The 288,358-nt window shown below is 39.2% G+C and overlaps 1 protein-coding gene and 2 pseudogenes across 8 annotated transcripts; 1 reads left to right on the forward strand and 2 right to left on the reverse strand.

The window, feature by feature from the left end:
• Positions 1-413: 413 nt before the first annotated feature.
• On the reverse strand, positions 414-8,430 carry LOC100339023 (serine/Arginine-related protein 53 pseudogene; annotated as a pseudogene).
• Positions 8,431-23,735: 15,305 nt separating this feature from the next.
• On the forward strand, positions 23,736-110,088 carry HEPH (hephaestin). Of its 8 annotated transcripts, XM_070066815.1 has the most exons (22): positions 23,755-23,865; positions 23,951-24,034; positions 32,900-33,152; positions 35,061-35,305; positions 36,516-36,728; positions 38,319-38,501; positions 40,257-40,511; positions 43,614-43,782; positions 44,986-45,122; positions 46,637-46,768; positions 50,208-50,419; positions 51,228-51,378; positions 54,258-54,470; positions 65,693-65,906; positions 69,251-69,390; positions 70,005-70,136; positions 96,768-96,874; positions 97,770-97,995; positions 100,477-100,616; positions 101,789-101,951; positions 103,058-103,102; positions 109,146-110,088. In XM_070066815.1, exons 3-22 carry the CDS (start codon positions 32,977-32,979, stop codon positions 109,376-109,378), a joined length of 3,486 nt encoding a protein of 1,161 aa, XP_069922916.1. In that variant the 5' UTR covers positions 23,755-23,865; positions 23,951-24,034; positions 32,900-32,976; the 3' UTR covers positions 109,379-110,088. The 8 variants fall into 8 exon arrangements, with proteins under 8 accessions (XP_069922919.1, XP_069922916.1, XP_051683102.1 ...); XM_070066818.1 differs by lacking the exon at positions 23,951-24,034 and having other exon boundaries at positions 23,736-23,865; XM_051827142.2 differs by having other exon boundaries at positions 23,773-24,034; positions 32,948-33,152.
• Positions 110,089-119,089: 9,001 nt separating this feature from the next.
• Positions 119,090-238,842, reverse strand: LOC100339270 (SWI/SNF-related matrix-associated actin-dependent regulator of chromatin subfamily E member 1-like; annotated as a pseudogene).
• Between the last annotated feature and the right edge of the window lie 49,516 nt (positions 238,843-288,358).

Consider the following 288,358-nt stretch of genomic DNA (forward strand, 5'->3'; position numbering starts at 1 on the left):
CGCTGCAGGCGAAGGATTAACCAAGTGGGCCCCTTCATACAATTTCAAACCCTGACTGTTCACATGTAGAAAAGCCATGCGTTGTTACAATAGAACCACTCTTCCAGGAAATGTTAACATAATAAAAAATCTGAGTATATCCTAGGTGGTGACAGGTAAGTCTCTTCTCAGCATCACTTTCGAAAGCTTTTCATTTTAGCTCTACTGCTTCTCTGGCTACTTGTTAGTCTTAGAAGTGGAAAAAACAGTGGGTTAGGGATTGAGGCAGGCACAAAATGATTTTCTCAAAGATATTCATGTCCTAATCCCTGGAACATGTGAATATGTTACATTCTATGACGAAATTGCATTAAGACCTCCCTCATGGTATTAAGGTTGTAAATCAGCTGACCTTAAAATAGGGAGACTTGTCAACAAATAAATTTGGGTGGGCCAGAGAATTGTCATCTTGTTACTTGATTGCAGTAGGGATGCTGGTAGTGTCTATTTCTTTTTCAGTACTGGGTGGATCAGCAAGTACTGATGCTGGTCCTGATGTTGAAGTCGCATGTTTCACTTCAGTAGGTTCCACTGACTTTTTGACTTCTTTACTTGACCTGAATGTCTGCTGAATAAAAGAATCACTTTCAATAGCTTCAATTTCTTTTACTCTTTTCACTTGTTCTACCAGGTGGCTTGGTCTTCCTCCTTTCTTCTCTTTGCTTCTTCCTCATTTCTTTCTTTGGCTTTCAATGCTTCATCAGCTTTTGCAGCAGCTTCAAGAACCAGTTGTAGTCTGGCTTTGGCCTGCTCAGCTGGTGGCAGATGTTCTAATCCAGCTTTGATGTTTGCAGATTCCCCACATTTGATGTGTAATTCCTTGTCCTTGCCTTTATCCTTCTCCTTTTCTCTTTTCTCTTTATCTCTGCCTTTACGTTGTTCTCTATCCCAAGGCCGACTACGGGTTCTTCTATGGCTGGACCTTTCACTGCTTCGACTATGAGAACGTGGACAAGCTCTTGACCTGGACCTTCTTGTTCTGCTTTTTGACCTAGACCTCTGAACTCTATAGGATTTTCCACGACCCCTTGAATGACTTCGACTTTGTTTTCTTCTAGAGCCGTAAGAAGAGCTACTACTTGAGCGATGCCTGCATCTTCTAATGGGCAATCCAGTGGCTTAAGTAAATACACATGTTGTTGAATTGACAGTATCATTGAAAAGTCAGGTTTTTTAAATCCCAATATTAACTTTTTACTCTTAGAAACAATTTAGCAGATGTAATCTCATTTCATTCTTCTCTCTTATAGGCTCAAATATTTGTTGATTTGATTTAAATAAAACATTGCATATAATTAATGTAAAATGTAAGAAGCATGAAAATGTAATGGTATTAATAAAGTCAAAAAATTTCAACATTAAAAAAAATAGGGAGGCCGGCACCGTGGCTCTCTAGGCTAATCCTCTGCCTTGCGGCGCTGGCACACCGGATTCTAGTCCCGGTCGGGGGGCCGGATTCTGTCCCGGTTGCCCCTCTTCCAGGCCAGCTCTCTGCTGTGGCCAGGGAGTGCAGTGGAGGATGGCCCAAGTACTTGGGCCCTGCACCCCATGGGAGACCAGGATAAGTACCTGGCTCCTGCCATCGGATCAGCGCGGCGCACCGGCCGCGGCGGCCATTGGAGGGTGAACCGACGGCAAAGGAAGACCTTTCTCTCTGTCTCTCTCTCTCACTGTCCACTCTGCCTGTCAAAAAAAAAATAGGGAGACTTGGTACCAGTGCTGTGGTGCAGCAAGTTAAGCTGGCGTTTGTGGTACCAGCATCTCATATGGGCACCGGTTTAAGCCCCATACGTACCACTTCCAATCCAGCTCCCTGCTAATGAGCCTGGGAAAGCAACATAAGATGGCCCAAATCCTTGGGCCTCTGCCACTCACAGGGAGACCAGAAGAAGCTCTTGGCTTTTTGCTTCAGCCTGACCCAGTCCTGATCATTATGGCCATTTGGAGAGTGAAACTGCAGATGCAAGATCTCTCTCTGTCTCACTCTTTCTCTAACTCTGCCTTTCAAAAAATAAAATAAATATTAAAAAAAATAAAATAGGGAGAATATCCTGGATTTTCCAGATTATCTGAGTGGGCCCAATGTCATCACAAGCATCCTTTAAAGGGGAAGAAGGAGGGGAAACATTTTGCACAATGGGTAAGACACCACTAAGGATGACAGCATCCCATATTGGAGTGTCTGGGTTCGAGCCATGGCACTGCTTCTGATTCCAGCATATTCTTAGTAAGCAGCCTGAGAAGCAGCAAGTAATGACTCAAGTACTTGGGTCCATTGGGACACACTTGTATTGAGTTTTCAGCCCCTAGCTTTGTCCTGTCCTACCCCTAGTTGTTGGAGCCCTCTGGGGAGTTAACCATGGATGGGAGATTTCTCTTTCTCCCCCTCACTTTCCCTCTGTCGCAAATGAATAAACAAAATAAACAAACAAATAAATATTTTAACTCTAAGAAGGAGGCAGGAGAGAAGGTCAGAGTGATGAAGTGTGAGAATGACTGTTGGTGACTTTGAAGATGGAGGAAGAGGGACATGAGCCAGGAAACTTAGGTATGTAGAACCTGAAAAAGACAGTATTTCTGAGAGCATCTAGAATGAATGCAGCCCAGCTGGCACCTTGATTTTTATCCCAGTGAGACTCAATTTAAGCTTCCAAATCTATGAAAATTATAATACAATAAATATATGTTGTTTCAAACAATCAAATTTTTGCTAGTTTATTGTAGCAGCAATGAAAATCCAATAAAGGGGTTAACAGATCTGTCTTGCTAGTCACATACAAGCTGAGTGATATTCAATAGTTTTCTTTTTTTAAAACTTATTTATTTATTTGAAAGGCAGAGTGGAGAGAGAGAGAGAGAGAGAGAGAGAGAGAGAGAGAATCTTCTGTTCGCTGACTCAGTCCTCAAATGGCCATAACAGCAGGGTCTGGGCCAGGCCGAAGCCAGGAACTTGGAATTCTACCTGTGTATCCCACGTGGTTGCAGGGGCCCAAGTACTTGGGCCATCTTTGCTGCTTCCCCAAGCACATTAGCAGGGAGCAGGATTGGAAGTGGAGCAGAAGTGCTCATGTCAGATGCCAGTGTCACAGGCGACAGCTTAACGTGCTTCACCATAATGTCAACCTCTTGAATAGTTTTCTTTGTCTCTTGAAGATTTAGCATTCTCATATGTAAATAAGGCTAAAACTACCCTGCTGGCTAACATCACTAAATATAACACATAAAAGAAGATGGACTAATTTGGAATAATAAAGAAAGGTGGAAAGAAGATGAATACACTAGCAAAATATATACCAAATATATAAGAAACAAGTGTATGAAAAAGAATCCAATGCTAACTAGTCAAAGGTTAAGATTAAGAAAAGAAAACCCAAAGGGACAATAAAACACATGGAAAGAGCGCAGACTCATTAGTAATCTGATAAATGCAAATTGCGAGTCAAAGTAATGAAAGATGTCATTTTATACCAACCAACTACACTGCCTACTATTTTAAAAACATTTTACAGAAGTGTGTGAAAATGTGTGAGAAATGAAGCCCTTTCATAATCTAATGAAGACTGTAAGGACAAATTGGCAAAATTATGAGGCAGCCTCAAAAAGTTTGTGGAACAATGAAATTGGGAAAAAGAAGTTTAACAGAACCCAGGATCTTACTCTTCTCCAGCTATAACTTAATACCCATTTATCGACCTTTTTCCCATCTGTCCCTCTCCATTTTTCTCCTCTCAGCTTCTGGTAATCACTATTAAATTTTTGACTTCTATGAGATCACCTATTTTTAGACTCCACACAAATGAGATCTTGCGAGCTTTGCCTTTCTGTGCTTGACTTCTTTCACTTAATTTTCACTTGACATGGTTATCCCAGTTCCATCCATGTTGTTGCAAATGATGAAATTTCATTCCTTTTAATGGTTAAATAGCATTTCCCATGGGATCTGTATTTTTTTTAATTTTATTTAAGTTATAGAAATTTCCTGTATTTCATATGTACAGATTTAGAAATTGTGGTGACACTTCCCCCCAACCCTCCTTCCCACCCACACACCAACCCTTCCTCCTCCTCTCTCTCACATTCCCACTTTTAATTTTTACAAAGATTTATTTTCAGCTTACTTACTGATGTAGAGTTAACCCTACACTAAATAAAAACATTTAACAAATAGTATGAAGGAAAAAAAAATATTCCTCACCAGAAGAGACAAGGGCTGTAAACAATCACTGAATCTCAAAATGTCTATTTCTCTCCAATACAATACATTTCAGGTACTCTGTCAGTTACCTTGGGTCAGGGAAAATATCTGTCTTTTGGGGACTGGCTTATTTCACTGAGTATAATGGTTTCCGGTTGTGTCCATCTTACTGCAAAAGACAGGATTTCATGGTGGTTTTTTTTTTTTTTGTTTTTGTTTTTGTTTTTTTTTTACAGCTGAGTTCACTCCATAGTGTATATATACACCATAATTTCTTTATCAACTCAACAGTTGATGGACATCTGGGCTTATTCCATACCTTAGCTATTGTGGATTGTGCTGCAGTGAACATGGGGGTACAGATAACTCTTCAAGATGCAGATTTCTTTTGGTTTGGGTAAATTCCCAGGAATGGGATGGCTGGATCATACGATAGGTCTATATTCAGATTTCTGCAGTATTTTCATACTGTCTTCCATAATTGCTGCACCAGTTTACATTCCCACCAATAGTGGACCAGGGTACCTTTTTCCTCACATCCTCACTAGCATTTATTGTTTGTTGATTTCTGTATGAAAGCCATTCTAACTAGAGCAAGGTGAAACTTTGTCCTGGTTTTGATTTTCATTTCTCTGATGGCTATTGATCCTGAGCATTTTCTCAAGTGTCCGCTGACCATTTGAATTTCCTCTCTTGAAAAATGTTTGTTCAAGTACTTCGCTCATTTCTTAACTGGGTTGTTGGTTTTGTTGTTGAATTTTGTGAACTACTTATAGATTCTAGATACTAACCCTTTATCAGTTGTGTAATTTGCAAATATTTTCTGCCACTCTTCAGTTGCCGCTTCACTTTGATGAGTGTGTCTTTTGCAGTGCAAAAGCTTCTCAGCTTGATGTAATCCTATTTATCAATTTTGACTTTGATTGCCTGTGCTTCTGTGGTCTTTTCTAAGAAATCTTTGCCAATGCCAATGTTGTGCAGAGTTGATGGTATTGGCTCACATATTTAGGTCTTTGATCCATTTTGAATGGATTTTTATTTAAGGTATAAAATAGGGGTCTTGCTTCATACTTCTGCACCTGGAGATTTTCCCCTGCACCATTTGTTAAAGAAACTATCCTTTCTACAGGGATTGATGTTAGCTCCTTTGTCAGAGATAAGTTGTTTATAGATACATGGGTTGATTTCTGGAGTTTCTATTCTATTCTGTTGGTCTATCCATCTGTTTTTGTGCCAGTACTAGGCTCTTTTGATTATAATTGCCCTGTAATATTTTTTGTAATCGGGTATTGTGATGCCTCTGGCTTTGCTTTTGTTGTGTAAGATTGCTTTAGCTATTCAGGGTCTCTTGTGTTTCCATATGAATTTTAGCATCATTTATTCTAGGTCTGTTAACAATGTTCTTGGTATTTTGATTGGGATCACATTGAATCTATAAATTGCTTTGGGTAGTACGGATATTTTGTTGATGCTGATTCTTTCAATCCATGAACGTGGAAGATTTTTCCATTTTTATTATCTTTTTCCATTTCTGCCTTCAATGTTTTGTAATTCTCATCTTAGAGATCTTTGACATCCCTGGTTATACTTTTTCCAAGATATTTAATTTTTTTGGAGCTACTGTGAATGGGACTGATCTTAAAAGTACGTTCTCAGCTTTGACATTGTCTGTGTTTACAATGGCCATTGATTTTTCTGTGTTGATTTTTTATCCCACCAGTTTACCAAACTCTTTTATGAGTTACAATAGCCACTAAGTGGAGTCTTTTGGATCCCCTCTAAATAGAATCATGCCATCTGCAAATAGGTATAGTTTTATTTCCTCCTTTCCAATTTGTATCCCTTTGATTTCTTTTTCTTGCTTAATGGCTCTGACTAAAACTTCCAGGACTATATTGAATAGCAATGGTGAGAATGGCATCCTTGTCTGGTTCCAGATCTCAGTGGGAATGCTTCCAACTTTCCCCCATTCAATAGGATCCTGGCTGTGAGTTTGTCATAAATTGCCTTGATTGTGTTGAGGAATGTTCTTTTTATACCCAATTGACTTAATGTTTTCATCATAAGCATGTTGTATTTTATCAAATGCTTTCTCTGCAATAAATTTTCTCTGTTGTCATGACTCAATTTTGGTAGGTTTTATGTGTCTAGGAATCTATCCATTTCTTCTAGGTTTCCCAATTTGTTGTCATACAGGTCTTTGTAGTAATTCCTGATAATTCTTTTTGTTCCTGTGGTATCTGTTGCTACATTTCCTTTTTCATCTCTGAATTTATTGATTTGGGTCTTCTCCCTCTTTTTTTGGTTAGTTGGGCGAGTGGTGTATCAATTTTGTTCATTTTTTCAAAAATAAGCTCTTCATTTCACTGATCTTTTGTATTTTTGGGGGGGTTTCAATAGGTGCAGTATTTTCTTTACTCACTCACCATCTCTTAGTTTCTTTCAGTAGTGCTGTAGTAAACACAGGAGTCTCATTACCAGACTGATTTTATTTCCCCTGAATATATACCTGATAATGGGATTGATTGCTGAATCACTTGACAGTTTTATTTTTAGTTTTTGAGGAATGTCCATTCTGTTTTCTTCAATGACTCTATGAATTTATATTCTCACCAACAGTGTACAAGTATTCCCTTTTTTCCATATCCTTGTCAATACTTGCTATCTTTTGTTCTTTAAAAATTACACATTTGGATTGATAACAGATAATGTTAATGTATTGTACACTCATATTTTAAAAAAAGATTATTTATTTGAAAGGCAGAGTTACAGAGAGGTAGAAGCAGAGAGAAAGAAAAAATGTTCCTACATCCATTGGTTCACTACCCAAATGGCTGCAACAGCAGGAGCTGGGCTGATCTGAAGCCAGGAGCCAGGAGCTTCTTCTAGGTCTTCCAAGTGGGTCTAGAGACCTAAGGACTTGGGACATCTCTACTGCTTTTCCAGACCTTGGCAGAGAGCTGCATTGGAAGTGGAGCAACTAGGATTTGAACCAGCACCCATATGGGATGCTGGTGCTGCAGGCATCTTCTTGGTGTGCTACAACACCAGCTCCTGTACATTCATCTTTGAAAAAACCTAAAAGATAGGACTTTGGATTAAATTTTTGAGGAGACAGACATACTTTTCTTGATTTGACATTGCACAATATATACATGTATTTAAACATCACATAATGCCCCATATATATGTATAATTTTTATGTCTTAATTTTTTTAAAAGTTTTTAAAAGATAAGTTTATTTTGGTGTAAAAATTTTGAAATCTGCACATAGACTTTTTCATAATATGTATTTCCATGAACTTTTTTTTAAACTTTTATTTAATGAATATAAATTTCCAAAGTACAGCTAATGGATTACAATGGCTTCCCCCCAATACCGTCCCTCCCACCCGCAACCCTCCCCTTTCCCACTCCCTCTCCCCTTCCATTCACATCAAGATTCATTTTCATTTCTCTTTATATACAGAAGATCAGTCTAGCATACATTAAGTAAATATTTCAACAGTTTGCTCCCACACAGAAACATAAAGTGAAAAATACTGCTTGAGTACTAGTTATAGCATTAAATCTCAATGTACAGCACACTAAGGACAAAGATCCTACATGAAGAGTAAGTGCACAGTGACTCCTGTTGTTGACTTAACAAATTGACACTCTTGTTTATGGCATCAGTAATCAAATGAACTTTTTTGAAAATTACTCCATTCTGTGGAGTGTAATTTGTTAATGTCTACTAAAATTTAAAATGTGTATACTGTGTATAACACAAAAAGTACTGTTCCTAAATACTTAACAAAATGGGCTCATTTGGACAAAAACACTCATTGCAGCATTGTATGTCATTGCATAGCCTTGGACAAATAAACTGCATTTTTATAATACTATGAAATATTAAGTAATAGTTTTAAATAGCGCAAAAATTAAAATGTGTTTATGGAAGGCTAGAGAAATTCACTAATAGATGTGATGGAGCAAGCACAGCAAATTGTTAATGGTAGAATCTAGGCTCTGATTTAGTAGTTCAGTGTCAGAGCGTCATTTTTGTTTTGTTTGTTTGTTTTTGTTTGTTTGTAAGGGTGATCTAGCTGGAATATCTATCACCTCCCTAATCACTGAAAATGAGCCACATAACTCACACACCAGGTTACCTTACCATCTTTGCTAATTCTGGTGATGGAAAGAATAGTGACCATTGTAGATATGCAGAGGTCTCAGTTTTAAGTCCTATGTGAATGAAAATATATGGGTCTTGTCAATCAGCAGATTTATTGGGTTTATTACTAAGATCTTCTGGAGCCTGCCATAATGTTCTATAGATAATAAATATCTGAGAGATGGATACATCAAGGAATAGTAATGCTGGCGTGCAGTACAGAAAGTATAGGGTGGCTACACTAATATCTAATGGTCTAATTAGTTTAAAATGGCTTCTTGGCAAAATACATGCTTTCAGAGAAAGCAGAGGCTTTGTTTCAGGTTTTTGAAAGTTTTTACTAGTTAAATTCTGGTCAAGAGAGAAAAATTTTTGGTCATTAGAATAACATTTCTGGAAGTAAGCCAGAATCTTTGTTGTGTGATAGTTTTGACCAACAGAGGAAACTGTACAAAGTGTACGACACAGATTCTGAGTTCCCATTGTGCACAGAAATGAGTTAGAATTAAACAAAACACTTCATTCCACTAAGAGACTAGAGAGAAAAACAGTGATGTAATGTTTAAGTATATATAACTATGACTTGTGCTTTTATATTAGTTTTCTGACAAGCCCCAGTAAATTTACTTTTTCTTTCAGGGCTCTGAGCTAGGGAAAGAATAAAGGAAAAAGGTTATAGACTCTGGACTCTCTAAGACTCTCTAAGTAAGTTATTTCTATGAGGTAATGGGCTTGAGAGGCTTTGTAAATTTATGACCACAATTTAGTGCCTGGTTACACAGCACTATGTTCAAAATGTAATAAAAAATAAAAATTAAAAGCACCGAGATGACCTCTTTTTAAATGTCTCATAGCTATTTTACTTTAACAAGTTATTTTTCTCCTTCTCCATCTGTCTTCTCTCCCTTTTCTCACTCCTCTCTCTCACTAATTCCATTTTCTTGTATCACTATCAATCCACTTTTTAATTTTCTTTACACCTTTCCCTTCTTCTCCCTTGCCTGTTTTTCCTATTTCTCTATTTTCTTCAAATTTATTTGTCATGTCACTTGCCCCCTTCCCTGTCATTTCATAGCTCTCTTCTTTTTCAATCAGTAGCCTCTATCATGTTTCTTTGTTTCTATTTGTCTATATCTCTGTTGACCTGTCTGCCTTTTACTCTCCTTATCTGCCACTGAGTTTTCTCTTTAACACAACCCAGCTGAGCTCAAATGTTACAATATTAGATTACTTTACTATAAAGTATAATCTCTCAAAATTTTGTAACTGCAACTTTTCACCAGATGGTAGTATTCTATGGCAATCTCCACTCCTCATAGAGTTACAGCTCTTGTTTATGTTGATTTGAAAATTATTTCTTTCAAAAATTAACTTTATACTTTTCCAAACTTTGTGACACTGAATGTTGTTAGTGTCACAATGTCACAGCAGGACATTTTCAAGCCTGAATTCACACCCAAGTGTGGAATGCTAAAATTCTTTTTGATGACTTTGAATTTGATGAATTGGCTGATGGTTATCAACTGGCTCCTTGGAAGCAATATTGCAAATGAAGTAAGCCTTTTCCCTGAATGTGTGTCACAGTCATCATCATTAAAAAGCAACAAATGTGCACATTGTTCTTCCTGGCTCTCTGTCAAGCCTGGTACAAATATTAGTGCCCTCTGATCACTTACAAAGACAAACAACACAAGTGAGATTTTGAAAAGTAATATGTTTGCATTTGAACATTATAAGGAATGTAGATGAGAGAGGGAGAAGGAGTGTGTGGGGGGGGGAGAGAGAGAGAGAGGGAGAGAGAGAGAGAGAGGGAGGGAGAGAGAATGGCTTTAGCCAAAAAGGCTAAGAGTTCACATGTCTAGTTTCTCGTCCTGGTACCATTTCTGATTTTCTGTGTGATTTAGAGCAAATCCTATTATCTTCTATTTACATTTTTTAGTATGTAATAATTATACCTATTTATGGGGTATGGTGTGCTATTTGAACACATGTATAAAGCATGTGGTAATCAAATAAGACTACTTAGCATTTCTATCTTCTTATCTTTCCTTTATATATGGTGGCTTCTTCTAGTTCTTCATAAAATATATAATTGGTTATTTTTTTTTAGTCACAATGAATTTAGTCCTCTGACAGAAATCTCCTGAGAATTTCGTGCAATTTTTTTCAAATCAGCTCATGCTTTCCTGGCTTGATAATAATTAATGAGGTTGGATTAGGGGAAAATGTGAAGATGGAAATTGTCTTTCTTCTTGGGGAACTCCAGTTTTATCTTGGACCATCCCTAGAGTTCTAGTTCATGGTAAAGAGAACTTTATACATACAATCAATATAAATCTAGAATAGTGATTACTAGCATCTGGGAAGTGTGGGGAGATGGGAAGAGATCTGATAATGAGTACCAAAATGCAGTGATTTGAAGACAATGGGTTTGAGTGTACCACAGAACAGAAAGTAACTAGTCTAACATAAAGGAAATGGAAGGATTAACTAACTGCCTGGTATGATCAGTTTATACTGTGTTTATTATCTGCTGAAATATTTGTACTATGCCTCGTAAAATTTGTAGACATTTCATGTTAATCCAAAATTTAAAAAAAAATTTAAACAAGAGAGAAGTTTATTTTTTGGATTAAGAGGTCAGGCTCTGAAGTTAGAAGGATCAAGAGGGGTGGGCATTTGGCATAGCAGTTAAGATGCCTCTTGGGATACCCACGTCTCATATTGGAGTGTCTGGGTTCAAGTTCCTGTTTTGCTTCTTCTTTTTTTTTATAATTTTATTTTACTTATTTGAAAGAGTTACAGAGGAAGGCAGAGACAGAGAAAGAGGTCTTCCATTCATTCCCCAAATGGCCTCATTGGCTGGAGTTCAGTGGATTTGAAGCCAGGAGCCAGGAGCTTCTTCTGGGTTTTCCATGTAGGTGCAGGGATCCAAGCACTTGGATCATCCTCTGCTGCTTTCTCAGGAGCATAACAGAGAGCTGGATTGGAAGTGGAGCATCTGGACTAGAACCATCACCCATATGGGATGCTGGCACTGCAGGCCAAGGCCTTAACCCTCTGAGCTACAGCGCCCAGCCCCTAATCCAGGCACAGACTAATATGCAGGAAGGACTTGGGTCCATGTCACCCATGTGAGACATCTGGGTGGTATTCCTGTGTCCTAGCTTTGACTTCACCTAGCCCCAGCTCTTGCAGGCATTTGAGGAGTGTACCATGAACCAGCTAATAGGAGTATGTTCTCTCTCTCTCTCTCTCTCTCTCTCTCTCTCTCTCTCTCTCTCTCTCCATTTCAGATACATAAGTAGAAAGTGAAAAAAGGAGAGGGAAGTCAACAAGATGTCAACGCTCATCTCTTCAAAAGAATATCAATCCATACAACTATCCATGCACAAAAATACCTTCACAAGAGCTAAGAAATCCAAATGAGAGATTATAAGCACCAGGTTGTAGCACAGAAATAAGGAGACTTTAATATTCCATTTTCAACAATGGATAGATCATCCAGACAGAAAATTAATAAAGAAGCTGTAAACATGAGAAGCACTATGGGCCAAAAGAATTCGACAGATCTATACAGAATATTACATCCAACAGCAGCTGACTGCATATTCTTTTAGGTGCACACATAACATTGTCCCAGATAGATCATATTAAATACAACAAAACAAGTGTCTTCTCTGGTCACAAAAATATGAACATAGCTAGAAATCAATAAAAGGAAGAAAACTATAAATTCACAATCATATGGAAATTAAACAAAACATTCCTAAATGACCAATAGGTAAATAAAGACATAAAAAGGGAAATCAAAATGATCTTCTGACAAACAAAAATTGAAAGACAAAATATTTAAATGTGTGTAATACAGCTAAAACAGCAATAAACAATTACATTAGGAAAAAAGAAATATCTCAAATAAACAATTTAACTTTATAATTCAGGGAGCACAAAAGAAGTTAATCCCACATTAAAAGGAAGGAAATAATAAAGATCCAAGTATAAACAAATGAAGTAAAGATTACAAAAGCAATAGAAAAAACTAATTAGACTGAGTAGTTTCTTGAATAGATAAGTGAAATTGAAGTTTTTAACTAGACTAAGAAAAATTTGAATATGTAAATGAAATTTTAAATATAAGAAAAAAATTATGATTGATATAATGGAAGCACAAGGAATCATAAAAGAGTACAATGAATGATTGTATAGCCTAGGAATAATGTATACCTTAGGGAAAATGGATAAATTCTTAGAAAATGCAACCTACCAACACTAAATTCTAAAGAAATAGAAAATATAAAGAAACAAGTGATGAATGAAGACATGGAATCTAATCAAAAAACTATCATCAGGGGCTGGTGCTGTGATGTAGCACGTGAGGCCACCACCTACAGTGCCGGCATCCCATTTGGGGAGTGAACCAGTGTGTGAAAGACCTCTCTTTCTATGCCTCTGCTTCTAACTGTAACTCTGCTTTTCAAATAAATAAACAAATATTTTTAAAAAGATGCATAAAAAGCAGTTGACAAAATTCAACATCCCTTAAAGATAAAAGCTTTCAAAAATTTGGTATAAAAACAAAGCACCTCAACATAAGTAGAGCCATGTTTGAGAAGACCACAATTAACATCCTAGTCAATGGTGAAAAACTAGTTTTCCTCCAACATTAGGCTGTTCACTGTCACTACTTCTAATCAATGTAGTATTGGAAGCCCTAGTACAAAGCAACTAGGGAAAAGAAATAAATAAAAAAAATCCAAATCAGAAATGAAGAAATGAAATTGCCTCTGTTTATAGAGGACATGGTTTTATATATAGAAAACCCAAATACTTCACTAAAAACCTGTTAGAAAGGCCGGCGCTGTGGCGTAGTGGGTTAAAGCCCAGTCTGCAGTGCTGACATCTCATATGGACGCCGGTTCGAGTCCTGGCTGCTCCACTTCAGATCGAGCTCTCTGCTATGGCCTGGGAAAGCATTAGAAGATGGCCCAGGTCCTTGGGCCCCTACACCCGCGTGGGAGACCGGGAGGAAGAAGAAATTAGAAAACTATAAAACAGTGTTGGAGATTTATGGGATCCTATCAGATGACTCAAAATACAGGTCCTAGGAGTTCCTGAAGGCATTGAAAGAGAGAATGGTTTAGAAGGCATTTCTAGTAAAATAATTACAGAAAACTTCCCTAATTTAGAGAAAAGGACTTCCAAGTACAGGAAGCACATAGAACTCCTAATAGACATTACCAGAAAAAGATCCTCACCACAAAACATTGTAGTAAAACTCTGCACAGTAAAACATAAAGAAAAGATTCTAAAATGTTCAGGAGAGAAATGCCAAATTACTTTCAGAGGATTTCCAGTTAGCCTCACAGCTGACTTCTCATCAGAAACCTTACAGGCTAGGAGAGAATAGTGACATATATTCCATGTCTTAACAGAGAAAAAAACTTTCAACCCAGAATACTGTGCCCTGCAAAGATCTCATTTATGAATGAAGGTGAAATAAAGACCTTCCATAACAAACAGAAAATGAAAAAAAAATGTTGCAACTTGTCCAGCCTTACAAAAGATGCTTAAGGATGAGCTACACACAGAAACACAGAAACATGGTCACCACTACGAAAGAAGGTGAAAGCAGAAAAACTCCCAGCAAAAGTACAAAGGAAATCCAAGGTAAATAATAGGGATATTTATGGAAAAATAGAAGGGCAACTGAACGTACTCTGGTATTTCTTCTGTAGTTTCTTAGATATCAGAATATCCTATTACTGGGAATCTAGCCACACATTAAAGCAATCTGTTTTTGAATCTTTTTAAAAAGAAGACATTGATTATATTGAATCATCTTTTTGTTTTCTCTTTCTATTGTTACATACCATTGGTATGATTATGCTGTTAGTTTTAGTTCTTATGTCTTTGGACAGAAGAGTGTATGAGTTATTTTAAATGAAATTTTCCCTGTGTTTGAAGCTCAGTCCATATAAGTGTGTTGTTGCCACACAGAAAACACTTGGGTTCTCAATACTTGAATACTTGAAAACTGAAACTGATAAGATATATTATGTAAGGAATTAGGTTTTTATTTTGGATAAAATCAGAAATGAAATAAAAATTTGTACTACTTAAAGAATGAAATCAATGATAGTGCTTATTTTTTTTTTTGACAGGCAGAGTGGACAGTGAGAGAGAGAGAGACAGAGAGAAAGGTCTTCCTTTGCCGTTGGTTCACCCTCCAATGGCCACCGCAGCTGGCGTGCCGCGCTGATCCGAAGGCAGGAGCCAGGTGCTTCCTGGTCTCCCATGCGGGTGCAGGGCCCAACCACTTGGGACATCCTCCACTGTACTCCCTGGCCGCAGCAGAGAGCTGGCCTGGAAGAGGGGCAACCGGGACAGAATCCGGCGCCCTGACCGGGACTAGAAACCGGTGTGCTGGCGACGCAAGGCGGAGGATTAGCCTAGAGAGCTGCGGCGCCGGCCAATGAGAATGCTTATAATCAGTGTGAAAACTTTTGTGCTTGAAGCATCCAAAATTTAAGTGTTTCCTAGATCTTTCTCCTGAAATCCTGCTCTTCTTTTCTGTGCTTCATGCATTTACTCTTATTATTGATGTTGTGGAACAGCAGGGTGAACGTGTCATCATATCTTGGTTCATTATGAATCCCATCGTTTTTCTAGATAGGAAAAAATAGTCTCAAAAATACTCTTAGTGTCATTTTTTTGTTTAATATTTTACCCACTAATGGTATTTTAGAGACCTTTAATCATTTTAATAAGTTATCTATAAAATTTACAACATTACACACTGTATTTGAACTAGTTAGTGAATAGTAGATGTTCCATTAGTAAAATTTCAAAATTAGTAATAAAGGAATTTTCAGAGATAGGATGAGACCCAATAGTATCCATTAAACCAGCTCCTGTGATGTGGAAAAGAACTCCTGAAGCAGTGGAGGACATGTGAGGGTATTTGCTTGCCATGGGTGCAGTTGTGGTATGCTCGTAATTAAAATACTGGTAGTGACATTTTTGTTGCCCAATAATCTGGAGTAGTGTCCTGCATTTATCTTTACTAAAATAGCTATAAATTAATGGAATCTACAAAGAAGAAACAAACTTTATGACTATACTGTATTTGGGAGCCTTTACACAGCTAGGTAAAGTTTCCATGATACAAAGTATTTGGATTTTAAAATTTACCATTATAAGGAAGAAGACATGGCAGTATTCCATGTGCTTAAATGATAACTTGCTTATTGAGTTTCAGAAGAATAAAGAAAAAATATGAAATGAGTAATTGTCACTGAGTCACCTGTAATGCTAATTTGGCAAGTTGTAGCATAAAGCTTTAATCTGTTTCCCAAATGTGAACCATAGTAGTCTACTGCTGCTTTGTATATACTGTAAGTGCTAAAAGTGGTCTCAGCACTGAATGTGTATTGATAACTCCCAAATGAATGCAACCTTTTAAGTAGGTGCTATGATATGCCTCAGAAAGTATCTGAGGATCTGCAAACTTGTTAATCTGTTTGGTAATGAAGATACTTCGTGTTTTTTATTGTTGTTGTTGTTCCATACGCTCATGCTTAAATTTGAATTTTTTACATTTTTACTGTTGTTAATTTAATTTCAAATTGCTCAATAGTTAAAATGTGGTGTCAGTGAAGAAACTTAGAAATAGCCACTTCATGTAACTGCTTAAGTAAAAGCTACATTTTGTGTTCTATGTTCATACACTTTTAATGATCTGTATTTCTGTTTAAATATAAGTGATGATGTTTAGACTTTGTTTCTGTTTAATAAGGCTCTTTGCCATTGATTAAAGGAAGGAATGTATCTTTTTGGAAAAAAGCATAAAACAAAAGAACCAATTATGTATTACATAAGCATATTAAGAAAAGCTCTTGAATGAAACATTAAACTAGAAATAAGGGAAGGCAGTCTGAGTTAGAGACTGTGGGTTTGTTGAGACAGCTAACTTCTGATGTATGTGTCATTAGAGTTTTTAAAAATAAAAATGTATTACTTGTTTTATTAGCAAATAAAAATTAAGCTCTTGGAAATAAAAAAAAAGCAAAATCAATTGCATTTCTATACACTAAAAGTAAGCTATCCAAGAAAAAGTAAGAAAACGATGCCATGGGCTGGCATTGTGGCACAAGGGTTTAAATTGTTCACTGTGAAGCCAGCATTTTGTATGAGTGTGGATTTGAGTCCCAGCTGCTCTACTTCCAATCCAGCTTCCCACTGAGACACCTGGGAAGGCACCACAGATGGCCCAAGTGCTTGACCTGTTGCCACCCAGGTGGGAGACCTGGATGGAATTCCAGGTTCCTTGGCTTCAGCTTGGCCCAGCTGTGGCTGTTGTGGCCATTTGGTGAAGTGAACTAACTAGCAGATGGAAGATTCTCTCTCTCTTTCTCTCTCTCCTCTCTGCAACTCTGACTTTCAAATAAATAAATATTTTTCTAAAAGGAAAGAATTCCATTTATAATAGCATCACAATCACTAATATATTTAGAAATAAATAACCAAGGAGGTTAAAGATCTGTACACTGAAAACTTTAAAATATTGGTGAAAATGTCAAAAAACATAATAAATAGAAAAGTATCTCTGTGTTCATTGATTGTAAGAGTTACCTTTGGCAATATGTCCATAGTATCCAAAGTGGTCTACAGAGTTTATTTAATTTCTACCAAAATTATAATGGCATTTTTCCAAGAAATAGAAAAAAATACTGAAATTCATATGGAACCACAAAAGATCTAGCATCACCAAAGCAACCTTGAGCAAGAAGAACAAAGCTAGAAAAATCACCTGATTGGAATTTTAAAAAAATGTAATACAAAGCCTTAGTAATACAAGTGTGTTATTGGCATAAAAACATATATAAATCAATGGAATGTAAAACATCCTAGAATTAATCCACATATTTATGGTCAGTTCATCTTTGACAAAGATTAATGGGGGAAAGGATAATTTATTCAATAACTGGTGTTGAGAAAACTGAATATCCACATGCAAAAGATTTAATCTGGACAATTTGGATCCCTATTTTATACCATTTGGAAAAATCAACTAAAAATAAAATTTAAACATAAGAGCAGGAACTGCAATACTACTAGAAGGAAATGGAAAAAAAATCTTGCCATTGTTCCAGTCAATGTTTGTTTTTTGTTTTTGGTTTTTGGTTTTTTTTTTTTTTTTTTTTTTTTTTTTTTTTTTTGTATATGAGCTCAAAAGCACAGGCAGTGAAAGCAAATATAGACAAATGAAATTGCACCAAAGTAGAAAGCTTACTGTTGAGATACAAAAATATGTTGAAATATGCTGAGAGTCTCTTTGATGTGGAAAAATCCTAAAGGGTTATTTTATTTCTTTTTTTATTTTAAAAATGTATATAAAGGAAACAAGTTTCATGTATTTCATATATATATTTTAAGAACATAACGCTATTTCCTTCATTCCCTCACTCTCATCCTCCCTATTTCTTCCTTTCTTATTTTTCTTTTACTGTTTGCAATGACATACTTTCAATTTACTTTATAATCACAAGCTTAATCCTCCACTAAATAAAGAATTCAGCAAGTAGTAAGCAAAAAACCCCACTGTTCCTCAGGAGTATAGACAAGGGCTATAAACAATAATCAAATTGCAAAAGTTTCTTTTTCTTGAGTATAGCTTTCTTTAGGCCACTTAAAAATTGACAAGTGTAATTAAAAATTGCTTCTCATATCTGTTAACCATAATATGAATGTGTTAAACACCCCCCCACACACACACAGAGAAGAAGAGTAAAATAATGATATTAGCACTTACCCCATAGGATTTTTGCAAGGATTAAATGAGTTATATGTGCATAGCATTTAGAGAATTGCCTGGCATATGCTGATGGTAATAGTTAATGTTGTTACTGTATTCTTAGCTTGTATTCTGTTGCTATAAAAGAGTACCTGAAACTAGGAAACGTATAAAAGAAAGAGGCTTCTGTTGGCTCATGGTTCTGGAGGATGAGAAGGTATCAACATTTGCTTGGCTTCTTATGAGGGCTTTGTAGAGCTTCAACTCATGAAAGAAAATAAGACAAGTAGGTCTCTTGCAGAAGAGAGAGAAGGGAGGGTGAACTCCTGTGATAGTTAACTCATTTCCCCAAGAAAAACATTAACCCCTTCATGAGGGCAGATCACTCATGATCTGAAATTCCCAAGAGGCCTTAAAAGAGCCTTAAAGTCCCCTTGGAGTATTTTAGTGGAAAGAAACCCATGTTCAAGCTACAACATGTGTACGTTACCACCTCCATCTCTGCCAGCACTACCAGTTCTTCTCTTCTATATCCTTTCCCTTCACCCTTGTTTTCCTTAAGAATTTTTAAACTCTCACCCCAATTTCTACTTTATATAAACTAATTTCCTACTACAAAGGCTCTGTTCTCATTCATTTAGAATACTGTATAGATGTTTCCTTTCCTGGGAATATTTTGTTTCTAGCAACAATCTCTTATTCTGAGACAAACATTTACATCTCTTGGTAAAGACATTTGAAGCATTAATATGAATGTGATGGTGGGAATATGAGGGTTTGGGCCTGTTATCAACTCAATACAGAAGGATGCATCCCTTTGTGATGCTACCATATAAAAATAGGTTAAAAGGATATACATTATCATATGCAAAACTTGGGAAAAGTCTATAAATCTTCTCCAAATATTTTTAAGGCAACAGATCACTCTGGGATTTTAACAAGTACCATTCCTTAAATCGGACTAAGTGACTCAATGAAGTCACTCAGCCAGATTTCCTAGTATCAAGAGATTTGCATCAGACTTCATTTGATTTACAGTTCTCTAGGCTTTTTATATTGGATTGAGTAGTGCTCCTCATAAATTCATATCTACCAGGACCTGTAAATGTAACTTTACTTGAGAATAGAACCTTCACAGATGCAATTAAATTGAGTTCATCCTGAACTGTAGTAGAACCTATCCCAATGACTGACGTCCTTATTTGGAGAGGAAAATTTGGACACAGAGATAACACACAGGGAAGGAAGCAATGTGAAGACACACAGAAATGGAATAATGATGCATCTACAGGCTAAGGTATATCAAAGGTTACCAAAATACCACTAGAAACCAGAGGATGTGAAGAAGGATGTTTCTCTGGATCCTTCACAATGTGCTTTGCTAACACTTTGATTTCAGACTTGAGAATTCAACTTCTTGCCCTGGAAAGTAAGGGTGTGTGATGAAGTGTGAGGGACTGCCCCCTCAATCATTGATATGGAGAAACATTTTCAAAGGCATGGTAATCAAGTCTTTGAGAAAAATTAAACTATTCTAAAAGTGATTCTTAGTCATTAGAAATAGTCAACCACACAAAAGGTTCTACAAGTATTTATGGCAAGAATTTTTATTGCTTGGGTATTGGTTGCTTTTGCAAATAAAAATCAGGGAAAGATGAGTATTATAGATGAATTCTGGGAATTTTCCAGTTCAACCTGAATGGAAGTTAGCTATTAGATCATATTGTTCCTACTTCTCCACATGCGTGTCCTGTCATAACTCAACTCAGAGATGAAGGAATAGACCTGCAGTGACCCGCAGCGGCTCTATAGTAGATCGCCTGATATAAGTAACCCCCAACTAAGGGACTCAGTGGTGACCAAGTCAATTAGGATATGGTTATTAACATTGTCTATCCTAAACAAATACAATTGGAGAATATTACAAGAGGGAAATCATCAGATGATGAAAACAGAGTGGAAAACTACCTGTAAGTAAAGCTAAAGGATGTGGCATTGATTGAATATGAGTACAATAGGGTAATTCCTCCACAAAGACCGAATTAAGGGGCAGTTGTTCTATCTAGAAAGCAAATTGTTTATTTAGACATCTAAAGGATCTCAAAAGAGAGCTACATACTGCCAAAACAACAAAAAAGATAAATATTTATTGAGCCCCTACTATGTACTGGTCACTGTGATGAGACTGAATGAAAAAAGCTCATCAAAGACTTTTATGAAGAGATGAGAATAACACAGTTCAAAAGAATTAAAGCTAACAAAAGCATAGAGGGAGGGGCCACCTTAATATAGAAGCTGTCTCTAGATTAGCTAACATAGTGCTCGTGTTGTAGTCCAGTGGATTAAACCACTGCCTGTGATCCTGGCATCTCATATAAGTGCCGGTTCAAGTTCCAGCTGCTCCACTTCCAATACAGCTCCCATCTAATATGCCTGGGAAAGCAGCAGAAGATGGCCCAAGTGTTTGGGCCCCTGCCACCCACATGGGAGACCTGGAAGACGCTCCTGGCTCCTGGCTTTGATCTTGCCCAGCCCTGGCCATTGCAGAGATTTGGGAAGTGAACCAGTGGATGGAAGATATTTTCTCTCTCTCTCTCTCTCTTTCTCTCTCTGGCCATTGCAGATATTTGGAAAGTGAACCAGTGGATGGAAGATATTCTCTCTCTCTCTCTCTCTCTCTCTCTCTCTCTCTCCTTCTCCCTCTCCTTCTCTCTCTGTAACTCTGACTTTCAAATAAAAAATAAAAAATAAAAAATAAAAAATTACTTAATGACATGAACCATTTGTGGCTGGAAGGAAACTGAGCCACCAGAAAGGGAAAAGACTTGCTATAAAGTGAGGAGAAACCATGGTCTCCTGGTTGCCAAGTCATGCTTTTATCCCATTCTGTATTCTCCCTTTTACTGTAGTAAATGTTACCTAAGCAAATTGTCCACATAACATCCCAGTCTTCTAACTTCTCATCTGTATAAAAGCATTCATTAAATGTCAAGAACACCTTTTCACCATTTAATTGCCTATAAAACAGATAGGTGTTCTGGCAACATTTTTTTTTTTTTAGTTCCACATTACATGTGTAACCAGAAAGTACTTTTATTGGAAGAAATAAGGGAGTTGTAAATTGGGCCATAACAATGGTAATTCTTGAACAGAAAAAATGGGGACTAAAAACATGCAACTTACTTAATGACCTTCCTGTTGTCCTTGGGAACTAGGAATCTGGAGTACAAACAGAGGAAATACTTATATAAAGAGGAAGAAAGGACTAACATTTACTGATTGTTTACTACGTGACAAGTGCTGTGCTAGGCCCCTTTGCAGACATTCTTCCATTTTGTTTTCACAGACTGATTGTAAAGATGACAAAACTGGGATTCCAAGAACTCAGTGAATTCCCAAGGATCGCAAGTCTTAGGGAGAGTCAGAGACAAGATTCCAGTCAGGCTTGTCTGTGCCCAGAGCTAACCATTAGGAAGCCAAATGAGAAAGTAGAAGAGACTTGGAAGGAGGAGCTGACACTGTCTATAGAGCAGCTCGAAGCAGGCAACTGGAAAGGAATGCAAGTTAACTGAAATAGGAGGTGAAAGGTAGATTCAACAAGGCAGGCAAGAAGGATCTGGCGCAAAGGGAGTGGGCAGATAGGTTCTGGGAAGACTCACAGGGACACTCCACATGAACGAGTACCAGGAAGCAGAAAGAAATACATATTGACCTAGTGCCAGAAGCGACCCCTGAAGACCAGAGGAGTTAGGAGCTCAAGGATCAGTCTGAAGATGCCAGCGAGCTGGCAATGGCGAGCCTCAGAGCAAGAGTCCCTTTGAGGAGTGGTCCTCACACCAGCAGCATCCACATCACCTGAAATTTTGTTAGAAACACAAATGCTTGAGCCTTGCCCATGGTTCGCTGCAGTAGAAACTCTGTGTCTTAACGAACCCTCCAACAAACCCTGGTGCACGCTTAAGTTTGAGACCCACAGCCTTGGAGAAACTGGAGAAAAGCAGCACGTGGATTTCAAGAACCAGAGTTCAGGGTCCGGTGCTCCAGAGCAAGCCCAGGAGAGTCACACATCACAGCAGTACACAACAATCATTTCTTTTTTTTTTATTTTTTGACAGGCAGAGTGGACAGTGAGAGAGAGACAGACAGAGAGAGAGGTCTTCCTTTGCCATTGGTTCACCCTCCAATGGCCGCCGCGGCCGGCGCACCTCGCAGATCCGATGGCAGGAGCCAGGTGCCTCTCCTGGTCTCCCATGGGGTGCAGGGCCCAAGCACTTGGGCCATCCTCCACTGCACTCCCGGGCCACAGCAGAGAGCTGGACTGGAAGGGGGGCAACCGGGACAGAATCCGGCGCCCCGACCGGGACTAGAACCCGGTGTGCCGGCGCCGCAAGGCGGAGGATTAGCCTAGTGAGCCGCGGCGCCGGCCTACAACAATCATTTCAAAGCATGATGGAGTCTGCTGGTCAGGAGTGGCACTGGGGAGTGAAGAGAAGATTGTGGCTTCAGAGTTGTGGTCTCAAGGGATAACCCCTGTACCTTTCACACATTCACCTTTTCTCAGAGGTCTTGCTTTTAAGGACTGCTAAGGGAAAGCTTTCAGAGGCTCCTAGTTAAAGATGTTAGTCCTGCTATGTCAAGGTATCACCTAGAGTCTTTTCTTCATTAGGAGACTGATACTGTCACAAAATGTCAGTGTGGGAAGATGGGAAGGAAACGAACATTTATTGGAGGTCTCCAGAGATGAGAGTTTTTGAGTTTACATTTCGGTTCCTATAACTTTCCTGTGAAGTAGGTAGGCTGTTCCCATTTAACAGACATGAAAAACTGAGGTTTAGAAAAATCAAGACACTTTCCCAAAATACAAAATCAGGAAATATCAGAGCTCATATTTCAGTCCAAGGTGTTTGATTTCAGTTTCCATGCTGTTAATAATGATTCCACATTCCAAATGTCTATGCTGCAAACTTAGAGTCTATAGGACACATTGTTAAGCTGCAGTTCATAGGTCAAATCTTGCCTGCTACTTATTTTTGTAAATATATTTTATTGGAAGATAGATAGACTTTGTGATCCACAATCACAGATCTGAGTAGTTATGACAGCAGAAACTATATCTTCTGCAAATAAAATGTCTACTAACTGGATCTTTACTGAACATGTTTGCCAATCTGGTCTATAGACCGGTTCAGGGATAGCTTAGAGATGTGTTTTAATTGACCCTCTGGACAAGGCATCAGAAATGTATCCAGGATTTTCAGGAAAGTTGGGCACTCTGTATCCTCTCAGTAAATTTGGTGAATGAGTTAATACCAGTCCGGAAACTGGCCTACCTGCCTCCTGTACTCATTTGTGTGTTGACTCAAGTGTGTCTATAATGACCTGTTTCTTGTTGTCTTTCGTGAGTCAGAAAAGAGACCTTATCCCTCCCCTCCCTGTCATAAATGCCTTAGAGTATGGACTTGGATCCCAACTTAATTGGTTTGGACCACACCTCCTCCATGTAGCTTCAAGGTCCATGTCTGTGCCAGGCAGATAACCCTATGTGCTGCCGTGGCCTGATCTAAATTCCCTTGACCACTGAGCGTTTCTGAGGAAGCTGAGCTTGGTGGCTCCTCCCTTTTTCCTACTGGTGCTTCCACTTGGCTCGTCCTGGGCTGCAGTTCGTGGGGCAGCTCCTAAGTGAGTACCTCTAGTAGTTTATGACCTAGACTTTGCCCTACCAGCTCAGTCTGTTGAAAACCCTCTTCCTTGGATTCTGTGCCAGATACTTGAAACTGAGGTGAGGAAAATGTCTCAAGCCTGCCTGGAGAACAGCATCTGCTGCTAGCCAAGATCTCCTCATCACGAAGTAAGAATAGCAGGTGGTGGAAGTGCTCTTATACCTGTCTGTCTCCTTCCTGTATCGGGGTCTGGTGGGCAGATGCAGTCCTTTGCCAAGAGGCAGGGGGTTCTGTACAGTATCTTCATGGATTACCACATTCCCCCCCTTACACTTTGCATCTTTGAAACCTCTTTCTCTTCCATTGTTAATATCTGGAATGTGCCTTCTACATAGACTCTCAGGTATATACATTTACAGAGCTAAGAATGTTCGAGACCCTCACTGTACAAGTGGAATGAGCCTCAGAAGAGAGAAGGGGCTGTAACAAAGCTACATAGCTGATTATCCCCAGAGCAAGTGGGTTGGGCACTTAGGTCGCTTGACTCAGGCCAGTGATTTTTTTCATCGCCCTCCCATTTTAGCATGACTGGGGAGGGCCTTTGGCTTTAAACAAATTCAGACTCCAGTTTTACCCTTAATTTTTGGGGACCCATTTTGCTTTCTTTTTTTTCAGAAAAATGCATTTTTTTTCTGTTTTCTTCCTCTTTAAGCTATTGACTTCAGTTCATGCAGGCTGTCTGCTAGCCGCATTTGTTTTCTCAGAAGGGAAATGTTGTGAATATAGTCCTCGGATTTCACTTTAGGATGTGTAAGACATGAGAGCAGCAGAGTTAGTGTATATTTAAATATCTTTCAGTGACTGGTGGATAGTGGGCACTCCGTAAATGAAAAGTCTCTCCCTTCACCTCAAAAAGGGCTCCCTGTTTCTCCCTGCAGCAGCACAGTGTGGCAGTGTCCTGGCTGAGTCTACAGCCCTAACACAATCCCCTTCTCTTACTTCCTAAGTGTGTGACCTTAAACAAGTTATCTCTATCCCCGGAGCCTGGGTTTTCTCAGCTCTATAGAGAATTAGACTACCCAAGTCACAGGACAATTCCTGAGACTTAAATGAAAGCATGCATGTAAAGTGGTTAACATAGGGCCTGGCATGTAGAGCGAAAAGCTTTTTGTCTTCTTGCCAGATTTGTTTTTATCTGTTACCAAAAAGCCATGACCTCAGAACAACAGGCAGGGTGGATCATTGCGCTTCAGAGCAAGAAGGGAAAGAGTGGGGATCGATTGAGGCTTTTTCCACATCTAGTAACCCTCGCAAAGGGCCTGTTTCTTAAATGGGGCTATTGGAATCCGCCTGTGAGTTTTGACTGGCTACACAGACAATGCATTTTCTTCGCTGTTTCAGCAAAAGCCAACTAGCAGCGCTGCAATAATAGAAGTGCAGCCCACCCCCTTGTAATCCCTCCTGAGATCCTAACCAGGATTTGGAAAACACCGGGATATAGTCAAAGAACCATCCCGGGTTTTGTACCAAACCGGCTGGAACAGGACATTCCAGTAGTTTAGCTCCTGCAAAAAAGGGCACCTAACACTGCCCCTCCCCCACCCTTCCACCCCAGTAACCCCGCCAAATTAGAGGCCTGGACTTAATTTACGAGAAAGGCCCTGTAACCCAGGATACTGACTGAGCAGGGCTGGCAGGCTCAGACTGGGGTCTGCAGTTCAGCATCAATGGGCCGCTGACATGAATATGGAAGGGTTTTCTCTAGCAAAGGTAAGATTTCTTTTCTCTCTTTCCAAACTTTACCTCACATGCCTTCTTTTGCAAATACTTTCATTCAGCTGGATGTAGGGAAATCATCAGCTACTGGGAGAGAAAGTCAGTGGCCTAAAAGTTGGAGGAAGTTTGGCTGGGTGTGAAAGTTAGAGCAGACAATAGACTCCTTTTGTTTCTCTCGCCAAAATGGCCAGGGCCACACTGGGTTGACTGTTTTTCAGTGACAATCCTGGACTCATAGAGAATAGGTAGTTCATTTTCCTGTCAAAACCGCCTGCTTATTTTCTGTTGCACAGGTTGGGGGTGGTTACTGAGGTGATAGATCTGAGGACTACATAAAAGGAAAGGTAAAACACTTTAAAACAACCATGCTTGGTTTCATATTTTGAAACCAGATTGGCACTGAGCAGTTCAATTAATGATAACTAAACTAAGCTAAGCATTGGAATTGTATTTTTGTTCTTGGCGTCTAAATAAGAGGAATCTTTTAGAAAATGTGGATTCAAATTCAGGTTTTGCCAGTAACTGGCTGCATGACTCTGAACAACCCCCTTCACCTCTCTGGTCTCAATTTGCCAGATTTCACAACAGGGTAGGGGTGCGGTGTGGTGGGAAAGATGGTTTCTAGAAGTTTTATGTATTTTTGAATCTAAAATGCATTCAATTTTTTCAGTAATGAGTATCACATGGCAAGCATGCCCTTTGCTAGGGTTTAAATATCCATTACCTTTTGTTTGAACCTCAAAACAATCATGTGAAATCAACTTCATTCTTTTTTTTTTTGGAATAAGAAAGCTTAGACTCAAATAGGTGAAAATGATTTATTTAAAGTCACATGTCTATGACTACAAAGACATGGGTTTTAGATCGAAGTCTTTAACCTGAAATTAGTATACTTTCTTATCATGGGGTGAAGAAAAAGCCACACAGAGTTAAGAGAGCAGAGGACCAAGAGATGAATCCTGTTTGAGGGTTCTGTAGGAAGGCTGTTAAGAGATGGGAGACAGGACTCCAAGGATAGCTCAGCATTTCCTTATTTAGTTGAGTGATTCTTGTCTAGGATGAGCCTGTTCAGCCCAGTCTAGTCTAACTCAGAAAGGGAGATGGTGGTGGTGGTGGTAGTGGTGGTGATGGTGGTGGTGAGAGACAAAAGACATTGTAACATTAAAAGAATAACTTGCAGATTCCAGGGAAAACAACAATGCAAATTGCCATGGATCATGTGGACCAGATCTAGGTAACACTGTAGTGATAGGCAGGTAAGGTAAAGGTGGGAGGAATGACTTGATACTGGCTTGATTCTTCCCAGGTTGGGGCAAGGTATCAGCGTATGTTAAGGAAATGGTGTTTAAGTATCTTTTCCCTCCTTTCAATGCTCGTCCTTCTTCCTTCCTATTTGCTTTTAAGGATTTCTTTTTAACTTTAACCCAGGACTCTTGCCCACTTTACTTTTCATTTCTTTCTCTTATGCTTTTCTTTTGCCTCATCAGACTAGCTTTTTTATGTGGACTGTGCTAAGGGAAAAGTATTCTTGTTGAAGTGAAAAGTTTACACAGGGCTTTCACATCTTTCATCTCATTTGAACTTCATAACAAACAGGTGAGGAGCCCAAGGCAGACTATCCACATTTAGGAGATAAGGAAACTGATGCTCAGGATGTTAAGGTCATAGGATCAAGTAATGAGGACTCCACACCCAGAATCTATTTTTTTCTGGTGCCTTAACTATTTCCATTTTACCATGAAATATCCAAATGATTCTAATGGAATTTTATGGATTCTTCACTGCTTCTGTTTTTATAGTATGTGAAAAAAAATTAAACATGATCATTGCTTCAAATTCAGCTTTTGGGAGGAAAGAAAGTTAATCAGTAGTGGTAAAGAAGGGAAACTAATATTTATCAGATGCCTATTAAGTCCCAGATGGTATATACTATTAACTCAATTAAATACAACTTAGAACAGTACTCAAACCTAAATTTGTCTTATTCAAAAGCCCTGGTTCTTTGTGTTACATTCTACTGCTTCCAAGGAGAGAAAATCTCAGCCTGGGGTGTGTGCAGTCCCATACCCATGCACATGTGCCTGTATGCTTCGTATGCATCACTGTATGTGGGAATTGATAAGTGTGTTCATGTTTGTGGTTAGCCAGAAAATGGCAAGTCTTTGTGATCCTGTCAAGTTTCATTTCTAAAGCTGTTAACTCATCCATAGTGATAATAGCCACCCATACGTTTTGATCACTTGTGCACTTAAGCTCTTATTTGTGTTTTACACACTTACAGATCTTAATTCATTTAATCCTCACCACAACTCTAAGTCCTAATTCCATTCTAAAGATGAATACACTGAGTAGAGAAATGAAGTACTTTCCTAAGCCACACAGCTAGGAAAAGTACAACTAGGATTCATTTAGGTAGTTTGATTCCAAAGCCTGTACTTCGGATGCAACATTTGGAAAGTGATCCCTGTTTTACAAGAGTTATTTTTTGAGAAGTAAATAAGATGGTTGATATGAAAAACACATTGTATAGTGGAAACTTCTAAGCAAATGTTAGGTGAATTTTTTCTCATGTTCTATTGTCTAAGGCCTTTGAACTATTAGTCACCATGGTTTAGTGCTTGTTCATTGTATGCTGAAGGTCTATATTAGTTTCTGCTGGGAACATTTCCAAGTTTACCATGTGCTTCTCCAATTGTAGAGCTCTTATCTGGGACAGGTTTCTCTTCAGATAAGTGAGTTCAAGTCACAACTGCCTTGCTGACACCTCTCTGTGAAGGGAGCTTGCAGGAGGTCCAGGTTGCATTCACATTTGCAGTGAAGCAAGGACCCACCCTCTCTGTTGAGGGTTCTGAGTCATGGTTATTTGTGTGACTATATATATTATATTTTATGTAGATCATGTGAATTTACCTGTGTTTCACCATTGAATGTGAGTATTGGCAGCATGCGAGAGCTGAAAGGACTTTTTGAATTCTGTTTATAAATAATTTTTTTTATTTTGTTTTTGCTCATTTCATTATCAATGTTCATGACTCTCCAATGGTTAGAATTATATAGTTCAGCTCTGTGTAGTCCCATATCTTATAGATGGGGAAACGGAGGGTCACTAAGGTAAAGAAACTTTCCCAGAGTCAATCTTTGAGCCAGTGGCAGAAGTTGAACTGGGGCCAACTGATGGGAAAATGAAGGTTTGTGCCACTTTATGTCACTCTACCAACAGTTGTTATGGCCCAACTACTGGCATCAATTGAATTTATAGTCCAATCTGTGAAATAAAGAAAGTTCAGGAAGCAACTCATGAAACAGAAAGATAACAATGATACAAAAATTGACTCGATCCAATTGAGTGTTATAGAGAGTATGTAGTTCTTCAGAGGAAAGTTATATGGAAGAGGGTATAGCTGACTTCTGGAGTAATTGGGACTTAAATTAGCTAGCACAGTAGAAATATAGAAAGTATGGTGTATTGGAGAGAGTAAGGATAAATTACCAAACTGTATCTAGGAAGGCGAAAGAAAAGGAAGAACACCAGCAATTATGATCTTCCATTTTTCCAAGCACAGGGGTCCTTTCATGTAAGTTTTCTGATTTCTTTCTCTAAGGCTGATATTATTATACCTAATTTACATATGAGGAAATAGATTCAGTTTCATTAACTAGTATTTAAAACTACACAATTGGTCAGTGGGAAGACCAGGTTTTAGAAAAAAAATCCCCCCAGCCGCGGCTCACTAGGCTAATCCTCTGCCTGCGGCGCCAGCACCCCGGGTTCTAGTCCCAGTTGGGGCGCTGGTTCTGTCCCAGTTGCTCCTCTTCCAGTCCAGCTCTCTGCTGTGGCCCGGGAAGGCAATGGAGGATGGCCCAGGTGCTTGGGCCCCTGCACCCGCATGGGAGACCAGGAGGAGGCACCTGACTCCTGGCTTTGGATCAGCACAGTACACCGGCTGTAGTGGCCATTTGTGGGGTGAACCAATGGAAGGAAGACCATTCTCCTCTCTGTCTCTCACTGTCTAACTCTGCCTGTCAAAAAAAAAAAAAAAGGAAGAAAAGAAAATCCTGAAAGGTCTTTCCTTATATCAAAGGCCTCTGCAAAATCTGATATGGAGACTAAAGATTAATACTTGGGTAATTTTAGTGTATGCAGTGGACTAGAGTTTGTACAAAGTTCAAAAGTCCATTTCTTAATCAGGGTAATTATCTGGGGGATTTCTTAATCCTCACATGAGTTTGTATCTTTGAATTTCTGTTTTTGACTAATAGTCCCTATTTTATGTACATAGGTTGAAGATTTAGTGAATGATTTACATAAAACATCAAACATGATATTTAGCATGCAGTAATCTAACAATGAATGATAGCCATCATCATCATCATCATCATCATCATCATCATCATTATTACCATTATTGTGAATGCAGTCGATTGGGTTTATCTCTGCCTATGTGAGCCTGCATGTCTGCTGCTGAAGTAATCATAATCACATGTATTGTATGTTTCAGAGTGTATGACCTTTGTCCTAGATGTGGCTATAGGTATGAGCGCATACATGCTCTCTGTGCATACACATGTAGGTGTGTAGCATGTTTTTGTGAGAGGTAAAATGGAAATGGTGATTTAGATTATTGATGTCAAAGTCATATTTCATGGGCTCAAATCCCAACTGATAATTAACTAGTTGTCTTTGGGTAAATTCTTTTATACCTCTATTTTGCAGTTTCTACACTGTAACATGGGGATTACGTGGCATCTACTTTATAGGGTGCTTGTGAGGATTAAATGATTTAATCTGTGCAAAAACACTTAGAACATCAGCACCATAAACACAATAAATATTGATTTATTTTTTTTGACAGGCAGAGTGGACAGTGAGAGAGAGAGGCAGAGAGAAAGGCCTTCCTTTGCCGTTGGTTCACCCTCCAATGGCTTCTGCAACAGTGCATCGCACTGATCCGAAGCCAGGAGCCAGGTGCTTCTCCTGGTCTCCCATGGGGTGCAGGGCCCAAGCACTTGGGCCATCCTCCACTGCACTCCCGGGCCATAGCAGAGAGCTGGCCTGAAAGAGGGGCAACCGGGACAGAATCCGGTGCCCCGACTGGGCCTAGAACCTGGTGTGCCAGTGCCGCAGGCGGGAGGATTAGCCTAGTGAGCCACAGCACCAGCCCTCCTTCTTCTTATTCTGAAGGTGACTAATGCTCCGTGTGACTTTGTGCTTCTATATGTGGAGACAAATGTGTGCATCTCTGCTTCTAAGTAAGATCGTGTGTGCTTAGTATACAAATGCATGTAGATTGTGCTTATGTGATGGTGTCTGTGTTCCTGGGTTTGACCGCAGCTGTGTATGGAATGACTGAACACCTCATATCAGTACCAAGATGTTTGACCTATTGGCTTATGCACTTAAATGAGAGGCTAGAGGCTTGGGTATGATTCTGACTCAGCATTAGACCCACGAAATGAGATTGTGCATAGCCTTGAGAACATGTGCAGAACTTTTTTTTTCTGAGTCCAAAATGTTTCTTTTATATATTCTTATTTTTTTGCATTATTTTACACATTCCTTTGAAATATAGTATACACACAAAAATGCACAAATAGTATTTATATGTCAATGTATTTGCACAAATTGAACACATCTAGGTACCTAGTATGTAAGTCAAGAGACAGAATGTTACCTAGAAACCTTCCTCCTCTTCATTTCCCAGTTGCTGATCCCTACTTCAAGAGCAAATACTGTCGCTCCCCCTCTTCGTGGAGGAACGACACTAAGCCCTGCCTAGGCTTCATATCCGAGTCACGGCACCATTATGTCGCTCCCCCTCTTCGTGGAGGAGCAACACAGGACCCTGCGCTGTTCTTTCGTCTGCTCGGCCCTCCCCGGGTTTGCTGCTGGTTCTTCCCGGGTTGGCTACTATCCCTTCCACCTCCGTGGAAGGGCAGTTCCCCCTGGCCACATTCCCCACTTCCGCAGGGGAGCGGCACACCGCCGGCCGGCTTTCTCGGGGGCTGCACGGGTTCCCTTAGATGTTCCCCATAGATGTTCCTCGTGCATGCCGTCTCTCTCCTCCTTTATAGTCCTCCTCCGCCAATCCCAACTCGGCTGCCCATACGCCGAGTACGCTGCTCTCCAATCAGGAGCAAGTCCTACAGTTAATTGGTTGAACTGGAGGCAGCTGTGCGGAAGCTGTTTACTTCTCTCCCAGCGCCATATTGTGGGAGAGCAGATGCATAGAATAAGTCTTAATTCGAGTAACTTAGTCTAGTCCGGATTGCTCCCCACAAATACTATCCTCACTTCTAACAGCATAGATTACTATTTTTTTATTTTTATTTTTTTGACAGGCAGAGTGGACAGTGAGAGAGAGAGACAGAGAGAAAGGTCTTCCTTTGCCGTTGGTTCACCCTCCAATGGCCGCCGCGGCCGGCGCGCTGCGGCCGGCGCACCGCGCTGATCCGATGGCAGGAGCCAGGTACTTATCCTGGTCTCCCATGGGGTGCAGGGCCCAAGCACTTGGGCCATCCTCCACTGCACTCCCTGGCCACAGCAGAGAGCTGGCCTGGAAGAGGGGCAACCGGGACAGAATCTGGCGCCCCGACCGGGACTAGAACCCGGTGTGCTGGCGCTGCAAGGCGGAGGATTAGCTTAGTGAGCTGTGGTGCTGGCCGACTGATATTATATTTTACATAAATGAAATCACACAGTGATTTTGTGTCCATTTTCTTTCTGCAACATTATACCTGTGAAGGTCACTCATATTGTTATGTGCAGTTTAGAGCTGTTCATTATTATTGCCATATAGAATTCTATTGTATCAATAAAATGCAATTTACTCATTCATTCTATTGTTCATGAATGTTTTGGCTATTTCCATTCGGGTCTACAAATATTCTATTAAACATCTTTTGATGTATTCTTTTTTTATTTTTAAACACAATTTATAGATGATGGGAAGTGGTAACAATGTGTTTTTCCCTTTTGTCTATGGGAAAACCGAGGCAGAGGGAGAAATAGTGACTTTATTTAGCAATGAGTGAATCAGTGGCTCAATCAGGTTTCAGATGCCTTTTTCCTGATTTGAGGGACATAATACGTTTTTCCGTCTATACCATTGAACCAACTGCATTCAGAGATCAACGTTATAGATAACTTTGCTTTCCAAAGTCTGATGTGTAGAAATCATTGGACATCTGTTGAACTAAAAGGAATCAGGTAAGGCAGAAAAACTGAGCTAACCTGGTTTTGGCTTCTTAGTTACTGAATCTGGCTCTTTTCTCTTCAGCTTTCTAGATACACGAAAAGCCTATTTGTTCTCTTCCTTCCACACCAGCAGCTTTCATTTGCTCGTATCCCAGAGTGATGTGGGCCATGGAGCCAGGCCAGCTCCTCTGGGCTCTGCTGTTCGTGCAATCCTTATGGCCCCAACAGACTGATGGGGCCACTCGAGTCTACTACTTGGGCATCCGGGACTTACAGTGGAACTATGCCCCTGAAGGAAGGAACGTCATCACAAATGAGTCTCTGGAGAGTGACACGTATGTTTCATCTGCTGTGATATTACAGCTGGAGTTGGGAGTGGGGGGCAACCTTAAGGTCAAGAAGTCTCTTCTTTCCCTGGAAATGGTGGCAGCTAACTCGTGACCTCTCTGAGCCTCCCAGGGGCCAGGTTTCCTGGGAAGAGAGCAAGATGACCCAGAAGCCAGCAGCCCATCTGGAGTCTGCTTTTCCACCTGAGGTGCCTCAGCATGTTTACAGTGCTAAAGACAATTCATATTTCCTCGATTCTAAGATAATATCCACAATACTGAACTGAATTAGTAATGGTTTTTTGGCTTTAAAAATAAAAGATTAAATATATACAGGTTTTTTAAAATGTGTGCAGTAGAACTATGTTCCTACAGGTCAGTGGAACTGTACTGATTTCAGCTATTTGAAAATACAAAAAAAAATAATATAAGCCTTAGAATCCAGGAACTAACCATAATAGCTATCAAAATTATGTAACATTTTGTGGCAGACACCATACTATAAATTTATAAACTTTTTCTTAATTTTCACAAAAACGCTGGGAGGAGAGTATGAGTATCCTCGTTTTATAGATGAGAAAACAGGATCAGGGAGGTCTACTGACTTGCTGAAGTCCAGCAGCTATAAATGAAAGAAATAGGATTTGTAGCTGCAAATCTGTGGGCAAAGCTAATATGCTTATCACTGTTTTGCCTCCCATTGATCCCATAGAATTAATCTTTTTCAATCCTCTAAATAGACAATTGCTCCACAGATATAAACGAATGTGTTAAAGAATCTCTTGCAACTGTGATTCACTTTATGTCTCCAAAACCCTCAGCATTTTCCAAAATTGACTGCAACATTTCTGAATTTTCTAGGAAGGATTATAATATGAAAAACAGATGTCTTTTTTAAAGTTCTGCTTATCAACTTTTATTCATTTGAAAGGCAAGGTGACACACAAACACACACACACACACACACACAGAGGTGGGGGAGGGAGGGAGAGAAAGAGAGATTTTTTCATCTGTGGATTTACTCCCCAAACGCTTATAGCTTCCAAGCTAGGCCAGTTTGAAAGAAGGAGCCAAGGACTCAGTCCAGGTCTCCCATGTGGGTGGCAGGGACCCAGGTACTTGAGCTGTTACCTACTGCCTCCCAATGTGTGCATCAGCAGGGAGCTGCATCAGAAGCAGAGATGGGACTTGAACCTAAGTACTCTTATATGGAATGGGGGCACTGTGCCAAGATACCCACCCAATTCTATATTTTTTAACACAAACTATCCATCGAATTTTGGAGTCTCAAAGTCCTTGTGTTAAAACTGCCCTCGAGGGAATAAATTCATTATCCCTCATCCTTAACACTTTGAAGTAATAGCCATCATTTATTGAGCTTTTACAATTTGTCAGGCACTGTCCTAAAATCTTTAGTTAGCAACACAAACTTTTGACTTAGAGACTGTGATTAACTCCATTTTAGAGATAGTGAAATTATGCACAGATAAATTAAGTAACTTGCTTAACGTCCCACAAATTTGGAAGTGGCAGAGATGGCGCTTAATCTACTTGGCCTGTCTCCAGAGCTGTGGTCATAAACTCTATACTATAATGCCTGCGATATATAGCAGAATGATGCTAAATCAGTCTACAGTTAGTTTTCTATTATTGTATATTAGTTTGAATAATGTGAATTTACCTTTTTTTGTTGGTTAGAAATGGTTAAAAATAAGCAATTCCATGCACTTCAACTTACTACTTGTTATTATCTGCCAGATTACCTAAACCTCCATGTTCCGATCAGTACAATCCAATTTCCTTTTGTTTGGTTCTAAACAAAAATGGACAACTTTTTGTCACCTACCTCTGGAAAAGATACTTCTGGAGGCTGAAGATGGTAGCAAGGGTGTGACTGTCTCTTTTCTTCTTTCCCAGGGTAGCTTCCAGCTTCCTTAAATCTGACAAGAATCGGATAGGGAGAAGCTACAAAAAGACTGTCTATAAGGAATACAAGGATGATTCATACATGGATGAAGTGGCTCAGCCTGCCTGGTTGGGTTTCCTGGGGCCAGTGTTGCAGGCTGAGGTGGGGGATGTCATTCTGATCCATCTGAAGAATTTTGCCACACGTCCCTATACCATCCATCCCCATGGCGTTTTCTATGAGAAGGACTCAGAAGGTAAATCGATCTTTCTCCCATTCCCAACAAACATAATTTTCTAAGAGATTTATTTATTTATTTATTTTTATTTATTTAGAGAGATCCCGCATTTGCTGGTTCACTCCCCAAATGACTGAAACATGCAGGGCTGAGTCAGGCTGAATGCAGAAGCCAGAAATTCCATCTGGGTCTCCTACGTGGGTGGCAGGGGCCCAAGTACTTGGACCATCATCTGCTGCTTCCTAGGTGCAGTGGCAGGAAGCTCAATCTGAAACAGGGAAGCTGGAACTCAAATTGACACTCTGATATGGGATGCAGGTGTCCCAAGAGGCAGCTTAACCTCCATGCCTGCTCCCTTTTTCCATCATGATCTAAGGTGACACCTACTCTCCTGAGGGTAAAAAAATGGCTGTTATTCATGGCACTGTCTGACTTGGGCGAGTCACTGTCCCTCTTTGGGCCTCAGATTACCTACCAGGAATGTGAAGATGCATCCTTAAATTTTGTTATAAGGAGGTTCTTGAATGACACTTCCATAGAATAGTTGAACATGCTCTGAAAAGAGACAAGGATGCTTTGAATGTCGGTGGGTGTTGTTCTAGTGCCACAGTCTTCTGAAAATTCCATTTTCTTTTTTTAAGCATGAGTTCAGTTTCTTCATTTGTATCTCACACTACCTCAGTGCTGATGACCTATAATAGTGAAAACAGTGAGTGAGGATATTAGAGAGGAAAGTCAGAAGATACTGGTTTGGCCACTAACTCCTTATATGACCTTGGCAAGTCACTATTCCTCAAGTTTCTATTCTATACAATGGGTGGGGGGTGGTATGGACCAAATAACCACTAGGCTGCCATTAGGTTAAAATTCTGTAATTGCCTTTTTTTCCCCAGAAGTGAGTCCTAAAAAGGAGAAATTTCTGTTTTGTCCTGGGCTTCCAAGGTACCAGCTTTGCCATAGGGATCCACTAGACCAGACTAAGAAGTATTTTCCTTTGTCACAGCTTTTCCCCTTCATCAACTATTCCCATGAGGTCTGGGGTTCTTTGATTAAGTGTTACCTGAATCTGTGCCTTCTTTAGGTTGTAAGGAACACTCTGTTAGATCTCAGAACTCCACATTCCACAAGATTGGACATAGGTAATCCCAAATCAGGTTCTATCTCGGCTTCTATATCTTCCACAGTGTCACTTACCCTGCTACTGGTAATGTGCCATTTCATTTTCCAGGCTCCCTCTACCCAGATGGCTCCTCTGGGCATCTGAAAGCTGATGACTCAGTGCCTCCGGGAGGCAGCCATGTGTACAATTGGACTATTCCAGAAGGCCATGCACCCACTGATGCTGACCCAGCATGCCTCACTTGGATTTACCATTCTCATGTAGACGCTCCACGAGATATTGCCACTGGTCTCATTGGACCCCTCATAACCTGTAAAAGAGGTACAAGGCCTGAGGAGGAGTTATGAGATACAGTTTGGGACATCTGGAGGAAGTAGTGATACAGTTGAACCACTTAGATATTGGGCAGCAGCTTGAGGAGTGTCAATTCAGCACCCTTGTTTATTAGCAGGAATAAACCCTGACAAACTTCTTTTCCATGATTTTTTTCAATTTTGTTACGTTTTTATCTTTTTTAAAGACTTATTTTATTTATTTGAAAAGGCAGAGTTACACAGAGAGAGAGAGAGAGAGGGAGAGACAGAGAGATCTTCCATACACTGGTTCACTCCCCAAATGTGTGCAATAGCTGGGGCTGAGCCAGGCAGAAGTCAGGAGCCAGGAGCCAGGAGCTTCATCTGGGGTGCCACCTATTACTCTTGATCCTTGCGAGGATTAAAAAGGACCAAGTATATGAAAACACTCGTCAAATATGAAGCTCAGTGTAGGTACTTTGGCTTCCCACATGGGTGCTAGGTTCCAAGGACATGGGCCATCCTCCACTGCTTTCCTGGGCACACCAGCAGGGAGCCAGACCAGAAGTACAGCAGCAAGGACTCAGCTGTCACCCATATGGGATGCTGGCATCACAGGTGGTGGCTTAACTTGCAACGCCACAATGCTTGTCCCATGATTACTTCTTTTTCTAAAAAACAAACAAACAAACAAAACAACAACAACAACAAAAAAACAGAACCAAACCCACTTTTCTATCTTCCCAATTTTTTTTTCTTTTTTAACTTTTTAAAAAGATTTTATTTATTTATTTGAGAGGTAGAGCTATGGACAGAGAGAGGGAGATACAGAGAGAAAGGTCCTCTCTCCGCTGGTTCACTCCCCAAATGGCAGCAATGGCTGGAGCTGTGCTGATCTGAAGCCAGGAGTCAGGTGCTTGCTCCTGGTCTCCCATGCGGGTGCAGGGGCCCAAGGACCTGGACCATCTTCCATTGCTTTCCCAGGCCATAGCAGAGAGCTGGATTGGAAGTGGAGCAGCTGGGTCTTGAACTGGTGCCCAAATGGGATGCTGGCGCTGCAGGCAGAGGATTAACCCACTGCGCCACGGTGCCGGCCCATCTTTTTTTACTTTTAAAACCCAAAATAGTCATGATGGGAGTCATATCACACTGCAGTAAGGTATATGGCAAAAGCTCAGGGTTCAGGTATGAGTAAGATTGAGAGTGTGAGTTCAAGATTTGTGGAGGTTTAAGGACTTGCTTGGGAATAGAATGTGCTTAAGGAATAGTTAGGTCTGACAATCAGGGTGTTAAGGAATATAGTCAGGTTCGGGCCCTGATCAAAGACATAGGCAAGGATAGTGGAACAGAATTACTCTAGATCTTATGTATCCCACCTTCAAGTCCTAGGTCCAGATCTCATGTATCCCACCCTCATGTCCTGGGTTCAACTGAATTAGTGGTTTTACCTGGGGACTTTGCAAATGGAAATTAGCCCCACAAAGCTATATTTGCTTTTCTGTTGCTCTCCTACTCTTTAGGCCCTCTCTATTCCTATTCTTTTCTTGTGAATTCCCCTTGCAGTTTGCTGTCACCAAGGAAAGGAGATTCTGATGTGCGTCTTTCTTCCTTTTCCTAGGAACCCTGGATGGGAACTCCCCTCCACAGCGGCAGGATGTGGACCAAAATTTCTTTCTGCTCTTCAGTGTGGTGGATGAAAACCTTAGCTGGCATCTTGATGAGAACATTGCCACTTACTGCTCAAGCCCTGCCTCAGTGGATAAAGAAGATGAAGGCTTTCAGGAGAGCAACAGGATGCACGGTGAGCTGGGAGGAGGGGGTCACGTTTCAAGAGGTCCAGGGTCTCCGCTGGGCTTCGTATTTGGTGGGTGTTTTCATATACTTGGTCCCTTTTAATCCTCACAAGGACCAGGAGTAATAGGTGGCTTTTCCCTATTTTACCTGTGAGGAACTGATGCTCCTAAAATGCGCAACAGAAATTGCACAGCTGAAATTCTAGCTGTGATATCTTTGACTGTGTAGGCTTTGCTCTTGTTATAAGTTATCATGCTTCATAATGGGGAATAAATAGCTCGGGTTGTTGACTCCAAAATCATATTCCACATGTTTAGTTCCTTTGGTGCAGGTTGTATAATGAGTCAACATTACTTTGTTTGAAAAGGATTGAAGCTGGACAAATTATCCATTTTATGGAGAAAAATGGTAGCTTTCAAGCTGCTTCATATGTATCTCTCATTCTACTGTAGTCTGATATCTATAAGGACATTTATTTATAATTAAATTAAAACAAGCTAGAAGTGAGTATTTTATATAGCAATTAAGGTACTGGTTAAGATACCCTGTCCAGTGTCTGAGTATTGGGATTCAATTCCCAAATCCAGCTCCTGATTCCAGGTCCTAATGCTGCTGGCTCAAGCAGCTGGGTTCCTGACATGTGAATTCCTGGTTACCAACTTTGGACCAGCCCAGCCCTATCAGTTGTGGGCATTTGGGCAGTGAACCAGTGGGTAGGAGTGTTCTTTCTCCCTCTCAGGTAAGTGAATAAAAGTAAGCAAACAAACAAAACAGAACACAAACTAAAGGCCCCAAATCCCTGAAGTATGAATGGAGAATTGATTTTAGGAATAGAAAGAAGTTTATTTTAAAAATTTATTTATATATTCATTTATTTGAGAGGGAAGGAGGGAAGGAATGGAGGGAGGAAGAACGAGAGAGAGACTGAGAGAGAGTGAGAGAATATTCCATCTGTTGGTTCACAAATACCTACAACAGTGAGGGCTAGGCCAGGCCAAAGCCAGATTCAGGAACTCCATCCAAGTCTCCCATGTAGGTGGTAGGGGCCCAAGTTCTTGGGTCATTGTTCACTGCTTCCTAGGTGCATTATCAAGTAACTGGATTGTAAGCAGAGTAGCTGGAACTTGAACCAGGTACTCTGATATGGGATACCAGTATCCCATGTGACTGTTTAACCTGCTGTGCCATAGCCCAGCTTATTTTGTTTTTGTTTAATGAAGGAAATGATTTGCTTACTTTTGGCAACAGGGGTGGGCTGAAAGTCAGACATTCCCAAGAGTAGGTAAAAACTCAGAAGAAAGTTGTAAGTGATGGATTGGGCTGTTCAAATTCCTCTTGAGTTTTATGCCAATTGATTATAATGGTCATGTTAGTTGTCAGTTGATTTGACACTTGTCCAGTGCAAATTTCAGAAGGAAACTAGCTGGAAAGTAATAAATAGCTTGCAAAATAACTCTGTTACCTAGACAACTTACACAGATTGCTGATTTGGAATATTTGTGCTATCACTTAATAGCTTGGTGGTCTTCAAAGAGAAATAGCTTCACCTCTCTGTGCCTTGGTTCTCTCTTTCTTTTGAGTGAGACAAATAATATCTACCTATTTCACAGAGATGTTTGTAAGATTTAAATGAGATAATGCACAGAGTCAGGACAGTGTGCTCTTTAAAACCTCATATAAATGCTACCTACCTTTAGTGTCAGATGGTAAGACTTTTCTCACTGTGCTGTCATTTCCTAACTTTGATTATTTTCTTTTGCAGCAATCAATGGCTTTGTCTTTGGGAACTTACCAGATCTGAGTATGTGTGCTCAGAAGCGTGTGGCCTGGCACTTGTTTGGCATGGGCAATGAAGTAGATGTCCACACAGTTTTCTTCCATGGACAGATGCTGACCACCCGTGGACACCGTACTGATGTGGCTCACATCTTTCCAGCCACCTTTGTGACTGCTGAGATGGTGCCCCAGGTACCTGGCACATGGTTAGTTAGCTGTCAAGTGAACAGTCATTTACAAGGTAAGATTCAACATTTCTTATTTTTGGGGTGTAGGAGGCAGATGTCACTAATGGTCAACAGGAAGCTAGTCTTCTGTCATATGATAGATCTGTTAGGTGAGGCATTTGGTATAAAGGATGAAACATTAGATTAGAAGTCAAAAGACCCTGATTCTTTCCTGTCTCTGCCATTAACTTTCTGGGTATCCTTAGGCACTTCTCTCTGGGTTTAATCTTCCCCGTTTTGAACATGAGGTAGCCTAGGGAAAGATAGCTGTCTTTTAAGCTGCCATATTTTTAAAGGTTTCTTTCATTTATTTGAAAGGCAGAGTGACAGAGACAGGGGGACACACATATTTGAGAAAGAGGTCTTCCATCTGCTGGTTCACTCTCCAAATGTCTGCAACAGCTGGGACTGGTTCAGACAGAGGCTAACAGCTTCTGGTTCTCCCATATTGGTGTTAGGGGCCCAAGTACTTGGGCCATCTTCTACTGCTGTCCCAGGCACATTAGCAGGAAGTCAGATCAGAAGCAGAGCAGGTACAACTCAAACCAGCATTCTAATATGGGTTGCTGGCATCACAAGTGGTGACATAACACACTATGTCACAAAGCCAGCCATATGTTGCTCAAAATTCTAAGGAATTAAGTTATAAAGTTATTTTAAGTTTATTGAAAACAGAGTGAAGGGGATATGAGTTAAAGGAGAATACGGTTTCTGCAGAGAATCATGGAGTATTGTTGGTAAGTAGTGACACTCTAATTGTGAGCTGACAGGAATAGGGAAGGAAAGTTTTTTTTTTTTTTCCTTAGAGGGAGAATGGTTTAAAGTCATGGCCCAGTGCATCGAGGAACATCACAAGGGAGGAAGAACACATGAGGCAACAGAGAGCATTAGATAAGTAATTCAGAGGATTGTTTTTATAGCCTCTGCTCTGTGAAAAGCTTACCACATGAGTATGGGCAAGTCCCTTCCCATTTCCAGGCCTCATTTGCTTGGTCTATAAAATGAAAGAGTCGATCTAAATAGGATCACAAATTCCCTTCAGCTCTAACTTTCTAGAATGATTTGAAATATTATAAATTAGAAGCTTGTCAGGAAGGTATTAGGTGAGTATGTGAAAGTGGATTTGAATATGTGCAGAGATATTGATGAGCATGATAATGGGTCTTGCATAGTAGTTCTGATCCAGTAAGAGAGAGTGACATGTTCTCTCCCACCTAGCATCTGTCCTCAACCCTAAAGGTGCCTATGGTAATAGAGTATGCATACGCATTGGGGTTAGGTATGTAGTTTGTAGTAAAACAAGCACGTACGTTAGAGTTTCATAAACCTGGATTCAAATTCTGTTTTCACCATGTGCTTAGCTACTTTTGGTGAGTCATGTCACCTACTTGAATTTAAGTTTCCTCATCTGAGGATGGAAATAATGATGCCTAACTCATAAAGATGTAATGAAGTTTCTGAAAGATATTATGATTTTGAATCTTAAAAACTAAGGGGATGATGTGACCAAGATAGTGGAAATAAGGAAAAAATGAACATAGGAACTTAAGCCTTTTTTAATTAAAGAATTATCTATTGTTTTGAGAGTCAGAGTTACGGAAAGAGAGAGGGAGATGCACACACAGAGAGACAGAGGAGGGAAGAGTTTTTCTTCTACCCAATGGTTCACTCCCCAAATGGCTGCAATGACCAGCACTGGGTCAAGCCGAAGCCAAGAGACAGGAGCTTCATCCAGGTCTCCTACATGGTTTCAGGAACCCAAGCACTTGGGCCATTTTCTACTGCTTTCCCCAAGCTATTAGCAGGGAGCTGGACAGGAAGTGAGGCAGCCGGGACATGAACTGGTATGCTGGTATCGCAGGTGGCAGCTTTACACGCTATGCCACAATGTCAGTGCTGGAGTTTGTCTTAATGCTACCACATACTATATTTACAGTCTTGGGCATGTTACTTAGCTTTTCTGACTCCTTGATTTCTCCATCTGCTGTGAATATTGGTAGAGATAACATAAGTAAAGAGTATAGGAAATAACACATATTGTACAAAAACAAACATCTGTTTCTCTTCATTCTTCATACCTCATATTTCTAATTTATACATTTTGAATCTCCTTGAGATGTTGTGAGACTTAAGTGGGATAATGTAGCCAAATGACTTCTACTATAAGTTGCTGAGCATATAAGACAGAGCCATCCATTACTATTATGCCTAAATGTAATATTTTCCACATTTGGAAATGTTACTTAGAATATACATTTCCCTGAAAGTCTCAAGTCTGAATCTTCATTTCCATGTTTAAAAGGTGTTGCATTTGGGGGGAGCTTACTGGTTTATAAATAACTAAACCCTCCTAAACCCTCTTTTATATTTGATGCTTTCACCAATTCTGTGAGGTAGATTTTTCTTTTCTTTAAAAAATTTATTTATTTGAGAAGTAGAGTTAGAGAGAGAAAGAGAGAGATCTTCCATCTGTTGGTTCACTCCCCAAATGGCCACAATGGCCACAGGTGGGCCAAACAAAAGCTGGGAGCCAGGAGCTTCTTCTAAGCCTCCCACATGGGTGCAGGGGCCCAAGCACTTTGGCCATCCTCTACTGCTTTCCCAGGCACATTAGCAGGGTGTTGGATCAGAAGTGGAGCAACCATGACTTAAACCAGCACCCATATGGGATGCTGTTACTGCAGACGATGGCTTTACCCGCTACGCCACAGCGCTGTCCTTGAGGTAGAATTTCATATCTTCCCTATTTACAAAAGAAGGAAGCTCAGATTGAAGAAGTGATTTGCTTAAAAACCTAGAGAATAGCAGATAAAGCCTAGGCTTGAACTCAAGATTCCCAACTTTAGTCTCTGTGATGTTGCTATAATATGAGCCTTTTGCAGAGGCAGGAATGAGGATCTGGTAAATTAACCAGTGGTTGCATGAGCAGGTGGAGATACATAAATTTCCACCTGGGCTTGGCTCTCCCAGTAGGCTAAGAAGTTAAAGAAAGTGGCCCACTTTGGGGCAGGGATAAAGAGACTAGTGAAGGGTGGGAAGGGAAACACTAGGAGAAGGAAGAAGGTAATTAATCTGAGTAGAAGTCCTATTGGGTAGCCATGATATTCTTCCTGCAGATGGCATGCAGGCACTCTACAAGATCAAGTCTTGCTCTACGACCCCTCCTGTGGATCTGCTCACAGGCAAAGTTCGACAGTACTTCATCGAAGCCCGTGAGATTCGATGGAACTATGGACCCATGGGGCATGATGGGAGTACTGGGAAGAGTTTGAGAGAGCCAGGCAGGTAAGAGGCAAGCAGTTAAGAGGGCTCCTTCTCCCTACTCCTCGGCCCAGCTACAAATAGCTATTATCTCTACAAAAATCTTTCCTTTCACTTTGGTGCTACAATCATTGTCTGGCTGGGTTTACATTATGTAACTATTAGCTGAGCTCTTGTTGTCTCCTGGCGAGCTTGCTTTGGGGGAAGCTACAGGTAGAGGAAACTTTGTGTAGGGTTAGGTCATTTTCACAGCAAAATGTCCAGAGTGTGAGGTTGGCTTTTCTAAAATTCGTGGACATGTTCAGAAAGAAAAACCTAGGTGGCTTTAGTTCCTGCATAGTTTAAAATGATTTTTCTTTATTTTGCTCATTATTTAGTTCTTTGATCCTTCCTTTCTTTTCCAGTCTGAAGGAGGCATTTGAGCAGAGGTATAACAGGAACTCTGAGAAATGTAGGAGAAAGAGAAGCAAGTGGCCTTGTAGCCATTCTATGCCCATTCTTTAGTAAGAATTTCTCAAAATTGTCCTCTCTCATCCATGACCAAGATGTAAGCAAAGTAGAGCAGGAGTTCAATGTCCTACTTGGTTGCTAGGTCTTAGGTTAATAGTAACTGTTCATGCAATCAGTGGTGCCAGGTATTTCACAGAAGAGGATCTTGGCAGGTGGCTTGGAGAGGCATTGGGGTTCTGTGGCATCTATTATGTTTATTCTTCTAGCGAGAAACAAAAGAGACAATCTTCAGAGAACTCCGGCAAGTCAGTGCATGAGTCTCAGCATGGCTTCTATAATCTCCAACCAGGCTGGACAATGTAGTGGGCTTTCACTGTGGTATGAAAAGCTATTCTTGATGAAGGAGAGGAAAAAGGATTATGAGTATTTGAGAATGATTAAGGACAGATGTAGGTTATGTAACTCTGTAGAGACATAGTTCCATTGTCTGGAACTTTAAAGCAAGAATATTTCAGCTTACTACAAAGAATAACTCCAGTAATTAGAGCTTTCTAATGGTAAGAGGGATTGAGTCCTCTGAAAATGAGTACCCTGTCTTTGGAAAGGCTCGAGCAGAAGCTGTATATCAATTATTAGTGTTGTCAACTGGTGGGAGTTAGCTTGGATGATCTCTGAGGTCCTTCCTAACTATAAAGATCCATAACGTGATGAAATTTGGGATGTGAGTCTATTTAATGCCGAATGATATTGCATGACATTTCCATCCTTATGTGCCAGTGGTTCAGATAAGTTCTTTCAGAAGAGCTCCAGCCGAATTGGAGGAACTTACTGGAAAGTTCGGTATGAAGCCTTCCAAGATGAGACATTCCAGGAGAAGGTGCAGACGGAAGAAGACGAGCACCTTGGAATCCTGGGTGAGAAATCTTTAACTTATGACATTCATTGATTAGAGCCATGTAAGTGAGGAGGACTTAGAAACTGGAGACTGAGGATGGCTGAGGGGCACATGGTAGACCAACATTTCCCAAAGTGAGTTCCAAGCAATGAGTCTTTTATGGAAAAAAAGATTATACATCTGAGTGCATTTTAAAAAGACTATAAAGCATAGTCAAATAGTATTTTGTGCTGCAGGACTTTTAAAAGCCTTGAGCACACTTTTGGTCATCATAATTCTCCAAGATGAGGATAGACCATGTAGCATTTCTCATACCTGTTTTTTTGGGGGGCAGTGAATATAACATCTTTCAGTACCACTATTGGAAGGATCATATTTTTAGAATTACTTCTCTAGGGATATTTCCAAAAGGCTATATAAAGTGGTCAGACTATCTAGATTCTTGACATTCTGGAGCCAGGAGAAGATAGCTATGACATACAGACATGCTTGCTATAGTGAGGAATGCAGAACCAGGATTAGAGTTGGATCTGGGAGTAGGTCTGTAGAAGGTACAAAACACAATGTTAAAAGAGTATACAGCAGAAATATATGTGGTTTACTCACTTGCTAGAATTAGATAATAAAATAGAACAGGGGAGATAAAACTTTGAAAATGAAAGTAATACAATGGCCCGTATTCTGGGAATGGGTGTATGCCAGCTGGTTCTAGATCTGAAAATAGACAATAGGATCTACATCATCTGGTTAGGTAGACACAAGGAGAAATCCATATTAGGAAAGAGCAAATGTGGTGAATATGGAGGAGTTATCATTGGTTATGATTCAGCATAGGTCCCCAGTCATTGAGCAGAAGTGTAGTTTTAGGTGTGGAAATTGAGTAAGAAACTAAGTTAGAAACTCTGCTTTAAGCCTAGAGCCAGCATAGGTGGCTAAGGTATTGTCTTGGTATCTTGGTTGCCCTTAAAGGTGGACCAAGCTAGATTAGAAGGAGTGGGTAATAATGTACATAAAAGTCCAGGGTAGTGGTTAATCTGTCTATCCCAGCACCTGGATAAAGGATATAATAATTCTTTTTGCTATTCAGAATTTATGATTGAGGCAAGTTGATATCCTACCAAGATATACAAATACAGGAGCTGGGACAATAAAGTTAGAGGAAATGGGCTTGGACCTGACAGTAAGTGAGAAAAGGTCTTGGCTTTAGACAATGGCTCTGCAACTAATGAGTTATTTGAATTTGGGTAGGTCGGTTCCACTTCCCTGAGCTGAAGTTTCCTCATTTATAAAGTGGAGATAATAACCCAGGCCCTGTGTGTTTTAGAATGATGTTTGAAAATCAAAATGAGATAAGCACTTTATTACAACTGTAGATTGCAATATACTTAGAAGGGGTTATTATTATCAATTGCAAAGAAAAGAGGTCTCTTTTAAACTTATACTTTCCCTTTCTTTTGCTCCCTCTCCTTCTGCTTGCTTTTTCCCTAACCATCCCTATGTTCATTCTCCTTTTCTCTCTTTCTCATTTTCCAGGGCCAGTGATCCGGGCTGAGGTGGGTGACACTATCCAGGTGGTCTTCTACAACCGTGCCTCCAAACCATTCAGCATACAGCCCCATGGAGTCTTTTATGAGAAAGACTACGAGGGCACTGTTTACAATGATGGTGAGCCAGCAGGGTTTCTAACAAATGTGGGCTGCAAGTGGCAGCTCTAGAGGAGAGATAAAAGAGGGGCTGGGGAAAGGGAAGAAGGAAGAATTCATTACCAGGTAAGGATGTTGTAGAATGAATGAATGATGTGATGGTGAAATAATTAGAGAAAACTTTAGGGGAGGGCGCTGTGGTGTAGTGAGTAAAGCCACCACCTGCAGTGCCAGCATCCCATATGGGTACTGATTCAAGTCCCAGCTGCTCCACTTCCGATCCAGCTCTCTGCTTTGGCCTGGGAAAGCAGTAGAAGATGTCCCAGTCCTTAAGCCCCTGCACCCATGGGGGAGACTGGAAGAAGCTCCTGGCTCCTGGCTTTGGGTCAGCTCAGCTCTGGCCACATATGGCCCTTTGGGGAGTGAACCAGTGGATGGAAGACTTCTCTCTCTCTCTGCTTCTGCCTTTCTGTAACTCTGCCTTTCCAACAAATACATATTTCTTTAAAGATTATTATTTATTGGAAAGTCAGAGTTACACAGAGAGAGGAAAGGCAGAGAGAGAGAGAGAGAGAGAGAGAGGTCTTCCATCCAATGGTTCACTCCCTAATTGGCCGCAATGGCCGGAGCTGCGTCGATCCAAAGCCAGGAGCCAGGAGCTTCCTCTGGGTGTCTCATGCAGGTGCAGGGGCCCAAGAACTTGGACCATCTTCTACTGCTTTCCCAGGCCATAGCAGAGAGCTGGATCAGAAGTGGAGCAGCCGGGTCTCGAACTGGCACCCATGTGGGATGCCGGCACTTCAGGACAGGGCATTAACCCCCTGTGTCACAGAGCTGGCCCCTAAATAAATATTTAAAAGAATTGGGATATATTTAAATGTATTCTGATTATAAAAAATAGAAATTATAAAAAACACAATTTATAGATAATTGTCATACATTTTGATTACCTTTTAACATTTTTAATTATTTTTTAAGATTTATTTATTTATTTGATAGTTAGAGTTACACAGAGAGAGAAGGAGTGACAGAGAGAGAGGTCTTCCATCTGCTGATTCACTCCCCAATTGGCCACAAGGGCTGGAGCTATGTCAATCTGAAGCCAGGAGCCAGGGGTTTCTTCTGGGTCTCCCATTCGGGTGCAAGGGCCCAAGGACTTGGGCCATCTTCTACTGCTTTCCCAGGCCATAGCAGAGAGCTGGATTGGAAGTGGAGCAGCTGAGACTTGAACCTGTGCTCATATGGGACACCGGCACTGTAGGCGGTGTTTTTACCTGCTATGCCACAGTGCCAGCCCCACCTTTTAACATTTTTATGCTTATAAGATGTATGAATTTGTAGATATGAACTTGTTTATACAGTTATGCATCCTTTTTTTGTCTTTTTTTTAAATTTATTTTTAATTTCATTTATTTGACAGGTAGAGTTATAGACAGTGAGAGAGAGAGAGACAGAGAGAAAGGTCTTCCTTCTGTTGGTTCACTCCCCAAATGGCTGCCACGGCTGGCGCTGCGCCAATCCAAAGCCAGGAGCCAGGTACTTCCTCCTGGTTTTCCATGTGGGTGGAGGGGCCCAAGCACTTGGGCCATCCTCCACTGCCCTCCTGGGCCACAGCAAAGAGCTGGACTGGAAGAGGAGCAACCAGGACTAGAACCCAGCCCCATATGGGATGCCGGCGCCGCAGGCGGAGGATTAACTAAGTGAGCCACGGTGTTAGCCCCTCGTCTGTTTTCTTGTGCATTGTTATAAACATTTTTGTCACATGTAGTTGACATAATTTATTTACCTTATCCTCTGTTGTTTAGGCATGTTGGTTTTTCTTTTCTTTTTTTTTAAGAAGATTCATTTTTTTGAAAAGCAGAGTTACAGAGACAGAGAGAGAGAGAGAGAGTCCATCCGCTGGTTCACTCTCCAAATGCCTGCAGTAGCTTGGACTGGACAAGGCCAAAGCCAGGCATGTGGAACTCCATCTGGGTCTTCCACATGGATGACAGTGGCTCATCACTTCTGCTGCTTTCCCAGGCACATTAGCAGGGAGCTGCATTGGAAACGGAGCAGCTGGGACTCGAATTGTTGCTCTGATATGGGATGCCATCATTTCAGGTCATGGCTTATAGACCACAATGCCAGAAGCATGTTGGTTTCTAAAGCATTTTTTGAATACTACAAATCAGGTTGCAGTGAATGAAAGCATGCATTCTAGCTTGCAGTTTAAATTTGTATCTTATGAGAAAGTGGTATTATTGAGTAATTGAGTTCTTGTTTTCTCCAAGACTGTTAACATATATTAAGCCAAATTATTAAATAAATTCTGAGTGTAAAGGCAAAGTTGCAGACAAATCTAGAAGGCAACTTCTTCAAGAAGTCAATGCCATTGGGTGATATTAGAGACGTGACAACTAAGTGCAAACTGAGAAATCTTGATTCATCTGATTATAACATACTTCATGAAACATTTTGGAGATAATTGGGAAATTTGTCATATAGACTAGATATCAGATGATATTAGGAAATTTTCTGAGGTGTGCTAATGGTATGGTAGCAAGATAGGAGATGCTTGCTGATCTATTCAGGTGTAAAATGTCATGATGCATGAGTTACTTGCAAAATGATCATCAAAAGCAAGCAATGAATAACTTTGTGTGCATGCATGTATGTGTAGATGTGCATAAAAATAGTTGTAGCTAAAGATGGAAAAATGTTAACATTTGACCCTAAATGGTAGAGCAATGATCACTGCACTCTTCAAAGTTTTCAGTATGTTTGAAAACCTGAAAAGTTAGGAAGAAATAGTAAATAAGGAATGATAAGTTAAACTCATCCACAATGATTTTCCCCTGTTGTAAGCTATATTACAAATTTCCTTGTATATGGTTCTTTGCATATTTTTATGATTCTTTCATCAGAATATATTTTTAATACATGAAGTTTCTGTTTCAGAGGGTATACACATTGACAGTTTTGGTACCTACATGCAAATTGCTCTTTGGAGAAATTTGTAGTCCCATCAATTTCAAGTTCTGCCAATATTACTAGAGAGGGTCTCTTTTTTACAACCTCACCGGTACCAGGGTAATATTTTAAATTTTTATCGAAATGACAATTTTGTAGGCAAACACCCTCAACCAACCTCGTTATTTTGATTTAAATTTGTTTACTCTAGATTGAACATGCTTTTCAGTGTTTATTACGTGTCTTCCTTATTAGTGAAATTTTAAAAGGCTATAGACACATCTTTGAAATCTAGGGAAGTATAAAGTGCCTCAGTTCATAAAGTAGTGGCCAGAATAGATGGCAAACTCTAGTATCCTGAGTCTTAGACCAATATTCAGTACTCCACATTGCTGTTGCCAATGATGCTACAAACTGCCTCTGCAGTTTACCATCTCTATCCCACTGTTTGGCGCTGATTATATTAACTCTAGCCAATGTGAGTAATAACGGCTGTGTTTTCGCTGCAGGCTCATCCCACCCTGGTTTGGTGGCCAAACCCTTTGAGAAAGTGACATATCGCTGGACAGTTCCCCCTCATGCTGGTCCCACGGCTCAGGATCCTGCCTGTCTTACCTGGATGTACTTCTCCGCAGCGAATCCCATTAGAGATACAAATTCTGGCCTGGTGGGCCCCCTGCTGGTTTGCAAGGCTGGTGCCTTGGGTACAGATGGCAAGCAGGTATTGTTGGGTGCCTGGCTAGGAAAGCTGCTGAGAGGATGAGGAAACTGCATTCCTAAACAGGATTAAGTGTAAGATTGTGTTCTAGAGGTGAAGAAATAGAAAAAAATAGCCAAATTACTGCATTATAAATTATTAGGTGGTGACTTTGTGCTCTCTTGCATTTCGTTTTTTACTTACTAATACACATTTTCTTTAGTTCAAAGCCTCCCATCACCATCTCTCCCTCAGTGCCTCGCTTCCTTCCCCACCCCCATAGCCGCTAACACTTGCTCCTAATCTCTAAGTCCCCTTTAGTATTTGCTTATCTCCCACTGTTTCTAGCGGTGTAGCATTGGGCAAGTTATTTGATTTATCTTTGTCTCAGTTTCTTCATCTGTAAAGAGGGCTCACATGGAAGGAAGTAACTTGGGTTTCTGTGAGGATCAGTGGAAATAGTCAATATAAAATGCTTAGCATATTGTCTGGCAAGTAGTAAGCATTCAGTAAATACTAGCAGTAACAACAGTAACAGCAGCAGCAACAAGAGCAATTCTGTTCTTTTCTCATCCTGTGCTTTTCCCCTGCCCCCTTCCATATATTCCTCCCTTCCAGTCCTCTCCTTTGATTGTAACCGCCTTCTCCTACAACTTGAGGTTACCTGGGGGAAAATTGCTTAGCAACAACTGCAGCTTTGAACAGGAAGTATGGGCATGGCTCTGAGTCTACCAAAGGAGGTGAGGAACATCAGAGATCCTTCCGTTTGTAACTACACAACTCCTGACACATTTGTTCTTTATCCCTGTTCTTTCTTCTACTGGATATGAAGAAAGGGATAGATAAAGAAGTATTTCTCCTCTTCACTGTGTTTGATGAGAACAAGAGCTGGTACAGCGACACCAATCAAGCAGCTGCTATGTTGGATTCCCGACTGGTCTCCGAAGATGTCAAGGGCTTTGAAGACTCCAATCAGATGCATGGTATGGAGAGTATTTTTACCCTGGGCTACAACTGAGATATCTAAAGTAAAACCTAAACCTAACTATGATCATGACCAATCTATGAAATCACAGCTTTGTCCAAGAGACAAGTTATATCGAGGGATTCAAGCAAAAATGACAGATCTGTCTTAGCACCTTCTTTGCGCTGTCATGTGTTACACTGTATGGGGGACACTGGGAGGAAGTACTGTGAGATGTGGATTGTGCACAAAGGATCTACCACAGAGTATGAACTCTAAGCTGATACCCTTTCCAGTCTAACCTTCCACTACTTGTGCTCCTGCACCCCATATTCCAGTTAAGTGCGCTTATTTTTCTATGACCATACCTTTTACTTTGCTGATTTTTTTTTACTTCAGTGTCCTACACTTGAAATGCCCTCATTATGTCTTTGCCCTGAGCCTGTGGGAAGTCTGCCCATTCTCTATGTCCCTACTGAAATGCTACCTCCTCCATATAACCATTTCTTATCACCCAAGCCCTGCGTGATGACACCCTCTTATTAACTATCATCACTTTTCAGTCAGACCATTTTAATAGCATGTTCCATACACTCTTTTGTTAGAGTGTAGTTTCCCTAAAGGTGAGTTTTGTATGTTTCTTATCTCTGTATCCTCTACCCTGTGCAACACATAGTAAATGTTAATTGGATTAGTGAGCTACCAAATGAATGGGTAGATGGGTCTGTGGGCGGTAAGTGAATGAATGGGAAGACTTGGTCCCAGTTTGCAAAGAGCTCCTAGCACTTTTTGATGAGATGAGAATAATAATACCCATGAAACAATTATAGAACAATCCAAGACAGACTATAATTAAGTGTCAAATTATGTGGAACAGCTTTTAAATTCAGAGGAGGAGAACATTAGTGGAGAACAATCAAAATAAAGGATTCTTGGAAAAGGGAGTTCTTGAGCTAGAGCCTGAAGACTAAATAGGTTTGCAATCAAGACATTACAGGCAGAGGAAGTAGAATCAGAGGGTTAGCAATGCTCTCATCTGCATCCAAGAGGATTATCAAATAGGGTGACTCATTAAAGCTGATTTCAGTGGATGTGAAAGCGTTAGGCCTGGTCAGCTTCAAGCAGGTTATCTTGCACGAGAAGCCTTCAAAACTTTGTGGAAAAATGAAACTAAAAGTATGAGTTTATTTTTTATATAGATTTATTTATTTATTTGAATGACAGAGTTACAGAGAGAAAAGGAGAGAGAGAGAGGAAAGGAGGAAGGAGAAGGGAGGGAGGGAGGAAGAGAGGGAGGGGAGAGAGAAAGAGAGAGAGAGAGAGAGAATGAGAATCTTTCCTTGGTTGGTTCAGTCACCAAATGACTGCAATGGCCCAGGCTGGGCCAGACAAAAGCCAGGAGCCTGGAACTCCATCTGGGTCTCCTACGTGGGTTGAAGGGGCCCAAGCATTCAGACCATCTGCTGCCTTCCCAGGTGCATTAGTGGGGAGCTGGACCGGAAATGCAGCTGCCCGGAAAACAACCGACATTCATACTTATAGGGATGCCAGTGGGGCAGGTTGGTGACTTAACTTGCTGTGCCACAACACAAGCCCCAAAATTTGAGTTAATTTTAGTGTAAATTTTGTTTAAAATCCATGTAAATTTTTAATAACATAATTTTTTCATGTTTTATGAACAATTTTCCATCAAAATATACTCATATTTTAATTCCATCTAATACAATTTTTTGAAGTACAATTGTATTGGGGAAGTGTGGAAGGTGAGGGAGGAGGGAGGATACAAATAAGTATGCTTTCTTTTGACTCCATCTTTTAGTTGTTATCACCAGTTAGTTCCATCAACTGGAAAAAGTAATACAATCTCTTAAGTCAAGTTCATTCCAGTTTCAGTTTAATGAGTACCTGATTGGTATCAGGCAACATGGTGGGTGCCTAAACAGTCACATAGATAGATAGATAAATCTTCCTGGTAGGTCAATCTAATGAGGGAGACATATTTGTAGGAAATTTATTGGACTCTGTAGATAGGTGATATCGCAGAGTTTTGCAGGGCAAGTTCCACGGATATCAGAGATAGTGATGACCCTGCTTCACTCAAGAGGTGATATTAAAGGTGGGACATGAGAGATGAGTAGTAGGTTTCCATAGAGAGAGATTTGAAGGAAAGATTATCTCAGGTAGAGGGAATGGCATACAATGTTTTCAACTGATGTTTTCTAAGCATCTAAGATGTTTAAAGCCTTGGGAATGCAGAAAAAATTAGAGATCACAGGGTAATGGCACGTGTGTGGGTGGGGGTTGGAAGGTATAGGAGGGCAGACTACATGTAGGTGTACCATGGAAGAGGCTATTGTAGGAAGTAAGGCAAGAGAGGTTAAGGTCCATAATCAGTAACAGTAAGAGGAACAGAAGGAGACATTCTGAGAAGTGAGCATGGAACTTTGGGGAAACCTAACACTTTATAGAGAGGTAGAGAATGATAACAAGATAGAGAAGGAACAATCAGAGATGTTATAAGAGAATTGGTAAATGCAGTGCCTCAGAAATAAAGGGAGGAGAGTTCCAAGATAGTGGGAATGGGAGAGGTTGGTATTGTGTGTGTGTAGGTGTGTAGGAATTGTGATAGTGGAGAGTAGTTCAATATTGCCAGAATATGGAAGATGGTGGAGGAAGGTCAGTAGATGAGGCTAAAAAGGCTAACTGGATTCTCATTCTAAAGCCACATCTCCATGGGTTGAACTGAACTGGCTTAGAGAAAAAGGCAGAGGAGTTCAGAATGACTCCTGACTTTCAAGGTGTGGGCAATCCCAGTATAGAGCTGATGCCATACTGCTGGAAGGTGCTGAAATAGTCTGGTCTCATCTCACCATTTTGTTTTGTGTTTTTGTTTTCCAGCTATTAATGGGTTTCTGTTCTCTAACCTGCCCAGGCTGGACATGTGCAAGGGTGACACTGTGGCCTGGCACCTGCTCGGCCTGGGCACAGAGACTGACGTGCATGGGGTCGTGTTCCAGGGCAACACTGTGCAGCTTCAGGGAATGAGAAAGGGTGCAGCCATGCTCTTTCCTCACACCTTTGTTATGGCCATCATGCAGCCCGACAACACAGGTAAGTGCATTAGCAGCTGGCCTTGGGCTCAGAGGCTTTGTTGTGTATGGGGTTGAGGGTAGAGATAGGAGGAGGGAGGACTGGTGAAGTAAAAAGAAGAGGCATGTAAAGAGGGCTAGGAAATTTCCAAAGATACTTTTGTCTTTTCCCTCTTCAATATATTCTTCATGTTCTGGTTGTTTGAAAAGAGAAGAATTAGAACATCGGGATGAAGGTCTTATATGGCAGAGGATGGACTTGATCACATAGCCTGTCGACCACATAGGTATTTTATAGATACAATCCTCACACTAGGAGGCAAGTGGAAGAGATGTACCTATAATAACACTTCACCTCTGATATTCTGTGAAAATTTTTGCAAACTCTCTCACTTATATTGTGTGAGAGAGAAATACTCTAACAGTATCAGCCTAGAAATCAGAACACAGGAGGTCCAGTGCAGGTCTTTTCATTAATTTTCTGTGTAACTCTATCTTAATGACTATCCTTCTTCATGGCTAGATTATTCTCACACTCATTATTTTTATTTCATGCAGAAATTTGACAACAGCATTTCTTTATATTTCATATTTTTTAATATTTCATAATGTATTTTTATTTACAGTCCCTAGGGTGTCTTCTTTTTCCAGCCAGTAGGTGGCAATAATGTTTGTAAGAAAAATCTGTCAGTTCCACCTAGTTCTTATTAAGCTTAATATTAGTTGTATAAATTCCATTAATATTTAGAGAACCAGTTCTTAAACTAAGCAAGTCTCTTTTGTTTATTTAATAACCTCAACCTGGTCCTGAATTTAACAAACACATGACACAAAGCTGGTGTCCCCAGATTTCTTGGATCCCTGTTTCTGTCCATTTACCTGGCATATTTTCTTGATTAGGGAGATTTATTGTAATCAAATTAGAATCATCAGTTAATGGAGTAAAATTTAGTGAGAGAAGCAAGTGCTTGCAGCAATGTGGAGGTTTGAAAGTTCTTAATAAAAAAAAAACAAAACTACTCTTTAGTCAGCCCCAAAGCCAAATCTCAGATTTAATCTCCTTCCTGAAAAGCCATCCAGTTTTCCTAGACAGATCTATATGCCTTCTTAAAGCTCACTCTAGATGAATTTTCTTGGTACCATACTGAGGCCCAATGAGGGCGGCTGTAGATGACTTAAAAACATTCTTATGGGTAGGCTGAAAGAAGAGGGGGAGAATGGATTTACAAGAATAAAAGTTTGAAAGGTTACTCTTGGTCTTTTTTATGTTTTCATTTCTAGATCTTTAAAATTCTTTGTCAGATTGGGTATTTATCTTGGTGGTTAAGATGCCTGTTAATACACCCATATCCCACATCAGAGTGTCTGGATTTTATACTCAACCCTGTTGCCTGATTCTAGCTTCATATCGACACAGACCATGGGAGGCAGTAGTGAGGGTTCAAATAAATGGGTTCCTACTACCCATACGGGAGACCCGGATTGAGCTTCTGGTTCTGTTTAGGCTTATCCCAGTCTGCCATTGCAGGCATTTGTGGAGTGAACTAGTGGATGGGAGCATTCTATCTGTCTTTTTGTCTCTGTCACACTATCTATCTCTGCCTGCCTCTCAAATTAATAAGTAGCTAAGTAATGATTTTGAAGAAACCTCTCCTCTTTTTAAAGAAATTTCAAGTTATGGAACATTGGAACTGGTGAGAGTCCCTTTGAGCTAAAATCAATTAATTTAGTTTACTAATGAGTGAAAGAGATACAGATCTGAAATGGGGAAATGACTTGCTCAGGTTAAAAATGTTAGCTTTATATATTTTTTCCTGCTTCTTCCTCTTGCCCCTTCTCCATCAAATCCTATTGATTCTTACTCATAGATGCCTTCTTGAATGTGAACTCCATTCTGCTCCTGGGAACACGTTCTCTAAATAAAATTACAGAGATTGTTGTGACTAGCTCTCCAAAGGCAGGGCTAAGGTACCTGAGTTCAGTGGCAGAGTCAGGACCAGAATCTAGCTTGTAGAGTGTTGGGTAGTGATGGGCAATGGTAAATAAACATGCATGCTTGAGAAGCTTTGCAGGAGGTTTAAAATCATCACTATGGAGATTCAACACCTGTGTGTTGGACACTTTCAATTACGTTTACACAAATAGAAAAAACACATGCTCAGAAAAAGTTCATAAAAATGTTGAGAGTTTCAGAATCAGCCCTTAAGGCATGCGGATCCGGCTGAAAAGCTCATGAGAGTATTTCAGGCATGGAAAGCCAAGACACTCTGGGGAAAAAAAAAAAAAAAAAAAGAAAGAAAGATCTCTGCGAGTGAGATCCCAGTGGAAAGAATGGGTCATCAAAGAAGGAGGTACCTTTCTCTGAAGGGAGGAGAGAACTTCCACTTTGACCATGGCCTTGTCTAAATATGATCAGAGTCAGTGAACTCAGGGGGCTTCCATAGCCTTGGCAGCTCATGACAAGAGCCTAGGGTGATTACTGATGCCATAAACAAGAGTGCCAATTTGTTAAGTCAACAACAGGAGTCACTGTGCACTTACTCCTCATGTAGGATCTCTGTCCTTAGTGTGCTGTACATTGAGATTTAATGCTATAACTAGTACTCAAACAGTATTTTTCACTTTATGTTTCTGTGTAGGAGCAAACTGTTGCAATCTTTACTTAATGTATGCTAAACTGATCTTCTGTATATAAAGAGAAACGAAAATGAATCGATGTGAATGGAAGGGGAGAGGGAGTGGGAAAGGGAGGGTTGCGAGTGGGAGGGACGTTATGGGGGGAAGCCATTGTAATCCATAAGCTGTGCTTTGGAAATTTATATTCATTAAATAAAAGTTTGAAAGCAAAAAAAAATAATAAAAAAAATAAAATTAGTGATGCTTTTAACAGATTTCGGTGATCATGTTAACGTATAGAATGTGCTAAATGTCACTTCTGAGAAAACTAGTAAAATGTCAATGTTTTGAATTTCTATTCTAATCTGAAGGCATGTGTAGATGCTTATGCTGAATTAAGTCATTTATAATTTATGTTCAAGATTTTTTAAATTTTATCATAGAAATCCTAAAATATTCTAACTCAAAATTCTAAAATATTAAAAATAACTTAAAATACACAGAACATTATTATTATTATTATTATTATTTTACTGGAAATAGAGTAGTGAGAGGACACATTGGGATTGCAGTAGAAATACAGCATCCTGAAAGTGTCACCAAACACAGAAAAATAGAAACCCTACATATACTATATACACTTACAAGGTATGTTACTCAGGATTTTTTTTAACATAATCAAATGCTAATATCCTAATTAAAATGGTTTTATGATAACTTTGTAAAAAATACATTAAGTTCCAATGGTGGTTTTCTGAAAAAAAAAAATGTTGAGAGTTTGAGGAATGTGCTGTGGCATAATGGGTAAAGCCTCTGCCTGTGGCACTAGCATCCCATATGGATACCGGTATGAGTCCCAGCTGCTCCACTTCTGATCCAGCTACTTGCTAATAGCCTTGGAAAGCAGCAGAAGATGGCTCAGGTGATTTGGTCCCTGCATCTATATGGGAGACTTGGAGGAAGCTCCTGGCTTTGGATTGGCTCAGCTCTGACTGCTGTGGCCATTTGGGGAGTGAACCAGTAGATGGAAGATCTCTCTCTTTCTGTCTCTCCCTCTGTCTCTCTGTAATTCTGCTTTCAAGCAAATAAACAAATTTAAAAAAAGAAAAAAGAAAAAAATAACAGTTTGAGTTGTGTGGGTCTACTGATGATTTTTAAATCCTCATTTCTCTTTTAATAGATCTAACATTTAGCAGAAAATATTGTATTGTTTTTAAAAGTATCACCCTGCATAATATCCTCAGCTCTTCCAATATAACTACTAGAGTTTTAATAGCCAAAGAAAGTGGCAGATAAAAAGGTTAAAGCTCTGGAATGTTATTTTGCACAGATTCATGTAGATGTTTCAGCAGCAAAGAGAGCATTTATTACTGCTGTGTCCCTTCATTTTTGGTTCTTTCATATTTTTTGTCATTGTAGCTCTTTTTTTTTTTTTATTTGACAGGTAGAGTTATAGACAGTGAGAGAGAGAGAGACAGAGAGAAAGGTGTTCCTTCTGTTGGTTCATTCCCCAAATGGCCGCTATGGCCAGCGCTGCACCAATCTGAAGCCAGGAGCCAGGTGCTTCTCCCTGGTCTCCCATGCGGGTGCAGGGACCCAAGCACCTGGACCATCCTCCACTGCCCTCCCGGGCCACAGCAAAGAGCTGGATAGGAAGTGGAGCAGCCAGGATGAGAACCTGGCACCCATCTGAGATGCTGGCGCCGCAGGCAGAGGATTAACCAAGTGAGCCATGGCGCCGGCTCTTTTTTTTTTATTCATTTTCATCCCTTCACACACACCCTCTTTCCCCAATCCTTTCCCCATTCTTTCATTTTCCACTTCCCATTTCATTATTTTAACTTTCTTTTTTTCTTCTCTCAGGTTTTTCTATTCTTTTTTTTAAAGATTTATTTTATTTATTTAAAAAACAGTTACAGACAGTGAGAGGGAGAAACAGAGAGAGAGGTCTTCCATCCATATGGTTGCAATGGCCAGAGCTGCGCCAATCTGAAGCCAGGATCCAGGGGCTTCTTCTGGGTCTCCCACGTAGGTGCAGGGGCCCAGGGACTTGGGCCATCTTCTACTGCTTTCCTAGGCCATAGCAGAGAGCTGGATCGGAGGAGGAGCAGCTGGGACTAGAACTGGTGCCCATATGGGATGCCGGTGCTTCAGGCCAGGGCTTTAACCCGCTGTGCCACAGTGCAGACCCCTGTATCTCTATACTTTCTTTTTCTCCTCTCCTTTTCTTCTTTTGCTTAACTATTTGTCTTCCATCTTGCCCTTTGTCTTTCCTTCTTTTACATTTCCTTTTTCACTTCTTTTTAGCTCTCCACTTTCTTCCCTTCCTTATTTTACCAAGTCTCTTTCTTTCTTTTCCTTTGGTTATATTTTCCTCCTTTGTACCTCGTTTCTCTCAATTTCCATCCCTTCTTTGTATTTCTTCATGTTATCATCTTTTCTCCCTTTTATTTTTTCTTTATTTCTTTTCCCTTTAATTTCCTCTTATTTTTCTTTCTTCTTTTTCCTTTTTCTTTATTCTGTATCTTGTCTTTTTGCTCTTCCTGTGTTCCTCTGTTATCATGACTTTTTTCTTCCTTGCTCCTTTTTATTGTCTCTTTCTGTTATATTTTCTCAAAACATAGTCAAAATCTGTGCTTTTCACATTGTTGGTTTAGGTACTGGAATGTGAGGATGAATAAGGCAACTAACTCACAGTTTATGTGAAAAGGAGATAGGTATGCAGACAATATTCAAAAGACTGTTATGATGCTATCTGCAAAGAGGTATGAAAACACACAGGGAGCTGTGATGAATTCTGCTTGACTTGTGAGGCTTTGCTAGGAAAGCAGATATTCAGAGTGAGATTTTAAAGGTGAATAAGCTGTCACCAGGCAATGAAATGGGGTGGGTGATGATAAGGCATTATAGGCAGTAGGAATCATGTAAGCAGCATCTTTCTAGAGAAGTTTGAATAGTTTGATTCAGTGGTTCTTGATTGGAGATAGTCCTCTAACATATACTTAGAAATGTGGAGCTACATTTAGTTGTTACACTGGCAGAAGGTGTGAAGGGGATGATACTGGCATTAGAGGGTAAGAGTTAAGCAGGCTAACATTTTCTGCAATATGTAGGACAGTCCTATGTAATTAAAAATAATCCCATTCAAATTATTAATAGCACCCCTGTTGAGGAAATATCAAAACGTAAGATTTAAAGGAGATAGAAGATGGCTAAGGATCCAGTTAGAAAGAGAGGAAGGGACTTGTTAAAGAGTTAGGATTTGTTTCCTAGGTTATGGGAAGCTATGAAAGATTTTCTTTTATTAAAAGAATGAGTAACAGAATGTGATTTTCAGTTTTGTAAATTTACTGTGGGATCTTTTGGATAATGGTTCTGATTCAGAAGGAAACAAAACCGGAGGTACAGAAGAAGGCTCTTGAAATAAATGATGGAAGCTTGCCAACATGTGGGGACAATGGAGATGGAGAAAAGACCAGAATTTAGGGATATTTCGAGAGAAATGGCAGGGCATTTTGAGGAGCTGATGAGGAAGAAAGGATGTCTTAGGTTTCTAGCTTGTGCATTAGATGGATGGCAGTATCATTATCCAAATTAGCAAATAAGAAACAAGGGCAAGGAAGTAAGGTTTGGATAAAATGTATTAATTGGGGAACATGTTAAGCTAAACACGTTTGGTGATATCTAGTGATGGTGCTTTCACAGAAGGAATTTGTGGGTAGAAATCTCAAGCCTGGAGGAGAATCCTGGGCCAGAGAGGGAGTTTTGGGTATTCTCATAATGGAAGCCCAGTAGCATGTAGAATGATAGGAAAGAAAATGTGGGGCCAAAATTAGTATTTAAGAGGTAGGAAGGAGTAAAGAAATAGTAAAGAATTGCTTAAAAAGATAGGAGGAGATTGTGGGGAGCAACTCGGACTAGACTGTTACTCGAATTAAGACTTATTCTATGCATCTGCTCTCCCACAATATGGCGCTGAGAAGGGAGTAAACAGCTTCTACACAGCTGCCTCTCGCCAATTTGATTGACTGAGCTGCAGGAGCTGATCTTGCTCCTGATTGGAGGAGAGCAGTGTGCTCGGTGTGTGGGTAGCAGAGTTGGGATTGGTGGAAGAGGACTATAAAGGAGGAGAGAGACAACATGCACCAGGAACACCTGAGGAACATCTGAGCAGCCCCCGAGAGAGCCGGCCGGCGGTGTGCCGCTCCCCCGCGGAAGTGGGGAAAGTGGCAGGGGGAACCGCCCTTCCACGGAGGTGGAAGGGTCGGTAGCCAACCCGGGAAGAACCAGCAGCAAACCCGGGGAGGGCCGAGCAGACAAAAGAACAGCGCAGGGTCCTGTGTCGTTCCTCCACGAAGAGGGGGAGCGACATAATGGTGCCGTGACTCGGATGTGAAGCCTAGGCAGGGTTTAGTGTCGTTCCTCCATGAAGAGGGGGAGCGACAGGAGATTCATAAGCCAAGGTCAAAAGAGTTTAAACAAAGAGGTAGCTTGGACAACAATGTCCATATGAGAAAATTCAGATGATATGACTACCTTAAGGTCACATGTATCTCTCTCAGAGTGTCTTCCACCTGTTTTGTCTCCTCAGGTGATTTCATACTTTTTTTCACTCCAGATCCTAACTCAGACTTTTGAATGGTATATACAATAACTGTTTTGTACACACAATTCACTCAATACATAAAAGAGTTCTTCTAAAAGTTTCTGGGAAAGTGGAATCATAAGATAAGTTTATTTTGGTGCAGAAAGTTTTGAAATCTGTGCATATTCTTCAAAAACTTCATGGAAATTTATATTATGAAAAATTTATGAATTTCAAAATTTTTATACCAAAATAAACTTATTTAATACTACATTTATCCAATTTTTTTGAAGTACTCTCATATTTATTGCATATCTCAGTTTCCTAAGAATAGGGTGGAGAGATACACAAGACAGAAATGGTCTTTGCTCTCAGGGGATAGCCTCAATAAAAACTTAAGTAGAATAATTTCAGACAATAATACATCACATGAAGGAAATAAAATATAGTGATTTGAAAAAAAAGGGTGGAGAAATTACTTTAGAAAGTATGTTCAAGGAAGGCCTCTTTGAAAGTATGTCATTTAAAATAATTCCTAAATAATGAGGAAAATGGAGGTATATGAGTTGCTGAACCAAACATTAGAGGGTGTGGGATCATCAAATGTCAATTATCTAAGGTGAATCAAGTGTGGTTTATTCAAGGCTCAGAAAGAAAGTGAATGTGGTTGGAGTATAGGGATCTAGAAGAGGACTGACATGATACAAGGTGATAAAACTTGAGAAGGGTCATATTATGTAGAGACTTATGGACCACAGTTAGGAATTCAGATTTATTCTAAGTATGAGTGGAATATTTAAAGCAAAGTAGTGGGGCTGGTGTTGTGGTATAGCAGGTTAAGCTACCACCTAGGACACTGGGATCCCACATAGGTGCTGGTTTGAGACCTGGCTGGTCCACTTCTATTTTTAGTTTTTATTTAATGAATACATTTTTTCATAGATAAAACTTTAGGAATACAGTGGTTCTTTCCCCCTACCCACCCCACCCCACCCCACTCCCATCCCACCTGCCTCTCCCTCTCTCCACTTCTGATATATCTTCTTGCTAATGTGCCTCAGAAAAAGATGACCCAAGTGCTTGAGTCCTTGTACCCACATGGAAGATCCAGAAGAAGCTCTGGGCTCCTGGCTTTGGCCTAGAACAACTCCAGCCATTGTGGCCATTTGGGGAGTGAGACAGTGGATGGACAATCTCTCTCTCTCACCACTCTGCTTTTCAAATAAATAAAAAATAAATCTTTAAAAAAAGCAAATGAGCAATATGCTTTGGATTATATTTGTTGAAGAGATCCATGGATTATATGCAGATAATGTAGTCCATTACAGTTTTCCAGGTAAGAGGGGATAGCAGCTTGAACTAGCCAAGTAGTGGTAGAAATGAAAGGATAGCTATAATGTAATTTACTAATGGAATAGATGAGAAGGTAAGAGAAAAGAATTGGGAAATAAGATCTGGAGAGAAAAGTATGGATTCCTTATTTCAAGATGTCTATAAACAAGTATAAGGGATTTTTAAAACAGATTTATTTATTTATTTGAAAGGCAGAGTTACAGAGAAAGAGAGAGAGAGAGAGAGAGAGAGATCTTCCATCCGCTGGTTCACTCCCCCAATGGACCCAATAGTTGGAGCTGGGCAGATCTGAAGCCAAGATCCAGGATCTTCTTCCAGATCTCCCATGTGAGTGTCCAAGGATTTGGACCATGGACTCGGGCCATCTTCTACTGCTTTCTCAGGTGCATTAGCAGGGAGCTGGATCGGAAGTGGAGCAGCAGGGAATTAATCAGCACCCATAAGGGATGCCAGCGCTGCAGACAGCAGTTTTATCCACTACGCCACAGTGCCAGCCCCTAAGGGATTATTTTTAAAAAGCAGAGCACTAGTTAGTCCTTAACTGACTGGTGTAGGTGTAAAATGCATTAGGAATAGGGAGGCCAAGAATATTGAGTCAACTTGGGCCAGAGAAGTTAGAGAGGGCTTTTTGGAAGAAATAAAATATGAACTGAAGTTGGGAAATGAATGAGCTCTGACAAATACTTGGGAGTAGGGTAGGCAGATACATTCCAGAAAGAGGATAACAATGAGATATGAGGGAACTTCAATTACTAATTCCATTTATAGTTTTTTCCTAAAATCCATTTTCCTTGAACTTTTTGAAGGCCCCCTCATATGTGATAAGGGCTTTCAGATATAGATTTAATTGGAGTGCTACTTGAATTTGGAATAATGTCTGTGGTGTGGAACTGGGTTTGGGGCTTTCTCATAGAAGACTGAAAATTAGGATGAAGTTTGTAGTAATGGAACAGGCAGCAGATACCAATATAAGGGAACAATGACAGTAAGTTGTATGAAAATTAGCTCCTCTTGATCAGTATTCTCTGTGCATGAATTTCCTTGGCATAGAAACCCAAACTTAAGATTACATTCACGCTGCCCCACAACACAGAGATTTAAGAATGATATCTGAACATTCATTTAAAAAAAAAAAAACAGGGAAGGAAGACCTTGGTATAAACATGCCCCTGATCAGGAAGTTCTTTCTTGTTAATCTACTTTAGCCCACAAAGAGGCACAATTGGTCAATTCCTTCCTTGGATTAGTGTCTTTTACAGCTTCGTTTACTTATTTAATATCTTCATTTACTGAACATTTACTATATACTGTGCTACAAGCTTTACACACATTATTGTGTTTCATTCTAAAACAACCAAACTAGGTAACTGAAATGGTCTTCATTCTACTGATGTCGGAACAGAAGCACCCAGAGATTTAGAGATTGTCATAAGGGTGCAGAGTTAATAAGTGATAGTGTAACTAATTATCCGTTTTCCAAGAACTGAATATTTTCCAGGAATATGGAATTTTCAGTGGAAAACTAGGAAAATCCCGGCCAAACAGGGAAGAGTTGGTTATCTGAGTAGCAGAGTTAATTTTAAATGATTTAATTTTAATTTGAGATTTATTTGTTTATTTGAAAGTCAGAGTTACACAGAGAGGGAGGGGAGGGGGAGGGGGAGGGGGAATCTTCCATCTCCTGGTTCACTCCCCAATTGGCTGCAACAGCCAGAGCTGTGCCGATCTGAAGCCAGGAGCCAGGAGCCTCTTCCAGGTCTCCCACACAGGTGCAGGGACTCAAGGACCTGGGCCATCTACTGCTTTCCCAGGCCACAGCAGAGAGCTGGATTGCAAGAGTTGCAGCTGGGACTAGAACCGGTGCCCAAATGGGATACCGACACTGCAGGTGGCAGCTTTTACCTTCTACGCCACAGCGCCAGCCCTGACAGTATAACTCTTTTTTTTTTTATCTTTATATACAGAAGATCAATTTAGTATATATTAAGTAAAGATTTCATCATTTTGCACCCACACAGAACATAAAGTATAAAATACTGTTTCAGTACTAGTTATAGCATTAATTCACATTAAACAACACATTAAGGACAAAGATCCTACGTGAGGAGTAAGCACACAGTGACTCCTGTTGTTGACTTAACAATTTGACATGCTTGTTTATGATGTCAGTAATCACCTGAGGCTCTAGTCATGAGTTGCTAAGGCTATGGAAGCCTTTTTTTTTTTATCTTTTATTTAATGAATATAAATTTCCAAAGTACGACTCATGTGTTACAATGGCTCCCCCCCCCATACCGTCCCTCCCACCCACAACCCTCCCCTTTCCCACTCCCTCTCCCCTTCCATTCACATCAAGATTCATTTTCGATTATCTTAATATACAGAAGATCAGCTTAGTATACCTTAAGTAAGTATTTCAACAGTTTGCTCCCACACAGAAACATAAAGTGAAAAATAATAGATGATTTTTTTAAATGATGATGAAATCAGATCAGACCTATTGTCATGTATAACTCTTAACCCCTGTGCTCATTATTCTCGATGAATATTTAATGTTCTCTTATTTGAAGTGTAAAAGAACTTTATCTGTTGACTACTTGCTGTAAACAGTATACTGGGAAGATATAGGAATTTCCAGGCACTGCCCAGAGGTATTATGAGTCAGATTTTACTTTCTGATCTTCCTTTAGGAATATTTGAGATTTACTGCCAGGCAGCCAACCATCGAGAATCAGGGATGATGGCAATCTATAATGTCTCCCAGTGTCCTGGCCACCAATCCAAGCCTCGCCAACGCTACCAAGCTGCAAGAATCTACTACATTATGGCAGAGGAGGTGGAGTGGGATTATTGCCCTGACAGAAGCTGGGAACTGGAATGGCACAACCAGTCTGAAAATGAGAGGTAAGAGTTTATAAAAGAGTGTATCACACTTTCAAAGAATGATTTTACAGATGAAGATGCTGAAACTCTGACATAAGGAAGTATTTGTTCAAAGTCATGTAATAGGATAACAGATTTTTTTAAAGTAAGCTTTTATTTATTTATTTATGAAAGGCAGAGTTACAGAGAGGCAGAGAGGTCTTCCATCTGCTGGTTCACTCCCCAAATGGCCATAATGGCTGGAATTGGCGGATCCGAAGCCAGGAGCCAGGAGCTTCTTCCAGGTCTCCCAAGTGGGTGCAGGGGCCCAAGGACTTGGGCCATCTTTCACTGCTTTCCCAGGCCATAGCAGAGAGCTGGATCAGAAGAGGAGCAGCCAGGTCTCGAACCGGCACCCATATGGGATGCAGGCACTGCAGGCAGATGCCTAACCTACTATGCTACAGCTCTCACCTCTGATAACAGATTTGAGTGCAGAGACTAGACTGAAGATCTTTGGAATTTAAACCAACTACTTCTTCATTGATATAAGGTGAGGCTAAGGTTAAAGACCTTCTCGCATCCTTATAATGTTTGCCTCCCTTAAATTTCAAGAGAATTTACGCAAGGGACTAAATGCTTTAAGCCCATCTATCCATTGAAAAAATGACATTGTAGTCATAAGGGACAGCCTAAACAGAAAATGTCCAATCCACAGTGGTTTAAATAAGATAAAACTCTATTTCTTGTTCACCTGGTAGTAGAGGTATGAATAAACCAGGGCTGGTAGGTGAACTATGTTACCCACAACACTCTTTCTTTCATCTCTGGGAGCACGTTATCTATTCTAGTTGTAGCCATTTTCAGATATCAAAAAGGGAAAAAGAAGCCCAGTGTAAGCAGTAATGTCTGTAAGGAGATGGCATGGAAGTTGTCTGCATCACTTTTACTCATACCGCATTGTCCTGATCTTATTCATATGGCTGTATACAGCTGAAAGAGCATCTTAGAAATACAGTCTTAAAGAGTGGGAATAAGAGAGGGAAGAGATGTATAATTTGGGACATGCTCAAGCTGACTTGCCCCAAATGGTAGAGTTAAAAACATACCAGGGGATTCCAATTCAATCCCATCAAGGTGGCATGTACCAATGCCATCTCACTATTCCAAGTGATCAATTTCAGTTCACAGTTGATCATAATGAAAGGACTAAGAGTCAAAGGGAGCACATAAACAAGTCTAGTACCTGCTAACACTAACCGATGGAATAAATAAAGGGGAGAGTGATCCAACATGGGAAGTGAGATACTCAGCAGACTCATAGAATGGCAGATGTCCTAAATAGCACTCTGGCCTCAGAATCAGCCCTAAAGGCATTCGGATCTGGCTGAAAAGCCCATGAGAGTATTTCAGGCATGGAAAGCCAAGACACTCTGGCAAAAGATCTCTGCGAGTGAGATCCCAGTGGAAAGAACAGGTCTTCAAAGAAGGAGGTACCTTTCTCTGAAGGGAGGAGAGAACCTCCACTTTGAATATGACCTTGTCTAAACAAGATAAGAATCGGAGAACTCAGAGGGCTTCCATAGCCTTGGAAACTCATGACTGGAGCATAGGGAGACTACTGATGCCATAGACAGGAGTGTCAATTGGTAAAGTCAACAACAGGAGTCACTGTGCACTTACTCCTCATGTAGGATCTCTGTCCTTAATGTGCTGTGTATTGAGATTTAATGCTATAACGAGTACTCAAACAATATATTTCACTTTGTGTTTCTATGGGGGTGCGAACTGTTGAAATCTTTACTTAATGTATACTAAACTGATCCTCTGTAAAAAAAAAAAAAAGAAATTATCAACTCCCAACTTGACTCTCACTGGGATTAAACATGACAATAGGTCTGCTCTGATTTCATCATCATCTAAAAAAAATCATCTATTATTTTTCACTTTCTGTTTCTGTGTGAGAGCAAACTGTTGAAATCCTTACTTAATGTATACTAAGCTGATCTTCTGTATATTAAGATAATCGAAAATTAATCTTGATGTGAATGGAAGGGGAGAGGGAGTGGGAAAGGGGAGGGTAGTGGGTGGGAGGGACGGTATGTGGGGGAAGCCATTGTAATCCATAAATCGTACTTTGGAAATTTATATTCATTAAATAAAGTTAAAAAAAGAAATACAGTCTTATTAGTCAACCATATTCTCAGCTCAGGTAATTTTATTGTTAAAAAGGAAGAGAATGGAAACTGAGATATAGATTAGCAGTCTCAACTAAGGTTTTTTTTTAAGATTTATTTATTTATTTGAGAGGTAGAGTTACTGACAGAGAGGGGGAGAGACAGAGAGACAGAAATGGCTGCAATGACTGGATCTATGCTGATCCAAAGCCAGGAGCCAGGAGCCTCTTCCGGGTCTCCCACGTGGGTGCAGGAGCCCAAGAACTCGGACCATCTTCCATTGCCTTCCCAGGCCATAACAGAGACCTAGATTGGAAGAGGAGCAGCCAGGACTCGAACCAGTGCCCACATGGGATGCTAGCACTGCAGGCCAAGGCTTAGCCTACTCTGCCACAGCGCTGGCCTCTCCACTAAGGTTTTTTTTATTCATTTGTTTTGTTTTGTTGCTCACTGCCCTTTGCGAATTCTACATTTTATGTTGGTTGTTGAAATCTTTCTCACTTGCTCTGCGAACTAGGAAATGTGGCTTCTCTTCTCTGAGCCTTGGTTTACTCATATTTAAAGTGATGTGGTATAGGTGAAAAACACAACTAGAGAAAGAGGCAGGAAATGAGCAGCAGGCTTGAATCTAAGTTCTGGCTCCCTTTGTGGCTGACAATGTCACTGTAGATCATTTCTGTCATCTATGGTTCACTAATTGAACCTCTGGGACCTAGCTACTTCATAGAACTGTTGGGAATGTCAAGTGATGAAATGAATACTGAGGCCCTTTGTAAGCTGGAAAGCATCTCACAAAGTAAAATCTATAATATTCCATTTTTTCTCTCTCTCTTTTCCCAGCCTTTATTTCCAACAGTAGCAATTAATACTCTTCTGTCACTTTGAATCCTGTCCTTTTGTTAAATTAATTCCATCTAATACATCATTAAGGTTAAAGATATGTCCCAGAGGTTCTTAGCCCAGTGCTCCTGTCATATTAATTGCATTACAAATTCCTATTCACATTATGGCAAAAAAGGAACATGTACATATACTGAAATCTATCTTATTTAATGGTGGTTGTGTAGTCAGTGTGCTGGAGAATCTGACATAAGGAATAGGAACCTTTCTTCTATCTGTGAAAGGAAGATGACTCTCACATAGCTTCCCCAAATCTGAACATGAGGAGTTGAGGGCCAGGTGCTCATATCTCTCTTTGGATTTCTGTAGTTATGGTCACGTTTTCCTAAGCAACAAGGATGGGCTCCTGGGTTCCAGATACAAGAAAGCCGTATTCAGAGAATACACTGATGGAACATTCAGGGTCCCTCGGCCAAGGACTGGAACAGAAGAGCACTTGGGAATCTTAGGTAAGGGAATTCCACTTCCTTATTAAGTTTTGGAAGCTTGTGCTGCTCTTGGGGCAGCTATGCCACATTAGGAAGTCCTCCTCATTCTCAATATTTCCTTATGTTGTAACTATGAGTACGGTCATATTATATAAAGTAATGATAAAAATCAGCACTTAAGGGGGTATCATGAATTCTCATGTGATTCAAGTTTTTTTTTAGTTTTTTTTTTTTGACAGGCAGAATTAGACAGTGAGAGAGAGAGAGAGAAAGGTCTTCCTTTCCATTGGTTCAGATAGTTTGCAGTATTTTCCAAACTCCTGCTGCTTACCATCAGTAATTCCATGGAGACCAGATTCTCTATAGCCTTTGGCTATGATAGATAGAGGATTGGGGTGGAAATGCGAGAGTAATTGGAGGTGTAATCCTAACATGAAGCATCATTATCTGCTAGGTAGCAATGTCAGTTTAAACATTCCTGAATCTCCATGTGGAGTAAGCCATGATTTCCAGTCTCAGAAAGATTCTTTCTCAGGGCAAACATCTAATTCTATAGAGCTATCATGCATGTCACTTTCTTTAGTTCTGTTCCACCATTCCACTAACGAGATTTTTTTCTTCTTTTTAAATATGAGGTCCACTTATCAGAGGAGAGGTTGGTGATGTCCTGACTGTGGTGTTCAAGAATAATGCTAGCCGCCCCTATTCTGTACACGCCCATGGAGTGCTAGAATCTAGTAGTGGCTGGCCACAAGCTGCTGAGCCTGGTAAGTAGGAACATTTATTGAAGGGACCAAAGGTATGAAGCACCTCTGCTTGCTCATTAAATATATTTTGCTCTTAAAGATTGAAAATAGGAATAATAATCAATACAAGTCACAACCTGAGTTTGTCTTTATGAAACACTCATTCTCTCAATCCTACAATAGGCTGTTGTTTTGTTTTGGCTAGTATTCTGATTCAGGTCTCTAATAACATACTCTTGGCTATAGTCTGAGCTCCTAACCTGTTGCAGACCACAGACTGGTCCTTAACCTCAATCACATATACTATAGTTCTTGTCACCTTAGTACAAACTAAGCTCTAATCCCAATAACATACTAAGTCCCTAATATTAAATGTATAGTGACCATCTTTGTAGCCACATTCTCTTCCATTAATTCATTGCATAAATACTGGAGACATACAGATGATAGGAAAAACTTTAGACATCATGGATGCAATCACTTAAAGAATTTGTACTGTTGTGATAAAGACAAGTAAACAGGCAAATATAATGTACTGTGGTAAGTGTTAAATAGGAGTTTTTACAGTGCAGTAGGGAGGTGTAGAGGGAGGTACTTAATCTAATGTGCTTGAATAAACATTAGATTAAGTGTCATCCCAGAGTAGATGACATTTCAACTGAGGTTTAAATAAGTTGCTTTCAAACTTTACATGAATAAGAATCACTTAGAAGTCTTGTGATAACACAGATTATTGGGATCAACTTCCAAAATCTGATTCAGTAGGTATGCTGTGGGACTCAAAAATTTGCTAGTTCAAACATGTTTCTAGGTAATGCTTTTGCTGCTTGTTCAGAAGCTACACTTGGAAAAATCATTGACCTGCAGGATGGGAAAGAGGCATATAGATAGCTAAAAGGGAGTGTAGAAGATAAGCAGGTAGAGGAAGTTATTTAGTGTAGCAGTTAAGATGCCACTTAGGACACCTGCATTCCATATTGGAGTGCCTGGGTTTGAGTCCTGACTTTTCTTCTGATCCAGTTTCTTGCTAATGTGCGCCCTGGGAGTCTGCAGGTGACAGCTCAAGTACTTGGAACCTTGCCACTCATGTGGGAGAGATAAAGATCTGGAGCTCAGGAGAAAGGTATGCTCTGAAGAACTATGTGTGTGGCACATCAACATTTATGTAGAAATTTAAGGCTTAGGAATGAAAAAAGTCAGTCAAAAGAGTGTATTAAATGAGATAGTAAAAACCTTAAGATTGAGTGTGAGCACTGTGCTTAGTGGTTAAGATGCTGGTTAGCTGGCTAAGTCCCATATCTGAGTACCAGAGTTAAATTCCTGGCTGTGGCTCCTGATTCCAGCTTCCTGGTGAAGCGGAGGCTGGGAAGCAGTGGTCATGGCTCAAGTAACTGGCTTCCTGCCACTTATTTGGGAAACCTGGATTATTGACTACCTGGCTCCTGGCTTCAGCCCCAGCCAGGGGTCATTGTGGGTATTTGAGGAGTGAATCAGTGGATGGGAGCTCTCTCTCTCTCTCTCTCTCTCTCTCTCAACAAACAAATTTCTAACAATAATGATGAGTCCCAAAAGAGAACCAGTTTTTAAGGAAGGTACTGACCGGAAAGTGAGTGTGAGAAAAAGTGTGTAAGCTGATAGGATCAAAACCAGGAATTCTACTTCAGAGAGGTTACATAGAACTAAAATGAAAAATTTCCCATTGGATAAAGCTATGGGAGAATCAGTTGTGATTTTGATTAAACTGGTAGGGAAAGAAGCTATACTGACGTGGGCTAACGAGAAATTGGGGTAAGTGGGAGTTGAAATGATGAGTGTGGTTTAGTTTTAACACAGGGTCAGAAAAAAATCAGGTGATGAGATAAAGGCTATGGCTAAGTGTTGATGTAAAGTAGAGGTGAAGGACACTGGAGTTGAGGAAATCACAGGCCAGAGTGTTGGATGAGTCATCTACATGGACCTTGAAGTTACTCAGAAGAATGTTTAACAAAAGGGATGGTAAATGAAGATGGAGAGAATTAGATGGATTTGAAAGAAATTAAGGCAGAATCAATAGGACATTAATGCTGAGCAAATGTTTTGGGGACAACAGTGATGATAGAGCCACGGGTATTAGAATTTTTTTGAATCAATCAACCTGGATGAAAAAGAAAGAAGAAATTCAGGAAGTTGGAAATGGATTTTATTTCATTATTTAATGTGAACGTATGTGGGGGATACTAAGCTTATTTTTGAATGTCATGAGTGTGAGGTACCTGTAAGACATCTGGGTGGAAATGAGAAAGTCATAAGGATAGGAGGTTATACTTAGTTCAACATATGGGCTGTAGCTTGGAAGAGCACTGGGATAGTTATAAAGATTTAGCAGTAATCAGTAACTACGAGAAATAATGGCTGAAATCATGATTATGTATGTCATCACCCAGGGAGATAATAGAGTGACAACAACATTGAGCTGAGAATAAAACTGAATAACATCATTATTAAGACATGATAATCTACCCTAATTTGTAAATTTAAAGCAGTTCAAATCTATTGGATTCTGAAACAGAATGACTGCATGTAAAGTTCATTCAGAGAAATAAAGACTACCCAGAAAACATCCAAGAAATTTTGAAAAAGATGAGTGAGAAAAGAGGAGCACAACTTGATAGTATAGCATGTTATAGAGGCACAATAGTTTAAGTAGCATGATACTGTGAAAAAAATCAGTATGAAGGAAAATTTTAAAATCCTTGAAACAGACTTAATCTTCTGCCTTTATTATAATAGTGGAAATACTATTCCATCATTAGTCCCACACTTCTACCTTTTACCTTTCTCCTTACCAATTCCTTACCAGGGAGATTTTATTAATATGATTGCTCAGATCCTGGGGGTATTTTTGCTGCACTATATGTTACTAGTTGGAAAGGTTACTGTTTCTTTTATCTCAGCACTACCTACTTCCATGCTTGCCATTAGGTGAGCTGGATATGTGAGATAGGACAAGGCCTGCACTACAGATGTAGCCATCTTACCTTAATTAAGCTGGAAAGAGGAAGCCTCAATTAGTCCCTTAAGTCAAAGCTTTGTTCTTCACTTCTGTTATCAATGTTCTGCAATAGGAGTTGGTGGACACACGGACTCAGCTATTAATGAAGTGACATTTTGATTTTCATTTGGTTACCCTTCTTTTTAGTTTTCTTAATCAGGAATGCCAGGGGGAGGAATGAGTAATGGGAGCCAGGCTTTCCTATGCTCCAGGATTTATGCTATAATAATAACATTGAAACTTTTTAAAAAGATTAATTAGTTTAATTGAAAAACAGAGTGGAGAGAGAGAGAGAGAGAGAGAGAGAGAGAGAGAGAGAGAAAGACAGAGACAGAGTTTCCCATTTCCCACCCTCTTATTGGTTCACTCTCCAAATGGCCACAACAGTTGGGCGTGGGCCAGGCTGAAGCCAGGAACTAGGAACTCCATTTGAGTCTCTTACATGGGTGGCAGGTGCTCAGGTACTTGGGCCATCATCTGCTGCCTTCTCAGGCACATTAGCAAGAAGCTTTATGGAAGCAGAGAAGCTGGGACTAGAATCTGCACTCCACTAGGGAATGCCGACCTCAAAAATAGCAGTTTAACTTTCTGTACTGAAAACTGTCCTCAGCATTGAGTTCTTGACTCTTTCCTCTAACACTGAGTACATATGAAATTTTGATATTAGAAAAAGCTAGCATTTCAGTGGAAGAAAGGAAAAGTTGATCAGGCATGGTTTTAGGACAAGACATTGTCTTTGGGAAAGAAAATAAAATTAGATCTTTGCTACCACATGCCAAAATAATTATAAATTGATTAAAGATAGAATATCTTAAAATAATAGAACTAAAAGAAAATGCAGATAAATGTTAATCTGGACTCAGTGTGACAATAGGTTTTGCTAGGTTAAAAACAGAAGATGAAAACCTAGGAGAACACATAATGCATAGCATACTATTTGTTGAACTCTTTTACTTAGTATAGAGTTATTCTTACCATCACTAAGTAAATTGAAAGTAGATATTTATAAAAATTAAGAGTGCGAATGTGAGAAGGAGGAAGAAGAAGTGTTGGAGCATGAACATGGGCGAGGGCAGAGTGGAAAGTATCACTATGTTCCTAAATCTGTATATATGAAATACATGAAACTTGTATAACTTAATCAAAATGTTATTAAAAGGAATTAAGTACTTAGAAATGAAGTAAATCAAGAAAAATAAATAAATTTTTAAAAATAAAAAAATATTGTTATCATACAAGAATACTTTTGTGAAAATGGAATTAAAATTTTGTAATAGTCATCTTCCATGAACTTTTGGAAAAACCTTTGTATACATGGATTTCAAAATTTTTACACCAAACTAGTATTTTAATTCCACTTTCCATAAAATTTGTAAGTTTCAGTGTGTGAAAGATTCTTACAAAAAGTAGGAGCTGTGATCATTGTCAATGGAAAAAAAATGAGTGAAGTATCTAAGTAGGAAATTTATGAAGGAGGAAGCATAGATATATAACAAAACATGGAAACACATTTGGGGTCACAAAAAATAACAGTGAAAATAAGTGAATAAAACCATTGTGGTCTCCACATTCACAAATTTTATAGTCTGGAGGAGAAGGCAGATTATGAACAAGAAAGCAACTACATGTATTTATATTTATAGAATAGGTGCTATAAAGTTTACAAAGAGGATAATGGGACAGGATGGAGGCAATTTCTTGAGGCAGGGGCATTTAATTTGTGACCCGAGGGATGAGAAGGAACTAGGGTGGAGACTATAACAACAATATTAGAGGAAGGAGAAGCTAAGATACGTAATCAATCCAGATGCCCATCAACTGATAAGTGGATAAATAAATTGTGGTATATACATGGTGGAATACTACTCAGCCAAAAATAAGAATTAAATCCAGTCTTTCACAACGAAATAGATGCATCTGGAGACCATTATGCTTAGTGAAATAAGCCAGTCCCCAAAAGACAAATATCGTATGTTTTCTCTGATCTGTGATAACTAAAAAAGTAATGTATACGAGTGAAATTGACCTTTTGAGGAACAGTGGTTTTCTACTTACTACTTGTTTTTTTAATTTTTTTTTTTATTTATTTGAAATGTAGAGTTAACGGAGAGGCAAAGGCAGAGACGGAGACAGAGAAAGAGACAGAGAGAGAGTTCTTTCATCCATTAGTTCACTCCTGAAATGGCCGCAATGGCTGGAGCTGTGCCGATCCGAAGCCAGGAGCCAAGAGCTTATTCCGGGTCTCCCACGTGGATGCAGAGGCCCAAGTACTTGGGCCATATTCTACTGCTTTCCCAGGCCGTAGCAGAGAGCTGGATTGGAAGTGGAACAGACGAGTCTTGAACTGGCACCCATATGGGATGCCGGAACTGCAGGCAGCAGTTTTACCCACTATGCCACAGCACCAACCCCTCTACTTACTATTTGTTGAATTTTGTACCTAGTGGGGGGTTAAGATTGTTATAACAAAAATTGAAAGTATATCATTGTAAAAATTAAAAAATAATAAGAAAAGAAAGAGGAGGGAGGGTGAGAGTGAAGGAGGGAAGATAGGTATGGTGGGAAGTATTATGCTCTTAAAACTGTATATTTGAAGGGCTGTCACTGTGGTGTAGCAGGTTAAAGCCCCAGCCTGCAGTGCTGGCATCACAGGGGTGCTGGTTTGAATCCCAGATGCTCCACTTCCGATCCTACTCCCTGCTAACATGCTTGGGAAAGCAATGGAAAATGGCCCAAGTCCTTGGGTCCCTGCACCCATGTGGGAGACCAGGAAGAAGCTCCTGACTCCTGGATTTGGATTGACTCAGCTCCAGCTGTTGTAGCCATTTGGGGAGTGAACCAGTAGATGGAAGACCTCTCTCTCTGTATCTACTTTCTTTGTAACTCTGTCTTTGAAATAAATAAAATAAATCTTTAAAAACATTGTATATATGAAATTTGTTCCCTTCGTTTAAATAAAAAAGTGAAGAAAATTCCAAAGAAAGGGAACAACAAAGGTAAAGGTCCTGCAATAAGTGTATATTTAGCATGATAAACAACACCCAGGCAGTTATTGTGCTACAGTATGGGGCACAGGGAGAAGGGTAGCAAAAAAAGAAGTTAGAAAGTCAAAATTGGGGGACATATGGGGAGCACAATATGTTGGGCTTTGTAAGGAGTTCGAATGAGTTGAGAAGCCATTGGTAGATTCAGTGATAGGATCTGATTTTAACACAATCAGTTTGGTTGTTGTGTTGAAAAGACCATAGGGTGGTAAGGAAGGAAGCCAAGAGATGATCTAGGAAGCTGTGCAATAACCCTGGTGAGAAATGGTCAGATGGTCGTAGCTTGGACCAGGGTGGTACCTGTGAAAGTAGTGAGTAGCAGATTCTAGACATATTTTTAAAGTAGATGCAATGGGACTTGCCAATAGCCTAAGTGTTGGTGGTTGAAAAAAAAAAAAAAAGAGCAGTAATAAATGATTGTATGATTTGGGTCTAACACAATAAATAGTTAGAGCTAGCATTTAAAGAAATGAGGAAGTTTCAGAGCAAGTCTTGGTGGGGGAAGATGGGGCTTCAGTTTGGGATACATTCAACTTCAGATGTCTATTGTGTTGATGGAAATAAACAGGCTCTGTAAAAAAGGTTAATATAAGATTATTCACAGAAGAATATGAGTGATCTAGGCCCAAGGGACACAAGTCCAAAAATTTTTAAGGAGTCTTAGGAAGTGTTCCAAAGTGCTCAACTTCTAGTCAGATTTTCCATATTTTTTGAAAATAAACTTGCATTTATCATTATTCAGTGAACATATATTGACTTGGCCTGAAAAGACAAGCTTTAGGCAAACAGGGGCAAATTTCTCATAGGTCGGATATAACAATTTTTTAAGAACACTATGGGCTACAAATATCTTAAGAGATAGTGTACTATCTCTGAAAACAGGCTACTGAAAAGAAGGCTACTGATTGATTTTAAGAAGGACATTTCTGCAAATAGACAAGGAGTATACAGATAAAGAACAAAGGATTGTGCAATTTTGCTTCAGATGGCTAAGATGAAACAGACCTTATGTGCACATCACCCAAAGTCAAATTGACCTGGTGGATGAGATTAATAGCTCTGTCCATCCACTCCTCAGACAAATCTCAGTAGGTGTGTCTCTTGAATGCTTTGCAGGCTTTTTAGGGGCAATTTGTTCTCAATTAGATGTCCAAGTAATGATATCAAGTAGGTAATTGGGTACATTAAGTTGGTACATTGGAGCAGAGGTGTGGACTAGAGAAAGAGATGTGAGAGTCATAGTCTTGTAGACAATATTTAAAGTCATGAGATTAGTAAGGAAGTGAGTTAGCCAGTAAGGAGTGACCAATATGATTGGATGAATCCAAGTAAGTGATGATGGCAGTTCAGACCAGCCTGATAAAGTGGAAGGATTGAAAAGTGCTCTGATTCAGGGTGTATTTTAATGGTAGTAGCAATTGGCTGGTGAATTGGCATTTCTAGACAGATTTTTTAAAAAACAATTTATTTCCTATATTTTAGTTATTAAACTCTTGTATATTTTATGCATTACAGATATCTTTTTCAGTTTGTCAGACATGTGTTAATTTTTTCATGATATAAATCCTTGATTGATACGATAAAATCTGTCATTTTTGGCCTTGCGGTTATTGCTTTTAAAGTATTTTTGTATGAAGTCCTTTCCCAGCTCTGTTCATAAAGATATTGTGCTGCATTATCTTTTATTAACTTTATAATTTTCTGCTTTTCACATTCAGGCCTTTAATCAGGCCAGAGTTTTCCTTTCTATTTGATATTAGCTAGGGATTCTGTATACGAATATATACATGCATATACATTTCCTCTATATAGAGTGCAAGTTTTCTCAATACCATCTCCTAAACAATCCAGTTGTTCTCCTATTGAATTATTTGCCATCTTTTATTGTATATTCAGTTTCTATAAATCTATAGGTCGAACTCCAAGCTACTTACCTTGTTGAATTTTTCTATTATTCTGTTCTTATAACAATATTTACTATTATTGTTATTGTGGCTTTGAAGTTTAACTTTTAGAATTCTTTTTATTTTATTTTATACATACTATCTCATTTAATCAACTCTACAGTATATGGTATATATGCTACTTTGTTTTACATTCCTTCATTTAATCAATGTTACCATTGAGCAGAAACAAAGGCAAAACATCATCACTTATATTTCAACAGAAATACAAACCATTAAAAGTATATGAAAAAAGAACACAAAATGTAGTTTTTACTTAAGCAGTTGCATGATTGAAGCTGTTTTCAAGTTTCTTCACTGACAACCCCATTTTAACCATTGAACAAATTGTACTTAACAGTAGTAAAATGTAAAAATTCAAATTTAAACATGAAAATATGGAACAATAACAACAAAAGAACAGGAAGTATCTTCAATTCCAAACAGATTAACAAATTTGCAGATCCTCAGATACTTTCTGAGGCATATCATAGCACCTACTTAAAAGGTTGCATTCATTTGGGAGGTATCAATACATATTCAGTGCTGAGACCACTTTTAGCACTTACAGTATATACAAAGCAGCAGTAGACTACTATGGTTCACATTTGGGAAACAGATTAAAGCTTTATGCTACAACTTGCCAAATTAGCATTACAGGTGACTCAGTGACAATTACTCATTTCATATTTTTTCTTTATTCTTCTGAAACTCAATAAGCAAGTTATCATTTAAGCACATGGAATACTGCCATGTCTTCTTCCTTATAATGGTAAATTTTAAAATCCAAATACTTTGTATCATGGAAACTTTACCTAGCTGTGTAAAGGCTCCCAAATACAGTTTAGTCATAAAGTTTCTTCTTTGTAGATTCCATTAATTTATAGCTATTTTAGTAAAGATAAATGCAGGATACTACACCAGATTATTGGGCAACAAAATTGTCACTACCTGTGTTTTAATTACTAGCATACCACAACTGCAACCATGGCAAGCAAATACCCTCACATGTCCTCCACTGCTTCCGGGGTTCCTTTCCACATCACAGGAGCTGGTTTAATGGATACTGTTGGGTCTCACCCTATCTATGAAAGTGCCTTTATTATTAATTTTGAAATTTTACTAATGGAACATGTACAATCTCAATAAGCTAGGTTTTTTCCTTATTCTTCACTAATTAGTTTAAATGCAGTTTGTAATGTAAATTTTTATAAATGATTATAGGTTTATAAATGATTAAAGGTTTCTAAAATACCATTAGTATGTAAAATATTAACCAAATAATAACACTAAGAGTATTTTTGAGACTATTTGTTTCCTAACTAGAAAACCTGTGGGATTCGTAATGAACAGAGATATGATGACACTTTAACCCTGCTGTTCCACAACATCCATGAAGCTCAGAAAAGAAGAGCAGGATTTCAAGAGAAAGATGGAGTAAACACTTGATTTTTGGATGCTTCAAGCACAAAAGTTTTCACAGTGATTATAAGATCTATCATTATTTTCATCCATTAAGTAGTGTAAACATTTATTTGTTTCTAATTTTATCCAGAAATAAAAGCATTATTCATTACATAATCTATCTTATCAATTTCAGTTTTCAGGTATTCAATTAATGCAAACCCAGTTATTTTCTTTTTTTCACAATAACACACTTAGAGACTGAGCTTCAAAGACAGGGAAAATTCATTTAAAGTAACTGATACACTCTTCTGCCCAAAGACATAAGAACTAAGACTTAACACTATAATCACATAAATGATATGTAATAAGAGAAGAAAAAAAAGATGGTCCAGTATAATCAAGCTCTTCTTTTAAAAAACGTTTGAAAACAGATTGTCTTAATATGTGGCTATATTCCCAGTGACAGGATATTCTGATATATAAGGAACTACAGAAGAAAGTCAGATTAAATTCAAGTTTCTTGCCATTTATCCATAAGTATTCCTATCATTTACTTTGGATTTCCTTTGTACTTTTACTGGGAGATTTTCTGCCTCCACCTTCTTTCATAGTGATGACCATGTTTCTGTGTGTAGCACATCCTTACGCATCTTTTCTAAGGATGGATGAGTGGTGACAAATTCTTTAAATTTATGTTTGTTATGGAAGATCTTTAGTTCACTCTCATTCACAGGTGAAAGCTATTCAGGGTACAGTATTCTGGATAGACAGATTTTTTTTTTCTCTTAAGGCTTGGAATATCTCTTGCCATTCTTTCTTAGCCTGTAGGGTTTCTGATGAGAAGTCCACTGTGAGTCTAATTGGAGATCCTCTGAGAGTAATCTGGCATTTCTCTCCTGTACATTTTTGAATCTTTTCTTTATGTTTTACTGTGAAAAGTTTGACTACAATGTGTCATGGTGAGGATCTTTTATGGTCATGTCTATTAAGAATTCTATGTGCTTCCTGTACTTGGATGTCCCTCTCTTTCTCCAAATTAGGGAGGTTTTCAGTAATTATTTCACTTAAAAGGCCTTCTAATACATTCTGTCTTTCCATGCCTTCAGGAACACTTAAGACCTGTATGTTGGGTCATCTGATAGTATCTCATAAATCTCCAACGCTATTTTTTTAGTTTCCTAATTTCTTCTTTTTTTTGGTTTAACTGTAAAATTTCCATATATATGTCTTCTCACTCAGATATTCTAATGCCTCACCAAGTCTGTTCTTAAGGCTTTCCATTGCATTTTTATTTGTTCTATTGAATTCTTTGTTTCCAATAATTCATTTTGATTTCTCTTTAAAATTTCAATTTCATGGGAAAAAATGTTCATTCAGGTTATATATAGATTTCTTTAATTCGTGGATTTGCTTCTGACTACTTCAAAGTAATCTGATTATCAATTTTTGAATTGTACTTCCATCATTGCTTCAATCTCTTCATTTTCACATTCTAGTATTGATGTGTTGTTGTGTTCCATTGGAGGTATCATGTTGTCTTCCTTATTCTTGTTTCTTGAGTTGCTCTGGAATTCTTTTTAAAGGAATTTTATTAATATATTAGATTCTCAGGGTCACAGCAAATGCATGATAATCACTACAGAACAATTCTCATCAATTCATACGTTAATATGACATTAGTACAAAGAGAAAAGGTTCCATGTAGTTCACAGATACAATTTTTTTGAGATTTATTTATTTTGCTTGAATGTCAGAGTTACAGAGAGGTTGAGGCAGAAGGCAGAGAGAGAGAGAGAGAGAGAGAGAGATGTCTTCCATCAGCTGGTTCACTCACCAAACGTCTGCAATGACCAGACTGGGCCAATCCGAAGCCGGGAGTCAGGATCTTCTTCCAGCTCTCCATGTGGGTGCAGGAGCCAAGGACTTGGGCCATCTTCCACGGTTTTCCCAGAGCATAGCAGAGAGCCGGTTCATAAGTGAGGTAGCTCCTGGCTCCTGGCTTCAGATGGGCTCAGCTCTGGCCATTGCAGCATTTGGGGAATGAACCAGTGGGTGGAAGACCTTCTCTGTCTCTCCCTCTCACTCTCTGTAACTCTACCTCTCAAGTAAATAAATAAAATCTTTTTTTAAAAAATTTTTTTTAACTTTTATTAATGAATATAAATTTCCAAAGTACAGCTTATGGATTACAATGGCTTCCCCCACATAACGTCCCTCCCACCCGCAACCCTCCCCTTTCCACTTCCTCTCCCCTTCCATTCACATCAAGATTCATTTTCAATTCTCTTTATCTACAGAAGATCAGTTTAGCATACATTAAGTAAAGATTTCAACAGTTTGCTCCCACACAGAAACACAAAGTGTAAAATACTGTTTGAGTACTAGTTATAGCATTAAATCTCAATGTACAGCACACTAAGGACAGAGATCCTACATGAGGAGTAAGTGCACAGTGACTCCTGTTGTTGACTTAACAAATTGACACTCTTGTTTATGGCATCAGTCATCACCCTAGGCTCTTGTCATGAGTTTCCAAGGCTATGGAAGCCCCCTGAGTTCACCAACTCTGATCATATTTAGACAAGGCCATGGTCAAAGTGGAAGTTCTCTCCTCCCTTCAGAGAAAGGTACCTCCTTCTTTGATGGCCCGTTCTTTCCACTGGGATCTCACTCACAGAGATCTTTCATTTAGGTGGTTGTTTTTGTTTTTTGTTTTTTTTTTTTTTGTTTTTTTTTTTTTTTTTTGTTTTTTTTGCCAGAATGTCTTGGCTTTCCATGCCTGAAATACTCTCATGGGCTTTTCAGCTGGATCCGCATGCCTTAAGGGCTGATTATGAGGCCAGAGTGCTGTTTAGGACATCTGCCATTCTATGGGTCTGCTGTGTATCTCACTTCCCATGTTGGATCGTTCTCTCCCTTTTTGATTCTATCAGCTAGTATTTGCAGACACTAGTCTTGTTTATGTGCTCCCTTTGGCTCTTAGTCCTATCATTATGATCAATTGTGAACAGAAACTGATCACTTTGACTAGTGAGATGGCATTGGTACATGCAACTGATAGAGCATTAATACCCAGAATCTCTAAAGAGCTCATGAAACTCCACAACAAGAAAACAAACAACCCACTTAAGAGATGGGCCAAGGACTTAAACAGACATTTTTACAAAGATGAAATCCAAATGGCCAACAGACACATGAAAATATGTTTAGGATCACTAGCTATCAGGGAAATGTAAATAAAAAACACAATGAGGCTTCACCTCACCCCTGTTAGAATGGATTTCATGCAGATGTGAACAAATAATAAATGCTGGTGAGGATGTGGGTGAATAAGTACTACAATCCACTGTTGGTGTGATGATAAACTAGTATAACCATTGTGGAAGACAATATTGAGATACCTTAGAAAGATGAAAAAAATGTAGAGAGATATGACCCACCCATCCCACTCCTGGGAATTTGCTTAAAGGAAGTAAAATCAGCATATGAAAGGGTGATCTGTACCCCCATGTTTATTGTAGTTCAATTCACAATAGCTAAGATATAGAATCGACCAAGATGTCCATCTAGTGATGATTTGATAAAGAAATTGTGATATATACATATACACATATATACACACACAGGCACACATGCACACACACACATACTATATATGTAGTATATATACACTATATATAGTATATATATATTTGATAGAAATCATGATATATACATATACACATGTAAACACACACGCACACATGCACATACACACATACTATATAGTATATACTATATATATGTATATACATATGTATATAGTATATATAGTATACATACACTATATATGTATATACATATGTATATAGTATATATACTATATATACACTATACATACTATATACATATGTATATACTATATAGTATGTGTATATACTATATATACATATACTATATATACTGTATATATAGTATGTGTGTGTATATATATACTATATGTATATATGTATATATATAGAGAGAGTATGGTATACTATTAAGTGGTAAAAAAGGTGAAATCCTGTTGTTTGCAACAGAATGGATGCCACTGGAAACCATTATGCTTAGTGAAATAAGCCCATCCTAAAAAGACAGATACCATATATTTTCCCATACATATTAACTAATAGAGTACCAAAAATGTAATGTAAATGAGTGAAAATCACACTTTGAGATTTGATAATTGTTTACAGCCCTTGTCTCTACTGTGGAGGAACAGTGTTTATTTTTTTTTCTGCTTACTATTTGTTGAACTCCTTGCTTAGAGTAAGGTTAATCTTATGAATATAAAATAAACTGGAAGTAGATCACTATAATAATTAACAGAGTGAATAAGAGAGGAAGGAGGAGTAAGTGTTGGCATGTGGGCCAGAGGAAGAGTAGGGTAGGAAATATCACTGTGTTCCTAAATCTGTATATATAAACATGACAATAGGTCTGATCTGATTTCATCATCATTTAAAAAATCATCTATTATTTTTCACTTTATGTTTCTGTGTGGGAGCAAACTGTTGAAATCTTTACTTAATGTATGCTAAACTGATCTTCTGTAGATAAAGAGAATCGAAAATGAATCTTGATGTGAATGGAAGGGGAGAGGGAGTGGGAGAGGGGAGGGTTGTGGGTAGGAGGGACGTTATGGGGGGAAGCCATTGTAATCCATAAGCTGTACTTTGGAAATTTATATTCATTAAATAAAAGTTAAGAAAACAAAAAAAATCTGTATATATGAATTACATGCAAGTTGTTTACCATAAAAAATAAAATAAAAATAAAAGTATATTACCATAACTTTTTAACTATTGGTTTGACAAAGATATAAAACAAAGTTTGATAAAACTATATTTGCAGTGATGATGATACAAACAGGTATTTTTTTTTTTTGATTTTTTTTTAACTTTAGCTCCCATATATAAGAGAGAACATGTGGTATTTGTCTTTATGTGTCAGGCTTATTTCAATCAATATGATGTCTTCCACTTTTATCCATTTTGATGGAGATGGTATAATTTCATTCTTTTTTATAGCTGAATAGTATTCCATTCTGTATAAATATCACATTTTCTTTATCTGTTCATCTGATTATGAACATATTGGTTGATTCTGTATTTTGGCCATTGTAAATAGGGCTGCTATAAACATGGTGGTACAGATACCTTTCTGACATAATGCATTCATGTCTTTTTGGTATGTACCAAGTAGTGGGATTGGTGTAATATACCACAAGTCTATTTCTAGTTTTTTAAAAAAGATTTTATTTACTTATTTGAAAGTCAGAGTTACCAAGAGAAGTGGCTGGAATCTTGCTCCACTGTGTGATAAAGGTTGGAGGAAGGGTGGTAGAGGCTGTCTCTTAGCTTGCTGGCTAAGGAGGGTGAAAAGGCTCAATTTTCAAGTACAAGCTTGAGGGCAGGGACTGTGGGGGCCTGTTAGGCATGCGTTTTTATCATGGCAACATTGGTATTTGATTTCAAATATAAGATCTGGAATTAATTCCCTCTCTCACTCCTAAGTGGAAGGTGAGGTGTCTTTCTCCATGCTGTGCTATTTGGAGCTGGGGAAGGGGTGACGTGGGCAGCTCTTTCCTTCTTTGTTTCTTCGGTGCATCTTATTCTTATATGAAAACCAGACATTGTTGTCTCTAACCTGGCTTCAGTAGCTATTGTGAAGGTGACTTGGTGCAAGAATAACTGCATAAATCTGTGTCTCTTGAGTGATGATCACCATGCCTCTTATTCAGATACAATCTTGCTTTAACTCACTGGAATTCAAAATAGCTATGATTAATATGTTGAAGGCTCTAAGAAAAGATTAACAACATGCAAAATGGGATGGGTAATTTCAGTAGAGAGATGAAAACTATAACAAAGAACCAAATTGAAATACTAGAAATTAAAAACATGGTAATAGATATGGTCTCTAATTGTCTCATCAGTAAACTTGACACAGCTGAGGAAGTTATTAGTAAATCTGAAGATAAGCCAGCAAAGATTATCCAAACTGAAGCAATAAGAAAAAAGAGAGGGAAAAATGGAATAAAGCATCTAAGATCTGTGGGATAATAAAAATCTTTGACATACAGGAAATTGCAATTGCAGAAGAAAGGAGATGTAGTAGAAGAAAGATTTGAAAAATTAATGACTGAAAAATTTTAAAAATGATTGACGAACACCAAGTCAGAGTTCCAAGAGGTTCAGAAACCCACTAGGATAATTATCAATTACCATGTTTTCCTTCAGCTGATTAGCATATTTAAACAGCTCTTACAAATATTTACCTCAGTGGTATTGTGCAAATGGAAAAAAGGTTAGATATTGGACAAGGAGTGAAAAGGAGGTGTGAAAGTAAAAATAGGGAGTATCACAACTTGTTTGAAGGATTGTCTGTGAAGGGTAGTGAAAGATGGGACTTTGTTTCTGAAAAGGAATGAGGCATTCAGAGAGGGTTTTAGACCAGATATTCTAGGGTTGACATTTCCAATGCCATAGCCGCTAGTCACATGCAGCTGTTTAAATTAAAATTAAGCTAAATGAAAAATCCTTTTCCTCAGTTTTATTAGCCACATGGGGATTCTTTTCTAAAGTTATTTATTTATTTATTGTTATTTGAAAGAGAGTACATGAGAGTGAGAGCGAGAGCAAGAGAAAGATCTTGCATTCACCGGATTATTTCCCAAATGCCTGTAACAGCTGGGCCTGGATCAAGCAGAAACCCCGAGCTGATAGTGCAACAGGACTCCTCCTAGGCAGGTGGCAGGGACCCAAGTACTTGAGCCATCATCCACTGCTTCCCAGGGTGCACATTAGCAGGAAGCTGGAATCAGGAGCAGAGCCAGGACACAAACCCAAGTACTCCAAGATGCTCCCAAGCATTGCCTTAACAAATGTGCCAAATGCCCATCACGTTGAGGCTTTCATATTGGCTAACACTTCAGAGCTCTCTGATCTGTACCGATCATCTCATTGCTTTCTCTAGTTACAAACCATAAGGTGTCTCTCCTTTCATTAAGTATCTAATCATGCTGTTGATCCTATCCCCTTTCCATTTTGAAATTATCTTAATCCTTTTGTTATTGTCCCTCATTGTCATCAATCTCTCCTTCACTGCTGGATCATTGTCATTAACATATAAACACGATCTAGATCTAGCATAGTGACAGAGGGTTGCAGATTTTACTGTAGAATATGAAAGTTCTCTTCTGATAATTTCAGTTTTCTGATTCATATCCAGGTTAAGGTCATCAGTGCTGTAGAAGTGGGCGTGCTAGGTTAGGAGGTTTGAAGCAAAAGAAAATTATATGAAATTGTTGATTCAGAGGGAGAAAAGCAAGCATTTTGAGGAAACAGAATAAGACTGCTGAACAGTGTAAAGGAGCCATTTGAGGTTTCAGATAATGAATTCCAAGTACAACCAATGTTCTTGGTTTTTTGTATTTTGTTTTTTATTTCTTGATTTTCAAATTAGCAAAGATTTTTAAAAATTATAATACTCAGTGTTACTAGGGATACAGTGTAATTGGCACTACTATTTGGGATTTATATTGGTATAATCTTTCAGAGAGGAAATTTGGAAAACTGTATCAAGACTACTAAAAAATTTTTATCCCCTTTGCTTCATTAATTATACCTACAAATTTATCCTGAGAAAATGATCATAGATATATTCAAAGACTTGTGTACAAAGCTATGTAGTATATCATTATCCCTAATAGAAGCAAAGAGGGGCGTGAGTTTTTGGCTTAGAGTTAAGTCGCCAGTTTGGCATTCCTGCATTCCATATTGGAGTGCCTCGTTCCAGTTCTGTTCCTGATTCCAGCTTCCTGATAACGCCAACCCTGGGAGGCAGCAGGTGATGGTTCAGGTAGTTGGGTCACTTTTTTTTTTTTGACAGGCAGAGTGGACAGTGAGAGAGAGACAGACAGAGAGAAAGGTCTTCCTTTTCCATTGGTTCACCCCCACAGTGGCTGCTGAGGCCGGCGCACCGCGCTGATCCAAAGCCAGGAGCCAGGTGCTTCCTTCTGGTATCCCATGCGGGTGCAGGGCCCAAGGACTTGGGCCATCCTCCACTGCACTCCCTGGCCACAGCAGAGAGCTGGACTGGAAGAGGGGCAACCGGGACAGAATCTGGCGCCCCAACCGGGACTAGAACCCGGTGTGCCGGCGCCGCAGGCAGAGGATTAGCCTATCGAGCCATGGCGCTGGCCATTGGGTCACTTCTACCAATGGAGGAAACCTGGATTGAATTCCCAGATCCCAGCTTCATCTTGGCACAGCCCTGGCCATTGTGGGCATTTGGGAAGCCAACCACTAAATGGAAGCTCTGTCTATTTGGCTTTTCTTTTTTTTCTGAATTTCAAATGAAATTTTAATTTTTTATCATTGTTTATTTATTTGAGAGGTAGAGTTACAGACAATGAGAGGGAGAGGCAGAGAGAAAGGTCTTCTTTCCATTGGTTCACTCCTTAAATGGTCGCAGTGGCTGGAGATATGTAGATCCAAAGCCAGGAGCCAGGCACTTCTTCCTAGTCTCCCATATGGGTGTAGGGGTCCAAGGACTTGGGCCATATTCTACTGTTTTCCCAAGCCACAGCAGAGAGCTGGATGGGAAGAGGAGGATGCCACCTGCGATGCTGGCATCCCATATGGGCATTGGTTCGTGTACTGGCTGCTCCACTTCCAATCATAGAACTGGCACCCCTATGAGATGCCAGTGCCACAGGTGGAGGATTAACCTACTGTGCTATGGTGCTGGCCTCCAAAATTTAAATTTTTAAAAAGAATAAAAGGGTGGATACAAGGGCCAGCATTGTGGGGTAGTGGATTAAGCTGCCACTTGCTATACCAGCATCCCATATCAGAGTGCCAGTTCGAATCCTAGCTGCTCCACTTCTGATACAGCTTCCCGCTAATGCACCTGCACTTGGGCCCCTGCCACTCACATAGGCGATCCAGATGGAATTCCTGTCTCCTCGTTTCAGCCTGGCCTGGATCTGGCTGTTTCAGCCATTTAAGAAATGATTCAGTGATGGAAGATGTACTTAAGTCTATGAGAGTACTGATTTTTACATGATGATTTAACAACAACTTTTTTTTTAAAGATTTAAAAAATTATTTATTTGAGAGGTAGAGCTACATACAGTGAGAGGGAGAGATAGAGAGAAAGGTCTTCTATCTGCTGGTTCACTCCCCAGATGACAGCACCAGCTGGAGCTGGGCCTATCCGAAGCCAGGAGCCAAGAGCCAGGAGCTTCCTCTGGGATGCAGGGGCCCAAGTACTTGGGCCATCTTCCACTGCTTACCCAGGTCATAGCAGAGAGCTGGATCAGAAGAGGAGCAGCCGGGATTAGGACCGGAGCCCATATGGGATGCCGGCACTGCAGACGGAAGATTAACCTACTGTCCACAGCCCTGGCCCCTAAACAGCAACTTTTAAAATGTTTTTGTAGTTTTCATAGTTTCTGAAATATTCAGCACTGAACATGATTTATTTGTATATATTTTCAAAAATTATTTTTAATCAAAGTAGTAATACATGAATGCATTCTCATCATAAATTATTCAAGTGATACAGATGAACAGAAGTCCCCTTGATCCTACTTTCACCCCAGCTCTCCTTGCAGAGGTAACCTATTTTATTAGTTTGGCATGTTTCTTTCTAGACCTTTTCTCTGCATTTACTCAGTTTTATGGACATGTTAGTAATCAGAAACAAGGGTTATTGGTTACTTTTATTTAATAATAAAAGGAAAAAGATGGCTAGAGAGAGATAAAGTAATAAAAGGGACCAAAGGGGAATGTCAAGACTGGCGAGTGTGGGGCTGGCATTGTGGTGCAGTGCCTTAAGCCACCACATATGATACTGGCATCCTACATCAGAGTGCCAGTTCTAGTCCTGCATGCTCCATTTCCTATCCAACTCTCTGCTAATACGCTTGGGAATGCAGAGGGAGATAGCCCAAGTACTTGGACCCCTGCACTCACATGGGAGACCTGGATGGAGTTCCAGTCTCCTGGCTTTGGTCTTGTCCAGCCGTGGCCTTTGCAGCCATCTGAGGAATGAACCAGTGCATGGGATTTCTGTCTTTGTCTCTGTCTCTGTCTCTCTCTCTCTCTCTCTCCCTCCCTTTCTTCCTCCTCCTCTGTCTCCATATTGCTCTTACTTTAAAAATAAATAAATAAATCTTTAAAAAATCGGCGAATGAATCAGGAGGGAATGGTATATGTCAAATTGAGTTTAAAGAAAAAAGTATTTATGGGTCGAGGTTGTGGTGTAGCACATAAAGCCACCACCTGCGATGCTGGCATCCAATATGGGCACTGGTTCGTGTACTAGCTGCTCCACTTCCAATCCAGTTCCTTGCTAATGCACCTGGGAAAACTAACAAGAGATGATCCAAGTGTCTAAACCTCTGCCACCCATGCGGGAGACCTGGAAGCAGCTTCCGGCTTTGGCTTGGCCCAGTCTTGGGTGTTGTGGCCATCTCGGGAGTGAACCAGTGGATGGAAGATTCCATCCCTGTCTCTCCTCTCTCTCTGTAACTCTGACTTTCAAGCTAAATAAATCAACCTTTCTTTTTTAAAAAAAGAGAAAGAGTATTCTAAGCTTTCAGTCACCACAGAAGACAAGAATGAGGTCTGAATCCCATCCTGATCCCCACCTCCTACTTTTGAGAATTCAAGAAGTCTGAATCTAGGTGGTCAGTTGGCCAGGTTGGCTTTGGGAATTGTTCCGAAATGTTAAAAATATGTTATTGTAGATGGAAGGCAGTCCTGTGTTGGAGGTGCCAGAGGGAATATGTGTTAAAACTAAGTGCTTTAATTAACCTCTCACACTTCAAAGAACTAACAAAAGTTCTTTGATGTGCAAGCAAAGCATAGCTGTAGCAGTTACTCTAATGAAGCCTGACCCATAGTGCCTCCTTTGCTCACAGGTTTCGGATACTTTTCCTTGATGAGGAGATGAATTCTTGAGATTACAGCAGATGACTCATAAACTTTGTATGGTTAACTTCTTAGCTTGAGGCACATTTAAGGAGCGTCTCAGAGCAAAAGAAGAAATGAGATTAAATTTGAGGTCTTCAGTGAATTTAAGAGGGGTCAGATATTGCTAATTACATTCATTCAGCTGACAAACCTGGTTTTAAAAGTGCATGAACCAACTTGATCTAACGGAAGAAGTGAGGCAGATAAATAGGCCTATATGACAATAAGAGTAATTGCTAGGAACATCACAAGGGTAGAAAATATTTGCATATTTTGAGTGGTTGTGTTAACCTATTGATTTGGCTCAAGTTTTTGAGTCACAATGTTAAGATAGACACATAAGACAGTAAATTACCTGTCAAGTTTGATAGTATGGAAATTGTTGAAGATTGTTAGTTTTCTAGAACTGCCACAACGAAGCAATACAAATTGGATGACTTAAACAATAGATATTATTGTCCCATTATTCTGGAGGATGGAAGTTCAAAATCAAGGTTCTAGTATTGCTTCTTCCTTTTGTGGGCTGTGAGGGAAGCTGCTATTTCAGGTCTCTCTCTCTTTTGCTTGTAAATGAATTGCTCCTCACTGCATCTCTTTGCATTACATTTTTCTATATATGTCTCTGCCCAAAATTTTCCATTTTCATAAGGACACCAGTTATATTGGATTAGAGTCCCCTTAATGATCTCATTTAAACTGGATTATCCCTGTAAAGATTGAATGTTCAAATGAGGTCAAATTATGAGATACAGATTAAGACTTCAATATATACATTTTTTTGAAGGAAACACAATTCAGCTCACAGCAGAGATTATGACAAAATCAATTCTGTTGGATTGATGAAAATAGTAGCTAAGAGAGTACATAAAATGTAATGTATAGGAGTGAAATTGGCATTTTGAGATTTGATGATTGTTTACAGCTCTTGTCTCTACTGTTGAGGAACAGTGTTTTTTTATGCTATTTGTTGAATTCCTCACTTAGTGTAGGGTTAATTTTATGAGTATAAAATAAACTGAAAATAGATCTTTGGAAAAATCAAGAGTGAGAATAGGAGTGGAAGAAGGAAGAAGGGTGGGAGCATGGGTGGGAGGGAGAGAAGGGTGGGAAGTATCAGTATGTTCCTAAATCTGTATATATGAAATATATGAAGTTTGTGTACACTAAATAAAATTTAAAAAAAAGAAAATAGAAACCATATTGTGGAGTATCTGTTCTCAATGTTTATAGTTTTGTCTTTTCCTGTTATATCTATCTGGTGTATATACAAGAGTAGTTCAAAATGTTCATGGAAAAATAAAATAAAAATATAACTTTATTTCAGTGCAAAAATTTGAAGTCCACATATAGTTTATTTTAAAGATTTATTTTATTTTTTTTTCTTGAAAGGCAGAGTTTCAGAGAGGCAGAGGCAGAGAGAGGTCTTCCATCTGCTGGTTCACTTCCCAAAAGGCCTCAATGGCCAGAGCTGTGCTGATTCGAAGCCAGGAGCCAGGATCTTCTTCCGGGTCTCCCACATGGTTGCACAGGCCCAAGGACTTGGGCCATCTTCTACTGCTTTCCTAGGCCATAGCAGAGAGCTTGATCTGAAGTGTAGCAGCTGGGACTCGAACCGGTGCCCATATGGGATGCCGCCACTGCAGGCAGCGGCTTTACCTGCTATGCCATAGTGCTGACTCCATATACAGTTTTTATAGTATTCATTTCCATGAAATTTTTGAAGATTCCTTATATGCATGGATTTTAAAATTTTTATACCATAATAAAACTTTCCTTTAATTTCATTTTCCATGAACTCTTTTAAGTACAGCCATAAATGAAAAATATAATATCTAATCTTTTAGATTGCTATTTTTACTAAGCATAATTCTCTGGAGATTCACCTGGATTATTGTCCATATCAATGATTGTCATATCTTTTTTCTGAGTACTACGTCATGGTATGAATAAGGCACATTTTTTAATGCTTCACTGTTGAAAGAAATTTATGTTGTGCCCACATAGTCACACTTACAAATAAAAATACTATAGGTACAGTTCTCATATCTCTGTTGTAGATATCTAGAAGTAGGATTTCTGGATCATACAGTAAGGATATGTTTGACTCTTATAAGAAACTGTCAAACTGTTTTATATAATGTCTATACCATTTTACATTCCCTCTAGAAATGTTTGAGTGACCTGGCTATGTATTATCACCAGTATTTGTTACCAATTTTTTTATTTTAGTCATTTTTAAAATATTTGTTTATCTATCTGAAAGGCACAGTTAGAGAGAAAGAGAGGTCAGAGAGAGATCTGCTGTCTATTGGCTCACTCCAAAAATCCCTTAATGGCTGGAGCTGGGCCAGGCCAAAGCCAGGACCAGGAGCTTTTTCCATGTCTCTCACATGGGCGCACAGGTCCAAGTACTTGGGCCATCTTCTGTGCTTTCCTAAGCACATTAGCAGGGAGTTGGATCAGAAGTGGAGCAGCTGGGACTTGAACCAGCACCTGTATGGGATGCCAGCACTGTAGGTGGTGGCTTAACCCACTATCCCATAGTGTCAGTCCCTATTTTAGCAATTCTTGTAAGTATGTTATGGTATCTAATTGTGATTTTGATTTGCATTTCCCAATGTCTGATGTTGATGAATATTTTTAATATGCTTATTTGTCATTCTTATATAATCTTCAGTGAAGTGTGTGTTCCAACTTTTTGCCTATTTTTAACTTGGATGTTTGTTTTTGAATTGTTAAGTTTTGAGAAGATAAAGAACATAATGAGTATCCTGAGCACACAAGTGATGGACTGACTATAGTCAGTGAAGCACCCTCTGAGGAATTTATATAGGATGATATGTGAATGTTGCATAGGAGTCAGCCATCTTAAAACAATTATAGAATGACTTGAACCATAAGTGCAAATAATTTGAGATAGAAATGATCCCAGTGTGTTTGAGGAACAAAAAAATGATGTGGCTTCACCATACTGAGAGAGATGGACAATAGTAGGAAATGAGCTTTGTCAGATAAACAAGGATCATTGAGATCATATACAGTCTTGCAAGCCACGGTAGGGAATTTTTGCCTAATTTTAATTGCACTGAGAAGGTGTTATAGGGATATGAGATAGTTTACTTTATAGTTTGTAAAGATCACATTTGTTGCTATGAGGAGGGGTGTTATCGGAGGCACATGATAAGTGGCTATTGTAGTTGTCCATATGACAGAAGATAATGGCATACACTAGAGTGGTAACAGTAAAGATGGATAGAAATAGTTAGATATTGGATATATTTTAAGGTAGATACCTCAGAAGTTGTTTATGGTTGTATAATATGAATGAATGAGAAGAATCAAAAATAACTCCCGAGTTTTTAGCTGGAACATCACTTACTGAGATTGAAAAGGCTATGGGAGGAGTAAGTTTGGGGGAGACATCAAAGATCTGTTTGGATATGTTGAATTTGGAATGAAAATTAGACAAGTAGAGGTGTCAAGTAGGCAGACGCATAAAGGAGTCTGGAGTTCAATGGAGAAGTTGGAGGGAAGTAAAGATAAAGAGAACAACATAATCAAAAGCATAGAACCGTGAAAGTATGGAGTAGGCCCGGAGGTGAGCAAATAATTCAGTGTGACTAGTGTGTATTTTGCAGAAGCAGAAAGAGTAAGAGACCTGGCTGAAAAAAAAAAAAAAAAAAAAAGGCCAGGACTGAGTTGTTAAGGGAGGAGCTTAGGTGTTTTGGTGAAGTGTTTGGAGTTTATTCTTTGATAATCAAGGAGCTATTGAAATTTTTGAACAAAGAAATTAAATGAACAAGGAGAGGTTTTGGAAAATTAATATGGCATAACTGAAATAATTTTATTTATTTTTTTATTTATTTGACAGATAGAGTTAGATAGAGAGAGAGAGACAGAGAGAAAGGTCTTCCTTCCATTGGTTCACCCCACAAATGGCTGCTATGGCCGGCGCACTGCGCTGATCCGAAGCCAGAAGCCAGGTGCTTCCTCCTGGTCTCCCATGCGGGTGCAGGGGCACAAACACTTGGGCCATCCTCCACTGCCTTCCAGGGCTACAGCAGAGAGCTGGACTGGAAGAGGAGCAACCGGGACTAGAACCGGCAACCATATGGGATGCTGACGCCGCAGGCAGAGGATTAACCAAGTGAGCCATGGCGCCGGCCCCAACCATTTTTTAAAATGCAAATAGAACTTACACTTATCAACTTCTAAACTTATTACAAAGCACAATAATCTTTGGTACTGGCATGAGAATAGACATATAGGGAATAAAATTTGAGAGTTCAGAAATTTTCACATTTATGTTCAATTGAATTTCAACAAATTTGCCAAGACCAGTTAATGGAAAAAGAATAGTACTTTCAACAAATGCTATTGAGTCAATAAAAATCTAAGTCAACACTGCAGTGAGATAACACTTCTAACCTACTAGGACAGCTAAACTAAAATCTGAAAAAAAAAAAAAGACAATAATCTGTTTTCACAAGTATGTTGAGAAATTAAAATACTTTTATGTTGCTGATGGCAATGCAAAATGCCCCAGCTGCTTTGAAAAGTACTTTGGAAATTCTTCAAATTGTTAAACACCAATTTACCACATAATCCAGTAATTTCACTCCTAAACATATACCCAAGACAAATTAAAACATATGTTTACAAAAACTTATATATATAAATGCTGATAGCTGCATTATTTATAGTAGCCCCAAAGTGGAAATTACCCAAATATCCATCAGCTTATGAGTGGATGAATCAATTCCGGTATGTCCATACAATGTAATATTGCCTGGTAATAAAAGCAATTAAGTGCTGACATATGCTTAATCATGGATGGACAATGAAAATATTCTGCTTAATTAAAGAACCCAGTCGAGGAAGGCAATATGTGAAATATTCAGAAAGGGCAAATACATAGAAGCAGAAAGTAAATTGATGATTGCCTTGGTGTAGGGTGGGTATATCAGAGGGTAACAGAAGTACAGTGTGTGTATGTGTGTGTATGCATGTTTTGGTAGAAATTAGATGTTTAAAGTGGATTGTGACTATGGTTACAACATTTTGTCAATATACTGAAAAACATTGAATTGTGTACTTTAGATGAATGAATTATGTGGTACGTCAATTATATCTCAATAAAACTGTCATTAACAAAAATTAAAGGCAGTCATTTGGGGCAATGGTTAAGACATTGCTTGGGACACATGCATTCCATATCAGAGTGCCTGTGTTTGAATCTGCGTTTGAATTTTAGGCTCTTGGTTTTAGACTGGTTCAGTGCTCACTGCTGCAAGCATTTGTGGAATAAATTAGCAGATGCATGATCTCTCTTTCTCTGTCATTTGAGTTAAAGAAACAAACAAATGAGCAGTTTAAAAGGGGATTAACATGGCATTATTTGGAAAACGGATCGGGGAGAGCAAGTCTGGATGCAGAAAAACATGTTTGGAGGTTTTTAATAGTCAAGTTGAGACAGCAGTGCTTTAAAATAAAGGAGCAGTAATTTAAATAGGAAGAAGGAGAGATTAAAATATACTTTAGGGGTAAAATAGTAAGATTTGCCTTTTAATTGGCTATTGGATGCATGAAGGTGAGGAGACAGAAGACTAAAGTTATGAGTCTGTGTAACTAGGAAAATGATTATGTTATTTCTAAACACTGAGACTGAGACGTAGGGTTGTTTTGCAAAGGAGGAAGTTGTGTTTAGAATGGTTTTTGTATTTAAGATGTTATCGCGACAATCTTCAAAAGATGCCTAACATCAAACTGAAAGTTTGGTGTTGGAGCTTAATAACAAGGAACTCATAATTTGTATCATAAAGGTGACTAATTGCTTCCACTGAGGGATTATGGAAAGAGAGCAGAAGAGAGCTGGATACAGAACCTTGTGGAAACAGCTACATTTAGGAAGTTGCAGCAGAAAAAGTTGACCAAAACAGAGACGAAAAGGAGGCTATTGCTAGTATAGAGACAAATGAGGAGGCTGCTTTACCTGAATACTGGACTTGGGCCTGTAAGGATAGGGACAGTAGAAGAGGAAGGATTAAAGGTGTTCCAAGAACTAGAAGAACAAAGTTAAAAATAAAATGCAGACTGGTATGGGAGTGATGGAGAAAGATCTTAAAGGTGCTAGGAGTCACCCACCACAACCTCTTGGGGGGACCAGGGAGTTGAGAGAAATTTCTTACCCAGGCCTGCTGCAGATCCCTTGTTACCCTTTCTAGGTGAAGTGCTCACTTACCAATGGAGCATTCCTGAGAGGTCTGGCCCTGGTCCCAATGACTCTGCCTGTGTTTCCTGGATCTATTATTCTGCAGTGGATCCCATAAAGGTAAAGACAAGATTGGCTGGTTGGAGGTGGGTCTCAGAAGAGTGCTGACTACTTGGCAAAAAGAAGTTGATTAACGGCTGTAGTAAGAAGCCCATCCCTGAGATATTAGCTTTTAAAATTAGGATTTAAAATTTTCTCTAATACTGGATTTATCATAGTAGATAGAGGGAGAGGTGAAAGGAGTGGGTAGCACCAGATATTTATCTTGAGGATTTTCTTACTTGTATCTTCTTTTTCAGTCCTATAAGGGATATATTGTCATTTAAAAAACTTAGAGTTAGTGGTCAGGAGATTGGGGTTCTAGGTTCAAATCTGGTTCTAGTGTGCCTTTAGAGTAACTTCAGGCAAGTATTTATGCTTTTGTTTTCTCATCTGGAAAAAGTGTTTATCTGTCTAGCCACTAGCTACCAGCAATCATTTATTGAGTACCTACCACACTTGGAGCATTTTATTTTGTGCTTTGGATGATACAAATGTGAAATACATTTCCCATCTTCACAGAGCATGGTCTAACTGAGCAAGAGGGAAGTTGGAGTGGGAATCACAATAGAAGGTACTTTGTGCCTTGAAAACTGAGTAACGGTCTGCCATGGGATAAAAGATATGTTCGAGTGGAGAGGCAAAAAAAAAGGCACTGGTTTGTGAAAGTACTTGATGGTTTGGAGATTCAGCCTAGCTAAAGCATAGCTTAGATAACTCTTCTTACCCATGCCCCAAAAGTATTGTGAAAAGGAATTCAAGTAACATAGTGGGGTTCTTACAAATGGAAGATATGCTGATGATGTGCTGACATCACAGTGAGTTCATATATGAGCCTTGGTTCTTGGAGAGCACGATTACCCTAAAATAACTCCACCTATTCTCTCTCTCTATCTCCTTTTTCTCCCTTCTTCAGGACATGTACAGTGGCCTTGTGGGGCCTCTGGCCATCTGCAGAAAAGGCATCCTGGAACCCCATGGAAGACGAAGTGACATGGACCGGGAATTTGCCTTGTTATTTTTGATCTTTGATGAGAACCAGTCTTGGTATCTGGAGGAGAATGTGGCAATCCATGGGCCCCAGGAGCCAGATCGTGTTAACCTACAGGATGAGACTTTCTTGGAGAGCAATAAAATGCATGGTATGCATGAAAGAACTTACCCTTATTCCGAGGAATTCCCCATTTGTGGAATGAAGGTATCTGATAGGCCCATTACCATCCAAGGGAGCATAATTCCAGAAAGGATGGGAAGGTGGAATGGGGATGAATTGAAAGAAATGTACAGATTACTGTACATTAATGCATACAAAGTAGATAAGTTTTTACAGAGTAGATCAGGTGCACAGAAAGCAGGAATCTCACTCTAAAATTGCCATGGAGACACCAGAAAAATTTGAACATATTAGAATAGATGGTAGTCATTTATGACCTTCAACATATTTCATAAACTGACTTCTTAGGGCCACTCTCTCAAAATTCTGAGTTTAGTCTCTCAATATCATCTTATTTCTCTAACATTCTGAATTTGGGATCTGCTTTCTCAATGGATAAGATGAAGGAAAGCTTGCCATTTAGTATGTTTTTAAAACAGAGTTTCAATTTATAGGTGGAATAATTGGAGAATACAGCCTCAGAGAGTAGCACACTGTGTTTATGTTTGATACGGGGGAGGACTTTTTTTGTACTTGAATGGATTTTGGAGGGAAAGTGTGCATCAAAGCCTTCCTTTGCTCTAGAGATCTGTGTAGCTTTTCAAAAACAAGAGAATGTCTCAAATAAGAGGGAGAGCTTAAGTGCAGTGGAATGTATGAAGTGATCTCTCATCATCCCTTCCAGTTCAAGATTTCTTTGATCTGAGAATGAGGCACAGCTTTGATAATAACTTTAATGGAACTCAAAAGTAGTACCTTATTGTCCATAGATTTTAGCTATTTCCCCTTGATGGAGAGATGAGTGATTCACATTAGAACAGATGATTCACAAACTTCACAAGGTGAACTTTTTAGCTTCTGTCAAATCAGAGAAATAAATGACTCAGGACAAAAAGGGAATGAGGGCACAGTCAGATATTGCTAATGCAGGGTTTTGGCTGATGCCCACTTTCCATTGTTTGTATATATGTTCATTCATTGAAACTCTTCAATTATCAGCACATCTGCCTATCCATCTTACAAGTATTTGTTGAGCACTTTCTGAGTGCTGGCTCTGGAGATATTCTGATAAAGAATGTTGGGGTATTATGGGTCATATAGATAATATTACTGTCTTCTCTTCCAGATTCCTGAACCAACTGGAAAAGAAAGATACTTAAGATCAAATATGAGCTTTATTCCTGAGAGAGCTAATTGGAAAATTAATTTTATTTCTGCAAGTAATTGGGCTTGTTGATAGTCCCCTTGCAATAGACATATTTTCCTCCCTTTTCATTGATATAGGTGGAAAATAGTAGCTCTCTCTGTTGGCATGTACAGAATCTTTCCCACAATGAAATAGTGTATCAGTTTGTACCCATTTCTATGATCAGACTGATCAGAGAGAAAGAAGATCCAGAAGGGGCTAGTTCATCATATTTAGCTTTTTCTTTTGAGTTCACAAATTACTAAAAGTGGATGCAGAGACTATAAATTTTCCTTCCGTGTTTACCCTCTTGGATAATGAAGTGGAAATCACCTTCCCTCTGTGAGAACATGAGAAGTGGAGGGAAACTGCTGTGGACAAAGTCCTGTTAGTGTGAATTTATATGTCAATGAGTGGTTCGATGTCTTGAGAATATGTGATATGTACCCTGGGAAGAACAGATAATGAGGCCCATGCATTATTACCATTACTAATTTCACAAATATGGCAGGTCTTTTCTAAACATTTATTCATAGGCTCAGGTGTTGGTTGGATGTTATAAAAAATTTACAAGGATGCTATAGTCCTGTAGCGAATACATTCATTTTCTGCTTGGTAGCAATGTATTCTCCAGTTGTGGATGTGAGCTTTCACATATTAAAATAAGGTAAATGTAGGAGTGAGTTTCTACTGAGTTCCAATGGATTACAAGACAGGACTTGAGTAATTCAGAGGTGGAATGGGGCTCAAGGACTGAGGAATATGAACAGGAGCTAGAAGATCAGAGAAGTTTTATTTGGGAAGGTAAAGGTTTGACTAGGATCTGGAAAGATGTGCAAAAGGAGGCAGTGTTTATGGAAGTGAAGCCTGGAAACAGAAGGACCTAAAGAACATTCATAGGCCATATGAAGGATGGTGAAGTAATTACCCTCTTTGGAATAAACATGTTTTGTAGCAGGAGATGAACCTGGTGAAGTGATTTGGGATATATTTTGAAAGACTTTGTGGGCTGAGTTAAGGAGTCATGGACTTGCTCTTTGCAGCAGGAGGGAGGTATTAAAATATTTTTAGGGAGCAGAGTGACATGGTCAAGTAAGTTATTTAGAGCAATCAATCTAATAACATCAGTGTGAAAAAAATAGATTGAAGGAGAACAGATGAAATAGAGATGAGACCAATTTGGGATCCTATTGCTATCATCTAAGATAATAGGGACTAGAATTAAGGCAACACAATGAGGAGTCAAAAGGAGAGGTGTAAGAGACTTTTTTTCTTGTTTTACAGCCATCAATGGGAAGCTCTATGCCAACCTCAGAGGTCTCACCATGTACCAGGGAGAGCAAGTGGCATGGTACATGCTAGCCATGGGCCAAGATATTGACATACACACTGTGCACTTCCATGCTGAGAGTTTCCTTTATCAGGTGAGCTCAGAAGAGTGCTGTATCCCTCAGGGAAGATTGGAAGAGTGCCTTCACCTCCACTGAGGAAGAGGGGAAATAGCAAGGAACAAGATAATAGTGAAAAGAAAGAGGTCTATTATATGGAGCACTGGACTGAGAATTCTAGTCTGGTTGGAAATTCCTGGATCAGTCACTTCTGATATGGAAAACAATCACTCACTTATGAGTTAAGGAGATAAAAGGAATCAATATCATCAGGTTTTACTCAAAGAATTGAGATTCAATGAGCAGTGATCTTAAGAGCAAGGAATTTCAGACTGGTGTCTGAGAATTGCTGAAATTCTTTAATTCATATAAGAAGAGCTTCAATTTAAGAGCTACATGGAGGGGCTGGCACTGTGGCATATTAAGCTAAGCCTTCACCTGCAGTGTTGGCATCCCATATGGGTGCTGGTTCGTGTCCTGGCTGCTGCTTTCCCAATCCAGCTCTCTGCTATGGCCTGGGAAAGCAGTGGAAGATGGCCCAAGTGTTTGGGCCCCTGAACCCATATGGGAGACCTGGAAGAAACTCCTGTCTCCTGGCTTCAGATTGGCTCACATCCAGCCGTTGGGACCAATTGGGGAGTGAACTAGCAGATGGAAGACCTTTCTCTCTGTCTCTCCTTTTCTTTGTCTATAACTCTACCTTTCAAATGAATAAATAAAATATTTTTTAAAGATGTATGGATTTTGAAGGATATTTAAGCTTAAGAAAAGAGTACCAAGCTATGAGATATGGATACAGTCCCAGAGATCTAGAATTACTTATCAAAGTGTTGACAAAGGCAAAGGAATTAAGTTCAATAATTTTTTAAACAAAGTATGTGGCTCCTTCCTATGGGTCAAAGCTTAATCCAAATTCCCCAGACTTAGTCTGCTGAAAAGAATGGAGATTCTAGTTTTGAGCCCTCTAAAGGAATTGGAAATTAACCTTACTTTGGGACACTTTATGAAAAGTAGGAGGAGAGAGTCCCTTCTGTTGACTTAGTTTGTGTGGTTGGGTTGATAGAAAGATGAATGAAGTGAAAATTTAAAACTTCTCTCTGGTTTAGGGATCTTGGAGTCCCACTCCCCTAATGAAGACATCATATATCTCTAGTTTCTACAAGTTCTAAGATGAGGTTTATTTCTCCTACCCACAATCTTTATTGTAGAATGGAAAGAGCTACCGGGCAGATGTGGTGGATCTGTTCCCAGGCACCTTTGAAGTTGTGGAGATGATAGCCAGCAACCCTGGGACATGGCTGCTACACTGCCATGTGACTGACCATGTCCATGCTGGCATGGAAACACTCTTCACTGTCTTGTCACAAAAAGGTAAGACCTAATTCCCCAAGATAGGTCATCTTCTGACACCTTATCTGGCCTATAAGAACTAGATAACACAAAGAAACCTCTTGTACCTCTCGTCTTTATACCAGAAGAACTAGATCTTAAGACTGAGTATGACACCCCTCTAGGCACTCCCCTTACCAATATTGCTCATCCTCCTTTGCTTCCTTAAAACCTGCACCTCTCCTAATTATCTGAATACATGCAGAGGTAAAATCAGTTGGCCCAGTCTGATTGGGCTCCATGTATCAATGCCTTGTATAGGTTTGTATACTTTGAAATAAATTAAATTTATATAAAATTTTATTATTTAAAAAGTAATTAGAAGAAAGGGCTATTTCAAGGCATAGTGTTATAAGTTCTTTTTAAAGAGAAGAAAAGTAATTCTAACTGTTGTACCTTAATTGTTTTGTTTTGTGAGACTTTGGAAAGGCAGTTCTTTTTGTTCTAGGAATAAACTCTAAGGCTAGAAATATTGACCTTCAATTGCAGCTTATGCAAGACAGTGTTGCTACCAAGGGTGGGAAAAACTTTTTCCTTAATTTTTTTATGTGGGAAGCGAATATCATGGGGATATTTTAAACTAGTAATTCTTTGTTTTTCACTAAGAATGTAGACGGGTATATTGTGTTGACTTTTGTTTCTTTTGATCATTAAAGGGTTAAGTATTTTACTTCTTTACCCTCTTAACCTGAGTCCAGCACCTAGCATTATTGCCTTCCAAGAAGTCCTATAGAGCTGCTGCTTTGGGCCCTGAAGAACACATAGGCGAAAAAAATGTGATTTTTTTAGCAGTGATATAAAGTATGGGCAAGAGTGTAGACTTAGGAAAATATATTTGGCTATTCAGATTTAGCAAACCACGGTAGAGAATAAAACCCTGCTCTTTATCCCTGGAGAGAGATAAATGATTATACATTATGAGTTTACTAAAAAGGTTTGTCCTAGTGCAAATTTTCAATCTTTGAAATAAATCAAATTTCTGTAAAATTTGTTGTTTAGAACTCCCACCAACCAATGCTGACTTCCCACAGAGAGGCTGTGGATTGGTAGGAAGAATAAGAGAATTAATCTCTGCCTTCTTTCCCTAGAACACTTAAGCACTGTCAGTACCATCATGGAAGAGACTGAAAAAGGTAGGTAAAATGGTAAAATGATGCACAGACTGGAGGGGTAGGTATATGTGAAGAGTGTGTGTGTGTGTGTGTGTGTGTGCCTCCAGAAGATGGGACACACATGACTTAAAGATGGGTACTCTAAAATTTCTATATGACTTCAGAAACTAGAGTACCAACATTCTGCTTTCCTCAGCAGGCCTATTCTCTCTGGCTCCCTTCACTAACCTCATAAGTTGGAGAAAACAGTCTCATCTCCAGTTGGAAGCTGCCGTCTTAGCCACCCACCTAATGTGTGAGGGGGAAGAAAATTTTACGACCTGCTGGTTTGAGCATGAAAGTTGTAGCACAGGCATGGATTCCCCACAGGGATAGTTTGAGACTAGAACAAACACCAGACGGTCTTCAAATGCTATTTTTATTCTTGACTCTTTTTCTCTTCATCTATGGAATACCAAGCAGTTGAACCTTTAGAACCAGTCGTTTCTTACCTTCAAGATTCTAGGTTCAAACAGTGCTTTTATTCTCCACCTCATATGTCTCTGACTAGGAAAGATTCAGAATGTTATAAGAGCTAAAAGGGATGTTAGAGATGAACAGTTTACTCTTGAAAATTTCATCTGTGTTCGGAGAAATCCTAATTATCTGTCTATATATCTGATGAACTGTGAATTAGGGAACTAGGGTATGTCCTGGAGCAGGTGGAGAGAGGTAAGCTGAAGTTGTGTGAGTGAGGCTTCAGACCACATTTCCTTCAATTTTATCAGCTCAATTATATATATATATATGTGTGTGTGTGTGTGTGTGTATGTTTACCTATGTATCTATATGTGTATTTATATAATCATGCACACATATGTTTGAGTACACATACATATTTTGTGTGTGTATTTGTATATGCATAACACATATTTTGGTTTTTTTTTTTTTTACTAACAAAGTATTTTTTATTCATTAGAGGAGTCTCAGTTGGATATCTTCTTGACAACATTTTGTGGGTACTTAATTGGTGTTACTATTTTTGTGTTAAAATCTTTAAAACATGTTTTGTAATACATGACAATAATGCAGACCAGTTTGTATCCCAGTGAAATCTATTAAGAATATTTTGCTTTGTGTATACCTAAAGTGAATGATTATACAACAAAAGTATGTGACTTCTATTCTGTTGTTAGAGAAAAAAGACATAAACATGCTATTTCCTGAAACAAGGCCTGGACTCTCCTACTGTGTTTTTAGAAAGCAATTAATTGGAATGGGCACTGTGGTTCAGTGGTTAAACCACTGCTTGGGATGTCCACAGCCTATATTGGAGTACTGGATTAGGCCCTGCTACTTTGCCTCCCATCCAGCTTCTTGCTAACATACCTAAGATTCAATAGATGATGACCCAAGTGCCTGGGTACTTGTGGCACATGTGCAAAGCTAGATTTGGTCTGACCCATCCCTGGTTGTTGAGAGCATTTGGAGAGTGAAGTAGCAGATGGAAAAATCTCTCTCTGTCTCCTCCTTTCTCCATAACTCTGCCATTCAGATGAATAAATAAATATTTTTAAAAAATAAGGAAGTTCATTTTTTACAGTATTTCCTTTTTCTCTTTTGACTGTTAGAAAATAAGTATTTGTTGGGGCTGGCGCTGTGGTGTAGCCAGTAAAGCCACCACCTGCTACATTGGCATCCAATATGGGCACAGGGTCGAGTTCCAGCTGCTCCACTTCTGATCCAGCTCTGTGATAATTTGCCTGGGAAAGCAATAGAGGATGGCCCAAGTGATTGGCCCCTGCCACCAACGTGAGAGACCTGGAAGAAGCTCCAGGCTCCCTGCCACAGACTGGCTCAGCTCTGGCTGCCGCGGCCACCCGGGGAGTGAACAAGTAGATAGAAGATCTCTCTCTCTCTCTCTTTCTATCTCTCCCTCCTTTTCTCTCTGTAGCTCTACTTTACAAATACATAAAATACATATAACAGAAAAAGCTTGAAAAATTATGAAGTATTCTTTTAAAACTAAGAAAGCTAAAGAAATGTAACAGCTAATGATAACTTTTAAACTTCCCCAAAGCCATTAAACTAAACCTTAGTATAGATTCTTATTCAATATTTTAAAATGAGAAACTATTATATCATTTTAACTTTAGAAAATTTGTCTTCTACACTTCAGTTAATTTTTCTAATATGCAACTATTGGACCTTTGCCATAATGACCTTACTAGCTATTAGTAAAAGATCCTAAATCATAAAGATTATAACTTTCCAAACTATATAACTTAAGGTAGGTAAATAGAAGAATTTTTTGGATGTATGTTTTAAAGGCATTAATTAACATCAAGGAGTAAAATAAGGCTTTTTAAGAATAAGCTTGAATTATTGAGCAATATTAGTTACAGAATTAGCTACAACTTTTTCCCTAGTACACACAAATATTCACATGAATAAATATCCTTGAATTTTACAGTCTTTTTTGGGATCAATGAATATTATTTAATGTCTTTAAAGAATTAATATGAGGCTTTTAAAAATTATTTATTTATTTGAAAGTCAGAATTGCAGAGAGAACAGAGAGATCGTGCATCCACTGGCCCACGCCACAGATAGCCACAACAGCCAGGGCTAAGCCAGGCTGAAACCAGGAGCCAGGAGCTTCATCCAGGTCTCCCACACGTGTAGCAGGGGCCCAGACACCCGGGCCATCCTCCACTGCCTTTTCTAGGTGCATCAGCAGGGAGCTGGATCAGAAGTGGATCAGCTGGCACAGGAATCAGTGCCCATATGGGAGGCCAACCTCACAGGCGATAGCTCCAGTCAGCCATGCCACAGCACCAACCTCTGATAAAAGAGACTTTCAAACTGATAAATAGAAAAAAAACTTAGACATTTTATTTATTTATTTTTGACAGGCGGAGTTAGACAGTGAGAGAGAGAGAGACAGAGAGAAAGGTCTTCCTTCCGCTGGTTCACCCCCTAAATGGCCGCTACGGCTGGCGCGCTGTGCCGATCTGAAGCCAGGAGCCAGGTGCTTCCTCCTGGTCTCCCATGCAGGTGCAGGGCCCAAGCACTGGGACCATACTCCACTACCCTCCCGGGCCACAGCAGAGAGCTGGACTGGAAGAGGAACAACCGGGACAGAATCCGGGGTGCCGGCACCGCAGGCGGAGGACTAGCCTAGTGAGCCACGGCACCAGCCAAACTTAGACATTTTAAATATTTTCTTTAAATAGTTATTTAGTTATTTGAAAGGTAGAGTTACATGGAGAGAAGAGAGGCAAAGAGAGGCCTTCCATCCACTGGCTCACTCCCCAGATGGCCACAATGGCCACAGCTGCATGAGAGTATTTCAAGCATGGAAGGCTGAGACACTATGGCAAAAAATGACCTACATGAAAGATCTCTGTGAGTGAGATCCCAGTGGAAATAAGGGGCCGCCAAAGAGGGAGAAACCCCTCTCTGCAGGGAGGAGAGAACCCCCACCCCAACCATGGCCTGTCTAAATAGTGTTGGAGTTTGTGAACTCAAGTGGCTTCCATAGCCTTTGGCAGCCCACGACAAGAGCCTCAGGTGATCACTTGTGGGGAGCAACCGGACTAGACTGAGTTACTGGAATTAAGACTTATTCTATGCATCTGCTCTCCCACAATATGGCGCTGGGAGAGAAGTAAACAGCTTCCGCACAGCTGCCTCCAGTTCAACCAATAAACTGTAGGACTTGCTCCTGATTGGAGAGCGGCGTACTCGGCATGTGGGCAGCCGAGTTAGGATTGGCGGAGGAGGACTATAAAGGAGGAGAGAGACGGCATGCACGAGGAACATCTATGGGGAACATCTAAGGGGAACGCCTGTGCAGCCCCCGAGAAGAGCCGGCCGGCGGTGTGCCGCTCCCCTGCGGAAGTGGGGAATGTGGCCAGGGGGAACTGCCCTTCCACGGAGGTGGAAGGGACAGTAGCCAACCCGGGAAGAACCAGCAGCAAACCCGGGGAGGGCCGAGCAGACAGAAAGAACAGCGCAGGGTCCTGTGTCGTTCCTCCACGAAGAGGGGGAGCGACAATCACTGATATCACAAACAAGAGTGTCATTTTTTTTTTAATTTTTATTTAGTAAATATAAATTTTCAAAGTACAGTTAATGGATTGCAATGGCTTCCGCCCCCATATTTCCCTCCCACTCACACCCCTCCCATCTCCCACTCCCTCTCCCATTCCATTCACATCAAGATTCCTTTTCAATTATCTTTATATACAGAAGATCAATTCAGTATATATTAAGTAAAGGTTTCATCAGTTTGCACCCACACAGAAACACAAAGTGTAAAATACTGTTTCAGTATTAGTTATAGCATTACTTCACATTGGACAACACATTAAGGACAGATCCCACATGAGAAGTAAGTACACAGTGACTCCTGTTGTTGACTTAACAATTTGACACTCTTGTTTATGGTGTCAGTAATCTCCCTAGGCTCTAGTCATGAGTTGCCAAGGCTATGGAAGCCTTTTGAGTTCGCCGACTTCGATCTTATTCTGACAGGGTCATAGTCAAAGTGGAAGTTCTCTCCTCCCTTCAGAGAAAGGTACCTCCTTCTTTGATAGCCCTGTTGTTACCACTGAGATCTCACTCGCAGAGATCTTCCATTTAGGTGTTCCTCATCAGCTCTCATTTGTTAAAATATTTGCACAATGGGGAAAACTACACCAAAACTTCTGACCTACTATAACTCATTAATTTTTTACATGAGGAACTGAAAGATGGGAAGAGATTGATCCAAGATCACAAGAGGAGTAAGTAGTAGAATATAAACTTAGAACCAGGATGTTTTCTGGCTTCTGTTTGAACTTCTGTCCCAGCTTCTCTCAGCTCTGTTAGAACATTCATTCATCCACTTATATATTCATCAAACAGAAGCCAAATACCAAAACAAGTAAGATATAGCTACTACTTTCTGGTGTCTAAAAACGGGATGAGATACAGAAACAATAATTGCTGTGCTGGATGCTATGTGTTTTACCAAAGTGATGAACAGTAACAGCTAATATTTATTGTATTCTTATTATCTTCCAGCTGTTATGCTGAATGTTTTGTAAATGTGAACTCACTTGAACTTGGCAATAAGCTTCTGTGTTAGGTATACCTATCTTATAAAAGATGAAACTGAAGTTTAAGCAGGAAGTGAGATGTTAGGTCACGTAGCCCAAGGTCACATAATAAGTAATTATGGGAATACAAAGAGTAGGCACTTTGAGAACACAGAGGAAAGGGCCATTCCTTGTCAAACCAAATTGAAGAAAACTTTGCAGAGACATGTAGCATTTAAGCTGGGGCTAGACATATTAGGAGTAAGAGGAAAATGCATTTAGGTAAAGACTCAGAAGCTTGAAAGAGAATCACCTGTTATGGACAATAAAATGAGTTACTGTGACTGAAGAGAGTAGCAGGTAAGGCCACAAAGGTAGGCTACAGCTTGATTGTGAGAATTGGAATGTCTGGCTTAAAAATTTGAACTTGACTCTGCAAATAAACTGGGGACAATTAAATTTTTGTATGTTAGGAACTAATGCTATCATTTCAGTTGGAATGATCTCTGTGACATCAGTGTTAATATGACCCACAGAAGTGAGAGCCTGGACAGTACAGTGGCAAGCTATTGTCATGGTCTAATATTCAAAATGAGCACTAATAAACTAGACGAATGAGTCACACTGATTTCTGGTGTTTCCCATATTCCTTCCAGTTCAACCCTCTGAAGCCATGCAGATCAGATTTAATTCATTTTTTTCTGCATCACAAGCTTTTAGATATTTGAGGAAATGTATCAAACGTCATAATACTCTGAGTCTTAGTCCTTGCCACGGGCAGATTGCGGCCTCAGTGATTCTCAAGAACCCTTCCAGCTGGAACATGATTTTTCTCTCTCTCTAACCTATCAAACTATGTCTATCAGCTGTTTGCTTGAATGATTGGTAAAGATCTGCTGTTCTATTTGGATGCATGTGTTTCTCCAGGAGATGATTGCAAAAAGAGAACCTTTTGAGTATTCTTTGTACCAGGTATTCATTTTCCTCTTCCTTCATTTCAGCATCGGTTTTCAGAGACACTGGAGAAGGCAAAGTGAGGATGCTGGGCATGGAGATCCCCATAAAGGATGTTGAAATGCTGTTTTCTGTTTTGATTGCCGCGGGTTCCATACTCCTGCTTATTGCTCTGGCTCTTGGTGGTGTCGTCTGGTACCAGCATCGGCAGAGAAAGCTGCGACGCAACAGGAGATCTATCCTGGATGACAGCTTCAAACTTCTGTCTCTCAAGCAGTAACAGCTGGAGCCTGGAAATATGCTCAGGATGCACATCTGGAATGCACTCCTAAGGAAGCCATGGACTAGACGCTAGTCCCCCATCAGAGGGATATGGGTGATGATGAAGCAGAGGAGAGAACCAAAATCATCTGGCTATGTCTTCACTTATTTATTTACATGGAAATTATATACTTTCACTTTTTATTTCATTTCTTTGTCCCACTAGGGCACCTGGGAGTGTTTCCTAGCACCCTACATCACAAATTTCAACAGCTAGGTCATGTGACCCCCGCAACACTCAGAAAATCTTCAAATTCTCAGAAACTGATCCTTTTCTAAAAGCAGATACCAAAGGAAAAACTCATTGATTAGCTTTCTGCTGCTCTCCAGAACCTAGGTAAATTCACTTTGAACTGAAGTCAAGTGAGCTGTGAAGATAACCAACAAATAAACTAAGGACCAAGCACATAGGCCTGAAGGGGAAATAGAAGTAAGGTGGGAATTTGGACTCCAAATTGTGTTTTGATTCTCCTTGGCAGTGAACTACTTTGGAGAAGGGAGTGATTGGGTTGTTGCTGCCATGAGTACCCACAAACTCTGGAGCCAGAAGCTCCTCAGTAAACCAGTCCTGCAAGTTCCTACATAATAACACTGAAGGGAGTGTTAAGTGGCCTGTCTGCATTTTAGGCAACAAATACTTTCCATTAAAGTAGTTATTATAAACCAAAAGGCTGAATTTGGTGATTTTGATGGTCCCTGCAGTTTCTGGAGGTGTGAATGACTGCATCACAAAACACTTGGAGTGTAAGAGGTCCTCTTAAGGGTCTGCCTATCTTTGTGGAACCTATAGATTTGTGCTTTGGATGCCATCTCAGAAGTCTCAAAGGGTGCTATCCTAGAAAAGGGGATATCTCATAGGTGGTACATTTTTCTGAATGCCAAGGAGAAAATCCAGATGGAGGTAGAAGGCTGAGACTAGACTCCCACCTATACACTGGGCAAGGAGAGGTGGGTATATATCTGGTGGACCCTTTTATGGCAGTTGGAATATGAGAGCTGTACTTGTCTGGGGGGCCTCTTTACAGGAGAAAGTGATTTCCTCTATAACTGCTGTAGTTTATGGCAATTTTCTTTTGTCATGTGTGAATTTGAGCCTCTGTGAAACCTTGTACAGATGAGTACAGATGAGTACAATAAGGATGAGGTAAGATGGATCACCCTACTACAGAATCCATAATACTGTTCCGCATGGTAAGTGGAAAATTTAAGAGGCATCAGGGAGAGTAAGATGATAACTTAAATGCATAGTGATTTACACTTTACAAAGCATTGTAGTTTTCAATTGAATTTGACTTGTTTCAGTTCTAGTAGGGTGCTATTCTTTTTACATTTGAGTAAACAAACACTCTTGAAGATTAAGTGATTTTATCTAAGCCTATTCACCTAGAAGTTGGGTAGGGATTCAAGTATTCATCTTTGTTACCTTTTCCATCCTCCTATATCTTGGAAACCTTCACTGATCTCCATCTTTCTCACTCCTATTTTTTCCAATTTCCCTGTCTTCACAGCAACCTGTTCATCTTGTTAGCAATCCTTGCAGATCACCTGTGGAAACCCACAGTGCTGGTGTTCATTGGCTATATAAAGTTGAAATATGGATGGGAAACACAGGCAAAAAACCTCTAATTCATCTTAGTTTAATGGTCAGTGGCTTTCTAGATAGCTTTACTGGAAATCTCAGAAATGTAAGAGGGAGTGGAAAGGGTTAGATTGCTTGTTATCCAAGTGTCAGTAGAATATTTAATCAATTGAAGAATCAATGAACCTAGCAGCAGCAGAACACTTTTGGCCTGTATTAATGTGGAGGTTAATGAAAACCAAGTACGTTCTGGAGACTTCAGTTAATTAATGGCTGTAATTTGCATGCATCAGGAGACTGGGAATGGTAAGTAGGATAGGGCATGTTTCGGAGTGTGTAATCCTGCCCCAGGTCAAGGAATGGAAGCTTAGAGCCTGTGTATTTCAGAAAGAGATCTATTTTTGTGGTGTGTTTGCTCCAAGTAGGAACATAAGGAATTACTTTTGATAGTTAAGTGATACTACCATCTATTCAATTGCTCATGCCGGAAATTCTCAGCATCAACAGTCAATGAATCTCTTTTGTCTCCAAGATATCTTTAATTAATTCATTTGTTTGCCATCTCCTTTTCAACCACTCCAGTTTAAAACACAACCAGCGGTTATCTGATTTACTCTAGTAGTAATGTTCTGCTTACTTTCCTCACATCCCTATATTCACCTTCAATAGATTCTACATAATCAATTGCAAGGGGCTACCAAAGTGATGCTTTCAAAATATAAATTAAACTTCTAATTCAGACAAGATGTAATAGACTTTTTATTTACTTATTTGAGGGTAGAGTTACAGATAGAGAGGGAAAGACAGAGAGAGAGGTTTTCCATCCTCTGGATCACTACCCAAATGACCACAACTGCCAGAGCTGAAATGATCTGAAGCCAGGAGCCAGGAGCTTCTTCTGGGTCTCCCAAGTGGGTGCAGGGGCCCAAGGACTTGGAACATCTTCCATTGCTTTCCCGGGCCGTTAGCAGAGAGCTGGATCAGAATGGAGTAGCTGGGACTCGAACCAGCGCCCATAAGGGATGTCACACTGCAGGCAGAGGCTTAACCTACTATACCACAGCACTGGCCCCCTAAAGATTTGTCTCTTTCTAAAGATTAATAAACCTCGGGAATAATTAATGATGCAACAATACAACAGAACTTCAAAAAGTTTGTGGAAAAATATTTTAAAAATAAGTTTGTTTTGATATAATTTTTAAAAATGCATAATTTGTTCATATTGCACATTTCCCATGAAAATTTCTATGTAAGCAGTTTCTCTTTTTCTTTTCTTTTAAATGTTTTATTAAAAGTTTAAGAGACATACAAAATTCTGCATATTTAGAGGGTACTATGTGATGTTACATGTATACATTGTGTAATGTCCGGAGTAAATATATTTATCCTTTTAAACATTAAACTTTCCTTTATAGTGAAACCACCCATAATGATATTTCCAGTTTTTTAAATAAAAAATACACAGTACATTAACATTGTTTATAGTCATGCTACTGTGGGAGAGTATGCCAGAATTTTCTACTGCTATCTAGTTATGACACAGTACTCATCAATCAACCTTTCCCCATCCGTCAATCCCCATTTTCCTCTCCAACCTCTTGTAACCATATTGTATTTTTAACTTCTGTGAGATGATCTATTTTTCAGACTTCATAAAAGAATGAGATTGGGGACGGCGCCGTGGCTCACTTGGTTAATCCTCCGCCTTGCCGCTTCGGCATCCCATATGGGTGCCGGGTTCTAGTCCCGGTTGCTCCTCTTCCAGTCCAGCTGTCAGCTGTGGCCTGGGAAAGCAGTGGAGGATGGCCCAGGTGCTTGGGTCCCTGCACCCACATGGGAGACCAGGAAGAAGACCTTTGCTCCTGGCTTCGGATCGGCGCAGCGCTGGCCATAGCAGCCATTTGAAGAGTGAACCAACAGAAGGAAGACTTTTCTGTCTCTCTCTCTCTCACTGTCTATAACTCTACCTGTCAAATAAAAAAAAAAAAGAGTGAGATCATGTCATATTTGACTTTCTGTGCTTGGATTATTTCACTTAAAGTCATAATGAAGTAAATCCTTTTTACAGTTAAAAAATCATGACTTCCAGTTCCATCAGTCTTGTTGCAAATAATATTTCACTTTTACATGGTTGAACAATATTTGTTGTGTATATATACCACATTTTCTTTATCCATTCAGCAGGATGGCTAATTAGGTTGTTTCCATTTCTTGGCTATTGTGATTAGTGTTACAATAAACATGGATTTAATTTCCCATGGGTATATGACAGTAGTGGGATTCCTGGATATTATGGCAGTTCTTTTTTTTTTTTTTTTTTTTGAAACTCCACACTCTTTCCCAAAATAGCTGTACTAATTTACATTCCCAACGACCATTTTTATTGTTCTATTTTCTTCACATCCTCACCAATACCTGTTATCTTTTGTCTTTTTGATAATAGGCTAGCTGACTGATGTGAGGTGGTATCTCATTGTGGTTTTGCTATTCATTTCCCTGATGATTAGTGATATTGAATATTTTTTTCAGGTACCTCTTGGCCATTTTCATGTCTTCCTTTAAAGAAATGTCTGTTTATGGGGTCGGCCTACAATGCCAGCACTGCATATAGGCACTGGCTTGGGTCCTGGCTGCTCCACTTCTGATCCAGCTCCCTTCTAATGTGCCTGACTGTCGCTCCCCGTCTTCGTGGAGGAACGACACAGGACCCTGCGCTGTTCTTTTGTCTGCTCGGCCCTCCCCGGGTTTGCTGCTGGTTCTTTCCGGGTTGGCTACCGACCCTTCCACCTCCGTGGAAGGGCGGTTCCCCCTAGCCACTTTCCCCACTTCTGCGGGGGAGCGGCACACCACCGGCCAGCTCGCTGGGGGGCTGCACAGGTGTTCCTTCAGATAGATGTTCCTGGTGCATGGTGTCTCTCTCCTCCTTTGTAGTCCTCTTCCACCAATCCCAACTCTGCTACCCACACGCTGAGTACGCTGCTCTCCTCCAATCAGGAGCAGGTCCTGCTGTTTATTGGTTGAACTGGAGGCAGCTGTGTAGAAGCTGTTTCCTCCTCTCCCAGCGCCATATTGTGGGAGAGCAGATGCATAGAATAAGTCTTAATTCCAGTAACAGTATAGTCCGAGTTGCTCCCCACACCTGACAAGGCAGTGGAAAATGGCCCAAATCTTTGGGTCTCTGCACCCACATTGGAGATTTGGAGGCCCAAGTCCTTGGGCTCCTGCACCCACATTGGAGACTTGGAAGAAGCTCCTGGATCCTGGCTTCAGATCAGCCCAACTCCAGCTGTTGTGGCCATTTTGGGAGTGAACCAACAGATGGAAGATCTCTTTCTCTGTCTCCCCTCTCTGCCTTTCAAATAAATAAATAAATAAATCTTTTTTTAGAAAAAGAGAAATGTATGTTTAGATCTACTGTTTCTTTTATTGGATATTTATTTATTTATTTATTTGCTATTTACCTGAGTTCCTTAATATTCTGGATGTTACCCCTTATCAGATGTGTATCTTGCAAATATTTTCTTCCATTTTCCAGGTTGCCATTTCACTCTGTTGATTTTTTTCCTTTTAAGTGCGTAAGTTATTTGGTTTGACAAAATCCCATTTATTCAGTTTTGCTTTTATTCTCTATGCTTTTGGGGTCTGATCCAGAAAATCCTTGAAATTTCAATGCCCTGAATTTTCAAGACTTATATTTAGGTACTTAACACATTTTGAGTTGATTTTTGTGTGTGGAAAAAGATTAAGAACTAGTTTCATTATTCTACATTGGATATCCAATTTTCTCAGCACTGTTGCTTAAAAAGATTATCATTTTCCAATACCTGTTCTTAGCACCTTGTATAAGATCAGTTGGCTATAGATTTGCTTTCTTTAAAAATACTTATTTTATTTTATTTGTAAAACAGAGTTACAGAGAGAGGTTGAGACAGAGAGAGAGGTCTTCCATCCTCTGGCTCACTCCCCAGATGGCTGCAATGGCTGGAGCTATGCTGATCCGAAGCCAGGAGCCAGGAGCTTCTTCCAGGTCTCCCATGCAGGTGCAGGGGCCCAAGGACTTGGGCAATCTTCTACTGCTTTCCCAGGTCATTAGCAGAGAGCTGGATCAGAAGAGGAGCAGCTGGGACTAGAACTGGCGCCCATATGGGATGCTGGCGCTTCAGGCCAGGCCTTTAACCCACTGCGCCACAGCGCCAGGCCCTAGATTTGCTGTTTTTTTTTTTTTTTTTTTTTTTTTTTTTGTTTGTTTTTTTGTTTTTTTTTTTTTTTGGACAGGCAGAGTGGACAGTGAGAGAGAGAAAGGTCTTCCTTTGCCATTGGTTCACCCTCCAATGGCCGCCGCAGCCTGCGCGCTGATCCAATGGCAGGAGCCAGGTACTTATTCTGGTCTCCCATGGGGTGCAGGGCCCAAGGACTTGGGCCATCCTCCACTGCACTCCCTGGCCACAGCAGAGAGCTGGCCTGGAAGAGGGGCAACTGGGACAGAATCCAGTGCCCTGACCGGGACTAGAACCCGGTGTGCCGGCGCCGCAAGGCGGAGGATTAGCCTAGTGAGCCGCGGCGCCGGCCTGGCTTTGCTTTTAAGGTCTCTATTCTATTCCATTGATCTATGGATTTTTTTAAAAAATATCATACTGTTTTAATTATTATAGATTTCTAATATATTTTTAAACTTTTAAAATATTTATTTATTTATTTGAAAGGCAGAATTACAGAGGGAAATATAGAGAGTGTTTGATTTTGCATCCACTGCTTTAAGCAAATGGCCACAATGGCTGGAACTAGGCCAGGCTAAAGCCAGTAGCCAGGAACTTCTTCCAGGCCTCCCACTTGGATGCAGGAGCCCAAGAACTTAGGCCATTTTCTGCTGCTTTCTTAGGCACATTAGCAGGAAGCTGGGTCAAAAGCGGAGCAGTCAGGACATAAATCAGTGCCTGTAGGAGATGCTGGCTGTCGCTCCCCGTCTTCGTGGAGGAACGACACAGGACCCTGCGCTGTTCTTTTGTCTGCTCGGCCCTCCCCGGGTTTGCTGCTGGTTCTTCCTGGGTTGGCTACCGACCCTTCCACCTCCGTGGAAGGGCGGTTCCCCCTACCCACTTTCCCTACTTCCGCGGGGGAGCGGCACACCGCTGGCCGGCTCTCTCGGGGGCTGCACAGGTGTTCCTTCAGATAGATGTTCCCTGGTGCATGTTGTCTCTCTCCTCCTTTATAGTCCTCTTCCGCCAATCCCAACTCGGCTGCCCACACGCCGAGTACACTGCTCTCCTCCAATCAGGAGCAGGATCAGCTCCTGGAGGTCATCACTCAAGTTGGCAAGAGGCAGCTGTGTAAAAGCTGTTTCCTCCTCTCCCAGCGCCATATTGTGGGAGAGCAGATGCATAGAATAAGTCTTAATTCCAGTAACTTAGTCTAGTCCGAGTTGCTCCCCACACTGGCATTGCAGGTTATGGTTTAATCCACTACACCACAATGCCAGTCTCTAATATATTTTTAAAAAGATTTATTATTTATTTGAAAGTCAGAGTTACACAGATAGAGGAGGAGAGGCAGAGAGAGAGAGAGAGGTCTTCCATCCGCTGGCTCAATCCCCAGTTGGCCTTAATGTCGGGCTGATCCGAAGCCAGGAGCCAGGAACTTCTTCCAGGTCTCCCACGTGGGTGTAGGGGCCCAAGGGCTTGGACCATCTTCTACTGCTTCCCCAGGCCATAGCAGAGAGCTGGATTGGAAGTGGAGCAGCCAAGACTCCAATCAGTGCCCACAGGGCATGCCGGTGCCACAGCCTGACTCCCCTTTAATATATTTTAAAGTTGGCTCCTGCTTTGTTTTTTTTTTGGTCAAGATTGCTTTTGGTATCCAGGGTCTTTTGTGGTTCCATACAAATTTTACTAGCGTTTTTTTTTCTAGTTCTGTGAAAGATGTTATTGCAATTTCGATAAGGATTATATTGAATCTGTAAATCGCTTTGGGTACATATGCACATTTTAAGAATATTGATTCTTCCTATCCATGAACACAGGATGTTTTCCATTTCTTTGTATCCTCTTCCATTTTAATCCATGATTTATAGTTTTCATTTTGTAGATCTTTTGCTTCTTTGGTTAAATTTATTTCCATTAAATTTATTCATGTTGAATTTTATCAAATGACTTTTCTGCACCTATTGAGATAATCATATGATTTTTGTCCTTCATTTTGTTTATGTGTAGTATCACATTTAATGATTTGCATATGTGAAACAATCCTTGCATCTTTGGGATGAATCCCACTTGATCATTGTGAATAATCTTTTTAATGCGTTGTTGGATTCAATTTACTAGTATTTTGTTGAAGATTTCTGCATATATGTTCATCAGGTTGCGTTCATGGCTTGCTTTCTTCTTCTCTCCCTCTCTCTTTCTTTTTTTAGTGTCTTTGTCTAGTTTTGGTATCAAGCTAATGCTGGTCTCCTAAAATTAATTTGAAAAAAGTCTTTCTTTTTTTATATTGTGAAATAATTTAACATGGGTTCATGTTAATTGTTATTTAAATGTGTGGTAGAAGTCAGCAATGAAACCATCTGGTCCTGGTCCTGGTCTTTTCTTTGATAGGAGATATTTTATTTAATCAATTTTGCTAGTCTTCACTGGTCTGTTTAGATATACTGTTTCCTCATGATTCAATCTTGGTGAGGTGCATGCATCCAAGAATGTGCCCATGTCTTCTGGATTGTTAGATTTGTTGTCATAAAGTTGTTCGTGATAATCTCTAACAATCCTTCCTATTTCTGTGGTGTCAGTTGTAATGTTTCCATTTTTATCTCTGATTCTATATATTTGAATCTTTCTCTTTTTTCTAGGCTAGTCTAGCTACATATTTATCTATTATGTTTATATTTTCAGAGTCAACTCTTGTTTTTTTGCATTTTTGTTTATATGTCATTTGTACTCGAGTTTTATTTCTTTCCTTCTACCAGCTTTGGATGTATTATTCTAGTTCCTTGAGGTGTAGTGATAGTAGTTTATTTGACATTTTGGGGGGGATGTGGGCTTTTACTACTGTAACTTCCTTCAAAGTACTGTTTTTGCTCTATTTCATAGGTTTTGGTGTTATGTGTTTCCATTTTCATTTGTTTCAATAAATTTTTAAATTTTTTCCCTAATTTCTGCCTTGAGCCATTGGTTGTTTAAGAGTAATCATTTAATTTCTGTGTATTTCTGTTGTTTCCAAAGTTCTTCATTTTATTTTTACTTTTGTTGCATTGAGGTCAGAAAAGATACTCGGTATGATTTTTATTTTTTTTTAAATTTGTTGATACTTGTTTTGTGACCTGTCATATGATCTATCCTGGAAAATTTTCTATGTATTATTGAGAAGAATATATGTTCTGCAGTCGTCTATTGGAAAATTCAGTTAGTGAGTTAGTGTCTATTATGTCCAATTGATCTAGTGTGGGATTTACTATGCTGTTTCTGTGTTAATTTTCTGTCCAGATGATTTTCTATTTCTGAAAATGAAGTGTGAAAGTTCCCTACTATTATTGTTTTGGAGTATATCACTCTTTATGTCTATCAATATTGGCTTTATATATTTGGGTACTCCAATAACAGATGCAAATATTTTTTTCAAGTGTTATTTTCTCTTGGTTTATCATTATGTAATGAGCTTCATGGTCTTTTTTTATTGTGTTTAATTAAATACATGTTATCTGGGAAGTATGACTACTGCTGTCTTTTTGGTTTCATTTACAAGGAATCTCTTGTTTTTCCTTTCACTTTCAGTTTATGTGTGTCCTTGTAAGTGAAATGAGCTTCTTTAAGTCAGCATTTAGTTGGGTCTTGTTTTTATCTTTTAAGTGTATTTGCCACTCTACATCTTTTAATCAGAAAATTTAATCCACTGATATTTAAGGTAATTATTAATAGATAGTCATTTTTTGTAAAGCAAAACCCATTTTTATTAAAGAAAAATATTCAGTATACATAAAACAAGTTAGCATTTTTTCTTCTTTTTTAAAAAATATTTTATTTATTTGAAAGGCACAGTGACAAAAAGGGAGAGACGGATCTTCCAGTGGCTACCATGGCCAGAAAAAACCCAGGTCAAATTCAGGACTCAAGAATTCCATCCTGGTCTCCCATGTGGGTTGGCAGGAGTCCAAGTACTTGGGCCATCTTCCACTGCTTTCCCAGTATGCATCAGTAGGGAGCTGGATGGGAAATAGAGTAACCAGAACTCAAACCAGCATTCCATGAGTGTTTCCAACATTGCAGGTGGCAGCTTAACCTGCTGTGCCACAATGTTTCTGGTATGGGATCTGTTGGTGGCTCCTCCACTGTTATTACCACTGGTTCTTTCCCCAGCCATACTGTTGACCTTCTCCTGCGTGCTTTCCTTGTACTCAGGAGATATGCCTTTTTCACCTTTATGTTGGCTCTCTGTCATTTCTTCAAGGTGTGTTATCTTTCTTTCCCTTGGCTTTGTTCATCATTTTTTCTTTCTCAGGAATAATACTGCTCTGAGTGCTCTCAGCTTGCTTGGATGCTTCTTTCTCACCTCCTGCCTTTAAAAAAAAACTTGTGATTTTTAAAAAATATTTTATTTATGTATTAGAGAGAGAGAAAGAGAGAGAGAAAGAGAAAGATCTTCCCTCCTCTGGTTCACTCCCCAGATGGTCACAACAGCCGAAGCTGAGCTTATCCAAAGCCAGGAGCTTCTTCTAGGTGTCTCACATGGGAGTAGAGGCCCAAGCACTTGGGCCATCTTCTACTGCTTTCCCAGTCCATAGCAGAGAGCTGGCTGGATCGGAAGAGGAGCAGCTTGGATTCGACCCAGGGCCCATATGGTATTCAGTATTCTGGCCCCAAATGTGGAGGCTTAGCCCACTACGCCACAGTGTCAGCCCCCTAAACTAGTGACTTTACCGTTTAAAGATGCTTTTTAAAAAAGATTCATTTTATTTATTTTGAAAGACAGAGTTACAGAGAAAGGGAGGGAGAGAGAGAGAGAGAGAGAGGCCTTTCTTCCACTGGTTCACTTTCCAAATGGCAGCAATGGCTGCCTAGAGCTGAGCCAATCTGAAGCCAGGTTCCTGGAACTTTTTCTGGGTTCCCACACAGGCACAGGAGCCCAATCACTTGGATCACCCTCCGCTGCTTTCCCAGGCCCATTAGCAGGGAGCCAGATCTAATGTGGAACTGCTTGGATTCGAACAGGCGCCAATATGGGATGCCTGAGTTGCCTGCTGGGGCTTTAACTTACTGCAGCACAGCGCTGGCCCTTCCCCTCCTGCCTTTTATGAACTTTTCCTTCTGCCTATGAAATTTCAGCTGCAAATTTGTCCAAACATACTCCTATTTTTAAATGAATATGTGCTTTCCAGGAATTTCCTTTTCTTTTCCTAGCATCATTTATCTATTTGAAGAAGTTTAGCTTCTAGTTTCTACTGATCAATCATTACAAACTGGACCTGTCATTTAAGGACTTGTATTGTAGCTACTGTGACAACTGACCGAATGTCTGGTGCCACGTTCTTACTATGGGTTTCACTGATGAGGTGGTGATTTTTTTGGAAATGGACAGTGGCTGTATGCTTCAATGAAAAGCCATCATCATTATCATATGGATCCTCAGTATGCTGAATGCTCATGTAAGATTCTCCTTTCTCCATTTGAGACTGTCTCTTTTGACTCTTTTCCTCTAAAGCAGCTTCTGCATGATTTTTTGCATTGGTATAACCAAGGTATGCATAGGAATTATGATCAACCTTCATAGATTTTTATTGTACTCTACCTTTCTGTTTCATAACCATTTAAATGCATCAGTGAGATCTTGCTACATGCCTAAGTAATGTTTCCAATCTCCCATAATTTTTGGTTATGATTAGGAGCTTTTACTTTGTCCAAGACTTTTCTGATAAACTGCACGTAGGACATCAGTGGCTTATCTGGTGGTTTATATGGTTTTGGAATCATAATACCAGAGAGTGCTATGACCCAGCTATTGGTGCCTGGGTTCCCTGCCAGTCTGTTGTTGTAGGTCAGATGACTGTATGGATTGTCCCCCACAAACCCTGGTGTGCTGCATTCATGTTGCAGGAGTTGGGGACATAATCTAATATTTTTGACATTTTGGAAGATGAAGTTCTCAGTTCCCTAAGAATGAATCTGAGACACCATGGGCCAAAATATCATGCACAGCTCTGGATTTGTTTCCCTGTTTGTAACTAAGGTCTTACTACTGCCATATTGATGCTTGTTTTGTATTTTCATTGTAGTTACTCCCTCTTTTTCCCCAGAGTAACAAAAAACAAAGACCTAAGAAATCCTAATAAATAACTCTGCATTTCTGCTCCATTCCTTCCCACATTTTGAATTTTTGTTGCTAAATATTAAGTCTTATTATATTGCCTATCTCTTAACATTTTAATGTGTTTTTATTCTCCACACTAAGGATATAAATGGTTTACTAACCATGTTTACAATTTTAAAGTATTCTGAATTTGTTTGGATACTTTGACTAGTGAGTTTCTTTTTTAAGATTTATTTATTTACTTGGAAGTCAGAGTTACAGAGTGAGAGGGAGAGACAGAAAGAGGGAAACACAACGAGAGATAAAGAGAAAGACAAAAAGAGGGAAGAGAGAGAGAGAGAGAGTCTTCCATCTGCTGGTTCTCTACCCAGGTGGCCACAACAACAAGTGCTGGGCCAGGCCAAAGCCAGGAGCCAGGAGCCAGGAGCTTCACCTGGGTCTCCCACATGTGTGGCAGGGGCCTAGACTCTTGGGCCATCTTTTACTGCTTTCCCAGGCCATCATCAGGGAGGTGGATTGGAAGTGGAGCAGCTGGGATATGAACCAGCGCCTATATGAGATGCTTGTGGTGACTTTACCCGCTACACCACATTGCTGGCCCCTAACCCATGAGTTTTCTACCGTCAGACATTTTCTTCAGACACCGTGTTTTTCATTCATTTTGAATAACTTTCTTTAGCATTTGTTATTAGAAGGGTCTGGTGGTGATAAATTCTCTCAGCTTTTATTTGTCTTGGAATGTCTATTTCTCCCTCGTGTATGAGTAATAGCTTGGCTGGGTATGGTATTTTTGGGTTGCAATGTTTTTATTTTTGTTTTCTTTTTTTATCTTTCAGTACTGTAAAAGTCCCATCCCACTCTATCCTGCTGTAAAGATTCTTCTGAGAATTCTGCAGTCAGGAGAATTTGAACCCATTCTCCTATTCTGCTATACGTTATATAAGTTTTCTTCTCTTGCAGCTTTGAGAATCCTCTCTTTGTTTTTAATCTTGGAGAGCATGATCCTAATATGACTTGGGATAGATTTGGTTGGGTTGAATCTGATGGTAACTTTTGACTTTCCTGTACCTGGATTGTTGTGTCTCTCTCTAAGTTTGGCAAGATTTCTGACATCTGTTATGGAATTTGCTTTGTATCCCTTTGACATTTTCTAGTCCCCTTTGAATCTCAATAACTTGGCTATTACACTCATTTCTGTAGTTTTTCTTTATTTTTTGTATTTTTAATTTTTCTCTAGTTTTTCTTTATTCCTTTTACTTCTTCTTCTTTCTTTTTTGTCATTCAATTTTGTTTTCAATTGGCCTGTGCTTGAGCTCACTGATTCCTTCTTCTGTGTGACCCATTCTGCTATTTGATGCCCTCTATCACATTTTGATTTTCACTTAGTGTACTTCTCAGTTGGAGGATTACTATTGATTTTGTTTAATTACTTCCATCTTTCTATCAAATCTCTCTGTTCGAACACTGAATTGTTAGCTGTGTTCTTTTGAATTTCATCAAATTTCCTTGAAACAACTCTTTTGAAAGAGCCTCTGGAATAAGAATTTCATCTAAGCCTCTGGAATTTCAGTTCCTAGATGTTCATTCCTGGTATCCTATTTTGCTGTGTAGGTGAAGTTGTGGTTCCCTGGAAGTTCTTGATGCTTCTCAGTGCATGATGTTATCTGTACCTTGAAGGATTAGGCAGTAGTCTGGCTTCATTTGTGGCCATTATGCTAGAAATTCTTTGTAGTCTGTTTATTTTCTCTGAGCCTATAGATTTTTCTGCCATTTCAGCACTAGATAGCACCCTAAATTGAGATTTGTTCTAGGTACACTGTTGATATATTTTAACTCATTCAGTCCTACATTACTCCTGGAATTCAAATTTGTCCCAAATCTGCAGTTGATGTGTTATTCAGTATGAATGGAGGAAGTGCCTAAAAACGAGTAGTCCATCCCTACAAACATCTTCCTGGGTCAGTGATATGCTCAAACTCCTTGTCCTGTGTCTTCAAATGCCTCCATGCTAGATCATATCTGGAGTCCACAACCCACCAAGGCTGTTCATTCTAGGGTAGCACTCAAGCTCACCCTGCTATGGTATGTGCGCTGCTGAGGTGGATTCACTGCCAAATGCTGCATATACTTGCCACTGGTGGTGTTGTGTGGTATATAAAACTGCTCAACCATGACCAGGGAACTTTGCGTGGCAGGAAGCAGATCTGAAAGCTGTGACTGCAGGCTCTCGCTTGAGGATGATGACTAAATATCTGCTCAATGCTGGGTTTTACCAGCCTGCACTGAGTTACAAAATAATCCTACAGTTCTGTTTGCATCAGGTTATAGGAGGTGTGATAGAGGCAACCTCTCACCTACACAGGAAGGCACTAGATGGATCACACTTGGATCTTAAAGTCATCAGATCCTATGCAATCTTGGGGATGTACATCAGACCAAAAAGGGGCTGGTGGCAATACACACCAAAATGATTCTGTTCCATGAGGATGCAGGTCTTCACCTGATATTGAGTGAACCCAGAGTCTCTGTCCACAGGCACATGCTTTGGGAAGGAAATCATTAGTATCTGCTCAGTATTGGGCTTTATGAGCTCACCACTCTGTCTCAAAACAGTCTTGAGGCTCCTTGCTGTCTGCTGAAGGTTGAGGGAGGGTGATGGAGGCTAATGGAATGAATCCCAAGTGTATCTAAATGTTGTATAGCAAACTCTTTCCCTGGGCACCAAACAAGCACGAGGTTTAAGCATTTCATGCAGCAGATAAGACATGGCTTTTAATGCCAGCATGGGTTTGAGTCTTGGCTCCGCTGCTGGTTCCAGCTTCCTGATAGTGCATACCATGGGAGGCAACAGGTGATGGTTTAAGTACTTGAATCTCTGCTGCCAACATGGGGGACTCATATTCTTAGCTCCTGTTTTTTTTTTTTTTTTTTTTTTAATTTGGTCCACTCCTGGCTGTTGTGAGCATTTGGGGAGTGAACCAGAGGACACAGAATCTTTCTCTCTCCCCATCCCGTGTGTTTCTGTCTCTCACTTTTCACATAAATAAAAATCAATAAATAAAAATTTTATAAAAATAAACTGGGAAAGAAATGGTGAGGTTAGGAACACGGATCTTAGGGGGACTTGAATCTAAGGTAAATTGTCAAGCACATACCCATTATAAAGGGATTGAGGAAACAGTAGTCCTGGTAGCCCTTCATTCATTGGCTAATAATCTTTCTTTAGCATTTGTGTATTGTATAGCTTTAAAATTTTATTTAAAGGAAATATGAAGAGCATAGCAGATTTTTAAGTATTGAAAACTATTCTGGGGGCTGGCATTGTGGCACAGATAATGCCCATTTTCTTTTCCACCTCCTTCCACACAGAATGACCTCTTGTCATCCTTTTGTTTATTCCGCATCACTCAAACCTTGCAAGACATTTTAATCTATGGTTACTTTCAGTGATCTGTCTATTATTAATAAATCTTTTTAAGGATTTATTTTATTTGTTTGAAAGAAAGAGTTACAGAGAGAAAGAGAGACAGAGAGAGGTCTTCCATCCGCTGGTTCACTCCTGCAAATGGCCACAATGGCCAGAGCTGAGCCGATCCGAAGTCAGGAGACTGGAGCTTCTTTTTGGGTCTTCCACGTGGGTGCAGGAGCCCAGGCACGTGGGCCATCCTCTGCTGCTTTCCCAGGTGCATCAGCAGGGAGCTGGAGTAGCCAGAACTTGAACCAGAGCTCATATCGGATGCCAGCGCTGCAGGCCAGGGTTTTACCCCCCGTGCCACAGCAGCAGCCTCAACTTCCACACCTTTTTACAACGAAGAATCTGTACCACATCACTTACACTTAGTTTACAGTATTGTGTGTTGCTTATGAATTGTGCCCCGTGTGGTGGATGGTATATATGATATGATTAAGAACGTGACACTCACATTCAGGGAGAGCTGTAATGAATTCTCACCCCACCCTAACAACAGTTCCAGTTTGAGTTGCATTTTGCTGTAAGTGAAACCCAACTTAGAGGCTTAATCAAATTTTTTTTTTTATCAGCATCAAGAAATATGAAGCGGTTGTTAGTGGTACAGATTTCAGAACTGAAATACCCTTGACATTTTCTTCACAAAACAAAATGATTGCTGCTGATCCAGCCATCTTTGCTTTAGTTAAGGAAGGAAGAAGAGAAAGTCCTTCTAAAAGAGATCATGATAAAGGTTAAAAATGGGAATCTGAGAGGGAGGGGGAAGAGGTGTTGGAGTGTAGGTGGGAGGGAGGGTGTGTGGTAGGGATCCCACTACGTTCCCTAATCTGTGTATGTGAGATATATGAAACTTATATAACAAATAAAATTTAAAAAATTTTTAAAATTTGTCTTTTTTGGATACTCAAACATATGAGCTTTTCCAGAATTCTGGCATCATTTCCCTTAATTCTGATTGCTTAGGACTACATCATTTAGTGTCTGTACCAGCAATGGTGCCTTAGAAAGCAAGTACTCAGCTATGTAGTTTCTATAGAGGAAGAATTAGTATATATTCACCTTTGTATTCATCTTAATTGGTTTTCTCTGGTATACTCCCTGCCTATGTTTCCTCACATATCTGTCTTTCAGAGATACATAAGGTTTGAGTTGTGTGATCTTTCCTGAACAGGAACTGATCTCAGAGGAGTTGCCACATTTATGATTAATTTCTTATCTTCATCTTGATAACTGATCTAAGGACCTTCCTGTTTTTATGAATGCCATAAATTGAGACCAGTATTGAACTCTGGGAACAATGGATGAATAGACAGGAGATTTTTACTTTTGCTTTACTGTGGAGAAATCAAAGGACCTGTAGGTCATGCAGTGAGCAACAGAAAAGAGAATAAAGAATAAAAAACATCTTTCCACTCAAGTCCAAGATTTGCATATGCATTTTTTTACTAGATATCTCCATTTGGAGGTCAAATAGGTATCTCAACAGGATCAAGATATGTTTTCCTCGATCAGTCCTACTCTTTGTAAGGTAATCATCAGATCTTTGTTGCTTAGACCAGAAACCTAGGGCCCATTCTATAGACTTTAATCAACCTTCCTTACTTAGAATTGGTCATTTAGAAGCAGTACAATGGATCTTCACATGTATATTATGAAAAAGTGTACCTATATTGAAAAATCTTTTCACGAAAATAAAACCATTTTTAATTCCATTTTTCCATGAACTTTTTAAAGTGCCATAATATCTAATCACATATTCAGTCACTTCTCTCCATCTCCACTACTACATTTTTCACAAAAACTCCTGCAACTTCCTCTGACCTTCTCTTTTGCTTCTGATTTTTGCCACCATTTCACAGCAGCAAAAATAATTTTTGTACATTTTAGATAATATAATATTATCTTTCTGTTTAAAATATACTAATGACTTTCTAATTACATTTATTCTCTTAGAATATAAGACCCTATGTGATTTGATCTGTACCAATCTCTCCACATTTTTATCTTAGCTCTCTTTCCCCTCACTCACTCTTGTCCAATATTTCTGGCCTTTCTAGTCCTCTAAAATACCAAGATGCTTTTTGGTTTCGGCCTTGAAGTATCTCTTACTTCTCCCTGGAATGTTCTGCATCTCAATTTCCACATGGCTATTCCTCTGAAACATTTAGGCCTTAATTCAAGTATCACCTGCATATAGAAGACTTCTTTGACCATCATTTCTCTATTAGCCTGCTTACTGGTTGACTTAAACTATAGAAATTTATTTTTCAAAGTTAGGCAGACTTGGAAGTCCATGATTTAGGTGCCAGTATGGTTGATTTCAGGAGAATGCTCTCGCCTGACTTGTAAATGACTATCTTCTTGACTAGCACAAATCTACTTTCTCACTATGTACTCTCTTGAACTTTTCTCTGAGAGTGTGAAAAGAGAGAGAGAGAGAGCGCACAAACTTTGGTGTCTTTTTTCATAACACTATTCTATTGAACCAGGGTTTCTCCTTCAAAACTTCATGCAACTCTAATTTTCTCCCACAGGACCCAGTTTCAAATACCATATTTGGGGTTAGAATTTCAATATGTGAATTGGCGGCAGTAGAAGTGTTCAGTCCATAACACCATCCAGAATAGTTCATGAACCAAAAGCTTACTCTTCATCACATTACCATATTTCATATTTTCCATAGTAGTTTGTATCACTTCTGACATGATCTTGCTCTCAAATGTGTTTATTTGTTTATTAACTATTTCTCCCCACTTCAATGTAAATTGTGTTAGAGTAGATATCATGTCTCACGTTCTTGGTCCAGTACAGAGAAGAGTGCCTGGCACATGGCAAATGCCTAATAAATTAAATAAATTGCAGTAAATAAGTAATCGGTTCTAAGTTTCACTTCCATTTGTTATGTGACTTCCATTATGATAATCATAACTTCAATAAAGGGAACTGAGTACTTTTCCAGGTGCCACTTTGTTGTGTCTGCGGTATAATATAGTGTTTGTACTGACACAACAGTCTCCTCTGAAGCTCCAGACTTATTTCTGTTTCTCCTGATGTTCTCTATTTCTTTTATAGTTACTTGGGTATTAATTTCATTTTTCAGCACCTCCTGCCCAGACTAGGCACAGACCTACCCTAATCTTCTTAGTCATGTAAAGTAATAAACTGCATTCCTTATCAACAAGTTGTCTCATTTTTTTCCCCTTTGGAAAACAATATTCCTGAAAAGTGAAAATACTCTTAATACCTCCTGGAAAGAAACATCAAGTGCTTAATGCAGATAATACAGTTTGAAGGTGGTCAAAGGTAGGAGAAATCATGTTGGTTAGAAAGGAAGCTTCCAGAAATGATGGAAATTTCAGTTCAGTCTTACAGGATGATGAGAATTCAGGTAGCCTAGGAGGGAAGGAGAGGTGCCTCAATTGCTGGAAATGAAGAAATAGCCTAAGAAAGGGATTGGAGGTGTGAGCACATCATGGATTTACATTTACTGAGGACTTTGCAAAAACAAGATGTGTTTAGCAAACCTGCTATTCAGAGTTCTGTTGGCATCTGCAACTGCAGAGCTGACTCATGGTTATTCCATTGGGTGTTTTCTGTAGGGAGCCAATCACTGATTAGGAGAAATAAGGTTTGTTTCATATTGGAGTGTGGGGTCCCTATTTTTCCCCCAGTTTTATGACAAGATTTGTAACTTCAAAGTTTCAGACACCAAAGAACAAGAATTCTGGAAGATATAACTATCGCAGTTTGCAGCTCTTGAAGATGTAGAGTTTTGCCCACCTTCTGAAGCCCTCCTCTAATATGCACCAAATCCACCTACCTCTTTCTTTTCCCATCAGTCTCGCTTCTCATTTTATAGCCTTGACGTTCCTCAGAGTCTTTTCGTAGCAAACAGTGAGAGTCCCCCCACCAATCCTTTGAAGGAAAGGGAAAGAAAACGTCTTTCTCCCTGCCTGCCTTCCCTGTCGCTGAGGGAACTAATGTTTATGGCTAAGTTAAATTTATTTATTTGACATGCTGTTAATTATATTCACTTTCCTGGCTTCTCTCATCCTTCGAATGGAACATTAAACCAATTATTTTTGTCAAAATCTCCCCTGTGTCTCACTGCTGAATTCAGTGTGTGTGTGCATTACACATTCTTTTTTCACATTACATTAGTTATTAGTGTTCTGTCAAATGGTTTAGGTGATACCCATGAGCATGCTTCTACAAGACTCTTTTTTGCTTTTCTTTTAGTCCTGAAAGTCTAGTCACCATTTCACTACTTCTTTTGTGGAAGAGAAGTCAGATCCATCAACTTGCAATGCCTCTGGATGTGAGGAAACTAAGCCAGCTCAATCATTGTTTTCTGTGTTCTTTTTTTTTTTTTTGAAATTTTTTTTAACTTTTATTTAATGAATATAAATTTCCAAAGTACAGAATATGGATTACAATGGCTCCCCCCCCATAACGTCCCTCCAACCTGCAACCCTCCCCTTATCCACTCCCTCTCCCCTTCCATTCATATCAAGATTCATTTTCAATTTTCTTTATATACAGAAGATCAGTTTAGCATACATTAAGTAAAGATTTCAACAGTTTGCTCCCACACAGAAACACAAAGTGAAAAATACTGTTTGAGTACTAGTTATAGCATTAGATCTCAATGTACAGCACACTAAGGACAGAGATCCTACATGAGGAGTAAGTGCACAGTGACTCCTGTTGTTGACTTAACAAATTGACACTCTTGTTTATGGCATCAGTAATTACCCTAGGCTCTTGTCATGAGTTGCCAAGGCTATGGAAGCCCCCTGAGTTCACTGACTCTGATCATTTTTAGACAAGGCCATGGTCAAAGTGGAAGTTCTCTCCTCCCTTCAGAGAAAGGTACCTCCTTCCTTGATGACCCATTCTTTCCACTGGGATCTCACTCGTGGAGATCTTTCATTTAGGTTTTTTTTCCCCCCAGAGTGTCTTGGCTTTCCATGCCTGAAATACTCTCATGGGCATTTCAGCCGGATCCGCATGCCTTAAGGGCTGATTATGAGGCCAGAGTGCAATTAGGACATTTGCCATTCTATGGGTCTGCTGTGTATCTCACTTCCCATGTTGGCTCATTCTCTCCCTTTTTGATTCTATCAGCTAGTATTTGCAGACACTATTCTTGTTTATGTGATCCTTTTGGTTCTTTCTATATACAAAATACAGTTTTAGGAGCTTCAGGTGTTGGGAGGAAGGCAAGAATGGGATTAGGACTAAGCTGTTTAAAAGCACTATTCTTAACTTCAAGGAGAGGCAGGATTTGTTTGGGAGTTTTATGAAGATGCAGGGAGAAATCACAACCATGTGAGAATTAGGGCAAGTTCAGGTAGGAAATAATATTTGAGATGAGCATTGCCTTTAATTAAATATCTATAGCTGGGTTAAACAATGAGTTCACCATTCAAAATTCTAAAACTATTTCCCTCCTACCTCTGTTCTTCAACTATGTAGCCATCCCCCACCTCCCAGCCCCAGTGGTAACAATTATGTCTAGCTTTCTGTTTAAGATTTTAAAAACAGAGGTGAGAGAGAAGGGAGGGGGGAGAAAGAGAAAGATAAAAGAAGAAGAGGAGGAAGGAGAAGGAGTAGGAGGAGAAATCTCCTAGCCACTGGTTCACTCTCTTCCCTCCAAATGCCCTCAGCAGTATGGGCTGGACCATGCTGAAGCCAAGAGCCTAGAACTTGGTTGGAGTTTTCCATGTCGGTGGCAGGTACTCAAGTATTTGAATCATCATCTGCTGCCTCCCAGAATGTGCATTTGCAAGAATCTGGAATTAGGAGTGTAACTGGGACACAAACTCAGTCACTCTGATATGGGATGCAAATATATCAAGTGATATCTTAACTAGTGTGCCAAAACATGCCCCTAATATCTTTTGTTTTCTAAGTATCTATCCAAATATATGATTTAAACATGCAGTTATATTCCTATATTATATATATGTATTTATATTCCTGTGTGATCCCTCCCCTTTTCCTAATGTAAATGATAGTACACCTACTACTCAAGTTATTCTATAATCTTGGGATTTTCCCCACTTAATATTTATAGAAGATTGTTCCACTTCAGTAAAAACAAGATCCTTATTCATTTTAGTGCTTATTCATAAGATATGTGATAAAAATGTAATTTTAAATAAAAGTTATATAATGAGTCAGATGGAGCATCCTTTTGAATTATTGAGTTATTTGTGTTATTTTTCTCCTGTGGACAAACAGGTGAGATAAAACTTATGGTGGAATGCAACGGAATTGGATTGGGAGTCAAAAGACCTGAGTACCAGTGTATCATTGAGCAACAAAAATGAGGAGGGAAATTCCCTCTAAAAACCTTTATCTTCTTTTAAAATTTAAAAATATTTTAAAGATTTATTTATTTATTTGAAAGGTAAAGTAACAGAGGTAGAAGTGGGAGAAGTGGGGAGAGAGAGAGAGAGAGAGAGAGAGAGAGAGAGAGATTGATTGATTCTGCGTGTGCTGGTTCACTCCCCAAATGGCCACAATATCTGGGACTGGGCCAGGCTGAAGCCAGGAGCCAAGAGCTTGATTCAGATCTCCCATATGGGTGTCAGAGGCCCAAATACTTGGACCACTTTTCACTGCTTTCCCAGGTGCATCAGCAGGATTGGAAGTGCAGCAGCCAGGGCTCAAGCAATGCCCATTTGGAAGGGTGGTGCTGCAGGTAGCAGCTTAAACCCCTTGTGCCACAGTGCTGTCCCCAGATCATTATCTTCTGTGGTATTGTAGAAGTCCAGGAGGAAGTTTTTGTTACTCTAGGTAATGGACATCACACTAATGTTTGTTAACAACTAGGCACTCAATAGATTTTTCACTTGTAATCCTAATTTTATAGAGTTGTGGGAATTATTTGAAGCACTTCTTTTACAAACCTCTCCTTTGACATATTAAGAAAACATCCATGTTTTTTCTTTTCCCATCTCACGATGTCCAAGCTAAAGCTCTCCATGATAGAGTTTGGAGTGCCTTTACCACTCCAATTCACACTTCTCTTAACAGCTCTTCTTTATCTGTGTCACAGAAATAAACTCAAATTCGAGGTATCATCTGAAAGGTGGAGAGTACATATGAGCCATTACCATCTATGATGATAATACTCTTTTCCATTAATGTAACCTAAGAAGATATTAGCCTGTTTAGCAAATATATTAATCTTGGCTCATAGGTTTTGTGGCCTTCTAAATTCCCAAGGTCTTTTCCACAAAAGCATTTCCACCGACCAGAAACCACTTCATTTTTTTTAAAATATTTTTTGAAATGCAGAGTTACAGACAGGCAGAGGCAGAGAGAGAGGTTGGTCTTCCATCTTCTGGTTTACTCCCTCAAATGGCAACAATGGCCAGAACTGAGTTGATTCGCAGCCAGGAGCCAGGAGCTTCCTCTGGGTCACTTATGTGGGTGCAGGGGCACAAGGACTTGGGCCATATTCTGCCCTTTCCCCAGGTACATTAGCAGGGAACTGGATCGGATGGGGAGCAGCCAGGACTCAAACCAGTGCCCATATGGGATGGAGGCATTGAAGGCTGCAGCTTTACCTACTATGCCATAGCGCCGGCCCCATAAGCCACTTCTTAATCGTACTGTAATTCTGTGGTTGATTTTTTAAGTTGACATGAAGAACTTATATTTATTCCTATTAAATTGCGTCATGTAAAATTTGATCAATTGTTTCAGTAAGAGACTTTTGAATCCTGTTATTTCATCCCTTAGATTAGTTCTTCCTTGCAGTTTTGTGCCAGATGCAAATTTGATTAGCAATCCTTCCGTGTCTTTTTAAAGTATGCATTTGGCCGCAACATACAGGTCTAGGGCAGGCAAAAGCCAGGAACCAGGACCACAATCCTAGTGTTCCATATGGCTGTCAGGGACTCAAGTACTTGGCTCATCTGCTGCTGCTTTTCCAGACATTAGCAGGAAGCTGGATCAGAAGTGAATTAGCTGGGATACTAGCACTGAATGAGGAGGCTTTACCAATTGTGCCACAATACCAGTTCCCTTCAGTGTCTTTTTCCAAACCATTGACACAAATTAAAGATGGATTATACAAGAGTGTAAACCATGTGCCACATGGCAAGTCATCTATCCAAGCCATTTGGTGTGCTCTGCAGGTATAATGGCTCATAAAATTGGACCATTATACAATTCAGTTGAAATTTGAATTTACCCAGTAGCTTGCCATAACACATTTAGTCAGAAAGTTTCCTGAAATGATAAAGTCCTAAAGTTTTCATCTTTCCTTTCATTTACCAGTTTAGCAAGCCCATAAACACAGGAAATTTTGACTGTTTTGGCACAGCTTGTTCTTAGTGAAAACATTTGAATCTCTGGTGATCATTGCTTTTCCAAGCATTCACAAACCATCTGTTTGATAATCTGTTCTGGAGTTTTTTAGTCAATTGATGTCAAGCTCAATGGGCTTTTCATTCTGGATTTATCATTCCATCGTTTTAAAAAAACAGAAGCAACATTTGTCCAACTCTAATTTTTTGACATATCTTCTGCTGTTTTAAGATTAGTTATTTATGTGTTATTAGAGGGTGGGGGGGCACTCCCCAAATAGCCACAGTGTTACACTTGGCCCAAGTTGATGCCTGAATCCAGGAACTGCATCTGGTCTCCCACATTGGTGGCAAGAACACAAATATTTGTGCTGTTGCCTACTGCCTTCCCATGTCCATTAGCAGGGAGCTGAATTGGAATCAGAGTAGCTGGGACTCCAACTGGTACTCTGATATGGGATGCAGGCATCCCAAGGGGCGGCTAAACCCACTGCACCATAACACCAGCCCATGTCTCCTGATGCTTTCAGTTTTTCAAAGGTGATCTGTTGTTGTGCAACTGCCTCTCCAGTTCATTGAATGTTTTGGTGTTGTGATTTATAAAATTCTAGGGTGTTTGAGGTAGAAGCAAGCTCAGAGACTGTCTGGTCAAGTTCCTCTTAGAGCAGGAGTAGTAACTGCATTCCAGAGAGGGAATAGGACTTGTACTAAATAAGTAACTTAGAAGCCAAGCTTGGTACCTGTTCCAGAGAAAGGTTCAGTGAAGAACATGTAAGACATATTTCCCAATAATAACATGTTTCTGAGGAAAAACTTCTTAGGTTATCATTTGCCACTTTGAGGAAAACCTCTCCAAAATTCAGGTCCCAGGAAATGGGTGGTAACATTGGGATGCAGGTATGAACTTGGAACATCTATTCTCTAGTAGTGTAGTGTAATGGGAAGAGCACTGGACAGGAACCCATAACACCATCTGGGTTTCCCACACCTGGTGGCAGAGGCCCAAGCATTTAAGCCCTCATCTGCTATATCCAAGCATGTATTGGGAGAAAGCTGGATCAGAAGCAGAGTAGCCAGGACTTAAACTGGTACTTTGGTATAGGATGTAGGCATCATAAACTGTTAGGCCACAATGCCCAGTCTTTTTTAAAAAAATTTTTTTTAACTTTTATTTAATGAATATAAATTTCCAAAGTACAGCTTATGGATTACAATGGATTTCCCCCCCCATAACTTCCCTCCCACCCGCAACCCTCCCCTTTCCCGCTCCCTCTCCCCTTCCATTCACATCAAGATTCATTTTCAATTCTCCTTATATACAGAAGATCAGTTTAGCCTATATTAAGTAAAGGTTTCAACAGTTTGCACCCACATAGAAACACAGAGTGAAAAATACTGTTTGAGTACTAGTTATAGCATTAAATCACAATGTACAGCACATTAAGGACAGAGATCCTACATGAGGAGTAAGTGCACAGTGACTCCTGTTGTTGACTTAACAAATTGACACTCTTGTTTATGGCATCAGTAATCACCCTAGGCTCTTGTCATGAGTTGCCAAGGCTATGGAAGCCTTTTGAGTTCACCAACTCTGATCATATTTAGACAAGGTCATAGTCAAAGTGGAAGTTCTCTCCTCCCTTCAGAGAAAGGTACCTCCTTCTTTTATGACCTGTTCTTTCCACTGGGATCTCACTCGCGGAGATCTTTCATTTAGATCATTTTTTTTGCCAGAATGTCTTGGCTTTCCATGCCTGAAATACTCTCATGGGCTTTTCAGCCGGATCCGCATGCCTTAAGGGCTGATTCTGAGGCCAGAGTGCTGTTTAGGACATCCGCCATTCTATGAGTCTGCTGTGTATCTCGCTTCCCATGTTGGATCGTTCTCTCCCTTTTTTATTCTATCAGTTAGTATTTGCAGACACTAGTCTTGTTTATGTGATCCCTTTGACTCTTAGTCCTATCATTATGATCAATTGTGAACAGAAATTGATCACTTGGACTATTGAGATAGCATTGGTACCTGCCACCTTGGTGGGATTGAATTGGAATCCCCTGGTATGTTTCTAACTCTACCGTTTGGAATGCCCAGTCTTTTGATCACTTGTTTTTAGTCTTTGCTCTATAAGAAATATGCTTTGCATGGGGGACCAGTGTTGTCTCACAGCATGTTAAGGCACTGTTTACAGTGATGGCATCCCATAGCAGAGGGCCAGCTTGAGTCCCAGATACTCCACTTCCAATCCAGCTTCCTGATAATGTGCCTGGGAAGGGAACAAAAAATGGCCCAGCTAGTTGAGCCCCAGCCTACCATGTGGGAGACCAGGATGAAGCTCCTGGCTCCTATCTTCAGCCTGGTCCAGTCCTAGTTGTTGTGGCTATTTGAGGAAAGAACCAGTGGATGGATGCTCTCTCTCTCTCTCTCTCTGTCCCTTTGTCTTTGTCTCTGTCTCTGTCTCTCTCTCCCTCTTTCCCTCTCTGTTCCTCTTTCAGTAAAATAAATAAAGAAATAAGCAAGCAAGCAAGCAAAGAAATCTCTTTTAAAAAGAAAGTACTGGGGCTGGCACTATGACATAGTGGGTAAAGCTTCTGCCTGCAGCACCGGCATCCTAAATGGATGCCAGTTCAAGTCCCAGCTGCTCTACTTCTTATCCAGCTCCCTGCTAATGCACTTTGGAAAGCAGCAGAAAATGGCCCAAGTGCTTGGGCCCCTGCATACACATGGAAGACCTGTCTGAAGCTCCTGGCTCCTGGCTTTGGCCTGGCCTAGCTCCAGCCATTGCAGCCATTTGGAGAGTGAATCAGCAAATGGAAAATCTCTTTCATTCTCTCTCTCTTTCTTTCTCTCTCTCTCTTTAACCCTGCCTTTCAAATAAAATAAGTCTTTTAAAAAAGAAAAATTTGGGCTTTTCTTTGAGAAACAACTGACTTTAATAAAGATATCAATATAGCTGAGCTGATGCATTGCAGCCTCACTCAGGCTACACACACACACACACACACACCCTGCAAAACAAATGTTGCCTTCAGAAACACGTTTTTCAGGATCCTTTCGTGGGAGAGTAGATCTCCTTATGAAGTAAGAATGACATTATTTTTAGTGTGAATTCTATTTTGAACTGATTGTAACATAGGTCACATACTTTCAGTAAAGTATCTACTAACTCTTGAAAATAGGAACTGCATCATACATAAATTGAAAACCAGGAATTCTTATCCATAACTGTTGAAATATGAAAATCTCTGAAAAGCTACATTACTATATTATAAATGTTTTTGAAAATTATATTTGGGAAAATGAGTCCATAAAAAGGTTAAGTCTTTGAAGAATATTCGTCATGCCCATGTCTACATGTTCAACCCTACTAAAAGTTATCTTTTCCTTAGAAACTATTCAAAAAGTTATTAATAATTATGCTGTTCAGGAGCCAATAGGGGTCCAAATTATGACTCTGCCTTGCTTCTTTAGCCATCAAATCATTTGAGAAAACAGAGAAACTATTGTTTACATTCCCTGTCTATACTATTGAGGAACAGTGGTTTCTCTGCTTACTACTTGTTGAATTCATTGTTTAGTGGAGGGTGAAGCTTGTGGTTATAAAATAAACTGAAATACAACATAGTAAAAATTAACAGAAAAAAATAGAAAGGAAGGAGGAGGAAGGGTAGGAGCGTGGGTAGAAGGGAGAGAAGGGTGGGAAATATTATGCTCTTAAATTTGTATATATGAAATACATGCAATTTATTCACCTTATGCAAATTTTAACATTTAAACATTTTAAACATTTAAAGAGAAGAGGAAGCCAGAGACCTCGCGAGCAGGAAGTGGTGAGTGTGTGGGGCCAGGTTTCCCAGAAGGGGACCGTGGGATGGATGGATCCTGCCAGAACCAGAGATAAAGGGACCTGGACTTCCCCCAAGTGAGCTCTTCCATCTGCGGACCCCACCTGTGAGGGCTGGGGGGGCTCCGGACCACGGGCGACAGGCCCCGTCCCTGCACGTGGAGACTTCAGCTCAGCACCAGATCCTTGTCTCCATCTCTGCGTGTGCGCAGTCTGCCTGTCCCCAGATTGTGTGGAGAGGACCGAGGGTGATCGGGAGAGTCTGGGGTGCGCTATGGCGTTCACACGGCGAGGAGGTTGGGGGTCATGGGTCCCTCCCTTCTCCCCAGCCGTACACATTACAAGCTGGGGAAGTCAGAAATGAGTCTTATTTTCCTCAGCTCAGCTTTTTGGGGCAGGGTTTGGGGATGGCATCTGATGATGAACTTGCTGGCAGAGTTCAGAGGCAGTGTCAGACATCACCGTGACACTCTGAAGGGTGTACTTTGGTGACCATTTTACAAGAGAGGAAAGCAGAAAATGCCTACCCGACCCTCCAGTGCAAAATATCCGTGTGCCTCTCCTCATTTTATGTACCTTAAGTGCGGACATTAGAACGTCATTGGGTTGATGTTTCCCTTTGCAAACGTTGCAGGGTGATGTCACCTCCACCCACCCACTCTTCTTTCGTTTTCTTATCTTGGTTCCTAAAACTGCTTGGGCATGATGTCCAACATGCCTCCCTCCAGGAGTGCCTAGGGAATGCCCCTCAGTCACTAATCCTGGGGGCAGCCCCTGGACCTGAACCTTTTCCTGGGAGCAGCTGACTTGAGCTGGGTTGAAACTCCCGGTTCACCTGCCATCTGTATCTGTAAGCCCTTGGGAGGTTAAGGTTTCCTTCTAACCACAGTTTCCATTGCTGGGAAACATAGCAGTCAGTTACTCAGATGCTGATATCTAGGGGACAAGACAGAAATGATTTATGCACTTGATTCTTTCAGATTTGAGAAGGGAGAAGGGCTGTCACAAGAAGCCAAGGAAAAATCACTCTAGGAAAATAGTTCCAGACCTGAAAAGTTCAGGACCCAGCAGTTTTTTCCAACAGAGAGTGTAATGTGTGCCAAGTGAAGTTGTCTGAGAGGGTAAGGCTACTTGTGGAGAAAGGCTTATGAATTTGTGAATTTGCATCTGTAGTGTGATGAAGTGTATATTTGGTGTTTGTTCCCATTTTCTGGTGCAGAGATCTTAAGTGTTCAAACAACTTGAATATTAGTACATGTTCTATGACTTTGATTTACTGTGAAGATAAATTAAAATATCCCTGGCTTTCAGTGGTCAAAAAATAAAATAAAATAAATTTAAAAATCAGGAAAAAGACACCTGCTTTGTGACACTAATTTAGTCACTTGCCCTCTTTCAGGCTCAGTATTCTCATTTCCTTAGGGGTCCTCCAGATTCTGTCTGTCCATTGATTCAATAACATATATTGAGATCCTACTTTATTTCAGGCTCTGTGATAGGTCATCTTAGTATATATGCATTTTGCCAGCAAATAGACATACAATTTGATGTACAGACAAGGATGGGGTAGGAAGGAAGGAAAGATAAGAAAAGTCCTATTCACAAAAGTGTGTTATGGGGTGAATAGGCTTGAAAAAGCCCACAGAGAAACTACTTCAAGAGTTGTCTGACAACACACCAGTCAAGGAAGTCAGATATCAGGAAAAGACTGTGGAGGAAGATGAAATCAATATCAAGGGGTCCCCTTGATCTTTCCATGTTCGTAAAGCTTTAGAACCCCAAGTATGTTGGTCTTTCCATCTTTTCTTCTTATTTATTTATTTATTTATTTTATTTGACAGAATTAGACAGAGAGAGAGAGAGAGAGAGAGAGAGAGAGAGAGAGAGAGAAAGGTCTTCCTTCCATTGGTTCACCCCCAAAATGACCTCTACGGCTGGAGCTACTCTGATCCGAAGCCAGGAGCCAGGTGCTTTCTCCTGGTCTCCCATGCAGGTGCAGGGCCCAAGGACTTGGGCCATCCTCCACTGCTCTCCTGGGCCACAGCAGAGAGCTGGCCTGGAAGAGGAGCAACCGGGACTAGAACCTGGCGCCCATATGGGATGCCAGCACCACAGGTGGAAGATTAGCCAAGTGAGCCACGATGCCGGCCCCTCCATCTTTTCTTCTTTTTTTGTTTCTTCCCTCTTTTTTTTTTTTGACAGGCAGAGTGGACAGTGAGAGAGAGAGACAGAGAGAAAGGTCTTCCTTTGCCGTTGGTTCACCCTCCAATGGCCGCCACGGCCGGCGCAGCGCGCTGATCCGATGGCAGGAGCCAGGTACTTCTCCTGGTCTCCCATGGGGTGCAGGGCCCAAGCACTTGGGCCTATCCTCCACTGCCCTCCCTGGCCACAGCAGAGAGCTGGCCTGGAAGAGGGGCAACCAGGACAGAATCCGGCGCCCCGACCGGGACTAGAACCTGGTGTGCCGGCACCGCAAGGCGGAGGATTAGCCTAGTGAGCTGCGGCGCCGGCCCCCCTCTTGCCTCCTTCCTCCTCCCTTCCATTTCCTCCTTATTTTGCCTCTCATGTCTTGTCTACATTTCAGGTGTCTGTATTTACCAATCTTTGTTGGGTTTCAGATTCACACTCCATGGTTAATACCTCACTTGGGTTCTGCTACTCCAATCACTCCTCTATTCTCTGTCTGCTAGAGCAGTCAGGAAAATAGCCATGCAATTGGTATAAATGAATCCATTATATTTTTGTTTCTTTGATCAAAAAGATGTATTTATTTACTTGAAAAGCAGAAAATCAGAAGGAGAGCAGGGAGGGGGTGAAGGTGGGAGGTTGAGAGAGAGAGAGAGAGAGATCAAGATTCCCCATCTGCTGGTTCACTCCCCCAAGTGGCTGCAACAACCAGGGCTGGGCCTGTCTGAATCCAGAAGCCAGTAGTTGTATCTGGGTCTCCCATGTAGGAGACAGGGTCCCACGTCCTTGAGCCATCATCTATTGCTCACCAGTTGCATTAGCAGGAAGCTGGATTGGAAGAAGAGTAACCAGGACTCCAACCACTACTCTGATATAGGATGCTGGTGTCCCAAGTAGTGTGTTAACTCACTATGCCTCAGGGCCTGCTCCATTTTACTTTTCTTTCCCCCAGGTAAGGTGCCTAATACAGCTCTGACAGAATAAGCAGCCAAATGAAGGTAGCACAATATCCCAGGCAGAAATAGTCTTGGCTTTGGGAGTGGTCAACACCCAGGCTTTCTGCATCCTCATCTCATGCGTCCCCTTCACTTCCAGTAGCTAAGGCTACATGGCAGGATTTTTGGTCCAGGAGTAATATGAAGAATTTCTTTTCTACCTTTTCTGGGTCAGCTGTACAGTGTAGCCTTTGGGAAATAGAATTGTCAACTGTCATGTGTATAGTACCTGATACCCCACAATGAACCTTCATTTCAGTTACCTCATTTCATTATTCTAATATATTTGTAATGGGAGGGATATAGAGCACGGATATTCAGTTTCTTTTTTTTCAATGAAGAAAGCACATCTTTATTGAGGAGAAGGTACTTGCCTAAGGTCTCCCAGATGTGACTTAATGGCAGAGAATCAAGGTCCCTGAGATTGAGCTGTTGTTCTTAAGTCCATGTCAGGCTTCCTCAGACTTTGGATTCTCTGTGTGCGCTCATGTTTTGTAATCATACTGTTCATCTTCTTTCATTAATAATGAGAGAATTAAGAAGAAAGAATTGGGGTCTAGAATGTCTGAGATAATGTACAGTCTCCAGCCCTTAATGGTTGTGTCAGGTTGTGTCATCTTAGGCAAGTTACTTAGCCTGTGTTTCAATTTTCTCATCTGTAAAATGAGGATCTAAAATTACCTTATTCTAGGGTATGTGTGAGGATTAAGCAGATTAAATAAGATATTATTTGCAAAACAGAGCAACGGCAATGCTTAGCTCATAATAAGCTTCATATAAAATAAATAAAGTGCTACGCATGTTATTGAGTGAACTTGCCAAGCTTCCACTTCCAAGCCATCAGGACCATAGTAGACTCCTTTTTGTCCTTTGTTCCCCTTATCCAATAAGTTTTCAAAATTGATCAAATAGAGTGACTTGGATGTTGGACTTAGGAGTTTGAATGTAGGTTCAATTATTTATTAGTTATGATACAATGAATAAGTCATCTTCCCAGTCTGAGCAGCAGTTTTATGTATAATGGAAATTGTGCATGTAGAACCTGTCTCATGGGATAGGATGGAAGATCCACATAAGCATGAATTTTGAACTGTTTTGTTTAGTGATATATTCTAGCACTTAAAAGGTTCCTGGAAATACATAATTAATACTGAATACATACTTGTAAAATGAATGAATAAATGTACACAGAAGTATATTGAAAAGGTGAAGTGAGATAACAAGCAGATTTAGAAGTTTGTGCGCTGATAGAAAAGTTTTTGGAAATAGTAATTTGTCATAAGTATTTTAGGGTTTCTTTTGATTTTATCTCTATGACTTTGCTCTCATCTGTCCTCCTCTTTCCAACATCATGTCTCTTTTTTTTCCTTTCTTCTGCTGTATGCTTCGGTTGTACTGGATGACTTACTATTTTCTGAATATGACCTCTCAGTTCCTGGGATTTATAATACCTAGAATGCTCCCTTACATTACTGTCTGGAAATTAAATAGAATTGAATGGATCTATCTGGAAGCTCCAGGAGTCAATTTAATCCCACCCAAATTTTTTAGCTGTTCTTGGAAAGTATCCAATCTACTCTTAACAATGACATTTGAATAGTCATATAGGGCTGGCGCCATGGCTCAATTGGTTAATCCTCCGCCTGCGGTGCCAGCATCCCATATGGGTGCCAGGTTCTAGTCCCGGCTGCTCCTCTTCCAGTCCAGCTCTTTGCTGTGGCCCGGGAGTGCAGTGGAGGATGGCCCAAGTGCTTGGGCCCCTGTACCCACGTGGAAGACCAGGAGGAAGCATCTGGCTCCTGGCTTCGGATTGGTGCAGCGCCAACCATAGTGGCCATTTGGGGAGTGAACTAATGGAAGGAAGACCTTACTCTCTCTCTCTCTCACTATGACTCTACCTTTCCAAAAAAAAATAGTCATATAAGTATGTGTGAGACATTGGGCTTGTGTTATCTCATCTTCACCACAAACCCACTCAGATAGGTAATAATGACTATGTAATACCTATTTTAATCATGTTAGTGTAATGATGACTACCTTTACATTGATGATGAAAATTGAGGCTCAGGGGCTAGTGTTGTGGCTCAGCAGGTTAAGCTGCTGCCTGTGATAACAGCTTCCTATATCAGAGTACTGGTTCAAGTCCTGGCTGCTCTGCTTTCTATGTAGCTTCCTGATAATGTTCCTGGAAAAGCAGTAGAAGATTGCATAAGTACTTGGGCCTATGCCACCCGTGTGGGACATGTTAACCCATAGGAAACAGCTAACAATAGATTCAGAATGCAAACAGAATTGCCTTGGATTTTCCTGTTGGATTCTGTTGTCTCTCCTTCTCAGGTATCCATTTTTTTATTTCACTCAGGTACATCATACTTAAATGATATGCTTAGTCTTTGAGGCTCTATGATGAAGGAATCACAGAGAGGACCTAATACCTCCAAAGTTCAACTGCCGGAAATCCAATTATCTGCCTGAACTTTCCATGGAATCTATCTATGGTAATCAAAACCACCAATACCCCTTTCTTTCCCAAAGGATTCATCCACCCATATAGACTGCTACATGATCTCTTTCTCTGGAAAAAAAAAAAAAACATAAAATAAGAGAATTCTGAACTTGTCAAAATGTACCTCTATGTCTGACAATATTTCTCTGGTACTTAAATTCAGAGCTGAGTTGTGAAGTAAATTACTTTCTATGATCTGTTTCTGACTCAAGAAGAAGCACTGCATTTGGAAGACAAATAGCGCAGGCTTCCTCTCTAATCCTGTAAAACCTTTTCCTGCTATCAATTTGTCTGACCCTTTGTAAAACTGGGCCACAGCTCAGCTAATGGGCCTGAGATTCAGTCCTAGATCTTTCCTTAATGCACATTGGTTTTAACCAGTTGTTGCACCTTTTGAAACCTCACATTCTTGATATGTAGAATGGGGAAAACAAAGTTTAGCTTATTTAATTTCCAGGGAGTGCACACATATATTAGTATTATGTAAGGCACTGTGTTGGGCTTTTGGGACATAGAGATGTCGAAGATGAACTAAAATTACATTTTACATGTGTGTGTGTATATGTGTATCAGGTGGTGATAATTGCTGTAAATAATAGGCAGTTGTGGAATAGAGAATTATAGATGGAAGTCGCTTTTCTACATAGGATGAGCAAGGAAGGACTTCCCAGAGAGGTAACATTTAAGCAGAGAACTGATGGGTTAGAAGGAGACAAACAAAAGCCCATAAAGGCAAGACCACTTCAGGCAAAAGGAAAAGAAGGTGCAAATGCCTTAAGATAGGTATATGCTTAAGATATAGAAGAATAGCAAAGGAGGTCAATGAAGCTTGAGAATTGATGCAGAAACCACAGAACTGCATTGTGATCCTAAAACAGACAAATAGTACAAAACCAAACCATAAGCATGCACAGCTAAAGGTCAACCTCTTTTAACAGTGGCTCATTCATACATATATGTTTAGATAAGACTACAGGGGGCTGGCGCTGTGGCACAGCAGGTTAAAGCCCTGGCCTAAAGCGCCAGCATCCCATATGGGTGCTGGTTCTAGTCCCAGCTGCTCCTTTTCTGATCCAGCTCTCTGCTATGGCCTGGGATAGCAGTAGAAGATGGCCCAAGTCCTTGAGCCCCTGCACCCATGTGGGAGACCCAGAAGAAGCTCCTGTCTCCTGGTTTCGGACCGGCGCAGCTCTGGACATTACGGCCATCTGGGGAGTGAACCAGCGGATGGAAGACCTCTCTCTATGTTCCTACCTCTCTGTATCTCTGTCTTTCAAATGAATAAAATATAAAAATTAAAAAAAATAGATAAGACTACAGGCAAGCTAATTGGATGGTAGAACTACATATTCACATGCTCTAAATAGAAGACTACTGACTTTCTGCAAATCACCAAGTTTGCAAATGCTGACTACTTTTGCCAATATTATCTAATGACTAACTACACCTCTCAGTTTCTTATGTCCCAAATTTCTTCTGATATACATGTTCCTTTACTGAGGCAAGTTATGTAAATCTGACTTTCTTTGACAACAAATATATTCCTGATAGTCTTCGACCAGTGTGCTTTAATTGGTTGTAGCACAGTGAGAAGTAGGAGATGTAGTAAGAGAAATATGAGGAGCCAAATTATTTGCAGACTTTCAGGCTATGATAATGACTTTAGATTAATTCCGAGCATGTTGGGCTACTGGAGGGTTTTGAGCAGGGAAGTGTTATGATCTTATTCGCATTTTGAAGAATTATTTTGATTTTTGTGTGCAAATTAAAAGAGATAAGGGAAGCGAAAGTATTTTGTAAACACCAACATGATGTGCATATCTGAGAAATTATTAATCATGAGGTTACAAGTAAGGAAGATAATGAATGTATATTAGTCAGAGTACTGGTAGGAAGCAGAAGGCACGCTCAGAATTTCACAAGGTATTAAATGAAGGTATATTTATAGAGTTGAGGACAGATTTAAGGGAATCAAGGAATTGAAAAGTGACTGTGAACCATCTAGTTTCAAGCAACAGCAGGAAGCTATTACCACCCCTAAGCCTGAATGGACAAGGGGAGGAATTGGTGTTACTAGAATCCAGAGAAAGTTGTTCATTTGAAAGAGGGATTTTATGTTTGTAATCTCTCTATGCAATAGCAGCTATGGCTTTGGGTAGAAGAGTACAGCCATTGTCAGAATGATAATGTTACAGGAAGAGTGGAAGAGGTGGAGTCATTCATTGCCTTATCTCTTCTCTTATTGTTCAATCCCTAGTTAATGTCTCCCATTAATCTAAGACAAACAAAAGTCAGAGGTTGAGAAAACCTGGGTAATGTAGCCCATAGAGGTCAGCCTCCATGAACACAGAACAGGAAGAAAAGGATCGGAAATGGAACCAGAGAGATCAACACAGAATCATTACAAACATTAGCTATGAGGCTGATTATCTAGCCATTTCTTCCTTAGATGACTACAATAGTCTGCCACTGGGTTTTTATGTTTGTAATCTCTCTTTTTCATTCCCATGATGCTATAAAAGAAATTTTTCTAAAGCACAACTCTGATCAAGTCATTCACCTGCTCAGACTCCTTCTATAGCTCCCTCCTGCTCTGCCCAAACACTTAGCCCAGCATTATGGGATACTGAGCGTAGTGTGTAGTGGGACACTCAGCAGATACTCATTCAGTTCTGGACAATGCCTGACTTGTTCCCAGACTAGTTGTAGTCTCATTTTTCTTTGTGTATCATATATACTATCATTGGAAAAAAAGCAATTGGTTACGACTCAAAATTCCATCAGTACATACAGTCCTTTCCTGTCTTTTTGCCTTTGCTCATTCTGTACCCCTCATCAGGAATGTGCTTTTCCTTCTTCACTTATAGATATCTAACCCTAACTTGAATAGCCAGCCTAAACCATGAAAAATTCCCTTCTATTTCTCTAAATATAAATAAAACTCCACAAGTCTTGTCCATGTTCCCCCAGGGACACTTTAATGCTTTTCTTTATAGCATTAAAGTTTCTTTCTACATACATCACAGTTTCTCTTCAAGAGTAAATTGTCAAGGCCAGCACCATGGCGCCGTAGGTTAATCCTCTGCCTGTGGCACCAGCATCCCACATGGGCACCGGTTCTAGTCTTGGCTTCTACTCTTCCAATCCAGCTCTCTGCGGTGGCCTGGGAAAGCAGTAGAAGATGGCTCAAGTCTTTGGGCCCCTGCACCCGCATGGGAGACCGGGAAGAAGCACCTGAGTCCTGGCTTCAGATTGGGGCAGCTCCGGCCATTGCGACCATTTAGGGAAGGAAGACCTTTCTCTCTGTCTCTCCTTCTCACTGTCTGTAACTCTACTTCGCAAATAAATAAATAAAATCTTAAAAAAAGAGTGAATTGTCTTAATAAATGCTTTTATTTAATTATTTAAACTATGAACTTTTTGAAGGGCAGTGTTATAGTTTGCATCCTTTCATTCATACCTTTAGTGTTAGCTGGATAGGTAAGTGTCTGCCACCTAAAAAAAAATATTTTCTGAATTAAAACTAAATGAAACTTGCCCTGCAGTCCTGTGTCCCCATAGCTAATATTCATCACAGTGAACCTGAAGATTTTACAGGACCGCAAACTGCCTTCTGACTCATCAAAGCAAAATTCAATTAGTTTCCATATTGTTCAAGTGTTTTATGTGTGTCATTGTATCTCATTTGCAGAGATGTGGTCACCCGCTCTGTTATACATAGCAACACTCAGTCTGAACATTAATTAAGCTTGCCTGCCTAGGTCCTATCCTAGTTTCCTGTCACCAGGGCTCAGTGACCACTACTATCCACCTACATATAAATTCTCAATTGCTAAAAATGTTGGTTTGTTTCTCAGTTAATCGTAGTCTGTCTCCCTGTCTTAGCACAAAGTTTACAATCTGAGTGGTCTAAGCGCTTTACATATAGTAGGTATTTCTTTTTTTTTAAAGACCTATTTATTCATTTATTTGAGAGGCAACGTGACACAGTGGCACACACACACAGAAAGAGAGAGAGAGAGAGAGAGAGAGAGAGAGAGAGAGATTGGTTTTCCATCTGCTGGTTTGTTCCCTGAATGGTCACAACAGCTGGGGATGGGCCAGGCTGAAGCCAGGAGCCAGAAACTCTATCCAGTTATCCCATATTGGTGGCAGGAACTTGAATACTTTAGCCATCATCCACTGCTTTGCAGGAACAATTACCAGAGAGCTGGATCTGAAACAGTGTAGCCAATACTGAAACTGGAACTCTGTATAGAAGATGGGTGTCCCAATTTGTGGCTTAACCCACTGCACCACAATACCTGATCCCACTGTAGGAACTCCCTAGACAATTCTTGCAAGATGTAGTTACAGCTCCAGTACACGTAATGGGCATTTAAGCAAATGCTAGATTATATAGAGGAGATACAGGAATTAGGGGCAAGATCCTGGAACTTGGCTACTTAGGTTTACAGAAAGGGGTTCACCTTCCCAAGTAAGTCACGATGTATTCCTACTTCCCCTATTGGGAGGCTGATACACCCTTTCCCTGCCATAGCAATGGAATATTATTAATTAAATATTTACTGAATATTTACTCCATAGCAGTTAATGTGTGCAGCTCTGGAATTAATGGGGAATGAGGAGAGATGATGGACATAGGAGCAGAGATGTGTGGCAACAGAAAAAGTGCTGTCCCTGTATAATCATTCATCTGGGTAGATTGGATTTATAAATAGAGGAAACATTAACAATCACAACCTAGGGTCTTAAAAACTAGTCAGGTTACCTTTGGAGTAGTAAAATGAAAACCCTATATCCAGAATGCCCTTTAGTGGTTTTACTTTTTATTGTGTGTCTCCCTTATTACAATGTAAACCCTACTAGGACAGAGATCTTATCTTCCTTTTTCACTGCTGTGTCTCTAGGACCTTAAACAGCACCTGAAATATAGCAGATCTTGTTAACTGAATCAATAAATAAATGTATGGAAGTTGCAAGTGCTTGTACTAGCTATCAGTGGTACATAAACCTGTTGAACTTAGGACCATATCAGACAGAGGTCTCTGACTCCAAGACAGCCCTTACCTGGGAATATGGCAAGAAAGACAAGAACTAACAGATAAAAGAAAAAGTCTCTGGAGAATTATAAGTGTTTTGTGCCTAACCCTGAGGAATTTGTAAGCCGTGTACAGAAGACATCCTAATAAAGGTATAGAAATAATAGTTAGGTTGGGAGGAAAACTTTGAGGGAATAGAGGAAGAGAAAGGGAGAGGGAAGGATGGAGGAAGATAGGGAGAGGATAAATGGGAAAGGAGGTGAGGAAAAAAGTGAAAGTTTAGGGGAAGTAAAGAGTAAGGAAAGGTGCCAGAGCTGTGGTGCAGGGGCTAAGCCTCCACCTGCACCGCCAGCATCCCATATCGGCGCTAATTTGCGTTCAGCTGCTCCTCTTCCAATCCAGCATGTGGCCTGGGGAGGCAGTGGAGGATGATGCTTAGGACGCTGCATCTGTGGGTGATACCCAGAAGCTCCTGGCTCCTAGCTTCGGAATGTCCCAGCTCTGGCCGTTGCAGCCATTTGGGGAGTGAACCAGTGGTTGGAAGACCTTTCTCTCTGACTCTCCCTCTCTCTGTCTGTAACTCTACTTCTCAAATAAATAAATAAGATCTTTACAAAAAAAGAGTAAGAAAAAGGCAAGGAAGTAGATGGGAAAGAGGGCTATCACCAGCCTCCAGCTGGGATGTAATTATGCTTCTTGACAGTTTGGAAGGGCATTTCACAGGCAAGTGAGACAGTCAGACTCTGGAATACTTCCATGTGCCCTTTTAGTATTTCAGTTAGCTGGGAACTCATGAGGCTGTATAACCTCCTGGCAGTGAAAAGGAGAAAAAAACTCAAAAGGCATGGTCTAACTAAACAACAAAGAAGCAAACAAAATCAGTTGGGTGTTGGTGACTGGAATGTTAATAATGAAGAAACTGACAAACAGATTCATTGGCTTCCATATCTGTCAAATGTGCCATTGCCATGCAATGCCTCTGCCTTGCCTGTGAGGCTGAAGTGTTAACCGAAGGGTGTTGCGGCCATCAATACCCGAGGCAACCATTGCTTACACATTTGCTGTGTAAAATTTGTCTTCCCTCCATAAACAGCTCTGACTGAAAATTCTTCCTTGGCTTAAATTAAAGTTTGTCTTTCTGTGGCTTGTGTCCACAGGTCCTCCACAGCTCCTAGCTTGAACACAGTTTCTGTTTTCTTTACTGTGTTTCTTTGTTTGTTTAAAGACAGAGTTACAGAGAGAGGTAGAGCAGAGAGAGGTCTTCCATCCGCTGGTTCACTCCCCAATTGACCGCAATGGCCGGAGGTGCACCGATCCGAAGCCAGGAGCCAAGAGCTTCTTCCGGATTTCCCACAAGGGTGCAGGGGCCCAAGGCCTTGGGTCATCTTCACTGCTTTTCCAGGCCACAGCAGAGAGCTGGATCGGAAGTGGAGCAGCCGGGCCTCGAACGGGCACCCATATGGGATGCCGGCACTTCAGGCCAGGGCGTTAACCCGCTGCGCCACAGTGCCGGCCCCTTCTTTACTCTTTAAACTGTAACAGCTCCTTCTATGTCTGAAGATGTCCTCCATTATGCCTCACTTAATCTTCTCAAAGGTAGAGATCCAACTCTTGGAACTGTTTCTCCTAGGACCTGCATTTTAGTTCTGTTCTCACCTTGCTTTCTGCCTTGCCACAAGGTCCATATGTGACTGTCTTCTAATATTTGGAGACTAGAGCTAAAATATTAAAGTGAGTCATGATAATTCGAAGGAAAATAGAAAGCTAGGGGCCGGCACTGTGGCGTAGCAGGTAAAGCCACCGCCTGTAGTGCTGGCATTCTATATGGACACCAATTCGAGTACCGGCTGCTACACTTCCAATCCAGCTCTCTACTATGGCCTAGGAAAGCAGTAGAAGATGGCCCAAGTCCTTGGGCCCTTGCACCCAAGTGGGAGACCCGGAAGAAGCTCCTGGCTCCCGGCTTCAGATTGGCCCAGCTCTGGCCATTGTGGCCATCTGGAAAGTGTACCAGCAGATGGAAGACCTCTCTCTCTCTCTCTCTCTCTCTCTCTTTCTCTCTCTCTCTCTGCCTCTGCCTCTCTGTAACTCTGCCTTTCAAATAAATAACCAAATCTTTAAAAATTGGAAAATAGAATGTTATTTTTCATTTCTGGACCCTTTAAGGGAGCTATAAATTCTAAATGAGAAGCACCTTCAGAAACAGGAAACTTTCTGTCTTTCCCTGTCTCTGTAACTCTACCTTTCATATAAATACGTATTTAAAAGGGTGTGGGATGGTGTTGTGGCCCAGCAGGCTAAGCCACTGCCTGTGATTCTGGCATCCCATATGGTCACTGGTTCAAGTCCCAACTGCTCCGTTTCGCATCCAGCTCCCTGTTAATGCACCTGAGAAGGAAGTAGAAGATGGACCAAGTGCTTGGACCCCTGGCACCTTCGTGGGAGACCCAGATGGAGTTCCACACTCCTGGATTCTGCTTGGCCCAACCCTGACCATGGTGGCCATTTGAGGAGTAAACCAGCAGATGGAAGGTCTCTCTCTCTCTCTTTCCCTCTCTCCCTCTCTCCCTCTCTCCCTCTCTCTCTCTCTCTCTCTCTCTCTCTCTTCCAATCTCTCCACAATTCTGCCTTTCAAGTAAATAAATAAATCTTAAGGAAAAAAAAAAAACAGAAGTAGGACACGAAGTCCCAAGTAGTTACTCTTGTGACATCAGCTTCCTGATAATGTGCCTGGAAGACAATGAATCATGTACTTGGTTCTTGGCACTGGTGTGGCCTGTTGTGGACATTAGGGGATTGAACTGGCGGATGGAATCTCTCTCTCTCTCTTTCTGTCTCTCTGTGTATATGTGTGTGTCTCCCCTCCCTTTTCCTTTTTGTCATACTGATTTTATATCTATCTATCTATCTATCTATCTATCTATCTATATATCTGTGGTAGCTGTTGCATTGCTTTAACAATGTTGAGAGGAGGTTTTTTTGTGCAGTAAAGACAAAAAGAAAGTGTCTTTATAACTCTATCTCTGTTCAAATTGAGAGGGCACTGAATCTATTAACTTGGACCACAGAGAGAGATACTCCTTAAAACTAGGGAACACAGTTCATTGACTTTGAAAAAATACCCACAATGGTTTCCAAATCCCTTTTTCTCAATGCTTTACTCTCCAAGAAGTCTCCTTAGTTGGGGTCTGCTCTTCTGAATAGATTCATACTCAGAAGAGAGCAAAATGGATAAATGGCTTATGTTAGGAGCCCATCCAGCCATGTCTCCCAGGGTCCATTATGTTTTATGCATTGAGTGCCAGTGAATTGGGTGAACATGACTCAGTGCCTCTGAGCTTGTTCAAATTTGAGTAAACTATTAACAATGAGTTTGGGACTGAGCAAAGCCAAGCCCAATCCTTTACTGCCATGTGGATCTCAGCCTGAAGTAGCTTGCAAGCCTCTCTCTGATATCTCTTTTCTGCTGCACACTTTAGGCCTTTATTAACATAAGATTACATTAGCTTTTTTGGTTGTTCCTTCTCCCTGATGACTCACTCAGAGCTTACAGGCAACTCAAATCTAATTTTTTGCTGAGACCACTGACGAGTCACATGAAATCTAAAGTGATGATAAGCCTCAGAGTAGACATTATGTATATGTGTTAGGGGTTTTAGGGCTGGAGGAGATAAGATATAGAAAATTCCATTCTGATCTACAGAAGCTTCTAAACTAGCTAAGGGAGTAGAAATTGAAGAAATTACCATTTCCTTAAACCATTATTGAGCAATTCCTTAAAGGCTGTACTGATGAAACCTACTCTAACCTACATTCTCTTTTTTACTGTCTCCAACAATCTTAAACAGTTTAATAATTGCATCTTTATTTTACTAATTAGGCAACTGAGGCATAACTAGGTGAAGCTATTTTTCTGCAGGTCATAAGAGAATCAAAATTTTGCCACTAACTAGTTCCTTGATTTTCAGTCTCCTTGGAACCTATACTCTTCATTTGTAAAAGTGAGGATTTGGCAAGAAGATTTCTTCTTAAGAGACTCCTTCACTAGGTTTTGTTGTAACTCCCTCACCTGGTATCTTGCAATCTGCATCAAGACCTCTGCCTTCAAAACCAGCTGAGATCAGAAACTTGTGTGTGTTTACATATTTAGTTATACTAGTATCCAATTTTATTTGATATATAGATTTGCATGTCCATTATCAGAAAAATCTTTCAAATACTTTTTTATAGCCACAGACACATTTCTTTTCTTGCCCTCTCCCCCAACTCCTAACCTCTAGAAACCACTAAACTTCTTTTTGTCTCTATAACTTTGCTATTTCAAGAATGACAAATAAATGGAATACTATAATATGTCACCATTTGCAATTGTCTTGTCCACCCAGTCTAAATACAAATTATTGCATGCATCAATAATTCCTTTCTTTTTATTGCTGAGTAGTATCTCACAGCAAAATGTGATACAATTTGTTTACCCATTCACCTGTGCAAAGACATATGCCTTCTTCCAGATTTTGGTTACAGCAACAACAAAAGAGCTCTGTGAACATTTGATGGACTTTTGTTTGAACACAGTTCTCATTTTCTATGATAGATATCTAAATGTGGAATTTCTGGATCATTTTGTAAATGGATTTTTAACTTTTTGAGAGTCTACCAAACTATTTCTGGAGAGGTTGTACCATTTGACATTCTCACCAGCAATGCATGAGTAATTCAGATTCTCTGCATCATAACTAGCATTTAGTGTTATTGGATTTAAAAATATTTAGCTGTATTAATAGATGTAAAGTGGTACCTCATTGTGGTTTTAATTTGTATTTGCCTAATGGTTAATAATATTCAGCATCTTTCCACTTGCTCTTTTGATACGTGTGTATGCATGTGTGTGTATGTTCTTTGATGAAATGCCGGTATTTCTCTCTTTACAAGTAATATAATAAGAATACAAGCTCTGAGGTAGGGATTCCTAGGTATAAACTCTGATTCTATCACTTCCTACTAGCTAAGATAATTATGCACTCAATGCATAAAACATAATGGACCCTGGGAGACATGGCTGGATGGGCTCCTAACATAAGCCATTTATCCTAAACCCCTTGTGCTTCAATTTCCTTATTTGTAAATTAGAAGTATGAATAGTTTTACTTTCACAAAATCGTCATTTAACCCTTCTCTATACTCCTACGGAACAGAGGTCTTTTTTTAGAGAGAGAGAGAGAGATCTTGCATACACAGGTTGACTCCCCAAATGCCACAATGGCCAGAGCTGGGCCAAGCTGATGCCAGGAGCTTCTTCAGGGTATCCCACATGGATGCAGGGGCCAAGGACTTGGGCCATCCTCTGCTGCTTTCTCAGGTGCATTAGCAGGGAGCTGGATTGGAAGTGGAGCAGCCAGGACTTGAACCAGCATCTATGTAGTATGCTGGTGCTGCAGTCCATGGCTTTAACCTGCTGTGCTACATTGCTGGCCTTGTAGCAGTGCGCTTTCTGCTTTTCACTTGTTGAACATTATGGTTAGTGATTCATTAAGTCTGTAATTGTAAAGTAAGTTGAAATTGTGTTATTGGAAAAATTAAAGGAAAAAAGAAAGGAAGGAAAGAAGGAGGATTGAGGGTTGGAGGGTGGAGGAAGTATGGTTATCTTCTTAGAATTTTATCTTTGAAATACATGAAATCTGTTTTCTATATTAATACAAAATTTTTAAATAGTAAATTAATGGGAATAAAATATGCAGCACAGAATAAATATGCAAACACGCATGCATATAAATATTATTACAACCCATTATAATAATTATTATTTTATTTTTCAATATCAAGATTGTGTGTTAGGTGTGTAGACTGAGACCTGGAAAGAGAAAGAAACTATCTAACAGAAACACAGGAAGTCTTATTTAATGGAGGTTGGGACAAGTCTCCAACAATGAGATGTCAACTCCACTTGGAATGTATGGGGAGATAAAGGGTGAATTTTTACATTTAGAGAACTGTATCGGGGGACTGTAGGTTTAAAAATATGGAAGGAGTTTGGAAGCAAATATTATAAATGCAAAAGATTTCAAAAACTGAGTTTACTTGTTAGAAAGCCCAGTGATATGGTAGCTGTTAGCAGAGTACAATCAGCTCTTGAGATGAAAACTTACAAGTGGTGTTTAACACCCAGGAAATCATAAAAGAGGACAAGAACATTAGAGTTCAACTAGCAATTGGTTTCACAGAAAACAGAAAAAATTAAGAAAATTCATATTGTGTTCTGATTTTAGCTTCTCTAATCTCTGACTCATTAAGGAAAACACTTTTAGCATAGCTTTTTTTGTTCTCTAGTAAGTTATTTGTTTATTTATCTTACTTTGAAACCTTGAAATTTTTTATTTAAGGTATACAAACTGCATGCATTTCAGATATACAAATTTAGGAACATAGCATAACCATTTAAGTAATATAAGTTTTAATTCACAAAAGAAATAAGTAACTTCCAAGTACCAAGAATGACAGCAGACAATGCTATCCCAAGCCAAATATTCTTTATAAAGGCACCAGGATGTTGTTAGGATAGTGAGAGTGATATCAGGGAGGAGCAGGAAACAATGAGACCACCAGGTCAGGGTCTCTCATAGTTGGAGTGGAGGGAAATTCCTGCAGCTGGGAATATCAATAGAAATTGTTCCACAGTAACTCACTGTGAAACTCTGATTAAGTTCCATTTCTGCTTCCCTCCAGGTGCATTTTCACAAGGTTGGATCTGAAGTAGATATGGGGCTTTAACCCAGGCACTCGGATATAGAATGTGTGCAACCTAATCGAAAGCTTTACTTACCACATCACAATGCCCGAGTAATTATATAGAGTTGCTTTTCTAAGGTATTCGCATTTAAACCAATCCTTGAAGGTCATGAATTGGAAGAAAAGAAGGATTATTCTATTTGGAGAAAATTTAGTATCTGATATGGAACAGGAAGGAAAGTAATGTCCTTTGATGCAAATGCAAAAAATTTCTAAAGCTATTGAAGTTCACTTATTTATATTTCTTATTTATTCTTGTGTTTTTGCTGTTGTATGAAAGATCTCGAAAAACTTCATGGATTTCCATATAATGAATAAAATATACATGCATTTCTAAATTTTATGAACCAATATTGACTTATCTTTTATTTATGTTTTTCCACGATTGTTTTGAAGTCTACTGGTATCTAAGAAATCATAATCTAAGCTGGCGCTGCGGCTCACTAGGCTAATCCTCCGCTTTGTGGTGCCAGCACACCGGGTTCTAGTCCCGGTCGGGGCGCCGGATTCTTTCCCGGTTGCCCCTCTTCCAGGCCAGCTCTCTGCTGTGGCCAGGGAGTGCAGTGGAAGATGGCCCAAGTTCTTGGGCCCTGCACCCCATGGGAGACCAGGGTAAGCACCTGGCTCCTGCCATCAGATCAGCGCGGTACGCCGGCCACAGTGGCCATTGGAGGGTGAACCAATGGCAAAGGAAGACCTTTCTCTCTGTCTCTCTCTTTCACTGTCCACTCTGCCTGTCAAAAAAAAAAAAAAAAAAAAAAAGAGAGAGAGAGAGAGAGAGAGAGAGAAACCATAATCTAATACAAGCTCACAAAAAAGAGTTTCGTAGCTTTAACTCTTAGGCTTAGCTCTTTCAATCCACCTTGATTTTTTTTTTTTTTAAAGATTTATTTGAAAGGCAGAGTTGAGAGAGAGCGACAGCAAGAGTGAGAGAGAGAGAGAGAGAATCTTCCATCTGCTGATTCAATCCCCAAATGGCTGCTATGGCCAAGGCTGGGCCTGGACAAAGACAGAAGCATGGAACCCCATCAGGGTGTCCTACATGGGTAGCAGGAGCCTTAGCACCTGTGCCATCCTTTTCTGCTTTACCAGGGGCATTAGCAGGGAGCTGGGTCAGAAGCAGAACCGCCAGTATTTGAACCAGTGCTCACATGGGATGCTGTTATCTCTGGCTGTGGCTCTATCTGCTAAAAAGCAACATCACCTATAGAGTTAATTTTGTATATAGCATGAGGTAAGTGCCTTAAACCATTGATTTACTTATTTGTATTCAGTCATCCTAGCATCATTTGTTAAAAATAGTATTCTTTCACCATTGAGTGGCCTGGGCAAACTTTTGGAAAATCAGTTGACCATACATATATGGGCTTATGTCCAAACTCTCACTTCTATTCTGTTGATCCATATATTAACCTATATATTGGTATTTTATGCCAGTCTTAATCATTGTAAGTTTGCAGTAAATTTTTAAATTGGAAAGTATTAGTCCTCTACTTCTTCTTTTCAAGATTGTTTTGACAATTTTGTGTCCCTTGAATTTCCAGATAAATTTTACTTTCAGCTTTCCCATTTCTGTAAAAAAAAAATCCAACTGTTATGTTGATGAGGATTAAATGAATATGAATCAATTTGAGGAGTATTATCATCTTAACTGCATTGATTATTCTAATCCATGGACTTGTGATAACTTTCCATTTATTAAAGTTCTCTTTAATTTGCCTCAACAATGCTTTTGTAGTTCTCAGTATGCAATTTGTGGGCTTCTTTTATTAAATTTATCCTTGAGAATGTTATTCTTTCTGTTACTTCTAAGAAAATAATTACTTTCTTTAATTTCCTTATATCATTGTTCATTGCTAGTATATAAGAATATAATGCATTTTTATATGTTGATCTTATTCAGTATAGTACTGAAAGTTCTAAGGAGTACAGTAAGGCAAGGAAAATAATAAAAATATGAATTGGGAAAAAAGACGTACATTATCTACAACACTGAACTGTTCATTTTAAAATAGCTTATTTCATGTTATGTGAACTTCACATCAATGTGCCTAAAGAAAAGAGAAAACTCAAAGATGAAAAAGCAAACAATCAAATTAGAAAATGAGCAAAAGACATGAACAGACATTCCTCCAAAGAAGAAATACAGATGGGAAGTAAGCGTATGAAAATATGGTCAACACTAATGGCTGTCAGGCAAATGCAAATTAAAACCACAGTGAATACAACTACACATCTTTCAGAATGGCCAAAGTAAAAATATAAATAATAACATCAAATGCTTATGAGGATCCAGAGAAACTGGATTATTTATACATTGCTAGTGGGAATATAAAATGATGTAGTCATTCTGGAAGACATTTTTACAGTATTCTCAAAAGTATTAACAGTGACACTTCCAGGCATTTATTCTGGAGAAATGAGAACATATGTTCACACAAAAACATGTTTGGAAGTACTCACAACAGCTTTCTTACAGCCGAAAGGTGCAAGCCAGCCAGATGTCTTTATATGTGAGAATGGTTAAATAAACTGTGATATATGAACACCAGGTTTATTACTTAACAATAAAGAATTCATTAAACTGTCTTAATGCATTTCTAGATAAAAATAGGAAATTGGAATAGTTCTCAGGGGTTGGAATGGTGTGAGAGTGAAGTGGGTGTGGCTATATAAGGAGCAGCATGAGGGAAGCGTGCAATGACAGAAATGTTCAGTATATTCTGTGTCTTCACTGTGATAGTGGATATCTTAACTCACATTTGGATAAAATTGTGTAGGACCTAATACACACATACATACAAATGAGTGCCAAGTACACAGGGTAAACCTGAATATGATTGCTGGACTATATCAGTGTCAATATCTTGGTTTTGATATTATTATATTACAACCTTTCAAAATATTATATTGGAGGACACTGTGCAAAGGTTACAAGGGATCTCTATTTTTTCTTACAACTATATATGAATCTATAATTATTTTAATAAATTTTTCAATTACAGAGTGAAATGTCAGTCAAAATGACAGATATGTCATATTCAAACTGCCCAGAAGTCATTTTTTTAAAAAAAATATTTATTTTATTTTAAAGGCAGAATTACAGAGAAAGAGGGAGACACAGAGAGAGACAGAGACAGAGATCTTCCACCCACTGGTTCATTCCCCCAAGTGGCTGCAATGGCTGGAAGCTGGGCCAGTCTGAATCCAGGAGTTAGGAGCTCTTCCTCATCCCCCTCATGGGTGCAGGGGCCCAAGCACTTGGGCCGTTTTCTGCTGTTTCCCCAGATGCATTGACAGGGAGCTAGATGGGAATTGCAGCAGCGAGGACTTGAACCAGCACCCATATGGGTTACTGATTCCAGAAGTCTTGAGTAATGGTATTTCACCATCCTTTTTTTGTGTGTTTAGGCTAAGCCCTTTACAAAAAGATTAATTGGACTTATCTGTTGGAGGGAGGATGTCAGCCTTTACTGCTTGTGTTTCTAATATAACAATGACTATGCTCTCAAAGTTATATGCTGTATCCTCTTAGAATATATTTTGGCAACTTTACTGTAGTTACAGAGTATAAGTCCTGCCCAATCTGCATCTGGGCAAGGTCATTTAGGAACTCCCTGAGGTGCTTGAAAATCCCCTGCATGGCAATTTGTTTGAAACATGTAGCCACCTTTTCACCTGTCCACAGATCTTAAAATAACCTGTTACTTGCTTGTTGCAGTAATTAGCTACAGGCTTTACTTTGTAGTGCAATCAAAATTAGTTTGGGGGCTGGTGCCATGGTGCAGTAGGTTATTCTTCCGCTTGCGGTGCCGGCATCCCATATGGGCGCCATTTCTAGTCCCAGCTGCTCTTCTTCCAATCCATCTCTCTGCTGTGGCCTGAGAAAGCAGTAGAAGATGGCCCAAGTGCTTGGGCCCCTGCACCCACGTGTGAGACCAGAAAGAAGCTCCTGGCTCCTGGCTTCAGGTCGGCACAGCTCCGGCTGTTGTGGCCATTTGGAGAGTGAACCCATGGAAGAAAGACCTTTCTCTCTGTCTCTCCCTCTCACTGTCTGTAACTCTACCTCTGAAATAAATAAATAAAATCTTTAAAAAAATGGTTTGGATGGAGATAATGAAAAGGAGTCATGCAGGTCATCTGGTTCACCCCACAGTCCCAGGGGAGGACTACTTTAGAGTTCCAGATTGAGTCATCGTGATGCCAAATGGAAGAGTGGAGTCATGCTATTTCCAGCATTGAGCATTTTGTGGGGAAGAGGAGAGAACAGCTGCCAGTAAAATATTTGTTTATCAAAAGGGATCTGAACAATTGAAGGATTAAGCATTATGCTCATTTTTAATACTCTCTTCCAATGGCATTACCCAGACTTCCTATACCATTGTAAGGAAGAACCTTTCTTTTTTAAGATTTATTTATTTATTTAAAACCAGAGTTACAGAGGCAGAGAGAGAGAGATCTTCCATCTGCTGGTTCACTCCCCAAATGGCCGCAACAGCCTGAGCTGCACCAATCCAAAGCCAGGAGCTAGGAACTTCTGCATCTTCCATGTGGGTGCAGAGTTCTTTGTTAGATGAAGAACTGAATTATATATCCCTTTATAGTTTTGAAATTCAATAAACATTTATTTTAATGAAGTATCCCTCTTGGGCTAGTTACATTGCAGAATGGACAACAGTGGTAATAAATAGTTTATCTCTTATATATGACAAATGGTAGAGATTTTAGGCACCTGGAAGATGTAGAGTAGTGTGATGCTTGAATGTAGACACTACTGGATTCCAGAGTCTAAAAATTGACACGTTGTCCTTTGAATAAGTTATGAATTAATGAAAGCTACCATGATGAATGTCAGTAGGCAAAAGGGTAATATCAGCAATTTATTCCTTAGGTCTTATTGACACTGATATTATTCAAAGAAAATGAAAACTACAACATTTGTTTGCATTAGTGTAACTTGTTTTAATTGATTGGGTCATCTTTGTCAATAACAAATAAATGCTTGGATGTCACTGATGTCAGAATTATATAGAAATACCTTTCCAGTAGGACATTTCCGAGATCTTATGCTTGACTGGAAATGTTAAATGAACTTCTGTGAAAACAATACTGAAGTAAAACTTTAATTAAGGTCTAAGTTACACGCTAGCCCATTTTGATCAAGTTATGCTTTTTATTTTTAAAGATTTATTTATTTGTTTGAAAGGTCAGAGTTACAGACAGGCAGAGAGAGAGAGAGAGAGAGAGAGAGAGGTCTTCCATCTACTGGTTCTCTCCCCAAATGGCCGCAATGGCTAGAGCTGAACTCATCTGAATCCAGGAGCCAGGAGTATCTTCCAGGTCTCCCACATGGGTGTAGGGGCCCAAGGACTTGGGCCATCTTCCACTGCTTTCCAAGGCCATAGCAGAGAGCTGGATTGGAATTAAAGCAGCTGGAACTTGAACCATTGCCCACATGGGATGCTGGCACTGCAGGCAACAGCTTTACCTGCTACACCACAGTGCTCGCCCCAAGTTCTGTTTTTAATAAGAATATCAGTCATTCTTTATGCAATGTCTTAAAGTGTACACAACCTGTATTGCTTCATGATTATATTTAATGTATACAGATATTCTTGGGAATTTGGTTATGTTTTGTCCTCTAATATAAATGCATGAAGTCAAGGATTCCATGTCATGGGATTTGTGGTGTCTGTACTGACCATTCTCAGGAGCAGCCAGTTGATGCAGAAGAAGATTCCTGGAGAGCAGTTTATACGTTCTGGATAGGATGAACTCTAAAATAAAGTGGAAATTAAGATCTAGATTCCCAGGCATTGGAGCAAAGGGCTGAATGAAGTTAGCAGGGGGATTGAAAGGCAGAGGGTGTTGTCATCTTGGCCTATCCACTGAAGATCTAGTGACTTGTAATTCTGCTTCTCTGATCCTTTGACCAGCATGGGCACTTTCCCTCTCTTCTCATGTAATGGACTGTCTTTTCGATGGACTGCCCATCTCTCAGTTTTATTTTACTTGCTAACTTAGATCATGCCATACATAATTCTTTCCCCACATGGCTTTTTTTTTTAGATAGCAAATTAAGAACATTTCTATGTCAATGACTGAAGTAACAAGCTACAGTAAAGACCTGAAATAAAAAGCTGTAGGAAGTAATATGGATTTTGGTTCACTTATTTATTTTGTTAGCAAAATAGAATACATATTATACTTGAATTACTTGGAACTACATAAACAATTATTGTGCATTATATGCACAATTAAATAAAGAAATTATATGTACTACTTGGACAATTATATGCTTACATGAGCTGAATTTCTTTAAGTATTCCTTGTATGGCTTGTTGCTTGTATTTTTATTAATAAGTAAAGCTAAATATGTTATCACCACACAGAGAGAATCACTTGCTAACATTTTGATGTATGTTTCTTCACTCATTTTTACATAACTTAAACAATGCCTATATAGTATCTCTACTTGGATGTCTTTTTATGGAGATATATATATATATACATATATATATATATATATATATATATATATATATATATATAAAACAAGCATCTTAGGCATCTCAAACATGAAAACTCCAACCACAAATCCTGATATTAGCCCTTGGTAAACATTACTTGCTTCTCTTACAGTCTTTCCCATTTCAAGGAATGGCAAATCTATTCTTCCAGTTATTCAGCCAAAAGACTTAGAATTATCCCCAATTTTTCTTTCTCTGTCATATTGCAACTTAATTAATTAAGAAATCCTGTATGTTCTATCCACAAAATAAACCGAGAATGTGACCATCCCTTATCACATCTACTGTTACTTCCCTAATCCAAACCACAAGCACTTCTCTCCCCAGTTGTTGCCATAGTACCCTGACTGGTCTCCCTCATTCTTGCTCTGCTGTTTATTGTCAACATAACAGACAGTGATCCAGAGTTTAGATTAAATAAGTTATTTGCTTGAAAACCCTCAAATTTTTTTCTACATTAGAGCCAAAATCAAAATCTTTACTATGATCCACAGTGGTCTTCATTATCACTCATTGCATTTCAAATCTCATTTATTACTCTCTTTTTTGATAACATTCATTCAGTTGCACTGGATTCTGTGCAATTTTTTTTAACGTGCCACGGGCCTTCTCATTTAGGTTGTAATTTTACTTTACTGGATTTTCTTTTTCTTGGTATTTGCATAATTTACTTCCATTTCACATTCAATGACTTAGATGAACTTTCTCAGTGACATCTTGCCTCCCAACCTAAGTTTTTACCTCCTTAACACTTCTTATCCATTTCCCCTGTTTTATTTACTTATTTAAAAATTCCTCTATTTTGTGGCATTAATATTGTTTTTAGTTTTCTCCATATGTAAACAAAACTGTAGCTGCCCTCCATGCAGAAAATTTAGGCTCATCCTTCACTATTTCCACAAGCTAAGGAGATTTGGACTCGTGTAGACTAAGGAGGGAAAAAATGTTGGATAAACTCTTGGTCATATGTGATTTTTTTCCACTGGGTTATTCTACAGTGAAGAAGAGGCAGCAGTTGCTAGCTGCAAGTTCTGTCCTTGGGCAATATAGGAATTGATGAACTTTAAAGTGTAGTATGACAACAGGAAAAAAATGTCTCTGAGCATTAAAATACCAGGTTGAAAACTTAAAGGCAGGATTAGATTGTATTTTTTGTAGTTCTATGAAAAGAGCGTCTATTCAAGCTTCAGAGCAAAGTTAAGGATTTGTCCTGATTGGAGACAAGATAGAAGATACTTGAAGACACTTTGATTTGTTTACTTAGCCATTTGTTTACTTTACTTTTAATATCTTGTTGATTTTTCTGGGTAAATGAAATGTGGGGGCATGGGGTAAGGCACTTGCTCCCAGAGTTTAGGGATTTGAGGATTTAAGAATTTCATCTTATAGGCTATGTAGTGCTCATAAAGTCCCACAGATACTGTACATTGTATGCAGAAAAGAAAAAGAAACTGAAGAAACTATACATACACACACACACACAAACACACACACATGTACACATGCTCCTCTGGGTTTGGAAGAGTCATCTAGCGCTATCCTCTGTCCCCAATCACACCATCTTTTGCTCATTGTCTTATTCTTTATTCTTCCTGTGACAGGATATTTGTCATCTAACACATTTGACCTGTTCTTATAAAGGAATGAATTGTCACATTATGAATTCCAGTTCCAAGAGGTATTTGCTAGAAACCTGCTTTCCTTTCCTTCTTTCAGCTGGGACAGAAGCATATAATGTAGTACCCAAAATCAGCTGTTCTCATTTGAGAATGTAACCAAGAGTTGGGCATTATGAGAAAGTAGATGTTGAGCAGGATCCTGTTTCTGGGAGTGCAGCAATGGAGGAATGTGGTTTTGAGAGATAATGGTGGTGGAGATACTGTTTGGATAAATAAAATCTATCTTTTTTTTTTTTTCTTCATCAGAGGAAACATCATGCTGCTGATGGTTCATTTAGTTGAAAGAACAAAGCCAAGCTTGACAATGAGTTTGAGGGTAGCCTATATATATATATATAGAGAGAGAGAGAGAGAGAGATGATGATGATGATGATTATGATAAGACTTGGTATGGAAAAAAGAAGGGGAGAGAATAGATGGACATGAGAGTGGGGATGGGGAATGGGTGACTTGCGCTAATGAAGGAAGGCTTCTCAGTGACAGAGTCTGTTTGCACAGAGAGTTGAATTAAGAGCAGCAAGCAATGAAGGAATTTGGAATAAGAGTCGGGAGAACTTTTGCTATGTTGGAGGAGCAGAGAGAGAGGTTCAGTGTGACTGGAACAGTGTGAGGAAAATATTGCTGGGAGGTTACATCAGAGAAGCAATGGGAGTCATATTATATAAGACCTCATATGTCAGGGGAAAGGATTTGGATTTTTCTGGAATTGAGATGAAGAAACATTGATAGGTTTGGGGCATGACTGACTTTTACTCATTATATATTCGCTGAACACCTAAAAGTACAGGTATTGAAGAAAAGTAAGACTGTCTCCATCCTTTCCATCATAGTAATGAATTTACCTGCCTGTCTGTCTATCTACTTACCTATCTATCACCTATGTAGTCCAAACACTATATTGAACACAAAAGAGATAAAGGTGAATTGTTCGGGCTTATGGGCTAGTACAAAAGATAAGCAGTTGTAAGTAAAAGTGCTCTGAGACCAAAAGGAACAACCAGATAACCAGGAGGAATTAGAAGGAATTTTAAACATGACACTTCAGCTGAATCTGGAAGGGTGAGGAGGAATTTGTTATGTGATTAAAAAAAGAGAGAAGAAAAGTATTCCAGGCTAAGATAGCAGCATATATGACAGCAGGGGATTTAAGGTAGATATTGTTTCTTTAGGATGTAAAATAGGAAATTCAAATTTTAAGATGTTTAAAAAAGACACAATGCTTTTCTCACTAAATGAGAATTTACTTCAGTCTCATTTCAGCAAATCATACTGCCATTCATAAAGTTATTCAGGATGGAACTTGAGTCATCCTTGAAGCCTCTTTCCCTCACTCTCACATTCAATCTAACTACAATTCTTTCTAGTAGTATCTCCAAAGTATATCTCAAAACTGTGTTCATTTTGACACACCTTCATTTCCATACCCCATCTCAGTCCAGGATACTGTTATCAATCACAGATCTGCAAGAACTTCCTTACTGTTCATCCTTCTTTTACCCTGGCCTTCATGCAACCTATTCATCCATGGCAAAACAAGGATTCTTTTTAAAATATGCATTAGATAATATCACTACCATTCATAAAAGTCCTCTTCACACTTCTAATAAAAGTTGAAACTCCTTACTCTTCCCTGCAAGATTTTGGTTCATTTGGCCCTTTCTCATCTCATGGGTGGTTTTTCCCAATGGGCATCAACCACATTGGCTTTGTTTTTGCTCTTCACACTTGCTAAGCTGATCTTCAGCCAACAGCATTTGTTGATGTTGTTCTGCCTAGAACACCCTTCTCCAAGATCTTCACATAACTGAACCATTGCTTTTATCCAAGTATAAGCTGAAATGTCATTCTAAGAAAGATATCCCCTGTTCACAATGTCTGAAGTAGTTACATTTCACTAACTCAATAATTTTTCTTATTTCCTTCATAGTACTTAACATTATCTCAAAATAATTTTGTTCATTCTTTTCTGCATGCATTGATTGTATTTCTTTTCCTCATTAGGATGTATTATTCATGAAAGACTATACCAATCCTCAATGCCTAGCAGTGCCCCTAATAGCTAGGACCTGCTCAATAACCATTTTTGAATGAATTAGTAGATACATGGATTAAATATTACTGCAGTTCTGTCAAAATACAGTAGTCCCACTCCTTCCAGGTCTACTTCCTACAACTAAAATACTCTGGACACAATGCAACAAATAAGCATAGGAAGTCTTTTAACTGTGGAATGATGAAGGCATGCTGCCTGGGAAACTTGAGGCTTGAGAAACTACATGGCAACTCACATTACTTTGATTACCTTGTGCTTCATATATCCTGGACATAGTACTGCAAAAGCATCTAATCTGGAACTGCCAATGGGAACAAACAAACAAAACTTCAAGGAAAGTTGGTTTTCCCTAGCCAAAGAACAGAGGAAAGTGTGGCCTAACAACAGAAAATATATTTTCAATTTATGTAATGTGTGTGTGTGTGTGTGTGAGAGAGAGAGAGAGAGAGAGAGAGAGAGAGAGGGAGGGATTCTCCTATCCACTGGCTCAGTACACAAATGTTTGCAACAGCCAAGGATGGGCCAGACCAAATCCAGGAGCTTAATATCCCCCACATAGGTGGCAAGGATCCAACCACTTTAGCCATCACTTTCTGCCTGCCCCCCTTCCAAGGTGGGCACTAGTAGGAAGTTGGAATGGACTGAGGAGCTGAGGCTCAAACCTAGGCACTCTGTTACAGAACGTGGGCATTCCAAGCAGCAGCCTAATTACTGTGCCTAATACCCACCTGGGAAAATCTTTCTGACTGTAGCGCTCATACTCCATCCAGCAAAATACCTATGTAAAAACTGCATGCCTTTCACTTTCGTGGTTTCAGTGGAGACTTGTATCAAATTGATCTCCCAAATCCCACAACCCCCAAACTTGCAGAAGTGTACTGCATTTTCCTCGGTGAGTAGTGTTAGTAAGACTGAGCAGGCAATTCATATTCTATTCCTAGCCAACCAGAAGAAGGAAGTGCTACAGTTCCTGCTCTAGGATATAACAGGCTGAGTGGGGAGCTGCTCTCTGTCTCTACCTGGCAGAGGCAGGTGGTACTCTCTTTCCCCTGCTATGGTAGCATAAAGGGGACCCATTAGCACCCTATCTCTAACCCCAACCAGCAGCAACGGGAATTGATGAAGTGATGCAAAATGGAGATAGTCACCACTGCACCTCATCTCTATCTACATTTCAGTGGCACACAGTGTCTCAAGCAACGAGACAGAGCAAGTGCAAGTGAAGTAAATCAACACTGCACCATTCCTCCACCCCTGATGCCATCTAGGCTGAGTGAAGAACTCAGTCTTCATCCCCTTACATGACTACCCTGGAGGTACAAAGTGAGGTAATCTTGCTGAGCTCAGTATCAGTAGGGACCCAATGGAGCACTAAGTTTCCACACCTATATTACAGAAACAAAATTGTCCCACATTTCCCATTTCTATACAGTTAATTAGGACCCAGTAAACAACTGATCTTACACCCTCATGTGGAAGCAATGAGGAGTTGTAAGTGGGTGCACCATTCTCACCAAGCGTCAGCCAAGTCAAAGCATTAGCTGAACATCCACTCCGTTCTCTACAAAGAGAGTGTGAATTAGTGCACCAATTTTGTTAGACTGGTGTCAGCAGAACCATGCAGAAAGCTAATCATACAAAAGAACTCAACTCTCATATCACCTCAATAGGGGAATTCTTGCTAAAGAAATTACATAGGGTCATAAGTCTCACAATGTAATATCCAACATATCCAGGCTACAATAGAAATCACACACCATACCAAACCCAGGAAAATCACAATATGAAAAAAATCCTACAAATAATAACATTGAGAAGGATAAAAATTCAGATTATCTGACAGACTTTAAAACAGCCATCATAGAAAGGCTTCAACAAGCAATAAGAAAATCTCCTGAAAAATTAAAATAGAAAATCTTGGCAAAGAAATAATCATTATAAAAAAAGAACCAAATAGAACTAAAGAATAAAGTAACAAAAAATGCTAAATGGCCTCAATAACAGATTGAAAGAACCAGCGCTGTGGTGTAGTAGGTTAAGCCTCTGTCTGTGGTGCCAGCATCCCATTTGGGTACTGGTTTGAGTCCCAGCCGCTCCACTTCCAATACAGCTCTCTGTTATAGCCTGGGGAAGAAGTGGAGAATGGCCCAAGTACTTGGGCCCCTGCACCCATGTGGGAGACCTGGAAGAGGCTCCTGGCTCCTGGCTTTGGATCGGCCCAGTTCTGACCATTGCGGTCATTTGGGGAGTGAACCTGCGGATGGAAAATTTTGCTTCTCCCTCTCTGTGTCTGTGACTCTACCTCTTGGATAAATAAATTAATCCTTAAAAGAAATAAGATTGGAGATAAAAGAGTATAAATTAGTGAACTGCAAGATAGAGTAAGAAAAATGCATATTCTAAGAGGCCAGCCTTCATCTGTGGTAATTCTACAGGGACACTTATAGTTGGCTCCCTATGAGTTCTGCATCTGGTGGTTAAAACAATCACAAATCAAAATAACTTGCAGAGGTTGAGGCTGTGGCATAGTAGCTTAAGCACCCGCCTGCAGTGCTGCCATCCCATATGGATGCCAGTTCAAGACCTGACTGCTCCACTTCTGATCCAGCTCTCTGCTATGGCCTGGGAATGCAGTTGATGATGGCCCAAGTTCTTGAGCTCCTGAACCCATTGGAGACCCAGAAGAAGCTCCTGGCTCCTGACTTCGGATTGGCCCAGCTCTGGCCATTGCTGTCATTTGAGGAGCGAACCAGTGGATGGAAGACCTCTCTCTCTGTCTCTCCCTCTGCTTGTCTGTAAATCTGCCTCTCAAGTAAATAAGTATTTTAAAATGCATACTCTAAAAAAAACAGAAAATAGAGCATAGAAATTAACAAAAATTCAAGGACCTTGAAGGATTAAAGGAAAAAAAAAAAACCCGAAAACTAGCATTTGTGTCGTCAGAATCCTGGAAGGAGAAGAGAAAGGGCAGGGCTGAAAATGTATTAGAAGGAATAATGGCTGAAAACTTTCCCAAACTTGTGAAACAACATGAACTTACACATCCAAGAAGATCAGTGAACTCCAAGTAGGATATAAAATTTAAAAAAAATGAAGGCACACAATAAACACCTGAATATTAAAGACCCATAAAAATTCTTGAAGGCAGTCTTGAAGGCAGCTAAATAAGACACTATTTATAAAGGGACACCAATTTTAATGCAGGTTTAGTGTATGAAACCAGGTGGATGCTCTTTTGTTGTGGGTATCAATGTCAGAGCTTCCAGGTCTGTAGAAAGTGGAAATTGAGTAGTGCCCAAAGTGGATGAAATACACCAGCACAAGTCACAGTGTCTTGCTGGTCTTTTCATATGTTGCGAATTTAAATATGATGCAGTTATACTAAAGACTTTCATTTAATGTAAAGAGAAATATAGACAATATTTTTGATCTTTCAGGAGTGGGGAACACCCAGCCCACAGGCCATACAGAGGCCCACAAAATCATTTGGTCTGGCCCTGCCAAGGCAACCACAATTAGGACTCGAGATGCAATACATTTGTAACCAGCTAATTTTTAAATTGATTTATGGTATAAATATCCAAATAGCCTTGGCAGATAAAAGGGTTCCCCATGATTGGGAGGACCATTGTCCTCCAAGCTCTTTCAATATCTTTTTTATTTAAAAAATTAAATTGTAGTAAAATACACCTAACAAAATTGGCCATGTTAACTATATTTAAGCATAAATTTCAGTGGGATTTAGTACATACATATTGTTGTGTATTCATCTCTAGAAGTATTTTCATTTTGTAAAATGGAACCGTTACACCCATTAAACAATAGTTACCCATTCGCCTTCTCCCCAGCCCCTGGTAACTACCATTCTACTACATATTAAGTATATAACACAGTTCGTCCATTCATTGTTGATAAGCATTTCAGTTCTTTTCCCCTTCTGCCTGTTGAGAATAATGCTGCAATGGACATTTGCACCCAAGCATCTGTCCAAATCACTGTTTCTAACTCCTAGCTATATGCTTAGGAATAGAACTGCTGGATCATATAGCAATTCTTTTAAAATTGCTTTCGAGGACCCATGCAGTGGCGTAGTGAGTGAAGCCGCAGTCTATAGTGCCGGCATTCCATATGGGCACCGGTTCAAGTCCCAGCTGCTCCGCTTCTGATCCAGCTCTCTGCTATGGCCTGGGAAAGCAGTGGAAGATGGCTTAAGTTTTTGGGTCCTTGCACCCACGTAGGAGACCTGCAAGAAGCTCCTGGCTCCTGGCTTCGGATCAGCGCAGTTCCGGCAGTTCCTGCCATCTGGAGAGTGAACCATCAGATGGAAGATCTCTCTCTGTCTCTACCTTTCAGCCTCTCTGTGTAATTCTGACTTTCAAATAAATTATAAAATAAATCTTAACAAAAATTGCTTTTAAGTAGTTGTCATACTGTTTTGCATGCTTGCTGCACAATTTTTTTTTTCCAAACAGCACTGTTTTTTTTTAAACTTTATTTATTTATTTGAAAGACCGAGTTACAGAGAGGCAGAAGCAGACAGAGAGAGGCCTTCTATCTGTTGGTTCACTCCCCAAATGACAACAAATGCCAGGGCTGGGCCAGGCCAAAGCCAGGAACCAGGAGCCAGGAGCTATTTCTGGGTCTCCCACGTGGGTGCAGGGACCCAAGTACTTCGGCTATCCTCTGCTGCCTTCCAGGCACATCAGCAGGGAGCTGGATCAGAAGTGGAGCAGCCAGGACTCAAACTGGCGTCCATACGGGATGCAGGCTCTGAAGGTGGTGGCTTTACCCACTGTGTTACCAAGCCAGGCCCCCACCAGCACTGTTTAAGGGTCCCAATTTCTCTGGAAATTTTCTAACATTTTTTATTTTCTACTTTTGTTTTAAATCAGCCACCCTAACGGTTTTGATTTGCATTGTTCTGCTCTAATAATTAGTGACTTTGAATACCTTCTCCTGTTATCATTGGCTGTTTGTGTGTTTTATTTGGAAAAAAAGTCTATTCAAGTCCTTTAGCATTTTAAATCAAGTGTTTAACTTTTAATTATGGAAAATGGTGTTTCTTTTATTTAAAAATGTTGTTTACTTTTACTTATTTGGAAGGTAAAGAGATGGGGGAGGGAGGAAGAGACAGAGACAGAGACAGAGACAGAGACACAGAGACAGGGATCTCCCACCCATGGATCCACTCTTCAAATGCTGGCAATATCCAGGGTTAGGCTAGGGGAAAATCAAGAGCCCAGAACTCCATCCAGATTTCCCAAGTTGGTGGCAGGTACGCATGTACTTGAGTCATTACTTGCTGCTGGAGTGTACATTAGTAGTAAGTTGGATTGGAAGCAGAGCACGGAGTTGAGCACAGGTAATTCAATATGGGATGAGGATGTCTTAACCATTGAGCCAAATACCCACTCCAAAAGTTTTTCTTTATTTTTGTTATTGAGTCACAGGAGTTTTCAAATATGTATGGTTGACACCCTTTATCATATAAATAATTTGCAAATATTTTCCCATTCTGTGAGTTACTTTTTTTACCTTGTTGATTGTGTCTTATGATGCACAAAATTTTTCTTTAACATTTAATATTTCTATATGATATACAGAGATGGAATATTCTCATCTGCTGATTCATCTGCCAAAGGCTTACAATGCCAGGGTCTGGGCCAAGGTGAAACCAGGAGCTATGAACTCAATCCAGAGATATTCCATGTGGATTAAAAAATATAAAATGTTAAAGATATAATTAAAATGATAAAAGACTTGAATATATGTTTTTCCAACAAATTTAGCCATCAGCCACTGTATCCCAGGATCTGAATTAGCAAGAAGCTGAAATTGGGAACAGAACAGTGATACAAATTCAGGCACGTTAATATGGATGCAGGCATCCTAACCAGTGTCTTGACTACTAGGCCAAATAACTGACTGAGCACAGAATTTTTAAATTTTGGTGTAGTACAATTTATCCTTTGTATCTTTTGTTCTGCCTCTGCCTTTGTGGCTGTAGCCAATAAATCATTCCCAAATTTAATGTCCTGAAGATTTTCTTTTGTGTGTTTTTCTTCTTTTTTTTAAATTTATTTGACAGATAGTTAGACAGTGAGAGAGAGAGAGACACAGAGAAAGGTTTTCCTTCCATTGGTTCACCCCCAAAATGGCCGCTACGGCCAGCGCTGTGCCGATCCAAAGCCAGGAGCCAGGTGCTTCCTCCTGGTCTCCCATGCAGGTGCAGGGCCCAAGCACTTGGGCCATCCTCCACTGCTCTCCTGGGCCACAGCAAAGAGCTGGACTGGAAGAGGAGCAACTGGGACTAGAACCTGGTGCCCATATGGGATGCTGGCGCCGCAGGTGGAGGATTAACCAAGTTAGCCACTGCACCGGCCCCTCTTTTGTATTTTGATAAATTTATTGTTTTAGCTTTTATGCTTACTTTCTGATACATATTAGTTAACTTTTGTGTATAGTGAATGCCAAGGTTCAACTTCATTCTTTGGCCTGTAGATATCCCATTTTTCTAAAGCTAGTCATTGAAAAGAATGTCATTCCCTTATTGAGTGCTTTTGGAATCACTATTAAAATCATTTGACCATGGCAGGAGTGTAGCATGAGAGTAGGATCACCACTAAAGGTGCCCTTGTCCCATGTCCCAGCTACTCTGTTTCCTTTTTCACTTCCTGCTGATATGCATGCTGGGAGGCAGCAGATGATTGCTTCACTGACTAAGTCCCAGCCATCCTCACCAGAGACGCAGAGTTCCAGGTTCCTGGTTTCAACCTGACCCATCCCTGCTTATGGTAGACATCTGGGGAGTGGACTGGCAGATGGAAGATCTCTCCCTCTGTTTCTCTGTCCCTCAATGTCTGGCTCTCTGTCTGTTGAATACAGTGAAAAGAAAAAAGAAAATAATTTGAGCATATATAAAAGTTTATTTCTAGACTTTTTTTGCATTCCATTGGTCTTCAATACTGTCTGTGCCAATGCTACACTCTTTTTATTACTGTAGCTGTGGAATAGGTTTTGAATTCAGGAGCCAGGAGACCTTCAAATTTGTTTTTTTTTTTTTTTCCCCAAGGTTTTTTTTTTCAGTCACTTGAGATTGAATTTGAATTTTAGGATGAGCTCTTCTATTTCTGCAAAAAATCATTAGGATATTAGGGTAGTGATTGTACTGAATATATTGAGTATTTGGTATCATAAAAATATTACATTTTCCAATCCATGGAAACAGATATCTTTCAATTAATTGATGTCTTCTTTGTTTTTCCTCAGTTATGTAGTTTCAGCATACAAATCTTTTTTCTCCTTTGGTTTATTCCTAAGCAATTTATTATTTCCAGTGCTATTGTAAATTGAATTATTTTATTAATAACCTTTTAGGATTTTTCATTGTTATTTTGTTGAAACACAACTGATCATTATTGTTGATATTTTATTCTGAAACTTTCCTAAATTCTTTCATTAGCTTTTTTTAAAGATTTTAATTATTTATTTGAGAGGTAGAGTTACAGACAGTGAGAGGAAGAGAGAGCTCTTCCTTCCGTTAGTTCTTTCTCCAGATGGCCGCAATGGCCGAATCTGCACCAATCCGAAGCCAGGAGCCAGGTTCTTCCACTGGGTCTCCCACGTGGGTGCAGGGGCCCAAGGACATGGGCCATCTTCTGCTGCTTTCCCAGGCCATAGCAGAGAGCTGGTTCAGAGGAGGAGCAGCCGGGACTCCAACCGCCACCCATATGGAATGCTGGCACCCCAGGCGGAGGATTAACCTATTGCGCCATAGCACCGCTCCCCCTTCATTAGTCTTAATGTGTGTGTGTTTGTGTGTGTGTGTAATTTTTAGGGTTTTATTGTATAAGAACAGAAAATTTTATTTCTTCTTTTCCATTTTATATAACTTTGTTTTTGTTGTTCAATTGCCATCTTGAATAAAAGTAGTGAAACGTGACATCCTTGTCTTCATTCTGATCTTAGAGGTAGTACTTTCATGATTTCAACACTGAATATCATGTTTTCTGTGGCCTTTTCATGTAAAGTCTTTATTATGGTAAAGTAGTTTCCTTCTAAGACTACTTTGTTGAGTATTTTAGTAATGACATTGTCTTGAAATTTGTCAAATACTTTTTCCTGCATCAGTTGAGATGATCATTCTGTTAATGTGATATATTACATTGACTGATTTTTTATGTTAAGTTGTTGCATAACAGTAGTGATTCCTCCTTAATTATGGTGTTCAAGCCACTTATTTTGCTATTTCATTTGGTTTGCTGGTGTTTTCCTCAGGATTTTTGCATGAATATTCATCAGAGGCATTTCTGCCTAGTTTTTATGTAGTGTATTTGTCTGGCTTTGGTGACAGGGTAATACTTTTTCATTGAATGAATTCAAAAGTGTTCCTTCCTCTTTAATTATTTTTGGGGAGTAGTATTTGAAAGAGGTTGATATTAATTCTTTAAATGTTTTGTAGAAGACACTAGTAAGCTATTTGAGCCTGGACTTTTCTTCAATGGGATGTTTTTGATTACCAGTTCAGTCTCCAAGATAGTTACATTCAGTTCAGACTTTCTAATTCTCCATAATTTAGTCATAGCAGCTTATGTGTTTCTGGAAACTTATTTTTGTGTGACTTTAAGTTAGCATCCATCAAGTTTTCATTTCAACTTAAAGGATTCATTTAGCATTTGTAATACAACACACACATTGATAATGAACTCTCTTAGTTTATGTTTATCTGAGAATGTCTTAACTTCTCCCTCATTTTTGTAGTACAGTTTTGCTGGGTATAGATCTTTTGCTTGCTAATTTTTAATGTTTTTCACTATGGGTCTCTTCAGATTTAACCTACTTGGAGTTCATTGAACTTCTTGAATTTGTATATCCATGTGTTACTTCAAATTTATGGAGTTTTAGCTATTATTTTAAAATTGAGTTCCGTGCTCAATTGTCTCTCTTTAAATTTTTTCTAGGATCCTACCTCTTGGTGTATCACAAGTCCTTTGAGTTCTGTTCACATTTCTTCATTTGATTTTTTTTTCTCCTGAGACGCAATAATTTCAAAATACCTGACTTCAAGTTCACTGATTTTTTTTTCTTCTGCCTCTTCGTGTCTGCTGTTAATTTCCTCTAGTGAATTTTTCAGTTAAATTTTTAATTCCCAGAAATTACACTTTTCTTAATTTTTACATTGTTGTTAATGTTCTGATTTTGTTTACATACAATTTTCCAGATTTCCTTTGATTTTCTTTCTATGTTTTTTCTTTATTTGTTGCACATGTTTAGGCAGGTGTGTTAAAAGGGCAGTCTAATAAATCTGAATCCTGTATTTCATTATGGTTGATTTCTAGAGGTATAATGTTGTTTCTTTGGATCATATTTTACTATTTGTTTTTGTCTTGGGATTGTTTGTCAAAAATTGAGAATTTGAATTAAAATAACAAAACTTCAGTCATCTCACCCAGCCAGCACAAATTGGCTCCTTGCCGGGGAAGACATTCACTAATTAGTCTGGCATGAATGCTGACAGTATTTTTGGTCTTTTGGAGTATGCCTCTTCCCTGGGCCTGTGTGTGTACTTTTTTTAAACCATCTTCATTTTCTTAATATTTTTACCCTTGATGGTCCTCAGGAGCCTTAAAAGATATTATACTGCATTCCTTTTACTCCAGAAATCCACAGGTCTACAGCCCCTTGCGGTTTTTATATGGTATGTATCTAGCACTGCCAACATTGGCCTTAATTTCTGTCTGAACTTTAAGTGAGATGACACATAAGCTGGTCCCTCGTGCTGCTCCAGACAGGCAGGATGTTGCAAGCATGTTCTGCTCTTTTCTTTCTGTCCTGAGAAAGAAATCAAGAAGTGAGCAGCTTCCTTCTGACTGTGTCATGGTATGACGTGCAATGGAAGAGTGGGAAAAGGGCAAGGAAAAACACCATAAAATATCCTATTATGTTGAGTGTGACTTGTTTGACTGGATGTCCCTTGATTGCTTCAGATTATTTTCTGGTTTCTAGAGCTCCCAGAAAGCTCTTTTTACTGATTTTTTTTTTTTTTGCCGTTTACTTGATGTTTTAATGGGTAAATAAAGAACTGGTGCTTCCTAGTCTGTCATCTTGCTGATGTCACTCTCAATAGCCCTTGTTTTAAGAGTTCTTTGTGTCTTTCTATGTTTCCTGTTTCTCTAGTATAATAGAATAGGTAAAACAACCCAAGAAATGTTATTTTGCAATGCCTACTATTTTATAATTTTTGATGAAGTGGAGCATTGATCTGAGTATTACTTTTAGCATTTCCAAAAACTACAAAATATGTTTGTTAATCACTCAATAATATTGACATGTTATCCTTTCCACAGGTAAACATCTGCCATTGATATCCACCACTATTAAGACATATTTAGTGGCTCATTGTACCACGGGGTAAAGCTCTATAAAATCAAGTTTTCAATTCTGATGTAGTTCTTGTCTATAATTCACTTTCCCATGTGGCAGGCACAGCTGTCTAGATTTATGGCATGTAGGAGAGTCTTTAACAAATTTGTATAAATGTATCTGCTGAGTCACACCTTCTATTAACAATTCATTTGTAAGATCTTATGATGCGCAAATATCCCGACCTCTTACATATTCACAAATAAAATAAGTAGACTGACTCATTCCACAATTCTTGAAACTTCTCATTTTTCAAAAGGCTTACCCACTTTGATGGCTTGGCCAATTTATAAGCTGTAGCATTGTATCCTGCCTGTTTCATGTCTTATTTGGTGTGAGCCATGGTATGGTACACCAGGATGGGCAGATGGTAGTCACAGTGATTGTTTTTACACTAATTTCTTTGCCCCCAGTATTTCAGCTTTATATTTTCCAGCTTTAATATTGTCAAAGTTCCAAACATATAGTTATCCCTTAGCCACTAACCAAGAATCAACAGATTTGAACCTTAGAGAAATGTCTTCAAAGATTATACTCTCTTTGTAGGAATAATGCATTAGACACTTTGGTTTATCTCCTCTTATAAGGGTAGTAAGCTGTGGCTATCCATTATCTGGCTCTCTTATACTTAGTTCACAATCAGTAAAGTTTGACCATTCATTTTCTTTTTTTTTTTCTTCTTTTTTAAGATGGCTAATCATCCTCCTTCTAATCTCTATTGAACATGAGTCAGATATATTCCTAGAGTTTTCACTAAATTTACCTCTGTGCCAGAATATGGGGCTGTATACTCATGGATTTTTGAAACTCCAGCATGACAAGTTTTAACTCAATCCTGTAAATATTATTTCCTTTTTTCCCCCAATTTTCTATCCCACTTTATTCATTCACAGAATTTCAAAGAATCATCATTGTTTTTCCCATTAAGGGTATTTCCAAATTATATCATTATAAACATCAGCTGTGAATATCTCACTGTACTCAAGCTTTGTTTTCTCTTGGCTTTTCAATTTTAATTTTTTAAAAATTTTATTTAAGATATATAACATTCATGCATTCTATATATACAGATTCAGAAACATAGTGACACTTTGCACCCTGCCCCTCCACTGCCCACCCTCCCACCCTCCCACCCTTCTTTTTCCTCCCTCTCCTATTCCCCCTCATGATAATTACGAAGACATATCTTCAGTTTACTTTATATTCATAGGATTAACCCTACACTACATAAAGAGTTCAATAAATAGTATGAAGAAAAATAAACATACCATGTGCTATTTCCACTTTACAAGGACTCTGTTACTGGTCTAACTTTACAGGGATCTTTGCTCATTACCCCAGTACACCAGGAATCTTTGTATAAAGGATAATTTTCTCTTTCTCAGAAAAATCTCTAGTTTTCTTATGAATATCTAGTATAGCAATCGTTGCCTCTCTATTGGTGAATACACTTGGGCTGAGTTGGGAAGCTGCTAACAACCAACACCTATAGATAGTTATATGTCTGTCTATTTGATCTAGAGGCTTCAGAGAGGAAATCTTTGGGGTTTCTGATATTGAATTCTTCCCTAGAGAACCAACAACCAGACTGATAACTTTCATTAGTCAATATAATGCCTGTTGCTACTCTCATCCTCAATAAACTGGGGTAGATTCGTGGCAAAAATCTTTACACAGAAGTTAGAAAATTTTCGAAGTGTGAAATATGTTGCCATCTGATTCCAAATATTCCTATCAAATGTCAAGCCTCATTTACTTAAGTGGGAGGTTGTAACATTAGAACTGCTTTTTGTAGAATTAACAGGGAACACTTGACTGTGAGTTTGTCTCTCATGATTTTTTATTAAATACAGGGATTCTATGATCTTTGAATTATCCTAGCATTAGCCATTATTGCCAGTATTTAAGGTTTTTTTTCTTTTATTTAAGGTAAACAAATTTCATATATACATATTTAGGAATGTAGTGATACTTCCCATCCTACCTGCCCTCCCACCCATTTTCTCAGCCTTCCTCTATTATTCCCTCTCTTAATTTTTACAAAGATCTACTTGAAGTTCACTTTATATCCATGAGATTAACCCTATACTAAGTAAAGAGTTCAACAACTAGTAAGAAAAAAGAAAATCACAGTTCCTCAACAGTAGAGACAAAGGCTGTAAACAATCATCAAATCTCAAAATGTCAATTTCAATCCTTTATGCTACATTTTTAGTATTCTATTAGTTACCACAGATCAGGGAAAACATATGATATTTGTCTTTTTGGGACTGGCTTATTTCACTAAATGTAATGGTTCTCAATTGCATCCGTTTCATTAAAAAAGACAGGATTTCATTCTTTTTTATGGCTGAGTAGTATTCCATTTCTCTCTCTCTCTCTCTCTCTCTCTCTCTATATATATATATATATATAATATCACAATCTCTCTATCAAGTCACAGATTGATTGGTATCTGGATTGATTCCTTATCTTAGCTATTGTGAATTGAACTGCAATAAACATAGGGGTACAGATAATTCTTTCACATGCTGATTTCATTTTATTTGGATAAATTCCCAAGAGTAGGATGGCTGAGTTATATGGTAGACCTATTTTCAGCTTTCTATCTGCATACTGTCTTCCACAGTGGATCTGCTAGTTTACATTCACATTGACAGCAGAGTAGGGTGCTATTTTCCTAACACCCTCACCAGCATTTATTGCAATAAGGAGGATTTGATTTGTCAAGAATCTCCCTGAGAAACAACTGAATGTGTTTAGAACTCAATTCAACTTCCTGTAAACTAGCTAAGTCACCATTTTACATGGTGTTTATTTGCCCAATAAGCCCACTATAATATCTCTGGTTAGCCAACAGGATCTTTGGCCACAGCTAACATTTTCCATTGACAGTATCCCTGAGTTTTATGAGACCTAATGTAAGTTGGGCATCACTCTAAGTCATGACAATCCACATCAACAAGCTATATGTATTCCAGATCCCAAAGCTTCCTCTAAGGTTTATTTTCATCATCCACACTGTTAATGCAGTGATCCTTTAGTGTGGACACCATTTTTCATCTTGTGTTATTCCACCTATTACTTAATTTAAGCCACTGTTGCGTGGAGCCTGCTCCCCACCAAATCCTTCCTTTCTAGCCAAGTAACCCCTTTTATGGTTGGTTCCTGGGTTGGGTACTCAGGGAGAGACCTGTTTCCAGGGCACAAATGAAGTGCATTTCCTCTTGTAAATAAGAATCATCTTTGCCATCTTGACTCTCCTTTTTTACTCTTTCTTTATTGTACTAACAGTCACAAAGCTGAGAATAAATTACCTTCACCACCGTCATGTCAGATTTGTGCTGCCTCTCACTCTAGAGGATTTCAATTCTCTTTACCAGGGTCCTCCTCTCTATCTTATCACTAACACCATGCCCACCCCATTGTACTAGCAGTTAGAAAAATGACGGAGTCTTATCTAGGGCGCAATCTACACCCCCGACAGCATCCTAGGCTCTAGAACCCACTACCATGGCTGAAAGTCAGGTGACACCATGGCCCAACCACTGGTGTCAGTTCCATCCCCACCCTAATGGGATTTGCTGCTCCTACTTCCCTGCCCACACCCCAGCAAAGGTTTAAGAGGCCCTGTTCATGAACACATGGCTCTCTCTTTTTCTCTTTCTTGATTCTCAATCTCTTTCTCTCTCTGTCTCTCCTTCTCTCTCTTACACTCTCTTCTCCCTCTTTTCCTTCTTTGCCCCTTCCCTCCAGTCTGTCGGGTTTCCCTACCAATAAATCCTTTCCCTTAATCCAGTGTTTGATATGTTTTGTGACGGCCTTACACTATTTCCAGGAATTTAAGTGCTTTCTTCTTCTCTGGGCTGTATCATGGTGAGAAGCAACTATGAGAGAGGACAAACATACATCTCACCAATTGAAGCCCATTTTCTTCAGGAGGATAGCCACCTCCTCAGAAGTTCTGGGAGATGCAGCGAAGTAAAATCCCTTTCTTATGTCTCAACCCAAGGGAGGGACTAGACTGATGTACTCCAAAACTACAGATTCAAATAAGAAAGCTGTAGAGAAATGCTAATTGTTTACACAAGTTTCTTCCCCAATTGCTGCAATCAGTTCCAATAACATCATTCCACTCAAAACCCAGCACTGCTTCCTGGCCAAACTAATGAGATTTAAGGGTATATTAATGTCCCTCCACCCTCCCTCCCAAAAAAACAAAACAAGGAGTAATATAACAGAGAAATGCAACACTAAATTGGTGTGGAATTGTTGCAAATTTTGAGTATCAACTACTTTAGGCTATGTAGAACTGTCTCACCATTTATTGCCCTGTCGACTAGATGGACTCCATCTCTATTACCTGATCACTTCCAAATACCATCTTCATCACCACTTGCAAAAAGTTTGAGGAATTTCAGAGATATGATTATAAAGTGATAGGAGTGCACACGAGCTTCATGTGGGTGAAATTTTCACAGATTTGCATGTGATAGAAATCCCTCTCAGCATAAGAGAGCCCAGAGATCTTGTCATGGTGGCTATCACTAAGAAGGAGAAAAATGAATGGAAATGCCCTGTCAGGGTGAGGGAGATTTGAAAGGGGGCTTCAATGTCTAGATGATACTGAGCAGCGAGATGGGAATTCTCTAAATCAGAGAGCTCCAAAATGCATCAGAACCTTGGGGTCTTTAAATCTGTGGGGCTTAATTCACTCATAACTACCAATGTTGGTATAGAGTTTGCAGGGTATTCACAATAGGCAGAGTATAAATGGCTAAAATATGCTTATTTAGACTATGCTTAAAATAAGTAAATTTGAAGAAATTGAATTTGGTTCTGGCAGGCTTTGGAAGTAATGGATCTTAGTTCACTTTGAAGAGTAAATAACCAATATAAAGAAGTAATTTTTGGTCCATTTACAGGATAAAATCATATATGGAATAAGAAACATTACTACCAACTTTATAGACTAAAAAATGATTGTGGTAACAATTGTATGTTGACAAATTGGATAACATAATCAAAATGGGCAAATTCAGAGAAACACACTAAATAGAAAAACCAATTAAAAAGAAATACACAATTTGAATAGAAATATAACCACCACAGATGTTGGATCAGTAACCATAAACTTCTCAACAGAAAAAGTCAAGGAGTATATTGCTTCAAAGGCAAATTAAACCAAATTAAAAAAAAGAATTAATACCAGTCCTTCTTAAATTCCTTCTTAAATTCCTTCATAAATTCTTAAATTTGCAAGAAAAGAATTTGACAAGATCCAACACTATTTTATGAGAAAACATTTGATATATTATGAATTGAAAGACATTTCCTCAAGATGATAAAACTTATATGTGGAAAATCAAGAAGTAACGCAATGCTCAAAAAAGAAATCATAAAATATTTCACCTAAGATCAGATGCAAGACAAAGATGACTGCTTTTGCCAATACAATTTAAAATAGTTCTGGCATTTCTAACCAGGAAATTAGGTAAAGATAAGAAAAAATGACATCAAAATGCAAAAACAAAAAAGTAAAACTATCTATAATCATGGGTGATATTCTTATATCTAGACAATCTTAGAGAGTACACACACAGAGACACAGACACAGCTATTAGAGTCCATAAAATTCAATAATATTGCAGGGTACAATATCAACACACAGAATTATTTTTTTCTATATACCAGTAACAAATGATACAAAAATTGAAATTCAGAAAACAATATCCTTAAAATAATATCAAAAAAGAATGGGGGGGGGGTCAGCACTATGGCATAGTGGATAAAACCACCACCTGCAGAGCCAGCATTCAATATGGGTGCCGGTTCATATCCTGGTTGTTCCACTTTTTATCCAGCTCTCTGCTTTTGCCTGGGAAAGCAGTAGAAGATGGCCCAAGTCCTTGGGCCCTTGCACCCACGTGGGAGACCCAGAGGAAGCTCCTGGCTCCTGGCTTCAGATCGGCGCAGCTCTGGCCTTTGCAGCCGATTGGGGAGTGATCCAGAGGATGGAGGACCTCTCTTTCTCTCTGTCTCTCCTTCTCTCTGTGTGTAATTCTGACTTTCAAATAAATAAATCTTAAAAAAAAAAAGGGTAGGACCTGGTGTTGTGGCATAAAGGGTTAAGCCACTGCCTGTGATGCTGGCATCTCATGTGGGTGTTGTCTGATCCCTGGATGCTCCACTTCTAATTCAGCTCCCTCCAAATGTGCCTGGAAAAGCAGTGGAAGATATCCCAACTCCTTAGGCCCCTGCACCTATGTGAGAACCTGACACAGCCTGACACAACACAACTGTTGCGGCCATTTGGGGAGTGAACCAATAGACGGAAGATCTCTCTCTCTCTCTCTCTCTCTCTCTCTCTCTCTTTCTAACTCTGCCTTTCAGATAAATAAAAGTAAATCTAAAAAGCAAAGTATCTAGCAATAAATGTAATTAAGGAGGCTCAAGTCTTATGTACTGTAACTGCAAAAATATTGCTACATGTATTTTAAAAAGGTCTAAATAAATGGAAAGATGGCTTATGTTAATGGATTGGAAGATTTTGTGGCAATGATATCCAAAATGATGCACACATTTAACCCAACCCCAATAGTAATTTCTGTACAAATAGAAATTCCCGGGGTTAGCGTTTATGGCACAGTGGGTAAAGCCTCTGCCTATAGTGCTGGCATCACATATGGATGTCACCTCATGTCCCGGCCACTCCACTTCCAATCCAGCTCTCTGCTTATGCACATAGGAAATCAGCAGAAGATTGTCCAAGAACTTGGGCCCCTGTACTCATGTAAGAGACTCAGATTATACTCCTGGCTGCTGACTTGGACCTGGACCAGCCTTGGCATTGCAGCCATCTGGGGAGTGAGTGAACCAGTGGATGGAAGATTCTCTCTCTTTCTCCCTCCCTCTCCCTCTGCCTCCCCCTCTCCCTCTCCCTCTCCCTCTCCCTCTCCCTCTCCCTCTCCCTCTGCCTCTGCTCTGCCTCTGCCTTTCCCTCTCAGTGGCTCTGCTTTTCAAAGAAATCTTAAAAGGAAAAGAAATAGAAATTGCCATCCTAAAATTCACATAAAATTTCAATGTATAAAGAAGAGTAAAAATCATCTTGAAGAAGAACAAATTAGGATTCACCCTCCTCAAAATTCACTACAGTAATCAAAATAGTGTCATACTGGCATAAAGATACACATACAGAACAATGGATTAGGATTGAAATACTAGAAATAACACCCCTCCCCCCATTTATAGCCAGTTGATTTTAGACAGGGTGCCCAGACCATTCAATAAGGAGAAAGAACAATCTCTTGAACAAATTATACTAAGGAGAGTGGGCATCTACATACAAAATAATGCTTTGAACCCTTTTAAAAGTTAACTCAAGACAGACTAAAATGATCAGGGTAGGTGTTGTGGTATACTAGGTTAAGTTGCACTTGTGATGTTGACATCCCATATCCAATTGCCTGGTCAAGTCTTGGCTGCTTCGCTTCTGATGCAGCTGTCAGCTGCCTGCTAATGCATCCTGGGAGGCAGTAGATGATGGTGTAGCTGATCAAGATCCTGTCACCTACTTGAGAGATCCAGATAGAGTTTCTGGGTTTTGGCTTTGACCTGGTCTCTAGTACTGGCTGTTATGGTCATTTATGATTGTGAACCAGCACATGGAAGGATCTCTCTCTCTCTCTCTCTCTCTCTCTCTCTCTCTCTCTGCCTTTCATGTAGATATAAATAAACAGAATTAAAAATGGATCAAAGATCTAAATGTAGGGACGAAATCCATAAAACTCTTTAAATAAAACGTAGAGATCTTGGATTTGGCAGTGATTTCTAAATGGGGCACCAGAAGCAGAGGGGAAATAAGGATTAACTATTAAAATAAAAATATTAATGCAACAATGTATACTGTCAAGAGAATGAAAAAGCATCTCATATAACGGGAAATAATATTTTGAAGCCATATATCTCATATTGGTTTAATAACCAACGCTTTTTTTTTTGACAGGCAGAGTGGACAGTGAGAGAGAGAGAGACAGAGAGAAAGGTCTTCCTTTGCCATTGGTTTACCCTCCAATGGCCGCCACGGCCGGCGCTCTGCGGCCGGCGCACTGCGCTGATCCGATGGCAGGAGCCAGGTGCTTCTCCTGGTCTCCCATGGGGTGCAGGGCCCAAGCACTTGGGCCATCCTCCACTGCACTCCCTGGCCACAGCAGAGAGCTGGCCTGGAAGAGGGGCAATCGGGACAGAATCCGGTGCCCCGACCGGGACTAGAACCCGGTGTGCCGGCGCCGCAAGGTTGAGGATTAGCCTAGTGAGCCGCGGCGCCAGCCTTAATAACCAACTCTTAAACTAAAGTATAAACAACCTAGGGGCCAGTGTTGTGGCTCAATGAGTTAACACTCTGGCCTGGTGTACCGGCATCTCATGTGGGCGCCGGATCAAGACCTGGCTGCTTCACTTCCAATCCAGCTCTCTGCTATGGCCTAGGAAGGCAGCAGAAGATGGCTCAAATCTTTGGGCTCCTGCACCTGCATGGGAGACCCAGAGGAGGCTCCTGGCTCCTGGCTTCAGATCTGTGCAGCTCTGGCCATTGTGGCCGATTGGGGAGTGAACCATAGGATGGAAGACCTCTCTCTCTCTCTCTGCCTCTCCTCTCTCTGTATAACTCTGACTTTCAAGTAAATGAATAGATCTTTAAAAAATAGAATAAATATCCTAATTAAAATGGTGAAAACTTGAATAGATATTAATTTCAGGACAGCTATTCAAATGTCAAGTAAGCACATGAAAAGATGATTAATATTAAGGAATATTCCTTAATATTAAGGAAATGCAAATCAAAACCATGATGTGATACCACTTCACATCTACTAGGATGGCTATAAACAAAACAAAATAAAATGAAAATAATGAGTGTTGGTGAAGATGTGAACAATTTGAGACCCTCAGTTTGTTGTTAATGTAAAATGATGCAGCTATAGCAGAAGACGTTTGGTGATTCCTAAACAAATCAAAAATAGGGGCTGGCATTGTGGTGCAGTGGGTTAAGTTGCTGCTTACAATGCTGACATCCCATATCAGAGTGCCAGATTTAATCCTGTCTGCTCTTTTTCTCATCAAGAGCCCTGATAATGTGCTTGGGAAAGCAGCTAAACCTGGTCCAAGTGATTTGGCACCTGCCACCTATGTGGGAGATCTGTACGGAATTCCAGGCTCTCCTGATTTCAGCATGGGACTTCCCTGGTCATTGCAACCATTGGGCAGTGAACCGGCAGATGTAAGATCTCTCTCTCTCTCTGTCTCTTTTTCTCTGTCAGTGTGTGTGTGTGTGTGTGTGTGTCTGCCTGTATGATTCTGTTTCTCTCCCTTCCTCTCTGTCACTCTGCCTTTTGAATAAAAAAAAAGGCTTTTAAAAAAGTCAAAACAGAATTACCCCATGGCCTTAACAATTCTACTCTTAAGTATACACAAGAAAGAATTGAAAAGAGGCACTCAAATGGATACTGGCATGCGAATGTTCATCTCAATACTATTCACAGTAGCCAAAAGCTGGTGATAACACAACTAACCATAAGTCAAGAAATATATAAATGTAATATGGTATAGACATAAAATGTAATATTTATCCATAACAAGGAATGCCATTCAGGTATATTATACAATGTGGATGAATTTTGAAAATAGTGTCATAAACAAAGTACTGTGTGATTCAATTTATATGACATATGTAGAATAAGCACATTCACAGATGCAAAATGTAGATTAGAGTTGATCAAGGTTTAGGAGAAACAGGAAACAGAAGGAGTTCATTGCTTGATTGGTCAATAGTTGTATTTTGGGGGTGATGAAAATTTTTGTAAAAATGGGTATGTTTTAACAACATTGTACATGTAATTAATATCACTGAATTATACACTAAAGTGATTAAAATGGATATCACATTTTTAACAAAACACTTGGGAATAAAATTTTATATATATATATATATGAATAATATAGAGAGGTGATAAAGTACCATAATAAAACATTGAAAAGAAAAAATGTGGCTAAAGAAAGTTATTTTAAAAGAAAAAAAGGCCTGGCACTGTGGCGCAGCGGGTGAAGCCACCACCTGCGGTGCTGGCATCCCACATGGCTGCCGGTTCAAGTCCCAGCTGTTCTACTTCGAATCCAGCTCTCTACTATGGCCTGGGAAAGCAGCAGAAGATGGCCCAAGTCCTTGGGCCTCTGCACAAGCATGGGAGAACTGAAAGAAGCTCCTGGCTCCTGGCTTCAGATCAGCACAGCTCCAGTCATTGAGGCCAACTGGGGAGTGAACCATTGGATGGAAGACCTCTCTCTCTCTTTCTCTCTCTGCCTCCCCTTCTTTCTGTGTAACTCTGACTTTCAAATAAATAAATAAATCTTAAAAAAAAAAGAAAAGAAACCATAACCGAAGAAGGTTTGAAGCCTCAGAAAAAAAAAAAAAGAACTTCAAAGTGGATAGAAATAAGGGTAAATTCTGTAGATCATCTTAATGCTCATGAGTTTCCTAAATAATGGTGGTTAAAGACAAAATTATAACACACTATGATTTGACCTTTAATGTATGTTAGGAAAATTATTGAGATGATTATATATAACTGAAAATAAGTTTTCTATATTTAAAATGAAAAAGATAAAATTCTAATATATGTGCTTTATAAGCAACATGTATATGGCCAGCGCCGCAGTTCACTAGGCTAATCCTCAGCCTGTGGTGCCGGCACACTGGGTTCTAGTCCCAGTCGGGGTGCCAGATTCTGTCCCGGTTGCTCTTCTTCCAGACCAGCTCTCTGCTGTGGCCCGGGAAGGCAGTGGAGGATGGCCCAAGTGCTTGGGTCCTGTACCCACATGAGAGACCAGGAAGAAGCACCTGGCTCCTGGCTTCGTATCAGCGAGGTGCACTGGTTGCCATAGCAGCCATTTGGGGGGTGTCAAAAAAAAAGAATAAAATAAAAAAAAGAAACATGTATACACACATGTTATGTACTCTCATGTAATACTTATAGCAAATGCTAAGAATATCATACAAATTGATACTCTAAAAATAAGTCAAGTTGAAACTACCAATCATGAACTTTTAAAGTTATTTACTATTTTAAAAAGTTTCATGTATTTCACAGGTACAGTTCTTTTTTTTTTTTTTTTTGATAAGCAGAGCTAGACAGTGAGAGAGAGAGAGACAGAGAGAAAGGTCTTCCTTCCGCTGGTTCACCCCCCAAAATGGCCAGGAGCCAGGTGCTTACACTGGTCTCCCATGCGGGTGCAGAGCCCAAGCAGTTGAGCCATCCTCCACTGCCTTCCTGGGCCACAGCAGAGAGCTGGACTGGAAGAGGAGCAACCGGGACAGAATCCAGCGTCCCAACCGGGACTAGAACCCAGGGTTCCAGCACCACAGGCAGAGGATTAGCCAAGTGAGCCACGGCGCCAGCCATCACAGGTACAGCTCTAAAAAGATAACAGTACTTACCCCTCTCCCTGTTTCCCTCCAACAATTCCCCTTCTTCTTTCCTTTCTCTTTTCTTTGATTTTTGCAAAAACATAATTTCAGTCAACTTAACAATCATAGGTTTAATGACCACTAACTATAATATTGAACAAGTAAAAAAAATGAAAAGACCACAGTTCCACAGGAGTATAAACAAGGGATAAAAGCAACAATGAACTCTCAAGGTATCTATTTCATTCCTGTACATGTTTTTGTATTCTACATTAAATATTAGATATTAGAGAAAACATATGATATTTGTCATTTTAGGAATGGCTTATGTCAGTAAGCATAATGGTTTTCTTTTTTTTAAAGGTTTATTTGTTTATTTGAAAGTCAGAGTTACACAGAGAGAGAAGGAGAGGGAGAGAGAGAGAAAGAGAGAGAGAGAGAGAATCTTCCATCTGCGGGAGCTTAGAAGGGACATCTTGGATGATGGCACAATGAGTTAAGGAGCCCACTGCAACACCAGCATCCCATATGAACCCTGGTTCAAGTCCTGGCTGCTCAGTTTCCAATCCATGCCCCTGCTAATGCACCTGGGATGCTGCAGAAGTTGGCCCAAGAACTTGGGCCCCTGCCACCCACATGGGAGACCTGGAGGTGGTTTTAGGCTCTTGGTTTCATCCTCGCCGAGCCCTGGCCATGGCAGACATTTGGGAGTGACTCAGCCAATGGGGGATCTCTTTCTCTCTATCACCTTCTCTGTAACTCTACCTTTCAAATAATTAAAATAGATCATAGAGAAAATAGAAATGCACCTTGGAGCTCAAATCTAGGCCTATCACGCTGAGACATGGCATTTGATAAAACCCACAATCCTCTAACACCCAGCCAAGTCTCACAGAGACTTTTGATATGCTCATCACCTGTGCTGCAGTGGGTTAGGCTCATTTTTGCATGTGTTACTGCCAGCTTTGGGTGGACTAAAAGGGCATCCATGGGACTCTATAGGGCTCATGGACAGTGGTATCTAGGTGTGACTAGCCTGGGCAGCCACAGGGGCTATCTTTATCACCCTTCATCCATTTTGACCAAATGGCAAGGGATCCTGGGGTTGTTGGAAAAATATATATTTACTGGCTGGCAAAAACCAATGCCAGGACTCGAACCAGGGTTCGTATGGGATGCTAGCATTGCAGTCTGCTCCTTAACTCATTGTGCCATCATCCAAGATGTCCCTTCTCCGCTCCCGGTTCATGCCTTTCCACTTGGCTGGAATTTCTGCATCTGGTTGGGTATGGTTGAGACTTCCTGGGAGTGGAAGCTCTGAATATTCACTTCACAAGTAAGGACCTGGGTGGGGGTGTCAGTGGACTCAGGCAGAGTGGGGTGTTTAGAAGTTAAACTCTCAGAGGGGATGTACAGTTTGGCACACATTTCCTCGGACTTACCCCTAATGGTAAAGCTAGAAATGTGTCTCAAAATCCCAGTAAGTTGGCAGGTACAAATGCTGGGCTGATCCTAATAGTTTCCATTCCTTTCCCAGTGCATGTAATTTGAGAGACTTAATTACAGACAGAGAGAGGGAGAGACAGAGAGAAAAGTCTTCCATCTTCTGGTCCACTCCCCAAATGGCTGCAACGGCCATAGCAGAAACAATCCAAAGCCAGGAGCCTGGAGCTTCCTACATGGTGCAGGGGCCTCCCACATGGGTGCAGGGGCCTATGCTGTCTTCTACTGCTTTTCCTGGCCATAACAAAGACCTGGATTAGAAGAGGAGCAGCTAGGACTAGTACCAGTGCCCACATCGGAGGTTGGCGCTGCATGTGGAGACTTACCCACTATGACACAGCACTGGCCACAAAACTTTATAGTTTTAACAGAGGTTGTGGGTGATAATTTCATTCAGTGAGAATTGAGGATATTGTAGACTAGGGTGAGGTCAGTTAAAGACAGGAAATATTTTAAGAAATCAATTTCTTTTTTATATTGTATTTTTGTAATAGAATATTTTATTATTAATAATGTCTCTAAAATTTTTATTTAAGGTACATAAATTTCATATATTTCATATATACAAATTCATGAACATATTGGTACTTTCAACCTTATACCCCCTCCAGTCCATGCTCCCACCCTTCTTCCTTCTCCCTCTTGTATTCCCATTCTTAATTTTCACAATGATCTATTTTTAGTTTACTTTATACTCATAATATTAACCCTATAGTAAGTAAAGAGTTCAACTAATAGTATGAAGGAAAAACACTGTTCCTCAACAGTAGAGACAAGGGCTGTAAACGATCATCGAATCTCAAAATATTGATTTTACTCCAATATGTTACATTTCCTATTTGTTGTTTTGCAAGAATGTTTGCATCTCTAAGAGAACTAAGAAGATAAATATTGGCAGGAGAATCACTGATATAATCAGGAAGATCTCACATGAAAACGGGAGGGAAAAAAAATCTGTAAAAATTTGGGAATGGATATCAGCAGAATGTTAATGGAGGGAATGTGGCAATGATAATGATCATATGGTATAATGGTCATATCAACAAACATATTCTCAGAAATGAATCCATATATTCATATTCATAATTCACATTTCCATGAACTTTTAAAAGATCCATTGTATACCCAAAGGAAATGAAATCATTATTTTGAAGAGATATGTGCACTCTCATATTCATTGCAGCATTATTTACAATATCAAAGACATGGAATCATCCTGAGGGCCAATCAACAGAAAAATGGATAAAGAAAACATTATATATATATATATATAGATATACATACATACATACATATATAAATGGAATATTATTCAGGATTAAGAAAGAAGAAAATTCTGCCATTTGTGATAACACAGATAAATATGGAGAACATCATACTAAGTGAAATGTCAGGTGCAGAAAAACAAATATTACAAATATGATCTCAAATGAAGAATCTAAAAACATCAAATGTACAGAAATCAAGAATAGATTGATAGTTGTATGGTTGGGTGTGGGGGAAATTTGAAAATGTTGGTCAAACTATGAAAATGTTCACTTAAAGGGCCAGTGTTGTAGCATAGTAGGCTAAGCCTCTTCCTGTGGTGCTGGCATCCCATATCGGCTCCAGTTCATGCCCAGCTGGTCCTCTCTCTGTCTGATCCATGTCCAAACTGGCCCTCTGGTATGCCCTGTAAAAGCAGTAGAAAATGGCCCAAGTGCCCGGGCTCCTGCATCCATATGGGAGACCTGGAAGTAACACCTGGAACCTGGCTTCGCATCAGCCCAGCGCTTGTCGTTATGGCCACTTGGGGAATGGACCAGTGGGAGGAAAACCTTTCTTTCTGTATCTCTCTCTCTCTCTAACTCTACCCCTCATATAAATAAATAAAATCTTAACAAAACAAATGTTCAATTAAGAAACATGAATAAGTTTCAGAGATATAATGTACAACATCATTACTATAGTTAATAGTACTATATTATATATCTACAATTTGTTGAGAAAGTAGATGATAATTTTGCTAATTAGCTTGATTGTGATAATACTCTATAATGTACATATATATATATAAAATTGTGTTGTACATCTTAAGTATATACAATTTTATTTGTTAATTACACCTAGATAAAACTGGGGTAAGAAATAATGACACAAGGGGCAGGTGCTGTGGTGTAGCAGGTAAAGCCACCGCCTGCAGTGCTGGCATACCATATTGGCTCCGGTTCGAGTCCTGGCTGCTCCACTTCAGATCCACCTCTCTGCTATGGCTTGAGAAAGCAGTAGAAGATGTGTGTGTGTGTGTGTGTGTGTGTGTTAACAAGGAGAAAGAGAAAAAGAGAGAGAGAGAGAGAGAGAATGTGAAGAGCTGAGTGAAGAATGATCAAAGCACAATGCACAGAAAGTGCAAAAGTCATAAGGGAGGAATAATGCTAGTGGTTTTCCACAAAGGAAAGAGAAAAAGGTCAGTGTGATTAAGAAGAAGTGTGGTAATTGATGGGATTGAAGAGAAATTTGGGGTCCAGATTATATAGGGCTTTGTATTTTATTCTTAATATAATAAGTCATTAGATGATTTTGAATAAAGGAGATAAATGAACTGATTTACATTTCTAAGAGAATGGAGGACAGGAAGACAATGATAGAAGCAGGGGTGCAGTAAATTGGCCAAAACAGGGTGATGTCTATGGAGGAAGAGAGAGTACGTGGATTTAGAATGTATTTCAGGGGCAGAGTCCATAAAACTTGCTCATAGTTTAGAAGTGTGATTGTAAAGGAAAGATAACACTCATGTTTTTGCTTAAGCAATGAAGGACTTTCTCTAGACTTAACCTGATCAAGATTGAAGTACTGACTGGTGACATGTAAGTGGCAGAAAACAAGGGAAAATCTGGTTGTCTTCGTTTTTGATACCTAGGGAAAAGGGCACTGTTAGTGGTGATGGAGTAGCTCTTTGGCTGTGTAAGCCTCAAGCTCACTTTTTTATTTATTTTTTATTTTATTTTTTTATTTGACAGGTAGAGTTATAGACAGAGAGAGAGAGACAGAGAGAAAGGTCTTCCTTCCATTGGTTCACTCCCCAAATGGCTGCTACCGCCGGCACTGCCCTGATCCAAAGCCAGGAGCCAGGTGCTTCATCCTAGTCTCCCAAACGGGTGCAGGGCCCAAGCACTTGGGCCATCCTCCACTGCCCTCCTGGGCCACGGCAGAGAGCTGGCCTGGAAGAGGGGCAACCAGGACTAGTACCCGGCGCCCATATGAGATGCCGGTGCCGCAGGCAGAGGATTAACCAAGTGAGCCACGGCGCCCATCCCTCAAGCTCAATTTTTAATACTAAGTTACTTTCCTATATTTCTTTCCTTTCCTTTCCCTCCCTTCTCTCCAGCTTCCAAGACTAAACATATCTCACTCATCCTTTTCTAGAATCTTGATTCTCCTAAGGTAGACTACAATGTAGAAAAAGTGTCCAAAATTGCCCCATTTTCTGCTGTTTTAATCCTATTCACATAATTACTAAAAATAATGACGAGTCTTGAGTGATGAGTTGGGGGTAGTGAGTACAAACTCAGACTTGAAACTCTAACAGCCAGGTCCTATCCCCACCTCTATACCCAGATGATGGAAAGATACTTTAAAAGGTACTCAACAAATGTCCAGATGCTCTCAAGGCAAATATTACACCTTTTTAAAAGAAACCCAAAAGCATCAATAATGAATGACTCTTGGTAGCATAAGGAGTGATGTTGTGTAACAGACACAGATGGAGGCCCAATGAGTCAGGACAAAAATAATCTCCAAGGGACCCATTAATTTCTCATATTTAAAGGCAAAACAGCATCTGCATACTCTACTCAGTTGTTCTGTGATCAAGCTGAGTCTTCAAGGCTTCTGTTTGCCAGATATTTTCTTAGGACCAAAATAGGAAGACACCATTATATAAAAATGCTTTCAACTTCAAAGGTAAATTCTTGGTTTGGGCCAGAAGTTCTCTGGTGAGATCCTAACATATATATGTTGCTGCATCTTCTACCACTCTCCTCATAGAACCTGTGATCCTATAATCCATAAATCTCCTGGTACTCCATAGATGCACTATTTTAATAAAGGCTAAAATTCTGATTGCTCACAATGCATTTGAGGCTGTGCTAAGCATTTGGCTTGCATCTCTTCATTTAACCCTCACAATGATTAGTGAGGAAGGTACTTTTTATTATCTTCTTTTTATAGATAAGGAAGTGGAGGCTCAGAGTAATAAGGTGATATGTCCAGGAAACTGAATATGTGAACTAGACTAAGGTTGGTATCATTCCAGAGCCCATGCTTGGCATATTCATTCCATGATTTCTTTCCCCAGTCCATTTTATATCTCTGTGATTTTTCACATGCACTTTTCTCTATCTAGAATGCTCTTCTATCCCATTTGTACATATAAACTCTTATTCATCCTTCAAGACCACTCTTCATCATTATTTTTCCTCGGTGAAACTTTTATACCTCTTCAGGGAAAAAAAGTTTGGTTTCCCTATGTATTTATATATCTATTATATTGCTTATATAGATGCAATAAAATTGTGATATTCACATACTTGGTTAGCTTCTTGGTTTGGCTACAAGTACTTGGAAGAGAGGAAGTGAACAAAGGTACTCATATAATGACTGTTGAACAAATGAACAAAGTAATGAATGAATGAGCAAATAGTGTAATAGCCCTTAGCCCAATATTCTGATAAATTCAGAAAGGCAAATATGAATCTCAGCCTTTTTGAGAAGGATAGGCAAACCAAGGAAAGAGAGTTATTCCTTCATTAACAACAGTTCTGTTTCCTCAACTCTGATCCTTGGGTTGTTTATCATGTTTGCAAAGCAATTTCAGGGAAGCTGGCTGAGGGGGAGCTATGATGGTAAATAGGATCTTAGATGATTCTGAGGTCTAGTATCTGCTTTGATAGAGGAGACATGGCTCTTCATCTATCTGGAAAGACAAAGGCTGAATTGGGGTGGGTCAAAACAGGGAGCATTAACAGAAAATGGAAATAAAGACTCTCCAGTGAATGGCATAAGAGCATGTCATAGGCTGCTTTTTACATTCGGTTAGACTGAAGCAAGCTTCCTGGAGGTTTTAAAGGCACATAGTTTTATGATCAATGAATGGCTTTATTTCCTTATTCAGACAGGTGTATTACTTCCAGTGATGTCAAAAGCCAAGAGGAAAAACAGATTCTGCGTTAGACCAACCCCAGGATACCAATTGTATCTAAGGTTTTGAAGAGGAGCTCAGAGATACATTAAGCATTAAGGGCAAAGTCACAGGGAGCAGCCAGACTTCTGCAGACTGGAGAGTCCTGGAACTGACCATGGCATAGGGGTATGTCATTCAAGTGTCACTTCTCACCTTGGAAGTGTCAGGTGATACTTTTGTTAGGATTGGCCCTAAAGGTTGTCCTTGTGCCACCTGAGCAGCCATTTCAGGATCATTATAGTATGGGGCCAGTGCCATGGTGTAGTGGATTAGGCAGTCATCTGCAGTGCTGGCATCCTGTTTTGGTGCCGGTTCGAGTCCTGGCTCTGTTCCACTTCCAATCCAGCTCCTTGCTAATGCACCTGGGAAAGCAGCAGAGGATAGTCTGTGTGCTTGGGAGACTTGGAGGAGGCTCCTGGGTCCTGGCTTCAGATTGGTTCAACTCCAACTGTTGTAGCCATTTGGGGAGTGAACCAGAGGATGGAAGCTTTCTCTCTCTCTCTCTCTCTCTCTCTCTCTCTCTCTCTGTCTCCCTCTATAACTATGCCTTTCAAATCAATAAGTAAATAAATACATCTTTTTAAAAAGGTCACTATAGTATATATAACTATCTTCCTTGCGAAGAAAAGAGCAATAGTCTATTAGGTGGCTTTATACTGGTGTTGTTCTATAGCTGGTTTATACTGAATCATAAAACCCAATTGGGCACATCTCTTTTCAATACTATGTTCATTGACTTCACTTTCATGGTTGCAATTGGCCATTGTGGAAGCATTTGTGTAATGGAAAATTATATACACTACAAACCAGGACTTTAGTAATTTTTTAGACATCTGATTCTTAAACATTTACTATCATACTTCTACTTACAGCCAGAATAAGCACGGTTAAGTAAGGAGAGTCATTTGTTAGAGTCACCGGGAAGAACTCTTTGACACAGAAATCCTACTTTTAAGAATTCATAGCAAAGCAATAACAAGAAAGCAAATAAAAAGTTATGAGCAAAAAATGGTTATTGCAAACTTGTATGTAACTGAGAAAATTTGGGAAAAGTCTAAATAATCAGCAATTGAATAAGAAAATTATGCTACAACCATTCAATGAAACATTATTCAACATTTAACATAATTATTAAATCTGTAAAATATGGAATAGATTTATGCTAATTTAAGAAAAAAGCAGAAAACAATATTATCTGTAGAATGTGACTATCATTCTTCATAAAGATTTCTAGGCTAAGACAAAGACTGGAAGGTAAAATTTAGGGATGATTTTAGTTGTCCCTAACCCAGAGTAGGTAGATGCTCAGGGAATACTTCCTTGTGGCACAGAGTGTACCAGGATCTGTTGCTCTAGAAAGCAATTAGAAATAGTACTTGTTGAGGCTGGCGCCTCGGCTGAATAGGCTAATCCTCCACCTGTGGCGCCGGCACACCGGGGTCTAGTCCCGGTCGGGGCGCCAGATTCTGTCCCGGTTGCCCCTCTTCCAGTCCAGCTCTCTGCTGTGGCCCGGGAGTGCAGTGGAGGATGGCCCAAGTGCTTGGGTCCTGCACCCCATGGGAGACCAGGAGAAGCACCTGGCTCCTGGATTCGGATTAGCGTGGTGCTCTAGCCGCGGCGGCCTTTGGAGGGTGAACCAACAGTAAAGGAAGACCTTTCTCCCTGTCTCTCTCTCTCTCTCACTGTCCACTCTGCCTGTTGAAAGAAAGAAAGAAAGAAAGAAAGAAAGAAAGAAAGAAAGAAAGAAAGAGAGAGAGAGAAGAAATAGTACTTGTTGAAGAAATTATCTTAGGTTGATGGAATTAATTGTTAATTGTCTTTCCTCTTTAAAGAAAGAAATACTATGAACAACTTAGACAACATTGTCAAATTCATTGAAAAACAAAAGTTAAAACAAAGCAATAATTAGGGAACCTAATAGTCCTAAATTTTTTAAACAGAGTGAATTTGTCATTAAATTTTTCCAAGAAAGCAAGCTCCAGTTTCAGTTGACTTATATCTTGGATTCTTTTTTTAAGATTGTATTTATGTGAGAGGCATAATGATGGGGGGGGGGGAAGGAGGGAGGGGGAAGAGAGAGAGAGAGAGAATGAGATAGATTTTCCATCTGTTGGTTTTACTTCCCAAGTGACTGGAATGGCGAGGACTGGGCCAGGCTAAAGCCAGGAGCCTGGAACTTCATCTTGGTCTGCCATACAGTTGACATTGACCAAGGACTTGCACCATCTTCTGCTGCTTTCCCAGGTGCACAATCAGGAAGCTGGTTTGCATACAGAGCACCTGGGACTGGAACTGACACTCTGCTATCATATGCTTGTGTTGTAGGAGGCAGCTTAACCCTCTGTGACACAATGCTGACCCCACTCTGGCTTTTAATTAGGTAATTTAATCCATTCACATATAAGGCAATAATTGACAAGTATGATATTATTACTGTCATTTTGAAACTTGTTTTGTATTTTCATTGTTGTTTCTTTCTTTTTTTTTTTTGGTTTCTAGATTACACTCTTCACTTGTGGTTAAGTGATTTTCGCTAGTGGTATACTGTAATTCCTTGGCTATTATTTTTGGTAAGTCTATGTATAGGTTTTGATTTGTGGCTACCTTGAGGCTTAAAAAAATCACTTTTGGCTACAAGAAGCTATATTGAAAAAAATCACAACTTAACTTTTGTTATAAAAATAGGGGGGCCAGCACTGTGGTGTAGTGGATAAAGCCAGCACTTGCAGTACTGGCATCCCATATAGGCACCAGTTTGAGTCCTGGCTGCTCCACTTCCGATCCAGCTCTCTGCTATGACCTGGGAAATCAGTGGAAGATGGCCTAAGTGCTGTAACTCTGTCATTCAAGTAAATAAATAAATCTTTTAAAAACTAGGAAAAGAGATTAAAAAAGAGATAGGAAATCCTAACAAAGTGTTCTACATTTGTGCTCCATTCCTCCTCACATCTTGAATTTCTGATGTTGCATTTAACCTCTTTCAATATTGTCTCTCTCTTAACATTTTAGCATGTTAGTTATAAATTTTAAGTCTTCACAGTAAAAACACTTTACACATCATGTTTATAATACCTCACTATTTTGAACTTGCTGGTATAGTTACTCTTTCCAGGGAATTTTTTTTATCTTCTGATGTTTTCTTCTTGTTTGCATCTCTTCCCTTCAGATGGAAGAAATTCCTTTAACATTTCTTGTAACACTGCTGGTGATACATTCTCTCATCTGTTGTTAATATGGTATTGTCTTTATCTCTGTCATTATTTCTGATGAAGGGCTTTGCTGGATACAGTATTTTTTTTTTTGACAGGCAGAGTGGACAGTGAGAGAGAGAGAGACAGAGAGAAAGGTCTTCCTTTGCCATTGGTTCACCCTCCAATGGCTGCCGTGGCCAGCGCATCGCGCTGATCCGATGGCAGGAGTCAGGTACTTCTCCTGGTCTCCCATGGGGTGCAGGGCCCAAGCACTTGGGCCATGCTCCACTGCACTCCCGGGCCACAGCAGAGAGCTGGACTGGAAGAGGGGCAACCGGGACAGAATCTGGCGCCCCGACCGGGACTAGAACCTGGTGTGCCGGCACCGCAAAGTGGAGGATTAGCCTAGTGAGCCACGGCACAGGTCTGGATACAGTATTTTTGACCAATAATTTTTCCCTTCAGTGCTAGAAAAGTCTCATCCCATTTCTTCCTTGTCCATTAAGGTTTCTGCTGAGAAATCCTCATTCAGGAGAATTGTAAGAGCTGCTCATATGTTATTTGCTCCTTTTCTCTTGCAACCTTGAGAATTCTCTATCTTTGGTGAACTTGTCTATATTAAGTCTCAGGGTAGACTTTGTTGGGCTGAGTCTGACTGGTTACTTTTGTCCTCCTGTACATGGATAGTTATATCTCTCCAGGTTTGGTAAGAGTTCTGTGAATATACTTTCTACCACTTTGGCATTCTCAAGCCCCTCTTGAATCCCAATTATTTGAATATTTGCTCTTTTTGATGTTATCCCATATTTCTCATAAGGTTTCTTCACTCATTTTGATTTGCTTTTCTTGTTTCTCTTCCCACGCTGTATTTTCGAATAGTCTGTCTTTGAACTCACCAATGCTTTCCTCTGTTTGATCTGTTCTGCACTTGATGCTTTCTATCGTGTTTTCAACTGAAGGATTCTGACTTTATTTTCTTTAATTACTTCCATCTCTATCAAATATCTCTGTGGGATATTAAATTATTTCTCTGTGTTTTCTTGAGTTTCACTGAGTTTCGTTAAAACAGCTATTTTTAAATCTTCAATGAGAATTTGGAAATTGCAGTTCCATCGTTGTAGATTTCTGGCACCTTATTCTTCTCCTTAGGTGAAGTCATGTGTTCTTGATGACTGTTGGAGTATGACATTGTTTCTTCATTGAAGGATTAGTTGTTATGATATGGTTTTCTTTTGTGGCTGTCCTTCTAGAGATTTAAGTAGTCTAATGTGTTGCTGAATATGGTCTGTGTCCTGCTGAGGTGGGTTCATTGCATGAAGCTGCACCTATCAGCCACTGTTGATGCTGGCTGGAGTATAATACCACTCAATCAGCACTGTGGAACTCTACTGGGCACTGAAGCGTATCCAGAGGCTCTCTTCGCATGTTCTGGCATAGGGTCAGGGATTGGTTGAATTTGTTCAATGCCAGGTTTTAACAACCTGTCACTTGGTTCCAAAACATTTCTGATTCCTTGCTATCTACCCAACATTGTATGAGGGGTTAAAGAAGCAGTTCTTCAGCCCCTCAGGCAGGCACTGTGGGAGTCATGCCTGGGTCTCACAGAAACCAGGCACTGATTATTTCAAGAGTACAAACCATGCCCGTAAGAGGCTGGTGGTGGTACATGCCAAAATAAATCTCTCATCAGGGTGAGGTCTCCACCTAATGTTGGGGCAAGTTTTTTAACAGGCACTGGGCTAGGAATGGGAATTAATAGAATCCGCCCAGCATCGGTTTTTTCCAGGCCGGTAATAATTTTTTAACAACCCCAGGATCCCTTGCCATTTGGTTAAAATTGATGAAGGGTGATAAAGATAGCCCCTGTGGCTGCCCAGGCTAGTCACACCTAGATACCACTGTCCATGAGCCCTATAGAGTCCCATGGATGCCCTTTTAGTCCACCCAAAGCTGGCAGTAACACATGCAAAAATGAGCCTAACCCACTGCAGCACAGGTGATGAGCATATCAAAAGTCTCTGTGAGACTTGGCTGGGTGTTAGAGGATTGTGGGTTTTATCAAATGCCATGTCTCAGCGTGATAGGCCTAGATTTGAGCTCCAAGGTGCATTTCTATTTTCTCTATGATCTATTTTAATTATTTGAAAGGTAGAGTTACAGAGAAGGTGATAGAGAGAAAGAGATCCCCCATTGGCTGAGTCACTCCCAAATGTCTGCCATGGCCAGGGCTCGGCGAGGATGAAACCAAGAGCCTAAAACCACCTCCAGGTCTCCCATGTGGGTGGCAGGGGCCCAAGTTCTTGGGCCAACTTCTGCAGCATCCCAGGTGCATTAGCAGGGGCATGGATTGGAAACTGAGCAGCCAGGACTTGAACCAGGGTTCATATGGGATGCTGGTGTTGCAGTGGGCTCCTTAACTCATTGTGCCAGCCCCAAGATGTCCTTCTAAGCTACTGCTCCATATCTTTCCACCTAACTGAAATTTCTGCAGCTGGTTGGGTGTGGTCGAAGCTGCCTAGGAGTGGAAGCTCCAAATATTCACTTCACAGATAAGGGCCTGAGTGGAAGTGTCAAGGGACTCAGGCAGAGTGAGTTATTTGGAAGTTAAACTCTCCCTCTCCCAAGCTGGTGTCATCTCTGCATGCTGCTGCTCTTCTGAGAACTGGGGGAGGGGTGACTTGGGTAACTCCTTCTTGCTTTCTTTCTTTTTTTTGTAAAAAAATTGTATTTATTTGAAAGTCAGAGTTACACAGAAAGAGGAGAGAGAGAGAGAGAGAGAGAGAGAGAGAGAGAGAGAGAGAGAGTCTTCTATCTGCTGGCTCACTCCCTAACTGGCCTCAACGGCCTGAGCTGTGCCGATCCAAAGCCAGAAGCCAGGAGCTTCTTCTGGGTCTCCCAAGTGGATACAGGGTCCCAAGCACTTGGGCCATCTTCTACTGCTTTCCAAGGCCATAACAGAGAGCTGGATGGGAAGTGGAGCAGCTGGGACTCGAACCAGTGCCCATATGGGATGCCGGCACTTCAGGCCAGGGCATTAACCCACTGTGCCATAGTGTCAGCCCCTCCTGCTTTCTTTAATGGGACTTTTCTCATAATTATAACAAGAAGAGTCATTGTGGTATTTTATGAATGTGACTTGGTGGGTGTATACCTATTCAGTTTGGTATCCATGCAGGAAAGTGATCTCAGGAGCTTCTTATTCATTTGCCATCTTATCTCCACCTTGTAATTTCATTTTGCAACAAAATATTTGAAGAACCTTAGTACATGTGCATACAGACTTATACATTAATACTCACAGTTTTAGTTGTAAGAGTGAAAAATCCGAAGCAACCCAATATCTACAAGTAGATAAAGTATTACATTGTACATCAACCTGAATATAACCCTACCATACAACCTAGCCATCCCACTCACTCCTTGGAATTTACCCAAAGGAAATTAAATTGGCAAACAAAAAAGCTGTCTGCACCTTAATGTTTATTGCAGCTCAATTCACAATAGCTAAGACCGGGAACCAACCCAAATGCCCATCAACAGTAGACTGGATAAAGAAATTATGGGACATGTACTCTATAGAATACTATACAGCAGTCAAAAACAATGAAACCCCGTCTTTTGCAACAAGATGGAGGAATTTGGAAAACATCATGCTGAGTGAATTAAGCCAGTCCCAAAGGGACAAATATCATATGTTCTCCCTGATCAGCGACAACTAACTGAGCACCAAAGGGGAAACTTTTCGAAGTGAAATGGACACTATGAGAAACAGTGACTTAATCAACTTTTGTCCTGATGGTTGATGTACAATGTAAATTTCATTGTTTTTTAAAAAAATGCCTGTTCATATCCCTTGCCTTTTTTTAAAATAATTTATTTCACTGATTTTGTATTCTTAGTTTCAGTTTTTTGTTTCTTCTACAATTTTAAATGTTTTTCCTCCTACTATTTTTGGGATTGGTTTGTTGTTGTTTGTTCTAGGTCTTTGAGATGTATTGATAGCTCATTTATTTGATATCTTTCCAATTTCTTCATGTAGCATTAACTGCTATAAGCTTTACTGTTTACATTATTTTTGCTGTATCCTGTAAGTTTAGATATGTTGTGTATGCAAACAGTTGAAATCTTTACTTAATATATGCTAAATTGATCCTCTGTATATAAAGAGAATTGAAAATGAATCTTGATGTGAATGGAATGGGAGAGGGAGTGGGAGATGGGAGGGGTGTGAGTGGGAGGGAAATTATGGGGGGGGGTCATTGTAATCCATAAACTGTACTTTGGAAATTTATATTTACTAAATAAAAGTTAAAAAAAAAACAAAAAATAATTATGTCTAATGAAATTTAAATGGCCAGCAGACACATGAAAAATGCTCAGGATCACTAGTCATCGGGGAACTGCAAATAAAAACCACAATGTCTTTTCACCCCACATGTTAGAATGGCTTTCATATAGAAATCAAAAAATACAATAAATGCTGGAGAGGATGTGGGAGAAAAGGTACCTTAATCCACAGTTGGTGAGAATACAAACTAGTACAGTCATCGTGGAAAACATATGGAGATACCTCAGAAAGCTAAAAATAGATCTACCATTGACTCAGCCATCTCACTGCTGGAAATTTATCCAAACAACATGAAATCAACATATGAAAGAGTTAACTGTATCCTCACATTTATTGCAGTTCAATTCACAATAGCTAATATATGGAATCAATCCAGATGGTCATCAACTGATGAGTGAATAAAGAAAATATTACACACACACACACACACACACACACATACACACGTACTATGGAATATAACTCAGCTGTATAAAAAGATGAAATCCTGTCTTTTGCAACAAGATGGTCACAACTTGAAATCATTATACTTAGTGAAATAAGCCAGTCTCCAAAAGACAAAAATCCATGTTTTCCCTGATCTGTGGCAACTCATAGAATACAAAAATGTGGGGCTGGCTCCAGGGCTCTCTTCATTAATCCTCCACCTGCGGTGCCAGCATCCCATATGGGCACCGGATACTAGTCCCGGTTGCTCCTCTTCCAGTCCAGCTCTCTACTGTGGCCCAAGGGGAGCAGCGGAGGATGGCCCAAGTGCTTGGGCCCTGCACCCGCATGGGAGACCAGGGGGAAGCACCTGGCTCCTGGCTTCGGATCGGCTTAACTCTGACTGTAGTGGACATTTGGGGGGAGAACCAACGGAAAGAAGACCTTTCTATCTGTCTCTCTCTCACTGTCTAACTCTGTCAAATAAAAAAAAAATACAAAAATGTAATGTATATTTATTGGTATGGCAATCTACATAAAATTATTCCTGTGCATAAACTGCTGAGAGGAATTGGCTTAATGTCTAAATGAACTTAATTACTGTTTTGTAATCACACAGGAAATATTTAGATGCTACATTGTCATTGGTTCTATTTCATTGAAAGAATGATTGACAAAAAGTACACTGTATATGGGTGAAATGGTCATTTCCATTCAGTTATTGCTTATAGCTATTGTATATATTCCCACTAAACTAGTTTGACTTTTTGCTTATTACTTGTTAAACTTATTTTTTAATTAAATAATTCATTTGAAAGAGCTCAGAGAAGGAAAGAGAGGGATAGAGGGAGAGGGAGGGGGAGAGAGAGAAAATCTTCCATCCACTGCATCACTCCCCAAATGGCCACAATGGCTGGGTTGGGCCACACTGAAGCTAAGAGCCAGGAGCTTCTTCCAGTTATCCCATGTAGGTGCAGGGGCCCAAGCACTTGGTCCATTCTCTGCTACTTTCCCAGGCACATTAGCAGAGAGATGGATTGCCAATAGAGCAGCCAGGACTGGAACCAGCACCCATATAGGATGCTGGCACTGCAGGCAGCAGCTTTGCCCACTATGCCACAGTGCCAGACACATTGTTAAACTTCTTATTAGGTGAAATGTTAAGCTTTTTTTTTTTTTTACTGCAATGTAAATTTAAAATACGTTATCACAAAAACAAAAACAAAACAGAAAAAGAGGTAAGAAGAAACGAGGGTGGGAATGAGGGATGGTAGGAGGGAAAAAAGGAATATCATTATGTTCTTAGACTTGTATCTACAAATCGCATCGAATCTGTTAAAAATTAATTAAAATCAAAATTTAAAATGAAATAAAACACAAATAGATAAGTTTATTTTGTTGTGAGAATTTTAAATCATGCCTAAAATATTTATGTAACATTTCCATGAAATGTTTAAAGATTCCCTTTTAGGTAGATTTCAAATTTTTGTATCAAAATGAACATATTTTGAATTATTTGAATTTATATTTTAATCTAATTTTCCATGAACTTTATGAAATGCCTTCACATAATCTCTTTGTGCACTAAGCATTCTGTACATATCAATGAAATCAAGTTGGTTTATATTGTTCAAGACTTCTATTTGCTTTTTAATATTCTAATTGTTCTATTGATTGTTGAAAGCAATGTATTGAAGTCTCCTATTATTCTGTAACTATCTCTTCCTTCAGTTCTGTTTTCACTGCATCTATTTTGGAGAACTGCAGTTATGTGCATGTATCTTTATAATTGATATGTCGTCTTGATAGGTTAAACTTTTTTTAGTGTATGATGTGCATTTCATCTATTGTAACATGCTTTATTTAATTTCTGCTGTTGTTCTTTGATTATTATTTGCATGGAACATTTTTTCCATCCAACCACTTTCAAAATCTTTGAGTCTTTGCATTTAAATTGAGCCTTCTTTAAAAAGATATATTTTTATTCTTTTCCCATGTTTTGTTATTTCATTTCATAGATAAGTTGTTATTTGTTTTTCTAATGCTTATATTCTTTTGTCTGTTTGATCAGTGAAATCTGTCCCATCAGCTTAGCAATCAGCTAATATTTTGTCAGATTTTTCTTAAATGTCTGTGTATGAAAAGAAAGGGGAAACAATCTGCTCCCCATATTTATTGATTGGATGATTATTAGGGTACTCTTTTCCTGGTTGGCCAGGAAATTTAAAAACTCTGCTTTGGGGCCGGCGCCGTGGCTTAGTGGGTAAAGTTGCTGCCTGCAGTGTCGGCATCCCATAAAGGCATTGGTTTTAGTCCTGATTGTTCTCTGCTATGGTCTGTGAAAGCGGTAGAAGATGGCCTGGGTAATTGGGCCCCTGCACCCTCATGGGAGGCCCAGAAGAAGCTCCAGGCTCCTGGCTTTGGATCGGCCCAGCTCTGGCTATTGTGGCCATTTGGGGAGTGAATCAGCAAATAGAACACCTTTCTCTCTCTCTCTCTCTCTCTCTCTCTCTCTCTCTCTCCCTCTCTCTCAAAATTCATTTAAAATTCAGTTCAACATTCATTTAAAATTCCATGACCATAGATTCATCTGAGTTTCAAGCAAACAAGGCAACATGATAAATGGAATGATCTTGAAGTAATAACAATTCCATTGTTGGGAGCAAGACAGGGTGAAGGAGGGTGATCAGTTGTTTATAATGATAGGAAAATATTCCTATAATAGCAAGTAGGTTGGGTCAAAGGACTTTGGAAATGCCTTCCATATGTAATATTTTAGTATTTTAACCATTTTTGTTTAAAATGTATTCTTATATTCACTCTTCCTATAACCTAACAGTATTTTTATTATTAAAATGTGTCTATATTTTTGAAAGGAATATTTAACTTGACTTAAAGGGGGAATGTTTTTATCTTTCTTCCAGAGGACAGTTAAAGAAGAAAAAAAGAATATAACTTGCATAAAACATCTATTATGTAGTCTGTGAGAATATTTTCTCATATAATACAACAACTCTATGAGGATGATACAGCAGTTCTTATTTTTCAGGCGAGAAATTTAATGAGGCTAAATAATTTCTGAAATGTCACACAGATGGTAAACCATAGATTGAGGCTCAGACCTGTACGGTTAACCACTAAAAAGTATAGTGTTTGTTCATATAAGAACAATTCTCACATATCTATAGTTGGGGAAACTAGAGGAAATGGACGCTCTATTTGTTTGGTGAATACTTGCTAGCGATTCAAACCTAGTAAGACATCAACTCAAGGATATCTGTGACTAGAGATAACTTATTTCCCAGTATCTACAACTGTAAGTTGAATTAATGAATGAATGAGCTCAGTGAAACCACACGGAAACTAGTGCTGCTATTACATAATATATGAACATAAGTCTTCTTTTCTTAAAAAGTATTTACTTGGAGAGAAGGAGTGAGGGAGAGAGAGAGAGAGAGAGAGAGAGAGAGGGAGAGAAAAGGAAGGACCCTAATTATATGAGTTATCACCATTGTCTCCCACAGTGTGAATTAGCAAGAACTGGAGTCAGGAGTCAGGGCCAGGAATTGAACCCAAATACTCCAAAGTGAGACACAGTCATTTTAACTACCTGCTTAACTACTAGGACAAATGGATGCCCCAAACACAAGTCTTTTAAACAGTTGACTTATAATAGCATATTTGAGATTTACTTAGGCACTAGGGTCAACAAATAATAGCAAGTTGGAGACAGATACCCTGGTATGGTTTCTGTAACAGGAACTGTTGAAACACATATGTTCATCAATAGTTAATCACTTTATTTTTTCCCCAACATTTCAACCCTTTTATAACTTCTTCACGCTGTGTAGATTTTAAAATTATTCCCGTTAGGAAGCCAATAACTTTACCCACAATATCTTAGCTGATTAATTATATTCAAGAGAGCTTTTTCTTGCCAGGACTATTAAAATTAAGTCCTAAGTGGCCGGCACCGTTGCTCACTAGGCTAATCCTCCACCTTGCGGCGCCGGCACACCAGGTTCTAGTCCTGGTCGGGGCGCCGGATTCTGTCCCGATTGCCCCTCTTCCAGGCCAGCTCTCTGCTGTGGCCTGGGAAGGCAGTGGAGGATGGCCCAAGTGCTTGGGCCCTGCACCCCATGGGAGACCAGGATAAGTACCTGGCTCCTGCCTTCGGATCAGCGCGGTGCGCAGGCCGCAGCGCGCTGGCAGCCACGGCCATTGGAGGGTGAACCAACGGCAAAGGAAGACCTTTCTCTCTGTCTCTCTCTCTCACTGTCCACTCTGCCTGTCAAAAAAAAAAAAAAAAATTAAGTCCTAAGTAGTAATAGTACTTAGTATTTACTCAAATAAATTCTTCAGAGAGGGAAACTTCTTTCATGGTAAACTAAAAATGTCTTCTAAACTATTCTCAAGAAAACCACTCTGTTTCTCCACTTAATGATAGACCTTAATGATGGGTTGAATATCTCTTATCTGAAATGCTTAGAACCAGAAGTGTTGTGGATTTCAGTTTTTCATATTTTGGATTAGTTGCACATAATAATGTGATGCTTTTTGTATGGAACCTAAACCTAAATTAAAAATTCATCAATATTTCACATATACCTTATACACATAGTCTGAAGATAATTACATACAATATGTTTGGTGCACCTGTGTTTTGACAATGAACCATCACATGAGGTCAGATAGAAAATTTTCCACTTGTGGTGTCATGTTGGCATTCAAAAATTTTCATATTTTAAAGTATTTTGGATTTCAAATTTTCTGATTAGGGATGCTCAACTTGTGGTTAATCAGACATTCTTTTCATACCGCAGTGCTGATTATCTTTGGTTTAACATTGCAAATAATTAGCAAGAAGATTTTAAACACAATCATTTCATTCATCTTCACTAAGCTTATTCTGATTTACTCACTGTCAAATTTTACAACTCAGTGCTCACCAATATATTGCTAGAGGTCAGAAAATAGTGAAATTTGGGCCACAGATGGTATTTAGGCATTTTTTAGCTTATAGCTTGGATGATATTTTACACTGAATCGTTATCTTTTTTCAAAAGTTTTTTTTTAATTTTATTTTAACTGATATATATTTGTAGATATTTATAGGGTGCAATGTGATGTTTCTATCCATGCATATGTTGCATAATGTCCAATCTGGGTGCACATATCTGTCTCCAAATGGATTAACATCTTTTAAATGGGAAACTTCATGTAAAATCCAGATATGTATCTTTCCTTTACAAATCACAAGATTTGGCAAACTCAACTAATTTCATGGCAATAATTCATTAATGTCAAGTAGTGATTGCCTCTTAAACATGGGACATGTCTTCCCAATTTTCTGTAGAGTCTATTGCTTCCTACTGCCTCATACCCAGCATACTCACGCTACTACTCAGGGTTTGTAGGATTTGAGTTTATGAAACCCTTGGTTAAGATTCATAGTAAATTTCCTCCTTGCCACAAAATAAATGGAATAACAGTGTACTCTGAGATGTTCAGAGGCACTTCACACACACACACACACACATACATATACACACAATGTTAATAGGCTTTCCAGAAAGAAGATCAGAAACCACACAGAACAGAAATACATTTAGCTTTTTTTTAAGTCAGAGTTACACTGAGAGGAGAGGCAGAGAGAGAGAGAGGTCTTCCATCCTATGGTTCACTCCCGAATTGGTTGCAATGGCCGGAGCTGCACCAATCCAAAGCCAGGAGCCAGGAGCTTCTTCTGGGTCTCCCACGTGGGTGCAGGAGCCCAAGAACCTGGGCCATCTTCTACTGCTTTCCCAGGCCATAGCAGAGAGCTGGATTAGAAGTGGAGCAGCTGGGTCTCGAACCGGAGCCCATATGGGATGCTGGCACTTCAGGCTGGGATTTTAACCCGCTGAGCCACAGTGCTGGCCCCCAACATTTAACTTTAATTAATACATATTTTAACAAACTTATTTGTGGAATTATGTTTACCTCTAATGCCACTAACATGTCCTAGAACACTTCAAAATATATATTAGTGAACATTGGACAGTGGGGACAGCCTTAGTGGAGCAGTGGTCTAATCCAATGTTTGCAGTGCTGGTATCTCACATCAGGGCATTGGACAAAATCCTGTCTACTCTGCTTTGATTCCAGCTGCCTGTTAAAGTTCCTGGGAAAGTAGTGGAAAAAGACCAAGTCCTTGGGATCTGCCACCCATGTAGAAGAACTGTATGGAGTTCTGGGCTCCTGGCTTCGTTTCAACCCAGCCCCAGTCATTACGGCCATTTGGGAAGTAAACCAGCTAACGCAAGAACTCTTTCTCTGTGTGTCACTCTGACTTTTTAACAAATAAAATAATAAAATAAAATAAAAATAAGAATAAAATAAAATAAAATAAAAATTTTGGCTGTATTTTTATCAGTCTAATCATTCTTGCCATCCTATTGGAAACTATGTGAAGTTCTTAAAAATCACCAATGATAAAATAAAAATATGCTCCTCTTATTTGTCGTCTTTGTATTCAATGAGTACGTTGTTCTTGTATTTAAAAGAAGAAGAAGAAAAAAAAGACATGACTGTTTTTTATAGTTTTCAAGAACCAAAATGTCTCTTTATTCCCTCCATCAGAGCATCATCAAGTTCATACCTGCTAAGTTCTCATCTAAATTTGAGTCACCCAAAATACTTTGACTGCTGGTCAAAGAATGGCAAGAAGCAACTCACCTTGCCTTAAATAAATAAATAATTTTTAATGAAATAGCTACCCTAGGGATATGATATTTAACAACCAATGATGAGGCATCATAAGCAACATGAGGTGCTAACACCTCTAAGGATCAAGGGAAAAAGAAACACAATAGTATTACTATGGCTAACAGTGACCTGGAACAGAGGAAAAAAGGTCACCTGACTAAAGCTGCAATCATGAAAGAATGCAACTTTGAAAGGTGAAGCCAAATCGTGGAAGGAGCTTAACTGAAATATGTTGGTTTCTTTCTTCTCTTGCCTTCATGTCTTTGACTTTCTTTCCCATTCATGTAACCCAAAAGGAATCCAGTAAGTAAAATAATTTTAACAACAACTCAGACAGCATCTTCCCAGGGCAGAGAACAGGGGTAAAAAGGAGAGAGAATTGATCTGTGAGGTGGAGGACAATGGAACACAACTAGCACTCCTTGCTATTTCCAGTACACTAGCATGGCTACTTCCTCTATTTGCAAAATGAGAACATGTATGTTTTTGACTGAATTCTTTGAGTAATTAGGTAATGCAGAAGTCTTCTGGACAAGGATGGACTTATTTGAAAAGAGCTTTTCCTTTTTACCTGCCAACCCACTTGGCTTTTAACTGAAGGACGCATGGCCAAAGTGTTGATCTTAAAACAGCCTTACCAGTGGGAAAGTTTGCTTTTAAATTTTCATATTCTGCCACCTATTCTCTGTGATTGTTTCATAACGTCAGAGCGCTGCTAGCAATTTCTCAGAAAACAGGATTTTGGATTAGTTATTAAGTAGACATACTTCTTCCAAAAATCCACACTCAATCTTTCATGGATTATGAAAAAAATAAAAGCTGAGAATTCATTTGCCAGGCAGTGTGCTAGGCATGTAGGAATGTAGGTGCAGAGATTAAAAAAAGACCTCTCTCACCCTCAGGATTAATAGAGTAGAGAGACATGGAAATCTAGAAGATTTATGTTTATGTCTGGTTTCGTACATTCCACATGCCTATTAAACTTATTTATTTGCTTCTCAAATCTATTTCTCCTCCTATTATTTCTATATTGGACACTACTATAACACCTAGTCACCTAAGGCAAAACCTGGCAAGCATTATGGATTTATTTATTCTCTCTCTTCCATATATGATCATCCCAGGCATCTCTTTAAAGCTCCAGACTATGTATATACACAACAACTAAATTCATCTGGATGTCTCATAAGAAAATTAAATTTGACATGTTCAAATGAAAACTCATCATTTTTTGCCCCATTTTCAAATCTGCTCCTTTATTCCAATGTAATCTGCTCCTGTTAAAATGATTTCTTCCATTAAGCGAATAACCATATCACCAGTAACGTAACTAAAATCTTCTCATTGTTTTGTTTCCTTTTACTGTCTTGCACTTCATCCAATTTGTTGAAAAATCTTTTCATGTGTATTGATTCAATGTTTTTCACATTCACTCTCTTCTGTTCTTGCCTGTAGCCTCTTGAGTTAGGCCATCATAGGTTTCCACTGGAACTCTTTGAAACACATTTCACAAGTACTGCTAATAAACAAGTCACTGTGATGAAAACAACATCATCTAGTGAAAGAAGATGAAGAAAAATGAAAATCATAATGCTGCATGATTAATGTTCTACTAGCAAGAATATATGAAATATAATTGTAAACAGACTAAGGAGGAGACTTGCAGTTTTGGACATTTACAGAATGCTGGCTGAGCAGGCTAACCAGAGCAGAGTGTGGTACCCTTAATGTCCAGATACGTGGCACTCAGACTGGACTCTTCCATCGTTTTCTTGCTTAATTAAAAGATTCTTTAAGGACTTGTGGCTAGTTCTGAACCTCAGCCTGCTTTTCTGGGGCTCAGGAACTCTTATTTTCCTTATGAGTCCCTTCCTAGGAATTGGATTTTGCTCTTTATGCCCTGAGCCATTGCCTGTAATTCATCCAGCTCAGCCTATAATTCAATATTTTCACCTTAATTTTGTCCCCACATCAAGAATCTCAGGCTTGGAGAAGTCTAGGGAGGTGAGAAAACTCAGTCATATTCCCGCATCTACATAGTTCAAAGTGGTCTGTGCATTTACAATAGTGCCCAAGAGAGGTGTGTTACCACCCCTGCCCCCACCACCAACATTTCTCTTTTGCCTAAATCAACCCAGGGAACTATTGGATTGTCAAGGAGAAACCTATACAAAACCAATTTCTGTATCTAGTTTCCATTGTGTTGCAGTAGCCTAGTGTCCCAAATTGTGTCAGTATTCCAATGCTCCTCACCCCGGGAATATTCTCTTTCTCTTTCTGGCCATAATGGTAAATTCAAGAGCTTTAGGGACTGGTAAAAGATTTGGGAAAACTTCTCTAGTACTGAGCAAAGAAAACAGTCAAAGGCAGTTGGGCAAAAATCTTTAAGGGTTCAATTCCAGCTCTGCTGGGCTGTCGTAGTTTATTTCCACCGGCCTTGGGAAATAGAAGGGTTTCAATACCTGCTCCCTGAGAAAAGGACAATTTCCTCTTTTAAGGCTGATCTTAAAGCATTTTATTAGCCCAGGTGCCTAAAATGACTCCAAATTCATGGAAAGGAAGATATTTGAGAAACATAAGAGAAAAGGGCACAGAAGGATGGTGTTGAGGGTGGCAGTGATCTGAGGTTTTGTGAGAAAACTAGAGAGGAAACACATTCTGACACGTGGGCTGTTTTATGGGAAGTGTTTTTACTTCTCACACTTAATAGATTGGTGTTTCATAGTGCTCAGAAGGGCTAAGCAATTCAGCTGATTATTTGCTTTAGTTACTACCAAGTTAGAGTCTCACAGTGTACTGTGAAGATTAAGTCCATCGGACCTGGAATTAGTCTGCATTTTTTACCTAAATTTCCTATATGGCAGTAATTCTTGGTCAAAGCATGATTAATAGGGTTTCTTTGTAAACGTTGGTCCAAGGATTGTTGTGGTTTGTATCACCATGTCAGCGTTGCTTACTGATAAGCTTGAGGTTTACGACTTGAACCTGGTTTAAGTGAGGCTACGAGAATTCTGCTATTGGGACTAGTTATGTGGCAGTAATATGTCTTTGTAGCTTACAAAATATTTTTAAGTTACAAACATTTTTAACTCCTATTTCACTGCATATACAAGTGGTTTATAACTTGAGAACACACATTAGACCATGACCCTTACAGAAGGAGGACAATCAAAACCCGTACCATAGTTCCTTTATTGTCTTTTGATTTCAATGCATATCATACCTTAATAATGTTGCTATATTGTACTATACACTTGTAAATATTTCCTTTTGGATACAGTAGATATTCTGTAGAAATAGAACCCTATTTAGCTGCCACTGTTAATACACAGGGCAAGGGAATATGAGGAAGCAGAAGCAGCAATAGAACCGTTTCTCACTTCTGAGCGTAGACTGGGCTCTGATGTCAGGAAACTACTGATGTATAAGTCATTCTATTGAATGCTTTGTGTTGAATATCTTCTCCTCTAACTCTATAAACAGGAAAACTAAAATTTGGAATAGTTAGGTAATTTATCTAAGTGGGTGACATAGTTGATTTTTTAAAAAAAATTATTTGAAAGTCAGAGTTACACAGCGAGAGAAGGAGAGGTAGAGGTAGAGGTAGAGAGAGAGAGAGAGATAGAGAGAGAGAGAGAGGTCTTTCATCCGCTGGTTCACTCCCCAATTGACTCTAGCTGTGCCAATCCAAAGGCAGGAGCCAGGAGCTTCTTCCAGGTCTCCCACACAGGTTCAGGGACCTAAGGACTTGGGCCATCTTCTACTGCTTTCCCAGGCCATAGCAGAGAGCTGGATCAGAAGTGGAGCAGCCGGGACTCAAACAAGCACCCATATGCTATGCGAGCACTGCAGGTGGAGGCTTTACCTGTTATGCCACAGCTCTGGCTCTCCATAATTGAGTTTTAATATAGGGATGTCTGAATTCAGTGGTTATGCTCTTCCTTATATAGTAAACTTTTTCACCAGAGCCCCAGAATATAAGGATCATGGATTGTAGGCATTGTGGAGAGGATGAAGGCAAATTGTATAGCCACTTTGGGTCTAAGCATTGGCATAGATAACCCAGAAGAGGCTGAAAAGTGCTAAGAGATTTTTAGTGGAACAGTGGGTAGATGTTCATGGATAATTTAGGTTGAGTATCCACCGTTGAATTTCCTCAATTGACAAGACAACCTATATTAGACATGTTGGAAGATCATACTTATTTTTTCTATATAATAAAGTTCAAATTGCTTAATCAGCCTTATAGCCCTTCCAAATTAAACCCAGCCAACATTTCCAGCCTCAGCTATTAATCTTTGCCACTAGGTTTCAGTGATATTTAAATTTTCCCTATTCTAGCAAAAATGCTTTCTGTTTCCACTTTGCAGGGCTGTCGCTTTTAATAAAGTAAAGTTACTGTTTTCATTTAGTTTACAGTCTGATAAGTATGTACTATGCCAGATTATGTACATGCTATGTGGAAACAGTGTTGGGTAAAGAGATAGAAAGTGGCTGGAAGATACTGTTTGACCCTGGAATGTTATGCATTAATTCTCTTATGAGGCATCATTAAGAATAGAAGAAAATGAAACTGTAAAATGTTAAGATGTAGAAGAAGGGTATATCCGGCAAATGTAGAAGGGAGGGGATCAATGAAGAGGCTTTTGAAATAGTCTAGAGAGATGATGACATTTTAAATCAGGCTGATAATGGTGAGGGTAAGGGTAAGTTATGGGACTTGAGACGTATTTTGAAGGTGTAGATAACTGTTAGTTTGTTAATTAATGGATTGGATGTAGAGAGTGAGAAACAGTCATTAAGTCAAAGATGACTGTGAGGTGTTTGGGCTAAGCAAGTAGAAGGCAGTAATTGTCATTAATTGTAATGAAGAAACTGTGAGCAGCAGCAGTTTTTCATTTGGAGACTGAAGATTAACTGTTCTTTGACATGGTGTGTTTGAGATGTTTATTAAAAACTCAATGGGACATATTCAGTATGTAAATGGGTATGAGTACTGAGTTCACAGGAAAGACTCAGATTGGAAATAAAATGTGGATGTTATGAATGTATTCAATCCCATTGTATTGGGTTATAATCTCTATGAGCATCTATTTCTACCATCTATCTATATATCTATCTATGTATCTATCTATCTTTCACCTATTTATTATGTTCACTACAAGAGATACTCTGATATGCTGAAGAGAATGATCCAGTAAAGAAGGAAGGGTTGACAATATTTGAAAAAACAGGGAAAAATTGCTGAATCAGTGTCCATGAGTAGCTTGGAGACTGGGATTAAGCATTTTTAGTTTTGAGGAGAAAGGGGTAGTCAAAGGGAAATTTGGAATAAAAGATACCCTCTAAGGAAAGACCACCATTTCAGTTGTCTTTCTCTTCCATTACTAAGAAGCTTTACCTATTACCTAGATGGAATTTGAAATTGCTGTGGGTGAGATAATAATAAAACAATGCCCAATCTTAGTGAAATAGTACAAGTAAAATAATCATTTGGGTACTAGAAGCAAAGATATACATTGAAACTAGCACATTTCCAAAAGAGGTGTGTTTAATGGACATAGAATGAAATCAAACATCTGGAATCTAGTCTCTGTTACTCAATCATTATGTGACCTTGGGAGAATCTCTTTCTCTCTCCCAAGGATTTGAAGATTTTAGTATCCTCATTTATATAGTGAGGAACTTGACCATAGAATCTCTAAAGACTTACTTCTACTGAAGATACTGCTTTACTTCCTATGGAAATGGTGCACTTGAAGGACAGACTACTTAAATTTGAGGAATCCTGTTGAAGTGAAATGGACACTATGAGAAACAGTGACTTGATCAGCCCTTGTCCTGACTGTTGATGTACAATGTAATACTTTATCCCTTTTAGTATTTTTTTTTGTTCTAGTACTATTGGTTGAACTCTGTAATTAACACACAATTATTCTTAGGTGTTTAAATTTTAACTGAAAAGTGATCCCTGTTAAATATAAGAGTGGGAATAAGAGAGGGAGTAGTTGTACAATTTGGGACATACTCAATCGGACTTGCCCCAAATGGTAGCATTAGAAACGTGCCAGGGGATTCCAATACAATCCCATCAAAGTGGCATGTACCAATGCCATCTCACTAGTCCAAGTGATCAATTTCAGTTCACAATTAATTACACTGATAGGTCTAAGAGTCAAAGGGATCACACAAACAAGACTAGTGTCTGCTAATGCTAACTGATAGAATCAAAAAGGGAGAGAACGATCCAACATGGAAAGCGGGATACACAGCAGACTCATAGAATGGCAGATGTCCTAAATAGCACTCTGGCCTCATAATCAGCCCTTAAGGCATTTGGATTTGGCTGAAGAGCCTATGAGAGTATTTTAGGCATGGAAAGCCAAGACACTCTGGGAAAAAAAAAAGAAGACCTAAATGAAAGATCTCTGCAAGTGGGATCCCAGTGGAAAGAACGGGGCCATCAAAGAAGGAGGTACCTTTCTCTGAAGGGAGGAGAGAACTTCCACTTTGACTATGACCCTGTCAGAATAAGATCGAAGTTGGCGAACTCAAAAGGCTTCCATAGCCTTGGCAACTCATGACTAGAGCCTAGGGTGATGACTGATGCCATAAACAAGAGTGTCAAATTGTTAAGTCAACAACAGGAGTCACTGTGTACTTACTCCTCATGTGAGATCTCTTTCCTTAATGTGTTGTCCAATGTGAAGTAATTCTATAACTAGTACTGAAACAGTATTTTACACTTTGTGTTTCTGTGTGGGTGCAAATTGATGAAATCTTTACTTAATATATACTAAATAGATCTTCTGTATATAAAGATAATTGAAAATGAATCTTGATGTGAATGGAATGGGAGAGGGAGTGGGAAAGGGGAGGGGTGCGAGTGGGAGGGAAATTATGGGGGGGGGGAGCCATTGTAATCCATAAACTGTACTTTGGAAATTTATATTTACTAAATAAAAGTTTAAAAAAAAGTGCATGCTGCCCAAAGTGATTTACAGATTCCAAGCAATCCCTATCAAAATAACAAGGTCATTTTCCACAAAACTAGAAAAAGTGATATTTAATTTGTATGGAACCACAAACGTCCTTGAATAGCCAAAACTATCTTAAAACTACTAAATAAGAAAGAGACAATTCACAGCCTGATTTTACTTTTTTAAATTTTATTTAAGGTATACAATATTTTTTAGGTTTCTAATTTCCTCTTCTTTTCTTTGACTTGACTGTATACTTTCCTGTGCTCTGTCTTCTAAGTCCGACATTCTCTCTTCAGTTTCACTGACTCTGTTTTTAAGGTTCTCTAATGTGTTTGTCATTTGATCTATTGAGTTCTTCATTTCATTTTGATTTCTCTTCACTATCACACTTTCCTGTTCTACTAGTTTCTGCATTTCATTATGATTCCTCCTTAAGATTTCATTTTCTCGAAGGAGATTTTCTATTCTGTCCAGTAAGGATTTCTGTAGCTCAAGCATTTGTTTTTGAAAACTTCTAATTGTTCTTATCATAAATTTTTTGAAATCAGTATCTTGCATTTCTTCCATCTCATCATCTTCATAATCTTGGCTTGGGGTGTCTTGTTCATTTGGGGGTGTCATAATGTCTTCCTTGTTCTTGTTTCCTCAGTTTCTGTGTTTGTTGCTTGGCATTGTGGAGATATCTTTGGATTCCTCTTCCCTCACTGTGGTGTTTTTTCTTGTTATACTATGACTGTATTAAGTGGACTGTCTGCTTTTGATGGAGCCTTAGACACTCTGGAAAAAAAAAAAAAAACCTAAGTGAATGATCTCCGTGAGTGAGATTCCAGTGGAAAGAACAGGTCATCAAAGAAGGAGGTATCTTTCTCTGAAGGGAGGAGAGAACTTCCACTTTGACTGCGACCTTGTCTAAATATGATCAGAGTCGGTGAACTCAAAAGGCTTCCATAGCCTTGGAAACTCATGACAAGAGCCTAGGGTGATGACTGATGCCATAAACAAGAGTGTCAATTTGTTAAGTCAACAACAGGAGTCACAGTGCACTTACTCCTCATGTACGATCTCTGTCCTTAATGTGCTGTACATTGAGATTTAATGCTATAACGAGTAATCAAACAGTATTTTTCACTTTGTGTTTCTATGTGGGGGCAAACTGTTGAAATCTTTACTTAATATATACTAAACTGACCTTCTGTATATAAAGATAATTGAAAATGAATCTTGATGTGACTGGAAGGGGAGAGGGAGTGGGAAAGGGGAGGGTTGCGGGTGGGAGGGAAGTTATGGGGGGGGAAGCCATTGTAATCCATAAGCTGTACTTTGGAAATTTATATTCATTAAATAAAAGTAAAAAAAATTAAAAAATAAAGTATATGACTGAAAAAAATATCAATTTCTCTCATATACATTACATTTTTGTGCTCTGTATATTACCACAAATCAGGAAAAATTTATTTTTTTTCTTTTGGGGGCTGGTTTATTTCACTAAACATCATGGTTTCCAGTTGTATTCATTTTGTTGCAAGACAGGAGTTCATTCTTTTTATGGCTGAGTAGTATTCCATTGTGTATAGATACCACATTTTCTTTATGCAATCATTAGTTTATGAACATCTTAGATTCCACATCTTAGCTACTGTGAATTGAGCTGCAATAAATATGGGGGATACAGACAATTCTTTCATATGCTAATTTCATTTCCTTTGGGTAAATTCCCAAGCATAGTGTGGCTTTCTCATATGCACCACTATTGGATTATAACAGTTCTACTGATTTTTGTATGTTCATTTTTTATCCTGTAACTTTGTTGAACTTTTTAAAAGAAGATGTATATTATTTATTTGAAAGGCAGAATTACAGAGAAAGAGGGGGAAATGAAAGAGAGAGAGAATCTTCCATCACTGATTCACTTACCAAATGACTGCAATGACTGGGGCAGGGCTAGGTCAATGCCAGGAACAAGGAAATTCCTCCAGGTCACCCATGTGGGTGCAGGGGCACAAGCACTTGGGTCAGACTCCTCTGCTTCCCCAGGCTGGATCAGAAGTGGAGCTGCTGGGTCTTAAACCAGTGCTCATATTGGATGCTGATGCTGCAGGTGGTGGCTTAACTCACTATGCCACAATGCTGGCCCCAAGTTCATCTTTTTATTAGTTGTAACAGCTTTTTGGTGAAGTCTTTGGATTTTTTTTCATATATACAATCATGACATCTGCAAATAGTGACAATTTGACTTCCTCCTTTCCAATCTGGATGTTCTTTCTTTCTTTGGCTTAATTGCTCTAGATAAAATTTCCAGTATTAACTTCAATAAAAATGGTGAAAGTGGGTATTCTTGTCTTTTTTGAAATCTTAGGGAGAAAGCCTTTAACTTTTACCCATTCAATAAGATATGAGCTGCTGGATTTTTTATAAGGTCTTTATTATTTTGAATTATATTCCCCTATACTTAATTTGTTAAGAGTTTTTATCATAAAGGAATGTTGAATTTTATCAAATGCTTTTTCTGCATCTATTGAGAGGATTATAATTTTTGTCTTTCATTTGTTGATTTGGTGTATCGCTTTTTTTGATTAGCATATATTGGCTAATCTTCAAATCACTGGGATGAATGCCACTTGATCATGGTGAATGATTTTTTTTAATGTACTATTGAATTTAATTTGATGGAATTTTGTTGAGGATTTTTGTATCTATATTCATCAAGGATATTGACTCAGTTTTTGTTGTTGTTTTGTTTTTACCTGGTTTTGATATCAAGGTCATGCTGACCTCATAGAATGAATGTAAAAAAAGTACTGTTATTTTTTTGAAATAATATAATATGGACTAGTGTTCATTCTTCTTTAAAAGTTGGTAAAATTCATCAGTGAAGCCAACTGGTCATGTGTGGGGAGCAACTCGGACTAGACTAAGTTACTGGAATTAAGACTTATTCTATGCATCTGCCCTCCCACAATATGGCGCTGGAAGAGGAGAAAACAGCTTCTACACAGCTGCCTCCAGTTCAACCAATAAACAGCAGGACCTGCTCCTGATTGCAGGAGAGCAGCGTACTCGGCGTGTGGGTAGCAGAGTTGGGATTGGCGGAAGAGGACTATAAAGGAGGAGAGAGACAACATGCACCAGGAACATCTAGGAGGAACATCTGAAGGAACACCTGTGCAGCCCCCGAGAGAGCCGGCCGGCGGTGTGCCACTCCCCTGCGGAAGTGGGGAAGGTGGCCAGGGGGAGCCGCCCTTCCACGGAGGTGGAGGGACGGCAGCCAACCCGGGAAGAACCAGCAGCAAACCCGGGGAGGGCCGAGCAGACGAAAGAACAACGCAGAATCCTGTGTCGTTCCTCCACGAAGACGGGGAGCGACAGTCATGGAATTTTCTTTGATGAGAGATTTTTAATTACTGATTCATTCTCACTATTCATTATTGGTCTTTTTAGACATTTTCTTCCCCCTGATTCAATCTTGCTCAATTTCTTCCAGATCATCAAGTTTTATTATTTAATTGTCTATAGTAATCATAAAAATTCTTTATATTTCTGTTATGTTGGTGTTGATAACTCTATTTTCATCTCTGATCCTATGTATTTGAATACTGTTTTTAATTGGGTAGTCTAGCTAAGGGTTTATTAATTTTGTTTACGTGTTCAAACAATTGTCTCTTCATTTTGTCGAATTTTTTTGTCTCCATGTCGTCTGTTTGTACTCTGAACTTTGCTATTTCTTTTTTTCTATCAATTTTGTATTTGATTATTCTTGTTTTTATGGTTCTTGGAAGTACAGCAGTAAGCTGTCTGTTTGAAGTCTTCCTTCTTTTTTAAATAAAAGAAATGAATGATAAATACTCCTTTCTTAGCACTGCTTTTTTGTCTGTCACAGATTTTGGTGTGTTTTGATTTTTATTAATTCGAATAAACTTTTCTACTTGATTTCTTCCATAATGCCTTGATTGTTCAGGAGTAATTTGTTTAATTTCATGCATTTGTATTTCCAAAGTTTTCCTGTTATTGATTTCAAGTTTTATTGTATTATCAGAAAATATATTCAATATTATTTTTATACTTTTGAATCTGTTGAGACTTTTTTGTGACCTACAATATGATCTATCCTGGAAAATGTTCCATGTGCTTTTGAGAAGAATGTAAATAGTTCAGCAGTTGGGTATAAAGTTCTAAAGATGTTGGTTAAGTCCAATTGATCTACAGTACAATTTAGCTCTGCTGTTTCTTTGTTGATCTTTCCATTTCTGAAAATGGAGTATTAAAGTTACCTACTATTTTTGTATTGAATTCTGTACCTCTCTTCAGTTCTATTAATACTTTCTTTATGTGTTTGAATGCTCTAGTATTGGGCGTGTGTGTGTGTGTGTGTTTTATTTTTTCTTTCTTCTTGATAGAATGAATTTTTATCATTATATTATGACATTCCCGGTCACTTTTTACTGATTTTGATTCATATATGCTTAATCTGATAGAAGTATCACTACTCTTGCTTTCTTTTTTTGTTCAATCTGCATGGAATATCTTGTTCTATATTTTCACTTTCAGTATATAGGTGTCATTAGAAGTGAAGTTATTTGCTTGCAAACAACATATAGTACTTTTTTTAGTCCATTTAGGTACTCTATTTCATTTAACTGGACAATTCAGTTCATTGGTATTTAGTGCTATTAATAACAAGTAAAGTCTTACTACTGCCATTATGGCAATAGTTTTGTATTCTTATTATGGTTCTTTCCTATTTTTCATCCTGTCTTATAATCTTGATTTTCATTAGATGATTTTCTCTAGAGGCATATTTTGATTCCTTGTTTACTATTTTCTGTAAGCCTGTTGTGGGTTCTTGCATTGCGGTTACTGTGGGGTTTACACAAAGCTTCTTTTGGCTATAACAAGCTGTTATGTAGTGATAACAGTTTAAAGTTGATCATAAATATAGGGAAAGTGACAAAGAGATAAAAGTAGTAATAAAGAATGCTACATTTGTGCTCCATTCATCCCCACAGTTTGCATTTTGATGTTACATTTAAAGTCTTCTAATATTGCCTATCTTCTAACATTTTATGTAGTGATTACATTTTCACATTTTTAAAAAATCTTCACAGTAAAGATATAAACAGTTTAGATGCCATGTTTGCAAATATTATAGCATTATGAATTTGTATAGTTATATTTACCATTGAGTTTTCTGCATCCTGATATTTTGCTTTAGTTATTAGCATCTCTTTTTTTCAGTATGAAGGATTCCCTTGTGCATTTGTTGTAACACAGCTCTGGTGGTGATAAATTTTTGCAGCTTTCCTTTCTCTGGGACTGTATTTATCTCCCCCTCATATCTGAAGGAAAGCTTTGCTGGATATAGTGGTCTTGGCTGCCAATATTCTCCTCTCAATCCCTTCTGGCCTGTAAGGTTTCTGTTGAGAAGTATGTGGTCAGACAAATTAGCACCTAATAATGTATTATTTGCTTCTTTTCTCTTGAAACTTCCAGAATTCTTTCTTTATGTTTAACCTTGAAGATATTTCTTTGGGTAGATTTGATTGTGTTTATTCTGACTGATAACCCTTGACCTTCCTCTAGGTTTGGGTCATTTTCTCTCATTATCTCTTTGAATATCTTTTCTACTTCTTTGACATTCTCAAGTCTCTTTAGAGTCCCAATAACTTGATTTTTTTCCTCTTCATGCTATCCCGTATTTCCCATAATGTTTCTTCATTCATCTTGATTCTTTTTTCTTCTCCAACTGTGCATTTCAAGTAGCTTGTATTCAAGCCCATTGACTCTTCATTCTGTTTCTTCGATTTGCTATTGGTGCTTTCTATCATGTTTTAATTTAACTAAATGTATGTTTTAGTTGAAGGATTTCTTCATAGTTTTCTTTACTTCCATCTTACACTGAATCATTTAACCACATTCTATTGAATTTTGCTGAGTTTCCTAAAAACAGCTATTTCAAAATTTTAATCTGAGCATTTGGAAACGTTAAATTAATAGATGCAGAGAAAGTGTTTGATAAAATACAACACCCTTTCGTGATGAAAACTCTAAGCAAATTGTGTGTAGAAGGAACATTCATCAAAACAATCAAGGCATTTATGACAAACCCACGGTCAGCATCCCATTGAATAGGGGAAAATTGGAAGCATTCCCATTGAGATCTGGAACCAGACAAGGATGCCCACTCTCACCACTGCTATTGAGTATAGTCCTGGAAGTATTAGCCAGAGCAATTAGGCAAGAAAAAGAAATCAAAGGGATACAAATTGGGAAGGAAGAAGTCAAACAATGACTATTTTCAGGTGACATGATTCTATATATAGGGAATCCAAAAGACTCCACCAAGAGACTATTGGAACTCAGAAAAATTTGGTAAAGTAGCAGGATATAAAATCAAGAAACAAAAATCAACAGCTTTTGTATACACAGAAAATGCCATGGCTGAGAAAGAACTTCTAAGATAAATCCCATTCAAATTGCTACAAAAAAATGTAATACTTTATCCATTTTAGTATTTTTTTGTTCTAGTACCATTGGTTGAACTCTGTAATTAACACACAATTATTCTTAGGTGTTTAAATTTTAACTGAAAAGTATTCCCTGTTAGGAATTTGGAAAACATTATGCTGAGTGAAATAAGCCAATCCCAAAGGGACAAATACCACTTGTTCTCCTTGATAGGTGACAACTAACTGAGCGCCAAAAAGGAAACCTGTTAAAGTGAAATGAACAGTATGAGAAATGGTGACTTGATCAGCCCTCACCCTGACTGTTGAAGAGCAGCTTAATATGTTATCCCTCTTAGTATTTTTTTTGTTTGTTCTACTTAATACTTTTGGTTGAATACTGTAATCAATACACAATTCTTCTTAAGTGCTGAAACTTAACTGAAAAGTGATCACTGTTAAATATAAGAGTGGGAATAAGAGAGGGAAGAGATGTGCAATTCGGGACATGCTCAAGCTGACTTACCTCAAACGGTAGAGTTAGAAACATACCAGGGGATTTGAATTCAATCCCATCAAGGTGGCGTGTACCAATGCCATCTCACTAGTCCAGGTGATCAATTTCTGTTCACAATTGATCATAATGATAGGACTAAGAACCAAAGGGATCACATAAACAAGAATAGTGTCTGCAAATACTAGCTGATAGAATCAAAAAGGGAGAGAGTAAGCCAACATGGGAAGTGAGATACACAGCAGACCCATAGAATGGCAGATGTCCTAAACAGCACTCTGGCCTCAGAATCAGCCCTTAAGGCATGCGGATCCGGCTGAAAAGCCCATGAGACTATTTCAGGCATGGAAAGCCAAGACACTCTGGGGGGGTAAAAAAAAAAAACCTAAATGAAAAATCTTCACGAGTGAGATCCCAATGGAAAGAATGGGTCATCAAAGAAGGAGGTACCTTTCTCTGAAGGGAGGAGAGAACTTCCACTTTGACCATGGCCTTCTCTAAATATGATCAGAGTCGGTGAACTCAGGGGGCTTCCATAGCCTTGGCAGCTCATGACAAGAGCCTAGGTTGATTACTGATGCCATAAACTAGAGTGTCAATTTGTTAAGTCAACAACAGGAGTCACTGTGCACTTACTCCTCATGTAGGATCTTTGTCCTTAGTGTGCTGTACATTGAGATTTAATGCTATAACAAGTACTCAAACAGTATTTTTCACTTTATGTTTCTGTGTGGGAGCAAACTGTTGAAATCTTTACTTAATGTATGCTAAACTGATCTTCTGTATATAAAGAGAATTGAAAATGAATCTTGATGTGAATGGAAGGGGAGAGGAAGTGGATAAGAGGAGGGTTGCGGGTGGGAGGGACGTTATGGGGGGAAGCCATTGTAATCCATATTCTGTACTTTGGAAATTTATATTCATTAAATAAAAGTTAAAAAATTGAATATCTTGGAATAAATTTAACCAAGGATGTCAAAGATCTCTATGATAATTATAAAAATTACAGGAAGAAATAGAAGAAGATACTAAAAAATGGAAAAATCTTCCATGTTATAGATTGGAAGGATAATATCATCAAAATGTCCATTCTCCCTAAAGCAATTTACAGATTCAATGCAATACCAATCAAAATACCAAAGACGTTCTTCTCAGATCTGGAAAAAATGATGCTTGGTGAAGTTCATATGGAAACACAGGATACCTTGAATAGCTAAAGCAATCTTAAACAATAAAATCAAAGCTGGAGGCATCACAATACCAGATTTCAAAATATATTACAAGGCAGTTATAATCAAAACAGCCTGGTACTGTTATAAAAACAGATGGATAGAAAAATGAAATGGAACAGAATCGCCAAAAATCATTCATAGCATCTACAACCAACTAATATTTGACCAAGGAGCTAAAACAAATCCCTGGAGCAAGGACAGTCTCTTCAACAAATGGTGCTGGGAAACCTGGATTTCCACATGCAGAAGTATGAAGCAAACCCCCTATTTTACACCTTACACAAAAATCCACTCAAAATGGATTGAAGGTCTAAATCTATGATCTGACACCATGAAATTATTAGAGAACATTGGGAAAACCCTGCAAGACAGTGGCATAGGCAAAGAGTTTTTGGAAAAGACCCCAGAGGCACAGGCAGTCAAAGACAAAATTAACAAATGGGATTACATTAAATTGAGAAGTTTCTGTACTGCCAAAGAAACAGGAGAGTGAAGAGGCAACTGACAGAATGGTAGAAATTATTTGCAAACTACGCAATTGATAAAGGGTTAATAACAAGAATATTCAAAGCGATCAAGAAACTCCCCGACAACAAAACAAACAACTCAATTGAGAGATGGGCAAAGGACTTAAGCAGACATTTTTCAAGAGGAAATCAAAATGACCAACAGACACATGAAAATATGTTCAGTTTCACTAGCCATCAGGGAAATGCAAATCAAAACAACAATGAGGTTTCACTTCACCCCAGTTTGAGTAGCTTTCATACAGAAATCAACAAACAACAAGTGCTGGTGAGGATGTGCAGAAAAAGTTACACTAATCCACTGTTGGTGGGATTGTAGACCGGTAAAACCACTTTGGAGGACAGTATGAACATACCTCAGAAATATAAATATAGACCTACAATATTACCCAGCCAACCCATTCCTGGGAATTTACCCAAGGAAAACGAAATCAGCAAATAAAGGAATTATCTGCACCCCCATGTTTATTGCAGCTCAAATCACAATAACTAAGACATGGAACCAACTAAATACCTAGTATCTGAAGACTGGATAAAGAAATTATGGGATATGTACACTATGTACACTATGGAATACTACACAGCAGTAAATAAATGAAATCCAGTCATCTGCAACAAAATGGATGAATCTGGAAAACATCATACTTAGTGAAATAAGCCAGTCCCAAAGGGACAAATATCATGTGTTCTCTCTGATCTGTGAGAAAGAATAGAGTACATAAAACTAAATCTGCAGAAGTGAAATTGGCACTTCAAGAAGGGATGACTTGAGCTGCCTTTGCCTGGACTGTAAAGGAGCAATTTTGTTCTTTGTGCTTTTTTTTTTCATTTTTTCTTCTTACTATTTGTTCAACTCTTTACTTAACATAGAGTTAATCTAATGTGTAAAAAGACTATTGAGGAAGGATTTCAGTAAGAAATAAGAGTAGGAATAAGAGAGAGAGGAGAAAGCCTGTAATTGTAAAACTGTATAGTTCTGCATATATTCCTAAGGACTAACTTGTAAAAGTACAGTTTAAAAACTTGTCATTGGATCCCAAATTTCATTAAGCTGGGTGATATAAATGTCATCTTAAGTGTTAAAGTGCTCATATTAAGTGTTAAATTGAGCATATAGATATGATTAAATGTTAAAATGACCATATAAATAGCATCAGTGTTGGGTAATTATAGTACATAGAATTAAAAAGGAGATAATGTTCCAACAAGGGAAGCAGTCCACACAGCAGACTCATGGAATAACAGTTGCTTTAAGTAATACTCTGACCTCAGAATCAGACCTTAAGAATTCCTGGTCTGCTGAAAAGCCCATGAGAGCATTTCAGGCATGGAAAGCCAAGATACTGTGGCAAAAAATATTCTACATGAAGGATCTCTGTGAGTGAAATCCCAAGGGAAAGAAGTGGCCATCAAAGAAGGATGTACTTGTCTCTGAAGGGTGGAGAGAACTTCCACTTTACTTGTGCCCTTCTTTGTCTCTTTTAACAGTTCTTGTGTTAAAGACTATTTTATCTGATACGCAGATGGCTATGCCAGTTCTTTTTGGTTTCTGTTGCCATGGAATATCTTTTTCCATCCTTTCACGCTCAGTCTACACACATCTTTGTTGGTGAGATGTGTTTCTTGTAGGCAGCAAATAGACAGGTTTTGTTTTGCTCATGGATTCATAAGGTTTCCACAGCCTAGGCAGCTCATGTCAAGAGCCTCGGGTGGACACTGCCATCATACATAAGAGTGTTAATTGTTAAATAAACAACAGGAATCACTGTGCACTAACTCCCCATGGAGGATCTCTGTCTTCAATGAGTTGTATTATGAGAGTTAACTGTGATATTCCCTCTCAGTTTTTTTGTTTGTCTGTGTTTATGTGTGTGCAAATTGTAGAAATCTTTACTTAGTATAAAGTTGGTCTTCTGTGTACAAAGTTAATTGAAAATGAATCATAATGGAAATGGTACTGGGAAGGGGAGAGAGAGGAGAAGAAAGGGTGGGAATGTGGGTGGGAGGGCGGGTATGGTGGGAAGAATAACTATATCCTTAAGGTTGTACATATGAAATTTGTATTCCTTAAAAAATAAATTAATTTTAAAAAGTAAGTATCCAAATAAAATCAGAATGCAGCAATATTGAAAATATGATGTGTAACTATTCATATCTTTTGTGTGAAAACTAAAAATCATAATGAATAAATTGAAATGTTAAAAGATATAGAAAGAGGTAAAAATGGACCATCAGAAATTCAAAATGTGAGGAGGAAGAGAAGGCAAGTGAAGTTACTTGCTAGTGTATCTTAGCTCTCCATTTTCTGTTTAATTCTTTCCTTGTTTTTATAGTGAATATTCAATTCCTAACTCTTTTAAATGAATTAATTAAATTTCTGTAGCTATCTAAAAGGTCCATTTGGTCTATAGTGTGGATTAATTCTGCTGTTTCCTTGCTGATTTTCTGTCTGGTTGATCTGTCCATTTCTGAAAATTTGTTATTGAAGTCCCCCATTACCATTGTATTGGAGTCTATGTTGCATTTAGATCCCTTAACATTTCTTTTAAATATTCAGGTGCCCTGTAATTAGGTGCACATACATTTATAATAGTTACATCTTCCTGTTGAATTGATCCCTTAATCATTACATAGTACCCTTCTTTGTCTCTTTTACCAGTTCTGGTGTTAAAGACTTTTATCTGATATTAAGATGGCTATGCCAGCTCTTTTTGGTTTCTGTTGGCATGGAATATCTTTTTCCATCCTTTCATGTTCAGTCTGCATGCATCTTTGTTGGTGAGATGTGTTTCTTGTAGGCAGCAAATAGATAGGTTTTGTTTTTTATTCCATTCACCCAGTCTGTGTCTTTTAACTGGAGAGTTCAGGCCACTTATATTCAAGGTGACTATTGGTAAGTAACGACTTTGCCCTGCCATTTTCCATAAATATTCCTATTTTTTAATTTTGATTTCCATTGAATTTTTACTGGGAGATTTCCTTCCTTTACCTTCTTTTGTAATGATGACCATGTCTTTATGTTTCTGTGTGTAACACACCCTTAAGTATCTTCTGTAGGGCAGGATGCGTGGTGACAAATTCTTTCAATTTCTGTTTGTTATGGAAGATCTTCATTTTACTCTCATTCATAAATGAGAGCTTTCCAGGGAATAGTATTCTGTGTCGACAGTTTTTTTCTGTTAAGATTTGGAATACATCTTGCTGTTCTCTCCTAACCAGTAGGGTTTCTGATGAGAAATCCACTGTGAGTCTAATTGAAGATCCTTTGAAAGTAATCTGGCATTTCTCTCATGCACATTTTACAATTTTTTCTTCATGTTTTACTGTGGTGAGTTTGATTACAGTGTGTCTTGGTGAACATCTTTTCTGGTCGTGTCTATTAAGAGTTCTGCATGCTTCCTGTACTTTGATGCCCCTTTCTTTCTTCAAATTGGGGAAATTTTCTGTTACTATTTCACTAAGAAGGCCTTCTAATCTTTTCTCTCATTCCACACCTTCAGGAACTCCTAGAACCAGAATATTGGGTCATTTGATAGTATACTGTAGATCGCCAGCAATATTTTTTAGATTTCTAATTTCCTTTTCTTGTTCTTGATTTGACTATAATTTCCTGTGCTTTATCTTCTAAGTCAGATATTCTTTTTTCTGTCTCACCGATTATGTTCTTGAGGCTTTCTACTGCATTTTTAATTTGTTCTATTGAATTCTTCATTTCAATTTGATTTCCCTTTAAGATCTCAATTTCATGGGAGAAATTTCCTTTCATTCATGTACAGAATTCAGTAGCTTATGCATTTCCTTCTTATTGATTCTGTGTATTCTTATGATCAATGTTTTCAATTCCATTTCTGGCATTTCTTCAGTCTCATCATCTTCACAATCTAGAATTGAAATGTTGTGTTTTTTTTCTTTGGGGGGGGGGCATCATTTTGTCTTCCTTATTCCTTTTTCTTGGATTGGTCCATTTTTTATTCAGCATTTGTGGAGATACTCATTGGTTTCTTCTTCTTTTTTTTTTTTTTGTGGTGGTGGCTTTTATCTCTGTACTATGTCTCTGTAGATATATGGAGTGTCAGCTTTCAGTGAATATCTAAAGGTGTGTGGTAGGTGTGGCCAGGGGGTGCTCCATTCAATTCTCCAGGATGAAGGGCATGACTAAAGTGACACACCCAGGTTTGGCACAGTAAATCTCCTCTTTTTTATCAGAAGGGAGATTTATTCTGCTCAGCTGAGCTCCTCTCCTCAAAGGAGACCAGTGCCTGTGCGCTAGCCCCAGTGGGTGTAATATTCATCTGCTCTGTCCCAAGGACCACTCAAAGGATCTGTGCAGTCTTCCTGTGAGCCGAAATTCCCCAACAGTGTCCCTCGGCAGGTAACCAGGAAGCCCTGAGCATGTGGAGTCTTTCACAGAGACTGCCCAAAGTCTCAGCCAGACTATGAGTCCTCCCACACAGCCTCAGTCTTTTTTTTTTTTTTTTTACAGTTCTGGCACACAAGCCTTCCACATTCATGAGCACTCAACTCCTTGTTAGTTCTCCCTACCAAAGTCAGGAGTTTCTACTCAGCTGATTGCTGGGCACAGACACAAGCTGGAGAGGCTGTTAACTTATGTCCAAAATGGTGCCTGCTCTACCTGCTTGTTACAGGATGCCTCTGTAAGGTGATCAGGGAGAGAGAAATGTGTCTCTCCTTTGTTTTTTCCTCTAATTTTGTAGGTACATCCTCCCCCATGGGGCTCCAAGCCGGGTTCCCTCTAGGCTCTTCCTGCAGCTTTATCACCAGTGGCTTGGGTTGATGCAGTCTGGTCTCACCTCACTCTGCTATGCTGCAGCGGATGCTCTTGGCTTCTGCAGTCCTGAGCTGTGGGCGTCCACCCCCTCCACATAGATCTATTGTGTCCCCTTAATTTGCTGAGTTCCCTCTGCTGTTTTCTATCTCTTTCCTGAGACTCTACTCTCTTCATTTTTTAAAGCTATCCTCCCTTAGATCAGAACAGTGAACTCCCTCCCTATTCCACCATCTTGAAACCTCCCCAATTTTTTTAGATACGTATTTTATCAGTGAGTTTTCTACCTTATGTTATTGTCATCTTACACATTAACATATTTTCTTTCAAATTGAAAGATGCTCTTCAGCATTTTTGTAAGACAAATCTTGTGGTGCTATGGTGACTCTTCCTCATCACTGCCAGAGAATTAGGCAGGCTGCCTGCCACTTGCCTTGGCTGAGGAGGGGAAGCATGCCACCCGCCATTCAGCCTCCTGGAACTCCAGGGGGACAATCAGACATGGTGGGGAGTCCAGTTGAAGCAGGATCTCACTTTATTGTAAAAGGGAGGTGTTTATAAGATAATCGAAATGAATCTTGATGTGAATGGAAGGGGAGAGGGAGTGGGAAAGGGGAGGGTTGTGGGTGGGAGGGACGGTATGGGGGGGGAAGCCATTGTAATCCATGAGTCTTACTTTGGAAATTTATATTCATTAAATAAAAGATAAAAAAAATAAAAAAATAAAAAAGGGAGGTGTTTATATAGCTGCAGTACAGAGTGGATGCGGGCAAGGGGTGGGGTGATGTGATGCAAAAGGGTTTTAGCCAATCCTATTATACCACCTCAATGATTTGTAGGCAAAAGCGCCCTGGGACTGGGTCACTTACTGCCAGGGATTTGAAACTATTTGAAACTTAAAGACAGGTTTTTAAATTCGAGACAGGCTTAGGAAGGTTTTTTTTTTTTTTTTTTTTTTTGTATAAGATCCCTTCATCTATTCAGGGTCTCCTGTGTTTCGTTATAAATTTTAGCATCATTTTTTCTAGATCTGCAAAGAATGTTATTAGCATTTTGATTGGGATCCCTTTTCTAGTTTTTACAATGTAAAGTTAGGTTGTTGATTTCAGAATTTTCTCCTTTTAAGTTTTAATTTAGCAAACTTTATTAAATATGACACTTAAATCAATTTGAATGTAAACTTTACAGGTGTTAATTACATTCCCTAAGTTATGCAATCATAATCACCAAATTTTCAAGTCTCCATACCTATTAAACTTTATTTCCACACTCTTCCTTCTCCCAACCACTGGTAACATTTAATCTACTTTTTGTCTCTATGAATTTGACTATCCTTGTATTTAATAATATTAGAATCACATAATATTTGTCCTGATGTTATTTGATATTTCATGTGGTTACAAATCGCTGCCTGACCGGGAGGCACAGGCAGTCAAAGCCAAAATTAACTATTGGGATTGCATCAAACTGAGAAGTTTCTGTACTGCAAAAGAAACAGTCAGGAGAGTGAAGAGACAACCGACAGAATGGGAAAAAATATTTGCAAACTATGCAACAGATAAAGGGTTAATAACCAGAATCTACAAAGAGATCAAGAAACTCCACAAAAACAAAACCAACAACCCAATTAAGAGATGGGCCAAGGACCTCAATAGACATTTTTCAAAAGAGGAAATCCAAATGGCCAACAGGCACATGAAAAAATGTTCAAGGTCATTAGCAATCAGGGAAATGCAAATCAAAAACACAATGAGGTTCCACCTCACCCTGATTAGAATGGCTCACATTCAGAAATCTACCAACAACAGATGCTGGCGAGGATGTGGGGAAAAAGGGACACTAACCCACTGTTGGTGGGAATGCAAACTGGTCAAGCCACTATGGAAGTCAGTCTGGAGATCCCTCAGAAACCTGAAGATAACCCTACCGTTTGACCCAGCCATCCCACTCCTTGGAATTTACCCAAAGGAATTTAAATTGGCAAACAAAAAAGCGGTCTGCACCCTAATGTTTATTGCAGCTCAATTCACAATAGCTAAGACCTGGAACCAACCTAAATGCCCATCAACGGTAGACTGGATAAAGAAATTATGGGATATGTACTCTTTAGAATACTATACCACAGTAAGAAACAACGAAATCCAGTTATTTGTAACAAAATGGAGGAATCTAGAGCACATCATGCTGAGTGAAATAAGCCAGTCCCAAAGGGACAAATACCATATGTTCTCCCTGATCGGTGACAACTGACTGAACACCAAAAAGGAAACCTGTTGAGGTGGAATGGACACTATGGGAAACGGTGACTTGATCAGCATAGCCCTGACTGTTAATGAACAACTTAATACATTATCCCTCTTAGTAGTTTTTTTGTCTGTTCTACTTAATATGACTGGTTTAATTCTGTAATTAATACACAGTTATTCTTAAGTGTTGAAATTTAACTGAAATGTGATCCCTGTTAAACATAAGAGTAGGAATAAGAGAGGGAAGAGATATATAATTTGGGACATGCTCAAGCTGACTTGCCCCAAATGGTAGAGTTAGAAACATACCAGGGGACTCCAATTTAATCCCATCAAGGTGGCATGTACCAATGCCATCTCACTATTCCAAGTGATCAATTTCAGTTCACAATTGATCATAATGAAAGGACTAAGAGTCAAAGGGAGCACATAAACAAGTCTAGTACCTGCTAACACTAACTGATAGAATAAATAAAGGGGAGAGTGATCCAACATGGGAAGTGAGATACTCAGCAGACTCATAGAATGGCAGATGTCCTAAATAGCACTCTGGCCTCAGAATCAGCCCTAAAGGCATTCGGATCTGGCTGAAAAGCCCATGAGAGTATTTCAGGCATGGAAAACCAAGACACTCTGGCAAAAGATCTCTGTGAGTGAGATCTCAGTGGAAAGAACAGGTCTTCAAAGAAGGAGGTACCTTTCTCTGAAGGGAGGAGAGAACCTCCACTTTGACTATGACCTTGTCTAAACAAGATAAGAATCGGAGAACTCAGAGGGCTTCCATAGCCTTGGAAACTCATGACTGGTGCATAGGGAGATTACTGATGCCATAGACAGGAGTGTCAATTGGTAAAGTCAACAACAGGAGTCACTGTGCACTTACTCCTCATGTAGGATCTCTGTCCTTAATGTGCTATGCATTGAGATTTAATGCTATAACGAGTACTCAAACAATATATTTCACTTTGTGTTTCTATGGGGGTGCAAACTGTTGAAATCTTTACTTAATGTATACTAAATTGATCCTCTGTTAAAAAAAAAAAAGAAAAGAAATTATCAACTCCCAACTTGACTCTCACTGGGATTAAACATGACAATAGGTCTGATCTGATTTCATCATCATTTAAAAAAATCATCTATTATTTTTCACTTTATGTTTCTGTGTGGGAGCAAACTGTTGAAATCCTTACTTAATGTATACTAAGCTGATCTTCTGTATATTAAGAGAATCGAAAATGAAGGGAGAGGGAGTGGGAAAGGGGAGGGTTGCGGGTGGGAGGGACGGTATGGGGGGGAAGCCATTGTAATCCATAAATCGTACTTTGGAAATTTATATTCAGTAAATAAAAGTTAAAAAAAAAATCGCTGCCTGATATCATTTACTTTTTTTTTTTTTTTTTTACCCAGAAACCTTTTACTTAAGGTATACAAACTTCATGCATTTCATATATACACATTTAGGAACATAGTGACTCTTCCCACCTTACCCACTCTCCCACCCCTCTTCCTCCTCCCTCTCCTATTCCAATTCTTATTTTTTACTAAGATGTATTTTAATTAACTTTATACACATAAGATTAACCCTGTACTAAGTAAGTAGTATTATGTCAGTTATTTTTAATTTGAAAAACTTCACTTATTATTTCCTTAACAGTGATTTGCTGTCAACAAAATACCTCAGTTTTTATTTATCTCAAAAGGTCTTTAGTTTGCTCATATTATTGAAAGATAATTTTGCTGAGTATACTATTCTTGGTTGAATGCTTTATTTTCTTTCAGCACTTTGTGTCATTCGAATGCTCTCTGATATCCATTATTTCTCTTATATTTTGCAAGTTTGCAGGTTATTATATATTTTTAAATATTTTACTTTTATACATTCTAAATTTTTTTTACAATTTTTGGTTAACACTCAATAGCTGTTTATAGTATACAGTGTGATTTCTCAAGATGTTCACAATAGTAGGCACTTCTGGGCCGGCGCCGTGGCTCAATAGGCTAATCCTCCACCTTGCGGCGCCGGCACACCGGGTTCTAGTCCCGGTTGGGGCGCCGGATTCTGTCCCGGTCGCCCCTCTTCCAGGCCAGCTCTCTGCTATGGCCAGGGAGTGCAGTGGAGGATGGCCCAGGTGCTTGGGCCCTGCACCCCATGGGAGACCAGGAAAAGCACCTGGCTCCTGGCTCCTGCCAGGATCAGCGCGGTGCGCCGGCTGCAGCGGCGGCCATTGGAGGGTGAACCAACGGCAAAAGGAAGACCTTTCTCTCTGTCTCTCTCTCTCACTGTCCACTCTGCCTGTCAAAAAAAAAAAAAAAAAAAAAAAAAAAAAAAAAAAAACAATAGTAGGCACTTCTATATAATTAGTGTTTCTTTATGCTTAGAGATATATAGCTCTGCTCTTCTATTTTTTCATGAATAATGTTATACTTTTTGTGAAATAAAGTTATCACACTGTGCTATAGAACAGTAGAATTAATTAATTCTGTTTGTGTTTTGATACCACTATCCAACATCCCTCTAACATTCCTCCATGAGCCTTCTGAATATCTAGTAATCAATATTGTACATTCAGATAACTTTTATACCTTAAGCATATGAAAGAGAAAATGAAGTATTGGCGATTCTGTGTTACACTTATTTCACTTAGCATAATGTCCTCTAGTTCCATCCATTTTTTTGCAAATGGTAGAACTTCATTAATTAAAAAAAAAAATTTTTGATTTGCACTTCTCAATTTTCTTTTCTTTTTATTTTACTTAGTTTTTAACAGATTCAATGTGATTTGTAGACACAATTCTAAGAACATAATGATATTCCTTTCTTTCCTCCCTCCCTCCCTACCATTTTCTTCTCAGACTTCAACAGACTTCACCCACACAGACACACAAAGTATAGAGTTCTGTTTGAGTCGTAGTTTTACAGTTAATTCTCATAGTACAACACATTAAGGACAGAGATCCTACATGGGGAGTAGGTGCACAATGACTCCCGTTGTTGATTTAACAATTGACACTCTTATTTATGACGTCAGTAATCACCTGAGGCTCTTGTCATGAGCTGCCAAGGCTATGGAAGCTTCTTGAGTTCACCAACTCTGATCTTATTTAGACAAGGTCGTAGTCAGAGTGGACGTTCTCTCCTCCCTTCAGAGAAAGGTACCTCCTTCTTTGATGACCTGTTCTTTCCACTGGGATCTCACTCAGAGAGATATTTCATTTAGGCTTTTTTTTTTTTGCCAGAATGTCTAGGCTTTCTATGCCTGTGAAACTCTCATGGGCCTGTTCCAATGTTTTTAAGTGCTTCCTCTACCTTTTCTTCTACCAGTTTCATAGTTTCAAGTTTTTCACTTATATCCTTTATTCATTTTTAGTTAACTTTTTATATAAGGTGAGAGATGAGGGGGTTCTATTCTCAATCTTATGCCTATGAGTATACAGTTTTCCTGGCACCATTCCATAAGAAGAGGCTTCTTGTCCTTTCTTCATTGAGTTTTCTGGTGTCTCTGTTAACAAGTTGAATTTATTTCTGAGATACCTATTTTGTTATATTGATCTATGTGCTGATTTTTATGGTAGTACCAAACTGTTTGGATTGCTGCAACTTTGTAGTGTGTTTTGAAATCATGTATTGTGATGCCTCCAGATCTTAACATTCTGTTCAGGATTGCCTTGGCTATTAGGGGGTGCTTTGTGTATCTAAATTAATTTAATAAATTTTTTTCTTTTGGAGAATAGCACTCATATTTTGATGAGATTGCATTGAATCTATAAATAGTTTTGAATAATATGGATATTTTAATATTATTAATTCACCCAATCTTTGGACATGAAGATGTCTTTTGACATTTCAGTGACTTTAATTTCTTTCATAATTGTTTTATAGTTTTCAGTGTAGGGGTCTTTCACTTCCTTGATTGAACTTATTCCTACTGGGTTTTTTTTTTTGTAGTTAATGTGAAAGGCATTTCTTTCATTATTTCTCAGCAAACTTCCATTTTTGGTGTATAAAAGTGCTACTGATTTGTATATGTTGATTTTATGCCCCACAACTTTACTGGATTCATTTATCAGTTCTAATAGTGCCAAAGTGGAATCTTCAGGTATTTCTACATACAGAATATTATTATCTACAAATAGGCATAAGTTAAATTTCTCCCTTCCTATTTGCAGCTATTATGCCTTTTTATTTCTTTCTCTTGTAGAACTACTCTGGCTAAAAAAAAAAAAAAGATCCAGTACTTAATTTAATTGAGTAAGAGTGGTTATAATAGATAACCTTGTTTTGTTCCAAATCTCAGAAGAAACTCTCTCAATATTTCCCTATTGTATGTACTTTTGACTGGGTTTTCCATATATAGCTTTATTATATTGAGGTATGATTGTTGTATACCTGATTTGTTTAGGCTCTGTCTTGAGCAGTCATTGCATTTTACAGAAAACTTTTTCTGAAAAATACTGAGATAATATGTTTTTTATTCTTCATTCCTTGGACATGATGTATTATATTTATTGATAGTGAATATTGAGTTACACTTGCATTTCTTGGATAACTCCCACTTGACCACATTGAATGATTTTTAATGTACAATTGAACTTGATTTGCTTGTTTCTTGTTGAGGATTTTTGCGTTTATGTTTATCAGAAAAATTTGTCTGCAGTTCTTTCTGTCCTTATCTGGTTTTGTTATCATGATGATGCTGGCTTATTATAACGAGTTGAGAAGGATTTCCCACCCTTTTGATTTTTGGGATACAGAAGAATTGACATTAGTTTTTTCTTAAAAGTTGGTAGAACTCAGCGCTGATGATGACATTTATTCTTGGGCTTTTTTTTTTTTAATTGCTACTCAGAGGACATTTATCACTGTTTCAATCTCAGTATCATATTTTTTTCTGGTTTTCTTTGTCTTCATAGTTCTATTTTGGTGTGTCATATACATGCAAGACATTTTCCCATTTATTCTGGGTTTTGCAACTTGTTGAGATGTGATTTTTCATAATAGTTCCTAAAGATTCCTTATATTTCTGTGGTGTCATTTGTAATGCTTCATTTTTCACGTGTGATTTTATTTATTTGAGTCGTCTCTTTTTTTTTTGATTACTTGGGATAAGGATTTGTCAGTTTTGTGTTTTCAGAAATCTAATTCTTCATTTCATTGATATTTTGTATTGTGTGTATTTCTCTGTGTGTTTTAGTTTCTATTTCAGTTACTTCTGTTCTGACATTTGCAATTTTTTTCTGTCTACTAATTTTCTATTTGCTTTATATGTGCTTTGTTAGGTTCTTAAAATATATTTTTAGATTTTCTTGAAATTCTTTTTAATGTGGACACTTATTGCTATAAATTTCCTCTTTGATGCTGTTTTTACTATCATTTTGGCATGTTTTGTTTCTATTTTCACTTGTTTCAAGAAATTCTTAAAAATTTTCCCTTTTATGTCTTCATTTTTTTAGTTTGTCCAATATTTTGTTTTTTCTTAACAAGATTATGAAGTAGTAATGCAAAGTATTTCCATATACTCTTTACTCTGTTTCCTCTATTATTAACATGGCATAGATATTTGTTATAATTAATAAACTACACCAAACTTCCCCTATTTTTAATCAGTTTCTTTGTATCCCTTCAACGAAATCCCAACCTCTAGTAATCAATGTTGTGTGTTCACTTTGAGTTTTTGAAGAAAATCATGTGATCTCCTTTTTCTATATAAGACTTATTTTTAGTCAACATAATGTCCTATAATTCCATCCACTTTCTTGTAAATGACAGGATTTTTTTCCTATGGGAGAATAACATTCTGTTGTCTATATAGATCTCATTTTCTTTATCCAATCAACATGTGGGTTGATTCCAAATTTTGACTATTTTAACAGTGCTGTGATAAATATGATGGGGCAGATATCTCTTCAGCATAATGGTTTCATGTCTTATAGCTATATACTCAGTAGTAGGATTGTTGGATCACAAGACAGTTTTGTTTCTAGTTTTTCAAGGAATATCCATACTGTTTTCCATAGTCACTAGATTAACTTACATTGCAACCAACCATGAATGAGAGTTCCATTTTCTCCAAATGTTTGTCAGCATTTGTTACTTTCTGTTTTCTTGATAACAGCCATTTTAAGAAGGATTATGTGATACTGTGATTTTAATTTGGAGTTTCATGATGGCTGATGATATTGGTCAGTTTTTCATATATTTGATGGAGATTTGTATTATTTCTTTTGACAACTGTCTATTCAGGTCCCTTTCTATTTCATAACTGGATTTTTTTTCCTTTTTTGTTATTGAATTTTTTCATTTCCTGATATATTATGAACATTAATCCTTTTTCAGGTAAGCAGCTTGCAAATATTTTTTCCATACTGTCAGATGTCTGCTCAGTCTATCAATTGTTTCCTGTGCTGTACAGAAACTTATGAATTTGATATAATCCCATTTGTCTAGTTCTGTATTGTCTGCACTTTTGGGGTCTTCTATAAGAAATCATTGCCTTCAGTGACATCTTAAAGTGTTTCCCTGACATTTTTTTCTAGCTTTTTCACAGTTTCAGGTCTTACATTTAGAACTTTGATCCATTTTGAATTGATCTTTTACATGGGGAGTGGAATATATCTAATTTCATCCTTCTACATATCTATGTGCAGTTTTGCCAGCACCATTTGTTGAAAAGACTATGCTTTCTCCAATCTAACTTCTTGGCACCTCTTTCAAAAATCAGTGTTGTTTATGTATGCTGATTAATTTCTGAGCTCTTTATTTTGTTCCATTGATACAATAGCCAGTATTGTGCTGTTTAAATTACAGTAACTTTGAAGTATGCTTTGAAATCAGGCATTGTTATGCCTTCAGATGTGTGTGTGTGTGTGTGTGTGTGTGTATTGCTTTGGCTATTCTGGATCTTTTGTGGCTTTCAAATAAATTTTAGGATTGTTTTCTATAATTTTATAAAGACTGTCATTGATATTTTGATAAAGTTGACTTGAAACTGTAGACCGCTTTAGGTAGTATGTACATTTAATGATGTTAATTCTTCCAAAGCCTGAGGAAGGCATATCTTTCATTGTTTTGCATCCTTGATGATTTCTTTAAAAAGAATTAATGAATTTTTTATTTATTTGAATGCCAGAGTTATATATAGAGAGAGGTAGAGACACAGAGAGAGAGGTCTTCCAACCTCTAGTTCACTACCAAAGAGATCAAAACAGCCAGGACTGGGTGAGGATGAACCAGGAACCAGGAGCTTCTTTTGCGTCTTCCCTGGGGGTGGCAGGGATCCAAACACTTGGATCATCTTCCACTGTTTTCCCCAGACCATTAGCAGGGAGCTGGATCAGAAGTGGAGCAGCTGGGAAATGAATTAGCACCCATATAGGATACTGGCATCGCAGGCAGTACCTTTACCTACTATGTCACAAAGCCAGCTTTCAAGGATCCTTGAGGGTTTCTTTCATCAGTGTTTTATAAAGTTCATTGTAGAAATCTTTCACTTTTTTGATTAAATTTAATTCTAACTATTTAAACTTCTGTAACCTTTGTTAATTTCTTGATCTCTTTTTCAGCAAGATCATTATTGGTGTATAAACATACTACTGTTTTTGTGTGTTAGTTTTGTATCCTGTAATTTTACTGAATTTTGTTTATCAGTTCTAACAGATTTTTGCTGGAGTGCTTAGATTTTTCCATGTACATTATCATATAATCCTAAAACATGAATGTTTTTACTTCCTCTTTTCTACTCTCAAAGGCTTTCACTTCTTCTATTCCCTGATTACTTTTGCTAGAATTTTCATTACTACAGTGAATAAGAGTGGTGAAAGAGTGGATAACTGCCTTATTCTAGAACTGAGGGGTAATGCTTTCAGCTTTTCCTCAATCAGTATGATATTGACTGTTGGCTTGTCATAGATAGCCTTTATAAACTTGAGGAATTTTCCTTCTATACCTGACTTCTTGAGGGTTTTTATCATGAAGGGGTGTTGAATCTTATCAAATGCTTTATCCATCTCTATTGAGATGATCATATTGCTTTTGTTTTTCAGTTTGTGGATGTGATTTGTGCTGTTTATTGATTTGTGAATGCTGAATCGCCCTTTCATCTCTGGAATAAATTTCTCTTGCTCATGGAATATGATTTTTGATGCAGTATTGGATTCTATTTGTTACCATTTTGTTGAGAATTTTTGCATCTATATTTATGAAGGATATTGATCTACAATTTTCTTTTTTGTGTTGTGTCTTAGTTTTTATGTCAGTGTACTGTTGGCCTTGTAAAAAATAGTTGAGGAGAGTTACATTCTTTTCAATATTTTAGAATAGTTGAAAGCCACTAAGGTTAATTTCGATTAAAATGATTTGTAGAATCAGTTGTAAAGCCACCAGGCCTTGGACTTTTCTTTGATAGATTTAATTACTGATCATGGGTCTGTTTAGATTTTCTGCATCATCTTGACTTAATCCTGAGAGGTTATATGTATCCAGGAATTCATCCATTTCTTTGAGGTTTTTCAATTTGTTAACATATAGTTTTTCATATTAGTTTCTTATGACCCTTGATATTTTTTGTGGTATCAGTTGTAACATCTCCTTTTTCATTTCTAATTTTATTTACTTGATTTTTTTCTACTTTTTTTTGTTAGTCTGGCTAAGTTTTCATTTACTTTATCTTCTCAAAACTGGCATTTCATTTTGTTGATCTTTGCATTTTTCATAGTTTCCACTTCATTTATTTCTGCCCTAGTCCTTATTATTACTTACATACTACTAATCTGAAATTTGATTTCCACTTGTTTTCCTAAGTCCTTGAGATGCATCATAAGATTATTCACTTCCTGTTATAAACATCCCTCTTTTTACTTATTTAGTTAGTTAAGTAGTAAAATTTCATGTATTTCATATATACAAATATATATACAAATTTAGGAACACCCATACTCCCACCCTTCTTCCTCCTCCCTCTCCCATTCCCATTCTTATGTTTTACAAAGATCTATTTTCAGTTAACTTTATACTTATAAGACTAATCTTACACTAAGTAGAGGAATCAAGAAATAGTATGAACAAAAATGTAAAAAAAAAAAACACTAAAAAGCATTGTTCAGCAGAGATTGTACAACCTGAAGGGTTGGGTAGTGGTGACTTTGGGGACCATTTAGCATAGAATATTCTACCTCAGGCCCATTTCCAGCTTAAGTCAACTCTGGGAGGCCATGCCCATCATTGCAGGGAATATATAGTTTGAATTGTGATCTCCAGAGTAGTGGTGACCAGGGGATTCATTTAGCATAGAGTGCATGCTCTTGGACCTTGAAGAAGCTTAGGTTAATGGTAGGCTGCAATGTGGCTCTACTTCCAATATGTTAATATATTGCAGCAGCTTTAACCCATAGTTTAGCTTGTTGTGCTTCATAAAGCTAACAGCCTTTAATTACCTGCTTACCATAAAAAACTTCCTTTTTAAATATCTATTTTAGTTTTTTATCTGAGAGGAGGAATGATAGAGACAGAAAAAGAGATCTTTCATCCTCTGGTTTACTCCCCAAATGGCCACAATGGCCAAGGCTAGGCCAGGGCGAAGCCAGAAGCTTGGAACTCCATTCGGTTCTCCCACATGGGTGACACAGGCCAAAGTACTTGGACCATCTTCCCCTGCTTTCCCAGGTGCATTAGCAGAGAGCTGCAATTGGAAGTAGAGCAACAGGGACTCAAACCTGCTTTCTGAAATCGGATGCCAGCATTGCAGGTGGGGGGATTTAACCTACTATGTCATAATACCAACTCTAAAAGTTTCTTTTTGAAAAAATGTGTGGGACTCCTTTCCAAATAAAACTGATTCCTTTAGGGGAGAACTTCACAAATCTCTATTCGAATATCCTGCAAAATCTCTGAGGAAGTGCTCTGTAGCCAGAGGCAGGGATGGTTGCTCAGTTCTCTTGCTTTTTGAAAGTTTCCCTGGGGTAAGGGGAGGAATAGTCTCTGGTCTCCATAGCTTGTGTGTCATTATGGAACTTCTGTCCTAAAAAATAGCTTAAACTAGGATTATTATGAATCCATGAATCTCAGTCTGTCACCAAAGATAAGCTTCCACCCTATGAGTTGGAGCTGGCTAAATGAGGAGAGCAACTGTTGCCTGGTATTTAGTCTCTACAACATAGTAATGGAGGAGGTGAGCAATGCTAATGAAATCCTCTCCCTGGAAAGATGCTGTGAACCTTGCCTGGTAGCTGAGGAGAGAGATCTCTGTCTTGTTTGCCCCGTCCATCCAGAGTACAGCATTTTGTCTTGATGAAATGCTGGGGAGATGGATGGGTGTGAAAGTTCTAAGGCTCAAATGCTGACTTTACTGTTATCAAGACTTACTAGATTTTCTTGAATAAATGTTTTTCTGTTTGCTGTATGCCTTTGGGACACTTTCTGAAGATTTAAATGACTGTTGTTGCTGTTTCTATACCAACATTTCTGACATAATCACAATAGTTTTTAAATTTGTATCCCTATCTCTAGTCTTTCACCTCTATAAACAGAGTTAGACTTGATAGACAGATTTGATTCCAGGTCAGGTCATTTGATTATTTCAAATGTTCTGATTTCCAATATATCAAATAGAATGTAAACTTCAAAAGGCATCATTTTTAGGCCCCTATAGTTTGATCACATTTTTTGGCTCATATGTACCCCCAAGAATATGTTATAGCCACAATGAACTGTATCCTCAATATGCCACGATTTTGTGCATCTTTGAGCCTTTACTAATACTATTTTTTTCTGCCTGGAATGCCCTTTTCCTACTTCTTTCTCTGCCTGAAAACTTACTCCATATGAGACACATGTTCCTGTCACCTCTGTAGAAGAGTGGTTCAGGATTTCTCTCGAGACAGAATTAATTACTCTTTTCTTTCAACGTGTTCCTTACACTTCTAATAGCACTGTTTTATTCTATTTTGTTAAATGTGTTCACATGTCTGTCTCTTGTAGATCGCATGCTCATTGAGGTTAGGAATTGTGGGATGTATTTTGTTGTGCTCCACATGTCTCATACAGTGCATGATACAGTGTAGGTGCTCAATAAATTCTAAATTAATAAAATAATTGAGTATTATATAAGTTAAGTAATTAGTTATGCTGATTATGGGGTAATTTTCAGAGTTTCCTTGTTTTTTCATTTTCTCAGATCTTCCAGAGGAAACTGGCAGGCTGAGATGCAGCTGGGGCTGCCCAAATCATAGTTGCTATGGCAACACTGCTTTTAGTACAGACTTTCTCTGCCCTGACAAAGGGTTGTGGATTTTTGGAAGACTGTGAATGTGGTTTTATTTTGTGTGTTTATGCGTATGAGTCATGTAACTGTGTATTGCGTGGTGTTATTGGAAGTGGAGGAGGTGAAGCCATTTGTCCATCCACTTAGCCATCCAAATCACCCAAAATGCTTTTATAAGAGTGCTATTTTATTTCCTTTTCAGATATATTTCTGTTTCTTTCCTAACATTTTTAATGAAGCTTTAGAAATTTTACTTCCATTTTTTTTTTACTTGAGAAAGAGTCCATTAACTCATTTGGGTTTTTTTTTTTTTTTTTTTGAGATAGCTATTAGCTGCTACTCCCCAAAATTCTCTTGGAAAATCAACAAAAGAGTATGATGGGTCTTTGGAATTTAAACAGTTTCGTAATCCAACACCTGTTTTCTGATGGCTGCAAGGAGGGACATTAGCTAAGTGAATCTTGACTATGTTTCTGGAGATGGTAGTTGGCAATATAATACCTGGCTTGGCAAAACAGGAATCCAGGGCTTCTCACACGCAGCTAACTATGAAACTCTATGATTGCCTTCTGGAGCTTCTGTTCCTCTAAGTTGCAAGGTTCCTGAAGGCAAGTGGATCAGACATTGTGTTTTTCCACACTGGTCATCATAATACTATTTTCACATAAGAGTCACATCAATTCCATTATCGATGAAAAGAAACTGTAGCATGTTGGAAAGACTACTGGAACTCCAGTTATCAAAACTTATGACTCTATTCCTGATTAATATCTACTTAAAATTACATGTCCCTAAGTAAGTCTTTTTTTTTTACAGGCAGAGTGGACAGTGAGAGAGAGAGACAGAGAGAAAGGTCTTCCTTTTGCCGTTGGTTCACCCTCCAATGGCCACCGCTGCCGGCACGCTGGGGCCAGCGTACCGCGCTGATGTGATGGCAGGAGCCAGGTGCTTCTCCTGGTCTCCCATGGGGTGCAGGGCCCAAGCACTTGGGCCATCCTCCATTGCACTCCCGGGCCATAGCAGAGAGCTGGCCTGGAAGAGGGGCAACCGGGACAGAATCCAGCGCCCCGACCAGGACTGGAACCCAGTGTGCCGGCGCCGCTAGGCGGAGGATTAGCCTATTGAGCCGCGGCGCTGGCCCTAAGTAAGTCTTTTGACATCCCTGGAATTATCTTCATTCACTGAACTATAAAGTAGTTAGAATTAAGAAAAAGTTATTGGAAAATTGACACCAAATGGAAGTGAGGACAGAGGTTACTAACACTAAATTCCTACTAATGACAGAAATAGTGCTTGTGGTTTATATAGATATTATTCCATTTAATTCTCAATAAGACTTTGTGAGATAGATGTCATATTATTGTTACATATAAATCGACTCTCAAAAAATGAAATAGCAGGTGAGTAGCAGAGAGGATTTGAATCCAAGACTGTTTGGAATCAAACATCTAGAAGATGAATAGCAGAGATATGATTTGAATCAAAGAATGAAATCAAATCCCATATTCTTTCCATTGCATTTTCTTTTTTGTTTCCTAGCCTTGCATAATCTCAGTGATCTTCCACACAGAATGATAGGGCTAAAATCTGGTTGCTACTCCTCTAGATCCCATTTACAAAACTCAGCCCTTCAGCAAATGCTGGAAGCCACATGAGTGGATCTGAAAGGCTCTTAATAGCCTCTTTAATGCTTGTTTTTGATGACTTGGTTGAATCTACTTGCCCAATGCCATAGAATATATTCTTTCTTTCAACTGGTCTGTCTCATTACCAAGAGCTCCTGAAAAAAAATGTCAAAGGCGTCAGTCTAAATTTTTTTGTGATGAAGGCAATGCAAGTTATAGAAGAATAGATGTGTAATATACAGTTGAACCTGCACTGGATCTTTGGCCTGAACAGCCTGGTGAAGACAGTCTTCTAACCAAAAAGAGAAAACAGCTCCCATGTCAATCCATGATTCTCACTCTCCAGATCATGAATGTGTGGTGAAAAGAGTGACTTACTTGGATTCCTATTTGATCTATTTCAAAAGTCTCTGCCTTTTAGCATTAAGTGCTGCAAAAACATGCAGAGTATCGCATAAATTCTGTGGCCCTATTTCTCTGGGGAATAATCCTGGAAACTATTCTACTGGATATTGATCCTTTTAATCACCCCAGCTCCCACCATTATCACACTAGTGTTATTTCAGCCCCCTCAACCAGCTGGTTGATAAATTCAACCCTGCAGGTGCTTTATGCAATATTAATACAAGTGTTTTATGGAACATACCCTTAGAAGTTCAAAAGTTTTCCATACCTCAAAGTAATACAGGCTTTCACCATTTCTGATAGCTTACTTGAAGTAAGACTCCAAAATTACCAGAAGACTCCCCTACCCACCACACTGAAATTTAGACTTAGTGATCACCCTTTCAAATCAACAGTTGCTACAGTAGATTGCTGATACACCCTAGGATATTAGATTGGCCCATGTTCCACTGCTGATGAAGGTATGGAAGAATCTGTTTTCTGCCAGTGTTGGTAACTAGAGGGACAACAGGTGTGATTTTGCAGGAGTTGACCTGAAATCAACATAAGTGAATTAAAGCCTGCTAGAGATGAGTCCTTTTTACTCAGAAGGGTTCTGGTGCTATCCATCCCCTCTCCATTCCCCTAAGCAAAATCCTAACTTTTATGGATACAAAACATGCTTCTTTAGCTCCTGGTCAATGTCCCCACTTTGATTTCTAGAAAAAAAGTGCCTCTCACCTCATCTGGTTTTCTCCTGGCAAAACAATTTTTTTTATTTTAACTTTCATTTAATGAATATAGATTTCCAAAGTACAGCTTATGGATTACATTGGCTTCCCCCTCCCCACCGATGACTTCCCTCCTACCCGCAACCCTCCCCTTTCCCGCTCTCTCTCCCCTTCCATTCATATCAAGATTCATTTTCAATTTCAATTTTCTATATATACAGAAGATCAGTTTAGTATACATTAAGTAAAGATTTCAACAGTTTGCACCCCCATAGAAACACAAAGTGAAATATACTGTTTGAGTACTCGTTATAGCATTAAATCTCAATGTACAGCACATTAAGGACAGAGATCCTACATGAGGAGTAAGTGCACAGTGACTCCTGTTGTTGACTTTACAAATTGACACTCCTGTTTATGGCATCAGTAATCTCCCTATGCTCCAGTCATGAGTTTCCAAGGCTATGGAAGCCTTTTGAGTTCTCCGACTCTTATCTTGTTTAGACAAGGACATAGTCAAAGTGGAGGTTCTCTCCTCCCTTCAGAGAAAGGTACCTCCTTCTTTGAAGACCTGTTCTTTCCACTGGGATCTCACTCACAGAGATCTTTTATTTAGGTCTTTTTTTTCTGGCAAAACAATTGATGCCTTGGAAGCACACATGGGCACCCTCATGCAACTTACTTTAAATTATATTACAAGCTGAGTAATCATGGAATAGTTACTTAAATTCTTTGCGCCTTGGTTCTCTATCAGACCAAATGACATAACTAAACTTACAGGATTGTTGTATTCATTATTTCAGCATGTTAAAATCTAAGCACAATGTCTCTTCCCCAAACTTCTCTTACTCCTCTTTTGCTCCTTCTTACTTAATTAATTTTGGGAAGCAGAATGTTAAAAAAATCCCAGTGTGAGTAATCTTTTCAGACTTCTGTTCTAGATGAAAGGGACTAGGAAATTCTTGCTGTTACGTGCCACTACCAGCAAGTGTCTGGAGAAAATGTTCATGATATAGACTTCAATTAAATCTCTTTATCTTGTTCATGAACACAAAAATACTCAAATGCGTATCTGTAGCCTTTTAAAAGGAAAGACTAAAGGCAAGGATTTAGCCAATCAACAAGTGTGCATTACACACCGTACTGGTTACCTGGTACAGTTATAGGAATGAGGAGAAGGTAAAGCCAGTAATACATTCATTGGAAAGGAGCACTGTGGGAAAAAAGTGATTGTATGTGTAATTATGTTGACTCATAGAGAAAAATGCTTATAGCAAGAAAAGGCATTTAAAATGTATTTATCACTATGCATCTCATATTTCATTGAAAAACCCGGTTTACAAGCATTGGATTAGTATCAGATGAGGTAGGGTGCATTCAGAGTGATATGACCGTAGACAAGGGATTGATATATAGAATGGAGAAGAAGCTGTTCATAAATCCACAGTGATAAAGTATTTGAATCCAGCACCATCTAGTTCTCAAGCCTGTAGTATTATCATTGTCCCACACTGGTTCCAAAGCATAGAGTGGGCCACAATATTTTGAGAAATCTAAGGAAGAATTTTTATATTTTTCACTTCCATTCAAGTTCTGGCTTTAGCGATTTTTTCTTCTATTGTTGAGTATTTATGCCCCATTTATGCATTGCTATAGTTTGAAAATATGTTGTGAATTGTAAATTTTCTAATTTAGCCCCTTTAACATATTACTTTCTTTGTATGGCTGAGTTAGACTGTGCTTTATACATGAGAGCTATCTGATGGCTCTTCTAAGAAAACGATCTTAGATTCTGACCCTGTTCAGTCCATCAGTTGTACTCAACTCTCGTCTAGTTATACTCAACTTTCCATGTAAATATTCCTGTGGTAATTTTAAACTGATCTGGGAACATTTTTTCCTGAGGTGAGTCTTTTTTTTCTTAAATGAAATACTATTTGCAGCAAAACTGATACACACAGGAATATTTGTTTGTCTTTTGTGGTTATTTTTCTTGTACTGCTTTCTTTCTAGCTCACATCTTCTATCTTTATTTCCCTTTGCTTCTCCTTTGCATGACCCTGCTTGCAAAGATGTATGAGGCTGTTGGTGGGCATGTAGATGGTTGGAATGTGTCAGGAAGAGATAAGTTATAGATGGGACCGTGGAGTGACACTGACTTATGTTCTCTCTGCACTTTTTTTCCTCATTTTTAGCCAGAACTATTTTCTTGTAAGCTGTCATTTCTTCTTTTGCCTCATGTCGCTTTCACCTCAGCCAAACATCTCTGCTTTATGTAGTCAATTTCATTTCAAAATTAAATGTACCACAGCACAGCTTCCTGCTGGGTTTCTTGTGGCAGAGAGAAAGATGGTAAAAAGAATCAGGGAAATGGCGAGAACTGATAGACTCTGTATGGAAACATGCCAGTTATCCACAATGCTTTCTTTAATGGTGCAGGAAGGAATGCCAGGCAGGCTGGGTGAGATCTCACTCTGCCCAGCAATGAATTCAGCACTGTTTTATCTTGCAGTACGAGTTAAGGAGGGACAGCAGGTAAACATTTTGTTTTCAATTTAAATACAAAGTGTCGGTGGAAGGTTTACAAAGAATTAGAAAGATGAGGAAACAAACATATGACACAAAGAAGTGATACTCAGCAGCTTGGCATTAGATGCCAAAATGAATGCTGCTGACAACCTTGGAAACCTCTAGAAACTCTAAGAGTACAGTTCATATAATCTCAGGTGGGAGCAATGCCTTTTTAAAGGGGAGGAAGTTTCAGCTAGGCCCTAAAGGAAAATACATCTTTGGAAAGGCTTGGTAAGGGTTGACATTCTAGTTCGAGGGAGAGAAGCATGATGTCAATAGAGTTAAAGGCTATACCAATCGATCATTGAAATATGTAAGGCAGCTGCAGACTGATGGGCAATACTGGCAGTGGTCCAGCTAGCTTTTGGTAATGGTGATAATCATTACTTTTATCACCCATAATCACCACAATTTATTGAATATGTTGTACAAAGGAACTGCACAAAAGTCTTATGTAAGCTTTTCCTTTTTTTCACTTTAATTTCACCAGTTTGGTGTGTGTCACTCTCTCCATTTCAAACATGAGAAAAATGAGGATCAGAAAGGTGAAAAGTACTTTTCAAGGTCACGTAGGTTAGAAAAAAGGGAGTGCTAGGACTGAAGTGGCAATCTATTTTAGCCAATCCAGGTGGCAAATTCTCCCGATGTCACCCATCGTAAAGGATTGTTACTTCCTACCGCTGAAGACAAAGATGCAGGAAGATTGGTCGTTGGTTCAAGGAATCTTGAGTAGTCCCTGAAAAACCTGAGATGCTGCCCTGAAGGAGTTTCTGCTTCCAATATCTGGTTTGTTTTCTCATATAGATCAGTGCAGGGACACGTGGCACAGCAATACTTTGGAGCCACTGTTTCTTTTGCATACAACTTCGCAGGAGTTCTCTAGGCACACTTTGCTGTCTCTACCCACTCAAAAAGCAAAGTGAGTACGTGATAATAAATACTCAGGCCTGAGCCCTTTGCAGTTAATTGGCTGAGTCATTCTTCCCTTGTAGTCTGCCTCTGTCTCACTTATTTTTTTCAGTACATGACGGAAAAAAAAAAATCAAACTCGAGACTTCTGAGCCAGCACAATGGTTGAGGTCTGGTGAACTTGAAAAATGATTTTATTGCAATGACACTTGAATTACTGTTGAACTTGGGTAGCTGTGAATTTGATGATGAGAATGATAATTTTCTCTTGCTTCTAACTCAGCATTATCACCCTCCTTGTTCCTAACTTGGCCCACTGCTCAGGGCGGCTAGTTCCCTCCTCATCCCTCTTCTCTGTTCCTTTGTCCCTTTGTCTCTTTGTTCCCCCGTCCCCCATTTCCTCCCTCCATACCTCCCTATCCTCCTTTCTGCCTGCCTGCCTTCTTCCCATTGTTTCTGGCTCCTATCTACCTCTTCAAACTCACCTAGCCAAGTTCTTTCCCTTTTCAGCACTGTTCCTTATGTGATCAAACATGACAATACAATTTGTTTAAACTGAGAGTTTTGAGAGTGAAAGGGAGTGCTACAATAACTATCTTGGGGAATAAAATATAAACAGGAGCTGTTTTAAGCAAACCAGAAAATATGATCATCCCATTTATGTCTGAATTTCTTTTATCACCAGATCATTGCACAGCATGGTCCTTATCCTCTTTCAGGCTTAGGTATTACTTCCTCATGTCTGCTCTAAATAAGTATCATACCTCTCCCAACCATTATTCTTTTTCTTGCAGTTGGAAGTCAATTTATTTTTTAACCTAGAAACATTTTATTAAGGTATACAAACTTCATGCATTTCATAAATACAAATTTAGGAATATAGTGATTCTTCCCACCCTACCCTCTCTCATAGCCTTCTTCTTCCTCGCTCTCCTATTCCCATTTTTATTTTTTACTAAGACTTATTTTTAATTAATTTTATACACATAAGATTAACCCTACACTTAGTAAAGAGTTCAACAAAATGTATGGAAAAAAAAAAACTATTCCTCAACTGTTGAGACAAGGGCTGTTTCAAGTCAATGCAACTCACAGTGTCTATTTCACTCCTGTAGATTAATTTTATGTACTCTATTACCTATTACAGATCGGGGAGAACATATGGTATTTGTATTTTTGGGACTGACTTGTTACACTAAGTATGATGGTTTCCAGTAGCATCTATTTTGTTGCAAATGACAAGATTTCATTTTTATTGCTATGTAGTATTCCATGGTGTAGATATACCATAATTTCTTTATCCAATCTTCAGTTGATGGACATCTGTGTTGATTCTATATCTTAGCTATTGAGAATTGAACTGCAATTAACATGGGGGTACAGATTATTCTTTCAGGTGCTGATTTAATTTCCCTTTGGTAAATTCCCAGGAATGGGATGGCTGGGTCATATGATAAGTCTATATTCAGATTTCTGAAGTATCTCCATACTGTCTTCCACAGTGGTCGCACCAGTTTACATTCCCACCAACAGTGGCTACTCATCAATTATTCTGTATAATGCTGTTATTTTTATCTACTTCTTACAACCTGTGGAAATTTTTATTTACATATATATGTATATATGTATGCATATATATATATATAGTTACTTGGTTAATGTTTTAATGTTTTTCTTTATCACTGAATTGCATATTCCAAGGTCTTGTCTGCTTGTTTATAAATGTACACCTAGTGTCTAGCATAATTTCAGGCACTTGGCATGGGTACTGAAATGTACTGCATATTTCCCCATACAAATAATGAGATGATAGCAGTGTGGATGTTTCATCATAAAGAAATGTTAAATGTTTGAAGAGATACAGAGGTTTACCCTGATTTAGCATTACACAGTCTATATATGTATCAAAATATCACATGGTACTGTATACATATATACAATTTTTATGTAACTTGTTAAAAATTTTTGTCCATATGTTTTTATGCTTGTAAAATCAAGAAAAATTCACTTTATATTTGAAAACTATGCAATTATTCCAAAATGTTTTTGCTCAGCAAATAAATCTACCTTTCATTCGAAGAAAAAAAGAATTAACATTCCTTGAGTCCTGTATTAATGTGATTTTCATTACTTTAACAAAACACTTTGTTTTTCAATACTTTACCAAAATACTTTAATCATCATAACTTTTTAAAGAGATTTAGTTTGATTCACAATTTTAGAAGGTGAAAGTCTAAGCAGCATGATACAGGCTCTTCAAAATCTCCCTCTACCGCCAGCAGCAGCAGAAACACAAGATAGTGGGGTGTGTGTGTGTGTGTGTGTGTGTGTGTATTTCTGGTCTCTTTCTTTCTCTCTCTCTCTTTCCCTTCCTCCCCAACTTTATAGAGCTATAAGTGTTAAATCATAGGATCACCACCTTCATGACCAAATCTAATACAATCATTTCCAAAAGGCCTCCCTCTAAACACCATAGTCAGATTGTTTGCACCCATATGACTTTAGCGTTTAATGTCTGGTATGAGTTTGAGGGAACAAATCATATCCAAATTGTAGCCTGTACCTACTAAATACTTAACCCCGTTCTATGAAATTTTACATATATTGACTCACTCACTCCTTAAAACAATCCTATAAGAAAGGTAGTATTAGTAGCCCCATTTAACAGGTGAGAAAACCAAGGCACAGTAAAAATTGCCCCAGGTTGTCCTGCTAGGAGAAGAAAGAAAAAAAGTATTCAAATTCACACGATATGATTTAATTGCCTATGCTCTGAACCACCACCCTCTAGGGTGGTAAATGTAAGGATAGATAATTATATGGATGTTAAATGAATGGATTGAACCAATAAACTTTTACTGAGCATTTATAATGCTTTAAGCACAATACCAGTTACTGATACAGCAAAGGGAACAGGATGAAGTTACTGATACAGTAGTTCTTCAGGATCCTAAAGATTTTCTGAAACTGGGTAACTATGCCTGTTTTGGATCTGGTTGAAATAAAAACTCCAAGCAATGATTGACTAACTAGCAAGAACATGATGGATTGAATATGGATTTTGTAATCAGGCAATCTGACTCTTATTAATCAATTGTATAACGTGGAACAAGGGGAAATAACACAATCTATTTTCAATGAACTTTATCTATATACAATTAACTCAATACTAAGTAAAGTGTTCAACAAATAGTATTAAAAAAAAAACACTATTCCTCAACAGTCAAGATATAAAATCTACCTCACAGAATTCTTATGATGATTGAGGTAAAACATGCAAAGGGACAGGAGTATATGATTGCTCATTTTTTCACACATATATAAAAACAGGTAAACTTGACTTCTTGACCTTATGTCCCAGAATGAGACCACAATTAAGGAACTGACAAATTTGAGAGCTAACCTCCATAGCTATAATAAACCTAGATGTCAAGATGATCTCAGTATATTAAGAGATAAACCCATATAATAAAGGCCTTGAATGTATAGTGTAGCTTATACATATATAAATTCTTGGATGTAAGGGATAGAGTTTGCATAAGTCTACACACCACCGTTCAGAGATAAATTGAGTCATGAAAATACTGAAATTCAGAGAGGGGAAGTGACTGTTCTATACCAGGAACAAAACTCAGTCATTTATGTCCTAAATCTCAGGTGTTTTTTTTTTAAGATTTATTTAAATATTTGCAAGGCAGAGTTACAGAAAGGCAGAGAGAGAGAGAGAGAGAGAGAGAGAGAGAGAGAGGTGTCTTCCATCTGATGGTTCACTCCCCAGATGGCTGCAAGCACCAGAGTTGTGTTGATCCAAAGCCAGGAACCAGGAGCTTCTTCTGGGTCTCCTATGCAGGTGCAGGGGCCCAAGCACTTAGGCCATCTTCCACTGCTTTCCCAGGCCACAGCAGAGAGCTGAATTGGAAGTGGAGCAGCTGGGACTAGAAATGGTGCCCATATGGGATGCCAGCAAGGAAGACAGTGGCTTTACCTGCTCTGCCACAATGCCGCTCCCTCGGGTGTTTTAATCAAATCAACTGTGGCTGCATAGATTCCTTAAGGCATTCACTCTATAGATTCTACCAGACTCTACCTCGTTTTTCTTGTCATAGAATGGGACTCATTTTTTTTTGTCTTATTTCACATGGTAATTACAAGGCTCAAATAAAAATAGGGAAATGAATTTGAAAGTGTTTTTTAAATTTTGTTAATTCATTTAAGGAATACAAATTTAATAAGTACAACTTTAGGAATATAGTTATTCTTCCCACCATACCCACCCTCTTAGCCACACTCCCACCCCTCCTCCTCCTCGCTCTCCCCTTCTCAGTCCATTCTCCATTAAGATTTATTTTCAATTAACTTTATACACAGAAGACGAACTCTATACTAAGTAACAATTTCAACAATTTGTACACACATGCACACACACAAAAAAAAACCTGAGAACTAGTATAACTCTTGTAATACAACTCATTGAGGACAGAGGTCCTGCATGGGGAGTTAGTGCCCAGTGATTTTTAAGTACTATGCAAATGCCTGTTCTTTTGTAAGGGTTTAACTTTATCAAGTGAAGTTGGCTTGGGGAAATTGAAGCCAAAGGAAGGCAGCAGAATTGGTCCTGAGTTGTATAACCCATTAGTGGCTAAGCTAACACTGGATCTCTGCATGCTTCTAAATCACAATGCTGCTGTCCACCACACCTCTAACATATGTTCTGAGTCCAATAAATGCTTTTCACCTCCACTTTACTTTTCTTACCTGTACCATCACCTTACCTCTGGATTAAAATAATAACCTTCTTTGTGCTTCCACTATTGTCCTTATAATCCATTTTTTATATTTAAGACTGCTGTATCCTGCAAAAGTATAAGTTAAATTATGTCTTTCACTCAATAAAAATCCACTTTGAGTCAAATTCATATGGACCCTGCCAACTTTGCCATATTCAGTATTTCATAACAGTTCTTTTTTTGTTTTTTTTTCTACTCTGGAAATATAGGCCTTTTTTATATTACTCAGATTTATGAAGCTGACTCCTACCTCAAGGTTTTTGAACTTTCTTTTCTCTCTACCTAAATTGTTTCCTTGGTATATTCACTCATTATAAATGCTTTCTCATCAATTGAATTTCATCTGTGATAATACTTCATCAGAAAAGACTTCCTAGATCACCCATCCTATCTTGCATAGCCTTTCTTCATTTTGATGGTCCTTCAAAAAGTTTATGGAGAAATGGAACTAAAAGACAAGATCACTTGGACTGGCATTGTGGTGTAGTGGGTAAAACTGCCACCTGTGATGCTGACATCCCTTATGGGTGCCTGTTTGGATCCTGGCTGCTCCTAAAATTATATTGCTTTCAATTTATTGTCAGTTGACCTTCTCTAGACTATAAAACCCACACAAATAGATAACTTACCTGTCTACATCTTCACGTTCTAGCACGATGTCTGGTGAAGAGTAGATGCTCAATTAGTACTTGTTGAATAATAGACGAATGGTCACCTCCATAAATGCGGTTTTCATGTTTCTATGTGGTTGCACTGGGTATCAATAGAAAGCTTATCATGTTGCTGGGGAAGCAGGCTAAAAATGTCCCAAGATGACTTCTTAGATAATGACTTCATCACTTAGGCTCAGCTGGTGTCCACTTCACACAATTTGTGAACAGACAGCTCCATCTAGGATGCTAAGTTTCTGTACCTTCCGTAAAGGATGATGCTTGGTGGTTTCCATAGAAACTAGTACAACAAAACGATCCTAAAGGTATATCAAGTAGGGGCAGTCACATCAGGCTCTGTATTTACAAGGACCCTTGCTGTGACAGAGGCTGGGGAACAGAAGCCATATAGACAATAACAGGTGAAAGGGGGGGAAAGGAAAGATTGATATGGGGAAAAACTAGTGTTGAGAGAAGGTGGATAGAGTTTTAACTTTAAGCTTAGCCATCCCTGGCTGGGTGATTGAGGGTAATTGGCTTAAATTCTCATAACCTCCTCAGTTTCCTCATCTATAAAGTGGAAGCTTATCTACTTAAAATGGTTCATCAGGAGTTACTGAATTACATACATATGAAAGTTCTCAGTATAGCATCTGGCACACAGTAGGTATTTAGTAAATGATGGTTATATTTCCATTTCTTATCTATATTTAAAAGCAATGAGGTTGGCTGGTGCCGTGGCTCACTTGGCTAATCCTCCACCTGCGGTGCTGGCACCCCAGATTCTACACTCGGTTGGAGTGCTGGGTACTAGTCCCGGTTCCTCCTCTTCCAGTCTAGCTCTCTGCTGTGGCCCCGGAGGGCAGTGGAGGATGGCCCAAGTGCTTGGGTCCCTGCACCCGCATAGGAAACTGGGAGGAAGATCCCGGCTCCTGGCTTCGGACTGGCGCAGTGCCGGCCATAGCGGCCATTAGGGGAGTGAACCAATGAAAGGAAGACCTTTTTCTCTGTCTCTCTCTGTCTATAACTCTACCTGTCAAATAAAAAAATAAAAAAATGTAAAAGCAATGCGGCTGAAAACAGTGGAGTATCTGTTTAGAAAAGCTTCCTTTTGCTTCGGTTCCCTTTAATATCTTTATTTATTTATTTATTAAAAATATCTATTGAATGTATTTTTTCTAGTAGTAAATGATGGGGATAAATCTACCAATGATAGAATACAGGTATCTGCCATCACTATTCTGGTGGGAGTTTACAAACATAAGTAAGCAAATAAATGCATCTTATGAGTTTAAATAATTCTATGAGGAAAACAAAGAGGGAATTATCAGGAGGATAGTTTACAGCTTTATGTTTTCTTTAAAAAATATCCCATTTTTTCCAAATATGTTTGCTTTTTTGTGGATAATGGATTATAGGGGGCAATAATGAAGCAGTAAGAACTACTAGGGTACTTTTTGAAAAAGATTTATGTATTTATTTGAAAGGCAAAATTACAGAGAGACAAGGAGAGACAAAGAAGAAAATCTTTCATCTGCTGGCTCACTCCTGAGGAATGACAAGGGCTTGGCCAGGTGGAGGCCAGGAACCCGGAATTTCATGCTGGTTTCTCATGTGAGTGGCATGGGCCCAAGTACTTGGACCATCATCTGCTGCTTTCCCAGATACATTATCAGCGAAATGGATTGGAAGTGGAGCAGTCCAGACTTGAACTGCCACTTACCTGACATGCCAGTGCCATGTGTGGCAACTTTACTTGCGCCACAATGCTGGCCACCTTACTAGGACACATAAATGCAGTCTACTTGAGAGATGCTGACAGCTTAGATTAGTGTAGTAGTGGAAAGAGAGAAAAGTAGACAAATTCAAGATATGGTTTGGAGGTATTGCCAACATAATTTGCTACTGGTTTTGGAATGTAGGCAGGGAGAAATAAATAGTGATACTGAGTTTTCAGGATTGACCAGCTGATTAGTGGGGTGGATAATTTTCTGAAATTAAAAAGAATGGAGGGGAAGCAGGCTTGTGGCAGCAAAGAAACCAATAAATTATTCAAAACCATGTTAATTTGAAGTGTCTATTGAAAATCCAAATGTAGAGTTCAGTACATTGTTGGGCACATTAATCTGTAGGCTTAGAAAAGATTAAAGTGAAGAGACCTGCATTGTGGCACAATGGGTTAAGCTGCCACCTGCAACACTGTCATCCCTTATTGGAGCACTGGTATAAGACCTGGCTGTTCCACTTCTAATCTATCTCACTGCTAACATGTCTGGGAAAGCAGCATAAGATGACCCAAGTGTTTGGGCCTCTGCAACCCTCATGGGAGACATGGATGATGTTCCAGGCTCCTGGCTTCAGCCTGGCCCAGCCTCAGCTATTGCAGCCATTTGGGAAGTGAACCAGTGAATGAGTGGATGTAAGATATTCTCTCTCTCTCTCTCTCTCTTTCTCTCTCTCTCTCTCCCTCCCTCCCTCTCTCCCTCTCTCTTTCTCTCACTCTCTCTTGCTCCCTCTCTCTCTCTCTCTCTCTCTCACCTTCTCTGGAACTCTTCCTTTCAAATTAATAATTAAAAAAAATTAAAGCCAGAGACATGAATTTGTGATTTATAAATATTTAGGCAGTTTAAAATTCACCCCTTAAAATGTATGATTTAGATGCTGCTGTTTCTTGGGGTTTCATTCTCTACTTTCTCTTTTCTTCAGAGGTTTCATTCATTGAATCATTACTCAAAATGTCAAAGTTATAAAGGGCTTTAGAGATTATCTATTCAATCCATTTTCCAATTGCAAGATTCAGAAAGGAAAAAAAAAAAGAATTGTCCAAGACCACACAGCAAACCAGGGATAGAATAGAGCTTAGAAAATTGATTTCCTGACTTTTATATAATGTTCTTTCCACTCTATTTTATTGTCACCCTTCCCACCAGTTGCAGTTAAATGTCACTGATCAGTGATATCTTCTTTGCCTTTCTTCATTCAGTGCTCCCCAGCTTTTGGATTTCTACATAACCTTGTCCAGACTCGAGCATACCACTTATTCCATTCTGCCTTCTCTCTATCCAGATAATTGTTTACAACTTTGATACTCAAAGTGTGATTCCTAGAACAGCAGTTTCAGCATCTCCTGGAAGCTTGTTATGAATGCAAAATTTTAACTTTCATCCAGAGATATTAGGTTAAAATCATTTTTTAAAATATTTATTTATTTGAAAGACAGAGTTACAGAGAATAGAAAGAGAGAAAGAGAAAGAAAGAGAGAGGGAGGGCTGGGCTGATCTGAAGCCAGAAGCCTGGAGCCTCTTTTGGAGCCTCCCATGTGGGTGCAGGGGCCCAAACACTTGGGCCATATTCTACTTCTTTCCTAGGTGCATCAACAAGGAGCTGGACTGAAAGTAAAGTAGCCGGGACTCGAATCGGAGTGCATATGGGATGCCTGCACCATAGGCGGTGGCTTTACCTGCTAAGCCACGTGCCAGCCCCAGAATCATTTTTAAGATGATGTACAGATAATTTATACATACATTAAAGTTTGTAAAGATCTGAACAGGTCTTATCTGTCCGTATATCCCTAGCACCCAACACAAGGACTATCACATATTAGATGCTCAGGGAAAAAGGTTTGCTGAATTGAAGTGAAATAAAATGAAGCAAATGTCCTTTCTCCTTCCACATTCCTTGATTTAACTATTGGACTTCCTTTTCCCTTTCATCTCCTCTGTCAATCAATTGTGGCCCAAATGATAACTTGCCTGGTTGTGGCCCCAGTACTTCAATCAAGGTATGTGTCCAAGAGGACATTTCAGGAATGGAACAAGGTCAGTGCAAATAAGCTGCCAGAGTTATCAGTCTGATTGTAAAAGCCGGTTATCTAGCAAGGATGGTTTCAGCTACAAGCTGCAGAAAACTCACCCACATATAACTTAAGCAAGAGGCTCCCAATCCTGGATGCATATTAAAACCAACCAACTGAAGAATTTGAAAAAAAATAGAACCCAGTGAAAACCCCTGAAATCTACTCTCAGCAAACTTGCAGTATATAATTCAATATAAGCAACTATGGTCATCATGTTGTTCATTCGATTTCTGGAGTTCTTCATCCTTACTAACAAAAACTTTGTATCCTTTGACCAATATCTTCCTGCTTCCTTAATGTCTCTGCTCTGGGTAATCACCATTTTAATGCATGCTTATATGTATTTAACATTTTAATGTGCCACATACTAGTGAGATCATTTAGTGTACTTTTATCTTTGTAGGGCTTAGTTTACATAGCATAATGTTGTCTAGAGAAATTGACATTAATTTGCTTGACTGTAGTAATTATTTCACCATGCATATATAAAGGAAAATATCATGTTGTACACATTAAACATATACAATACAAAAAGAGAAATAATAGAATCTTGGGCAGTGGAATATCCTCATACTAAATCAGAATCTCTGGGGGTGTGGCTTAGATATTGGTATAATATTTTAAAGTACCAAAGCACTTCTAATAAACAACCAAATAGAACAACTGCCTTGAAAATTCAGAATATATTGTTTCACATAACTGAAAATGAAAAGATAGGACAGTTAATGAATTGGTTAATTATTTGGCTCGAAAGTATCATCAAAGATTCGATTCTTTCCTTCTTTTGCTTTGATATTCTTTAGTATGAAAGTTTTCTTCATAAGAAGGCAAAAGAATATCCAGGCCACGTATTTCCACTCATCAATATCCAGAAGCATTAACAGGACCTGTTTCTCTCACACGTCTCCTTAAATTTTAAAAAATCAGAAATTCTCCAGTACACTTTACATCTAAGTAGCCAGTTTCATAGTGTATGTCAATACCTAAACAAATCACTGACAAGAAAAATGAGAGTACTATGATTGGCTTAAATCAATCAAGATTTATTCCGTAAGAAATATATGAACTAAAACTATTCAAAAGAAATCAGGATTCTTTTACCAATAAAGTGTGGGAATAGTTATTAAGTAGGCAGCCATCAGTATTTACCACATAGAATACAACAAAATCATTGCCACTGCAGTACATAGTTTCTTCATGCAGGCTGGAAAGAAGAAGATGCAGAACTTTGTGATGAAGGAGCGAGCACATCCAGTAGTTGGACAGTGATATTTCCCAGAAGAGCAGAAAGTTGGTGTTGGAAGGGGACAGCTTAGGGTAGAGTTAAAAATCATATAATTTGGAGTGAGACAGATTTGGCTCAAAAATAGCCCTTTTTAACTAGCTGTGAAACTATCATAAGTAATCTACCTCCTTTCAGTGTTCATTAATCAATATATATAAATGAGAGTTAAGGAGTACATACCCCCAAAAGCAGGTGGGATCATTTAATGAGATAATTGTGAGTAAAGGTACTTAGATTCATGCACAAAATAAATGTTCCAGAACTTGTTTTTAATTTTTTACTGTGGATACTACTATACTGCCACTACTATTCTACAGACACCCCAACAATGTGAAGTGGAGGAGCAGAGTTCCAGACTACAAAAAACAGCAGATAAAATAAAATGGATCTTAGGATAGTACACAGAAAATGACATAGAGACATGGTAAGTGGAATAGAATAGAAACCAGTTACCCAATAATATCAACAATAGTAAAAATAATCCTTAATGTAAAAGTAAATAAATAACATTAAAATGGTGTACTAGTGCCATTGTCTGAATGTTTGTGTCATCCCCAAATCCATATATTAAAATCTACTGTCCAATGTGATAATTTTAGAAGGTGAGGCTTTGGAATGTGATTAAGTCATGAATGGAATTGATGACCTTATAAAATAAATTTCAGAGATCCAGAAAGCCCCTTCCACCCTGGTGAAATACAGCTAGAAGTTATCAAAGAAGAAGGCCCTCAACAGACACCATATCTTTTGATATTGGATCAGAATTGTGAGGAATGCTTTTCTGTTGCTTAACTGGTAAACAGGTACATGAAGAAAATACTCAAAATCACTAAATATTAAGGAAATTCAAATCAAAACCACAATGAGATATCACTTTATTCCAGCTATATTGGCTATCAAAGATGTAATGTATATGAGTGAAATTGACATTTTGAGATTTGATTATTGTTTCTAGCCCTTGTCTATATTCTTGAGGAACAGTAGTTTTTCTGTGTACAACTTGTTGAGTCCTTTTTTAGTGGAGAGTTCAGCTTGTGCTTATAAAGTATTTCAGGCATGGAAAGCCAAGGCACTCTGGCAAAAAAAAAAAAAAAAAAAAAAAAAAAAAAAAAAAACCACAAAACAAAACCTAAATGAAAGATCTCTGTGAGTGAGATCCCAGTGGAAAGAACAGGTCTTCAAAGAAGGAGGTACCTTTCTCTGAAGGGAGGAGAGAACCTCCACTTTGACTATGACCTTGTCTAAACAAGATAAGAGTCGGAGAACTCAAAAGGCTTCCATAGCCTTGGAAACTCATGACTGGAGCATAGGGAGATTACTGATGCCATAAACAGGAGTGTCAATTTGTAAAGTCAACAACAGGAGTCACTGTGCACTTACTCCTCATGTAGGATCTCTGTCCTTAATGTGCTGTACATTGAGACTTAATGCTATAACGAGTACTCAAACAGTATATTTCACTTTGTGTTTCTATGGGGATGCAAACTATTGAAATCTTTACTTAATGTATACTAAACTGATCTTCTGTAAAAAAAAAAAAAGAAGAAGAAGAAATTATCAATTCCCAACTTGACTCTCACTGGGATTAAACATGACAATAGGTCTGATCTGATTTCATCATCATTTAAAAATCATCTATTATTTTTCACTTTATGTTTCTGTGTGGGAGCAAACTGTTGAAATCTTTACTTAATGTATGCTAAACTGATCTTCTGTATATAAAGAGAATCGAAAATGAATCCTCATGTGAATGGAAGGGGAGAGGGAGTGGGAAAGGGGAGGGTTGCGGGTGGGAGGGACGTTATGGGGGGAAGCCATTGTAATCCATAAATCGTACTTTGGAAATTTATATTCATTAAATAAAAGTTAAAAAAAGTAAATTGAAAGAATTTCAATGTTGACATTCCTTACACAATTAGAAAAAGCAATCCTAAAATTCAAATGGAATAACTAAAGACCCAGAATAGACTAAGTGAATCTAACCAAGAAAGATAAAGCTGAGGAATCACAATACCTGACTTCAAAGCTCCCTACAAATCTATAGTAATTAAAACAGCATGGTACTGGCATTAAAACATAAATTTAAGACCTGTAACTATGAAGTTGATGGAAGAAACACCACAAGATAGTGGGTAGGATACAACTTCTTGGATAGGACCCCCAAAGCATAGGAACAGCAAAACTAAACAAATGGGACTATATCAAACTCAGAAGCTTTCACACAGCAAAAGAAAATATCAATTGAGTGAATAGAAGTCCAACAGAATGGAAAAATTTATTTGCAAACCACCTATCCAACAAAGGATTTAATCCCAAATATATCAGCAACTTAAAAAACTTTTGTGGTAAAGTTTATGTTGTCCGATATTAAGATGGCTACGCCCGCTCTTTTTTCATTTCTGTTGGCATGGTATATCTTTTTCCAGCCTTTCACTTTCAGTCTGTATGGATCTTTGTTGGAAAGATGTGTTTCTTGTAAGCAGCAAATAGATGGGCTTTGTTCCTTAACCTAATCAGCCAATCGGTGTCTTTTAACTGGACAGTTCAGGCCATTCACGTTCAATGTGACTAATGATAAGTGGTAACTTTGCCCTGCCATTTGCCAAAGATAAGTTCTAATATATGCTTTGAATTCCCTGTGATCTTTTGCTGTGAGGTTTCCTTCCTTGGTTTCCTTCCTTTACCTTCTTTCATATTGATGACCGTGTTTCTGTGTTTCTGTGTGTAACATATCTTTTGCTTTCTATTATCCTGGAGTATCTTTTTCCATCCTTTCACTTTCAGTCTGCATTTATCCTTGTTGTTGAGGTGTCTTTCTTGTAGTCAAGTATAGATTTGTCCAGTTTATTTTAATTGGAGAGTTGAGACCATTTACATTCAAGGTGACTATTGATAAGTAATGACTTTGACCGGCTATTTTCCTGTAAATATTCTAATTGTTTGATTTGGATTTCCTTTGTACTTTTACTAGAAAATGTTCTGCCTTCTCATTATTTTATAAAGATGAATATCTTTCAATGTTTCTGTGTGTAGCATATCCTGAAGCATCATTTGTAAGGCTGCTTGAGTTTTTAAAAATTTTTTTAAATTTCTGTTTGTTATGGAAGGTCTTTATTTCACCTTCATTCATAAATGAGAGCTTTGCAGGGTACAGTATTCTGAGTTGACAATTTTCTTCTTTTAAGGCTTGGTCAGTGTCTCTCTATTCTCTCCTAGCCTGTAGGGCTTCTGATGAGAAATCTGCTGTCAGTCTAATGGAGATCCTCTGAAGATAATCTAGCATTTCTCTCATGCACATTTTAGACTCTTTCCTTTATGTTTTAGTGTTGAAAGTTTTACTACAAATTGTCGTGCTGAATATATTTTCTTGTCATGTCTTTTAGGAGTTCTATGGGCTTCCTGTACTTAGATGTCCCTTTATTTCCCCAAATTAGGGAAGATTTCTGTTATTATTTCATTGAATAGGCCTTCTAATCCGTTCTCTCCTTTTACATCTTCAGGAACTCCTAAGACCCATATGTTGGGTCCCTTGATAGTATACCATAAATCTTGAACTCCGTTTTTAATTTTTCTAATTTCTTCCTTCTTTTGGTTTGACTGATATATTTCTAAAAATTTGTCTTCTAGCTTGGATATTCTTTTAGGCTCCCCACTGTATTTTTTAATTGACATATTGAATTCTTTGTTCCTATTTCAGTTTGATTTCCCTTAAAAACCTTCATCTAATGGAAGTTTCTTTAAGATTTATTTTATTTATTTGAAAGAGTTACACAGAGAATTAGACACACACACACACACACAGAGAGAGAGAGAGAGAGAGAGAGAGGTCTTCCATCTGCTGTTTCACTCCCCAGATGGCCACAATGGCCAGAGCTGTGCAGATCTGAAGCCAAGTCCGGAGCTTCCTCCAGATCTCCCATGTGAATGGAGGGGCCCAAAGATTTGGGCCATCTTCCACTGCTATCCCAGGTCATAGCAGAGAGCTGGATCAGAAGAGGAGAAGCCAGGACAAGAACCAGAACCTGTATGGGGTGCTGGCCCCTCAGGCCAGGGCTTTAACCCACTGTGCCACAGTTTTTTTTCATCCACATCATGTATGGGTTTCTTTAACTCATGAATTTGCTTCTTGTTGCTTCTGAATAATCCTATGATCCATCTTTTGAATTCCTTTTCAGGCATTTCATTAGTTTCTTCATCATCACATATTGAATTGTTGTTGAGTTCCTTTGGGGGACTCATGTTGTTTTCCTTGTTCTTGTTTCTTGTATTTCTGTGTTTATTTTTAGGCATTTTTGGAAACATTTGTTGGTTTTTTCCACTAATGCATTTTATCTTTGAACTATGCCTCTGTGGCTTAGTGGAATGTCTGCTCCTTAAGTGAATACACAGAGACATTTGCTGGGAGGGGCCAGGGAGCTCTGGTCATTTCTCAAGTTTGGGGCAAGAATCCAGGGTGACACCCAAGTTTGACATGGTAGATTTCTATTGTCAGCAGGAGGTATGGTATGATCACATCTATTGGTGTAATCAAAACCTCACCTCCTCTCTTCCAAGGTGATCTATACCCAGCGTTATCTCACAGTGGGTACAACCTTACCCACATTGGCACATGAACTGCACCAAGGATCTGTGAAGTCTTCAGTGTGAGCATGGAACCCTCTACAGTGACCCACCCATGAAAATCTGGGAGCTCTGAGCCTCTGAAGCCAGACACAGTGGTTTCCCAGAGATTCAGTTACACTCCACACCCTATCATGCAGTCACAAATTCCCACAGTCACAGCACACATGTCTCCTACAGTCATGAGGTGCAGATGATACCCTCTCAGCCCTGCAAGCCTTCCTTATTGATGGAGAGAGCAGAGGCATTTTCAGAGCCAGCTGCCTGCAGGGGCTCTACCTTGATAGTTTGAACCCTGGAGACTGTGATAGGTTAAGAGGATGGGAACACATCACAATCTTAAGTGGGTGCCCAGCCCTCTGTCAACCCTCCCAGCCAGACTCAGAGTCAGTGGGGAATGTGGACTTTTCCCTCTGGTACAAGACCCTGGTCATGCACATGCAGGAGAGACACCAGAGCCTCTACTGGTGTCAAGATAGTACCATCTCCTCGCAGGCTTCTAGGCACACTTGTTGGGGGAATGGGGAGAGAGAAATGTGGTTTTCCTTTGATGGATTATCTTCTCTATCCACTAGAGTTCCAGACGAGACTCAGAGTCAGTCTGGTCCACAGGTTCTCCCTCATGCAATACCACCAGTGGCATAGGCTGGCACAGTCTGCTCTCACCTCGCTCTCATAAATTGGGGTCTCCTCCAGCCCCTTGCTGCAGGAGTCATGTGTGGTAGCCCTGCTCACTGCTGTACAACAGATTTTTCCACACTGATCCAAGACGTCCCTCTTCTTTCTGTAGAATTTTTGCTGCAAACTTCTTTCCAACTGTTCCCAGGGAATACACTCTGCTTTTCTTCTGCTTTCTTCTCCTGGTCAAAATCAGCATGACTTTTCTCTAGCCAGCCATCTTAGAATACCTAGTAGGTTATTTTGAATTATAGTAACTCACTGTTCTGTGTAGTACTAAAGAATGCACTCTTGATTTAAGCATTAAGCTTTTTTATTTTAATATAAATTTAAAATATGTTATATCACAAACAAATAATATAGCATTGTGGCATGGCAGGTAAAGATGCCACCTGTGACACCAGCCTCCCATAAGGGTGTTGGCTTGAGTCCTAGCTGTTCCATTTCCTCTTCAGCTCTTTGATATTGGCCTGGGAAAAAGTGGAAGATGGCACAAGTGTTTGGGCCGCTGATACCCATGTGGGAGACCCAGATGAAACTTCTGGCTCCTGACTTTGGCCTGGCTCAGTCTTGGCAATTGAGACCACCTGGGGAGTGAATCAGCACGTGGGAAATCTCTGCCTCTGTGTCTCTTTCTCTCCCCCTCCCTCTGTAACTCTGTCTTTTAAAAAACAAATGAACTTTTTAAAAAGCTTTAAAAATGATAGAAAGAAAGGGAGAGGAAGGGAGGGTGAGAAAGAGGGAGTTGTAAGTTCAGAAGGAGGGAGGAAGGAAACATGTTCTTAGAATGGTATCAAATCTGTTAAAAACTAATTAAAGATTTTTGGAATGGGGGCTGGTGCCATGGCGCAGTAGGTTAATCCTCCAACTGTGGCGCCAGCATCCCATATGGGTGCCAGTTCTAGTCCCGGTCGCTCCTCTTCCAATCCAGCTCTCTGCTGTGGCCTGGGAAAGCAGTAGAAGATGGGCCAAGTCCTTGGGCCTCTGTACCCTGTGGGAGACCAGGAAGAAGCACCTGGCTCTTGGCTTCTGATTGTCGCAATTCTGGTGTTTGAGGCCATTTGTGGAGTGAACCAACAGAAGGAAGTTCTTTCTCTCTGTCTTTGACTCTCACTTTCTGTAACTCTACCTCTCAAATAAAATATATAAAATATTTTTTAGAAAAGATTTTTTTGAATCTTAAAATTAAAAAATAAAAGCCTAGGGAGAATATTCTTAGAAAATTCAGACATTAAACACCAGCAACACATAAAGGGAAACTGCAAAAGAGCATACAAACACAGGCACTAGTAAAACGTGCTCACAGAAAATATTGAGAAGAACTTAAGCCTTCATTCTAGTACGGGCTCAAAGCTCAGAACATGCACTGATAATTAGTAAAAATGTTTCTAACAGTCTTCAAAGACTGGAGCAGGTGGCTGTTTTTTTAAAACTCCCAATTTTCATTAAAAATCACAAAGCATACAAAGAAATATGAAAGCACTGTCCATTGAAAGGAACAAAATAAATCTCCTGAAGCTTCCCCTGAAGAAAAACAATCATGGTATTTACTAGATGAAGACTTTAAAACAACTGCCAAATATGCTCAGGACCTAAAGGAAAACATGGAGAAAGAGCTAAGTAAGAAAATAAAAAAATACTGAGAAAAGGAGAACATTGATAAACAGATATGTTATTAAAAGAAATCAAACAAAAATTGAGAAATGAAAAGTCAATATCTGGAGTGAAAAAATGCAACAGAGTTATTCAACAGTGAACTTTAATACAGGTGAAAGAGTCAGTAAGTTTGAAATCAAATCATTTGAAATTACCAAGTCTGTGGAACACAAAGGAAAAACAAGTGAAGGCAAGTGCACAGAACTGAAGGGACTTCTGAGACACCATCAAGCAAATCAATTATGCATTATGAAAATCCCAGGAGTAGAAAAGGGAAAAGAATTTAATTGTAAAATATTTTTAAAAATCTAGTAAATACAGTAAAATCCTCCCTCATCTGAGGAAAGATGTGAACCTAAATATCTAAGAAGCTTAACAAACTCCAGGAGGATAAACCAAAGAGTGTTATAATCAGACTGTTAAAAAAAAACTAAAGAGAGAATTTTGAGTAAAACAAGAGAACAATGACTCATGACTCATTAAGTACACAAAAATCCTCAACAATATTATCATTAGATTTCCCAGAAGAAACCTAGGAGACCAGAAATGTGTGAGATGGTATATTTAAAGTACCAAAATAAAAAAAGATCAACAGAGAATTCTATATCTGCAAAATTTGTCTTACAGCAATGAGGAAGAAATTAAAGCCTTCCAAGATGTATAAAAACTAAACACTATGAGAAATGGTGACTTGATCAGCCCTCGCCCTGACTGTTGATGAGCAACTTAATATGTTATCCCTCTTAGTATTTTTTGTTTGTTTTTTCTACTTAACACTTTTGGTTGAATACTGTAATCAATACACAATTCTTCTTAAGTGCTGAAACTTAACTGAAAAGTGATCGCTGTTAAATATAAGAGTGGGAATAAGAGAGGGAAGAGATGTGCAATTCGGGACATGCTCAAGCTGACTTACCTCAAACGGTAGAGTTAGAAACATACCAGGGGACTCCAATTCAATTCCATCAAGGTGGCATGTACCAATGCCAACTCACTAGTCCCAGTGATCAATTTCTGTTCACAATTGATCATAATGATAGGACTAAGAACCAAAGGGATCACATAAACAAGAATAGTGTCTGCAAATACTAGCTGATAGAATAAAAAAGGGAGAGAACGATCCAACATGGGAAGTGAGATACACAGCAGACCCATAGAATGGCAGATGTCCTAAATAGCACTCTGGCCTCAGAATCAGCCCTTAAGGCATGCGGATCCGGCTGAAAAGCCCATGAGACTATTTCAGGCATGGAAAGCCAAGACACTCTGGGGGGGGGGGACCCTCAATGAAAGATCTCCACGAGTGAGATCCCAGTGGAAAGAATGGGTCATCAAGGAAGGAGGTACCTTTCTCTGAAGGGAGGAGAGAACTTCCACTTTGACGATGGCCTTCTCTAAATATGATCAGAGTCGGTGAACTCAAAAGGCTTCCATAGCCTTGGAAACTCATGACAAGAGCCTAGGGTGATTACTGATGCTATAAACAAGAGTGTCAATTTGTTAAGTCAACAACAGGAGTCACTGTGCACTTACTCCTCATGTAGGATCTTTGTCCTTAGTGTGCTGTACATTGAGATTTAATGCTATAACTAGTACTCAAACAGTATTTCTCACTTTATGTTTCTGTGTGGGAGCAAACTGTTGAAATCTTTACTTAATGTATGCTAAACTGATCTTCTGTATATAAAGAGAATCGAAAATGAACCTTGATGTGAATGGAAGGGGAGAGGGAGTGGGAAAGGGGAGGGTTGCGGGTGGGAGGGACGTTATGAGGGGGAAGCCATTGTAATCCGTAAGCTGTACTTTGGAAATTTATATTCATTAAATAAAAGTTAAAAAAAAAACTGAGGAATTTCATTACATTTAAAGCTGTCATGTACAAGATGATAAAGGGGGTCCTTCAAATTCAAATGAAAGGGGCACTAAACAGTGACTTGAAACCATATGAAAATATGGTCCACTGGTAAAAGTAAACAAATGTACAGATATAAAAACACATATTACAACTTATAATTATAAAACAAATATTATTATAATTATGTAATTCATAAATGTAACTTCACTTTAATATTCAATAGAACATAATATGTAAATGCATAAAATAATTATAAATATATGTGAACTAGTATGTGATATACATGCAATTTGTGATGTTTATAGTATAATCTGGGAAGTAGAGCTACAAATTAGTAGAGTTTTGTATGCAAAAGAAGTTCAGTTGGTATGAATTTAAAATAGTTTGTTACAACTTTGAATGTTAAATAGAATCCCCATGGTATCCACAAAGAAAATATCTATAGAAAGTGCACATGAGGAAATGAAAATTAAATCAAAATGTATCACTCACTACAAAAGTATAAACTCAATGGAAGACAGTAATGGAGAAAACACAGGATTAAAAATGCTATAACACATACAGCGGCAAATAAAAAAATGGAAAAAAAATAAGTCATTCTCTCAGTAATTACTTATAATGGAAATAGATTTATTCCTCCTGAATCAAAACACAGAGATTGACACAAAGAATAATACTACAGGATGCATCTGTATTCTTTCTATGGAATCTTGTTATTGTTAAAGACACAAAAGAACAAAATATAATTCATGCAACTAGTAACCAAAAAAGAGCCAGGAGTGGCTATATTAATACCAAAGAAAGGTTTGTGTTAAAACCTGTTATAGGCCGGTGTCGCGGCTCACTAGGCTAATCCTCCGCCTTGCGGTGCCGGCACACAGAGTTCTAGTCCCGGTCGGGGTGCCGGATTCTGTCCGGGTTACCCCTCTTCCAGGCCAGGTCGCTGCTATGGCCCGGGAAGGCAGTGGAGGATGGCCCAAGTCCTTGGGCCCTGCACCTGCATGGGAGACCAGGAAAAGCACCTGGCTCCTGCCATCGTATCAGCGCAGTGTGCCAGCCGCAGTGCACTGGCCGCGGCAGCCATTGGAGGGTGAACCAACGGCAAAAGGAAGACCTTTCTCTCTGTCTCTCTCTCTCTCACTGTCCACTCTGCCTGTCAAAAAAAAAAAAAAAAAAAAAAAAAAAAAAAAACCTGTTACAAGAATCTCTCACAGATATTACATATTTATAAAAGGGTCAATTTATCAACAAGGGGCTAGTGCTGTGGCATAGCATGTAAAGCTACTGCCTGCAGTGCTGGCATCCCATATGGGCACTGGTTCAAGTCCCGGCCACTACACTTCCAATCCAGCTAGTGTGCCTGAGAAAGCAACAAAGGGTGACTCAAGTGCTTGAGCCCCTGTACCCACTTTGGAAACCTGGAGGAAGCTCCTGGTTCCTGGCTTTGGGTTGACTCAGATCTGGCCAATGCGGACATTTGGGGAGTGAATCGGTAGATGGCAGACCTGCTCTCTCTGTGTCTCTTCCTCCCTCCACCCCCCCTCCTTTCTGTAACTCTGCCTTTCAAATAAATAAATGCATCATGGGGCCAGTTCTGTGGCACAGCAGGTTAACACCCTGGCCTGAAGCACTGGCATCCCATATGGGTGCCGGTTCAAGTTCGGTTGCTCCTCTTCTGATCCAGCTCTCTGCTATGGCCTGGGGAAGCAGTAGAAGATGGCCCAAGTCCTTGAACTCCTGCACCCACGTGGGAGACGTGGAAGAAACTCCTGGCTCCTGGTTTCGGATAGGCGCAGCTCTGGCCATTGCAGCCATCTGGGGAGTAAATAACTCTGTCTTTCAAATAAATAAAAAATAAATCTTTAAAATAAATAAATAAGTAAATATAAATGCATCTTAAAAATTTGTCAACAAGTAATTTATAATTATTAAAATATTCAAATGCTCCTCAACTTACCATGGGTTTTATCCTAGTAAACTCATGTGGAAAATATTTTAAGTTAAAAGTGCGCTAATAACACATCTATCCTACCAAATATCGCAACTTAGCACCACAATAAACTGTAGAGTTTCAGAATATCACTTATTTACTCTTATGATTAACTGGCTGACTAGAAGTTTCAACCAACTGCAGGTAGCCAGTATCATCAGATGGGATCATAATACTGCATATTGCTAACCCTGGAAACGATCAAAAATCAAAAGTCAAAGTATATTTTCTGCCGAGTGTATGTCCCTTTGAAACCACTGTGTAGTCATTAGTCAAGCTACTGTAAGTTGAGGACTATCCATATACACCAAAATCAGATTCCTTCCAAAATAAGAGAAATAAATCTTGATGAAAATGAAGCAAGAAATTATGAACTCGACGACAATAATAGATTCAATATCCCACTTTCAAAAAATGGACAGATAACCCGGCAGAGAGCCAATGATAAAAACAGAACACCACGGACAAATCTGGCCTAACAGATGTGTAAACAACACTTCACATGGCAAAAGTAAATACACCTTTTTCTCAAGTGCCCATGCACTATTCTCTAGGACTTTTCATCTGCTATACCAAAAAACAAATCTCAAAAAAATGTAAAAGTTTGAAGTATATGGAATGTCTTCTGAAACTGAATGGAATGAAAGGGAAAACAGAATTTTGAAAATATTTGGAAATGTAGCGCAGTGAGCTAAGTTGCCGCCTGCAATGCCAGCATCCCCTATTGTGGCAATAGTTTGAGTCACAGCTGAAACTGCTCCAAACCCAGCTGCTTGCCAATGTGACTGGGAAAGCAGTGAAGGATGATGGCCCAAGTACTTGGGCCCCTGCCACCAATGTGGGAGCCCTGGATAGAGCTCTAGGCTTCTGGCTTTGGCCTAGTCCATCCTGGCTATTACCACCATTTGGAGAGTGAACCAAATGAAAATCAATGTCTTCTTAAACAATAGAAGAGTAATAGAATGAGTCACAAGACAGATTAGAAACATCTTGAGACAAATGAAAAACATCTTAAGACAAATGAAAACATTAGAAACCAAAACAAAAGCATTTCCAGGAGGGAAATTTACAGTAATAAATGATCACATCAAAAAAGAAAGACCTGAGGCAGGCATTTAGTGCAGCATTTAACACACTACTTGAAGTGCCTGCATCCTATATCTGAATGATTTGAGTCTGGGATACTCTGCTGCTGGTCAAGGTTCCTGCTAAAGCACATTCCAAGCACTTTAGACAAGCAGAGAAAGATATTCTGACTGCTGATTCACTTTCCAAGTGACCACAAGAGCCAGGAATGGGCTAGGTCAAAGCAAAGATCCAAGAACTTAATTCAGGTTTGCCACATGGGTGGCAGGAACCTAAGTACTTGAGCCATTATATGCTGTCTCCTAAGGTACACACTAGCAAGAAGCTGGATGGAAATCAAAGAAGTTGGGATTAAAGCTGAGCATTCCAATATAGAACATGGGTGGCCCAAGTAGTCATTTAACCACTATTCCAAATCCCTGCCCCAAGGTGTACACTTTAAATGGAAGAATTGCACCTCAAAATAAAGTTTTTTAAGCAATCAAAAAACAAGAAGGAACAGTAGTTAAGGCATCACTTGGGATGTCCACATCCCATATTGGAGTACTTGAATTCTACTCATGATTCCACTTTCTATTCCAGCTTCCTGCAAATACACATCCTAGCACACAGAAGGTGATGGCTCAGATAGTTGGGTCATTGACACTCACATGAAACACACGGATTGCATTCTGGGCTCTTACTTTGGCCTGGACACAAGTGAAACAGCAAAAGAGAGATCTCTCATCTCTCTCTCTCTCTCCCCTTTACAAATAAATAAATAAAATCTAAAAAAAAGATGATATGAGGCTGTGTCAGTGTAGAGAAACAGTACCCAGTAAGTGCAAATGTTCTGTACCAGTTAGAAATTTTTACATAATCCACGTGACACCTTAACCAACATCCTTCATCTCTTTGGGCTTTAGTTTCTCCACATCCTAAAACTGGAAAGGCGGGACTAGATTATCTCTCAGATCCCCTAGGCTCTGATAGTTCAGGGTTCTGTAACTCAGAGGTAAAGACAGAGAATTCAGATTTGACTCCATGAGTGAGGAGATTAGGCATGCTAGTGAAAGATTGGGAGTTGTGGATGATAGGGCTTGCTTTTAGATTTATAGTTTGAGAGCAGGAAAAAAATTCAAAATCATTTTTTAATGTACAAAAGATTGCCTGAATCAATTGGTAAACAAGTTCATTTTTTTCACAAATTTATTTGATAAGAAGAGACACACACACAGAGACAGAGATATAAAGAGATATAGGAAAAGACACACAGAGAGAGCTAGAAAGAGATGCAAGCCATACTCACTCTACTTGTTTTCTTATAAATATAATCAGTTTTGTGCAGGTCCTTTTCCAAGCATGGCACAAGGAGCTTTCAGTAGTGCTTATGGTGAAGCTTGATCTGACCAGAGTAAAGCAAGGCCATCATGCCACTTGTTCTGGGCCTCAATCTCCCATGAATGTAGTTTCTATGGCACTTGATTTGTTGGCACTTCCATTAATAGCTGACTCCCATTAAACCGATAATCATCTGAAACCCACAAATCATTTCTCTTGTTCTAAGCCCCACATCCCCTACTGTGAGCTTATATTCCAGAGAAACCCAAATCCAAAAACTAAATAGTCGTTTTGTAACTCACACCTCTGACTATAGAAATGTGGCACGTTATAGGAGAGGGTGTTATAAAACAACATAAAATAAGGTACTAAAATTTTCATGGAAAAATTTTATTATGAGAAAATTACAGAGAATTAAAATTTGTGCACCAAAATAAATTTATTTCTAATTCAATTTTACTACAAACTTTTTGAAGAACCTTCATAAATATGGAGTCTCTACTTTGTGTGTCCATGTTCCTATCTCTTTCCATGAAGCATGTAATTGTCTGTCCCTGTTTTCCTTCACCATTAGACTGAAATCACTCCATCCTGTTTCTCAGTAGCTTGCTCACATCCCAGACCAATAGCTTTTGTTTTTTTGTAACATCTGACTTAATTCTTCTCCCCTACCTACAATCCTGTATGGTCCAAACTTTCAAATTTAAAGTGAAACAGTTTCAAGGAAACACCGATTTCTTTGGCTTCAGTAACTGTGGGGAGCAACTGGGAGCAACTCGGACTAGACTAAGTTACTGGAATTAAGACTTATTCTATGCATCTGCTCTCCCACAATATGGCGCTGGGAGAGGAGGAAACAGCTTCTACACAGCTGCCTCTCGCCAATTTGATTGACTGAGCTGCAGGAGCTGATCCTGCTCCTGATTGGAGGAGAGCAGTGTACTCGGCGTGTGGGTAGCAGAGTTGGGATTGGTGGAAGAGGACTACAAAGGAGGAGAGAGACAGCATGCACCAGGAACATCTATCTGAAGGAACACCTGTGCAGCCCCCGAGAGAGCCGGCCGGCGGTGTGCCGCTCCCCCGCGGAAGTGGGGAAAGTGGCAGGGGGAACCGCCCTTCCACGGAGGTGGAAGGGATGGTAGCCAACCCGGGAAGAACCAGCAGCAAACCCGGGGAGGGCCGAGCAGACAAAAGAACAGCACAGGGTCCTGTGTCGTTCCTCCACGAAGACGGGGAGCGACAAGTAACATTATGTTACTCCAAACTCCTTATATCATCCTGATTACTGTTTTTCTCCATTCAGTGGTTTCTTATTTTAGAGGTCACACACGCATGAATTGTGGGCACTCTGCCATCTTAGGAATGAATTCTCAGCTCTCAGTTTAATTTAGAGAAAATTTTATTAAGTTACTATCCTACTATTAACTCTTCATTTACCTCCAATAGGAAAATTGTGTAAGCACTTTTATTGGTGTCTGGCAGCCGCTAAAGTTGCTGCAGATGCTCCACGCAGTAGGTGACTGATCACTCATTTCTACTACTTTTAGGAAAAACTGAATGAATGCCAGATCAATAGGTAGTGAGACATAAGACCACCCCCTTTGCTGCCTATTAACTCATAATTCACTTGAATATGGCCAGAGATGAGGCACAGATTTCCTGGGTTCTACCTAAGTGCCCATAAACTTATCTTGTCTACTGTACAGCAGAGTCCAGCATATAGAGCTTAGGAAAATACTTCTTAGATATCAACTGTTGCATAGTATACAACTCAAATCTGATCCTGGTGACCAGGGACTAAAGCATCAAATTTTAGGGAGCCTGGAGTAGAAAGCAAAATCAAAGGACAATGAGCAATCCTTTAAATTTCCTAGCGAGGTTGCACAAGTAGAGACCATTGTTTGAGCTAATGGAATCAGGACCACATGCTTGAAGCATGACAAGTGCCTCTTTATTGTCATTTCTGAGAAAAAGCTTGATCTGATAGACATTTGATACTCTCAATAGCATTGAGATATAGATGCCATTTTATAACTCTTCTTCCTCTCTGTTCTGGGAATCAGAAGGCCTGTTCTGAGCTTTAGTCCTATTGACCTGTGATGTGACTGTGGGTAACTCCATTTCCTCTCTTGGTCTTATTCTCTGTTTGAAAGAGCTATTTCAGCTCTGATACTTTGTGACTCTATGGCTCAGCAAAAGTTGAATAGATATTCCTCCAGAGATATTAACCCCAACTGACCTAGCAGCAATGCAGACAACTGGCTTGAAATGTACCATGCCACCATCAAAAAAGACCAACATATTTCACCAATATTGAATTTTTTCAAGGCAGTTTATAGTTATTTGATTCCCAAACCTAAACCTAAACTACCTTTACAGGGAAAAAAGTCAGTTGTCTTAATTTGCGTGATGGCAAGGATGCAGAGAAACTGGCTCACCCATACATTTCTGGTGGGAATGTAAAGTGTTATAGTCACTGTGGAAAACATGTTTTTAAACTACAATACTACCTAGCAATGACTTTAGGTATTGTTCTCAGAGAAATGAAAAATGTATATTCTCTTGAAATCCTGTATGCAAATGTACATAGCAGCTTTGTTTATAATAGAAAAAATGGGAACAATCTAAATATCCTTAAATAGGTGAATGCTTAAACAGCTGTGCTGTGGAATATTATTCAGCAATGAAAGGGAATGAACTATTTTTATGAAAAAAACGAAACTTGGAATGACCTCAAAAGCAATTATCCTGAGTGAAAAAGGCCATCCCAAAATGTTACTTCATATATGATTTCATATATTAGCATCCTCAAAATGACAAATTTATAGTGATGGGTAACAGATCAGTGGTTACCATTAGTTATAGATAGGAAAGTATGCGATTATAAAGGAGTAGCATAAAGGAATTTCTTTGTAAGGATGGAACATTTCTGTATTCCGGGTGTGGTTGTGGCTACATAAATCTATATATAAGATGAAATGTCATGGAACCACACACACACACAAGTTGTTTGTAAAAATGTATGAGGGAGCCAGTGCTGTGGTGTAATGGATAAAACTGCTGCCTGCAGTGCCAGCATCCCATATGGGTGCCAGTTCAAGACCAGGCTGTCCCATTTCCCATCCAGCTCTCTGCTATGGCCTGGGAAAGCAGTGGAAGACGGCCCAAGTGCTTGAGCCCCTGCACCCATGTGGGAGTTCCTGGCTCCTGGCTTTGGATCAGCCCAGCTCTGGCTATTGCGGCCATTTGGGGAGTGAACCAGCAGATGGAAGACTTTTCTCCCTCTCTCTGCCTCTGCCTCTCTGTAACTCTGCCTTTCAAATAAATAAATAAATCTTTTTTAAAAGTATAATATTTTATAATGGCCATAATTTTGTTAATAATACTTGATTTATTGCAATGCTAATGGCCTGACTTTGATAATATATTAATAATGTATTATGCCTGCCGTAGCAGCCATTTGGGGGGTGAACCAACAGAAAAGGAAGACCTTTCTCTCTGTTTCTCTCTCACTGTCTAACTCTGTCAAAAAAATAATGTGTTATGGATATGCAAAGTGTTAACATTGGAGGAAACCAGGTGAAGGTACATGAAAATTCTTTAACATTCTTAGAACTTCTTATGAGTATAAAATCATTTCAAAATGCAAATATTAAGAATTAGCTAATGAACAAGATGCTAAGGGTGAAAGATTCTGGAGATTTTGCTTATGAAGCAGTAGTGTATGTCCTGGGGCTGAGATGCAGTCCACTGGACTTATGGTCTAGAAATATCTGTCTAGAAATACCTGCTCTGCTATTTTCTGTTTATACAATCTTAGACAAGTCACTTGACCTCTAGATACTTTAGTTTATTAAGCTATTAAATGAAGATAGTAAAAGTTACTGCTCTGGCTTCATTCAGATTTAAAGTACTTGGAACATGGTGAGTGCTCAGTATTTGCTTCTTTTCTGAAACATTCCAGCATTTCAAAAAGAAACTGTCATTCAGAGCACTAAATTTGTTAGTTGAGCTTGGGTTTCTCAGGAGAGGAACTCAGGCAAAACTTTAACAGTCTTGCAACTCTTTCATATATCAGATACCCCTGAAGATGAAGAGAATAATAAATCAGTTTTGCATTTCAGGTATTGGCAACACAGGACAAAGTGTCAATTTGAGATATTTGGCCCAAGCTTTTCTTCTTCAAAGAAAGACAATGATGTATTGCTTCTTTTTATATTGAAAGGCATAATTTTGTAGCATTAGATCTAGGTTATGATGGAGTGGGATCTTGGAAGATATCTAGTGCCATCTCCTTCATTTGATTCTTAATGACTGAGTGTAGCATTTCTGGGGGAAAGTCATTCAGTTCTTATATGACAAAAGCATGATCTCCCAAGTTATCCAATTCTATATCAGGAGGACTCAAAGTATTGGAAAGTGTTCCTTATCTCCCATTCTGGTGCCTCCCGGAATTCATGTGTTTCTTTTACAGGACGGAGACCTCCTCTTGAGTCCTCAGTCAGCCGTTGCACTTCATTCTCTGTCTATCTACTCTCTCCGTAGATGATCTTATTTACATCATCTTTGTTTTGATTATAATTAATATGTAGGATCTTCAATATTTTCATGGAAAATGCACACTAAGTAAAAACTGTGAACAAATTTCAAAGGATTTTTGAATCAAAATCAACTTATACTTTATTCCATTTTCTTTTTTTTTTTTTTTAAACTTTTATTTAATGCATATAAATTTCCAAAGTACGACTTATGGATTACAATGGCTTCCCCCCCATACCGTCCCTCCCACCCGCAACCCTCCCCTTTCCCACTCCCTCTCCCCTTCCATTCACATCAAGATTCATTTTTGATTATCTTAATATACAGAAGATCAGCTTAGTATACATCAAGTATGGATTTCAACAGTTTGCTCCCACACAGAAACATAAAGTGAAAAATAATAGATGATTTTTTTTTAAATGATGATGAAATCAGAGAAGACCTATTGTCATGTTTAATCCCAGTGAGAGTCAAGTTGGGAATTGATAATTTCTTTTTCTTTTTCTTTTCTTTTTTTTTTTTACAGAGGATCAGTTTAGTATGCATTAAGTAAGGATTTCAACAGTTTGCACCCCCATAGAAACACAAAGTGAAATATATTGTTTGAGTACTCGTTATAGCATTAAATCTCAATGTACAGCACATTAAGGATAGAGATCCTACATGAGGAGTAAGTGCACAGTGACTCCTGTTGTTGACTTTACCAATTGACACTCCTGTCTATGGCATCAGTAATCTCCCTATGCTCCAGTCATGAGTTTCCAAGGCTATGGAAGCTCTCTGAGTTCTCCGACTCTTATCTTGTTTAGACAAGGTCATAGTCAAAGTGGAGGTTCTCTCCTCCCTTCAGAGAAAGGTACCTCCTTCTTTGAAGACCTGTTCTTTCCACTGGGATCTCACTCGCAGAGATCTTTTGCCAGAGTGTCTTGGCTTTCCATGCCTGAAATACTCTCATGAGCTTTTCAGCCAGCTCCGAATGCCTTTAGGGCTGATTCTGAGGCCAGAGTGCTATTTAGGACATCTGCCATTCTATGAGTCTGCTGAGTATCTCACTTCCCATGTTGGATCACTCTCCCCTTTATTTACTCCATCGGTTGGCGTTAGCAGGTACTAGACTTGTCTATGTGCTCCCTTTGACTCCCAGTCCCTCCACCATGACCAACTGTGAACTGAAACTGATCACCTGGAACAGTGAGATGGCATTGGTACATGCCACCTCGATGGGATTGAATTGGAATCCCCTGGTATGCTTCCAACTCCACCACTTGGGGCAAGTCAGCCTGAGCATGTCCCAAATTATACATCTCTTCCCTCTCCCATTCCCACCACCATGTTCAACAGGGATCACATTTCAGTTAATTTTCAACACTTAAGAATAACTGTGCATCAATTACAGATCTAAACCAGTGATATTAAGTAGAACAGATAAAAAAAACTACTAAGAGGGATAATGTATTAAGTTGTTCATTAACAGTCAGGGCTATGCTGATCAAGCCACTGTTTCCCATAGTGTCCACCTCACTCCAAAAGGTTTCCCTCTTGGTGTTCAGTCAGTTGTCACCGATCAGGGAGAACATATGGTATTTGTCCCTTTGGGACTGGCTTATTTCACTCAGCATGATGTGTTCCAGATTCCTCCATTTTGTTGCAAATGACTGGATTTCGTTGTTTCTTACTGCGGTATAGTATTCTAAAGAGTACATATCCCATAATTTCTTTATCCAGTCTATCGTTGATGGGCATTTAGGTTGGTTCCAGGTCTTAGCTATTGTGAAATGAGCTGCAATAAACATTAGGGTGCAGACCTCTTTTTTGTTTGCCAATTTAAATTCCTTTGGGTAAATTCCAAGGAGTGGGATGGCTGGGTCGAACGGTAGGGTTATCTTCAGGTTTCTGAGGAATCTCCAGACTGACTTCCATAGTGGCTTGACCAGTTTGCATTCCCACCAACAGTGGGTTAGTGTCCCTTTTTACTACAAGGACTTGTATGCCAGCAAACAGGGAAACCTATCAGAAATGGATAGATTCCTGGACACATGCAACCTGCCTAAATTGAACCAGGAAGACATCGAAAACCTAAACAGACCCATAACTGAGACAGAAATTGAAACAGTAATAAAGGCCCTCCCAACAAAGAAAAGCCCAGGACCAGATGGATTCACTGCTGAATTCTACTAGACGTTTAAAGAAGAACTAACTCCAATTCTTCTCAAACAATCGAAGAAGAGGGAATCCTCCCAAATTCTTTCTATGAAGCCAGCATCACCTTAATTCCTAAGCCAGAGAAAGATGCAGCACTGAAAGAGAATTACAGACCAATATCCCTGATGAACATAGATGCAAAAATCCTCAATAAAATTCTCGCCAATAGAATGCAACAACACATCAGAAAGATCATCCACCCAGACCAAGTGGGATTTATCCCTGGTATGCAGGGATGGTTTAATGTGCGCAAGACAATCAATGTGATACACCACATTAACAGACTGCAGAAGAAAAACCATATGATTATCTCAATAGATGCCGAGAAAGCATTTGATAAAATACAACACCCGTTCATGATGAAAACTCTAAGCAAACTGGGTTTGGAAGGAACATTCCTCAATACAATCAAAGCAATCTATGAAAAACCCACGGCCAACATCCTATTGAATGGGGAAAAGTTGGAAGCATTTCCACTGAGATCTGGTACCAGACAGGGATGCCCACTCTCACCACTGCTATTCAATATAGTTCTGGAGGTTCTAGCCAGAGCTATTAGGCAAGAAAAAGAAATTAAAGGGATACAAATTGGGAAGGAAGAACTCAAACTATCCCTCTTTGCAGATGACATGATTCTGTATTTAGGGGACCCAAAGAACTCTACTAAGAGACTATTGGAACTCATAGAAGAGTTTGGCAAAGTAGCAGGGTATAAAATCAATGCACAAAAATCAACAGCCTTTGTATACACAGACAATGCCATGGCTGAGGAAGAACTTCTAAGATCAATCCCATTCACAATAGCTACAAAAACAATCAAATACCTTGGAATAAACTTAACCAAAGACGTTAAAGATCTCTACGATGAAAATTACAAAACCTTAAAGAAAGAAATAGAAGAGGATACCAAGAAATGGAAAAATCTTCCATGCTCATGGATTGGAAGAATCAATATCATCAAAATGTCCATTCTCCCAAAAGCAATTTACAGATTCAATGCAATACCAATCAAGATACCGAAGACCTTCTTCTCAGATCTGGAAAAAATGGTGCTGAAATTTATATGGAGGCACAAGAGACCTCGAATAGCTAAAGCAATCTTGTACAACAAAAACAAAGCCGGAGGCATCACAATACCAGATTGTAATTATTCCATTTTCCATTAACTTGTTGAAGTATACTTGCATGTTGAAAACTCCTGAATTCTGTGTCTAACCAAGTCCTCCTTTCTGAACAGCAGATCTTTACATCCAACTAACTGAGTTTTCCACTTGGATGTCAACAACATAGTCTTTCTCCCCAAATGATTCTTTTCCAGGGCTCTCCACAGTGAATGGCTCTCCTTTCTATTCAGTCTTCTGGAATTCATTCTTTATATTTCCTCTCACTCACCAACATGTCCAATTTATCACCACTCCCTGTCAATGATACCCAACATCTAAATATCTCTTGACTGTTATTATTTCTAATACTATTATTTCCAATACCACTGCCATAAACCTATTCTCTCATTTGGACTATTAAAATGATTTCTCATAAGGTATACCTGGGCTAATGCTCTTTTAAATCTGTTTTTCACACTAGAGCCAAATTTATTTTCCCCAAACACGCATCTTATCATCTCACCCACCTCTGCCCTGTCTTAGAAACACTTTAATGACTTTGTTATATTACTTTTAGAATGAAGACCAAAATACTTACTATGGCTGAAAGGCTTGCTTTGTTTGCTCTGGCCTACCTCTCCAGCTCTTCTTTTGCCACATATTCCCTCATTTCCTGAACTCTGACATCATTGTCCTTGTTTCAGTACCTTGAATGCATTGTTTTCTCTCCTGCCACAAAGACTCTGCATATGCCATTGTATCTGGAACATCTTCATCCACCCTTATACACTCATATTTTTACCTGATTTGTTTCTGCTCTTTATTCAAATAATAATTCAAGTGCCTTTCTCAGGGAAGCTTCCCCTGTCATTGTTGACTAAATCAAATCCCACTTTTTTTGGAAATTTTCAAAGGTGCAAGTATTTCTCCTTCCTAGCTCTTATTCCTTCTGATTTTTTTTTTACTTTTTTGTGAATGTTTTAAAAATAAATTTGTCTCTCCTGTACTAAACTATAAATTCAGTTAAATAACGTGCCAAGTATGTTTTGGTTCATGATTGCATCTCTAGAAACTAGCACCACACCTGGAATACAGTAGGTATTCAAAATATTTTGGTAAATAAAATAGATTAAAGTCCTGAAGAAGACAGAGCTTCTTAAGGACTAAGGTGTTCAAGGTGGTTTTGGGAGATGAGAGGGATAGGTGAAAGTATTCATTGTAGAGTTACACCAGTGAGAACAAGGAAAAAGAAAGTAGTTAGAAATAACTTATTGGGAATCCAAAACATTCCTGAATATTCAGACAGCACTTGTTGCAATTCAAGATATCTTGGGCTATGTCATCACTGCATCCCATGTCATGTGGTTCCAAATTACAAAGGCATTAGTACAAGAAAGAGGCATAATTGGGAATCTTGGCCCAGACATACACTAACATGTTTCCTTAGAGGTTGTCTAGTTTAACCTATCCTGAAAAGATGGAGGAAAGGCTTTTACAATGCAATGTAATTTAGAAGCAGATGTGTGACTAGATTAGTTCAGGTATTAACTATCTTCCATTAAGCCACCCCAGATCACCAGTACCTCTTCTCTGCCTTGGAGTTGCCTTTGTTATAATCCATGGCAATCACTCTAGACATGGCTGTCACAGTATTAGACAATGAATTTCTCAAAGTCAAGGGTCATATCTCATTCTTTGCAGTACCCCAAGGTTGCAGATGGGGCTTGGAAAAAGTAAAAGCCTATTAAGTACCTGTAGATTAAATGAATGGGTGAATGAATGAATGAATGAAATGTGCCTACTGAAAAGTTATTCCATTTAATTTCTTCTCTGTAGCAAACTTTTCAAAATGACTCTATCTGGAGTGAGTGCTTTGCTTTTGGGCAAAAGAGATCTATATAGCTTATAAGAAGATTTGCCTAGGTTTAATACCTTCTTTGTCACTTAGCAGCCTTATGATTTTAGGCAAGTCACATTAACCTGTGAATTTCAATTCTTGGGATTGTAAAGTGGAACCAATAAATCCTACCCTGCCTACTTTGCTGGGTTGTAAAGCTTTGAGATAGTGGTTTTATTTTTTAAAACATATATTTTTCTGAAAGAGCAACAGAGAGGGAGAGGCAGTGAGAGAGAGAGAGATCTTCCATCCTCTGGTTCACTTCCCCAAATGACCGCAACAGCCAGGTGTGGGCCAGAATGAAGCCAGGAGCCAGGAACTCCATCTGACCTGCCACATGAGTGGCAGGGGCTTATGTACCTGGGCCTCCAACAGCTGCCTTCTCAGGTGTATCAACAGGAAACAGGAGTAGCTAGAACTTGAATGTGGCATATTGGCATTGCAAGTGGTAGATTGCTGTGGTGGCTCTGTGATAGTAATGTGATAGTAATGTGTCAGTACTGCAATGCTTCAGGTGTAAGGATTGGAATTGTGTTGCAACTACATGAAAGAAGTGAGTACTCTCAGCCTTTAAGCCACAGGTAAAACTCTGTCTTTTGTCCATTTAGCACAATTGGAGTATGCAGAGCATAAAATGTGCCATCATTGATATAGAAGAAAAATAGAAAGCCATGTTTTTTATGCATAAGGAAGCTCTTAGCCTGATGAGACTTGATGATCAGAGCAAAATACAAGGATGAAGCAAGAAGGCCTGGACACCACCTCCACTCCCTAGGCAGAATGCCCTTTTTCTTGGAATCCAGATTTCTCTATGTATTTTCTACTCTTAATGATTCTTAATTCCCATTTATTTCAACCGTATTGCTCATCTTTTTGTGCTCTAATGAAAATATCTGGAGCAGTTTAACTTTATAAGGGAAAGGTTTAGTTCACAGTTTTGGAGGCTAAAAGTCCAAATAGCATGTTACAGGCTCACAGACTCTTAAGTGGTGCCCACGGCAAATGGCTGGAGCTCGTTCAGGGTGAAGTGATCTCATGGTAAGGCAAGAAACAGAGTGATTCAAGTATTAGGCTCTGGCTTCTCTTTAAATGTTCCATGCCTCAACATCAGTACACTGAGGATCAAGATCCCAACACATAAAGCTTTCAAATAGGGGCAAAACACATCTAAGCCATAGTAATAACTAAAAGACTAATTATTCTTTGTCCCTCTTCCAGGCCAGCTCTCTGCTGTGGCCAGGGAGTGCAGTGGAGGATGGCCCAAGTGCTTGGGCCCTGCACCCCATGGGAGACCAGGATAAGTACCTGGCTCCTGCCTTCAGATCAGCGCAGCGCGCTGGCCGCGGCGGCCATTGGAGGGTGAACCAACGGCAAAAGAAAGACCTTTCTCTCTGTCTCTCTCACTGTCCACTCTGCCTGTCAAAAAATAAAAAAACAAGTATCTTTTTATACCCATATGAGCCACTTTCACACATTTATTGCAATGTTGCAATTATTTACACATTATTGCCAAGTCTCACAATCTTTGATGCACATTAGAATCCTTTCAGAGGCTTTCTAAATTCTCCAACACCCAGGCCTCCAAAAGACCAATTACATAAAAATCTTGGGAGGTTGGTGTCGCTCCCCGTCTTCATGGGGGAACGACACTAAACCCTGCCTAGGCTTCATATCCGAGTCACGGCACCATTATGTCGCTCCCCCTCTTCGTGGAGGAACGACACAGGACCCTGCGCTGTTCTTTCGTCTGCTCGGCCCTCCCCGGGTTTGCTGCTGGTTCTTCCCGGGTTGGCTACTATCCCTTCCACCTCCGTGGAAGGGCAGTTCCCCCTGGCCACATTCCCCACTTCCGCAGGGGAGCGGCACACCGCCGGCCGGCTCTCTGGGGGGCTGCACAGGTGTTCCTTCAGATAGATGTTCCTGGTGCATGCCGTCTCTCTCCTCCTTTATAGTCCTCCTCCGCCAATCCTAACTCGGCTGCCCACACGCCGAGTACGCTGCTCTCCAATCAGGAGCAAGTCCTACAGTTTATTAGTTGAACTGGAGGCAGCTGCGTGGAAGCTGTTTACTTCTCTCCCAGCGCCATATTGTGGGAGAGCAGATGCATAGAATAAGTCTTAATTCGAGTAACTTAGTCTAGTCCGGATTGCTCCCCATAGTTGGACTCAAGCATCAGTATTTTTTAAAGCTAATAAGGTAATTCTAATATGTGGTCAAGTCTGAAAACCAGTAGGCTAGTTTTTATTTGAGAGGCTGGTTAAATTTCCATTGATTCAAATTAAAACAGGCATCTTTTAAAAGCCGCGAGTGCCACATATGGACTTGTGGGCTAGTGCAATGCTTCTCAAAGTTTATGTGCATAACAATTGCTGGAGGAGCTTGTTAAAATGCAGATTCTGATTCTACAAGTCTTATGGTGTAACCTGAGACTGCATTTCTGATGAACTTCTGGGTATTACCATGCCACTGGCCCTGGGATAGCACTTTGAGTTTCAAGGGGCTAGTGGTTATCCAAAATGCTGGTGCCCTGAGATAAAGTGATGATAGAAGAAATCATTTAAAAATATTTATCTATTTGTCTTCCCATGTCAATCATCCTTATTTTATTCTCTTCTTTGTGGAGCCCAGGTGCAAGAGCTTGAGTTAATCCTACTCTTTAGTTCAGGACAAAGTCATCTCCATGATCAGCATCGCTTACCTGCTTTCCAGAGTGGCTGCAAAATAATTGGAAAATATTTTCTGAGTTTAAAAGTTGAAATACTCATGGCAGAGATATAAGCCATGATAATGTCTGACAGATAAGTCTGACAGAGAGTGGTACAAGAATTAGAGAGTTGTCAAGTGATGGTACAAATACACAATGAAAACAATACTTTACATATAGTGTTCCCTTGCATATAAACACATGAGCCTCACAGCCATTCTTTGAAAGTAGCAAGGCAGAAATTATTATGCTAATTTTACTGCTCAGAAAATCAAGACTCTGAAATGTTTGGCGACTTGTCTGAGTTTATACAGGGAGAAAGAAACTGAGAGGGAACCAAAACCCCTGATTTCCTGGCAGCAAAGACTAATGTTCTTTTCATTAAAAAAAAAAATAGTCAAGATCAGCAGTGTGGAAGAGGGAGGGAGAGTGTTCCCAATCTGAATAAATTTGGTAAACATTGCCTTTTAAAAATGCAGAAATACAAAACAATAATAACTTGCTTAAATCTCCATTCATCAGCTGAAGAAAGATGATGGGCAGATGGCTGTTTGGCGATCTCTTGTGAGAGGAATATCAATTATGTCTTTAAAGTTATTTGAAATAATATGCTTTCAATGGGAAATGATCTCTGCCAAGCACACTGCCTTCTCTGGACAGCATCTCTGGATGCTGCCTGAATCCATAACCACAGTTTTTCAACCCAATTTCCTTCACTTGTCTTGGTGGCCAATATCTTACCTGCAGTGTTAAGGACCACTGATTCCAACAGAGGTTGAACCCCAATAGCATACACAATAAACCTGCACAGCCAATGCACAAAAATGTGGCTGTGATTCATGATCTGCTGATCTTTTCAACCTCCCATACCTGTCTGCCTGTCAGTTGTTCAGGCTTAGGGAGAAAAATGTTGCAACATTACAGTTGGCTGGGGAGAAGAGAGGTATAGCAGAATATAGTAAAAAAGAACACAGAGAGAAAGAGAGAGAGAGCAGAAAGCTAAACAAACAAAAGCTGTGTTTTGGTAAATCCTGATTGTTTGAACAAGTTCATGTCACTTTATGTTTTCTCTGTCTCAATTTGTCTTGTAAGTAAAATGAAGCTAACTTTACATGTCTGTAAAGTACGGTTATCATCAAGTGAAATGATGATTGATAAAGTACTTGAAGGACTATAAGACACTCTGCACTGGTAAGCATCTATTATGATACCTTTTGCTCTTTAAAGATAAGAAGTCTCTGAAATTACTTTGTCTTTGTATCTTCTGCTCCTATACTGGCATTCTTTCTGTTTATTCCTTAAATTTTTTACATTTATTTTTTATTTATTTTTTATTTATTTTAAAGAGTGTCATTGGGAGGGAGTGAGAGAAAGAGAATCTCCCATCTGCTTATTTATTCACCCCCCCCCAAAAAAAATGGCCACAACTGCCAGGCTGAAGCCAAGAGCCAGGATACTCATGTGGGTTGTAGGAATCCAAGTACTTGAGCCATCATCTGCTGTCTCCTAGGCGCATTAGTGGAAAGCTGGATGGAAAATGGCAATAGGACTTGATCCCAGCACTATGCTAAGGGGTGCAGGTATCACAAATGGCAGCTTAATCCAATGTGCAACAATGCCCAGACCCTCTTCCTGTTTCTTAATTGCCCCAAGCTTGTTCATACCTCAGAGTCTTTGCATTTTCTGTTCCTTCTGCCTAGGATGCACATTTTAAAAAAGATGTATTTGTTTATCTAAAAGGCAGAGTGACAGAGAGGGAGGTGGAGATGCACAGATCTTGCTTCCACTGGTTCACTCTCCAAATGACTGCAACAGCCAGGTCTGGACCAGGCTGAAACCAGGAGCACGGAATTCCATCCAAGTCTCCCACATGGGTGGCAGGGGCCTAAGCACTTAAACTATCTTTCAGTGCTTTTCCAGGCATATTAACAGGGAGCTGGTTTGGAAGTAGAGTAGCCGGAACATAAATTGGCACTCCAATATTGGATGCTGATGTCATAAGTGGCAGTTTAACCTACTGTGCCACAATGCCAGCTTCTCTACTTCAAAGTTTTTGGTAGATTCTTTCCTCCTCATCATTTAGGTCTCAGTCAAAATATCACCTTCCCATGATGGACTAGTTCATGCAATGCATGAGCCACATACACACAAGATTCTTTCTATGACTTTATTATGTTTTTTTCATTACATTTGCTGTGATGAGTTATCTTGCTTATCTGCTCGCTTACCTGTTTTCAGACTTCTTTCATTGAAATGTGAGTTCCACGAGCACAGAAACCTTGTCTTACTCATTGTTTTACACACATTACTTGAATAGTTTCTGTCACATCTGGATACATGTGTAGTGAGAAGTTTGGCAACTGATGCACTTTTCATTGTTAAGGAGAAAGTGGAGGTAACATATTTGCAAAGTTCCTGGACCTCACCCAATTTTCTTATATTTCTACCTTTCTATGTACTCCTTACAAAAGTGGCTTATTTCCAGGGATAAATTAGAGAGAAGATGGGGGAAGCTAATTCTAATTACTATTATCATTATTTCAGTTACTATTGTATTATCATCAGGTACAACATACCTGTAAAAGACACTCTCCTCTCAAGCTCAAGTGCATTTACAGAGGATAAAAGTAAGGATGATAATCTGCCACATCATTGGTTAATTCTACTCCATGGCTGCATTTTGAAATACAAAAGTCAAAAAGAGCTTTATTGTTGTGTATAATGACCATGATGCCTATCATAACACATTTGAGCTGAAAGGGCCCTTGGGAGGTAGAAGCAAATCTCCCAGTTTTACAGATAGGGAAACTGAGTCCCAGAAATAACTAAATGCCCAGCCTAGATAACATTGCAAGTTAAGGGAAAACAGGATTCAGAGATCACTGTTCATAACTCTCAATTATAAAAAAAAAAAAAAAGTAATTCGGAAGACACAGTTCTCTGAACCCAAAGAAATGAAAGAAATGAATGGATTGATTAGATTTCTCTTAGGAACTTTCCAGCTTGGAGATTCCAAGATAAAACAAGTATTCATTTGATGTATTCATTCAGCTTATGTTTATTGAAGGCCTATTCTGTGCAAAGGAAGACAGCATAATGCCTACCAGCATATTCTTTTGTCTTTTCAGAGAGAGAGAGAGCTAAGGTATAACGATGAAATAGAGCCCATATTCACAGACATGGAAAAGTGGGGAAGCTGAAGGAAAGAGAAAATAGCAGTTAGGAGACCTGGATTCTAGGGCTGACTCATCCCTTTTGGCTACAGCTTTTCCCTCTCTTGGTCTTAGTGTCTCCATGCATGAGAAGGTGGGCTTAGAACTCCTTGTTCTCTGTCAGCTCAATTGCCTTTTGACTTTGTGATTGAAATCCTGTAGGGGCACAAGAATAATTACCTCAGTGAATACTAACATGTTAAATGATCATTTCCTGAAGTCTAATTTAATGGAGGTGGGGAACTGTGGGGAAAAGAGCAGTGCAGGAGAACAGCAGAAGCCTGAGCTCACTAGCTCCAGTCAGCAGCCCTCTTTGAACCTCAGTTCCCTGCTCTGCAGACTGAGGAGGTTGGATGAGCTAATCTCGGAGAAATGCCCCCTTACCTGTTGCTCAGACTTTCTCAGGATTCTATCATTGTGCTGTGACCACAGCTGCTTGAGAAAGTGGCCAGGATTAACCTGGAAGAAGGGGCCAGGGACTTAGGTAGGAATCAATTTGTACTCTTCAAATAGTTGAAAGAATGTGATGTGGAAAATAAATTGTGCTGATTGTAGTGAACTCTAGAAAACAACTGTGACCATGATCCAAAGTTGGAGAAAGGTAGACCTCATCTTCTTAGGAGGCTGCATTTGCTAACATACAGAGTTATCCTAGCAGAGATTGTGACGGCTCCACGGTTAAGGAGCTCCCCATTACT

This window comes from Oryctolagus cuniculus, chromosome X (assembly GCF_964237555.1).
Source record: "Oryctolagus cuniculus chromosome X, mOryCun1.1, whole genome shotgun sequence".
NCBI lineage: Eukaryota > Metazoa > Chordata > Mammalia > Lagomorpha > Leporidae > Oryctolagus > Oryctolagus cuniculus.

Bases quoted from the DNA above. Each gene is read 5' to 3' on its own strand.
- HEPH (XM_070066818.1), top strand. From the start codon at position 32,977: ATGTGGGCCATGGAGCCAGGCCAGCTCCTCTGGGCTCTGCTGTTCGTG. The intron at 35,306-36,515 runs GTAAATCGATCT...TTCATTTTCCAG, and splicing joins CTATGAGAAGGACTCAGAAG to GCTCCCTCTACCCAGATGGC. The intron at 50,420-51,227 runs GTATTGTTGGGT...CTGGATATGAAG, and splicing joins TGGGTACAGATGGCAAGCAG to AAAGGGATAGATAAAGAAGT.